This window comes from Lycorma delicatula, chromosome 3, assembly GCF_047948215.1.
Source record: "Lycorma delicatula isolate Av1 chromosome 3, ASM4794821v1, whole genome shotgun sequence".
Taxonomy (NCBI): domain Eukaryota; kingdom Metazoa; phylum Arthropoda; class Insecta; order Hemiptera; family Fulgoridae; genus Lycorma; species Lycorma delicatula.
Window position 1 is genome coordinate 109460380 of NC_134457.1, and position 288358 is coordinate 109748737.

Sequence of the window (288358 nt, forward strand, 5' to 3'; positions counted from 1 at the left end):
TGAAGGTACGCAAGTTTGCTGTCATCGCAAAAATCTCGATAAACCGTGTCCATTACATTGTACTCGATGTTTTGGGTATGAAAAAGCTTTCCTCTCGATGGATGTAGCGTTTGTCAAAATCGCAATCGATTGAACTCGTCTCAAGGGTGTTTGGATTTGAAGAGAAAGAAGTTTCGTAAACGAAAAAACTTTGAAATTTATAGTTTGTTAAATATCACGTTCTTTGAGCATCCACAATTGGTCTTGGAATGCGTCACAGATGGATACGGGGAACTACTGTATTTCATTGATTTTAAGCAAGTCAGTAAAGATTATATAAATACATTTGGTTTAAAAAAATGTATTTATCTCAGTAGTATCGGTAGTATCAGTAGTATAAACATTTAAAATAAAACTATTTTAACAACATTTGAATAGGTTGCTGGAAACCTTCTAACGATACTTATAACCTAAAATTATAAAACCTCTCATAAAGGCAGAATTATGAAAAAAAAACTTTGTATTGTTGCACATTTCAATAAATTTTTAGGGCATTAAACAAAATTAACTATTAAACAAAACAAATCCTTTCTTCCCTGACAGTATATTGTTCTTATTTTATCGATGTGTTGTTTTATTTGATTTTTTACTTTTTATTATTTTTTTTTTAATTTTGATTGTTTATTTTTCTAAAATATTTCTTCTTTTGTTTTTTGTAATATTGAAAATTTTCTTTTTTTTAATAAACAGTTAAAAACTGCCGCATTTTGATATGACTTATTTTAAATAAACTTCGAAATTCGTACATTTGTATTTAGTTTCTGTAGACTTTATTCATACCATTTTAGTCAGAATCAAATTCTCTACAAGTTTTGTTTAAAACTTTTATGTCTTTATTACCCGGTTTAACAAAGTTATTTTACGCCAAGTATAAAACGGTACGTTTTTCGACCCCAATCTTTTCTTTTTTACCCTAGATTTCTCAAAAACTACTAAAAATACAGTTCTGGAACCTATTTTTTTCAGTTATTTTGTTTCATATTTTGTTTTATCATGCTTTCTTAGATTCAAAACTATGGATTCCTTTGTTTAGCCCTCATATTACTAATCGTCTAAAACGACATTTAGTAAATTAAAGTTTTATCTTATCAATGAATTTAAATTTTATGAATCTGTAATTTGCTAAAAAAAGTCATTTTTTAATGTATTGGTATCTACATCTATCAAACAGATCTGCTTTCGAATAACGCAAATAAAACTTTGATTCACGGAAAGGACCTTTGCCATTATGCTTCCTTTGCCATTTTAATAAATTATCTAGCTACTTAAAAAGCTATTTTAAAAAAGACTCTACCGGTGGTCTTAATAAAAACAATACGAATTGTTTATTTCTCCGTTTAATGTCTATTTAAATATAATGTACTCAAATAATTTTCGCTAACACCTTCTGAATTATTATTCATCTTGTAATTGTTTTATTTATTTAGTTTCTTTACATATTTTATTTATTATTATCTCTATATATAATACGCTAAGGAACGAAAGCAGTTGTGCACTCTTTATAAAAAGTCATCAACACAAACCCCCCATAGATGTGGTATTGCTGCTTAGGGAATTACCCCCTAGGTGTGCGTAAAATAAAATGCAGACGAAAAAGAAAGTGAAAAAATGTTCAAACCGTAAAATTTAGTTAAAATTCAAATTTGTTTCATTGGCCTATTGATGCGTTCAATCGCCACCGCGCGCCACCTTCATCAGGCGTATATATAATTCAGTACAGTACTTCAATCGTTATTCATCTGTGTTTTTCATGTTGCGAAATTTTCGCAAGGGTTCGTTTGTACCATGTATAACTATAAAATAAAAAATAAATGCTGACCACATTAATAATCTGAAACATAAATAATTATTTAGTCTTTCCTGGTCGATGTTTTACAATAATGATTCCCTAGCAAATAATGGAACAGTGATTTACAAATGCTTTATTTTTTGTATCCTTGAAGTAACTTGCATATCCTGATGTGATCTAATATATTATTACGTACAGATCAGAACAGAATATTTATTTATTTAATATATTAAACAGAATCTTTATAAATTTGTTAACGAAAGGTGCAAATGTAAACTTATTTCAGTTTGATTATATTATTTGAATAGCTTCAATTAAACGAAATCACAAAAGGTGAAAAACATTAAAAGTATGATTTTGATAAACGATTAAATTTAAATTAACTGGTTACTGTGGGTCTTATTTGTTATTTGACAACCACTTGCGTAAACATACCGCATTTTTCGACTAAATGACATAAATTTATCTTATATTGATTATGTTTTAATAGTAATAAAATTACAATTCTTTTGAACATTATTATTATTTGGACATGTATTACAAATACAACAAATTTAGAACATTACAATTTTTGGTCCAGCTTAATAACTGGTATAATTTCTCACTGGTAAAATAAATTGGTTTACAAGTAATAAATTAAAGTTTTTGTTGTCTTTCTTCGTAATTTTTATTTATTTATATTTTTCTTTATTTGATTATTAATTTTCATATAATTATATTTTTCGTAAAATTTTCTAATAAATTTAAAAATCTTTGCCCATTTTTAAAAATGCATTTAACGCTAACTAATCCTGTATATTCATGGTGAATCAGCTTCAGTAAATAAAAATTTAAGGGAGAAGTGATAGTCGTATAATATATGAAAAAAAAAATTAAAATTAACAAGTTAAAAAGTTAAAAAGAATTCGATGAATGTTTGAACGTGATAAACTATTTACTGTTAATTGGATATTTATTTAAAAAAAAATAAATGTGAAAACCGTAACTAGTTGATTATACATTCCGTTAGAGCGCATTACTGTACAGGCTGATCATCAGGATGAGGTAAAATTATTTCGCAAGTTTTGTTGTTTAAATTAGGTAGTGGTGAAAGAGTAAAATTATTTTGATTTCTGTGTAATGTTTAAGGCGTTTTGTAAATCATAATATCAATTTTTCAATTTAAAAAATTTGCTATTTTATTAAAGGTAAATAATGTTAGCTCTTATAGTGAACAAAACGAGAACGTTAATTGGAATGAATGAGGTTATGGGGGTTCAAAAAATTGGTGATAAACATAATGCAGTCTTTATGCGACCTTCAGTTGCGATAGTTCAAGATATGGAAGAGTTGGATGAAGAAACTATTTCGAAAAAGAAACAGGATTTGAAAGAAACAGTTTATGGTCAGTGATTTAAGATTGGTATACTGTTAAGTTGTATTTTTTTAAGTTAACCTCTAATCAACTTAAAAATTTTATTGTTAACTAAGAGCAGCAAGACAGTGTTATTGTTTAAAATTTAACTGATAACTTTTTGATGGATTATATTATTTTTTATTTTTTTTTAACCTGCTGTTCACTTATTTTTTACCTTGTTGACATTCTCATTATTGTTAATGATATGCAATTATAATAACAATTTTTCTTCAAGTTTGCCTCTGTTGTTCGAGATTTATGAGGCGCCCAATTTATTTATTAATTTTTTTGTATATTGCAGACTGAAAAATAAAATTATTATTCAATCTGCAAATAAAATAAATTGTTGAGAAAAATACAGTAATGAGTTGATCAGCATGACAAAGTATTGTAATAAAATTATTAAAAATTATAGATTGATTTTCAAATTGCATGGAAGCTGTAATTTGTTTGGCATTACTAATGTAATTTTTTTACAATGGGCACACTTATCCAAAGTTGGTCTATTCACCTCTCATTTTTTAATTGTGTCGCTTTCTTGTGTGTTGCATCATGACTTACTCTTGTTTACAAAGTCAGAAGCATTTAGTACAATAATATATATAATGTTATATAATAATATATATATATATATATATATATATATTTTGTTGGGGTCATCAGTTTGTCCACCATTGGTTAACTCATTGCAAATCAGCTGATTTTGAAGTTGAGAGTTTTAAGGTTCAAATCCTAGTAAAGGCAGTTATTTTTGTACAGATTTGAGTACTAGATTGTGGATACCGGTATTCTTTAGTGGTTGGGTTGGGTTTCAATTAACCCCACATCTCAGGAATGATTGACCTGGGACTTTACAAGACTTACACTTCATTTACATTCATACATATCATCCTCTGAAGTAATACCTTACAGCAGTTCCAGAGGCTAAACAGAAAAGAGAGTGATTGAGAGGGTTAACAGTTCTCCCAGATCTTTTGAAACTAGATTTTTTTATTTTAAAAGTAGTTTATGCCTTTATTAAAATAGTACATTTAAAAAAAATAATTAATAGAATTTCCAGAATTTACAATTAAAGTATTAACTATTTCTAACTAAAAACATTGATTGTACAACTAACTGATTTATCTATCAGAGAGAAAGGTATATTTTTTCATAATATGTACTCCAAAGAATAAATTTATGGCTTTTTCGCAGCTCCTAGGAAAGTATTAAAATTTTTGTAAACAATTACAAAAAAATGCCTGTATTATTTTTGTTATATAGATATAAAGAATTGTGAAATCAGACATGTAGTATTTAGGATTATTATTAAATTTAGTGTAGTTTTTTATACTCATCTAAAATATTAAGATAAAAATAAGTACAGGCTATGGCATTTTGTCCAACAACTGCCTGTTGCCAAATTATAATTATGCTTTCTTCTTTAAAGTAAATTGATACTAATAAAAATGCAAAATTACAAATTTACATTCTGTGTTTTAACTTACGTTAATGTTCATGTATTAACTTATATTGTTTTTTGAATTTTTTAAAATTTATCTCCATAAAACTGGCCGAAGTATCAAAGTGTTTTTAATAAGTTATAAATAATAAAAGTAGTGTAGTGAATAAGAAAGAATTCTACATTATCTGGAGGTGAGAATCTGCATTATTGAGTTTATCAATATTCAAATATCTACTTTTCTGACACTTCATTTCCATCATAAAATAGATTTCAAAAAATTTTACAATGATTTGATATGTTTTTTTTTTGTGATTTCGGGGTGAGACACCACCTCAACTAAATAATTACCTACTTTTTAATTCTTACTTTAAAATTGTGTCACTTTTAACAACAATGTCATCAGCAACTCTATTGAACAAGAAGTTGTGTAGAGGTTCCAAAAAGATCTGAAAGTTTAATTTGTATGCAACTTGAAAGCGAGTTTTTAAATAAATTAAAATAAGAAATTTGTGTTCGTTCATTTTCTGCTGTTTACTTTAACCTACTTGATGATTTCCATATTAGTAAAATATAAAATTGCTGAATATATATTGATTACTGATTTCTGAACCCTTTCCTTGTTTTCTCCATAATAGTTTTAATCCAGTGCTTGTATCATAAACCTAGTGGATTAATGATTTAGTAGAATATTATTGATATTCATGATGATATTAATGTTCATGTTTTGAGGCTTCAATAATAGTCTGATTTTAAAAATTTGCTTATGATGAAAAATGAACTGGACTTTGTGTTATTCCACCTAGCTTTTGCAGTGTTTCTAACTATTGTAACAGGTTGTGGTAGCAGTAATGCCCAAACCTGCCTTATATGTACTATCAAATTTTTTATGAATTTGAGCAATTTAAACAGGAGGTTTTAACTTTCACTGATTACATGCATTTTTTGTTTTTTAGATTGTATTCGAAATATAAGAGATCCTGAAAAACCAGCAACATTGGAAGATTTACTAGTTGTTTATGAAGATGGTGTACAGGTATTAATTTTAGTATTGCATTTTTTTACCAATTTTTTTTGTTAATTTATTTTTATTGTTTTAGTAGGTGGTATAGGTGCTATAGGAGAATGTTAAAAATCAGATGGGTGGATAAAGTGACAAATGAAGAGGTATTGCGGCAAATAGATGAAGAAAGAAGCATTTGGAAAAATATAGTTAAAAGAAGAGGCAGACTTATAGGCCACATACTAAGGCATCCTGGAATAGTCGCTTTAATATTGGAAGGACAGGTAGAAGGGAAAAATTGTGTAGGCAGGCCACGTTTGGAATATGTAAAACAAATTGTTAGGGATGTAGGATGTAGAGGGTATACTGAAATGAAACGACTAGCCCTAGATAGGGAATCTTGGAGAGCTGCATCAAACCAGTCAAATGACTGAAGACAAAAAAAAAAAGTAGGTGGTATACAAGAAATAAATGAGGTTTTAGATCCTGCTTATTGATAGTGTACAGTAGTATCAGATGTTAAAAATTAAGCTGTTATTTAAGATTTTTACTTTAGAGACTAGCATGATAGTGATTTTTTTTTAATTTTTTCTCTTCTGCATTTGTTTTTATTGTAATTATTTTGTTACAGTTGTCTAATATTATAAAGTTGACTACTTTTTTTTAATTTTAATTTTTTTTATACTCTCTTAACAAAGAATTAAAATTTGAAATTTTTTATAGAAATTAATGTGGTTTTTAACATTTTTGTGATCTGTTATAATGTAAAAAAAAACAAAAAAGCATTAACTCTGTGAATTTCTACCATATATTATAATTTTTTCCTTATAGCTTACATAGTAAATATTAAGGATTATTTATCTCAATTTTGTATTTGGTGGTTCTGATTTATAATTTTATTAAGATCTGATAGCGTAATTTGTATGTAATTTGAAAGCAAGTTGTTAATAAATAAAAAAAAAATTTGTACCAGATTTTTCTTTTGATGTTATTTTATTACAGGATCGATGTTTCATTTGGCAGGGAAAAATTTATAGGTTCAGTAATTGTAACACAATTAATTATTTATTTAAGCAGACATAAAATTGTAATTGCATTAATCATATATTTTGGTTCATTCATGGTGTACTTTGGTTAATGTGTTAGGCTTAGTGAAAATTTCTCTTTAATTTAAATTTTTCTTGAATTTTTTTGTTGATTCTTGGTAAGGTAATAAATTGCATGCTAAGCATATCCTATTTTAACAATATCCAAACATCTTGAGAATAGTATTCTGAAAATTAAAGGATATGAATTAAAGATAAAATCCCAAAGTCATGTTAAATTAATGGTCCCTACACATAACTAAAATTAAAGAAATATAGAGTGTATTTTCTAATGATGTATTAAAATTATTTAACTGGTTAATGATCATAGTACTTAAGCTGCTTAAAATGAAAAAAAAAAAGTTTTAACATTTAACATGTTGTTTCACTTTATTACACTATGATAGTTTTGATTTATTATCAAAAATAAATGTTGATATAGTTCATCTGGTATTGTGGTGGCTTCTTTTCTTGTGATTTTAGTATTGCTGTTTGTTATTCACTTTATATTACTTATTTATTTGTTTATTACTTATTTTTTTAAATTAATGTACCAACTCAGAGTTAGATAAAATTCTGAACACTATTTAATGAATCGTTATTTTGAGATCTTTTCTGTTAATTGGTGGCGTTTTTCTGTCCCTGAAAGTGTCTTGTGCCTTTTACTTGGCAGTTTTAAAATTGTGCACTCAAAGTTTAATCGCTGGCTTGAGTTACTATTTACTTTTTTAATTTTATTTTTGATCTCAATTGTCACTTTTTACTTTACTACATTTGTTTGTTATTTTATTTTAATTTCATCAAATTTTTTTTATTTGCACATTAACATTTTATATTTAATTTAACCATTTTACATTTTTTATTTTGTATTTTGTTATTTTTATGATTAATTTTTTTAGGTTTAACTATATTACATTTACAATACTATATAATTAACTTTACATTTTTATAAGTAGGTCTCATATAATCAATTGCATTCATGATCCAACGTTTGTGGATTGTTACAAATACTTCGGAAGTGGGCAAGTAGTTTATACAACAGCATTACTTACTATCATGGAAAACCATGTAGAAAATGGCTGATAGCTGCCAGATGCCCCAGTTTATCATAGAGCTAATGTATATATGTGATCTGGTGATCTGATTCACTGCTGTCAGTCTTTCTATTTGTAATTGGCCCTTTCTTTTGATGTACAACTCATATTTACATTTATGAAAAGTTTTAATTATTCAAAATGTTTATTTTCCAGAAAAGCCTAATTAAGTATAATTTATGGATGTCGTGGAATGTGAAAAATCTATTAGGAAGAGGTAAAATAGGTACTTCAGATAAATAATATATGTGCATCTCTAAACAACGTTAAAAAGTTCATTTTTAGCTTTATTTTGTTACATAGCTCTAATTTCCTTTGACTTTGACTTTTATTTAAATTTTTACAGTTTTTCTTTACCAAATTTCTGTTCTATTTTGATAAGGAAAAAATTTGTACAGTGATAACATTTTAAATATTTTTCCATGTGGTCGATTTCTGTGAGATTTTAAAACCTTTAAACAAGCAGTTAGTGCATTATACGTAGGTTTGATGAAATATCTGCTTTATACTTGGTATTAGTTGTTATACTTAAGTGGATAACTTTCATTTATATGATCTTAGTATGCTTACTAATTCTAAAATATAGTATAATATCATAAGCCTGAATGAGATGAAGTGCCTTGCTTATAACTGACCAAGATCAGTTAAAACAAAAACATCTACAATGTTTAATTTTCGTTATATTTTGTTTGTTTTAAACATTTTTATTTATTCTAATGTTGTAATTTCTTTTACAGGTAAAATCAATTAATGGAAGTGGTACTGCTGTTGTGCATGTTGAGTTTAATCCAACTGTGCCTCACTGCAGTCTCGCAACATTGATTGGTCTTTGTATGAGAATTAAACTTCAGCGAAATCTGATAAACTATGTAAAATTAGATATTACCATAAAAAAAGGTGCACATGATACTGAGGATGAAAGTAAGTCTTTAGTTTAAGATCAGTTATAGAAAATTAAATATTTTTTCTATTGTATAATACTAAAAAGTTGAACAGTTTTGTTACAGTAATACATTTTTCATACACAACCACTCGCAATGACAAGTTGTGTAATAAATGATACACACACAAAATCATAAGATGTGTCATCTACAGAATGCATAAAAAAAAATAGTTGATTGTTTTGGTAGAGGGTTCTAATATCAATGCTAGAAAAAATAATATCAATGCTAGAAAAAAAGTTTCTATAACTTTGGTCTGGAAATGTCTTTTCATTCATCTGTCTGTCATTCTGTATTTTTTAGTTAGGAGTTTATGTTGCCAAAATGGATTGAGCTGTTTTAATGAAATTGACCTTTTTTTAAAGTCATATTCTCTTCTAAATAAGTATGTTAATTTTATGTTTGTAAATTTCATGGTACATTTGAAAATATTCCTGCAGTACATGTACAACGAATGCAGTTTTTTTTACACGATGGTATCCCAGTACATTTGTTTTTTTTATAAATGTTGACAGTTTCTAAATAATTGATTTCTTGATCAGGAGGTTGGGCATTGTGTTCTGATTGCCTGGTCTCCATACTCACAAGATTTAAATCCACTGGAATTTACTTTGGGACATTTGAAGAGGACATGAATTCCACACCAACAAACAATCCAGATGAATTGAGAGCAAAAATAATTGTCTGCAAATAAGTGAATGCTACATTTATAGACATGGTGGGCACATTGATCAATCTTAAAAGTAATAGTTCATTTAAGTGGAAAATGCAAAGTTTGAATAATTGATGTTTAATTTATTTCTTCTAGGGAACTTATAAATTTTGATTTTCAATTATAATTAAATTTAAATTGCATTAACCTTTTTCAAACATTACTAGGTTAATGGTATTTGAGTAAAATAACTATTTGAAAGCTACTGTATTTGTCTGTTGGTATATTGTCTCATGTTCGCAGTTTGACAAGGATATACAGAAATAGCACAATAATTTTTTTTTATATACAGTTTTTTATTATTAAATAATTTATACAAAATAGAAATTCAAATTAAATACAAAATTAATTTAATAACAATTAAATTATAAAATTCCAGAATACAATTATGATTTACTATATACTTTATAATAACTTATAGAAACTAATACTGAATTAATAAGATAACAATAGAAAAATCTATAATTTACAATTTACTTATGCAAATATTATTCATTTTTACTGTTTACAAAAGAACTACCCTACACTTTTTAAATGAATAGAATTGTCTCTTTTACTGTTGTTCACAAATAACTCAGCAAACAGCTTATGTTTTCAGCCACTGTGCAGGATGGAATATTTATGATGCACTCTTCACTCAATTGTTACTAAAAACTTACTCCAAATGCTCCCGCATACTATAATTGCTTTTATTGGAAACTGAACCAGACTCAAACTTGTTACTGTCACTCTGCTGGTCTCCAGCAGTATTTATATTTCCTGACCTGCAGTACCAGTACCTGACCTAATCTTCTGATTGTTAAAGCTTAATCATTTTTATTGTCTCCACCTTCTACACTTTTCTATAAGTTTTTTTCTAGAAAGAAATCCTTTGTCATCTCTTATAGATTCTTATTTCTTTATGGAAGCTTCTCTACCAGTTACAATATTATAGTAAGTGGAGATGATAAAACCTGATACAATATTGTTTTATGTCTTTGAACATTGACTCAGATTAACATTTCCCCTTACTGAAGTCTCATTTAAAAATACAAGGGGTGGTTATTTTGTTTACAATGAGATCCTTAACATGCTACTATCTAATAGCCAATTCCTTCCTGATATTAGAATTTATGAATATAAAATTTACATATTTATTTATTTTATAGAGAATATCGTTAGTTAACATCTATTTAAAAGAATATATCATATTTCATTAGATCTGCACAATTTTTTTTGTGAGATACAAAAAACAAATGGCAAACTGAGGAAAAGAGCATTTTGAAATGTATGTTTATAATTTTCTTGTGATTTATTTTCTTGTGTATATATTTTAGGAACACCACATTAGGAGAATATGAGGTGGCGCTTTTTTTTTAGACTTATAATAAGTGAAATATAAGTACATGAAATAGTTTATTATTTTGTAACAGAATATTGGTTAATAGAACTAAATATTTTCAATAATAATGATAATTCTAACAATAAATGTAAATAGGCTCTTATAAAAATAATGAATTCCAAATAAATACCATATTACTGCTTGCTTATATCTAGAATTAAATATATTAGTATATTCTATAATCTATAAATATTGTTATAACTGAAAAATAGTATGCAGTAGGTGAAGGAATGTTTCCAAATGAGCCTATAGCTGGGTTATGTTGAAGAACTTATAACTTTTTAGATAATCCTTTTCCTTATAAAATTGCTATACAGTGTTCATAATAGGAAAATAATTAAAAATCATGACATCTTACATTTTAAGAGTATTGGCAAAAGAACCCAACACAATAATATTTTCATATTTTATTCTTATTAAATAAGAAGTTTATATTTTCTTAATGTATAGTTTGTAGTATTTAAAACTGTTGGTGTGTAATAATGGTATTAGATTTTGTGTAAGCATAAATTTAGAAAATGTAATATTATTTTATTATTAAATATTCCAAATAGTAACTCATTTTATGTTAAATTTATGTACTACATAAATATTTTTGTTAAAAGTTTTCCTGCTTTCTTATGATTTTTATTATTTATTTATTTTTTAGATTTATTTAGTTTAGTGTGCTTTTTTAAAAACACTGATTGCATATTTAGAACATTATATATGTGAAAGCATGTTGAATTTAGAAGAGCTATTGTCAAAAGAACCAATTAATTGTAAGTTATGTTTAAATTTACTGATGTATTTATTATATATATATTTTGTGTGTGTGTGTGTTTGTGTATATTAATTTTATTAATACCTTGTTTGTTTGTAGTTAATAAACAAATAAATGACAAAGAGAGAGTAGCTGCTGCTATGGAGAATCCTAATTTAAGAGATATGGTTGAGAAATGCATAAGAGAAGATGATTAGTACTGAGTTTAAACCTTCATTTAGCAGTATTTAATTAAACAAAAATATGAAGTAAGGAGGTGTGTTTAAAAGAAACCAAACATTTTAATTTTAACAGGTTTATGGTAAATAAACCTGTTTAAGTTTATTTATCATAAATTTCTTAAAACCTTAAAATTAATTATTTTTATAGATAAGTTTGCATTTTAGTTTGCTTGCTTGAGTGTTCATGTTCTATGGATAATTTATTATATTTAAATTAATCCTAGATAAGTTTGTGTGTTTTTTAACATTTAAAATAATTTGTAAAGTGTATTTTAGATAATTTTCATAAGCAAAGAGGCTTATTTTAGAAATACAGTATACAGATACAGATAAAGTTGTACAAATAAGCATAAAGGTTATTTAAACACTGGTATGGTAATGTTTTATTATGTAGTAATGGCCATGATTTAATGAGCTTTGTGAAAATTACAATTTTTACAAGTTATTGTTATTATTACAAGTTATTTTTTACAAAAAATAACTTCATAATAAAATCTGTAAAGAGTTTAATTTTGTTAAAATAAAGGTAAAAAAAATTATTTAAAACAAAACTGAAAAAATGCATTATTGTAAAAACCAAAATATGCATTAGTAACATTTAAACCACTAAAAGTTATTTCAATTTAAAAGTTACTTTTTATTGTATACAAAAAGTCTATTGACATAAAACATTGTAGACTATAAACAGTATTAGGGTTGTCCTTTGTCATCTCAAAGTGCATTTAGGATTCAGTTCATTAATTTTTCTGTTGTATTAACTTTTTTCTCTTAAACTAACTCTGTAATATGTTCTCGTAGATTGTGACCAAAGTGATTTAATTCTGGGAACCTTAGAGGCCAATTAATTTTATTCCTATCCAATCTTGTGAGGGATTTTTGTTTGAAAAAAAAAAGGATTTTTTTTCTTTCCTGTTTAGCCTCTGGGAATCACTGTCAGGTATTATTACTTCAGAGGATGAATGAGGATGATACGTGTAAGTGAAATGCAGTCTTGTACAATCTCAGGTCGACCGTTTCTGAGAGGTGTGGTTAATTGAAATCCAACCACCAAAGAACACCATTACCCACAATCTAGTATTCAAATCCATATAAAAGCCTTTACTAGGACTTGAACGTTATAACTCTTAATTTTGAAATCAGCTGATTTGCAAAGATGTGTTCACCACTAGACCAATCCAGTGGGTTGATAAAAACAGGATTACAATCTTTTTGCTTTATGATCTGAGGTATGAGAGGGACTAGTCAAACTTGCTTCATCTTGCAGTGATGATTTTCACTATACAGCCAGAAACAGAGTGAAGTAACAGTGTTATTTGTAGAGAGAACTTGTTTGCACTTCAGTGGACGTGACATGTCAATGTGCACTCTGGGAAAGAGGTCAATAGGAATCACTTCTCTCTTCATTTTCTTTATTGACCCTGATACAATTCTCAAGAATAACAATTATCATGGGATAATGTTATTCTTGAGAATTGTGCTAGTTTCAGGAGTAAATTGTATCTTTTATCAGGTTACCAAAATTTCAGAATTTCATTTTTGTATTTACATCACCTATTTGGTCAATCTAAATTATTTGCAATGTAAACTGTTAAAGAATTAACACTGAAAATGCTTTTATATAGGAATTTTCTTCATATATTTAAGCACACAGATTCATAGGTTAGGACAATAAAAAAGCTTGTTAGTTAAAAAAATGAAACATCTTTAAAAAATTTTGTAAAGAAAAAGTATCGTAATTTTTCTTATTGCATTTCAACTGCAGTAATAATGATTTGATATACAATGAAAACACAGGGTAATACAGTATAGTTTTCATTGCTATATAGCGCACATTTTACTCTATGAATGTGTTCTTAAAATTTCTTTTGTTCATATACATAATTTTTTATAAATGGACTATCATGGTACATCTGCAAATGGACAAGTGCAGGCAATAATGTATCCCTCTGCAGAACAGAAAATAATGTTGTTGGCTTTGTTGATAGGAATTAAAATTGAGTCATGTACAGTGTATTAGTCATGCCTCTCTTCGCATGCACCTACTTAGTCATACAAGTTATTATCAATAATAAAAATTGTAACACTTACTGATTTTAATATTTTTGTTTTCTACATGAGCGTTTTTGTAGTGATCACTACTTCATCAGATATCTAAATGACCTTTAATTTATCAAACGCATATCAAAATTTATCTCATAAATTCATCCTGCTAGATTGTGTGACATTCTGGTAAAATCAGTTAAAAGAATCTAAAATGTAATAAATATGTATTATCATAATATGAAAAAAATCATCTTGTATTTAAAAATAATTAGCTGCTGCTGATGAGCAGTAGTAGTTACTAATCCATGTGTTATCAACTTAAAGAAATTATTTTTAAAAGCTTAACAGTAAATTATTAAACAAAGATATATTGCATAAAAACTCAAATAAAATCCTTTCTGATAAATGGAATCTTTTCTTTAAAAAGTAAATATCAAAGATTATTATTAACCCTTCAAGCCGATATTTAAATTTTTAAAGCCTTACCCTACTGCTGGTAATTTAAATGCCCAACCAGCAGCTGTATTACAGTACTAAAAGTAAAAAATTATAGCTTCAAAACTATTATACCAATTTAAACCAAATTTTCAGCAGAAGAATCATCCACTTTTTCCCATCTCCAATCTATGTCTTTTCTTGTACGCTTCACTTGTATATCAATGTCATCATCACTATCACCACTACTCTGTTCAGAATCTTCTTTATTTTCATTATGATTTTCTGGCACAAAATCTTCATCACTTTCGTCACTATCAAATTCACTACCACAATCAAATACTCTAATGCTACTGTCACACGTCAGATTAAATCATTTTTAACACGGAACATTAAATAATTTGTTCCGATGTAAGATTACGCGACGTGCTTGACCCGGCCATTTTCATTTACTCACAGCTGACGCAATTGACTGAAAGAAGAGCATTCAACTTTGTAGAGCAAAATCGTATTTCATCAACAATATGCAATCCTACGCAGTTATAAAAACACGGAGGGGAAGAATGAAGCCTCGACTTCGTTCTATAACAGAGCCAGTTGTTCAAATAAACATTACGAGATGGCAGTGTTATGAAGTTTTGAAGCAAGCACTGCGCACAGCGAGACTTGTCACGTCCACCAGCCGATACATACAACTTAACATGTGCGTGACATTCACATGCTCCCTGCCTGAAGGGTTAATCAAGATTGGTTTTTACTGTTTAATAAATAAGTATTAACATAAAAAAAAGTTTACTTTATAGTAAGAACTTACATTAATAAAATTGAAAAACCCAGTAAAACAGCTAAACTATAAAATTATATAAAAACGTACAATGAAACTGCCAGGCCACATGTGTATTAAATAAATATTCCCCAATGACTGTGAATGATAAAGAAACTTTTTAACACATTTAGTGTGGAACAGGAAAATGTGTATTTGCTAAGCCTAAGCCATATATCATAAAATATTTATATAACTTGTTGACAAGTCGCCCATTCTTATGAAGGCACATGACTCATTAATGTATCATCCAACATGTTGCAGTATCTTTTTTCACAATTCTGTTTATATATAGTAGTTTAGTTTGAAGAAAAATTTTATTAAGGAAATAATAAATTTGGCAAAATGAAATTAAAAAAAAAAAAAAAAATACTAGACTTGTCTTCAGTTATTTATGAACTTACTAAGGAGTAATAATTAATACGTTAAATAAAGATTCATTATAAATATTAAAAATTTGTAAAGTGATAAAAATATGAAATGAAATAAAATCTTATTTTTGAATGTTAAGTATAATTTTCTTAATCTGTAATACGAGGTCTGTAAATAAAGTAATGGAGACTGGTTCTGAAAAACTTCTTATTTACAATTCAATTATACATGGACTATATCACCTTCAAAATGTTCCCTTGGGAAGCCACGCAACGCTTCAAACGGTTTTCCCACTCTTCATAGCAGTGTTGGAACTCAAAAATCGGAATATCGTTCAGGTGGCCAGTTACATTTGGTTTTTTTTGTATGTTTTCTACTGTTCCAAAATGGTGTCCTTTGAGGTATTTTTTTTAAAGTTGGAAACAGGAAAAAGTCACAGGCACTCAAGTCAGGTGAATAAGATGGTTGAGGAACTACAGGAATGTTTTTCTTTGCCAAAAACTCATTAATTGAGATTGCAGTGTGGCAAACTGCATTTTCATGATAACATCCAATTGTATTTGATGGCTGGTCTCACATGGGCAACTCTTTTCCGCATTCTTTCAAGAATTTCTCGGTAAACATATTGATTTACAGTCTGTCTTGCAGGCAAAAACTCCTTATGGACAATGGCATTATTATTGAAACAAATTAGCATGGCTTTGATTTGCTAATGTTTGCTGCTTTTTTGGGACGTGGTGAGTTTAAATTGTGTCACTCCTTGCTATGGTGTTTTGTTTCTGGGTTGTACTTGAATATCCAAGATTCATCAACAGTAGTCACTTTTTTATAAAATCAGGATCAGTTTCAATTCACCCTAGAAGACTGCAGCACACATCCACCCTGTTGTTTATCTATTCAACAGTGAGGTTTTTTTGGCACCAATTTTGCATAAACTTTTTTTTATGTCTAATTTGTTTGTCAAAATTTGATGGACTGTGGTATTGTTCAAATTCAATTGTTCTGCAGTCATTCTGACAGTTAATCGCTAGTTTTACCATATTAAGTCTGTGATTCACTCAACATTATCGTCAATTTTTGATGTTAATGGTCTTTCAGAGCATGGATTATCCGCAGCTGATTCCTGGCCCCCTGAAAATGCTTTAAACCACCTAAAAACTTGGGCTCGTGTCAGAGCATCATCTCTATATACCCTTTTCAACTTTGAAAAAGTTTCAGTAACATTCTCATCAAGTTTAACACAAATTTGATTGCAAAATCTGCTGCTAAAGAAGCATGTAGTCAACTGTCCTTCACCACTCATGTTACTATTTCTGACTTTATTACTTGTGTCAACACTCTCTTCAAGTAAAGTGGAAAGGTGTCTGGTGTAGTTAACTGGATAATAAACTCCAACACATCAAAGATACTGTGTTACCATGAAACTCTTCATGCAGAAAAATTTGTTGAGAGGAAGTGGTCTTCTGTCGATTGTGGTTAGGACATACCAGAGCTATTCATGTGTACTTGATATCAGCAGAAAACACACCACTATGTGTACGATACTGCTGCTGCTTTACTGTACGCTAAGTCCTTGTGGATTGCATTTGTTATGTGGCCTTGCATCATAAATTTAAATGTCCAAAAACATTTGCCGAATCCTAGGCAATGATAAGAAAGTTTTAGACTGTTTGTTGTTATTTCTACAATGTATTAATATTCTACATAGAATTTAATATTGTTTTTGTTATGTGAAACAAGCAATCATTTTTAATTCTATTTTTGTTTTACTCGTGTATAAATTTTGTACTAGTATTGAACAGTTTTTTAAATGTAGTTGTTTTTCTTCTAATTGTTTTGATTTTTATGTTAGTTCTTTAATATTTGTGTTATCCGAGAAGGAGCCCTTTACATTCCTCTTGGATTTTGTTATATTTTATTTATGTTTAGTTAAATTTTATGATTTTTATGTTTGTGATGTCGTGTTTTAGTTGTCTTTTTATTTTGTATATTTAGTCCAAGTGATGATAACATGAAAGCATTTCATTAGGAAAAAAAAGAAAAAATTATACCATCTGACGTGCTTTTGTTGTAAGTGACATAACCTGTATGTTTGGTCTACCTGGTATTATAAATGTGTACAGTGCTAAACTGTGTGCCATCAATAAGGCTTTGAACATCATTAACTCAAAATACCATCACCTCCTTATTTGTAGCAGTTTGTGTAGTGCACTCCAAGCTTTAGAAAATTTGTATTCTGGACATCCTATCATCACTGAAATTCATAATGCAGTTGCTGAGTTGAACTGCTGGAACATACAACTGAGTTTCTGCTGGACTTTAGCTATGTGGGAATCTCGGGTAATGAATGAGGGGATTTTGCTGTTAAAGATGCGTGTAGCCAACCATCTTTCACTAGTTGTTTTACTACTACCAATTTTATTAATTCTGTTAAACACACTCTTTGAGGAAGCTGGGAAGGTGAATGGACTGCTGCAGTAGATAATAAACTTTGATAAATCAAAGATACTGTGCTGCCGTGGAACTCTTCAATCCAGAATAACCATTGAAAGGAGGCTATTATTTGCTGTTTATGAATTGGGCATATTAATCTTACATATGGACACCTAATTAATGATTAAAGATTGATGGCCACATTACTGTTCGCTGTGACTGCCAACTAATGATACACCACTTTCTTGTGGACTGTATGTGTGTTATGCAGCTTTATGTCGTAAATGTAAATTAGGAGCTAACATCCAGATATTCTAAGAAAGTTAGAGAATGTTTTCGAGTATCTTCTTATTTCTTAAAGCCTGACATCTGTATTAGATTATTTAATGATTAGTATAATATTTTTTTTTAGTATTTTATATTGTACTTTACCTTTCATATTTGCCTCTGATATTGTGTGGTTTGTTAATTAAATTTTATTTTTTATTTCTGTTATTTAGTTTGTATAATGTCATATATAGTGCATGTTGTTATAAAATTAGTTTATATGTTTTAGAATCTTTGCTTTTGGATGCTAATAACGAACCTTCGTTGTGCGCCCAAAAAAAGAATCAGTCTATTGGAAAAGTTCAGGATGATATGTCAAGTCATTAGTGTCCAATGTGTTGCATACGAACAAAGATAAATGTCCATAGTTCATTGAATCTAATATAAACAACCATCATCATTCATAACCTTGAATTGTTATAAATTATAGCATTTAATATTTATTTGTATGAGACTGTTTCAGCAGTATGTATGTTAGTTACTATTTACATTATTATTATTATTTACTATTATTGGATTTTTCATTAATAAATGGGAAATGTACATAAAATTACAATTAATCATTTGTGAGGTAAGTTTATTCATTTTTTTTATTTTTATAGGAACTGTGTGTTTGCTGAGAAGCTAAGCAACTATGTAATTTATAAATCCAAACTTCAGATTCTTCAAGAATTCTGTTTGTCATATTTTTCAAGATCTAAGTTCTGGATTCATTGTATTTGTTTTACAATGAAGGTTGATATTTGAGTAGTTGAAGGTTGGTAAGATGGAAAAACTGGAGATGTTATTACAGATATATGGTATAAAGACTTTTTTGGATTTTTTGGCCATGGAAAATCTTTTTTGTACAGGATGAAGCTGTTGATAAGTGTTCAATCCAATCAACAATTTTTAGAAAAATTTCTTAACTGTGTTCTTTTAATTAGTTCCATTATAGTTCTGATAAATTAATTCTATTTTCTCTTTGAAAGGTATTATTATTATGCTTCTTTGGAAACACACTACAATTTTAGTTTAAAAATTATGTATGTATTTATAATGTTGGTACAATAGTTTTAATCTTTTATATGTGATGGACATGTTTTAAATTTAAAAAAATGTATATAATTGTTAATATACAGATTTGTTTGTGTTTGATATTAAATAAATATTTTATTTTTCAGTTTTGATGTGCATTATTCTAACTTGTTATGTTGTTCTTCTGAATATCAAAGTTGATGACAAACCTAGTTATTTTATTCTTTGTTAAGACTTCACTAGAATAAAAATATAATTTCTAATAGAAAGGTGGAATGTGAAAAATTTAGTTGTAGAATGTAAATTTTGTATATAATAAATATATAACTGGTGTGTAATATTTACAAAAAGGAGAAGTTGATGTAATATAATGTATACGAGGGTAAATAAAATGTAAACGGAACTTTATTTGAAAAAAAAATTCATTTATTGAAAAATAAAAGGCAAATATAATTTATTTTTCTTCATAGTTTCCTGATTTAGAAATATATTGTTTCCAGTGAGAAGGAAGGTATTTTATCGCAACATTGTAGAATGAAGCTGGTTGCATCAGGAGCCAATTGTGCATAAATCTCTCCTCCCCCTCGTTGGTCATCTTCAAATTTTTGCTCTCATGGAGCTTCTTTAAGCGGCTCAAACAAATGAAAATTGCAGGGTGATAGGTCCAGGCTGTAGGAAGGATGATCAAATTGAGTCCAGTGCATTTCTTTTAGTTTTGAGACCGTTAGAGCTGCAGTATAGGGCCTGGCATTGTGGAGGAGGATGGCCTCTTGAATTGGTTGGTTTCATCTTTTGCAGCGATATGCAGCCCTCACCCCGTTCAACAGATCACAGTAGTAAGCAGCATTGATTGTGTGTTGCTCATGAAAAATCAATGAGCAAAATGTCTTGCCAGTTGAAAAAAATATTTGAAAGAACCTTGCCAGCTGGGTTTCACTGGGGCTGCCTCCCCTTTCCTCTGCCACTCCATACTGGCTTGTTTCGACTGGGAAGTGTAGTGGTGGACCCACATTTTGTCGCAGGTGACGATCCAATTCAAAAATGCATCACCATATTTTGCAAACCTTGCTGTAAACCTCTGACAGAGCTCCAAATGTCTCAACTTCTTATCTGCGGTCAAAAGACAAGGTACCCATCTGGTATACACTTTACAGAACTGTAGGTTGTTTGTGATGATTGCTTGACAGCACCCATAACTTATTCCGACCTGTTTTGCAATTTTGGATACTTTCACCCATCGATCATCTTCAAGAAAATCTTGAACTGCGAGAATGTTTTTGTCTGTAATGCTGGTCTAAGGATGGCGATCGTATTTTTCCACTTGTTCTCATTCTTCCTTGAACTCTTTTTGCCAGGCAAATACACGAGTCCTGACAATGTTTAGTCCCCAAATTGTGCAGTCAGTCTCTGGAAAATTTCGTCGCTTGAACTCCATCACTAGCAAGAAATTTTATAATTATGCATTGCGCAGTGGAAGGGAGCACCTGTTGCTCTGACATCATGAGCATTACTGACGAATTGGTTGGGTGGTGGAATGGCCAGCTGTCCCCATTCCTAATGACCCCACCCAAACATACTAGAAGCAAGGACCCAGTTTTACCAAATGTAGACACTCGGGTACAAAAATCCCTTTATATTTAATTTACCCTTGTGTATATATATGTACTTTCTGGATGAAAATTTAATAATATTTGGAGATTGGAATGCAAGCATCGGAAAAGGCAAGGAAGGAAATATTGTGAGTAAATACAGGTTGGGAAAAAAGGAATGAAAGAGGGGGCCGATTTATAGAGTTTTAACACCGTGGGTGTTTTTTAAACACCCAGTTTAAAAATCATATAGAAGAATATACAAATGAAAAAGACCTGGTGATACTGCAAGGTATCAGATAGATTATATCATGGTTAAATAAAGATTTAGAAATAAACTCCTCGACTGCAAAGCATATCCTGGAGCAGACATTGATAGCGACCATAATTTAGAGATAATAAAATGTAATTTGGGATTTACAAGCTTGAAGGAAAGTTGTCAGATAAATCAGTAGAATTTAGAGAAGCATGAGGAAGGGGAGGGAGGTAAAGAGGATTTTTGAGGAGGACATTGCAAAAGGAAATAAAAACGATAAGATTGAAAATATAGAAGATTGGGAGAATGTTAAAAAGGAAATTCTTAAATCAGCAGAAGCGAACTTAGGCAGAACTGGTAGGAATCCTTGGATATTAGAGGATATATTACAGCTGATGCATGAACATAGAAAGTATAAGAATGCTAGTGATGAAGTGGGTAAAAGGAATTGTCAACAGTTGAGAAATACTGTAAACAGGAAATGCAAATTAGCGAAAGAAGAGTAGATTAAAGAAAAGTGTTCAGAAGTGGAAAGAGAATGATCATTGGTAAAATAGATGGAGCATATAGGAAAGTAAAGGAAAATTTTGTGATATATAAATTAAAATCTAATGTGTTAAAGAAAGATGGTGCACCGATTTATAATATGAAAGGAAAGGACAATAGGGGATGGAATGTATTGAAGAGTTATATGGAGGAAATGAATTAGAAAATGGTGTTACAGAGGAAGAAGAGGATGAAAGGGGAAAACAATACTGAGATCTGAATTTAAAAGAGCATTAAACGATTTGAATGGCAGAAAGGCTCTTGAAATAGAAGGAATACCTGCAGAATTACTGCGCAGTGCAGGTGAGGAAGCAATAGAGATTGTACAAACTGGTGTGTAATATTTACAAAAAGGAGAAGTTCTGTCAGACTTCAAAAAGGGTGTTATAATTTTGATACCAAAGAAAGAAGGAGCAGATAAATGTGAACACAGAATAATTAGCTTAACTAGTAGTGCATCAAAAATCTTTACTTGAATTATGTACAGAAGAATTGAGAGGAAAGTGGTTGAAGTGTGTTAGGAGACCAATTTGGTTTCAGGAAAAGTTTAGGGACAAGGGAAGCAATTTTAGCGCTCAGATTAATAGTAGAAAGAAGAGTAAAGAAAAACAAACCAACATACATAACATTTATAGACTTAGAAAAGGCATTTGATGACATAGACTGGAATAAAATATGATACGATTTGATGACGTTTATGAAGTCCTACGCAAAAACTACCAAATGAAAATAAACAAGAACAAAATGAAATGTAGTAGAAATAATGTAAATGGACCATTGAATATAAAAAACAGCAAGAGAAAAGATTATGGAGGTAGAAGAATTCTGTTATTTTGAAAGTAGAATTACTAAAGATGGAGAAGCAGGAGCGATATAAAATGTTGAACAGCACAAGTGAAATGAGCTTTCAGTCAGAAATATAATTTGCCTACAACAAAAATTAATTTAAATGTCAGGAAAACGTTTTTGAAAGTATATGTTTGGACCGTAGCTTTCTATGGAAATGAAACTTGGATGAGAGAATGTAAAAATCAGATGGGTGGGTAAAGTGACAAATGAAGAGTTGTTGCGGCAAATTGATGAAGGAAGCATTTGAAAAAATATAGTTAAAAAAAGAGACAGACTTATAGGCCACATATTTAAGGCATCCTGGAATAGTTGCTTTGATATTGGAGGGACAGATAGGTGGGAAAAATTGCGCAGGCAGGCAATGTTTGGAATATATAAACCAAATTGTTAGGGATGTAGGATGTTAATGGGTATAGCGAAATGAAACGACTGGCACTAGATAGGTAATCTTGGAGAGCTGCATCAAACCAGTCAAATGACTGAAGACAAGGATTTAAAAAAAAAATACAAGGATTCTGTTATTTAAATCCGTAATTGAACTGATAAATTGGGTTTCCCCTGATTTTGTTATAAAAAATATATATAATATATTTTGTTAAAAATAATCTTCATTTATTATTTTTAATCTAGTCAATGATACAGTTTTTGTGTACTTGGTTTTGATTAATGACTGGCCACCTGTAAGCTGGGTGTGAAATGCTTCTTTGAGTGGCAAACCCCCATATTACTGATTGATGTTATTTATGTAATTGTACTTATTCAACTTCTTTGAATCTATCCTAAGAAATGATAAAAATATTGAGGGAGTTCACTTTACTCAAGGCCCAAGTAGCATTTATAATGGATTTTTTAAACTAAAATATAGAAATTAAAAAGAAGTCTAACAAAAACAAAACATATACCATTTTAAAACTATCAAAAAACAAATTTTGATGTATCCAATACAAAATAAGAAGCATGTAACGTAAATATAACTTAAGCAAATTTCTTTTTTTTTCAGTTTAATGAATTAAATATTTAATATACTCAATAATGTTCAGTAACATATTTTCTAATCTACCAACATTATTATTCACTGGAGCAATCAAATAGTTCAATCTTTGCATAAATCAATCTAAATAAATGTCTACTATTCATCTGCACAGACTGACATTGAAACCAATACATGAAATTAGTTTCTTTATCATTATAAATTTTGAGCGTTTTATATAGTACAAAACATTAAATGAGGGTGGTCCAAAAAGTAATCTACATTTCCATGTTCCTTTTCAAAATATTTCTCTTTAATGCAACATACTATTTCTAGTGCTTCATCCATTTTTCAGATTCAAAATCCAGGTCATTTTTTAAAAGCATTAAGCATTTTGCCTCCATGGCTTTAACAACCCCTAGATTTATCTCAAATTTTCACACTTCTAGGTCCTTAACATCTAGGAACAGCCAGAAGTTGCACATAGCTAGAACTGGGCTGTATGGGGGTGAGAAACTGTTCTAATTTTTCTATTCAAAAATTTGTCATCTGAGCAACATGGGAATGTACATTATCGTGATGCAATAGAATATTGCATCAATTTTTTCCTGGGCATTTTTTTCTCAAGTAAGTCTCCATTATCTTTAGCTCATCGATGTACCAAAGATCATTTACAGCTGTCCCTATAGGTACTTGATGTTGGTAAATAAATCCTTCGTTATCAAAGAAGATGAAAATCATGACTTTACCTGTGCTGCATGCAACTTTTGCATTTTGTAGTGGTGAAGAACTTGAGACTTCCACTTGTAGCTTTGTTGTTTCACCTCAGTTTCATGCTTGCTTTGTCCACCATAACTTTAATAATTGGTGTATTTTGTTGATCTTCTTTGTTGTCCAGTCAAAAATACGGTATATCAACAATATTGTGTTATACATGACACATGCTTCATTTCAACATTTCATATATTTCAGAAGATGATTTTTTTTAAATGGTTAAAAAACTGAATTGTGTAATGTTGAATTATATTTTTTTTTATGGTAGGTGATTACCAACATACTTTGCGCAAACTATCATTGACACTCAATAACTACAACAATCAACTTGAAATTGATACAGGAAGTTGACAATACGCCTGGGTTTTTGTATGGGTGTAGGATTGCCAGTTTGTGCATTTAAATTTCATCAGTCTCATTACTTATACGACTACCTCTGTAAATTATCTTTCTTTCTAAAGAGTAGTATATAAAGAGGTAGAAAAAAAATTACATGTATCAAATAATTTATTCTAAAGAAAAGTATTACCTTTCTTATATGTGAAGGTAATTGTTCTCAGTCTCCTATTTGCTCTACATGTGTACATTTTTAATGTTATAAATATTTTCATTTATATAAAATAATAGGTAAAAATATTTTTGCAAGGACTAACAGCAAAGATGGTCTTACAGCTTTTCTCACCTCTCCTACCTCCTTATTTTTAAATAGTTACAACTTTAGTAATCTTGTTTTTCTGGAAACTTGTGTGTATGAAGTAGGCTCCACCAAAGTATATATATTTATATAGTCAATCTCACGCATATGAGTACATTTACAAAATAATCTTTGCTGCTGCTTTCCTGTGTTCTGAGAAGCAAGTGTGGTAGGGAATTGATTTGTTCTCTCTTCTTCCCTTCATGTGTACATTTAAATTGATAAACATAAAAATGCCCAAAACTATAAATAACTTTTTTGTATTCTTCAACTCTTCCCAAACATTCTTCTGTGTGGCACACAAAAATATAATTAAAATATTATTATTAGTCTTATACAGCATTCCCAGCACTCTTTAGCACCAGTCTTCTTTGGCAATGTAAAAGATACTTGAATGCAGTCATTCAAATGGAATATGATCTGATTTATATAGTGAATTGAAAAATTCTGTCAAAAGTATGATACAGTCTCCTGAAAAAACTTTGAAAAATCCTATCTGGACCTAAGGGTTTTATATTTTTTGCTCTCTGAGCAGTAACTGTGACCTCAGGTTTTAGTATTATAGGGTCACTTTCTACACAGAACATGCATTTACACTTTTTCAACTGCAAAAATGTTTTGCACTTGATATTGATAATATCTTGTAAGCTGTCTACTGAAAATCAAACTAGTTTATTCCTTTCTATTTTATGGATCATTCCAGAGGTTTTTAATTTTTTGTGCATTTGAAATTTATATCTAACCATGTATCACTGAATTTAGTTCACTCTTTGGCAAACAGTTTTTTTGCCTTTTGGATCTCCGATCTGATTAACTCTCTTTGTTTGTATATCTGGTCTTTGTTCTTGCTCTTCACTCTGTAATCATATTTAAAATGTGACTGTCATCCACAGCTGCATCTTTGGCAAGGAATTTATTCCCTGGCAATCATTTTCAATGTATTTTTCAGTCTCCTATACTGAAAACCTCACTGAATATCATACCAATCTCAGTCTTAACATCAGATTCAATTCATATTTTGGCTTACAAAATCCGACTTCCTAAAGATTTTAAATTTTAAGCAAAAATGAGCCTCACTATACCGCAAATTGTTGTTAGTTTAAAGCATTTTTATATCCATCTGTAACTGCAGTTTGCATCTTCCACACTGGTACCACATAGTAGTTTCTTTCAAGTTAACTGGACACTTGAAAATTACTTTCCTTCTCTTTGGCAAGTTGAAAAATATATTTATAAAAGAAATTTTCTTATACATACAAAACTAAACATTAACTATCTCTTTGTTCATAACCTTTCTTCAAGACCAGAATTTCCAAAGCATCTTTCCTTTTAACCCTCTCAAACCTCTGCATCACCCATCATATATAATTTTTATATCACTTGACTTTTATTTAGAATATAATACGAGTCCCCCAGAAGAAGTTACTTACTTGGGTTAAAAATTTAAATCAGAAAGATAAGAGAATCCATACCTAGGCCACCCTCAAACAACAAAAATGAATGCTAAAATTCAGAATGTCAGTAAATTGTTTGAAAAGATTATCACCTAAGAATTCAAGCAGTTGATAAATTGATTATTAATAAAGACATAATCATTTTATATAATGCGAGTTATTATTCAGTACATAATGGTTTAAATCAATTGAATTATTATTACACAGCAAACACAACTTGTAATGACTAAAGATTCTCAATTATATAAAAAAAGTTTTCCGTTTTTAATTATATAATAACCAACTGATATTTAATTATATTTTTAACCAATCATATTATATAAAATGTTTGTACCAAAGATTCAGCAATTGCCAGGCTAATAAGAATGATCCTATTACCAGTACATTTAATAAACTAGGCATTGAATTGTTAGACTTGCTTTAGGCCTTTATCTTGGCAAACTTTCCTGCTCCATTCTCTTGTGATTTTTCTCAAAGACCCCACTAAAGAAAAGAGGAAACAGTCCATCCTGCTGCTTTGATTCAAAAAGTACGAGATATTTCTCATTTACCTTTAATCTTGGACTTTGGGTCTGTGAGAGTCTGCTTGATAAGTTTTATTAGTTTTGAGTCTGTTCCAAATTCTTTAAGAATGTTAAACAATGTTCTCTGGTCAACTAAACATAGAGGCCTTTTTAGAATCTACTCTTAATCTTTTTAAGGTGATCACTATTTTCTTGTTCTCAAAATTGTATTTCCTGATGACTGTCTTCAGGCTAAAAATGTGTTCTGCACTAGATCTCTCTTTATTATGGATAATAAAGTTATCCATAATAGGGTAACTATTAACTTTATTATTATTAATAATGTAAAATTTTAGTAACACAAATTCTTTTGTTGCAGAGTTACACTATATTGGTTAAATATGTCTAATTTAGAAGGAATATAATTGCTATATTATCATTAAGTGTAAGTAGTCAAAAACTGCTCTAAAAAAAAAAAAAACTGGATGGTGCTACTTATATGCCTGCTAGCTGATAAAGTAACAGTGGATAACTCTAAATAATCATACGAAAGATTACATTTGTTATATTTTTAAATGTCAAGTATAAGTAATCAAAACAGGATGGTTTCACTGAATTTTCTTTAATTAATGCAATTTTCCACATGGTTTTACATTTTGGTTACACAAATTCAGGTGCCAGTAATTTGTGGTTCTGTGATTGGAAGTTACAAAAAAAGTACATTCTAAATTTTAGTATTTTTCAATAAATTTTTATTAAAAAAATTTTACACAATCAAAGTAAGTCTGACCATTAAAATATATTATAAATACAAATGATTAAACATAACTAAATGTTCATGTCACATGTCTTCCGAGTGTCTGTCCAACAGCTGACATTTCATCTCTAGTTAGTGGCTGTAACATTAAACCTGGTACTGGACTTTCAAATTCAAGATCTCTTAAATCATTTACTTTTACTTTCAAATCACTTCTTAATTTATTAATCTCTGAACTAGTGACCTGCTGATCTGAAAAAAAAATACCAAGAAATTGAGAAAGAATGAAAAATTATTTTTAGAAATATTAGCCCTTCAGGTGTGGACATAGTATGACATACCACTGGTGAATTTCGAGGGTTTGTGTGGAGAATTCTTTTAACGAGTTTGGGGCTCTCACCTTCAGTAGCTATCTGCCAGTGGTGTGTGTGTGTTTACATTGTTGTAGTTTATTTATTTATTTAAAATCTGGTTCATATTATAAATCATTACAGTCTGTTATACTACTGTCTGCCCGTAACGTTCAATTTATTACTGGCCTCTGGTACTCCGTCTGCAAATTGCTGTTACAAAATTCTAAGATGGCAGGGAGCATTTTCCACATAAACGACAAGTTTTCAAGATGATGTGCAAAGAATGGTTTTTTAAGAAGATGAAAGCTCAACTCATAGTGATTTTTCAGATGAAACTATTGATAATTCTGATGAAGACTCCGACTATATACTAATGTCAGATTATTCTGCATCAAGTGATTCGAATAGATCACTGATCAAAATTATTTTTTTGAACAGTGATTATTGGCCTATTATTCGGTTCCCGATCATCAGATGGGGAACTGAATAATAGGCAATGATGACTGGCCTATTCAAAATGAAAATGTTAAAATGTTGCGTTAGAAATCTCTGAAGTATATTTAGGAAGAGATGACTTTCAGTGGGATTCAGAACAGCCCAATCAATGCGTAACAGTTCCTCATCAAAATATCATTCACGATCTTCCTAGACTGCTTCCTCCCACTCGTAATATTGGTGAAACAGCTACTCCCTATCAAGTATGGAAGCTGCTTATTTTAGAGATAATTGAATGGACAAATAAAAAATTAAACAATACAAGAAATGAAAAAAACTCCAGCAAATATTAAAATGAATTCTGGCTAACCAATTTTGATGAGATATCGGCATTGATAGCAATTTTTTTATTATGTTCTTCTACAAATCTTCATCAGAAAATATAAAATCTTTATTTAGTACTAGTGAATCAGGAAGGCCAATTTTTGTGCAATTATATCAGTAAAAGGGTACAAAATTGATTTCTTACCTTTATTTCAATAATCCAGATGACAGAAACGAATGGAAAAACTGAAAAGGCGGCTGCAATTTCTTCAATTTTTAAAAGGTTCATTGATAATTGCAATAAGCCTATTTCAATAGAATTCACAATCATTGATAAAATGCTAATTCTGTTTTATGGAAGGTGTCCTTTTCAGGTATACATGCCAAAAAAGCCGGCTAAGTATGGCATCAAAGTAATGTCACTTATGGATGCCCACAATTTTTATTTTTAAGACGGTTCAATTTACATGAGGAAAGATTGTGATGGGATTGGCCTTACTGCTGATGAGCAATCCTGTTTTAGTAAGCCAAGTGTAACTGTTCTAAAACTGTATGTATTCGTGGTACCAACAGAAATATAACTGTGAACAACTACTTTAGTTCTGTAGAAATATGCAAGGAGCTATTAGATAGAGGTCCAACATATGTCGCTTCGTAAAAACAAAAACCTGAATCGTTTTTACCAAAGAAATCTATGCCAGTTGGTAGTACTCTTTTTGGCTTTAATGGAAAATTAACGTTTACGTCTTTTGTTCCAAAATCTAATCGAAGCATAATATTGATATAAAGTATGCACCAATCAAAAACATTTGAAGACAGAAAACTGGAAATAATACAGTTTTACAACAACATAAAAGGAGAGTAGATGTCCTTTATATACAGTACTCAAAATATTTTTTCTTCATGTGCAATCAAAACTTGGGTTCGTAATTTAGAAGCGACTGATTCAGCTTTGAAAAACTAGTGGGTGTGTACTGTTTGTACGAATGCCAGAAAACATAGATGCATGAAGGCTGTAATGGTAAGGAATCCTCTTCATTCGGTGTGGTAAACTGACTCATCTTTGGAGCTTGGATGTCGGAGTATGCAAAGAATCCTGAAATTTCATTTCATTCCTAAAACCTGAAATTTCATCCTTACAAGAATCAATGAGAATGCTAATTTTATTAAAAAATCTTTGGATGTCAGATGAAGTCTATTTTCACTTAAGTGGTTAAGTGAATAAGCAGAACTTCTGTTATTGGGCATAAAGAAACCTTGCTCAGCTTCACTAGTGACTGTTACACAGTGCTAAACTTACTGTATGGTGTTCAGTTTTGTATCTTGGCATGACAGGTCAAGATAATTCTTTGAAGATGAAGGGGACTCTGCTGTCAACGTGATGTCTCAACCTTATGCCAATATGCTAGACATTTTTTGTTCCTAGACTTCATTATCTTCCAAATCTTGACCTTCAGCAAACCGGGAATCAACAGGATGAAGCAATCTCATGCACTGCACAAGAGCAGTAAGATGTTCGTTGCAGGATTGCATAATTTAAATACTGCCAACACCATTTGGCTGATCTGTCTCCAAACCTTGCAGCGACTTCTTTTTGTGGCAACATCTGAAAAGCGTTTGTATACCAGACTTGACCAAGAAACCTTGTCTAGCTCAAAACACAGATTGAAGTAGTAATTGGCAACATTCCATTGCTATGCAAAATTTTCAGAAACAGCTTACTGAATGTGTACGCAAATGGACAACACTCAAGAGATGTACTTTTTAAAAAGTAGAACATATTTTCAGCATCAAATAATGGTTAGTAACTTTACTTCATTTTTTCTAATTATTTAAAATTTTATCATCATCTCTGGATCACCTGTATATATATAGTGTTTCATTTTAACTGCCCAAGGCAATTATCTTGTAAATTACACAGTAACAAAAGTTACTCATATCAGAGGGGGACATATCATGGTGACCTTGGATTTGACCATCATTATTTCAAGTTTAACATGATTTTTTAAAAATGGAATCACCTATTTTTGACCCCACAGGTAAAAAGAGCAGAAAATTTTATATTGAAATATATAGTCACAAAATGCCTGGACTTATTAAAGGTCATATGGCTAACCATCAGAAATAAAGTCATTTTTATGCTCTTTCCCATAGTTTGCGAGATAAACAGCCTGGAATACAAATGTTCCAGTAATATTGTATGACCTTCAAAAACATGTAACTTGTATTATCCCTAACACTATCTCTGATAGTTATACATATGACCTTAAAAAAAATCCAAGGTCATACGTGTGACCATATATATTTCACTGTAAAATTTTCTGCTTTTTCAAAGGTAGGGTCAAAAATAGGTTATTCCATTTAAAAAGTCATGTTAACAGTCAAGGTCAAATCAAAGGTCACACTGAGGTATCCCGTTACAATCTGAGTAACTTTTGTTTAGGTCTTTTTTTTTGTTGTGCGTAGTTTACAAGAAAATCACCTGGAGCGATTAAAATGAAATATACTATATAACTTGTGTATTCAATATGCTTTGGATATACTTCTGAATTCTATGTGCCGTGTTCCTAACTCAGCACACAAATTTCTACAATTTTATTACTTCATTAGGAGGAATAATTTATTACCTACCACCTCCTTGAATTTATTTCTTATAGCATCTGATAATACAGGATGCACAAAAAAGAATATTGGGGTTTAAAGCTATTTAATACTTCTCTTAACTTTACCTTAAAGTTATGAATTATAAATAAAATGAAAAAGAAAGCTTACAGTTTTTCCTTTCAAGTGTTCAATGTGAGCACCTTTCATCACAAGGCATTCATCCATCCAATAAGAGTTTGTTCATAGTTTAACTGGCAAACCTACTTTTTCCCCGTTTAGCCTCCGTAACTACCGTAAGGTATTACTTACCTTACAGATGAATGAGGATGATATGAATGAATGAAGTCTATACTTCATTTACATTACAAGACTATTCTTGTATAGTCTCAGGTAGACCTTTCCTGAGATGTGTGGTTAATTGAAACCTAACCACCAAAAAATACTGGTATCTATGATCTAGTATTCAAATTCGTATAAAAGTGACAGTCTTTACTAGGATGTGAACCTTAGAACTCTCTACTTTGAAATCAGCTGATTTGCGATGACAAGTTCATCACTAGACCAACCCGGTAGGAACCTGCACACCTGGGGTAATGAAAGTGACATCTGCTTCAATTCTACATCTCAGAACATGTAGATCAGTATGCAGTGGAGGTGCACACACAAGATCAATTACAAAACCCCTAGGGATAAAATCACATTGGAAGTTCTTGGAGGCCACCACAAACAGGATTCTTTTTTATTGGTCCATGCTGAGTGATCCAGTGGTTATCCCATGTAGAACTATACCAGTGAGGTGCATGGGGAGCTATTTGAAATCTTGTCAAATAAAATTCTCTTGTCTATCTTGAATTTGAAGAAAGAGCCATGTACACAGCAAATATGAATAAGCAACTCCTGCTATGCTTCAGCAAAAAATAATGGCCCATAAATCTGTCAGAATATTACCCCTTGTCAGAAAATATTTAATTTTGGAGAGTTGCTTTTACCTAAGAGTTTATGGGGATTTTCTGACCTCAGGTATGGTCGGTCATTATGTATGTTAATTTTTCCAATAAAATGAAATGTTGACTTGTCACTGAACACAAATATGATTGAGAAAGTTGTCATCTTAATGCTGCAAAATTTTGATCATGAATTTGGCACATATAGCAGAACTGATAGGCTTCAAAGCCTATAACAGCTGTAAACAGTATGGATGCATGTGCTTCCTTAAAACATTTCACATTGTCATCATCTGATGGCTAGTTCAAGGCTGGCCTTCCTAACAAATTTTTCCCAGACATCTGATAGTTTTAAACAGATTATGGCATTGATGAATATTATTGACACTCAGAGGATCACAATTAAACCTTCTATGCAACACACATTGAACAATACAGATTCATATTTAGCCAATTGCAGAACAAGGGCTTTCTGGTCAGAAGTTGCCATTTTTCCTAGTGGCACTGACAAGAGGAAAGATAGGGAATCAATCTATAGCCATGTGTGCAACTAGAAACATCATTTTTCCTTTTTGATTCTAGCCTTAAATTGACACTTTACACCTCATCCAAGAAATATAATAAATAACAAACCCAAATATACAAATAAAAATAAACCAGAAAGCTCTAACAGCTGGGTTATAATAACAAATAAACCAAATAACAAACCCTGATATTCTTTTTTATACACTGGTTTAACTATACCAATTACCTTTTTCAAGCAGATTTTTAGCCTTATCAACAGGAAGTTTAACTAACATTGAACCGAGGGCAAACCAAGTAGATTTTGAATTTTGTTTTTGTAATGCACGAAGAGCTTCTCTATTGCCATTTCTACGACGATCTAATGCAACAATTTCACTCCGATCTCTTAATATTTCTTCAGCTTGTTCTTCTACTGCTTGCAAATGAGCCAAACTGCGCATAGGATTTTCCATTCTGAAATTACAAAAAATGTGATCATTGAATATGAATGGGAAAATTAAAAAAAAAGTAATAAGAATATAATTTTGGCAATACTTACTTTTATTTTTGTAGTAGACTGCTTTCATAAATTAGACTACATTTAACTATTCCTTCTTTGTCTTCAATCTAATGCTCTTCTCAGTTCCTGTTCTTTTCTTTTATTTTTTAATTCATTACGTATTCTTTCACGCCTATTTAAAGTTTTTTGTCTTTCTGTACGTTCTTTTGCAACCAAATGTGGGTCATGAGTAACTCTTGCTGAATATTTTTTAGCACCTAAGCCAGCTCTGTCTTGTTTTAATACAGTTTTTGGTGGAAATTTATGACCGCTTCCTTCTGGACCTAACCCTTTCTCTCTGTCCCATCCAGTTTTTAATAGCATTTGAAAACCAACATTACTTTCTGGTATACCATATGCTGTTGGAATTCCAGTCTTTCTTGAAGAATTAAAAAGATGTACAGTTGACGAAAGATGCGACTCCATTGATTGTAAGACAGTTTCCTTACATGTTTCACAATATAATGATTCTGATTTTTTACTTGGATTTTCCTTAGATTCAACAGCTTTATAGATTTTACTTACGGAAGTATTTAATAAACTCACAATACATTTATTACCTTTAGATTTTGCTAGCGACAAACAAGTATTACCAGCTTTATCAGTAATATTTAAATCTGGTTTAAATGTTAACAGTAACTGAACAACATCTTTTGCACCAGCACAACATGCGCACATCAATGCTGTCCATCCATACTGATCTCTAATATTTAAAACAAAATCTTTATTAATTTTAAGAAGTTCAGTTACTTTAGATACATTATTTGTTTCCACTGCCTTCATCAAAATATTTACATTTATATCTGTGTCTACATTTGCACATTTACTTTTTGTCTTTTCATTTGAAGTCAATTTTTTACAACTTTCATTAAGCCTACTATTGCTAGCAGAATGAAATGCATCATCACCAATAATATTAATATAACTGTTTTTTATTTCTGTTCCAGAAACTGACAGGCATTTATTTTTTTTACTTTTTAAAATACTTTCTGCTTTGGCTGGAACAAATTTTTTAAAAGGGGTACCAGAACTACATACTGAAGAAAATATTACATCTTTCTCATCATCATTTATATCTGTTACTTTTTCACAATCCATTATTACTAAAGAAAAAACTTTATAGTCTGTAAAAAAAAAAAAAATAATGAATAAAACAAACTGGATTAACTACAAACTCAAATATTAGACAGCACAACTAAATTTAAATATATTGCATAAAGAGATAAAAAATTTTCAGAAGTATGGTGAAGGTAGACACAGACACTGAATCTAACATATGTTACCCAAAACCTCAGATCAGTAAACCGAAGCTGGAAAGGTTTTTAACCTTGGGAGATGGACTGCCCTCAATCTTAGACATTAATTTATGCATGTTACTTCAATTGAAAATATTATTACTACTTTATGCTTCATTTTGTTAAAATCTTTGTTGCAATTCAAATTAAATAATTTTTAGGAATTTAAAATATGTAAAAATACCTCTTAAAATGGGACCACACTTAGTCTAAAATGTTCCTGTATTATATGTACTTTGTTCTTAAATGCAAGTCTTAAAGGTAGGTAAGAGAAGTCTTTCAATGGTTCAACATTTACACCAGCGAGGTACACTTTTAAGATATTAAGATTAAATACTTTTCTTTATTTACTATGGTTGATAAAATGTTGTGGCAAAAGTACATATTCTTTTGTACTATTTATGACTAGTATCACTAATATTTAGGTCTACAGACCATTTATCTTCCAACAAGTAATTTTAGAATCTCTTTCTCATGAAAATGGTTTACACTGTAAAAATATTTACTAAATCTGGGTTGAAATAGTATCAAAATGATTTAAAGAATTTATATTTTCTATTCAATTTCTTACCTCAAGCCATACGTAATATATATAGGTTGCTAACCCTTGGGATAAATATTTTAAATTTAACCCTTGGAATAAATAAACATGATATTCTCTTATAGCATTCAATTAATTAAAGCTAATTTTAACCATGTTGTTATTGATTATAGTACATAAATTTTATATTCAATTTCATACGCAAGGAATTTTGGATCACAAAAAATTCAAACAAATCACCTTTAATATGATTAGTTAAAAAAATCTGAAAAAATAATTTAAATACAATATTGTAACTCTTTACCTGCAAGCTGCCATAATTATAAAAATTGTAGGCAAGCTAATATGAATCGCAAATCATTTCCAAAACAACACAGGGATTCTCAAGGATAATAATCATTCTATATCAGGCATACTAAGGGATAAGGGAAAATAGAAGTATTAAAAAAAAACCTTCATTAAGCATAACCATAAGACAAACCATGAAAAAGGAAATCTATTTCACAAAGAAAAATAATTACCAAGCTCAAACACATAAAACATGCAGCTTTTCACATGTCATATGGCCTACTTCACACAACCATGTCAACTGAAAACTATATGTAATAACTAAAAAAAAACTCAACTTTAAAATCACTATCACAAATATGCTATCAATTAACAGTACCAAATTCTGTAACAGGGTAACTAGATAGTCATTTACTCATAGATTAAAATAATACATACATCACAATCAACCACCTCAAAGAAAATTGCCACACATCTAGTTATTAATTTACTCATACAAATTTAACACATATAAAACCATATTTAACACCATATAAAATGATATTAATTTAAACACAGACAAAACAAACTGCCATACCATTTTAAGAAGTGACAACATCCAATGATGGTACTGGATTGCAGTTCTGAAAGGATCTTAGAAAAGCATATTAATAAATACAGAGGGGTTCAGAAAAATGTATTCACTGTTTGTAATTAAATAATATCTAAACAAAAAGGCTTACACTCACTAATCTAATGTGTAGTGTAGTGTAAGGTATTAAATTTGTCATAGTAGGTGGAGCTGGCAATTTATGCCACACATGCGCAGGTGGTTGGTGGTGGAACTATCCATTGCAGCAGAAGACAGTCGAGTAGCAACAATGGCTGAGGTTTGCTTATAGTCTGTTGAATGCAAGGCTGTACTGAAGTAGTACTGGAAGTACGAGAACATTAATGAGGTACAACGGCAGTGAATAGAGAGTTTGGAACAAGGCTGCCTGACCACGAACAGCTACAAGTCCGGCATCCAATGCTGCGGTGTTGCAATATTTCACCTGATCACCGCAAAAATCAGTGAACCACGGAGCATGTGTAAGTGGGGTGATCCGGTCAAGTATAAGATGATTCTGAAGAGTGCAAAGTGGAAAGTTTACATTCCAAGGCAGCTACACGCAAAGAATGAGGATGACCCAGATTGAAGGATGGAGTACTGTAAATTGTTTCAGCACATGGTTGGCGAGAACAAAAAATTTGCAGGGAAGTTTGTGTGGACTGACGTGATGCAATCCAACTTAATGGTACTGTGTACTGCCACAACTGTGTCTACTGGGCTCCTGAAAATCATCACGCTCATGTGGGCAGGGCAGTGAATCTAACGGGGGTTGCTGTGTGGTGTTGTCTAACAGTGCGTGGTTTCATTGGTCCCATCTTCTTTGAGGGTACCGTAACTGGTGAAGCGTATGCTTCAGATAAGCTTGATATACTTCAGATAAGGATTTTGCCTGCCATCTAAAACCTGTTGATAAACTTTTTTACATGCAACAAAACAAAGCTCCGCCTCACTACCATTGAGATGTCAGGTTGTACTTCAATAAAACTCTACCTGGGCGGTGAGTGGGTCGAACTACTAAAATCTTAAACATATATATTTGTAAGATATATATAGTATTTTTACTTTTTGTGAAGTTAACATTAACTCCTTTTTGACCATGACAAAACAATTTTTAATGTTTAAATAATTATATATTATAGAAATTTGATGGAGTGAATGAAAGATTTAAACTAAGTTTTATACAAATGTTTCATCGACTGGTAGAAAGCCTTCGATTGGGTTAAATGGAATAAATTAATTAAAATTTTGAAGGAAATAGGATTGGATTGGAGAAGTAAAATATTTGTTAAGGAATTATACATAGGACAAAGGGTACAGGTTTGAGTAGAAGAAGCAGTACAGATGGGAAGAGGAGTTAGGCAGAGAAGCTGCACGTCACCTTTTTAACTTTAATGGAGGCTAACTAACTGAAGACTCTTTGGAAGACTTGGAGGAGGAGGGTGATTACGACAATATGAGGGGAAAATCATACACAAATAAATATTCAGGTGACCACATAGTAATGTTACAACTGAAGAGAAACTAAAACAGATGATGGATAGAATAAGCAAGGTAGGAGAGAAATCTGAAATGAGAATAAATACTGATAAATTCAAAGTAATGAGGACATCAAGGGAACATAGTACTACAAAGATTACTATTAAGGGGAAACAATAGGAACACCTTGGGGGTTTAAATACTTTGGAAGCACAATAAAGTTTGATGGAAGTTGCACTGAAGAAATTAGAAGCAGCACTGTGAATGCTAAAATGGCTTTCAGTAAGGTTACAACAAAATATATACCTATTTATCTGAGAAAGAGATTTGCAATATGTTTTGTTTGGAGTGTACTATTGTATGGTGCGAAAACATGAACAATAAAGAAAAGAGAATCTCAGTATCTTGAAAGTTTTGAAATGCAGCTAAGGAAGAAAATGATATCAATTGGTGAGAGTAACTAATAAACAAGTCTTGTAAAATATAAATGAAAGTTAAGTATAAATTAAAGTATGATTAAGGCTATACAAAGAAGAAAACTAATTGGTTAAGCCACATACTATGATATAGCTGTCAAAAAAGTAGTTAAAAAGTAACAACTGAAGTAAAGACTGTGGGTATGAGTGGAAGAGAATGGAAGATAAGAATGTTGGATGATTTGAAAGGGAGACAAAGATACTATATGTTAAAAGAAAAAGCTCAGCACAGACTGGAAATAGTCCCAAGTTATTTGAAATACCAGAAATCAAAAAATAAAATGTAATTAAAACAAACTAATATTTATTAATTTAACTGCATTTGTTAATAATAATTATACCGTTATTGTATTACATTAATTGATTTGATTAAATAATATCTTTATTATCAAAATGTCTTTGGATGGTTTACCAAACAGTGAAATATCTTTAAAAGATGTAGGTTTTCTATATTGTTTCACAATTACAATACAGGTGTAGTTAAATAAGAAAAAAGTATTATTGGAACAAAAAAACTGTCCTTTTCATTGTACAGCTAATATGTAATGTATATTTTTTACACTTACTTCATAAAAAAATACATATATATTATTTAACAGTGGATGAAATGCATAAATTTCATAATGTGATAATATATGTACGTGGCTCAGTGCTGACAGTGTCAAAAATCATCTATTATTTTACTTTCTGTAAAGATTTTTTTTATTTTTTAAACATTTATAAATGATATAAAAATATATCTACAAAAAAAAGGTATATTATAAAAATAATAAAAAATACAATGTAAAAATTTTTCACTGACCAAAACATCTGTTAACATTTCATTCAATGTCACATACATACTATGGCTATAATACTTTTTACATTTTATGATAAACTGTTCAAAAATTTTTCTGAAGCATACATTTTATCTTCATCCTTTCTTTGCATTATATTTACATGTAATATAGTCAAACTGCAGCATATGTGAGATTCATCCCTCCACTTAGTTGAAACATTTGTACACCAGCACCATCAGTCCTCCACACGTCATAAGGATTTCTTCTAGCAGAATGTGTAGCTCCTCCAAGATAAAGCAATCCATGCAATAACTTCATTTGTGCAAAATTTTCTTTCCCAGCTTCTCTTGCCCTAAAATACTTTCCTTGTATAGTATTTTTTTTTTTTATTAGTAAATTCCTCATTCAAGGAGGGGATTTGTTAAAATTTGTATTAGTGAAGAAACAGTGAGGAAATATTTTCAAAAAATCAGAATTAATTAAAGAAAATGCTGCTACTTGCCTAAACTTGATGTTTTCAAGTTAAGGCAAACTAAGGTTAAGGTTTCAGAAACCACTGGACTGGCAACTAAACTTATTTTCTGAACCATCAGGATGATGCTGTGTAATAACTTTCTTATTACAAATGCAAAATTAAAGAGAATCTGAAGACCTAATTGAATAAAACTTGGGTAAATAATGATTGTTAATATTATGAAAGAATTCTTATTATTAGGTTACGAGATTTCTGATATTTTATATATAGAAGATACATTAAATTTTGTTAAGGTAATCAATTACATTAAATATCAATGTACATGATTAAGCAAATATTTACCAGGGGCCCCAATATAATTAATTACGGAAACTTATAATTGCAACCATCGGTAATACAATAATCATCTGTAACTTCAGTGAATCAAGACAAGCTAATTCCGTAACATCATATGATTAATTATAACACTTTTGGTAATTATTTAGAAAGATTATGCAGATACAAGTCAGTAATCTTGACATACGTTGTTATTTTGTTAATCATCAGTAAACAACAAAAAATTGTTATTCTACTGTATTTTTTTAATTTGACCATCTTTTCATTGTAATAATAATGAATTTTTTTTACATTTTCTTTACTTACAAAGATTGTAAAGTGAGAAATCAAAAAAAGACATATTGCGTAAGTTAGTTAGGTTAGTTAATCAACAATTCTGTGTACTGAACTTCATATACATCAATATGAACATAACCTAACACTTGTTAACCCCACCTAATTAGCCTTAAATATTAAATTGGCCAATTTAAAATGTACACACAAAAGAATATTAATACAAATTAAAAACATTACCCTTTCTGCAATGGGAATATGCAATTATTTTATTTTTACCTTTAAAATCTTTATAAGCAAAAAAAAATCAGCACTGAACACAATTTACGTCAATGAATGTGCATCATCTTTCTAAATAATTAATACCATTTTTTAAAAAACAATAAAAACACGAATTTCAAGTTCTAAATCTTAAAACGGATAATAAAACATATGTTTAAAATTAAAAAAAATACAAAATAAATATACTTTACAAATACATTTCATTTGGCTATTCTTCCAGTCTTCATTTGACAAAAAAATACTTGCATAATAGGGGAGACATAATGAATATAAACAAAATTTCTAAGCTTACATAATAGTTAAAAGTTTAACAGTTCAATGTTTTACTTCTTATACAATATATTTACCAAGAACAATTGTTGAATTAGTTATGTTACGTTTCTAATTTGCTAAGGCAGGGTTCGAATAATAAATAAGCCTAAGCCTTACGATTTGATTGGATCATGTTTTGCCACTTAAGCTACATTTAATTTCAAAGACTTTAACTGAATACATTCCTGTGTTAAAGAAAATGCCGTAATCCCGATTCACGGCTAAGCACATCGAGATACATTTTTAGCTGAATGTCTGAAGTGCAATATCATGCAAGAGACAGTTACATTTTGTAATAAGAGAAAACGTAACCTTGAAAAATTCACTGGAGAAGTATATTATGTGCTTCACTTTCGACAATATTAAAACTTGTAATAATTTCAATAACGAAGAGAAACTAATGCTACAGTAACCGTCACTATACATCTGACAAACTCAATCTATGATGATTTCACGTTTAAAAAAGGTTTAATGAAAACATTTTTATTAAAAGTGAATTTTCTTTTAAATTCACTTTTAATATAAATTAACCTATAATCGAAACATATAACTCAATACTTTTATGTAATTATGAAAATTATACTAACTCGAATCAACGTCTTGTTAATCCAAGTACACGTATTTTAAATAAGAAATCCACCTTTTAGTCTCTATTAAAGTTGTTTACAGTTCTACTAGATGTTTTCATGTAGTTCTTCAAATAAAAACCAGAGTGCAGTACTACACTGTAAAAGAGGTTTTTTTTTATACTTTTCCGTTTATATTACACGCTAGTTTTATGAAAACAAAAGTTTTTGTTAAAATGTCGGTTATAATATAAACATATATCAGTGTTATTAATATTAAATTTATAAACACAAACAATAATATAGAATGTGAAACATGTTGTAGAACTATTTTAATTTAAAAATTCAGCGTGAGTTTGGTGGGTAGTTATTTTATATTTTATTTTTAAAGTTGTAAGTAAATAATATAAAATCTTTTCGGAAGGAATTTCCAGGAAAATGAAAGTAGTAATTTGTTTGTTTACATTTCAGAATGGATTATAATGTCTTTCCCACAATAGTATTTTAAACCTATTATGTATAATGATATTTTTAGTTTAGAGAGAAAATTGTAAAGTTCAAAATGTTTTATGTGAGATTTGAACTTTTAACTAAAGTATGTGTGATAGAGATGATGGAGAAATAACTATTCTATACCTGATGTAATCTGAACCGAATGTAACATGATGTTAGTGTATTTTCTATTAAGTGCTAACTGCATACTTTTCTATACTTTATATCTCATAGTTTAGAAAAAATCATCTTATGTCAACTAAAATAAAAGTCTGGCATTTTTTTATTATTACTATTTCATTCATCTTGCATTGATAAAAGGTGTACATGCCTGAGGTCATATTAAACAAAACTTTTGTCTAATATGACCTGTAAGTTTATTTAATTTACAGGTGGCAGTTTTAATTCCATGAAGCTGGTGAAAGATAAAATAAAACAACTGAGAAAATTACATTAAAAAATTATTGTTATGCTAAACTGTATTAAATTAAAATGAAGTATTATTTTTTCAGGTATGCTTATAAGTCTTTATCAATGATGTAATGCTCCTTTATTGCATTATTCCCTAATAATTTGTTGCAATATTATTCTAGATGAAGATATTGCTAACAGTTTTTGAGTCATTAATATATGAATTTGGAATATAATAAAAAATTCATTAAGTTTTTATCTATATTGTATATTGAATTGATGCTTCTCATGTACAAAGCACCAAAAAAATAACAAAGGTCAGAGCTTTTAACATTCAATTCCGTGCTTAAATCAAAAGATTGAGAGTGTATTTAAAATATGAGATATTAAATAATGGATTTCCTAAAAGTTTGTGAAGTAAAGGGAAGTGTATTGAAAGCTCTTCAAACCTAAGAACTAACAGTAGTTTCAAATCAGATTGTAAAATTTACTGTGGAAATGGGTGTAAAAGAAACCCCAATTAATGGGCAAACTGGGAAAATTTTCTGAATAGTTGCTATATATATATATATATTGTACATTTTTTAAAAATAAGAACTTTATAAGAAGAGAAAGATCACTTAGACCTTTAAATCATGACATACTCTTTTATGGAAAGAAGGTGATACTTTCTAAAAAGAAAATATGATTTCAGGGGAACAAAAAAACTAAAAATATCTTGTAAAAATAGAAAATTATTTCAGTGTGATGTATTTGTCTTTGTAAATCATGCAGCTGTAGTTTAAGCTACTTTTTTTTCCTGATAAAATATTCATTATGAATACTATTTAAAAACAATATTGTGGAGAATGACTAACATGACATTTTGTAGTTTTCAGAAACACTGAAGGGTAGCAAAATTTTAATCACATATAATGATACTTCTATAGGTGTTATCATAAACACTTGTTTTTTTAACAACAAACAATAACTATTACATAAAAATGAATGTAAATATTCTAATGGATTTCAGTTGTTTATGAACAGTTTAGAGGAAAACTCAGAATAATGGGCAATGATTTATTCCACTAGATGGAAAAAATTACCCACCTTTACTATCAAAAATAATAAGATAGTTTTAGAGAAAAAACATTCTTTTTTGTCACTGAAAGTAGTGACCCCAAAATTAGCATGAAACAAAAGACCTGACTTCAGAAAAAATACAAAAAGTTTTTTATATATTGTCATACCACTTCCAGATCAATCATATTAAATCATAATAAAAATTAATTAATTAATAAATAATAATAATAAAAAATAAATAAATTATCATAATAAATCATAAATTATCATATTAAATCTGAGGTTTATTAAAAATTATCCACTGGGTTGGTCTTGTCATAAAATTGTCTTCATACATAAGTCAGTTGTTTAACAGTTATTTTTTTTAAAGATTCTAAAGTTTAAATCCTTGTAAAAGTAAATTATTTTTATAAAGATTTCAATATTAGACAGTGTTTACTGGTGACTTTGGTGGTTGGGTTCAGTTAACTACAAATGTCAACCTGAGTCTGTACAAGGTTATACCTCATTTAGATGTCAGACATATCATCCTAATCTCATTGGGTCATGAGGTTGCCTATTGTTCCAAAGTTGAAGAGATTGTAATGTATACAATATTCATTGCAGTTGTGTGTATGTGTGTGTGTGTGTGTGTGTGTGTGTGTGTGTGTGTGTGTGTGTGTGTACACGTGCATGCGCATGTATATATATGTATTTTATTAAATTATAAATTAATAATTTAAAAATTAATTTAATTAAAAATAATATTTAATTCTTAATTTAATATTTTAATACTCTGCTATTGGGCTGCTTTCATTCTTTCCACATTCTGTGATGTGTAAACTATCTATGGGCAGCCAGAATTCTACTTTGAAAATGCAGAAGCAGTCAATTTAAACTTTCTTACTCGCTTAAAAATTGCTTGGCGTGTTGGAGTTCTTTCATTTTTTCCATATTAAAACATATCTAAACTTGCATTGCATACAATAGCTTAATTGTCATTTTCTAGAAAACACTCAAAAGAAAATACATAATGACCACTTGAACATGTTCCATAGTAACTGAAGGCTTTAGAACTATTAAAAAGTCCCAGCATATCACATTTCCATATCATTAATTGCCACTCTTTATCATAAATCAGTATATTCAAGTCATCACAATTGGCAACTTTGCAGGTCAGTAGTGGAGGTATTGGAATGTTCTTTGTCTGTGTTTACTCCCAGTAGAGACAGCTTTTATTCAGTAATTTTTTTAATATTTTTGTAAGATTACTTACTAAATTTCAAGTTTTCACTACATTATTGTAAAAGTTCATCAGATAAATTTTATTGTTGGCAGATGTATTGTATTTACCCACCGGGTTGGTCTAGTGGTGAATGCGTCTTCCCAAATCAGCTGATTTGGAAGCCGAGAGTTCCAGCATTCAAGTCCTAGTAAAGCCAGTTATTTTTACACGGATTTGAATACTAGATCGTGGATACCGGTGTTCTTTGGTGGTTGGGTTTCAATTAACCACACATCTCAGGAATGGTCGAACTGAGAATGTACAAGACTACACTTCATTTACACTCATACATATCATCCTCATTCATCCTCTGAAGTATTATCTAAACGGTAGTTACCGGAGGCTAAACAGGAAAAGAAAGGTTATTAAAAGACGTATTGTATTTAAGTCACAAACTAGAGCTATTAGAAAACTAATGAAAAAACCTATTTTTTATTTTTTGGTCGTAAAATTGGGATCAAGATAAATTTGGCTCCTCAGTGTAAGTTGCAGTAGTTCAGTGGATGAAAGATAACAATAAGAAGCTTTATGCCTTTTGCTGTACCATGGTGTGGCATGAGCCTACCAATCACTCTGATTATTGGTATTTTTGTCTTACAAACACAAAAATATATTAAAAAAAAGACAAAATATAAAACTAAACATCCAAGTGTATCATATGCTTTTGGACCAATCCCTCACAGAGAAGGCTTACTGACACCAACACTATTGTAGTTGGATAATAATTAACATTTCAGAGCTTAGTGATGTTAGATGAACTGATGAAAATGTAGGTCTTTCTGAGAACATCTGTAATTTCACTTATATACCCGCAGTTTAACCAGTGAACTCTATCTTATCTAACCATTAAAATGAAATAAATATTTTTAATTCATACCTTATAGTGCATGACTTAGGCCTCTCAAAACAGTAGATTGAAATTTTTCGCTGTAGATTGTGAGAGTGAAATCAGTTTACAAATGAAACAAATTCTTCAGAAAAATACTACTTTCTCAATGTTTTATAAAATGGAGAAATCTTTTCACATATGTTTTGACACTGATGGATTAATGACTAATTAGAGTAGATTATAACCTACAGATGATGCCTTTTTATTGATTTTCTAAGTATACCTAAAAACATTTTACTTCACAATAGAAACAAGAAGCCTTCTATAATGGCTGCTCATTCAGTTCTGGTGAAAAATATAATATGAAACATATGGTAAGATGGTTGTCATTCTGAGCAATTAAGTAAAAGCAATTTAATTTACAAAATGATGGAATTTGAAGGCCATTGCTGTATCATTGGTTTATAGGAGTTAACAAAATATTGCTGTTTTTTATGTTTGTGGACTAAGAGAACAATGAAATAGCAATTTGTAAAAAAAAGGACTAGGGAAAGAGAATTTCTGTTGAACCAAGTGATAACAAATTTTCATATTCTTCCTCTTGATAACCCAAGAAGATTCTTCTTACTCCACATAAGATCAAGTTAGGATTGGTAAAAAATCTTGTACCTTGGACAGAGAAAATGAATGCTTTAAACATTTAAGAGGACTTTTTCAAGAATTAAGGGAAGCCAGATTTAAACAGGGTAATTTACTGGTCTGATGTTAGAAAATTGATTTGCAATCTTCATGTACATTTTTTTTTTAATTTTGAGTTTAATCATAATTAAAATTTTCATGAGATGCCATTTTGTATAAGTAGGTTTATAGTGTCTGTGAATGATTTAGACATTCTGTTTGGTTTTATGTTATGAATTATGATTTATTTTATTATGGTTTTTTCTAACATAACTATTTTATATTAAAAAAAAATTATATAAAGTTTGAATATAGACATCGAGAACAAAGTAATGTTAAAACAGAAAACCAGCTTGTACATGCATTGGCATCAGCTGGTTTAGACGTGTTTGGACTACCTACGCCATAGAATAAGGTGAGTTTTCAGCAATTGTGAATCTTTACAAAGCCATTATGTATAAATATATCTAACCAGCAGCTAATCTTTAAAGTACCTGTCCCTCAGTTAATTACACATAACTACAGAACTACCATTTTGGGATAATACAGATCATACAAATTCAAATTTACCTTTTCAGAATTAATAGGATAGATGTACCAACATATACTTGAGTCCTAACAATCAGTAACAGTCTGTCAAGTCTTTAGTCTCTTTCCAGGTTCTAGGAACAACAAAAGGTATATGTTGCTGCTTCCCATTTAGCCTGCTGCGTAGTAAAGTTATACAAGAATTATAGCAGATGTGAGAGGCCCAAGTCTTGTCCTGATCTGTTTTAGACCCAAAATAGAGTTCATATGACTCTTTAACTAAAGGAACAGTATTTCTTCATTGAGATTTAAAAATTAATTCACTATACGTAGCAAAAATTGTTAGGATGATTTATATCAGTTATTTTTACTAACAACATACAAAAAAAAAAAAATTCTGTACCCACAATAAAAAAATAAATTTCTGAATTTAGGAATAAAACAAAAGACCAAACTAGCGATGGTATTCACATGAAAATCAAAAAGAAACTGATCTCTAGTCTGGGTTATTTCATAGTAAAATTAGTGATTGGAATATCTGTATCAACTATTACCAGGTTATGATGTTCAGAAACATCTTCAGTAGCAGTTGTGCAACACCTGATTTTTTTCCAAGCACAACACTTGCTCCGTCACTAGTAAATGCGATTAAATTGTTTTTTTCCAAGTAGTTTTCTCCAAATCCATGAATTTGTATGCAATTTCATGTAATTTGTAAGCAATCCATGAATTTCTAGTTCTTCAATTATAGTCTTTGCTATTTGGTCTGATAGCTTAATTAAATAAAAAATGTGATTCTTTTAACACATCAGTCTTGCGCTTTATGTATACAATTTTCGACTGAGTGTGGTAGACTCATCTATTATTACTGGTATTTTCCTCCATTAATTTTTATTATGTTTTGAGAGTTTCAACTTTCATTTCTTTCCCATTTGCGTTGACAATGTTAGTGAAACTAAAACACAAATGTACATCACGAGGAATATTTGCACCATTAATTTCTTGGAATAACTCAAAATGATCTGAATAGGGTCTATTATTTTTGACTATATAATAAGCAGTTCTAAATATTTTAGCAGTTAGTTCAATTTCTGATTCGTTTAAAGTATCCACAATTTTTTTCCATTCTCTGATCTTTTAGCGCTTTGCAAAATTTTCTCTCCATTAATGTGTGAAAGTGTTTTTCTTATGTTCAGAAATGTTTTTATGCAAGGAAAGTAATTGAGCAGATTTACTATTCCCATATGATGATATAAAAATTGCACTTCATTCATGTGAAGTACTTGAGATTTAAAAACTGAAAGACTTTTCATCTCAACACATATCTGACATCTGATTTTACCAGAGGCGAATGTAAGTCAAGGATACTCTTTTCTACTCTTTCCATATATCTACAGTCTTATTACTTGGCCAAGAATATGAAAAATTGGCAAGCGATTCATTAGTTTCTTCAATACATTGCTTAGTCTACTTTAACTTTTTTAATAAAGATATTTTGTAATGTTTTTTGCTTCTGTTTTTCACTCATTTTTATTTATTTATTTAAATTGAAAATAATATTTACAAATAATTTTATACTTTTCTTATTAAATTTATCAATTTTTTAATGTTAATAATTTAAAACATCATAAATAAAAAATATTTAAAAGCTAGTATTAATATTAAATAAACAGTTAAGAAGAAATTACCGAAAGCCACTAATCAAGACTAAGCTTTATGAAAAATATAAACAGAGCAAAAATATTCTTCTATTGTTGATACTTGCCCTTTGAAATTTTGCCAACTTTATGAATAGAAATAGAGGAACGTGTTTCTATTATTTTTTCCACTAACATGTGCACAGAATGTAAACAATTATTCGTCCAGCTTCAAAAAAAAAAAAAATCTCTAAGATTTAGAAAAGTAATGGAACACATCTTGGTTTGGAAAAAAGTGCCAGAACGCTGTTCTGGCCCCACTACACCCTTGCTTACTTCTATGTGTGACTTATTTTCCAGTTTGCATGGTAAATTTTAAAACAAAAGATTTTCGCAGAATAATAAGACTTATAATCTAGCACTTGTTATTTAGGATTCTGGATTCCAATCCATTTGTATAAGGTTTAAGTCCAAATAAGCATCTGATACTTTTTTAATAATTCAACATCTTATTATTATAACTGTGTTGGTTATATTATTTATACACCTTTTTAATGTCGTACATTCTTTTTTGTAATGCTATATGAAGGAATTGTATAAATACTAGGAAAAAGATGGGTCTACGGCCCACCATGAAAATGTTACATTTCACATGATTTTGTTGAATGTTTTTCCAGTAACATTTTATCAATTGTATCTAAATAATGTTTTCATGAATTTAGAGTACTAACAACAACTTTTACATTGAAAAGCTTCAAAATGAATAGCTATTATTTCTTGAGTTGTGATTTTTTAACATAGTTCTAACCCAAGCGTTTTACTTTTATATCCCCAAAACACAAATATAATTTTAGATAAATCGTTCATATCAAGAAGTATTAATCGTTAAAACGAATGAGTCGTTCATGTGCTTCATCACTTCATCATCAAAATAAAAATGTGAACTCATACAACAATTTAACAAACCAATGCACCATGATTTTTTATTGCAGAAATAAAATTAAATAAAACAAATTCTGTCATGTCTTCATCTTCTAAACTCCTTATGGTGCTGACATAATTAGAGCTCAGTATGAAACAAAAACAAGTGTCAGTCTGCTCAGAAGCCTGACTTCATTCCTCCATTATTCATTACCTTTTTTACTTTCAAAGTCTTTTCTAACACTGAGGTTTTTCTTAAGATTTTTTTGTAGATGAAGTTTTAAAATTTTTAGAGTAAAATCCTATAATGAAACCTACATGTAAAGGATTCTTCTGTTAGGATACCATATCTTGTTGAAGATGGTAATTTATAAGATAGAAAATATCTGAAGTCAATTCTTTTCTGTTTACCAGGACAAAATTTGCTGGTGGGGTAATTGATGTTGTTACTATTTAAATAATCAATGATCTAGGAAGTGGATGAGGAGGATATCCCAATTTAACAGGTTAGATTCAAAGGAGAAAAGGGTGAAACAGCCTTTGAATTAGGTCTCTAAAAGAAACTTAAGCAAGGAAACCAAAAGCGGTCATTAAATTACTTGATAATCAAAGATTATGCTTACCATTCTTGCTTACCAGTGTGTGATTGAAGACAACTACAGCTATATTTTTCAAGAAAAATGATAATGGTAGGAATAATCCCTTATTCCTACTCTTAATGAAATGTGATTTTATTTTCTTGGGTGAAGGATTCTACAAGGTATAAGGGTCACCTACATAGGATTTCTAGGCTGGACTAATGAGTCCATTAAAATTAATAAGTATAATAAACTAATAAGTAGATCATTAAAATTACAAGAATCATGACATTGGTTAGTCTGACTTCAGTTCAGAGACTCAGATGTTTTAATAGTAATAAAGTATTAGGTAATTTAAAATGAAAAATGGGTATGTTAAAGTTAGATGTGGTATGGATTATCAGAGTAACATGAAGATTAACATGATTTTTGGTTTGGGAATTACAGGGCAGTTAATATAAAATTCAAAGTGTAAATGAAGAATTAAGAATAATAATGAGTAGTAATATAGAACAAAGAGTATTCCTGTACAAGCAATTCAATGAACAAACTACTTCATTCAGAATAGATTCAAAGGCTAAAAATACAACAATATTTCTTTGTACGCCAACTTTTACAATCTAATGAAGAAATAGAAAGAATATCTGAACCAGTAGATGATGTAACTGAATGTGCAGAGATGACAGTATGGTGATAAAATTACTAGAGGGGAAAAAAGGGAATCAGGTAAGGAATAACACATTCTGTAAAAATTGTGAATGTAGAGTATTGAGGCAAGGAAATATAGGATGATATTAGCTATGCAATTGATAGACAATGATTTCAAAACCAAATTAACTAAGCATTATTAAATTGCTGAGGTTGAAGTCATCCATTGATTATTACACTTTTAGGTTGAAGTTGAAAAAATAAAGAAAATGCTGATATCAAAGAATAGTAAGTATACAGACAGACTAAAAACATAGTTTCCAGGTCTAAAAGTTTCTTCTTTTAGACTAAAAGAAGTAGTTGGTCTTTTAGACCAAAGGAAGCCTTTGGGTAGAAAGGTGACAATTGACAAGGCAACAATTTAGAAGAAAGGAAATCATGGATATTGAAGAATATATTAGAACCAGTGGATGAATGCAAGAAGTATAAAAATACAAAAGATGATGAAAGTAACGAACTATATAGATATAAAAGAAATGACATTAATATTAAGTATAAGGCATCATAGATAGTGGATTGGTTGAAGTAAACGTATAATGATAGGGAAAATACATAAAATAATTGTGGTAAACTTAATTGAAAGCATATAAAAAATAAGAGGGCATTTTTAGTGAATAAAGCCATATTAAAATATCAGCGGTCCAAGTGGAAAACTGGTGTTAGAGAAAAGAGATCTAGCAGTTGGACAAATACATGAAAAGGGAAAAATACTTGATAAATTGCTGGAGAAGAAACAAGAAATTTATAATAACTCCAGAGGAATTTCTGTTTCATGATGTGCATTTTAGGAGCTCTGATGGATCTAAAAAAGCATAAAGGAGTCAGAATTGATTTACCATCTGGATTTTTTAGCCTGGGAAAATTATGTCTGAATATGAAAAATATGTCTAGTACCTTTTGGTAAATATGTTTTACAATGTATAACTTCATAAGTAATAAAGGATTTTCCATATCTTTAGTTAAATTATCAAAATTTTAGATATGAGTCCATGGAAAATTCTCACAAATTGTGTAAGATAAAATGTTTTGGAATTTTTGATGCGCTACACCGAAAAAGGTGATGAGTTCCTTAATTCGATTGTTACTGCTGATGAAACATGGATTTCGTATTACACGCCAAAGAGAAAACGGCAGTCAAGTGAATGGCGTCATCCTCAATCATCAACCAGGCCAACAAAGGTCATGGCACAACCATTTGGACGCAAACTGATGGCCACAGTCTTTTGGGGTCGGTATGGCATACTGCTGGTTGATTTCATGCCGCGTGGAACGACTATAAATGAAGAAGCCTATTGCAAAACTCTACGTAAGTTATGACGTGCCATTCAAAATCGGCGTCGTGGGCGGCTGACCAACAGCGTCGTCCTGCTGCATGATAATGCATGTCCACATGTTGCGGGTCCGACACGTGATTTCCTGAGAAAATTTGGATGGGAAGTTTACAATCATCAACCATATAGTTCAAACTTAGTTCCTTCTGATTACCATTTGTTTGGGAAATTGAAAGAATTGTGTTGAGTGGTAAGCAATTCGCAGGTAACAATGAACTTAAAAAAGCTGTTAATCAGTGGCTAAATGAACTGGCGGCAGAAGAATATGATGAGGGTATATGAAGCTGGTGTATCGATAAATGTCTTAATTCATGTGGCGATAACATAGAGTAGTAGTTTAAGTATGTAGTTAAGAGAAATAAAAAATATTTATAAATTTTTCAGAATAAATTTTTTTACAATGAAACAGCCTTTACTTTAGAGAAAACCTCTCGTATGTTAAAGGATTTCACAAAATTGTTTTGCAAAGTTGATTCCTAAACAAAACGTTAAATTTCATCTGTTACAACTGGTTTCTTAACTTCCATTGAGGATGTGATTGAATCAGTTGAATATGCTGAGGATAGACATAGTTTTCCTTAAGAAAGCTTGAACCTCCACTGGTTGTGGTAATTTAGTTTCAGGAGGAAAGATTGCTGCTATTTTATTACTGCAATAAGTTTCTCTACACAAAAAACTGTTAATCAGTAATATGCACCACTCATCTTATTTAATGAAATACCACTTTTCCAAGGATTTTGAGTGAGGTGATGCACAATTCCCTAGAGAAGACCTGAGGTACTTCTGAAGGTAGGTTTGTATTCATTTTTTGTGTTGTCTCTGAGATATTCCTTTGTATCATTAAAGATATAAGAAAAATATCAAAAGGATATAAGGTTTAAAAATATAGGGCTGGATAGTGCCACCTCTTTCCCTTATCTTTCTCCATAGGATGTACAATAGCCCAATCCTGAAAGAGGGTTTCTAATCAATATGCAATACGATACAAAACCTGGTGGTTCTGGATCACTAGAAACATTTAAAACCAAAATTTAATAAATTGGTTCTATATAAAAGTTACATTTGACTATGAAAGTTAAAGAATATCGGCTGCAAATTCATTGTATGATGTTGACTTTTATTAAAGTCTAATGTTGTTAACAATTGATTCCTCTTAAAATGTATGAGAAAGATACAGATAGGCATTTCTGTGAAAGTCCTTAACATATTTATCAGAATATTTTTTAGTAGTTTTCGTATATTCATAAACATTAAAAATTACTTTAAAATTATTGCAAACTCTTATTATTATTAGGTTTTAACCAAACAGTCCGTACAATACATATTTTTGGAAATATTAATCAACCATTTTAACATTATCTCATTCAAATGATCACAGTTGTCCAATTGGTGAAGAATTCTAGATTGAAACATTTTCTTTTTTTGGGATTTTTTATCAGAAACTAATAACCTAATAAACGAGTTTCTATCAAAAACTAATAAAGTTATATATCTACAAAAGTTAATTTGGGATGTTGAGAATTTTTTAGGTGGCATTTAAAGTGATTAGAAGATAAAAAAATTTTTTTTTTAATTTACACACTTTAAAATAATGATTTTGACCTGTTAGATATATTAGAAGGAATTTCTGGGGAATAGAATATTTAAAAAACAAGCATTTGAATCATAGTGTTTTCTGTTTTAATACTTTGCAACATTTAAAAAAAAGAAGTTATTTTGTTAACTAATATTGAAATTAATTTTGTAAATAAATTTATATAAAAATGCTGAAATTTTTATATTGCAGCAGTTGTCATAATGGTAACAGATAAGAAAAATTATTTTATGGTAAGAAAAATTTAATGGAGGAAATGTTCTAGAAATATTAATAAAGAGAAGGTATACTGAAATAAAAAAAAAAAAAAAAAATTTGAATGAAAAATAATGGAATGAGTAAAATCACACTGGTGTTGGTAAAATTGAGTGATCTATTATAAGGTAAAAAGTAATTTACACCTTTACACAGCAAAAATATTCATCAAGTAAGGTGGTTTAGAGTACGTAATCACAAACCCACATGGACAAGAGCAAACCATTTTTCCACGTCAAAACAAGAGAGGCTGTTATGAATCAACTACGAACAAAAAGCTTTTAGCATGAAGCAATAAATTAAACAAATGTTTTCTCCAATTTTTTAAAAGTGCTGCTCAATTAATTCAACCAATTTACAGATCATTGTAACTTTTATGAAAGTTAAGGCATATATTTTTTTTTATTCATACTTTTAGTATGTTACAGTTCGTAAATCTTTTTTCAGTACATGTAGATTATGATGAGTACTTTTTTTAAAATTACATTTATGGTGTTAGTAAAATACTTTTGGCGCCCTGCTTAACTTGATTATAAAAAATGATTGAAATGGTGTTGTGAGAAATGAGCTAAGAAAATCTTGAAAACATTATGACTTACAGGAAGTCACTAATCTAGACAGAATTATTCTTTTAAGGCTATCAAGTTTATTTCTTTTACTTTCCCGACTAGATAGTGCTATAGCTCTAGAGGAAAAAGGATTGTAATCAATCCAAATAGGGCATGTGTGGTTTTCAATGGATCTTGATGTTTTGACAACTAAAGTACCAAAAAAACCAGATGGAAATTTTCCAGATGTTAATGTTTGCGTACATGTGTGAGTTCATTGTTAGCCTCTAAATCACCTTTTATCTCAAGAACTACTGAACCGATTTTGACCAAACTTGGTCAGATTACTTCTATATACGGGGCATTGATGCTATAGATTTTTAATTTATAAGACCAAAGCGGTAAGGATGTATAGCAACATCACACTTAGTATCCCAAGATTTCGCCAATTAAGGTCATATTTTTCTTAGGCACATTTGTTAACGATTAAAAAATAACAATATCTGCAAAAAAACTTTTGCAAAATCGCTTATCTTTGCCTCAAAAAATGCTGTAAACTACCGTTATGTTGTGACGTCACAGATGAGTGGAAGAATTAAATAAATTAATAATATTTAAAGTGTAAAAAAGTAACTCGGTTTGACTGGGTCTCGAATTCGATCGTCCGGTCGATTCGGTACTTGGTGAGTTAAGTCTCGCGGCTACATCAGCTGCCGATCGTACAAGCGAAATTTGTTCTAAGTTGTGAAAGTACATTAGTGCCAATTGTTGCCGGTAGTACCGCCACACCGAATTAAATACGGTATGCGCGCGCTTTAGTTAAAATAATTGAATGAAATAAACGAAAAAAATATTATATTTAAATAAAATTATAAACATCTTAAATTAAGTTGTGTGATAAGCCGTGCATCAGAAACAACTTTGTTGTCAGATTTTTTTTAATATATATTACGTTAATATTTTATGTAATTGTATGGCATAAAAAATTGTCGCTAGTTAATCCATTAAACAGATAAAAATGTTCATAATTATAATAAATGAAAAAATAATAGAATTTTTGATTATTTAAATCTCTTGCTGTGACTTACTAATTAGAAAGTTTGGAGATCTGAATTGTATACAGTATGTATGTTTTATTTAAGAAATTATTTATCTGTTCTTGCCTTTTAATATTTTTATTTGATTAGCATTGACATTTAAAATCTTTTCTAGGCAGCCTTTTTTTATACTGATTGTAGTGAAAAAATCAATTTGTTTTTCAAATTTTGTTAAATTTGTATTAGTTAATTTCCACTTAATTCAATTAAAAAAATAAAAATCATCTGAACCCAAACAAATTTGACAAAAATGTTTAAAGTATAATTAGGAGATATTCCTATAACTTTTTTAAATTTTATTTTCATTTAAAGCAGGCGGGACGATTCATTTTAATAGATGTCGTGAAGACCGGATGAAAGATTAAGACTACGCTCTCTTTTATCTAGTTAATCATGAACGATCAAAGTTCGTATACTGATCTCAGCGCTATTAGATTCAGTATACGTACGAATCTAATATGAAATGGTACATGTTTAAAATTAAACTGATCGATTTGTAAAAGTGTGTTTTTTAAACAAATTTTAAATGTTTCGAATCGTCTTCGAAGATTAAAAAAAATATTATACGAGTTGAAGTATCTTTCCTTGTAAGCGACTGAACTGTGATTTGTGTATTTGAGTGGTTGTTTTTGTTGGTTAATAGGAAGAGTATTGATGTAAAATCGTGTACAACATTTAGGTTGGAATGGCCAATCTCAGCATATTAATACCTTTTCTTCTTTTAGTGTGTGTTTATGGTGATCATGGTAAGATATAATTAAAACAAAGTTCCAATAATTTTTTTTTTAATGTTATGAAAAGGTTATTTTATTAACATTTGATTTGTGAAAATTAATCAGGTTTTCAATGACTTAAGAATCAATTAGTATGATTATTTCAGTAATTATTTAAACTAAGTGTGCTACGCAATTTATCACATTTGCAAAACAATAGAATCTCTGTATTATTTTTTTTGTTAGTTCGACAAACAGTTCCTTTTTATTAATGGAATTATAATTCATTCAATGAATAATATTTTGATTAACCGTAATACTGTAGGTACAAACTTCTTAGCACAAAAAAAAAATTATTATTAATCTTTAAGTATTTAACTCTTACGCTCTCGATTGTCTGATTTGTATTGTCCTAACACTTATTTTTTTATCCTGCCACTTCGTTATATTAACAAATTATCTTATATATATTCTTTTTTTTTAATAAAATTTTGTTTCAAATTTATTATCGTTTTAAAATCCCTTCACATCAAATATTAGGACCAATCTGTTTAATTTTATAAATTCTTAAGGAATATCGTATTTCTGAAGCATCATCTTTATTCCTTTACTGGCCATGTTTTGCTACCGTCAAGCTCTAAATTTAAATTCTTTTCCTTATTTGTAAATGCATCCTAGATATTAGCAGATTTATTTTCATTTAAAACCTGTTTGAAGCATCTGGTACTTGTTATCTATCTAGATCTTTATTAAATATAGATGGATTTGCTTCCTTACATCATTTGTAATTTTATACCCTAAATACCAAACAGTGTATGCAGTAGCAAGTCGTTGCTTCATAAATTTTTCCTTACTTTATCTAGACTTTGTATAACAGTTGTGTGACAACTGATGAAGATCAGAGTAGACAAAGGGATGATAACTTATACGTACCTATAATCATAAAAAAATGCCAAATTTTAATGGATGTTTGGTGTCCTAAAGGGAGTCTGAAGGTTTGCTGTTGTACAGCCAGGCAGATACTTCTACATATATAGCAATAATTAGGATGTTTTGAGAGACGCCTCTAAGTGCTCGTTAAAAATTACATTTTGTTTGAGGAAAATATTTTATCCTTCTCTTTTTCTATCACTGATCTCTTCTCTCCTGCAGAAATAATTATGGAATGGGTTTTATCTGATACTTACTTTTTGTCTATCGGAAGAATAATGCTATCGGTTGACGTAAGCCTCCTAACCTTTTATACATACATATAATCTACATGTAATTTCAAAAAGTAGGCAAAGAATTCCCTTAAGGTAGTGGTTACCGACCTTTTTGACCGACGACACCTTTACTGAATGCCCACGACATAATTGTTTTTAATTAATAATGATGATGCCGGTAATAGTAATAAGTAGTATCTAATTCTAAGCATCAGACAGTCCCGTCAGGCATGATAGGCTAAAACTAAAGAAAGTATCAGATATCTAGTGTACATTGCCGATGTTAACACGCAAGCGGGCGCATTCCTCTAAATATAAGCAGCATGTCGAATGGGATCAAAGGAAGTCAAACGTAAGTGCCTGGAACATTGACCCATCTGTATCGGAAGTCCGATTAAAAAAAATAGGGGAGACCGGGACAGGTTGTCACACGGGTTGGTTGTCAAAACTCTCAGTTCTCACAGTCGATGCTGCTTCCTAGCGGTCTAAACTGAAACCACAGAATGATCACAATATTCTGAATAGGGTGAACGTAATTTCTAGTTCCTGGTGACAGTTTTCTAGATTTTATTGGTGATTTTGCAGCTGTAAATATTAATTTATTGATATAATTAACCCATTTTATTCATTCTGTATTCAGTGAAGTCTGTACTCCAACTGTTTTTTTATTATTTTATAACAGTTGCATAATGTTATTCTGTATCAACAGTGAGGTTAGGTTCAAGTCTATTTTTCCAGCTCGGTTTTTGTCTGAAATATCTGTTCGAGGTTGTTGTCACAAAAATTCCGGGGATAGTTGTTACATGTGGCAACCTACCCCGGCAGGTTTATTAGTAATTTTTCACTTGTTTCGGGTAAAGGTGATGAGAAATAAAAAAAAAAAAAAAAACATACAAACCGAGGAGAAGTTGCTCCATATATCATGCTTGCAGCAGTGAGGAAGGTAAAAAAGGAGGGATTATCAATTCGTAAAGCTGCAGCTGATTATCAAATAAATTATCGAATTTTAGCAAGATATTGTATGATGAAATTGACAATCAAAAGATAGTTTGGTCTTCCATCCCGTTGGTTATTTTCCAAATAGAAAAATTTTTTCTGATGATGACGAGGAGGAATTAAAGCAATCTGTTCTTCAAGCAGCTGATGTTTACTACGGTTTAACACCAAAAGAAACCAAAACTTTGGCTTATGATCTTTGCATGGCAAATTCTAAAATGTCTGTCCTAAATCTTGGCAGGATAATGGGTTGCCGGAGATGATTGGTTCACTGATTTTTTAAAAGACAATCCATCTCTTTCATTACGAAAATCAGAGGCGACCAGCTTAGCACGAGCTTCTTTTTTTTTTTAAGAGGTGGAGGAACCCCATTTACGGACGCCTGGGCAGTGTCGGGCTTGCTAACAGATTCCGCAAGATGTTATTAAATGCGTATGTGTTCCTGCGCACTACCGACTAAACCTCCACCCCTGGATACCCATCCTTTCTGGCACAACTGGTGTGCATTACTTCAGGAAGAGGGAATACGCCCTCGCACACCACAGTCAACAGACACGGGCCGCACAGCCTCAAGATAGATACCAAACATCAGACTAAAATCTCATCACACACTCCACGACATCCAATCGTCACTCAGAAAATACCTCACGCCGCACGTTACACACATCACATCAAAGCCAGTCACATCCAATCATATAAACAAACACCTCAGACAATCGAACACTACAGCGTACTTACCTCACGGGTCACCAGCGGACGCGGGAGCGGAGTGCCCACGACCTCATCTCACTCAGGCTTCAACCGAACAAATTTGGAATCTTTTCTCAATAATTTGTTAACAGTTCTCGAAAGACATAATTTTCAACCTCAGGAAATTTGGAACGTGGACGAAACGGGTGTTACTTCAGTGCAGAGACCAAATAGAATTATTGCTCGTAAAGAAGGTAAACAAGTCGGTAACTAGTTTCTGCTGAAAGGAGTACTCTAGTAACTTTGGTTTGTGCTGTCTCTGCTATTGGAAACCATATCCCACCATTCTTTATGTTTCCAAGAGTCAAATCACATGCGCTTTCTAGATACTGCGTCTGCAGGTTCTAGTGAAACTTCAAATAAATTTGGGTGGATGCAAGAAGCCGATTTCATCTTATTTTTAAATCATTTCCATAAGCACATAAAAAGCACACCCATGGCTGCTTCTTGATAATCATGGCTCCCATATTAGCATAGAAGGGCTCAATTTCGCTAGATCCAATGGAATCGTCATGTTATTGTTACCCCCAAATTGTTCACATAAGCTCCAGCCTTTTGATCGCACTGTCTGTGGGTCGTTTAAGAAATTTTTCAACTCAGCTTGTGACTGGATGATTAACAACCCAGGGAGAACGATGACAATTTACGATATACCACAACTTGTTTCTCGTGCATATCCTCTTCCAATGACTCCATCTAATATTTCTTCAGGATTTCGGTGCACAGGAATATATCCATTAAACTGTGATATGTTCACAGATGCGAATTTTGCACCAAGCTATATGAACGACAGAGAGCAGCTTGCGAACCAGCTTTCAAAGCAGCCAAATAAACAGCTTCCAGAGATGTCTCTGAAGATAATTCAGACGAACCTCAACCCGAGCCCAGCAATGTGCGCAAGTCACCTCTTGTAGTAAGATCTTTACCAAAGGTTGGCGTTAGGAAAAGTACAGATAGAAATAACTCCCGAAAAAGAGATACAGCAATTTTAACAGATTCGCCAATTAAAAGAAAGCTTTAAGAACTAACTAAAAAGCAAGTAAAAAAATTCAAACAAGTGTCTATTTAGGAAAGCAACTGAAAATAAAGAGAATGCAAAACATAAGAAAGGAAGTAAAAAGAAGAAGGAACGAAAAATCTCAATTAGTGAATAAGAGGATGATGATGACTGTTTTTGTTTAGTTTGTCTTGAACCGTTTTCCAACAGTAAAGCTAAGGAAAAATGAATCCAGTGTATAGAACGTAAGAAGTGGTCTCGTGAATTATGTACCCTACTTTTATACTTGTCAAAATTGTGAGAGTGTGCTCGAGACTGACTAGGCTAACATAGGACATTTTCTTAAATATTCATAAATTAAACTATTTTTACACTTTACATTACAATATTTTTATACTTAAATTACACTATTTTAGTGTCTAAATTGTTCTTAAATATGTATTAGTGCTTTATCAATATAGTTTTTGATTTTTCTATTCTTCATACAACTTTTTTTTGAATAAGTAATTTCTTTTTTCCCCTTCTAAATAACCCGTGACAATCAATCCTAATGTATGTGACAACCAACCTGGAGTCGCGGCAGGTTGTTACAAAAATCTACTCCTACAGAACGTTTTTCTGAAAAGCCAAATGCTTCTGTGGCCTCAAATTTGTGGGAAAATATAGCCAAGGATACATATTACGAGATACACTAACGATAGAATGGGAAACTGTAAACACTGCCTCTTCAAAAATTAAAAATCATAAATTGTGACAACCTGCCCCGGTCTTCCCTATATATTATTATTATTTTTTTAAAAACTCACCACCAAAGTTAATATGAAGTCTGCGTTTGGTGTGTTCCACAGAGTTCGTCAACACATGGCCTTATGATTGGTAGGAGAACACGCAGATCATCTTCAAGACGTACCAGTCTGTATCTCTGTTTAAATTTCACTACTTTCATTGTAGAAAATGTTGATTCGCGTAAGTACGATGTTGGAAAAAAGGGCAGCAAAACTTTTATGGCTCTCTTTGTGATTGCGGATACTGACATTACGCGTTGATCCAAGAGGATTGTACTGAAGCGTTTAGAAATGTTTTCTCACGGTAGAATCGCGTGACAAGTCTAACAATCATTTTTTTAATTTACAGTTAGATTAGTGTTATTTTGTACGTTGACCTTGCCAGATGTACCAAAAGGAGGAATTACCCGTTCTAGCTCAGAAACGGATGAGGTAGGGAAGTATTTTGTTACTGAAGTTTGTAAAAAATTAGGTCTTTTTTTATTAACTTCTTCAGACATTCTTTGTTATTATATGTAACCTGATTTTCAAAATTTCAGCTAGAGGATAGCAAGATAATTTATCTCCTACAATTGAAGACTGCCAAAACGTCATTTTTTTCTAAATACTTCCATTTTGTTTGCGGCTGAAATAATATTTTACGTTTTGTTTTGTATGATTCCATACAAAGAGTCCAATCTGTCGAAAATTTTGGCTATGTATGTTAGTCTGGCACGCAAAAATTGTCTTCCAAAAGTCTTGTATACTCTACTTTTTGGTCTCAAAAAAAAGAAGCTCGTATTGAAGCTCTACCACTCGCATCAATGCCCTAGAAAGCCAACGGGTTTCGGAATGCAGCAATAGATTGATATGCTCGGCTCTTGTACAGTTGTATAGCTTTACAAAAGTTTATACTTATCTAACTGGTCCTATTTTTAAATAATTTATCATTTCAGTAATCGTTCTAAAGATCCACCATCAACAGTTCTCATAATTAACGCTTCTCTAATAATAAAATAAACAAAAAACAATGAGTTCCACCATAGTCGGGTTCATCTTTCCTGACGAAAATCTGATTTTCCTCTATAATGCTATTGCTCCTTCAGTACAGAGATATAATTTTCCGAATAAATAACGCGTTCAACAAAGTAATTATTAAAACAGTCACAATTATATCTTCCTTTGTAGGAGCGGTTTTAAGTTCTTGGCAAAATAAAAATTGTTCAATAATAGCAAAATTATATTAGAAACTAATAAAGCTTATTAGTTGACAATTACCACTTGGGATACTTTCGTCCAACTGTAGAACAAACACAGTATGCTCCCTCAACTTGCTGGTCCCATTAATATCGGTATAGAGACATTTCTTTTATTCTACGCTGACGTTATTATTTGATATCGAAATTTTGAATATTTTTTCTTCCCCAGCATCACCTTAGCATCCTTAGCACCTTAGAATTCACCCAGCATTATATTATTTTCGCAGTTTTGTTTCGCGGCTGGTAATATTAAGTTCCTCGACTATACGAGTATTATGAGGTTTTCCGTTGGTCTATTAACTCATCAGATACTGCAAATGAAACATGCAACTCTGTCAGAAACGGAAATGCGTTTTATTAAGGCATTTACGACCAGAGGTTTTATGTTGTAACTTCAAAAGACGTCCAAAATATACCCTTGTTTTGAAGGTATAAAAAAAGGTATTAAATGATTACTTTCTAAATGTCTTTTAAGTTTATTCGGCACCATCGATTGATTTGACAAAACACCTCCGCATGTAAGGTATATTCTTACGGTATATTCTTATGTTCTTCACCGCACCACGTAAAACCATATTAGAAGTATTTCATCACTGTATTTACGAAGCATAGCGCTCGTTTTTAAACATTCTGAAGGGAATCGCAATTTCCGCTCACATTACTTGAACTAGCATTTTCATGATTGCTGTTTCACATCCAGAACTTGATTCGGCTTGGCTTTTTCGAATAAACAGAAAATCCCTACGCTGAGGGATAAATCCCTCAACGCGACAACAGTGAACACTCGGTTTATTAAAAGTGGGAAGTGTAAACTAAGCACTGTGAAGGTGTCATCATCGCTAAAAATTATTGGCAGGGCAAAAAGATTAAAACAAATTAAAACTCAGCGTTTAGAACTACAAGCTGCATGTCAGACGTCATTTCTGTCTTAGGTTATTGTAGAAACAATTGTACTTGTAGCCCGTTCATCTAGTCGTCTATTAATTTTAATATCTTCAGTAATTAAATTATCACCATCAATTTAGCCCTATATCCGAAAGCGTTGGTGATGTCACATGATATTTAAAAAACGGTTTATCTTCGAGGCGCTGACCTGTGGTGTACTGTAAGTACTATTATTACGATTATTATTCAAGTCAAACTATATTCAATGTCTGTTTCAATATCAATTTTACAAACACAATCAGACGACTGAAATGCGTATCTTGCACATCATTTATAACTATTATTAGGTAAAATACCAAGGTGCGTAGTGGGCGATAAAAACCGCCTTATAATAAGATTCATAACCGCCGTTATGTAAGATTCATAAAGTTTGTCTTTATGACAATCTTTATGAATATATTTATAAAATTTATACTTATATAAGATTTATACTTACATTTTTTCTGCATGGGACGGTCGTACCGAATTCAATTTTACAATCAGTTTTAACGCTGGCGAGGAATTGAATTTCAAAAATACAGATATCTGGTACAGTCTGCCTCAAAATAAATTTTACCGTATTAAAATTTTTCTGGTAAGTATAAGTTACGTTGTATAGAGAGTTTCTGAACGGCTAACATTTCGCGAGACACCCATTGGAATTGAGCGACACACCATTGTGTTACGACACACTGGTTGGGAACTTCACCTTAAGGTGTGGAAAATTCATTTAATTGTTGAATAATCGAAAAAAGAAATGCGGTTGAGTGGGAGAAAATTTCTTTCTAAAATTTCATTAATTTTTCTTACTTGATGATATTTATTTCTCATATTCATATAAGGAATTAACCAGAAAATTTATTACAGCTCCAAAATCGGGGGGATGAGAAAAGACTGAAAAGTTTTGACATTAAAAACCTGATTTGAAACAAATTGATTTTCGAGTCAATATCTCTTGTAAAAATTTTAATTAAATAACATGTTTATTTTTAAGTTAAGCTTCTAAATGTTTTACTTGCAAAATTTATTTATTTTCATGTAATGCATTTTAAATTTACGTTTCAGTGAATTCTTTTTTTTATAAGGATGATGTTAGCTTTTGTAACACAAAAAGTTACAGAGAGTTTAAAAAATAAATTTAATTTTTTTCGGTGAATCATCAGTTTCATAGCTAATATCATAGCGTTTTAATGCGAGTGATACAAACGTCCAAGACGACCTCATAGTTGCACAATAATTATAATAATTGTTGTCTTGTTTTTTATGGCTGTTATAAGATATATTTATTCCGTTTTGTTAAAAACTAGTCTGGACAGGTTTTTTGTTAATAAAGTTGTAATATTCAATTAATTTAAACTGCGTTTCATACGTACGTATGTACGTGTTTTGGAGTGTTTGAATCTTATTAACGTTTGACTGGATAAACTGATTTTGATGAAATTTAGCAAAGAGATTCGTGTGTACGTAGCAATTTGTTGGTTAAAGTTTGGGGTCAATATTTCCAGAGAGATTAGTAGATAGTTCATTTTGGGTTATTTTTTCAAAATTTTGCAAACATATACCCCATTTTATATTAAGTTGAGTATATATACATGCTTAATTTATATTAAAAAAAAATTACTCTCAAATTCTCCCCTTCTTCAAAACTCGAAAAAAGCTATCTTATATTTGTTGCATATTTTTTAACCGAATTTTTTTTTTTTTTGTCTTCAGTCATTTGACTGGTTTGATGCAGCTCTCCAAGATTCCCTATCTAGTGCTAGTCGTTTCATTTCAGTATACCCTCTACATCCTACATCCCTAACAATTTGTTTTACATATTCCAAACGTGGCCTGCCTACACAATTTTTCCCTTCTACCTGTCCTTCCAAAATTAAAGCAACTATTCCAGGATGCCTTAGTATGTGGCCTATAAGTCTCTCTCTTCTTTTAACTATATTTTTCCAAATGCTTCTTTCTTCATCTATTTGCCGCAATACCTCCTCATTTGTCACTTTATCCACCCATCTGATTTTTAACATTCTCCTAAGCACCACATTTCAAAAGCTTCTAACCTTTTCTTCTCAGATACTCCGATTGTCCAAGTTTCACTTCCATATAAAGCGACACTCCAAACATACACTTTCAAAAATCTTTTCCTGACATTTAAATTAATTTTTGATGTAAACAACTTATATTTCTTACTGAAGGCTCGTTTAGCTTGTGCTATTCGGCATTTTATATCGCTCCTGCTTCGTCCATCTTTAGTAATTCTACTTCCCAAATAACAAAATTCTTCTACTTCCATAATATTTTCTTCTCCTATTTTCACATTCAGTAGTCCATCTTTGTTATTTCTACTACATTTCATTACTTTTGTTTTGTTCTTGTTTATTTTCATGCGATAGTTCTTGCGTAGGACTTCATCTATGCCGTTATTGTTTCTTCTAACTCCTTTTTATTCTCGGCTAGAATTACTATATCATCAGCAAATCGTAGCATCTTTATCTTTTCACCTTGTACTGTTACTCCGAATCTAAATTGTTCTTTAACATCATTAATTGCTAGTTCCATGTAAAGATTAAAAAGTAACGGAGACAGGGAACACCCTTGTCGGACTCCCTTTCTTATTACGGCTTCTTTCTTATGTTCTTCAATTGCTGCTGTTGCTGTTTGGTTCCTGTACATATTAGCAATTGTTCTTCTATCTCTGTATTTGAACCCTAATTTTTTTAAAATGCTGAACATTTTATTCCAGTCTACGTTATCGAATGCCTTTTCTAGGTCTATAAACGCTAAGTATGTTGGTTTGTTTTTCTTTAATCTTCCTTCTACTATTAATCTGAGGCCTAAAATTCCTTTCCTTGTCCCTATACTTTTCCTGAAACCAAATTGGTCTTTTCCTAACACTTCCTCCACTTTCCTCTCAATTCTTCTGTATAGAATTCTAGTTAAGATTTTTGATGCATGACTAGTTAAACTAATTGTTCTGTATTCTTCACATTTATCTGCCCCTGCTTTCTTTGGTATAATTACTATAACACTTTTTTTGAAGTCTGATGGAAATTCCCCTTTTTCATAAATATTACACACCAGTTTGTATAATCTATCAAACGCTTCCTCACCTGCACTGCGCAGTAATTCTACAGGTATTCCGTCTATTCCAGGAGCCTTTCTGCCATTTAAATCTTTTAATGCTCTCTTAAATTCAGATCTCAGTATTGTTTCTCCCATTTCATCCTCCTCAACTTCCTCTTCTTCCTCTATAAAACCATTTTCTAATTCATTTCCTCCGTATAACTCTTCAATATATTCCACCCATCTATCGACTTTACCTTTCGTATTATATATAGGTGTACCATCTTTGTTACCATCTTTGTTTAACACATTATTAGATTTTAATTTATGTTCCCCAAAATTTTCCTTAACTTTCCTGTATGCTCCGTCTATTTTAACAATGTTCATTTCTCTTTCCACTTCTGAACACTTTTCTTTAATCCACTCTTCTTTCGCCAGTTTGCACTTCCTGTTTATAGCATTTCTTAATTGCCGATAGTTCCTTTTACTTTCTTCATCACTAGCATTCTTATATTTTCTACGTTCATCCATCAGCTGCAATATATCATCTGAAACCCAAGGTTTTCTACCAGTTCTCTTTATTCCGCCTAAGTTTGCTTCTGCTGATTTAAGAATTTCCTTTTTAACATTCTCCCATTCTTCTTCTACATTTTCTACCTTATCTTTTTTACTCAGACCTCTTGCGATGTCCTCCTCAAAAATCTTCTTTACCTCCTCTTCCTCAAGCTTCTCTAAATTCCACAGATTCATCTGACACCATTTCTTCAGGTTTTTAAACCGCAATCTACATTTCATTATCACCAAATTATGGTCGCTATCAATGTCTGCTCCAGGGTAAGTTTTGCAATCCACGAGTTGATTTCTAAATCTTTGCTTAACCATGATATAATCTATCTGATACCTTGCTGTATCGCCTGGCTTTTTCCAAGTGTATATTCTTCTATTATGATTTTTAAATTGGGTGTTGGCAATTACTAAATTATACTTCGTGCAAAACTCTATAAGTCGGTCCCCTCTTTCATTCCTTTAGCCCAGCCCGTATTCACCCACTATATTTCCTTCCTTGCCTTTTCCAATGCTTGCATTCCAATCTCCAACTATTATTAAATTTTCATCTCCTTTTATGTGTTTAATTGCTTCATCAATCTCTTCGTATACACATTCTACCTCATCATCATCATGGGCGCTTGTAGGCATATAGATGTTAACAATCGTTGTCGGTTTAGGTTTTGATTTTATCCTTATTACAATGACTCTATCGCTATGCGTCTTGAAATACTCCACTCTCCTCCCTATCTTCTTGTTCATCACGAAACCTACTCCTGCCTGCCCATTATTTGACGCTGAGTTAATTACTCTAAAGTCACCCGACCAAAAGTCGCCTTCCTCTTCCCACCGAACCTCACTAATTCCTACTATATCCACGTTTACCCTATCCATTTCCCTTTTTAAATTCTCTAGCCTACCAACCTTTTTTAAGCTTCTAACATTCCACGCTCCGACTTGTAGAATGTTATTTTTTACTTTTCTGGTGACCCCTTCCTTAGTAGTCCCCACCCGGAGATCCGAACGGGGGACTATTTTACCTCCGGAATATTTTACCAAGGAAGGCGCCTCCATTATTGCTTTTGAAAATGCAGAGAGCCACATTTTCTTGGAAAAAAAAAAAACAGCTGTAGTTTTCCATTGCTTTCAACTGCGCAGTACTCAGAGGACTGAGTGATGTTGATATGGCCGTTTAAGTCATTGTGACTCACGCCCCTAACAACTACTGAAAGAGCTGCTGCCCTCTTTCAGGAATCATTCCTTAGTCTGGCTCTCAACAGATACCTCTCCGATATGGTTGCACCTTCGGTCCAGCTACTCTGTATCCCTGAGCACTCAAGCCCCCTCACCAACGGCAAGGTCTCATGATTCATAGAGAAGGGAATTTTTTTTATCTTCCTAAAAATAGTAGTGGTGCAAATGGTTCCGAAAAAAATACTTTTGGGATAATATTGGGTACGGGAAGCCTATCGAAGAAAAAATATAGAATTTTTAATTCTTTAAACTTTTTTCATGTATCATTATTTTTCCAGTTTATAAGAATAAATAACCAATGCCAGGAAGTTCAAAAAGTTTCCAATAGTTTAGGTAGAAATATTTCAAAAACCAGAAGGAGATCTATACAGTATAATCAATATAAATTTTGTGCTAGGGCAATGAATTCACTGCACTCAAAATTAATTTCTGTACATGGTAACTTTAAAACAACTGTTGTCAATCTTATTGATAACTAATTTATTTTTTTAATTTAATTTAGATTTAATTTTTTAAGTATTAACAAGAGATAGTTTATTACTTAAGGGAGTAATATGCAGTTTTGTTTTATTTTTTATTCTTTAAAGTTGTATTTGATAAGACAAAAAACAGTCTTCTTTAAAAAAATTTACGGTTGTACACAATCATAGCGAACTAACTTAACGTTGCTGCATTGTGTAAAAATGCTTTTGACAAAAGCTTTTCAGCCTTTTTGTACAGAAATGTACAAAATGTACAGTCAGTCTGTAAGGTAGTTTATATATTTCTACTAATTATATGTTCAACTCCCCTGGGTTGAACATATAATTAAGTAAAGCTCAGCCCAGGGAAGTGTCCTTTTACTCTAAGGGAGCCGTCAAACCCAGTAAATCCGGCCCCCCTCCAGTTGGATCTTTATTTTGCCTGCCTCTAATCCCCGGGAGGGGGTAATCAGACCCGACTATGTCGTTCCCGGGCCCTGAACGACGGCCGGGTCTCGGTCTTAATTTTACCTTTGACTTACGTTACCCCGAGAGTCCCCAACGCTCATCCAAACTGGCACACTTAAGCATACCGGTCCACACAGATGGGGCTGTCCGCCCTTCCATATGCAAACGTCCACGGCGTCTCCCTTCAGCGTCCTTAGCGTAAAACACCTTCATAGCATACGTGTCGAAGGTCCTCCAGTTCTCTTCTGAGGACAGCATGAAGGGCACCAGGTTTTCGGGTCTTAATTTGTCAACGCCTGCTTGTGTCTGCCAAAGATGCCATTCTGCACATGTCGACGATAGTCTCGTCTGCCAAATCTATTTAGGTAATGCTCAAACATTCCATGGCCGGAGAGCATTTGTGACGTATAAAACTTTATATCACCATGTTTCCTTTTCGTCCACGTCTAAGTCTGTGATTAATCTCCTTGTTCAGGCTGCATCATTTCCAGTCCTCCATCTTTCACACCATGTCTCCATTATGTCAGCTTTAGCCTCACTCTTCCCCTTACCATCGTAGCAAAGCTCTCGCACTCTAACTTGCAGGTGAATTGGCAAATCTGACGCCAACATGCGCACCACACTGTACGATGTAGTTCTATAGCCCGCTATAACACCCAACAATGTTTGCCTGTGGACCCTCTGTAGACGTGCCTGGTTCCTAATGACCCTCATTGCTCCAAATGTAAGGTAAAATGTATCTGAATGAAAATAGATTCAAAAATGTTTGGCGGTCTAAAAATGTTTTTTTTTTTGGATGGTGGTTGAAAATGTATCCCTGAAAAAAAGGTTCAAAAAATTTTGGGGGACGTGGTTAGGGGATCCGGATGGACCCGGGACGCAAAGATCCCGAGGGTTTTGGGATCAGAAGGATAGGGGGTGGAGAAATAGTGGAAAAGGTTGTCCCCCTTATAAAGCGTGCAAGGACTTAGAATAATTCTCGCTTACCTCAGTGAAAATTGTTGAAAAATGTTCAAAGTCCATGTTTACTGCTGTTTGGAATGACATCACTGAATTATATTTTTTCCTGTCTATTCGACTTAGAATATTTCTTCTCTAACTTCAATTACTTATACACTGATTATATGTGAAAAACTAATGCCCACAGAAAAATTGAAATTATGGAACAATCCATAATCTAAAAATCATGAAACTTTAAACCCTTTTACCGTAATCTAACCTCAATAAACCACAGTACTTTTCCGATTTAAAATCCACAAAAAAACTGTTCAAGTAAGCCACTAGAATGCAGAGTGCAGACAAACACAACCTCTCGGTATGAGCTTTCTTACTTGACTCAGTAGTCTTCTCTTGACTTATCTTATAACCGTATTTTAAATCAGATCTTTCTAAGTTTTCATCTTTGCTAAGTATTCTCTTTTAAAAAATGGATATAATTTTCAATTTAATGATGAAGTTAAATATGGAATTTATGCTCATACTGTATATTGTGAGTTCTTTAATGTCATCTTCTTCTTCCTAACTGTTATTGTGTGTGGCTGTCGGTCATTTGATGGATCATGCTCCTTCACTTCTGGTCCCTGACAGCTTCTTTCAGTTCCTCCACACTCCTACTGGGTGCTTCTTTAATAGTATACAACTAACTGGTTCTTGGTTGGCCCAAAGTTTTCTTCTGTCCATCTGCCTACCAAGATGCTATTTTCCGAGGAGTTATTTTTGCTCATGGCCTTACCAAAGTATGATAACTGCAGCTTCAGTATTTACTTTTCTAAAGAAAAAATAAGCTTGATTTTATCTAAAAATTTGTTTTCTTAACACAATTTTCAGGATTCTTAACACCCGGTGCCAGCACCAGAAATCAAAAGTGTTGATCCTGCGCCTGTAAGCCTTCTTGATGATCCATGTTTCACAGCTGTAGGATGCAATAGGGAAGACAGTTGCGCTGATCAGCTGGCATTTTGTTTTTAAAACTGATATTCTTACTTTTCCATTTTTTGTTCATCCCAATCATGGCACCCTTACCAATTGCTAGACATGTTTTATTTTCAAGTGTGCAATGTCATCACTGCCACACAAACATTTATTTACATAACTGATTTTCTTATTTAGAATTTGAGGAATAGTGCAATGAAATGTGAACTGGGTAGAAGTAGTGAAAGTTCATTAAAAATTATTTATGAATTCAATTTTAATATTGAAATGTGATCTAAAGATAAATTATGAGATTATTGTTTATTAAATTTAAGCCGATCTCTGTGGCGGAGTGGTAGTGTCTTAACCTTTCACGCAGAGGTCCTGAGTTTGATTCTGGTCAGGAATGGCATTTTTCATATGCTAAAAACTTCCATCTTCATATTTCCAAGTACAAGCCTCCTTGTAAGCTTTTGTGGTGAATTTATTGATTAGCAAAAAAAAATTAGTTTTAAGTTACATTAACATCATGCAAGAGTTTAATAAATCTGGTATTTTAGTTAAATATGTAAGCTAGTGAGTAGGTTTGCTGGAAAAGAGGCTTTGAAGATGGTGTTACTGATCACTGACTGAGTTTGATTGCCATTTTCTTGGGGTACACAAATTGAAACCCCTGTTTTGGTGTTTCAAGTTCAAATGAATCATGACCTTAAACATTTTTTTGTAATTTGATTTCCTTTTATTTTATGGATGTGAGGACAATAAACTGCAATAATAGTTGGTGGAAATATCATTTCTTCATTTGTAAATGTTAACTTTTAAAATTTTTGCCTTTGAAGTGTGAGGTGCAAGAACTTCAATGCATTTAATATAGAAATATAATTACAATGTTTAATTGAAGTTTTAATAGTAACAGGTGTTTCCATGAAATTTTCTAAAGGATGATTTGAACTATATACAGAATACTGATAGAATTTAACAAAGGTCTCCTATTAGTCTTGTTTTGAAGTCTATACTATATTAATTTTCAGGCAGTTAAGAAACACTTCAATTTATTTTTTTTAAAAACTAGGCTATTGGCATTTCATTATGAAGTACATAAAGAATGGTATGATGTTTTATTTATTAGACAACTTTGTCACGATCAGTTCAATTATTTGATCTAGTAGTCATCACTCTAATCATTTATTAAAAACCTGGCATTTAGCACATGCTAAATCCAAGAAATTAATATATTTTGTGCATTTATTTTTTAGCTCATGTGAATTTTCAATAGGTCTGAGCAAGATAAGTATACTAAATTCTGAAGATGACAACAGTTGACCTGCTCAGCAGTCCTATTTTCAAGTTTACAGAAAGTAGAAGTCTTAACCGCCTGAAAGTCCTTTAGTAACTCGTTTATAGGTTTCCTGTGATGTTGATTAGCTGAACAGCATTTGTATCTAATTGGATGATTTGATTTTTCTCTAGTTTCTATACTAAGCTATCTCTTGCCTAGTAACAATTAGCTGCATATAATTTTACACTTCTGTGTGGACTATTGCAACAATTCTTTGTTTATTTGCACTGTGTAGTATGCCATTTTTTGTAAGTAATCAATCCCTAATAACATGATTTAAGTGCATAACATTAAATTCTTGTATTTTTTTATTGTTATGGTTTAGTCACTAAAGAATGTTAAAAGTGGTTTTTTTTTATTAACCCATAAACATGTAATGACTCCTCCAATCTCACATCCAGATATTTTAATTTTCTTTGTATTTCACTGATATCTTCAGAACAATCAATAACTTTCATAACAACATACTGTTGAGTATAGTTGTGGATTTAAATTATATTCCTAGGACTCTAGGTTCAATCTAATATATCTAGTTGTAATATAATTTGAAAATGATGTCAACTGGCAATTATTCAACCTGAAGGAACTGGAATTAAAAAAAAAAGTTTATTACTGTATTAGGATGTTAATTTAACATTAAATTTTAATATTAGGAAATAATTTATACTTTCTTGATCTATAGGTTTACAAAATATGTTTTCAGCAGTGTCAGATTAAGTTTTAAAAGAATCACCCTCAAATTTTAATTTTGTGTAGGCTTTTGGTTTTTATTATGCAATGTGATGAAATTTAAGTGCAAAAAGAATGAGTTATTGAATAAAAATTAATACTATTAAGGAAATGATAACATTGATTGCAGGAAAGTTATCTGAAGAAATTAGAGCAGTTTTGGAACACTACAAAAGTGCGGATCCAGTAGGAATACCAGGAGCTCACATACCAGATCCAATGCCTATTCCTCCTATAAAGCAATCTTTTTCATTAGCAACCCTTAAAATGTTTAATTCAACTGTTCATGGGCTTTCTCAGTTTCGTATTGAAACTATATTTTCAAATTTTGCTGACATGCAGGTAAATGATTTTTTTTGCTAACAAGTTATTTTATAATTAATAATGATTTCATGATAAAAATTAAAATTATATTATGTTCATAGCTTTTTTCTCATGTTTATAAACTTACATGTTTTTACATGTGCTTATTTCATGTTAATTAATTTGTTCTCTGAGTTAATGTGAATATAATATTTAATAATACTAAAAAAACCTTCTGTTGGTTAAATATTTTCTTAGGATATGTAATAAAATAAGGATTTTCATGAGGATATCTGATGCCTGCTTTGACATGAGAAATGGGCTAAGGGTTATAATGAAATAAAGTTGAAAAGTAATAGACAAAGCAACAAATGACAATATATATAACAAATTAATGTTAAATTCTGTTAACAAATGACTGGTCAGAACATATATAAACCCTAATTCTTAAGTAAAAGAAGCTTTTTAAGATCTGAACTATAATCATTTTAAAATATGTTCAATATAATTAATATCATTTTTATTGAGGAGAATCGTGTGTATCTGGATTATTTCCCACAGAAAGAGTTACATTAATCTGTTGTTTTATTTTTATCACTTTTTTACTGTTGTATGTAAAGCAACTGAAATACAATTGGCTTTAGTCAAAACTTCTCTTTCTGACCGTAATAATTATGTTCATTATATAGCCAGTCCCTATGGTGAACAGGGTGAAGAATGTCACTAGTAGAGCTAAATATATCATGGGTATAATAGGCTTGTCATGCTAATATGTAACAATATATTCATTTGAGCAAAGAAGGAACAAACCAGTTTGTTCCTCAGTAACAAGTCTTTCCATAGAAAGGCTGGTAAAAGATGTGTTTTGTTCTTAAAAAATAGTTAGCCATCTATGGGAGTGACTTTGTTCATATCAGTTCTTTTGTAACCATTACAGTTACGAAACCTGACATATGAAGTCTGTAAATAAAGTAATGATACTGGTTCAGAAAAACTTTTTATTTAGAGTCCAATTATATATGGACTCTATCACCTTTGAAATAGTTCCCTTTGGAAGCCATGAAAAAAGTTTTTCCACTGTTCATAACATTGTTGGAACTGGAAAATCCTTCAGAGTTCAGTTACATTTTGTTTTCTACTGTTTCAAAATGGTCCTTTGAGGTCATCATTTTTTTTTAAACTCTTTATGGGCAATGCCATTAATATCAGAGAAACAAATTAGCATGGTTCTGATTTGATTTATGGTGAGCTTTTATTGTTTGATTTATGAGCTTTTGACAAAGAAAAAGATTCCTGTAGTTCCTCAACCACCTTATTCACCTGACATGAGTCCCTGGAACGTTTTTTTGTTCCCAACTTTAAAAAATACACCTCAAAGGAGGGCACCATTTTGGAACAGTAGAAAACATAAAAAAAATGTAACTGACCATTTGAAGGATATTCTGATTTCTGAGTTCCAACACTGCTATGAAGAGTAGGAAAACCGTTTGAAGCGTTGCGTGGCTTCCCAAGGGAACTATTTTTAAGGTAATAGAGTCCATGTATAATTGAATTGTAAATAAAAAGTTTTTCTGAGCCAGTCTCATTACTTTATTTTTAGACATCGTATATACATAATGAATGAGTATAATATTTTTGAAAATAACTATAAATATTCAAAAATATACAATTGATTACATACAAGTAGCTTTTTACAATTGAAATGTACACAAACATTTTGATATGATCTGTGTATCATAGAAGATATTTTATTATTGTTGTATTATTTATCTTCAAATAGCTGGTTACCCAGATTACTACCAAAAAAGGAGGATTTGCCACCTAGTAATTTTATTCTCCTAAGGAATATAATTTGATACAAAATATATAGCTGAGTATATATCAAAAGATATGCAACCCTAAATTTGAAAACATAAATTGCAGAATGATATTTAGTTTTTTGCTGGCGGGAATGTTTGTGTTGGCAACGGGTGACTTTGTGGTAGAAGCGCAGCACGCAATAGCCAAGCAGTTTATCTCCTTTTTGATTACATTTTAGAAAAACCAGATAGTGTAGATGAATGTGAATGGTTTGACTGATCTATGGTTTTAAGTGATGTGTCCTTGGAAAGTATCCATCTGTATAGCCTTGCTACGTTCACCAAGTAAGTCGCTGTGAAAACTGTGTCAACAAACTGGAATGTCTTACGGGAGTGTTCGCAGAGCCACAAAGAAGCTGAAACTCCGTCCATATAACATTTACATTGGGCATGAGCTTCAATAACCTGATAGAGGAAAAGACTACATTACTATCAATGGTTCTTGCGTTTTATTCGCAGCAGTGTTTGGGTGTTGTATTATGTTTTCTACTCTGATGAAGGATAGTTTCACCTAAGTGGCTATGTAAACAACCAAACAACCAGAACGACAGATATTTGAGTTCAGAAAACCCTCACATTTTCCATGAAACCCCATTTCATTCACAGAAGTTTGGAGTTTGGTGTATGATTTCGCGGAAAAGAATTTTAGGCTTAATCTTTTTCATGGAAACGATAACAGCTGAACATTGTCAGAACATCACCATGCAATTTGTGGCACTTAAAGGCTGAAGAATGAGACTCTGGGTGTAACAAGACAGTGCAACAGCGCACACAGCAAATAGCACAATGATAATGTTGCATGAGTTTTTTGGGGAACACATCATCTCTTGTGAACTGTGGCCACCTAGGTCACCAGATTTAACTTTTCTGACCATTTTCTTTGGGGGACATCTGAAGGATAATGTCTATAAGAACAATCTTCATACAATCGACCAACTCAAGCACAATATCAAAGACGAAATATCCCCATGTGCAGCAACCATCCAAAAAGTAGCAACTAACTTGAAGAAATGTGTTGAGGCATTTGTAGCAGCAGATGGAGGACATTTCCAGCCTCTCAATACACTGAGAGGCAAGATTCGCACATAATAATGTCCTGTAAAATTTCCAAATGAATTAAGACAACCAGTTAATATGCTGTTAAACCCGGGGGGTGGGGGGGGGTGGCCCCAGGTCCATTGGGGCTACCCACCAAGTTGGTTTAGTGATAAAATTCATCATTGCAAATCAACTAATTTCGAAGTCAGGAGTTCTAAGGTTCAAATCTTAGTAAAGGTAGTTGCTTTTTTACAGATTTGAATACTAGACAGTAGATACTATCTAGTTCTTTGGTGGTTGGGTTTCAATTAACCACACATCTCCGGAATGGTCGACCTGAGATTGTACAAGACTACACTTCATTCACATTCATACATATCATTCTTATTCATTCTCTGAAGTAATACCTTACGGTGGTTCTGGAGGCTCAAACAGAAGAAAAAAAGGTCAAGCCCATTGGGAATCCTTATTTTTCCAGGGGGACTGAAATCCAGATGAAATTTTTCTCTAGCTGTAATTCAAAAACAAAGTGTTTTTGGACATATTAGTATGAAATTTTTTTCATTATTTCAGGCTTTAGAATCAGTTCCCAAACTATCTCCCTTTACTCCTGACTCACTCTGTATTTTAAATAAATATATCATTTAAAACTCTGTAATAATGATGGTAGGCAAGAAAGATGTATCTTCAAAATTTTTTTTTAAACTAACTTTTTACTTTAAACTAGCTACTTTTAATTTTTTTTTAAACATTACATTACATGGGAGTTTTTTGATTAAGGATACTACATATATATAACTTTCAGACCAGAATATTTAAAACAAGGCTATCTATTAAAATTACTTCATTTTGCTTTTTTTTTCTCGGCATTACAGTTCATGCCAAAATTAAATTAATCCAATTTTAAGAATAAAAAACAGTACCAACAACTTACTAATGCTTAATTTAGCATCTACTTAAAAAAAATCTGGGACCCCACATGACTTCCTTGTACGCCTGTTAAATTACATATACACATTTTTTGTTTCACTTCATTTAGACTTATTTCATTTGAAAGTGAGATATGTTCCTCCAATTCTTTAATAAAGTGTATAAGTTACATAATTGCTGAAATATTAGTTTTTATTAATATCAAATATTTATACAACAATGTTACATGAAATATTATGATAGAGTAAAAAGTCCCTTTATTACTCATATTACTAGATCAGAAAATGTTAAAACCAAAGAAAGAATAAAAACTAAGAAAATTTTGCAAAGAAAGAAAGAATATGACATACATACATTAAGAGATGATAAATATAAAAAGAAAGAAAGCGTTAAGACCAAGGAAGGAATAAAAGGATTAAGAGAGGATGATGAATATAAAGAGAGAGAAAATTTAAAAACTAGAGAACATGAACACTAGTTAAGATCAGAAGAATTACATCAAACCAAAGACTGATTAAATGATTGGCAACAAAAAACAAATAATTGAAATTATGATCAACTCCGACTTAGCAGTTAGAGAATATTGTCTGACAATATCAGAGGAGTAACGAACTAAAAGATAAGAATTTTTTGCAATTTATTAAAGATTGAGCATGTATACTTCAGTGTATATGTTTTTCTTGTGAGATTCTATAATTCAGTCACTCTGTAGTTAACTTTAATGTAGATAAAATTAAACAGAAATTCCTGAATAATTAAATAACATTAAACTAGAAAATCCTAAAATAATATAATTCTAAATTATAATTTTCAACTAATATAAAATAATCAGATGTTTCACCAAATCACATATACACATATGTAATAATGCCTATTAAATTACATATACACATTTTTAAAAGTACATAAAATTTACTAATAACTTCTGATTTTTTTATTGTTATTATTGAATTATTAATTACCGTAAACCTTTTTTTACAATCACGGGTTATAATTATTAATAAATTAATATATTTCAATTAAAAAAAAAGTTAAAAAAAATTAATTAAATAAAAGGAGATGAAGTCTGATTCGAACTGATGTGCCTTCCCTTGTAAGATCCAAATATTTCATTAATTAAAATTTTATTTGGCTCTAATTCTGAAATCAATGAAAGTAAGTATGTCTTATGATATATCTCATTGATAAGTTCTCAATGAGGGCTTATTACTGCAGTTAACAAAAAATCCAAAATCTAAATGTTTTTGAATTTTGGGCTTTTTTGAACACTTTTGATTCAGTCAATTGCAATCAAAAGGGGAGGTGCACAACTAGGTGTTACAACAGTCCTAAATCCAAAATTTCATCATCCTGCAGCTATTCATTTTTGATTTATGCGAGTTACATTCATACATACATACAGTCATCATGGCAAAACTAGTCAAAATGGATTCAGAAATAATCAAATTGGATATTTCTGTTGAAATCTGAAAACCAAAATTTTTCGCGATCACAATACTTTCTTTACTTCCTACAAGGAAGTAAATAATCAATAGAATTTTACAGTTTCTTGCATTTTTTAAAGTTTTTATTTAAAATGTGGATAAGCTTAAAAAACTAAACATATATGAAAAAAGTCATTCAGAAGACAAACAGATATTTGAAAAAGAAAAAATTACATCATGAGAAAAATAAGTAAAGGTATTGCGATAAAAGTACATAGAGAGGCTACTACTGAACTTGAGCATAGGTTTCCTGAAATGCGATCTTTACTTAATACACTTAAATTCATATAAAAAATGTCAAAAGAGTTTTTCAGAATACTTTTTAAATTTATTTTTTTACATTTAAGGTAATTTTTTTGAAGATTCACAAGAAAACCCTTTCAGTATCAGAATAGCTACATAAACATTTCACTGAGTTTATCATGTAATAACTATTGATGGTGACAAAAATTAAAAAAAAAATTTCAATAGTATTTAAATAAAATAAAGTAAATTTGGCTTCTACAGTGTTTCTAGCAGTTGTGGTGATATTTCACTAGGTGGTAGATGGCACCGAATGTAATTTACCTCATGTAAAAATTAACCTGTTTTTTGTTTCCCATATAAGAAAACATTTTAATTAAATTTCATACTTTAACATATTGCTTGTCTGGAGGAACCTAAAAATTAATATAATTAAGATCTCATGAACAAAAATACTTTGGTATAATTTGGTGCTTAATGGTTACGCTGGTTTAGAAATATTAAGCAATCTAAATAGAACTATTTTTGGTCCCCTTGTTTCCCTTTTGAATCCCCTTGTTGGATCAGGACTAAGATTAAGGAGCTACATTTTTAGGAAATATTATTTCCGAGTCTCATAATTTTTTAATAATCCGTTTTGGGAATATACAGCAAAAGTTCTAAAATAATTAAGCAAATTATACCTTCATCCTTAAGCCTGATTGACTTAAAATTTAAAAAACATATAAATAAATAAAGATATGTTTTTAGATTTTTTAAAATCAGTGTCTCGTGTATAGAAATGTTTAAACTAAATTTCAAGTTTTAATTTTCACTCAGTTCAGAGATATTTATCATATATATATATATATATATATATATAATTTAATTTATATAGAAGAATTGAGAGGAGAGTGGAGGAAGTGTTAGGAGAAGACCAATTTGGTTTCTTGGTTTCAGGAAAAGTATAGGGACAAGGGAAGCAATTTTAGGCCTCAGATTAATAGTAGAAGGAAGATTAAAGAAAAACAAACTAACATACTTGGCGTTTATAGACCTAGAAAAGGCATTCGATAACGTAGACTGGAATAAAATGTTCAGCATTTTAAAAAAATTAGGGTTCAAATACAGAGATAGAAGAACAATTGCTAACATGTACAGGAACCAAACAGCAACAGTAGCAATTGAAGAACATAAGAAAGAAGCCATAATAAGAAAGGGAGTCCGACAAGGATGTTCTCTATCTCCGTTACTTTTTAATCTTTACATGGAACTAGCAGTTAATGATGTTAAAGAACAATTTAGATTCGGAGTAACAGTACAAGGTGAAAAGATAAAGATGCTACGATTTGCTGATGATATAGTAATTCTAGCCGAGAATAAAAAGGATTTAGAAGAAACAATGAACGGCATAGATGAAGTCCTACGCAAGAACTATCGCATGAAAATAAACAAGAACAAAACAAAAGTAATGAAATGTAGTAGAAATAACAAAGATGGACCACTGAATGTGAAAATCGGAGGAGAAAAGATTATGGAGGTAGAAGAATTTTGTTATTTGGGAAGTAGAATTACTAAAGATGGACGAAGCAGGAGCGATATAAAATGCCGAATAGCACAAGCTAAACGAGCCTTCAGTAAGAAATATAAGTTGTTTACATCAAAAATTAATTTAAATGTCAGGAAAAGATTTTTGAAAGTGTATGTTTGGAGTGTCGCTTTATATGGAAGTGAAACTTGGACAATCGGAGTATCTGAGAAGAAAAGGTTAGAAGCTTTTGAAATGTGGTGCTATAGGAGAATGTTAAAAATCAGATGGGTGGATAAACTGACAAATGAGGAGGTATTGCGGCAAATAGATGAAGAAAGAAGCATTTGGAAAAATATAGTTAAAAGAAGAGACAGACTTATAGGCCACATACTAAGGCATCCTGGAATAGTCGCTTTAATTTTGGAAGGACAGGTAGAAGGGAAAAATTGTGTAGGCAGGCCACTTTTGGAGTATGTAAAACAAATTGTTAGGGATGTAGGCTGTAGAGGGTATACTGAAATGAAACGACTAGCACTAGATAGGGAATCTTGGAGAGCTGCATCAAACCAGTCAAATGACTGAAGACAAAAAAAAAAAAAAAAAAAATTTAATTTGATTTGATTGTATATATAACAGGCCAGTATTTGTAAGTATGAAGATACATACATATATTTATCTTTCTGGAATTTTCCATACAGTTTTAGTATTTTTCGGTTATTGGTGGTTCATGAAATTTCGAGATTTGCAAAAATCTCTAAAATCCAAAATTTTGACCTGCCAGCAGGTGAATATTACAACCCACCGGGTTGGTCTAGTGGTGAACGCGTCTTCCCAAATCAGCTGATTTGGAAGTAGAGAGTTCCAGCGTTCAAGTCCTAGTAAAGCCAGCTATTTTTACACGGACTTGAATACTAGATCGTGGATACCGGTGTTCTTTGGTGGTTGGGTTTCAATTAACCACACATCTCAGGTATGGTCGAACTGAGAATGTACAAGACTTCATCACACTCATACAGATCATCCTCATTCATCCTCTGAAGTATTATCTAAGCAGTAGTTACCGGAGGCTAAACAGGAATAAGAAAGGTGTATATTACAAAATAAACAAAAAAGGTGCATGTAGGCAAATGACCTGTCTTATTTCCTCTATCTGCCATTCTATATTTTCAATGAAAAATTTTATTTGAAGAATAGGATGAGATATCAAAATTACAAAATTTGATTGTATGAACTAAACAACACTAAGAAAATTATGCAATTTTACAATTTTATGCCTGTTTTCACCTATTTTTATGATGCCTTTAACAATTTCATCTATATCTAAACTGCTTATCAACTGATTTGAATAAATGACGGGTCATTTTGAAAAAAATTAATAATACATTTTTACTGAAAAAACACAAAATTGAGAACAGGGGGAGAATGAAGCAAGGTAGGGCATGTGTCCATGAACATTTATGTTTATTTTGATGTCCTGAATCACACCTATAAGTTTTGCCAACATCTCTAGCAAAAGATATACTTTTAGCTATTGCGGGGGAAATAAATATAAAAAACTACAGGTACCATGATTCCCCTTGGCTATATATTGCCAAGATGTACATTCTTCTAGTAGTAGAGCTCAATTTTTTAAGACCACAATACCAAAATTCAAACAAAATAGTTTCTTTTCCCATCTTAAGTTTTCCAAAATTTAATGCCAACATTGCCCTACACGTAGAGATTTGTTAATTCATTTTAGAAGAATTTATGTTGAGCTAATCCATAAAAATTAATTAAAATACATTTTGATTAAAACTCATTTCTTCTGGAAATTTCTGTAACCCTTTTTTGTGTTTTTGGACTAAGGAGGGTCTTAAATTAAAACATTTGAAAAAACCTCCTATATCCAAAATTTTTGCTGACCTTTCCTATATAGCTATACTGCAGCAGCAGCAGCAGCAATAGATCTAAATTCAGGAAAGTAAAATCTATTCATTTTACATATTTTTTCTTGGTTAAAAGGAGAACAGTAATTTGTTTTTTAGTTTGTTTGTCCCAGTTAATGTTATTATTACAACACATGTAAAGCACCAGTGGTGCAAGAAGTACAAGTCAGAATTGCTTTGTTTGACTATGCGTTACTCAGTATAGACTATGTTCTCTATGTAGCCAGTCCTGTAGTGGTTACAGTGTGTCACTTGTAAGTTGAATTCATCAGTATTTTATTAGACTCTGTTTGATAGTATACTGCAGTATTTCATTTCACTCCTTACTTTCTTTAGTAAGCCTGGTATAAGATCTAGTTAATCCTTAGAATGGCTGTATCATTTTTAGGAGTAATTTGTATCTTTTATTGTGGAATCAATAAACAATTTAACCTTGTGGTTATGATTCTTAACAGAAAAAAAAATTGTGTGATTAATATACTGTTAAAATCACTGTTTTAAAATGACAGAATGTACCTTACTCAGGTAAGGTAACAGCATCGATTCTTTTATTTCATGCTGGGGAAAGTGATGTAATTCTTTTGAAGACTACATTCTGTAGCCTTCATGGAAATAATCTTATTTAGAGTTGTATAGTTTTTTTATTGTATATATATTTATTTTGTTGTTTACATGTTCTCCATAAACAAACAACATCAGATTACAAAAGTTTTTCCTCATAAAGAAGGTATTTATATATATATTAATTTGTAATTAAACTTAAAGTAATCAACCCACCATGAAATAATAACAATAATAATAATATTATTATTATTATTATTATTATTATTATTATTATTATTATTAATAAACAGGAATTACAATTTACATTTGAAATATTCTGATTAATTTTTTAATCATATATATTTGAGATTACAAGTAAAATTTACAGTAAAATATAAGCTTTACATATACATAATGCAGACTTTAATTTATTTAATATTTTTCAATGGAATAAAATATATTTTTAATAATTAATTGTTTTAAAGAGGCATTACTTTTATCTACAAGTATGCTTTACTGTTGTTTCACTTTCTACTTATTAATTAATTGAATTGATGATTTATTTATTGAACTTATAACTTGTATTAAATCATTTAATCTAAACAAAATATTCATTTTATAATTATAAATTCTGCGTACAATAGAACAATTTTAAATCAGATATGATAATAATGATCTTTACATTAAAAATGAATGAATCAGATTAAATATAGTTTTTTTTTTGTGAATATAATAACAAATATCATATTATAATTACTTTAGAAATTGCTGAATATTACTCAAATCCATTTCGTCTAAAAAATTCTGTACTAATTTATCATGATGTACTAACAGTCATATCAGATTAACTATTACTTAAATTAGGAATGATTATTCTGGACCGTTGTGATGAATACAGTTTTGTATGTTAACCAAAATAACATGTACATGTGTGTTATTAACATATGTTAAATGTGTGTTATGTTAAATAAGAAAAACTGATATTTAGGTTGTATATTTTTTATGTTAGTTACCTTATAAAAATGAACTTACATTTTTTTATTTATTAGTAATTTAACTACTTATGCAAATTGATTACACTGGATAACAAAGATGGGTTTTTTTGTTTTTTAATATGAATTTTATAGTATTTTTTAGTGCTGAGTTTAAATATGTAAGTGGTTTCTTTCTATCAGGCTTAGTTTTTTTGTCATTCCATTTTTTGTTACAAGAAAAAGCATCGTGATAATAGTATAACAATATTATATATCCAATTTCTACATGCCAAAAATATTTTTATTTATTTATTATTTTTTTTCTGGTATAGTTTGCTGTAGGCACATCAGTCTTGGGATTCCAACAGTAGTCAGCCAGCATTGGTTGCTGACCAATGCTGACCTACTATTAATTACTGTGTAAATAATAATAATAATGATACTTATTTTTCATAGCTATTTGTCAACTCATATAAATTATAGTTTATTTAGCAACTAAACTGCTGCAATAAATGAAATAAATAAATAATATACTGTACTTAAAATATTTGAGCCTGAGAGGAAAATTCTGACTTCATATTCAGAATCAGCGTCTCAAAAAACCCAAGTTTAAATAAATATTGACCACATAAAAAAATTATTGTTGACCAGTATTTTTATAATTCTTTTTGTTTCTTAAAAAGAAAAAAAAACTTTTCATTAAAGTTACATTAATTTGCTTATCACTACTTTGTTAAAAATGCAGGTAGCTCTTATTAATGAATTCTTGTTTAATATTTTTAGTTAGTGGCTGCACTAAGGATAGAAGAATTGCAAGTAAAGGGTAACTATACTCTAAGATCATGGCTTTCCCGTTCAGCAGGAGAATGTACTGTTACATTGTCAGATGTTTTTGTTGAAGGATTGGCGATGATGGAAGTAGCAAGATATGGTAACTTAGAAGCAGCTGATATCCAAATGGATATTACTGTCAACAAGATTACTCTTGATTTTACGAATCTTGGCTTTTTAGCAAAAATATTTCAAGGCATGATGAACTCTATTGGATCATTTGTGTTTGATTCTATTAAACCGTTTATATTAGAAGAGGTTAATGCTAAAATTCGGGGGAGAGTAAATAACAATATGAGACAAATGAAGCAGACTTTCCCTAATTCAATACCTCCACTTGATTTGGCTATAGCTGAAGGTAGAAAATATGTTCGTAAAATGGGTTATGATCCTTATAAGGTGAGAGTTTGAAAACTTTATTTACATAAATTAAAAAAAAAATTTGCTTTATTTTATGTTATAGAGTAACAGTGTAAACTATCAGTTTACTTAACTACATTTTATAAGTATTGTATTTTCTTCTTTCCTTATGAATCAGACGTGATATCTATTTCAACTTTAATCGTTGGTGTCTAGCTTACCCAAGATTTTTTTCTTTGGTAATAATGGTTTAATAAAGTATTTTCTAGTATTTTTTTGTAGAAAAACATTATTGATGTGTACAAAATGATACCGAATACATACTCAGACACTAGAAGAAATAACGTTCATAACCTTAAGAATAGCATGTTCCTTGCTCCTGCCTGGGTGAAAACCATACTGAACATCCATTAACAACTTTCAATTGAATATTTCTAATATGGATTATTAAAGTATAAATAAGTAAATTTACATTCCTTATTGGGCTGAATGTTTTAAAATGATGGCTGACTAGAATGCTTGTTCAGAAGTCACAGGATCAATAATATTAGTAAACATATTTGTGGTGAGTTTTGGTAACTGTAGTTGATTACTGAAAGAGTAAGCTGAGTGGCCATTTGTGGGAACAGGTTAACAAAAACAACCTGCCTTTATGGCGTGAGTGGTAGTGTCTTGGCTTTTCATCCAGAGGTCCTGGGTTCGAATCCTGGTAGGCATGGCATTTTCACATATGCTACAAATCAGTCATCTCATCCTCTGAAACAATACCTAATGGTGGTCCTGGAGGTTAAACAGAAAAAAAAAATTAAATTAAAAAAGTTAACAAAAACAAAATTATTTGTTTCTTCATGTATGTGTTATTATTTATTTCTTTACTAATGGCAAGAGACTTCACAACTGCAATGGATGAAATAAACAATAAATTATAAATAATATAAATAAATTATAATATAATAATAATAATAAAGATTATAAAATAATATTATATAGAAAAACATTAGCACATTTGAGTTTATGACTACAGAATATGCTCTAGATTAATTAGAATTAACAATTTTTTTCTGTAATGGAAAATGTTTTGTAAAGCACATTTAAAACTATATTCTATTAGTAAACTATAACCAACATTTAGAATCTTTAATTCCCATTAGAATTACAAAATATTATAAAAAATTTTCATGTGTACTGAGAGGATTTATGCAAGAGATTAGTTACAGAGATCAAAATGTTATTTTTGTATACAGTGTTTGAGTTATAATAAAAGTTGATCATGATATAGAAACAGTTTATAATAACTGATTATCTTCTCACATCCTGAATTCTATCTATTTCATTTCAACAGGAAAATTTCCAGGAATATGTTTATCACAAAACCTGTTTCTGTATCCCAGTCCTGTCAGTTAATCTCTACTGTCTCATTTTAATGAGATGAAAATAACTGATAAGTCTTTTACAGTCATTTAATGCATATGTGTGATAATATATATATATATATATATATATATATATTCAGTAAAAAGTATATATCAAGAATTTTATTAAGTAAACATTCATTTTTCAGAAAATTATAAAATTAAAAATAATTTTTAAATATAATATAATAAAAAAACAATTTTATCTATTAATAGATAACAGAAATTACAGCGATATCTTTAATATTTTGTTTGACATCTTAGTTATTTAAAAGTATTTAAAATCATTGATTTTTTTACACAATAATAATTAACTTTGCAAACAACTGTCACTTTAAAAAAGGAATTGAAACAGCAGACAAATTATTTAAGAAAGCATTAATCTTCATTAAATTTTTTTTAAAGTGACCATTCAGAATTTCCTTTATCCTCAATTTTTCAATGTTAGTAGACAGATAGGGAAAAAGTATATTAAATGACATTTTTCATGATTTATAATTTTTTTATGGCTTGACTTACCTTCTCACTATTTGATCCTCCCTCTGTGGGGCCAAGAACAGGAAACTTTGGGACAATAGAATGATGGAAACCTTAATACATCACCTAGATATGATAGAATATTAACCATTTAATGTTTGAGGAATATAATCCAAAATTAAAATATAAACTATTTAATAAATGAAACAATTAATTAAAAAATTTGGCAAGCTTTCTGATGAGCTCTCAGATCAGTATCAATTGAAATTATGCTTTCTCATTTCAAAAGTTTTGAAAAATGAAAGAAGAATTTCATAGATTTCTCTATAATAATAATAATAATAATTTATTTATTTATTTATTTTTTTTGCGGAGGGAGGTGGAAATGAATTTATGCACGGAATGTCGGGCTCCCGCTGATGGTATTATCCAATCACTATCAGCAGAGCAGACTACCGACTAAAACCACCCCCCTTTCTACCAGGACTCGACCCGGAACCGTTTAACACATTACTTCCGGTCGAGTCCTCCTATACTAGCCTGATTAGGTGCTACCTAATTTTCACTACTATCCAGGTCAGCCTTCTTGGCCTGAGAATGTTGCCGACGAATCGAGCTACACTTTCCCAGCTGCTCAGGTCACGGAGCATCATCGCAACCACGTTGTGGGGACTCAGTGCTCCGAGATCCGCCTCTAGTGTCCCTCGATCTGCCGCCCACCGAGCACATTTGAAAAAGGTGTGCTTAGCGTCGTCCCGTACACCATAAAGGCAGTCGGGGGATGGCGCTTTCCCTATGACATGAAGGTAAGCGCGGAAGTACCCATGACCCGTTAAAGTTGGGTCATGTAGTACTCCACCTTTCCATGCCGTTGCCCCGTCCACGGTCTGACCAGAGGGATAAGCCTTGCGGTCCATCGTCCTCTGGCCTCGTGGTCCCAGGTTTCTTGCCATGCGAGGAACGTGCTAGTGCGTTCCTCATTGGCAATGGTCACCCGGTCTTCGCCTGCCCGTCGCCTCCTGTAGATCACCTGGCGCTCCTTTGCTAAAATAGCAATGGGTACGACGCTGGTGACCACAAGTACTGCAGGCTCGGAGACCGTCCGATACGCTGAAGCGACCGCGTAAGGCTGCGGTGCGTTGCACCTGCGCGAGCCGCTTCCGGTTTCTTGCAACTCTTAATGCCTGGGCCCACACTTCCGACTCGTATAACAGAATGCACTGTGGACATCAGCAATCGCCGTCTGCTGGCCTTCGGTCCGCCGACATTCGCCATGAGCCGGCTGAGAGCAGTTAGGACTCTCGCAGCTTTGTCGGCGGCTCTACGAAGCTGCTCAGCAAAGCTGAGTTTCCGGTCAGTCATCATACCGAGGTACCTTGCGGCCGGCTTGGTCTCGACAACCTCTATCACAACCCGGGGGGAGAGAAGGGTGTCGATACGCTTCTTCGTTAGAACCACGATCTCTGTTTTGCTGAGGGCTAGAGACAATCCATGGTCGTCCAGCCAGGCACCGACTCTGTGCATGGCTCGACTGAGCCTCAGTTGGGTGTGCTCCACGTCGCGGTTTGCGACAAGTAGCGCAACGTCGTCAGCGTACTCAACCAAGACAGATTCTTCAGGCATCTTCAGCCTCAGAAAGCCATCGTAGACGGCGTTCCAAAGGTCGGGGCCGAGAATCGACCCCTGCACCGCCTCTGACCTGATCGTAGTCCTACGCCAGCCTGCTGCGGTTTCGTAAATGAGACCGCGGTTCCTCAGGTATACGTCCACTATTCTGAGGAGGTATTGAGGCACATGGAACGAATGCTCCAGGGCCCGAATCATATCGCTCCACCGTGTGGAGTTGAAAGCGTTTTTAACGTCCAACGTTACGAGAAATACCACAAGTAGCGAAAAATCTCGCCGCACTGCCTCAACATCCTCTTGAATTGCGTCTAAGGTCGACCGGTCCTGCCGGAAACCGTACTGGTTAGGTGACAGGCCACCTGCCTGATTCATCGCCGCAACCAGTCTTTTCTTTAACAGCTTCTCCAATACCTTCCCAGCTGTGTCAAGCATACACAATGGGCGGTAGAAGGTCGGCGACTCTGGGTTTTCTTTGCCCTTGGGAATTAGCACAAGACACGCGGCTTTCCACCTGGCGCTAAAGACCCAGCCTTCAGACATGTATTATACAGGTCTAGTAGAAGATGGGGCCTGCAGCGCCCCACTAGTTTGAGTACCTCGGCCGGTACTCAAAAAAGCCCCTGGTCCCGTCGGGACCAGAGGCTTTTTTGCATTTCAGCGGCCGTAGGACTCCCTCCAGATCCTCCATCGAGAAGAGCGGGAAGTCGCCCACGTCGCCGAAGTCCCGCTCGGCATGGACCGAGTGGGCCGGGAAAATAATAATAAAAATAATATTGCAAGAGGGGGGCTTATAATTATGTAGCAATAAATAAACTTATAAAATATGAACATTTATAAAATGTAATAAATTAATATTTTAGTTTCTATGCAAGAAGTAAGATGTACCATAGAGTTTTGTGGACAATATTTTTGGTTTAATTAGAAAGTTATTTTATGCTATATAAATGATTACTAAAGTCTTCCATCACAAGTTTGTTTATAAAATAGTGTTAATGCTTAGTTGAAGTTTCATCACAAATTTGGGAGTACATGAGAATTAGATTTTTATAGGTATTTCTCATAATTAAGAAGTGTGCTTATATTATATACATTTCAGAATTTTCAGGAATATGTCATGACATTAAATTCTGTAAATTACTTCAGTTGTTACTATAATCATTACTTTTTCAAATTTATAAAATTCAGATCTTTTGCATGTGTGTTAAAAAGTTTTTAATCCAATTTCAGTTAATTCAGGTAAACTTAAGTTTAATTTAAGTTTACACTGCTTGAGTTTTATTTAATACATACACAAATTACAGTTTAAACATACTTACTACTTCATATGTTTACATTTTACTTGTTTTGTATTATACTACACATAACATACTACAACTTAATAGTATTATAAAAAATTTAATTCCCGTGATATTTTAAAAATAATTATATTTTATTTACTTCTTGTAATTTCCATCATTATTTTTAGATACCGGATTACGCTACTATTTAAATCTACTTCCTTTGCATACACTAAATTTACAAGTCACTATTGTTTGGACAACTTGAACAACAAAAGTTAAACAGGCTTTCTAAAGAGTATATTGTTTTAAGTAGTTGAAGTTGTCAGTTACTTTGCTTGTAACAAACTAATACCGAGTATAAAGTGTGCAGTTGTCTTCCTTCTCTGTGATAAAACACAGTAATTTTTATACACAAAATTATATTATCTGTATAGTATTTAAGAAAAAAAAATTTCATTATGATTTTGTTAAACCACATTATTTGTTGTAATTAATGAAAGTAATTTTTATAAAAATATATCTGAAGTTTGTCCAAACTGTATTTTTGATAATTGTGGTAAGTCAGTAAAGAGAGTGTCAGATGGTTTTATCATCATTTTAGAAAAAGTTTTTCTTGCATATGATAAAATACACACACACACACACACACACACACACACACACACACGCGCGCGCGCACGCACGCACGCACGCACGCACACAGGGTTTGATTTATTGCAAGGATCTGGGTTTTTTCCTTCTATATTTTTATCCGATTCATCTTCTTTATTCAAGTTTGTGCAAACGCATTACAAGATCACAATAATGAAATGAAATGCAGGAAGTATTCATGTTTACTCAGCTTGATTTTTACATAACAAGGAGCTGCTTTGTAATGTTATATTTATAAATAGTATTTGCTAACATGTTTACCTTTACTTCACACAGATTCCCTTTATAGAATGGAAAAATTATAAAAAAATCCTATTATTACTGGTTTCATTTCTTAGAAGTGGTAATATGTGTGCAGTTATGAAAGTTTTTTACTCTATCATGCATAATTACTGGGCATGATTTTAAAAAAAGTTTCATAATTTCATATTCTAATATGACTTTTGAATCCAATGTTTACCGTCTAGGCTTTCCTTTCGGCCATCCTTTCTTGCACTGTTTTTCCATTCGTCTTACGGCCTCAACTTCTGATGAGAGTATGTCTGAGGCCTCGGACATGACATCTTCTTCTCTTTCTGATGCCAATGACGTTGGCCGGCTTAGGTGATGAAAGCTTCGTTGGTGCGTTAGCATCGTTGCTATTGAATCTAAACTCGCAAGCGATGCATTTTCGGCGGCTGATGAACTGAATTTGATCTCTAAGGGTGTGCTAGGACCGGCTGAAATAGATGCTGTCACCGAAGCTGTTCCCTGAGCTTTTGGAGCCTCTGTAGGTACAGTTTTAATATCGTCTGTGTCTGGTGCTTTCTCAATAATGACTTGCACCTCCATTTCGGTAGACTCAGACTTCTCCTGTACTCTTGCCTTCTGGCTTGACAACTGAGTGATCTTTTTTCTTTTTCAGATAAATCAAGATATTTATTTATTACATCTATTAGTGGCGTTATGATCACAGGTTTTGCTAGTTTTTTATGCTGCGCTGGCACGTTTCTTATATCAACGACGTCAGTTCGAGAATAAGCCTTCTCATGTTTAACTGATTCTGTCCGATGAGTCGACTCAATCTTTGAATCAATGATTCTTTCAATCATTGTCGCAAGACTTGGTGCCATCGTATTAAGCAACTGCTCCACGTTAATTTTAGATGTGGAAGGGGCAGCAGCTGCTTCTGCATAAGTGGCATAAGTCGAGGTGTTCGTTGACTAACAATTTTCTTCGCCTCAAGATAACTGACTTTTTGAAGCGTTTTGACTTCCTGAATGGCCGTTTTCAATTTATATGGGTAGTTCCTATATCGGCAGCTGTGGTGTCCTTTACAATTAATGCAGCTTGGAGGGTCTTTACATGGATCACCCTCATGCGTTTTCATTCCACATATGCATATTTCCTGCGCTTCACATCTAGCTGCAGTGTGTCTGAATTGTTGACACTTATAACATCTCATAGGCTGCGGAATATAAAAGCACGTACATCAAGCCGATGTATGCCAACTCGTACCTTTTCAGGAAGGTTAGGCCTATTGAATGTCAAAACATGGGAGGCCGAAGGAAAAACTTCACCATTTCTTCTTATCGTTAGTCTGCGACACTGAGTCACTCCCTGACTAGACATTTCTTGTACAATTTCATCTTCTGTACAGTTTAGAAGATCGCGGCAAACAACAACTCCTCTTGATGTGTTAAGGGTGCTATGCGGTTGCACAGATACCACAAATTCACCGATCTTCTTCAATGCCTGGACTTTCTGGCTTTGACTGTCGTTGATAGTTTCGACGTGCAATCCGTTAAAAGTCTTCCGGATTTCTTTGACAGGACCACCAGCACAATTAGCAATCTATCTAGCGATTAAGAATGGACTAACCTTTTGGAAGTTTCCATTCTCCTTCATAATAATTAAAAATCTTGGCTTAGGTACATTATAGCCAAATAAACTTTTCTTTAAATCTTTACTGATTCTATCAGCATCTTTCTTAATTTTATCACACTCTTTACTCTTTTTCCTCTTCGCTTGTGGTGAATCGGAGGTTTCTTAACGAGGGTGTTTACGTGCACCCTCTGCCACGTTTGTTTGTTCAAGTATGTTCATGAAAGATTATCCCTTAGCTAGCCGCCGGGGTACACTCCCACTCAAGGGCTACTATCCTTGGAGGTCAGATCCGGTACTCCGGTGGAACCAGCATATGTCCTGGCAGAGAGTGGATGCGCAATCTCTGCACTGACTCCAGGCACCTACTCACCGAAGCTTTCAGAGCTCCCATGCACTGACATATATGAGCACCATTGCTAGATGCTTGCCATCGCAGGGGGCATGTGGATAATGGAAGGGTCTCCGTTACACCTGCAATAACATTGACCCTGGCCACCAGATCACCAGCTCTAAATATGGTGGGAGTCCGTTTCCAAATCATTTAGCTGTTCATATCCTGCAGGTGGCCGAAAAATCCAATCCGTCTGGTGACCTGAAGATGGATACAGGTCAAAAAGAAAAAGCATATCCCAGGAATTTATTCGGAACCCCGTTAGCCAGCAATATGAATTGTACAGTACAGCTGTTGCCGCCCTGGACGTGGAACGTAGATGTTATGTTTTGGAAGTGGGGATTATCTACCTCAGAGCATTATTGTTATTGTTATTATTATTATTATTATTATTATTATTATTATTATTATTATTATTATTATTATTATTATTATTATTATTATTATTATTATTAATTATTATTATTATTATTATTATTATTATTATTATTATTATTATTATTATTATTATTATTATTATTATTATTATTATTATTATTATTATTATTATTATTATTATTATTATTATTATTATTATTATTATTTTTTTTTTTTTTTCTGAATTTTTACGGGCATCGACTGCTAAGGTCATTAGCCCTCGTCACATTCTTTAAAAGAAATTATTATCTCCATCAGGATCGTCATATGTAAGGGTGTAAAGGGCCCTTACATTTTATTTAAAAACACAAACTTCACAATAAACATTAAAACATGAAAGACAAGGACAATCACAAACACTTACGGGGTGTAAAGGGCCCCAATATTAAAATTTGAGATAGGTTCTCAAAAGACCATGAACTTAAAAATTATAATTAATCTTCTCAATACCATATCTTTCCTCTTTCTTCTATATGTATATATATATATATATAACTACCGCTTAGAGTATCTTTTACCACAGCTTTAAACTCCCATTTTACAGACTTTTAAGAAGTCCACTGGCGTGTAAAAATGCAACTATATTTTCTTCATTTCCATTATCCAGATCAGCACTAATATTTTTTGTAAAACAGAACCTCTTTCTGAGGTCCTCATATATGGTACACTCTTCTATTAGATGCTTGATTGTCAGTGTTTTATTGCAAACACCGCACATTGGTCTCACTTCGCCGGTTAACAAATATAAATTTGTTAATCGCGTGTGACCGATTCTAAGTCTGGTCACCGCTACTTGTTCACGGCGAGTCAATTTAAAGTCGCTTTTCCATTTATAAGGAGAAGTTTTAACTGAGTTTAATTTTGTATTTAAACTCCTCCATTCAGCGTTCCACTTGTTTCTTACTATATTTGTTAGACGGTTTTTAATATCTGCCACTCTTACAGGAAATGCATCCAAATCATCGCAGACTGTTGCCTTTCTGGCAGCTTCGTCTGCGATTTCATTACCTGTAATACCAGCATGCCCTGGAGTCCATACAAATACGCATCGCTGTCCTCGTTGTTTTAGAACGTATAAAATGGACAGGATGTTTGCAATTAGGACATCCTTAATGTTCTTGTTCCGAATTGCGACGAGTGCACTTAATGAATCGGAACATATTAGCACTCTCTCTTCGCAATAGTGTTCAGTGTAGCGAAGAGCTTGCTGAATCGCAGTGAGTTCTGCCGTGTAGACACTGGCCACATCTGGCAGTCTCCAAGAGTGGGCTACTTCATTTACATATATCGAGCATCCAACACCATGTTCAGTTTTAGAACCGTCAGTATAAATTCTAATATGTTCTTCGTAACTACTGACGGTTGCTAAAAAATCTTGCTGGATGATCACTGCTGGTTTCTTTTTTATTTCTCCTTGAGAGAGATCCAAACTTGTATTTACCGTTGGCAAGAGCCATGGCGGTATTTCTCTAGTAGAAATTGCTAGTGTCTCTGGTATAGCAATTTCATATTTCCTTCTTAATTCGTGGTACCTAATTCCGGCTGGTCTGGAATAGGTAGCACGACGTTCGTATAATGCAGCCATGGGATGATTCATAAACAATTTATTATTTATATGGGCAGGGAAAGCCCATATATTTGCTGCATATCTTAACAAGAGGATCTCTCTTCTATAATGTAGTGGCATTATTCCGGCTTCAGACATCAGACTAGCCGCCGGACTTGTGCGGAAAGCACCTGTTGCGTATCTTATTCCGCTATTATGAACTACGTCTAACTTTCTTAAGTGCGACTTTCTAGCGGATGAATATACGATACATCCGTAGTCTAGTTTAGATTGAACCAATGCTTTATACAATCTCAATAATGTCTCTTTTTCTGAGCCCCAATTTAGGTTCGATAAACATTTTATAATGTTTAGGGCTCTTTTGCATCTATCACTCAAGTCCTGTATATGTAATCCCCATGTGAGGGATTTATCCAATACTAGTCCTAAATACCTTACGCTGTCTTTATATTGTATTGGATTATCATCAATTGTCAGAGCAGGACTTTGATGAGGAATTCTCTTCCTACAAAAGTGTACACAGCACGTTTTTTCTGGTGAGAATTGGAATCCTGTATTCCTTGCAACTTCATTTAGAGCATTGATCGCTCGTTGCAATTTGTACCTCACTATAGCAGTCTTGTTGCTGGCATATATGATTGCCAGATCATCAACATAGACGCTTTTGCTGATTTCTACTGGAATGGCTAATATCAATTTATTAATGGCAATGGTAAACAAGGTACCGCTCAACGGCGAACCTTGCGGTATGCCATTTTCCATGATTCTTTCACGTGAATATTCGTTGTTGACGCGTACTTGGAAGGTACGGTCATTCATGTAGTTGCTGAGCAGTATAGGCAAATTGCCACGAATGCCCCATTCATGTAACTGGAGCATTATACCATGACGCCAGGTCATATCGAAAGCCTTCTGAAGATCAAAGAAGACTCCGACACAATGTTTCCTTGTAATAAAGCTGTTATATATAATGTCCTCTAAGCTGATCATTTGATCAGTGGTAGAATGGTATTGTCGAAAACCTGCTTGATACGGAGATATCAGGTTTTCTTTTTCCAAAACCCAGACGAGTCGATTATTAATCATTTTTTCCAATATTTTTCCCATAGCACACGTCAAAGAAATAGGACGGTAGCTATTGGGGTCTGTTAAATTTTTATTTTTCTTAGGTACTGGAACAACATAAGCTTTTTTCCACTGCTGCGGGTACGTTCCATCCCGCCATATTTTATTATAAAATTCTAATAATCTACACTTTGCAGTGGTATTCAGCTGCCTGATCATATTGTAGTGGATTTCATCCGGACCAGCAGCTGTGTTACCTGATTTTTCCAACGCTTTCGTGAATTCTTCCATTTTAAATGGTACATTATATGAGTAATTATACTCAGTTCCAAAATTTAGTAGACCTTCGTGTTCTTCTTTTTTGGTTCGAAAACCTTCCTCGTAGTTGGCCGTTTTGCTGGCCTTTTCGAAATGATTGGATAACAGCTCTGCAATTTCATATGGAGTATCTTTTATTTCATCTTCATCTTGAAGGCTAGTTATGGGAGCAAAATCATTACGCCCACAAATCGCCTTCACTTTCCTCCAAACATCTGCTGCAGTAGTGGTTTTGTCGATGGATGACACGTATTGCTGCCAGGATCGTTTCTTTGAATCTATCATAAGACGTTTTGCATACGCCCTGTATTTCTTAAGGCAACAAGATTTTCTATACTAGGACGCTTCTTAAAGGCATTATACGCCCTTTTCTTTCTTTTTATAGCTTCACTTATTTCATCGTTCCACCATGGAACGGGTTTCTTTGTAAGTTTCCCAGATGTTTTGGGAATATATCTCGATGCCGACTCAATTATTGCATTTGTTATGGCGTCGACATCTTCTCCGATAACTCCAGTTGTTTTCGGGAGCATCGTTCTAGCTGTGAAGCTCGTCCAGTCTGCCTTTTCAAATAACCATCTTTTAGGGATGGGATATATTGTTCTAGTAACATCAGTTACAATTTGCACCGGGAAATGATCGCTTCCATGCAGATCGTCTATAACATGGAAGCTGTACCTCGGTGCTATCGATCCGCTTATAAGTGCAAGATCTATACAGGACGTCGATCCATCTCTGGCATTGAAAAAGGTTCCTGATCCGTCATTTAAAATAATAAGTTCAGAATTCATCAGGAACCCTTCCAGTTCTCTTCCACGGGGATCTACTCGATCCGATCCCCAGAGAGAATTATGAGCGTTAAAATCACCCACCAGTAAAACAGGTGGGGGAAGCTCGGAAATTAATCTTTCTATGTCATCCTTAATCCAATCGTAATTCGGTAAGTATATGCTGCACACAGTGATCTTAAGCGGTCGCTTCATTCTGACGGCGACCGCTTGTAGGTTGGTGTTTAGAACAACCGCTTCGGTGGTAGCTCTAGTCGATGTTAATATAGCTACTCCACCTCTAACTCTTACATTTGGCGGTTGATCTCGCCGAAATATATCGAATCCTTTTATTTTAAAATATTCATTTCGGCGGAAATGCGTTTCTTGCAGACATATACAAATCGGGTCTACGTCATGTACCAAGCGTTGGAGCTCATGGATGTTTGAAAAACATCCATTGATGTTCCATTGTACAATCGACTCGCTAATTTTTAATTTTTAATTAAATTATTGCCTGGGTTTTCCTTTCGGCCATCCCTTTTTCCTTTTCTTCTCCATCCTACGAACAGCATCGTGTTCGCGGAGAAGGTCGTCGCCTGTAAGGCTTCCGGTCTCCGTATCGGAGACCACCGAAGCCGCCGACGACGACGGGCATGGATCGGCGCCGGTTTCAGGCGCCGATTGAGAGGCGGCAACCTGGCCGCTCCCCAACACGGGGGTCGCACCGGTCACCGCCTGTGGGAGGGGGGACACTCGCCCCCCCTGTGTGATTTTTTGTGGCCTCTGAGGCTTAGAGGCCACTTCAGTTACAGGAGGCTTGGGAGCCTCCATAACAGACTCTATAGGTATCACCTTTTTCTTTTCATCGAGGATCTCGCTGAGACGGACTTGACAGTCTGGTTTGGTGTCCGTTTTCTTTTCTGGAGGAGCAACTTTCACTTTTATCGTCTTATCTTCAGCAGGCTGTACCACTATCTTTGGCTTAACAAGTTCTTTATTACCAAAAGGTTTCATCTTATTTTCGATGATCCTCTCAATCATGTTAGCCAAAGTGGGAGCAAGTTTATTTATGATTTGTGCCTCATCTACAGCAATCGGAGCAGGAGCAGGAACAGTAGCCGCAGCCTGAGCATAAGATGTTGCTGCTCTAGGCTTACGGGCGTTAACTATTTTTTTTGCATCGAAGTAGCTGACCTTTTGCAGGGTTTTTACTTCCTGCACAGCTACCTCATCTTTGTAGACAGGACAATTCCTTGATCTACAAGAATGCGCTCCTTTGCAGTTTATGCATGTAGGAGGCTCTTTACATGGCTCTCCCTCATGCACCTCTTCACCGCACACGCATATTTGCGGTCTTTCGCATCTAAGAGCGGTGTGGCCAAAGCGTTGGCACTTGAAGCACCTCATCGGCTGTGGGACAAATGCCCGCACATCCAAACGGTGAATCCCCGCTCTTATCTTTTCTGGCAAAGTAGGCCGGTTGAAAGTGAGGACATGAGAAGCTGAGGGTAAGACCTCACCGTTCCTTCTCATGTTCAATCGACGGCACTCTATTACTCCTTGTGCTGCCAGCTCCTCTACAATCTCTTGCTCCGAACAATTCAAAAGATCCCGACAGACCACAACACCCCTTGAGGTGTTGAGCGTGCCGTGGGGATCTACACGTACCGCTAGCTCTCCAATTTTCTTCAGCCCTAAAATCTTCTGAGACTGTATATCATTAACAGTCTCTACATGGAGTCCCGTAAAAGTTTTCCTGATTTCTTTAACAGGGCCTCCAGCACATTTGTTTATTTCTCGAGCGATGAGAAAAGGACTCACCCTCGAGAAATTTCCATCCTCCTTTGTAATGACCAAATATTTGGGTTTCGGTACATTACTACTTTTAAAAAAAGCCTTTTGTAAGCTTTTTCTAGCCTCAATTTCTATCTTCTTACTCTCCGTACTCTTTCGGCGTTTCGCTTCAGGCGAAACAGCCGGCTCTAAACGAGGGTGTTTACGTGCACCCTCTGCCACGTTGATTTGTTCAGGAAAATTCATGAACAAGTAATCCCTTCTGTAGTAAGGCTAGCCGCCGGGGTACACCCCCACTCCAGGGCTACCAACCCTGGAGGTCCGTTCCGGTACTCCGGTGGAACCGGCATATGTCCTGGCAGAGAGCGGATGCGCAGTCTCTGCACTGACTCCAGGCCCCTACACACCGAAGCTTTCAGGGCTCCCATGCTCCGAACATGGGCACCTTAACTACATGCTTGCCATCGCAGGGGGCATGTGGACGACGAAAGGTCTCCGTTACACCTGCAAATAACTTTGACCGTGGCCGCCACATCGCCAGCTCTAACGGCGGTATTAATCCATTTCCGTAATCGTTAATAATGTCATATCTGCAGGTGGCCGTAAAGTCCAGTCCTGTAATTCGGCCTATAGATGTAAGTCGACCGAAAAAAGTATATCCGAGAACAACACTCGGAACACTCGGAACCCCGTTAGCCAGCTATATGTAATGTACTTGAGTACAGCTGTTACCGCCCTGGACGTGGAACGTAGATGTTGTGTTCCGGACGTGGGGAATATCTACCTCAGGGCATTATTATTATTATTATTATTATTATTATTATTATTATTATTATTATTATTATTATTATTATTATTATTATTATTATTATTATTATTATTATTATTATTATTATTATTATTATTATTATTATTATTATTATTATTATTATTATTATTATTATTATTATTATTATTATTATTATTATTATTATTATTATTATTATTATTATTATTATTATTATTATTATTATTATTATTATTATTATTATTATTATTATTATTATTATTATTATTATTATTATTATTATTATTATTATTATTATTATTATTATTATTATTATTATTATTATTATTATTATTATTATTATTATTATTATTATTATTATTATTATTATTATTATTATTATTATTATTATTATTATTATTATTATTATTATTATTATTATTATTATTATTATTATTATTATTATTATTATTATTATTATTATTATTATTATTATTATTATTATTATTATTATTATTATTATTATTATTATTATTATTATTATTATTATTATTATTATTATTATTATTATTATTATTATTATTATTATTATTATTATTATTATTATTATTATTATTATTATTATTATTATTATTATTATTATTATTATTATTATTATTATTATTATTATTATTATTATTATTATTATTATTATTATTATTATTATTATTATTATTATTATTATTATTATTATTATTATTATTATTATTATTATTATTATTATTATTATTATTATTATTATTATTATTATTATTATTATTATTATTATTATTATTATTATTATTATTATTATTATTATTATTATTATTATTATTATTATTATTATTATTATTATTATTATTATTATTATTATTATTATTATTATTATTATTATTATTATTATTATTATTATTATTATTATTATTATTATTATTATTATTATTATTATTATTATTATTATTATTATTATTATTATTATTATTATTATTATTATTATTATTATTATTATTATTATTATTATTATTATTATTATTATTATTATTATTATTATTATTATTATTATTATTATTATTATTATTATTATTATTATTATTATTATTATTATTATTATTATTATTATTATTATTATTATTATTATTATTATTATTATTATTATTATTATTATTATTATTATTATTATTATTATTATTATTATTATTATTATTATTATTATTATTATTATTATTATTATTATTATTATTATTATTATTATTATTATTATTATTATTATTATTATTATTATTATTATTATTATTATTATTTTTGTTATTATGTTTTAATGTAAGCTTTAATATTTTATAATTATTATTGTTGCTTTTATACTGTATTGTTAAAAAAGCACTGTTATCAATTTTTTCCACTAAAAATGAAAAAAAATTAGGAACCTAAAAAAGTCAAATTACAGAAGGTATAATGTTATTTACTTTAGATTCTTGTAGAAAATATTAATTTACCTTCATTTTTATTGTTATTGAGTACTCCTTGATGTTGTGTAACAGTATGTAACATTATCTATGTTATTTATTATCTTCTCAAAAACCTTTTTTTTAAAGCCATGAAAGATTGTTATCAAATTAAATAAGAAAATATATAACACTCTTATTTCATGATCACAAATCACATCTCATGAAAGTACTGATTATTATTATTATTATTACTTATATCACTTACTGCAGTTGTGTACAATGATGAATATAAATAATACTGTCTAAAATCTTCAACAATGAAAGTAATTATTATTGTATTTTAAATGCAATAATTTTTAACTTTATTACTATCTAGAAGTTTGTTACCGCTGTGCTTAGTCTTTTGATGCTCATGGCTGTAATTCTTGCTAAAAGGTCTTTGTAATGTTTTAAGAAAAACACATTAAAATTAATTGATCTTTCTGACTTATGAATCATATTTATATCAATAAGTGTACAGTACTTCTATCATACACTTTCTTCATTTCTATAGATTACAAAATACATTTGTCATACTTATAATTTTGTAGGACAAAAATCACTGTTATTAAATGGCTTGTTATGCCTGTCAGTGAAATTATATAAAATTTTAAATGATAAATTAAAATAATTTGAAATTAAATGATTATTTTTACTTATATCAAATTGTTTCCGACTATTTTTGAAATCATTATTTTTAAAATTAACTTAATAAATCCACTGATACATACAAACACATTGTCACTGATAATAACTACCAAATGAATAAAAAAATTTTGATTCTTTTAATTGTTAATTCAATTTCAATTGGTTTTTTGAAAAACTAATTGTTTTTATAATGAAAAAAAAATTAATTAAATATAAATAGTGAAAGAAATACAGAATCAAAACTTTATTAAACAAAAAATTATAATGGTTTTTTGTTAAAAAAAAAACTATTAACAAAATATCTTTCAAATTATTTGTTAATTACTCTTTTAAATGTTTTTTCACAGGTAATTATGCAGTTTTTTCAGTGTAGTTATTAATGGCACAGCTGCTAATGGTACCCATCAAAGCAGTTAGGAAACTCCTTTTATATACAATCAAATAATAAATTCAATATACTCATGTAATGTTTATTTATATAAAATTTAATATATTTTTACATTTTGTAGAAGAATTTATTATTTTATATATAGATTTTACTTACTTATCTCTGCCCGGTTATATAATTAATATTATTTTGTAAAATAATTATTTTTTATTTATAAATCATACTTTGTAATGCTATTATTATCAAGCATTTTTCACAGTATCACTTAATCTTTCAAAGCAAACACAGGAACAGTTCCTCTTTGTTACCCATGGAATACTGTTCTTGGTGTTATTTGTATACAATATATAATTACATTATTATCTGAATAAACAGTTTGTTTACTTATCTTATTAATAAGAGGGTATTAAAAAAAGGTTAATTGGTTGTGTGTGGTGATGTACTTCTTTGTATTTATGGATGGATGATCACCTAGTCTGTTTTATGAAGTACTGATTAGTTATTAATAATTTTTAACAAACAGTTTCAAAGTGAATTGTTAATAATTTAAATTTAGTTTTTTAAAGAAATGAGTTACTATATTTTGTTATGTTGATTACAGTTTTTTAAACATTTTATAAAATTATTTTTTTATCATAATTCGATATCTTAACATGTAAAAATGCTCTTATTGTGCTGAGATAAAAAGATTTGAAAACAGCTAAAAGGATTTTTTTATTTCATGTGATTGCCCATTTTGTACTGTTCTCTCATTCCACATTATTATTTTATGAATCTATTGCTACCTTTCTATAAAACAAAAATGTGTGCATTCTTTTAATAATAAAACGCAGATTTAATTATATGTAATTACCTTTTTTTGTCTGTTTATTGCCTGCTTATTTTGTTTTTTTTTTTATGTTAGCTATACAACACAGTAAAATTAAGGCTTTTTAGTGGATTATAAATACATCATAAAACCATAAATTATTATTAGTTTTTTTTAATTTTCAGATTTCGGATTATACACAATCACTTGGGTTCATTGGTTTTTATGTAACCAACACTTGGTTAACAGGGCTATCATCATTTTACCGAGTAGGTAATGTTACTGCTTCAGTAGAGAATAACATTCTACAGTTTGGTTTTCATGTTGGATCTCAAGAGTTACAAGGAAAGTGTAATTGGGAAATATCCGCTGCAGGAATTGCTTCTCATTTAGGCTCTACTTGCTTCACCGTTGATTATTTTCAGGTAATTTTATTTTTCATTACAGTATTAGCTGGTAATGAAATCATGTTAAATTATAACTTACATTAAAAATGTTTTGATTTTTAACTTCTGGTAATCTGATGCAGTTTTATTTGGCATTCAGCTTTCAGTTTTAATGAGGCATTAAAAAGTATTTGTATTAAATTATGAAAATTCATACTCTCACCAGAAATTGAACCTAGGACCTTCAGTTCAGTAGTTACTGATATACCGACCAAGCTACTGAGGCAATCATAATATTTAATGTAAAAAAAATTATTTCATAGGATGCAAAAATGTAATAATTTAATATATTTTTTTATTTATTTACATTTTGTAGAGAGTTTCTTATGAAAGAAAAGGAAAAGAAAACCATTATGATTTTTATGATTTCTGGTAAAATTTCATTAACCTGGAAACAAGTGTAGAGACTTTGCTGCTACTAAATAATATTTTTTAAACTTTCATGAATTTAGTAATGCTTATAGGATGTAGACAAATAAATTCACATACAAAAATACATTTTTAATTTTTTAAAATCAGTAGTAGTATATTCATTAATTAATAATCTTTTTGTAATATATATTCTTTTTCTTTTTGTTTTATGTGATACAATGTTCAAATTATTTCTCAAAAGAATTTCCAGGATTCAATTTACATTTATTTTTAATTTTCTGTTTTTATTCATTGAACTATAACATGATATTTAAATTTATTTTTATGATAATTACTGACAAAAGATACGAATATATGTGCATAAGGGCATTTTCATGGAGTTTTAAGAGTTTCAATTTTTAGCTGTTGGGAAAATTATTTGTTAATGAAAATAATCTGTATTAGTTTATAATTACTTTGTAAAATCAAAATATTTTAAAAGTAAATTGGAATTTAACATGAAGATTGTAGGTGAATTAAGAATTGAAAGAAGTTTCTCTTTAAGAGTGAGTCCTAGTTTATTACTCTTTTTAGGGTTTTATTCGGTAGTTATTTTTATTGATAATCAATAAAATGAATTGGCTGTGTTTGAATCCTTTAAAAAGATTTTGAGTAATAATATGCAGTGTATTTAAATATTGCTATTTTTGGTAAAAACGTAAAATAATCAATTTATGTAAATAAATTGTAGATTATTAGTTTTTATTTGTTAGCGATTTCGTCTGGTTTTTGAAAATATTCATAGAAAAAAATAAGTCTGACCATTAAAATTCTTAATCAAATCTTATATCAACAGATACATTTAAAAGGCATTTATGGAGGTTATGATTTGATAGATATTGAATTTTTGATATAGAAATTATGAAATGTTGGGAGAGAATGGTTTATTATAACATATTTTAATTAAAGTATATTGGTGTTATATTATTCATAGAAATTTTTTTATCCCCTTCATGAGTACAGTAATTTAATCTTTGAAATTTATACTTCAATATCTTAGAAAATAGAGCTGAATAGTTGTTATTATTTTTGTTAATGAATAATATTCTTTAAATAAATTTTAATAGGTTCTTAGATGCAGTGAATTATTTTATCTCATCAATTTTTATTCTTGGGTACAGTGAATAGATTTTTCAAATTATAATGAATTTGATACAAAACATTAATGATTTATTGTGCCACAGATTTTCCTTGAGAGAATCAAGATAAATATTCCCTCCCCTCATTAATAGATCAGTGATTTTTTGAAAACCAACTGAAATATAAGGAGCAAAAAATCTCTATCTAGAAATTAAATGTAAAAGAGGTACAGGGTTTCTCCTCCATCCCTTTAATTGTATAGCAAATAAGAGAGGTATTCACAAGATTTATAACTACTCAATAAAAAAACCGCTCTGGAGTTTATACAGTTTATTTAAAAATGAAATATAATTCTTAAAAGGATGAAATATTACATTTTTTTATCTACACTTAATAAAATAATAATTTTACAAAGTTTTTCTCACATTGTATTGCCTTTATTTATTGAAAATATATTTAATATTACATCTTTTTTATCTCAGTATCATTTCATACAGGATAATATGGCTATATTAGCTTTTTGAGGAAGGCTATAGATTAAATGTATTCACACACGTTCTAATAAATGCTTGATGCATGTGACACATAAACACAGGCATATACTATGTGTAAGGTGAGGCATAACAGGGGAAAAAGCTGGTAGAAAGGAGGAATGAGGTGAAATAGAAAAAAAGAGGGAGTATTACTGTAGATACGGCTACTGAAATTTAATAAAGGAACTGAAAATCCTATACATAAATGCTAAATGTCTGGTTGCGTTTAAGAAAATATTGAAAACATTCAATAAATGTTATATTTAATATTTTACAAAAATTTAATACTTCCTTCTGTATAAAAAAATAAATATTAAAATATTTCCATATAATGTTTATTAAAAATATGATAAAAATATTATTCATTATTTTTTGATATACTTATTGTTAATGTCACCATTATTTTAAATTACTTTATTTTTTTGTGGGCTTGTTTTCATTGAATCAAGTTTTATGATTATTTCTTGATTAGTACACTGTGTACTTACATTGTACACAGTGTACTAAAAATTATTCATGAGTTTCTAGTTAAATTAATGAATCATAGTAGAAAAAAGTTGTTTCTTGATGTTGCTTTTGGAAATTTTTCAATAAAAAACTGTGTTGTAGTAAACTTTGAATAATATTTGTAATTATTACATGTGATACAAGATTTTAATATGTTTTTTGATGCTGAAAATGAATATGAACTCAGAATCTTTCTATTACCCATCATTTTTGAAAAATGTTTAAATTTTAATTAAAGAATTTTTTTCATTTTTCAACATACAGTTAGCATTTTAAACTCCAATATTGTATTTTGCTAGTTCATTTTTTATTGTTTAACTTTGTTAACATTATTTGTAAACTATAAATAAACAATACCAGATAAAGAATTAAATCAAATCATATTTATGTATTATGACATCATATCTAATACTGAAGAGTGAGCCTTCATGGATAAGATTAATCAGGTCAAAACATATAGCTGAAAAGCGTGTAGCTGTGTTGTTTGTTTTAAGAACTGGAATTAGGAATGAATTAATTTTGTTCAGTCTTGCTGTCTTCAATATGTTAACAGTGCAGTGTCATAATGCCTCGAAATTGTATAAATGATGTGGATGCCTTTTGTTATGTATGTTTATGGTAAAATCAAATAGAAAAAAAACATTAGACCTTTAATTAAAAAAAAAACTTATCATTTGTACTTTCAGTATAAAACTGGTGATCAGGATAAGACGTGGGGTCCTCATATAGTATGCACTATTGTACTGTATATTTAAGAGGATGACTGAAAGGTACACGGAAGGCTTTGCCATTTGGTGTTCCTATGGTTTGGTATGAACCAAAGGATCATGTCTCCGACTGTTACTTTTGTTTAACAAATGTGTCTGGAATTTCTAAAAAAATTTAAACATACTGGAAAATATCCTTCATTGCAATCTGCAATCAGGCCTGTACCTCATAGTGAAATTATTCCAGTTCCTGAGCCACCTGTGAATGTATGTCTCGAAAGCAGTGATGAAGAATCAGGCAGTACTGAAGAAGACAACAATGATTTTGATTTTGAATTATCTTCCAATAAGCCACATCTTATATCACAAGGTGAGTTAAATGACTTGGGTAGGGATTTAAATTTATCAAAAATCAAGTTCAACTGTTAGGATCAAGACTGCAAGGTTGGAATTTACTTCAAAAAATACAAACATTTTGAGCTTTCGAAGCAGATAAAAAGAACTTTCTCAGTACTTTATTGATGAAAATAATTTGGTTTATTCCACAAATATTGATGAGCTTATGTTACACTTAGGACAAGTTCATAAACCTGAGGACTGGCACCTTTTCATAGATTCATCCAAGTATAGTTTAAAAGTGGTTCTACTACACAATGGTAACAAATATCCATCAATACCAATGTGATGTGATGAAAGACGTTCTTGAAAAAATAAATTATAAAAAACGTAGCTGGAACAAGAGTGGAGATTTGAAAGTTATAGCTATTTTGTTAGGCATGCAGTTAGGCTATACTAAGTATATGTGCTTTCTTTGCGGATGGGACAGACGAGCTAGGGATAAACATTATGTTACCAAAGAGTGGAAGAAACGAGACAACTTAACTCCAAAGGTAAAATATTATTCATGAGCGCTTAGTTGAACCCAAAAAAATATTTTTATCCCCTCTCCATATCGAGCTGGGACTAATGAAAAATTTTGTAAAAACAATGAAGAAGGATAGTTCCAGATTTTTCTACATAAAACAGAAATTTCTGAATTTACGTAAAGGAAAAATTAAAGAAGAAATCTTTGTTGGTCCTGAAATAAGAGATTTGGTCAAAGATGATGTATTTAACTCAATATTAAATAATGTAGAAAGCCCAGCTTGAGCTTCATTTAAAGACGTTTGCAGAAGTTTTCTCAGGAAACAAAAATCTGACAATTACCACGATAATGTTAATCAACTTCTTACTTCACAGAGCTATAGGATGTAAGATGTCTTTGAAAATACATTTCCTTCACTTATATCTGTCCTTTTTCCCGGACAACCTTGGAGACATAAGTGACGAATACGGTGAACGTTTCCACCAAAACATTTTGGTGATGGAAAGCCGCTATAAAGGGAAATGGAATACCAATATGCTAGCTGATTACTGTTAGACATTAATTCAGGATGTGCTTGTGGCTATTTATAAAAGAAAAGCATCAGAGAAATCATTCTAACACAGGTATGGCCATGCAAAATTATAAGTTTTACAGATTTTAACTATATTTTCCCTTAATTTTTTTTTAAGTGTAATTTATTTAAAATTAAGGGTGATAGAAAAATTGTATTTATAGATCTGTAATGTATACAAAAAAGCAGTTCAAGAAATGATATCATGCTTAGAGAAACATTAAAAAAAATTTTTTTTGTCTGTTTGTGTAATCAGTATTATTACTACAAAATAATATTTTGTATATTTATATTTTAGTTGCATTATATACCTTATAGCAATATCATTTTTTAATTCAAGAAAGAGTAGAAATAGTATTTTTATTTGGATAAATAAAAACATACAAAGGAACAGCTAATGTATTAATGGAAACATCCTAATCATAAAATTTCCAGGGTTGCAGTCACAAATTTGATGGAAAAATTTCAGTATAGATGAAGTTATTGAAGAAGGAATATTAGCAGAAATTTCTGTTAATACTGAACAATCTGCAAGAGCAATTAACATGTTTATTTAATATAGCATGAATAAAAATTATATATTTGTTTATTATATTTATAAATTTTGTAATGAAATCAAAATCACAAGTATAATTCTAAACTTTATTTTGGAATTGGACTACTGTCAGCATGAATTAAAATTTAATTGCTGTTTATATTAGATTTCATGAAACTGGATACATAAAAATTCATCTCTTTTTGCCTAATCATTTATAATTATATTTTATGATTCATTTCTTTTCAGCTTAATATAAGATTAAGGAATTTACAGAAATTTTCATACAGAATGCTGCTTCTACATGTAAATAGGAATTTGCAAGTAGGAGACTGTTAACTACAGCTCTTTTATACCTTGAATGGTTTGCAATTTGTACATCATTTCAAAAAAGGAAATATTTGTTATTTTGCCATTTTTAATCAAGTAGTTATTTAAATTCATTTAAAATATTTTTTCTTCACAAACAATCCAAATTATTGTGAATTTAAAAATATTATTTGTTTATTCATATGGATTACTAAAGAGTGATACTAATTACAGTAATTTTAATTTTTTTTGTAAGTAGAGATGAATTTTGTAGCTCGTGAAAAATGCTTAACCTAATTGGGTTACATGAATTTTGTAGCATATGAGAATTGCCAAACTTTTTTTTCCTCTTTAGACTATGGGAATCACTGTCAGCTATTATTTCAGAGGATGAATGTGGATGATATGTATGAGTGTAAGTGAAGTATAGTCTTGTACAGTCTTAGGTCGACCATTTCTGAGGTGTGTAGTTAACTGAAACCCAACCACCAAAGAACATCGGTATGCACAATCTAGTATTCAAATCCATATAAAAGTAACTGCCTTTACTAGGATTTAGACGTTGGAACGCTTGACTTCGAAATCAGCTGATTTTCAAAGACGTGTTCACCACTAGACCAACCCGGTGGGTTTAGAGAACTGTCAAACCTAACTACAATTCAAACTGGTCAGGTTTATTCCTCAAATAAATGCTAATATTTTTTATTTTAATTGCTATGCGCAGCAACATAAAAAAATCAAGCTACTGATCTAATTCTAAAAATATATTGTTTACATTAGACTTTTCTTCAGTGTCTTTGATTAATATGCCTATTTACTTATATAAAGTTATTAAATCTGTTTTAGGTGGAAGCTAAGATAAATCAAGCATTAGATACAAGAAAACATCCTGAACTAGAAGATTTACAGCTGAAATTAGGAAATATACAGTTAAGAATTGATGGTACAGGTACATTAGATTATGTATTAGAATTTCTAATCAATTTTCTACCAAATTTGCTTCGCTATCAAATAATGGATGCTTTAGAAGAACCATTAAAACGACGTGCTCAGGATATTTTGAAAACTGTTAATGTTGAAAAATTTATTGAAGAAAAACTTCCAGAATTAGAAAGGATGTCAACTGAAACAGAATCTGATAACATCACTAGTGAAGAAACAGCCTTGCCAGCTCCTAATGTAGAAGATGCGATTCCAACAACAATGGAAGGTCTAGTAGTAGATGAATCTCAATTAGATCAGAATATTTTCTGATGTGAAAATTCTAAAGAAATAATTAATGGTTGATCTCCTGATCAACCATCAGTTATTAGTTATTAGTTGATCTCCTGATCAGTTATTTATTATTAATGTTAATTATTAAGAAGTTATACTGATGTGTTTTACAAGATGAACTGTTTACTTACTAACTATTTACTTTTAGTATAAACTATCTACTATAACCAAGATTTAAAAAGTACTAGGTACCGTAGCCTGAACCTTATCAGTGTCAATGTCTGGTATTACAAACATCAAGTATCCAGTAAACAGGACATCAGACTTTATTCCAAACTTTAAGCACCTTGGATTTTGTGCTTAAACTGTGGAACATATGGTTCTCTGGTTGTGTGGAAAAAGAAATAAAATGCTAAACATATATTTACCTGTATTTATATATCAGTTGTAATCAGAAACAAATATTCTTTCCATAACACAAGTTACATAGAAGATTTCATCCTTGTCAAGGTCAGTACTATTGATCAGTTTTTGAGAAAAAAAAATTGGAGCAATTAAGAACATTAACATTTTATTAAGGTAAATATATTTATGAAAATTTGTGTGTAGGTCAAGACTGAAATAGCCTTTCATGTAATATATATTTTTTAATTATATTATTATCAACAATGAATATACAGATAAAATAAATTTAATAACATTTTTAGTTTTACTTTTATAAAGTTCTACTTTTTAATGCATGTTAAAAATGTATTTCTTGGGTTAAATAAGTCAATTATGAACAATTAAATAAAAAAAAGGTCACAGTTGTTGAGAACAAACAAAAATATGTAATTAAAAAAAGAGATACTGAAAGTTACAAAAAAAGAAAATTAGCACTTTTGGTGAGCTTTTTGAGTAAAGTCATGGAACATTTGAATAAATGTCTGGTACTGTAAGAAGTAATATACCATAAATAAATAATTTAAAAAAAGAAAAAATATTACATTATTGTGTAGCCTAAATACAAATTTTAAATATTATTTCTTGTAAAATTAAGTAATTTCTCTTTTTTTTTAAATGTTAGTAATGCTCTTACCTGGCAACGATACTGTTATATAGTAAAAGCATTAATAAAATGATAACTTTATTTATGTATTTTTTACAATGTTGTTTTGATATGAGAATACATTACAATTTTATATATATATTTATGTTAGAACACAAAGGTTACTGTATTTTCCTATCAGTCCTGCAGGAATTACTTTTGGGTTAAAATAACTAAATATTTTAACTTAATATTTATAAAATTTTATAAATATTCTTAGAAATTTTTAGTTAGCTGTTTCATTTTATTTGTTTTAACCTGTTTTTTTTTTTTTTTTACTTTTAGTATAATGTGTGTCATACTGAAGTAACAGAGTTTTTTAATAAATTAATATCGTTTTTTTTTTTTTAATATACAAATTCAGAAATGTTTGAGATTTATCATTAAGTAAAGTTACAAAATTAAGTATTTTGTTATAATTAAACTGTTTTTTTGCTTTATGTAACTGTAAATATAAAAAAAAATAATATTTTTTTATAGATGATTCGATTTATTTTTGTTATGTAATAAAAGTTTTGATTAATTTATTATCAAGTTGATGAATCAAGTATTTTCTTTTCCTTAGTAAGTTGTCAACTTTCAAATGTAAATTTCCATTTTATTTGTTTATTTGTTGATGCTAAATCATGTTCAGTTTTCGTTCCTACATAAAAAAAAATGTTTTTAGTCAGGGATGATTTGAATAATACTATATCTTAATTCTCATTAACTTATGTGTTTTTAAAACCAGATTTAATCTTAATAATAATCTCTGAATAATGTGATGTAGCTCAAAACATTTATGTTAGTGGTTCACATTTCATGGTGGGTACCCCATTATAAGTCAGGTCTGGTTCATCTTCAGATTTCCATTTTCCTTCAATCTTAATCTCAGATCCATTCAGATTTTAGAATTTTAGAAATGAGATCAATTCCTGCACACCTTAACCTTAAAGGTCTTTTGTGCAACCTATTTGGATATTTTACCTCATTTTTTTATTTCTTTTAACATTAAAGACATTCTGGGTATGGAAATCTGTCAACTTCTATGGCAGAATGGTTTTCATCAACAGAAAGGTTCTACTCTTGAATCCATTCCAAATTCTAGCTTTGAATCCTAGTCAGGATTGACTTCATCATAACTTAACAAAAATTCAGCTCATTTATCATAAAAAAAATACAAAATTATTGTAACTAGGTGTGAGCCTTTTATCAGTACAATAAAAAAAAAATAAAATAAAGATGATATTCCTGGCCTACTAAACTATCTTACTACTCACTTTTTCTGGGTGAAAGGATTGTACAGAATGTTTCTTTGATTTTGAAGCTTCTTACATTCTAGAATAAGATGCCTTCTATTCTTATTAGATTTATTGTAAACTTTAAATTTTGGTTTTCTAATAAAAGATTCATACTTTTTAAATGATTCCTGAATACACCTTAACCAGACAGAATAATATCTTTCCTGAAGTTTTGAGCAAAGAGTTAAGAATAGATCTACTAAAATCTTCACTGGATTCTTCAGTGAGAAGCCTGTAGTATTTTGTTGGCGGTTCAGTTCCTCTGTCTTTTTATTACTTTAAAAAAGAATCATTAATTGCCATTTATTCAATTGCAAGGTCATACAACTAAAAATAGTTTGTTAATAATTTGTTTGGGCTTCAAATTTAACCTTTTTTCGTGAATGATAATGTATAAATTTATATAAATAGAAAATATATTTTTAATTATGATTCATTCATTATTAATACATTAATTTTATTGAAAATTTAGTTCAATTTTAAATAGAAATAAATGGAAATTGTAATTAAGTGTCAGCCTCTAACTGTGATCAAAAATAAATAAATAATATGTTCATAATAATATGTACTAAATGTAGACATGTATTCTTTATAAAGTAATATTTATTTACATTTATAGATTCCTTATTAGGTGCTATTAGTTTTTACTTAAAAAATAAAATTATCATTGTAGTTCTGTTAGTTAACATTAAACAACTTATTTTTCTATTGTGCTACCTGTAGTTTATTTTATTGGATTAGTTATGTAGTTATTTACTTTAAGTGTTATAGCTGTATTTCTGATGATATATTCTGTTTATGACATGAGAATATACGCAATAGTTATAAACATGCAAAATATATATGCATTCAACTTCTTAAGTAACTTCAACTAGTTACAAGTATGATAACCTTCTCAAAGTAAAGGTTTTTCCTTAATCTAGCTTTTGCGTTTGTGGTTTATGTTAGTATATTCATCGCTATGTTGATCAGAAAGATGGAAGAATTGTGTGGTGGGGACCAATTTTTCACATTCCTGAATAGCTATTTCTACCCAGTGGTTGGCAGGTAACTGGGAATGCCTGTCACAACTTTGCAAGTATTCCTTCATCAAAGCGTTTACCTCCGGCCAAATTCCACATCAAACAACTCAGTTAACCAAGTTACCTTTTTGCATTCTTAATCAGCTATGTGCCAAGCATGTTATGACACACTTTGTAATGAGCCATTTTTTTGTGAGTGCATTTTATATGCAAAATAAAATTTTATCTTTTAAAAATTTGTATTTTGTGCCTTATTTTGTAAATGATTGTCTTAATTAATCATATACATATGATTAAGTTTTTCTTTTAAATCATTATTAGTTTTTGCCAATGAGAAATTAAATATTAATATTATTTTGTATACTACATGTTTTAATTTTAGTATTTCATTTTGTCATTAATGTTCTTAATTTTTCTAGTTTATTTAAAATTATTAAATTCCACTTAATGACCAAAAATTATGTCTGCCTTGAAGTATTTTTTATTCAATTTGGCCTTGTAAGATAGCTTTCAAATAATTGTGATATATTGTCAATTATAATTTTTTATTGTTGTACTTGGATGACTCCCCCTGCTTAGTAGAAGCAACTTATATCATGGCTTTTCTGAAGAGAAAGTATTTTTTTCAACATCTGTCCCATTTTTTAAGCTGATCTGTAAAAAGGACCTGAGGTACGAGTGGCACGAGGAACTTTCTCAGAGAGTTACTTTCTCCTGAATTATGTTCTCAGAGAGTAATGATGGTCATTACTCTCCCTTTGAAAACAGAGTTTTACTTGTATGGGTGAGTATTCCTGGCATTTCAATGGGTTTGGCATCTCAATATGTAACTGCATAGTGAAGAAGGCTATGAGAAACTGCTTTATTTTCCTTAGTAAGTTTGGTGCAGCATGCTCATTGTTTGTAGAATGGCTGTGCCATTTTAGAGAGTGATTTATGTCTCGGGTGCAGTCATTTACAACTTTTATTATTCCAACATTTTAATTTTGACATTATTCTCCCTTGAAAAACAGGGTGAAAGCCCAACTGGCAGGATTACCAAGTCTGTTCCAAGTGGTGAATCATGAGAAAAATTATGTTAATGTTTCAAGGATTAAGTATTATTATAAGCGTATAATTTCTTCATAGAAATATCTTCAGTGTGAGGTTGTAAGGGTAAAAGTGATGTTTAAAATCTGGACTGAAGGAGTTATTGGGATTTTTGTTTTAATTACTAATTACAATATTTGTTCTGAGATTGTTCATTGATAATTTGTGTCAGAAGTTAGTAATAAGAGTACTTCATTTGTTCTCCAGTTTTTAATTTTATTTACTGTGAAATGTCATCATAAAGTTATTTGCCCTGAAGCAGGTTCCTTGCACCGTCTTTGTTTCCATTCTCTTCTATTTCCCATTACAAACCTTTGAGTTTTTCATAATTATTAGTTACATATTACATAATTTTTAATTTTGTGTAAGCTTTCTTTTAATTTTATGTAATCCTATGTATTTTTTGCACCTTATACTGATTATTTTCATCAATATTCTCCTTGCTGAATATTCTGTTGAAAACCTTTCCAATTCCTTTTTTCTAAGTAGATCTCTTCATTTTTTATTCTTTTATAATAAACAAGGTTGGGAGTAAGCAGACTTTGTGGTTGCAGTACTCCTTCTGGGTCAAACCATTCATTTTGTGAATCCATATTTTCATAATCGTTATCTGATTTTGTATAGTACTTTAATTATTATTCTATATTCAAATTTAAAATTTATCCAAATGGTCAAATGCTTTTTCTATACCTGAAATGTATAAATATACAATTTTCATTTCATAGGAATATTATCCAAAAATATTCTATCCTATACAAATCCTCCATGACAATACTTAAACAAGTAAAACATATAAAATAAAAATTCATATATCCTTTCACATTCTTAAGATTTTTCTCATCTCAAAATATCTTTTAAAATTTCTGTTATATCAATCTTATTATAATTGAATTATTGCAAATTAGTATGTTCTGGTATTTTATAATAACAAAAATAGATAGATAATGAAAAGATTGAAATTATTTATCGCCAAAGTTTATAAAATGTAAATTTACTGTGATACTAATATGATGAACAGCTTGTTAAATTCATTCTACTTTAGACAGTATTTTACGGAGTACCATTTCCATTGTTTTAAACCATGTTGGTATTTTGTGAATAGAGAGATATGTAGTAGAGACAATGATTAGTGCTTGTAATGGGACGAAAGGTAAGAACCAAATGTAGAGTGAAGCTTAAGACTAAGAATAACTATATACTATTTGCATAGCTTGTAAAGCTAAACATATGAACCATTCCTCTAGTGAGAAGGTGCAGCAGGTATATAATGAATTGTTTGCCAACAGAAAGAGGCACATTGATTTTGTGCTTTACACTGTTTGTCCAAGCATTTCTTATGACCGTGGCACTTGTAAAGCGCACACTAATCAGAGTTGCTTAATGCTTTCTCTAAGAGTAACAATATTCATTGTACAGCTAGTACCTGTGGTGAAAACTTTCCTTGCTTCCCTAGTAAGGCTGAATTGGGATGCTTATTATTTATGAGATAGTTATACATTTTTGAGAGTGTTAATTTTAGTACAAAAAGTAATTTATATTATTGTATGCTGTATTCTGGGTAATGGTACCTAATAAATTTAAAGGTCTTGTTTCTTTTTCTTCATTTTTAGAACGATTTTGATCGGAGGGTGATTTATATTATTTTTCATTTGATTAAAATAATTTATTAGGTAAGGATGCAGATAACAGACATTTTAATTTGTTGGCAGAATTTCAGTTCTGTGTTTTAAAGTTACCTTTAAACTTTATTGTTTTAAATGGTTAAAAATTTATAAAATCTCTCCAGACCTTTATTGATACTTCATTTTCATTGACTGGGGCCTTATTATGTAATGTCGGCTGCGGTTTGAGATGCTATAATTACTATTCATCCTCCATGAATTCAAAGAAGAATGCTTTTGGTGCAGATGATTATTTTAATTTATCTTTTTATATAGAAGCAATTATTTTTGTGATTAATGAATCACAACAAACACATTAATAGTATTAATGGTATTAAGTAAAATCGGAATTATTTAGTAAAATGTTACGAGAATGTTAAGCTATCAAATATTGAAATCCGTTTACTAATTTTAATTGGAAATAATCGTTGTAAAAAGCGATGTACGAATTAAAGAAAAAAATATTTAGGGATATTTGTGAAGATAGACTTACAGACTTTGTTGTTTTGAATCGGTTAATGATTAAAAAAACTCGAAAGGGGGAACCGGAATGAAATGTTATTTTGAATCGGTTTTATTTTTCCACGACCTGCCAAGCTCTGGGAATAAATGGGTACATAGGAAACGCAGGTTGAAAAACATGGGAGGGTGCATTTGTCAGGAGTCAGAGAGTGAATGAGGGCGATTACACACTGAATGAATTGAATGGCTGGTGTCGGCCTAATCTGGCCGGTGACGCGTCCCTACTGATAAATCAGCCTCATGCCTGTGCCCGGACTTCCGTACCCCTCCCTCTTACTACCCGACCCATCACTGACCTCCCGTAGTAGTACAAACCCATCTCGCTCATCCCCTGCAATCGCGACGCGCCCTACCGTCCGCGCCGCGACACTGTCCTCCATAAATATCAACGTACGTTACTATTGTTATTGTACAAACGTATTCTGCAAAACCAATTATATTCAATGTTTCTCTAGCTGTTATTATACGAGCGTTATATAACCAAAGGTCATAACTACACCACCGGTAACGTTAAACTATCTAACAACTCGCAACATCGCTCATGAACAAAGGAACGGACCGTCCACAATAATGAACGACTTCAAGAAAAGAAATGAAACAAAAAGATAAATGGATAAAGTTAAATAGAAAATTCGCAAATAAATAAAATAATAATTAATGACTTTGTTTAAAGAAGTTTTTTGTGTCTAATTTAGTATAATTTTGCATTTCTATGTATCTTTTACGGATCACATAAAAATATATTTGTGAGTTTGTAGTAGAGATATGCGCTTACATAGCCTTCTTTGTCACGAGTAGGGTAAAATATTTTATTAAACACAGTTTAAAATGGTTTAATTCTAAGTATTACTGAACAAAACTTAAAATTGTACTGAACTGTTTTGCTCCTTTAAGCAAAAATATTTTTTATGAAATCTAGGAACATAATATTTAAGATACGGCAGTATCTTACAAACCGATTATTTACGAAGACATTAAAAGAGTTTTTGTGTTATTATACTGTATAATACACGGTTTACTACAGATTATTTGTGATACATATTTTTTGATCGGAATAAATCAATATTAAAAGGAGAATTAAAGAAATTAACGGGTTTGTCAAATTTTCCAGCAATTGGACAGTGCTTATTTAACTCCTACTCAGCAATATTGTTAGAAGCTATTTTTACACTTGTTATTTTACTTAATAATCTTTTTGTATCTAAAGAAAAATGATAAAAAATATTCCAGATTGATTTATTAAAATAGTAAAATGTTTTAAAGGGTTTTTAATCGATGCGTGTTAAGGTGTTCTGCACCAAGTTACCGTGAAAGTTAGTTTTACAAATCCTAAATGACAATGTTTTGGGCTAATTGATAAAAACATTTCACCACTTAATGTCTTTCTAGATATTTCCTTCTCTTTGTCGAGTAGATTTTCCCAAAAATTTAAGGAATTAGATTAAAACATATTCCTGCCCCTGTTATACGAATAACACATAATTTGCAGAAAAATAGATTACCGACGTAGTTGACGGGTTGAAACCATAAAGAAATAGAAAAATTTCCAAAACTTTTTTTGGGAAATCTTTTCCAGTTATTATTAAAAGATTCAAGTGATATTGTTTCCAATATTTCTGAATACATAAATTCTAAACGATCTAAAAATCATGTACAATAATACTCATATTATAAAACTCACTCTGCCGTTGAATAACACCTCATTAATATTTACTCACTTCTCAATCAATTGTTTTTCACGGTTAAAAAAAGTCAATCTTTTTTTTACGAGTTACCACCAAAGCAAATTTTGTGAATTTAAGAAGAATTAGTCTTATGATATAAAGAAAAATAGATGCTAAACATTTACAAATATCCTAACAAATATAAAATTTTATGTGCTTAGTTTTATATTTTTAGACTTCAGAATCTTTTAAACATCGTGAAATGCAAACATTTATGTGAAGGATTCAGAAAAAAAATAACCAAATGAATTAAATTTATGATAACTTTGTGATTATCTGGGAAAAGGATATAAACTTCTCTCATCTGGGTTAATATTTTTAGATCCTTAAGAGATTTTGATCAGTAGATTTTTGAGTTTTATTTATAACTAAATACACATCCTCTTAATTATTTGAATTAAAATTTTTAAAATATACTTACAAAATATATTTTTAACAGGGTATATAAGAGCTATTTTTTTGTTGGATTAAAAAAATATAAAAATAATATGAAAAGAACATTGAGATAGGTGTGCTGCGATCTTCCAAAATTTTCGTATTTATGATCAAACCGTAAGTTTTCGAAATTAATATTCTAGTTTCTATCACGGTAGGAAATTACCAGTAACAATTATTTTAATTGTTAATTAAAATTCCAATTCACCTTCCATCAACCCGGTCCTCTTTAAGGGATCAAAAAAGCTAAGTGGTGAAAAAGACAATTTGGGATAGTAAAGCGTGAGAAACATAAAAATAATATCCATGTCCTAATAAAGAATCAAAATTTAAAAAAAAAAATTACAATTATTTTTCTTATTATGCAGTTAAAAATAATAATTATTTAAAAAAATCCCTTTCGGAACGCCGGATGGCGGAGGTAGATTTCACCGGTGCTAACTAGGGGATAAAAAAGATTTCCACTTTAAAGTACAGCAAAACTTCAAATTACTCGATACAATATCGGTTGCATGTGAAAAAAGTTTCATATGTTTAGATACGACAAGCCCCATCTTCTTACAATTCCAGCAACGTTTTTGTCATCCCTTGCCATAAGGGTTGGTCATATCTAAAATTGTTTCAAACAAAAGTTTTAGGTAATGTTTAGAGAAATAATAACCACTTTAAACCGATTCGATATTATACCTATTAAGGGAGGTATGATTATTTTTTTGTCTTAGAAACCCCATTTTTTCCACCTCGTGAGCCAATGATTGGTGATATCAAAAACCTTTACTCTGATAAGTTTTGGGTCCTCATTCAAAGAAGAGTAGGAACTTTAAACGAATTTGATACTTTACTTAATAAGAAAGTTATAGCGATATTTTGTTTTTTCGAAAAAGCTCCCCCCATGGACCGATTTTGCTCATTAACGAACTCAACCGAGGTTTTTTTGAGTCGTTATATTTTATGTATGAATTTGAAAGTGATTGGCGCTAAATTACGGCAGTTATCGTGTCCACGAGCAAAGTGAAATACATAATTTATATATATATGTGTGTGTGTATATATGGACGGTGGTTTTGGGTTCTGGGGGATGTGAAACGCGAAGATATGTCGAAATTTTACGGAAGTCAAATCATGGTACCCATTACAATAGGTAGTTTTGTTATGAAATTTACCTAAAAATCAAATTATATTTTGCAATAATTATATAAATTTAAAATATAGATTTAAATTTACAAATTCACTAGACTTTTAGCCTTAAGCCAGGATGGTAATATGACTTAATTAAGACATAATGATCTTTAATTTTCAATAGAAAGCTGTTACAAAAGTATGTCAAAACCAAACAAAATTAATACCTAAAATTGTAAAGGATCTTTTCTGTTGTGCGTTCCAAACCCTGTTTTTTGTTATTTATCATCAATTTATTAAAATTACGATTTAATGTCGTTTGTATAATCATATTAAATAATTAAATAATGTCGTAGAAAGTAGATAATATTTCTGCGAAATTGTTACCTGTGTTGGCCTGTAGGGCTTACAGATAGTTATCTGGTATTTTTTATTTTTTACACCACGTTAATGAATCGTTCTGCGCACAAAACTTAATGTAACTGTCTAATAATATCCTGTTATTCAACGTATTGTTTAGGTTAGTTTTAGTTAATTAAAAATGTAGAATTTGTTACACGTATGTAGCATAATTTTTAAAAGTGTTTTATAGGTTACTTTTTCCCGTATGACAAGTATGGTTTTGGATTATCTAATTACAAGATTGTAAGTGAAAGCTTGAATTTTGTTAATATTCTATTATTATGTACTTCTTTGTGAAGTTAAGGTGATATTTCGTTGGTTTCCGTGTAACAGTACGCTGTAAAATTGTTGTTAAGGGTGGCAACTAAATGAGCTAAAAGTGTGTTATTCTATTGTAAATTCGCAGTGTCCGAATGGAAAAGTGATAATCTTGTGTTTAGATGGTCACAGGTACCAAATTAAGCGAATATGCGGAAAAACCAACAAAAATTCATAAATAATGTGTAAAAAAAAGTGTGATTGCATAACAGAAAACATCCAAAATAAATATATAAAATAGGAAAACAAACAGAAAAGTAAACTCAAAAACAAAAGTTTTTATTTTCCGTCTACCGTTTTACAGCGGTTTTCTGATGATGATATTTTATATCATTTTTTAACAAAAAAAAGAAAAATAATTACAAATTAAATTGTTACATGATAGCTTTTGCTTTAAAGTAAAAAGGGGGAGAGGGAGAATTAGAATCAAGAGTTCGTAAATTGCACCATATTTTCATTTCTTTCCGACTGGAAAAAATAAGTATTTTCAAGATAAAAACAGAAACTTCGAACGCTTGATGTCGAGTTGGCTAAGCCAACAATGTTAAAGAAAATAATAATAATAATAATCATATTGCAACAATAAAATAAACAATAATAAAATAAGTTAGCTGTAGGTCAATTAAAAAAAAGTGATTACAAAAAAAGTATTACTCAAAATAAAGTTTGTTATTTTTGACTGGTTTAAAATTAAACATATTAATATTTTATGAAATATTAAATAGAATATGTTTTAAATTCTAGAGCATTTAAAAATTAATTAAAATAAGTGAGTTATGAATAAATGAAATTATTAAATAAAACAATTTCAACAATACGAGGTCTGTATACATGTAAAACTGTTAAATAAATCTCAACTAACAATTTTTATTTCTTATTAAGTAAGAATTTTTATTAATTTTTTAATTATTTTTAAGGATAAAATTAAAAGAAATGGAAATTTTAATTTAACGCATAAATGAAACTGAATTAGTAGAAAACATTCTAACGTAATAGAAAAAACAACATAATACACCGTTATTCCTAATCAATAATATTAGTCGAATCGGCAGTAGGGAGCGATTATTCAAATGTAAGGTCGGTACTATAGCGTACTCTGATGGCGATGTCTTGAGTGTCTACCTTTGATGACAGCAGCATGAAATTACTTGATCTCGTGAATTAGGTTACGGCTCGTTCTGTATACAGTAGCACAACGTTAGATTTATAACAAGATGAGTTCAGTTGATGTCCTTATATACGCGTGTTTAGTAGGTTGTTAGTTTGCGATTATGTTAGTGTTGACTAACATTATTAAGTGATAAAGTGCGTGTTTAGTTTTATATTGTTAAATTATTTGTTCATCATGAAATACTTTTTTCGGAGTATTTTGTAAAAAAATACTTTCTCAGAGAGATAACAAATTAAAGGTAGGCAGTTTCGTTTATTTTTAAGTAGTTTTAAATTTATTTATAAATAAAAAAAATGTTTATTCGTAAATGTCGTGCGTGAGAATTGATGTCAATTGAATTTGTTTTATCGTCATGTGATTTATTTAATGTTAAAATTAAAAAACACACACACACACACACACACACACACACACACACACACACACACACACACACATATATATATATATATATATATATATATATATATACCCATACACATACACATGTATGTATATATTCTCAATTAAATGGATTCGATTTTCTACAGAAAATGATGTAAATTAGATTAATATTTTTTAAAAGTAATCCAATAAATAATTTAATTTTCTTCTAGGGATAAAACTATAAAACTGATGTGATTTATAATTATACAATCGATACTTTTTCATTGGAAGTCAGGTTCGATTGTAAAGAGGCTTTCCGTGTATGGAATATTATACAAAGACATTGTTACGTTGAGTCAATGAAGCGATACCGAGCAGATCTTAATATAGTGGTTGCTATTGTGAATAGCTTGTCGATTCTTGTTATAATAACGACGCGTAGTATTGTAGATAACTTAGTCACGTTTCCCGTTACATCTATATAATGGGTATCTAATGTTGTTTATCATTACCACATATTTTTCATTATTTACTGTATTTATGTTCTGTTCATTTGTTGAATGATTTTTGTTATATTAAATTGCATGATGTAACGACTGTCTGTTTACTTGAAAGGTAGCCTATACTACACAGTGCTTGTAATGAACAAAGCGAAGTGTCGCTTTTTAAATTGAATGTTACCTGCATTTCGATAGGCTGAACTTGCTGATCTGCAACAGTATATTCAGCCCATGAGAAATGACTATGCTATATCGGAAAGTGATTTGTGTCTCATGTTAGGTCACCTACGACTGTCATTTGCTATGTTACGGCAAGTGAAAAACAAAACAAATAATATAACCTATTTTCAACAGTATTAATGTCGACAATCTACGATTAGAAAATTACGTATTTTAAGCCATCAAACGCAATCGTAGAACCCGTATAAACAAAAACACAAATGCTTTTCAAAAACTTAGAGATACATTTTTTAAAAAGGGTGTACATTTACCAAAACAGTTGAGGAAAAATTTCAAAATTGTTTTGTTTACCGTTAATATACAAAGCTAGTATTAAAATTTTTAATTATTGTCAAAAAAGTGTGAATCGTTTTTGATAAAATTTTGTATATTTTTGCGCGTAAAATTAATATATTCATTTAAAAATATATTTTTTAATCTTTACATTTTACAAATAACCAAATTTTATTTTATTTTACTATTTTCTTCATTCTACAAGATGATACACTCAACAATAAACTTAATAAAACAAGTAAAAAATGAATAATAATAAGAAAAATTAAAAAAAAAAAATGAAAGTTTTAGAATATATGTATAAAGAAATTTCATTTCTCAGACTAAGTAATAAGAGTCTTTATAACCAGCATGAGACTACTTTTAAAGAAAATGTCGTTTTAAATAAGTGAAAACTAGAAGTAATTAATTTATAACTTTATCTACCATATTAACTTAAAACTGTGTCATTTATTAAATCTTGCATACTAATATTTAATACATTTATCTAGCATGTTTATTATAGTTTAGTTCTTCAAAATACTCTTTTCAGCACTTTAATATATTTTCCTTTGAAAAAATTATACAATTATGATTTAAGTTGTTTTGAGTTTCTTAATTTTGATTGCATATATATGCCTCCTGGCTGTTTTTACGAATAAATAAAGCGCACTTAATTAAACACATTGCATAAGAATAACTATTAAGTGATTTTTTTTCTTCTAATGTTTTAATTATGCATATTAGCAACTGTTTTCAACTTATCTTTATTAATAATAATGGAAACGTCTATTAATGTAAATTTTGGGAGTGATTTTTATGTGCTATTAGCCTAAATATTGTATATAATATTCATCCAGATTAGAAACGTATCAATGCCCTTCTCTGAAGCGGGAACGTTTTTTAAAAATAATAATCACTTATACTGCCTTACGTTTCATAGCAAGATTTAAAATGCTATACTAATAAATAGTGGATCAGAAAAAAGTACTATTTTCATAGCAATACCAGGAAAATTCTTTATCAACAAGTTACAAATAATTCTTTATGTAATTATTTATCTATAATTATATGTATATTATTTTCATTCAGTACTAAAATAGAATCTAATTTGAACCCAAGAAAATTTACATTACTACTTGACTTGTTATAAATATATGGTTTATTGTAATTTTAATTTCCTGACATTACAACTCTACAGCTATGCTGCAGAAGGAAATTATGATAATCAGTTAAAATATGGGGCAAGGGATTCTTTTGCATTCCTCGACGTTTCATGATCCAGGGATCGAAATACAAAAACAAAAAAGGGGGTTATATTTGTATGTGTGTTGACGTGTTTGAAGCTTAATAAATTTTGACTGGATGAACCGATTTTGGTGATATTTTGTTCTGTAACTAGTGTATACGGGGCAGTTTTTTGGTAAACCTTTTTAGTCAATATCTTTAGAAGGGTAGAAAGTCTTTTGGGGGTCAATTTTCTCAAAATTTTGCAAACATAACCCAACTTTATATTAAACTCACTATGTACGTGCATGCTTATCTAACCATTTAAAAAAAATTGTTCCAAATTCCCATTTTTCCAAAAATTCGAAAGACGCAATTTTTTTATTTATTGTATATTTTTAACTGATTTTTTTTGTCTTCCTAGGTATAAGTAGTAATGCAAATAATATCAAAAAAATACTTTGGGGACAAATTGGGGGTGAGGAAGCCGATCAAAGATTAAAAATATCGATTTTTTTGGGATTTTTCAAAACGTTTTTTGTTTTATTTAAACATATAACGATAATTTTACAATAAGAATTCATTATAAATTACCTCCACCCAAAAAATAAGTTTAAGGTAAATTTTTTCACGTATTTTTCTATAGTATCAGAATAAATAACCAATGATAGAAAAGTATTACAACTTTGTTGTAAGGTTTTTTTTACTAATGAAATCATTTTTAAGTGAATTTACTATGCAAATAAATGCATCATTTACAGATACCATTACCATTTTAATTTTTGATCTTTAAATTTTAAGGCGTCTTCTTCCATGAAGATAGCAGTTTAGCCTGAAAAGACTGTTTTACCTTAGTAGTAATTTTTTTGCAGTAAATTGTTTTCTGTGATACACATTGGAGATAATATCATTACTGGTATACAGATAAAGTAAAATTTTGTGTTGGAAATAGAATTTATTTATCGAATTTTTTGAGTCCAAGAAGTGGATCATCACCAGATTTGGTAAGAATGTAAATTCTTGTAAATTCCCTCTCGGCCAAAAAAAATCCCATTTGTTAAATTATGGAAAATTAAAATATTACAATGTCTGAGCTGCTTTGGTTTTTTAAATTTATAATATTATTAAACGTTTTAGTAATAAAACTTTATATTAATATTTATTACAATAAATAATAATAAAATTGTGAAAATTTTTATTACAATTATAGTAATTTTTATTACAATAAAATTTCATTGTAATTCGCTCCCTCTACTAGAAATAATAAATCTTAAGTAACGGTTTATTGGTTGTAAATTGTTTAAAGGATTTTTTTTTAGTTTTTCCATTTAACATAGTAAACCTTGAAAGCAAAAGTTATCTTGAAAGGTGATTTTGGGGGTGGGGGAGCAGAATATTAAAAGAATTCCGATTTAAAAAAAAATTTAAACTGTTTTGTTAATTTAAACACAATGATAATTTTACAATAAAACTTTACCATAAATTCCTTCCCTTCCCCCCAAAAAAAACTTAGTTAAATTTTTCATGAATCGTTTACATATTCATATGCTTATATGAACGTAGTACCTTATACATGTATAGTAATACGCTTTATATATTCATATGTTTTTTAACTTAAATGTGTAGGAAATATTAAAGACAAAATGGTTTTAAAGAGACTTAGATCGCAGCTTAGATGCCTTAGGCCATCTAGCCACCAACATTCTCCTTAATTAAATAAATATTTAAATATTGCTGCATTCAAACCGTTATTTCCAAAAAAAAATAAATAAAAAAAATTCCTATTTCCATTCCTGTAAAGATTCAGTTACATCTTAGAATTTGAACTCTATTACGGAATGACTGAAGAAATCTGAAAGAATTTTTTTATTGGGTTTAAGGTAGTCTCGTTATATTTCCTAGAGATCTTAGCCCTCGGATCGCTGAAATTAAGAAAAGTGAAGTATTTACGAAGTCTGTAAATAAAGTAATGAGACAATTTTTGTTTTGGCAGCCAAAGTGGCAATACTGTAAAGTTACTAGTGAACATATGGTTATATGAACAGCTGATTTATATTAGGTATTAATATTTTTAGTCTATTGTTACCACGTGAGATAAACAAAATTTTCGTGAAACGAGTTTTTGTTGTGCGTTACAAAAATGGGTGATACTAATTATGAGCAACGTTGTGCAATCAAATTTTGTGTTAAACTCTGTGAGAATGCTACTGAAACCTTTTAAAAATTGAAACGGGCGTATGGAGATGACGCTCTGTCACGAGCCTAAGTTTTTAGGGGGTTTAAAGCATTTTCAGATGGCCGGGAATCAGTTGCGGACGATCCACGCTCTGGAAGACCGTTAACGTCAAAACGTGACGACAATGTTGATGGAATCACTTTTGGAGTTTTTGTCTACAGAACAGACTATAAATCAATATGTATACCAAGAAATTTCTTAAAAGACTGTAGAAAACAGTTGCCCGCGTGAGACCAGCTATCAAACAACTGGATACTGCATCATGCCGTTGCACCTTGTTACACTGCACTCTCAATTACTGAGTTTTTGGCAAAGAAAAACATTCCTGTAGTTCCTCAACTACCTTATTCACCTGAATTGAGTACCTGCGATATATTCCTGTTCTCGACTTTCAAAAAAACATCTCAAAGGACACCAGTTTGGAACATAGAAAACATAAAAAACCAACAGTCTGAAGGATATTCCGGTTTCTCAGTTCCAACACTGCTATGAAGAGTAGGAAAACCGTTTGAAGCGTTGCATGGCTTCCCAAGGGAACTCTTTTGAAGGTGATAGAGCCCATCTACAATTGGATTGTAATTAAAACGTTTTTATGAACCAGTCTCATTACCTTATTTATAAACCTCGTATATATTCAAATAGTTCCTTTTCAAAACGTGATCTACTTTAAGGAAAAGTAAAAAGCATAATGCTATTAATGAGGTTCAGAGCTCTTTGGCCGCTTAAATAATCTGGCCCCTATCTACCCTCAATTAATAGAAATAGAAAATTTACGACATTATCACTTCTCTTTTAAAAATAATTTTCCATTTTTTAGGGCCTGTGTAGAATTCATTGATGTCGGAATTCAAGCTCCTTTGGATATTCAAAATTATGATTCTCTGGCTTTCTTAAATAAAGAAAAATTGAAGTATGATGATATTCAAAACACATTCTAATTTCATGATTTAATAGATATTTTAATGCGTAAGAGGATCAGACGCTTTACCCTCCTAGGAGATCTAGGATTCTAAATTGACGAAAACTGAAATGTAGCGAAGTTTAAATCATTTATTTTAAAAAGTTGTTATGCACCAGGAAGGTGGTAAAACTAGCATGTTTAATAAAAAAAAAAAAAGAGAGAAAAAAAAATTCAAAAATCGAACCGTATTTTTCTATACACATTTTTTTTACTTGGAACAGTTTAAAAAGCTTTACTGTTATTAGGAAAATTCGATCTACTTGTTCCTTTAGCGCTTTAAGCTCTTAGCCTTTCTTAATTAACTTAAAGTGATAAATTGCGATATTCAAACAGATTCTATTCTCTTGCTCCATTATCTCCAAAGCTCGTTACAACCTCCTTTAAATTAAATTAATAAAAATTGTATTGTCAGATTTTAATCGATATTTTCCAAAACGTGTGCCATTTTCAAGGACAAATCGAAAACACGATAGTGTAAGTTGTTTATTACTTTTCAATTAAAAATTAAAAAAATTTCGATATTCGATCGGCTAATTTATAATGTCGATAGACAAAGCTTCATGTCCCCTCAGGTAACTAAATCACTTAAAATAACTTAGTCAAATTATTCAAGATTCGCTTTGTAAACATGTTCTACCATGAAGGAAACAAAATTCTCAATGATACAATGATACAAAGAGAATCGGTAGTCCTAGCCAACCGAGGTAGACTATTCTCATTTCATTTTTCTCCCTCAAAATTCATTTTAATTAAATTCAGCAAATAAAAATTAGATAACAAATTTCAAACGATTTTTTTTTTTTTTTTTTTTTAAGTAAAATGTTTTAGTTCAGAGAACCCTCCTGTGGATAAGAAAATTATGTTTTATACGGATCTGTAATTTTTTTCTGACATATATTTTCCGTTAGTAATGGTGGTATATTATCACCAATCGGTAAAATCAGGTATTTTAAGGTAATTTTCTTTTTTATTGGCTTTTGTATACTCAGTCAGCACAGATGGTAAAATAAGTTTCAGATGTCTTCGGTATTAGTGCATGTTTATTAATTTTTATTTTTATCTCTATCTCGTATAACATTTATAACCTTCGTTTTAGTTTGCTATTTTTTGTTTCTATTTTCTTTCTGGATTATTTAACCCTCTATTACCCTTCTACCCCTTCTATTTCAAATATTAAGTAATTTTTAAAATAAATTTGTTTTTTTGTATAATAGGGTGTTTTTAAAATTAATTTTACCATAATCGGGGTACGACTAACTACAGTGGTCTTCATTTGTCAATAATAAAATAATTCTCTTTAATTAGTAATTATTTTTTAACTATTAATTAATTTTTATCAATTTCGTTTCTTCAAAAATTTTATTTGTGCTTATCAATTCAAACCTTAAATTACGAATAATTATTATCTCATAAAATAAATATTATCCTGTCAAATTTTAGTATATTGTTAACATTAATTATTCGACAGCCCAATTAAATTCTATTATGAAATTATTACGATAATAGTTTGGCAATAAAAACGCATTGAACCGCTGTTATCCTACTAATTCAAATTCATCTAGTGAAACATTTATTTCACTTAAAAGTGGTGACCTTAATTAATTGATCCGATTACAGAGCCTTGAAATCCTTTTTCTTTTACTAATTCAGACACTAAACACAAACATTGTTCGTTCTAAATCTTGCTTGTACATAAAATACACTTAAAATCGTATAGTAACCCACACATACACAGATGGATGTATATATACACGCGTTCATATAAATGTGTGCAATTTAATTTAGCTTTTATTACCAAAGTTAATTAATTTTTACTCTTTTTATTTTTTAATTAACGGTTATTCGTTTTTTCCTAATTATTAGGTATTTATTAAGCTTTGGTTTAATATACTGTAATACTAATTTAACGAAAGATTAATAGTTAAGTCGAGCAGTTAAATGTTATATTTATTTTATGTTGATAATCTCATGACTTTAATTAGTCGTTAAAAAAACTGATTAGTTGTATAATGTACTTCAGTTAATTTATGATATTTTTAATAAATTATTTGTAACAGAAGTGAATCTAAAGAAACCAATACAGTAACGGGGAGAATACATCAATAAACAACAACCAATAGGTTTACCAACTACTTTTATTTTGTATTTATCGAAATAAGCATATATGTTACAAAAGGGTACTCGTTCTCTGTAAAGTTTAAAGTTATGGGAATAGAAATCTGAATTATCTTTTACTTCCATTAATAGTTTTTGTTTTTTAAACTAATTTTTGGTTTAAAATCCTATTATATTTTTACTTCCTTGAAGTATTGTGATCGTGAAAAATTTCGGTTTTCAGATTTCATCGGAAATATCCATTTTGGCCATCTCTGAATCCATTTATACTAACTTCGGCGTGACGTCTGTATTAACGTTTTTTTTTTTGTTTTTTTTCCCTTCTCGCCCCGACCGGATATCCATTTAAGTATACGCATTCGGGGAGAGTGTCCATATACTCAAAGGAGTCGTCCCCCACTCACCGGCAGCACGTCCGGCACGGTAGGTTAGCCCCCCCGGTCTCGGATCTTTTATTTTCCATTTGCCATGCCTCTAATCCCCCACCTCATGGCCAAGGTCCGGCAACGCCGTCCCTCAGCCCCTCCGCAGGGAACCGGGTCTCGGTCTTTATCTTTTGCCATGCCTCAAACCGGTGGCACCGACCCCACTAAGCACCAAGGCACCCGTAGGGCCGACACCGCCGGTCGGCCCTATATAGCTGTATATAGCTATACAAAACGTGCAGAACAATATTTAGAAAATTCTAAATATTACGTTAATTTATATTTACGGACGCATTATCTTTGAAGAAAATATGTGAAATTATTTATAGTTATTTATTCCTTAAATAATATGGATATTCCCTTTTAATAAGCCAGACAACAAATCTATTTTAGCGTAATTCATTACTTCGCAGAAGAGAAAAGGCATCATTATACTTTCACGATCATTTTTAATATATTACTATTTGTTTCAAAGATTTTCCACAGACATGATTAATCTTGTCCACGAAGGATCACTCTTCAGTATTAGATATGATGTCATAATATGGGACTATGGTATGATTTAATTCTTTGTCTAGTATTGTTTATTTACAGCTTACAAATTATGTTAACAAAGTTAAACAATATAAAATTAATAAAACAAAATACGATATAGGAGCTTAAAATGCTAACTATACGTTGAAAAATGAAAAATATTCTTTAATTAAAATTTAAATATTTTTCAAGAACTGTGGGTGATAGAAAGATTCTGAGTTCATATTCGTTTTCAGCATAAAAAACAGATTAAAATTATGTATCGCATGTTAGGGAACAAAAATTATGTTTATCAGTGGCAATGGTTGTTAACAATGAAGTTTGCTTATTTCCGATTTATTTACGCGGCCAAACACTTGATCGTACTGTTGTTATACGTAAAGAAATTCTACATAGAAAATATTTTAAAACAAAAATTATTATTCTTTTATTTTTGTAGGAATAAACCAAGTACTTATTTGTTTTAAAAATAAATGATAGTTGGATACTCCACGCATACTAAATTTTGTTTACTGTATAATTTGTGTATAAATTAAGGAATTAATTTAGGCATTCCTTTTCTATTAATATTAACATTGTTAATATTAGTATTATGTTTGAATAAACACACAATTCTGGAGTATAATCCAGTAGAATCAAACTAAGTGAGTGCTTTTTGCATTAAGCATTTATAATTACTACTTTTTTTACTACTACCTTAAATATTACTATTTTTGGTAATCATATAAAGAGCTTATAAATTATACTTTAATATCTATTTGTAATATCAGAAATTATATGGAAGTATCTTGCATTGTAAATTTCATGCAAATACGTTCTGTTAATTTGGTTCGCTGTTTTAAGTGGCACTGTAATAACAAAATGAAGGCAAATATCCAAGGATTTAAGCTGTAATGTAAGCCGTTTTGGACATATCCTCTTACCGGATCTATGACCCATGTTCCTTTTTATTTTTCATCGTATCGTTCTCTGAAATGAGGTAGCTTGTTTCTTCTTCTATTCTTTCAAAATATAATAAATACATCGTGTTTAATGGGTATTAATTTATTAATAATATATATAATTCATATAAATGAATGTATTGAAGGTACATTTTTCTCTTGGAAACTCTCATCATTTCAATACGTATTATTTTCATCCTTTTAAGCGCTGAAATAACGAAAATGATAAACGAGCTGCAAAATAGGGCATTTATTATTATACTTAAAAGGAATAATAATGGTTTACTTGATAATTTAAAAAATATTTTCAAGTTACCAGTAATAAAAAACTATTTAAATTTGCTACCTTAATGATTCTTCTAAATTATAAACTGCTGTTTTATGCTGAGAGCGATAAATAATTCGACACCGCCCAATATTCAGTCAGTAAGTGAAATTACTGATAGCATAGCCAATCAAAATCTACCATCAATATCATCTACTGTTATCGATCAGTAGCTAATAATTAAAAAGCATATAAAACTTCTGTTGTGTGTCTTTTCCACTTTCATCAGTCATTTAAAAAACCTATACGTCATTGGTTAATAGGAAATAATTTTTAGTCAATCGTAAAAAAAGAATATAAAATACATTATTTACATAGAATATCCATAGCGTTTCATAATTTTAAACGTACAAAAATGAATAAAATAATTCTGTACAACTTAATTCAGAAAAATAATTGATAAATAATCTTTGTTTTCTTTAAATCTAACATGAAAGATATTTTTTAAAAGCCTATGTAGATCGATAAAATTAAATTTCCTTCCATTCATTAAATTTTTTTGGAATTGATGTAAACCATTCATTCTCAAAGTGGCCGATAACGTCCTCTTGTGAGAGCTGAAGGCGTTCAAGGGAGGCGGTAGAAAGCCCACAGAAAATTGGGGGCGTTCAGGAGGTCTAGGAAGGCCATGGCTGATAAAAAAAAGGCAAAAATTACGTTTTCCTGATATTTCAAACTAAAATTAAAATACTTATTACACTAGAGCCTGATATTAACAAACTGAATAAAGCACATCAGATTCATCCTTCATATTAATATGTGTAGTTTTTCGATTGCAAATTTTGTTTTAATTATTGTATTGTTATATTGAATATGCTATCACTATTATTGCTATATAATTAAGTAGGTAAAATTGTAAGTTTTTGAAAGCAATTTTTAATAAAAATACTTCTAAATATGATAAAATATGCTTTTTAATTGTTCTCATTTATAATGTAAGTTTCAGTTCAGAAATACAATATGCCACGTTTAAAAACAATAATTGCAATTGCTGTTTTTAAGAGCGCATCTTAAAAACAGCAATTGCAATTATTATCTAAGTTTAAAAATTTTGGGGGCGCTAGAAAATTTTTGATTCTCAATGCCAGTGGTGGACGAATCAGTGGTGTAAACGAATGCACTACTCGGTCGCTAATAGATGGGTTATATCCTTGACTTGACTAAAATGGTTAGCGTAGCATATCACAGTATTATTAAATTATACATATAATGTTGACGTTGTACATACTCGTAATATGAACATAAATAGAATTAAATTAATATATAAGCTTTTACTGTCACTTTTTTAACCGCTGTTGACACCCGTGGTGTATCGGAAGACATATGATATATTCAGAAGTCTGTCGGAAATTGTATCGATACAATTTTTTATCAATGTATTAGAATTTCGTAAATTTTAATAAAATTAACACCAAAGAAACTCCTATTTTGGTATGTAAAATTAAAAGCTAATAAAACTGTTCGATTCTTTTCGGAAATATAATTGACAAGTGTTTAATTCATAAAGGTTAACTGGAAACGTATCCAGAAATGAAGGAACAAGGTACATTAAATCTAAAAGTAACCAAAAATCAACAGTTTCTCCATATTTGTTTTGATCCATAAATAGCAATATAATTTAAATGTATATGACATTGACAGCCAGAGCAATAAATCTACTACACTAGTCTAATTACTAATTTTTTTTTTATTTTCTTAAGTATCTGTAAATGTATAAGGTTCATTTCTGTAACGCACATTTGCAAAACATTTACTAAATTTAATTACACATTATTGTTAACCGCACACGTTCTGATGTACACTAGAAAATGGTGTACCAACACTTGGTTTAACCTGTTATTCTCGATACCTGTTATTTCAAATATCTTGCAAAAATATATTTTAAGAAAAAATTTATGAAAATTCACTCTGAATAGGAAACAAATTGTTTTCAGTTTCAATTTTTGTTCAGTTATGAACCTTCTGATACAACATCGTACAACATTCTAGCAGAAATTTATCTCATTTATTTTAACATCAACTCTTTCATTCCCAGCATCAGTTGGATTCTTTATTATGTTTATTAATTCTTTCTACTAACATTCAAATTATTTTCTAACTCCTAAATTATCGTCTGCGAATATCAGGTCAGGTGCATTGACTAGGCTTAGTACATTAATTTTCTTAGTATGCCTTAGAAGTCTCTATGTAGATGTCCTTTAAGATATCTATCATAAGTAAGAAAAATTAAGTTAAAAGAACATCTATTGAAAATGTGATGCTGCCATAATTAGCCGAAAATATCTATCAGAATGAAGAATTATATTGTTTTTCTTGAAGTAAATTTACTTTTTGTACTGTTAATCAACTTTCTAGAATTATGGAATATATTTTTGCTGTTACACTGATTAAGGATGTTATAAGATGATTTTGACTTTGCTGATCTTTCCTTTTCTTAGCAATATGTACCAAAAGAGTGATCTTGCAATCTAGACATAATACACCAGTAAGCCAATCCAATGTGAGAAATGTACCGTTTCTCCCAATCCCGTTTCTCCTATATCTAAGGTATCATATTTGTAAGGTATCTTTATTTTACACTATCTGCTGCTGTGTAAAATAAATTAATAAAATAGGCCTACCTTAAGGACATCCTATTTGTAAAGAAATATTCATAACTTAACACAACAAAGAATCTAAGATTAATTAAAAATCAGATTAATTTATTAATTATTTAGATCAATGTGTTAGACTTTCGTAAACTTTAATAAAATTTTAACGCCAAAGAAACTTCAGTTTTGGTGTGTAAAATTAAAATCTAATAAAATTGGTTGATTTTTTTCGGAAGTATAATTGACTATAAGAGCTTAATTTATAAAGGCGAACCGGAAAGGTAACAGTCCTGAAACGTAAAAACAAGATACATTTATTCTAAAATTAATAAAAAATCAATAGATGGTCATATTTTTGATTTGATCAGTAAATACCAAATATAACATAAATGTATGTATGTTCTCTTCATTTAAATACTGCCTTAAACATCTGTTTGATGTACCGTTTCCAAAAAGCACGTTCTCGTTTTATAACTCTCAAAAATTTAATTTTTGACATTCTCCTTATTTTTGCCGACATCTTATATTATTCATCGATTTCTTCTGAAATATTTCTGCAATCACGTAAAATTACAACAGGTCAAGTAGGGTTCGAATTACTCATTGATGCCCCATATAAAAAACTTTTTGAAAATTTTGATTTTTTTCTTAATTATACTTTTAATACAGAATAATTTTTGAAAAGGTCCCTGAATTAAGGAGATTAAATCGAACCCAACATTTTTAAAATTAATAACTAGATATTTTTGCAATTGTGGTCTAAATACTGCATAATTAAGTTATTAATATTTAAAAACCCTGCCGATTTGAAATAAAAATATGTCAACTGAAAAGTTGAGAAAGTTATGCAATATTTTCCCAGATTTTTAAAAAATGGATTAAATTTAAAATAGGAAATGAGTTTTCTGCTACTTCAAAATAATTTATAAGAAGTTAAAGAAAAATATTGGCCATAAAATTTAAATAAAGACTCACTATTTAAGAGAAACATCACTCTTTTCATCCTTCTTGAGGTCACTTCCTTCAACGTGGAATAAAAATTTTACTTCAACGAAACTCTGAATACGAAAGTGAATTTGTATTAAGTTTTCTAGTCTATGAGCAAACTGAATACACTTAATACACAACTGAAAAAAAAACCGTTTTGCTTTATCAAATTTTCATGATACTCTTTTATAAAAATTGTATTTTAAATAATATTTATTAAAATATTTTAATGCAATTAATAAAGTGTTAATTTTACTTAATGTACCGACTTATTTCTCATCATCGTTTCAAGAATAGGCCTAATAAGAAATAAGTTAAGATAGAATAGTAGATGATGACATTATGCTGTCAATAGTGAAAGAAGATTTTTCAAAGTGTGTGACAAAGAACGTTACAGGAACGTTGAGTCAAGAGTGGTCTATAAGAGGGTTTATAGCACTTCTTGTCATGTCCTTCTGTCACTGTATAAGCGGATTGCATCACCAAGTGGTTCTGAAGACAGATTTAAACCCTTGACAGATATTAATGCACTTTGAGAGTATGTAGAAAAGTGTTTTAGTTTATAATCTTACACATTATAGATCTTACGTTATTATTATTAATAATCAAAGAACTTGTAAATAATTTTTTTTTTTTAGTTTAAAAAAGATTATAAACTAATTTCTAATCAATTTTATAATAAACAGTGATCGTTTAAAAGCATTTTATTTTTAAGCGAATGTTATTCATCCATTCATTCTTTAAAGACTTGTTCAAACCGATCAAAATAAAAATGTTGGGGGGTAGCGTAAGATATTATAAATGTGTCGTAAGAATACCGTATATTCACTGTTGCTTAAATTGGTAATAATCATGAATTGAAAAGGGTTTTAGCGTTGTATTTTTTTCAGTTATACCAAGGAAGAACAGTATCCCCATTTTCTCACGTATGTAATAAAAAATAATATTAGAATTAACTAAATTATTAACTAATTAAATATATTACTAAAAACCTTAAAATAATAATTTTTTCACAAAAAGAGAACTTCAGATAAAGGACTGGTAGATCCTGTAAATGAAAAAATAATGAAATAATTCAGTTGTTTTAGTTATATTTTTGTAGCCTATGGAGAAGATTAAACGAAATCAAAATAAGGTAAGCTTTCCAGTTTTTTTCTATATAAACAATAAATAAGATTATTTATGCGGTTCGGATTATTTATCATCCGGATCGGATAGGATACCAGTGAAGGTTGTCTGTATTTTAGTAGAAGAACCGCCGGCGGAGGACCTCCGAATTTTTAATAAAATGTTAAATCAAGGACGGATGTCCGAATCTTAGAAGCGGTAAAGGTTAATTCTCATGCAAAAACCTGGCGCGAGAGAGGAGCCAAACTCATTCAGGCCTATGTTTTTGTTTAATAATTTAACGAAACTGTACGAGAGGATGATAAAGGCCAGGCTTTGGAAAGAGATCATCAGAAACGGAGACTTCCACGAGAAAGAATTCGGTTTCCGACAAAGGCGGTCGACGATTGATGCGGTCGATGAAGTGATGGAGATAGTAGAACAAAGAGCTAAAGGTACCTGGAGATGGACACATATTCCAGTAATTGTGTTTCTGAATGTCTGCAACGCCTTTAACTCCCTCAATTGAAACTTCCAACCACGGATTTGTGGTTTCAAGCAAAGTCCGAGGTGCCCCAGGGCTGTGGTTTGGAGCTCCTATTATGGAACATCGTCTACGACAAGGTTCTTCATCTTCGTTATCCGGCAGGAGTGGTTCCAGTGGCTTACGCGGATGACCTTGACTTGGTCGTGGTAGCGAAAACTGAGGAGGAGGTGACTCGGGCAGCGAACGCTGCCACTGCCATGGTCAGCGAATGGATGGCGGAGGCTGCGTTGCGGCTGTCGCATGAGAAGTCATTGTTTGTTCCTATGGCAGGGAGAAGACGGTTGGGCCCCTTCCCAATAACAATTAATAGGGTAGCAGTCCAATCCCGAGAGACTGTCAAGTATCTCGGAATATGGGTTAGAAAGTAAGCGGTCGTTTACGAATCATGTACGGGAGGCATGTAAGAAGACCGCCAAGAAGCTCATTAAACTGATGCCAGATGTTGTAATACCTCGAACGAGCATGAGAAGGCTCTATGCCCAGGTGGCCAACTCGGTTTTGCTTTATGGTGTACCGGTTTGGGCAAGAGCAGTGTTGGTAGAACGTAATAAAACGCTCTTGAAGAGTGTTCAGCATCGGATGGTCCTAAGCATACGCCTCGGTGTCTACAAAGGAGGTGCTGGTGATTGTAGACATACCGCCAATGCAACAGTTAATAAAGGCTAGTACGATGAGTTATTAGGGGAAGCCTAAGGAGGAGATAAGAGTAACTGTCGCTAGAGACTGGCAGGCCCGGTGGGATGCGTCAACTACGGGGAGGTGGACGCATCGTTTGATTCCATGTATAGAGCCGTGGGCCGGGAGGGATTTTGGTGAGCTAGGGTTCTGGCTCACACAATTCCTTACCGGATACGGGGCCTTCCGTTCCTATCTGCATGGAAGGAGAAGAATGGAGGATCCTCTGTGCTCATACTACCAAGAACTTGATACTCCTGAACATGTAATTTTTCAGTGCTCGAGGTGGAAGGAGGAACGACGCCGCTGCGTTGCAGTCACGGGGCATATTATGGTAAATGACATAATAGACCCCATGTTGAAAAGCCAGTACCACTTTGAAAAAGTTGTAGGATTTGTGGCAGGGGTCATCCACACCAAAGTCCAGGACAAGAGGAACTGATGGATGTTTCCAGGTGAATCTTCTAGTGAGTACCACAATACAAAGTCCGCAGAGTGAGGCGGAAGAACATGACCGGAGGTTGAAAGACAGCTCTCTGTGGAGCCGTCGTTCGTCCACGCTTGCGTGGATGGGCGATAGTGATGAAGCACGGAGACTTTGGATCCCTCTGGCCCAAAGGCACCTTCCGGAGACAAGCAATGCTTAATTGTGAACCCGATTCCGGGAGGGGAGGATCGGTGAGATATGAGGTTTAGTCGATAGGGCGCAGGCACATATACGCTCTCTTAATAACATCTAGCGGAACCTAATAATATCTCTCGTAATGATGACGAGTGGGTCATAAAGAATTAGGAAATCTTGTTAAGGAATACTTTACGGGGAACAACAGTATTATCTTTTCATTAAAACTGAGGCATAAAAACTGTTTTATATTTTGTGTACTTAATCGCTGTTTTTCTCAAAACAGTTAGAAAAATTAACTGAACTGTGATTGAATAGTAATTATTTCAGCTGATTACTGCTAACTATAAAATCAAAATTTCACACATGATATCGAATTTAAATCTGTATCCAAGGGAAATTAACATTTAACCCACTGTGTACATATTTTAACGGAATACTGTGGAGATTAATATTGGTATGAAATTAATGTTAAAACAATAATTGATTTTCAACAATTTCATGAAATTTGCTTCTTGATAAAAAATTGTGAAAAATAAAATATTCAACGTAAAACAGATGAAGAGATAAGAATTTTAGTAGCATAGTGATTTGCTTCGATAATATACAATTTTTAGTTTGATAATAATAAATAATTTACATTATTTAAGATTACCTGGAAACAGTACCAGTTTAATAGATCTAAAATACTCGTATATACATAGTTTAATACATGAAATTTATAAATATTCGCCAATAATATTTCCGCCGATCTCTTTGGCAGAATGGCCTTTCATCTTGGCCTTTCATTCGGAGATCCTGTGTTCGAATCTCAGTCAGGCATAGCATCTTTCATACGCCAAAAATTTCCATTTTCATATTTCCACACATAAGCCTCTTTGTATGCTTTTGTGATGAATTAAAAAAAAAAAGATTTATATTTAAGATTATTTCTTCCGTGATATCTAGTTCTCTCATATTGTTTAAAGCTTCATTAAACCGGGTGTTTTAGTTTTTTGATTATAGATAAAATTAAAAATTCTTTTGGTCAGTCTTTTTTCTTCCATTTTGATAAATTTCCAAAAAAACATCGTCTTCTTTTCCTTATAAATATGAAAGTCTGTCATTAAATTTATATAGTTATTTATATTTTTAATCCTCTACTTATTCTCTTCAATTCTTAGTGGCCCTAATATATTTATTAATATTTTCCTCTTTTTTTCTCTAGCTCTTCAATTTCCCCTATCTAATACATAAACATTCCGAGGCATACAAACATTCAGGTCTAATAACTGTATTATAATGCCTGATTTTTGTTTTTCTGAAAATTGATTTTCTATTATATAAACGCTTATTTAAGTGATACGCAAGATCCATTTTACTATCTCTAAACTTTGATTCTTTACCTAAAGCGTTGGGTTCAATTATTTCACCTAAATATTTAAATCTATCTATCTTTAAACATTTTTCCACATTCGATTTTAAATTTTTTGGATCATTTTCAATATTTGTCATAAATTCAGGTTTTTTGAAAAAAAAATTGTAAACCTGTTTTAACAGCTAACATTTTTAAAAGATTAATTTGGATTGCTGCAGTTTTAATTTCGCAGCAAACTTTTCAGATATCTGCAAAGGCCATACAGTTGATTTTGAGATTCTTACCCTTACTTCATAGTTTCAGATTTTCTAATTTTAAAATTCCATCTGTTTCTTCCATTCCATAATTACTTTTCCAAAAAAAGTATATTAAGAACATTAATGGCGATAGACATTACACCTAATACCTTTTGATCTCAAAAGGTTCAGAGCTTATATACTTGAGATTCTATTTTTCACAACGTATTTGTAAGGGTTTCTTTTACTAAATTCAATGTTTAATTGTCTACTTCAAATTCCTGTAATATTTTGAACAAAACATTTTTATCTATTGAATCACAGGTCTTTTTAAAATCCAGAAAAGTGTTTACAGTATTTTTACCCCTTTTGCAGAAATCTTGATTATTTATTTCTAAATTAAAGATTCGTTCTGAACAAGACCGTCTCTTTCTGAAACCTCCCTAGAATTCTCCAAATTGGGTTGTAATTGTTTTTCCATATATTTAAAAGCTCTTTTGAAAAAAAATTGTATAAGGTAAAGGTAATAACGAAATGCCTCTAGTTATTTACGTTTTTTTTATCACCTTTTTTATAGAGAGGGTGTATGAGAGATACTTTTCCAATCATCAGAAATTTTTTCCTCTTTCCAGACTTGAACAAATACTTTTTCTAAGCTTCCAGTGGTTGTTTCATCTGCATATTTCCACATTTCAGTGACAATTTAGTCTTCACTAGATACTTTATCGTTTTGCTTCATATAAAGATAGTTTTTTTTCTTTTTAATGGATTTGTTGACACACTTTAATAAAAGTCCATTTCAGTTAGAATTTTTCTATAGTCGGATCTTTTGATAATTTTTAGCTTTCACCTTTTTTATGTAATACATTGTTTGTCAGTATCATAAAAAACCATTATATCTCTATTTTTTTAATATATATCTCTTTTTATTACCTATTTTTTTTTTTGCAATGAAGTTGTATTAGAACACAGATGTGGGACAAAGCTGATTGAATTTATATAGTTTCATGATATTTGAAATTAGTTATATCATAAATTATTATTTGCTTAAAATGATTTCTTAATTTAATAACAGTTGATTAAGCCTTCCCATTTTCGGCTCCCGTATGAATGCATTCACTTTTTAAAAACTCTATTTTTTGCATTCATGAACTATTTGAAAATAATCTACTTTCAGATGCACATGATCAGAAATTATTAAAATGTGTGAAATTAAATTTCTGTTATTGAAATGTCAGAAATTAAATGTCTGTTTATGAAATATATATTTTATATATAAAAAATAGTAAACCAATTTTTACTTCCTTATACAAAGTAAAGAAAGTATTGTGATTGCGAAAAATGTCAATTTTCAGATTTCAACGAAAATATTGATATTCATTAGTTTCCGATCCGCGTTGGCATAATGTTAAAATTTTTTTTCATCTGTTTAGATTTTTTTTAAATTAAAAGGTTACTTTTCTTAAATTTGTTTGTATCTTAAGTTGTTTTTATAAAAAGTTATTTTTTATAACTTAATCTGTAAACGTCTTATTTCATTGAAGAATTTTAATATTAAATTATTGAAAATAGATAATATAGTAAAATATACCTTTTATATGTAACAAAAAAACTTTATTTTAGTAGAAAATTTATTATAGGATGTGTATGAGGGTTATTATAATTTAATTTTAGTGTATTATAAAGGCTATAAGGAATTAATTATATAAAAAAAGTTTTGAAAGCTATTATTTTCAGTATATACTTATGATACATTGTATAAACTGAAAACTTTTGGACACAACTGATTAAAAGAGCGGGAAAGTTCAGCAAAGAAAGTTAAGTGAAAGTGCTCAGGTTGACTGCTCCTTCTGACCGAACGTTGTGGGAATAACTTCGGCCGGAAATAAAATAAATCCTTTTAATGGGTTCTCTTTCCGGTTCAGATTGTACTCGGTAAATATAAGTGATTTGACCCACTTAGTGTTCCATTCCAAGTGTTTGTGACGGCCCGGAGCCCTTATCTGTTCACAGTTGCTTGAGCACAATCCTACCCCTGCAACTTATCCAGACTCTAATAGGATACTCTACACCACTTTGCATTAATATCGAACCACATATGCATTTGAAGAATATTGAAATGGAATTGTTGTGTAGTTGAGGATTAGCGGGGCCCACTAGCGCCTGGTTGTCTCTAAACACAGCCCCTTGTCTTGCGCGTACCGTAGGACTGCTGCTTAACTCTCTGATATGCCCGTCTTCCGCAACATGAAAGCACCACCTAACGATTATTTTTAATGGAACAGTTTGTCAGTTCACTGACGTTAACCAACTTATTTGTTTGCTTATCGAAACAAAACAGTTCAAATGTAAATTACTACTGATTTCAGTAAAATGAATAATTAAATAAATATGTAAAGAATGAAAGTGAATAAATTAAATTAATAGGTAAGTTTAAAAAATAAATTAACGATATTCCTTTTGATTACTAAAAGGTATAAAACTACTCAAATTAGATTAAAAAATAATTAATTCAATCACTTTGAATACTAGTTATTATTCGATGCACGTCTGTTTATTATTTGCTCATGAAATAAGGTAGAATTGCAAATTAGTCGAAAAACGTTTGGATCTTAAAGGAGTATATTTATGTGTCGTTAAATGCAGTTGTGACTATTTCAAATATAATTAAAAACAAATGATTTTGTATGTGTATCTCATATATGATCGAATTTTGATGAACTTTATAAAGTTAATGAAAAATTTAACTTAATGATTTTCACTTTTATAATTATCAATCTATTCTTAAAATGCTTTGTGTATAAAACTTCTGAATAGTGGAAGTGCTGGTTCTCAAAATCTTTTAAATAAAAATAGTTGCCAATTTTAAAACCATAATTTTAGCTTTGTATATTTTTCTTTTAAACGGATCTTAAGCGAAAATGTTTTGAAAAAATACTCTAATAAGATACCTTTTTCGTAAAACCTATCTGGAGTTTGAACCAAAGAATCAGGGAAGACGTTCAAGAAAATTACTTAAAAATCGGTTAAGCTATTCTTAAGTTTAAATTATCATGCGTAGATAAAAATACAAAAAAGGTTTTTAAAAACTGTTAAAACTTTTCCCTAAAATTTAATCAAATAATTTCTTAATTTAAAATATATTTTGACTTTAAAAATATTACATCAATGGGTATTTAATTTTATGTAATTCTAACTGATAGTTTATGTACTTTATTTTTTTCAAAGCTTTCTGTTTTTATATTGAAACTGTTTAGTGCAATCAATATTCAGATAGGAATGTATTATATAGAGTATTAAAGGGTCATGGGATGATCCAGAGAGAATAAGCCCTCGAGAAGTGGGCCGCTATTGGTCCCTCTCGAGAAGTTCAGTTCATCTATATCTACTCTCCTTCATAAGCAGCGCATCGTAACAATGCTAACTCAAACTCGAAGCTATTCCTATTCAACTCATCTTCAATCGTCTATTTCAAACCATAGATTTCTATTATGTAATCATTCTGTAATTTAATTTTATGCTATATTATGCATATTTATCAGTTTCAATTTGTTTATTATTTCCTTCATTTTTTAACTGAAACCGTAATAGACCTTAACTAATAAACCATAATTCAATATGACTAAATAAAGAAAAAAATAAAAAATAAAACAGATTTAAAATGTAATTACACTAAAAATTAAAATAATATTTCAATTCGTTTTTAAATTTCGACTTTTAGAATTCGGCGCCAAATTATAAAGTGACATTTGCTACCAACTTACTAAACCGTATATTGGCATCTCCTTAAAAGTAAAAAAATTAGTTTTTGCTTTTATTCTCCAAAAAATGAAAAATTAAGATTGTATTATTGTTTTAGTTTTTAGTCCGTGTTTTTTTGAAGTGAATATTCACAAAATTTCGACTTTTAGAATTCGGCGCCAAATTATAAAGTGACATTTGCTACCAACTTACTAAACCGTATATTGGCATCTCCTTAAAAGTAAAAAAATTAGTTTTTGCTTTTATTCTCCAAAAAATGAAAAATTAAGATTGTATTATTGTTTTAGTTTTTAGTCCGTGTTTTTTTGAAGTGAATATTATTTTTTAAAGTTTATTTATTTATTTTTTTGGTTTTATTATTATTACTAGCAGATCCGGCAATGCTTCGTTATTGCTAGATTTGAGTATATATATGTAGATTAAATGACGACAATTGAAAGTTTGATAAAACATTAAGAAAATGAACATTACGGAACTTCACAAAATTTAACCTTTCCCTTTTCCCTTTCACCCCTTTCCCCCTCCCCTTTTCACTTTGCCTTTCCTTTTCACCCTTTTTCTTTCCCAATTTTCCTTTTCCCAAATTTCTTTTTTCCATTTTCTTCCCCAATTTTCCTTTTCCCCAGTTTCTTTTCCCCATTTTCTCCCCCCTATCCTTTTCCCCACTTTCTTTTTTCCATTTTCTTCCCCCTTTTCTCATTTTTATTTTTACCATATTCCCTGTCGCCATTTCTCCTTTCCCGTTTTCACTTTTCCCCTTTCCTTCCCCCATTTATCGTTCCCTTTCCCACCTCCTCTTTTCCCTCTTCTCCTTTTATTTTTTCTCCTTTCCCCTTTCCAGTTCCTTTTCCCGTTTTATTTTTTCCTCGTTTTCCCTTTTTTATTTTTCCTTTTTTCCATTTTCCTCTTTTACCTTTTTCGAATTTTCCCTTTTCCGATTTTTCCCTCTTTCCTTTTTCCGATGTTTCCCTTTCTCCCTTTTTCCCCGCGCGTAAATCGGTCGAGTAGTTTTTTAGTCTGTAGCGGACACGCATCTCGGAAACATTGAAATGGAATCGTAAAAATGTATAGCGTGTGTTGCTTTTACATCCAACAGATACCGCTGTTTTTCAAAAAAGCATGTTTTTACCTGTCACAGGTGTGACATCTTAGAGATATCAATAGTAGGTATATAGAAACACGCGCGTATTCGAATGCAACGTTGTGTCGAAATTTCAAAGCAATCAGTGAAGAACTTTCGGAGATTTAAGATTTTGAACAAACGAAGATTTACATTTTTATTTATATAGATTATTTAACATTTTTAAAATTGGTTTCGTTTGAGAAATAGTCTATTCTTAGAAACGAAAAGACAAAAAATCTGCGTCATGAAAAAATGTGAAAATGAAGTGAAATAGATCTTCCGAGCATGAATTAATGCTCACTTATGCGGGAATATACATATGTTTTTTTTTTTTTAGTAACTTCTCCAACTACTGTTTTAGGTCTTTCAATCGAAAATACTTTAAATATTGTAATTATATCAGACTTGATGTACTGTGCTAAAAATAATCCAGTAATATGGAATGACGAACACAAAAAGACAAAAATATCTTCAATGTAACTAGTGTGATTTTTTTTTAATAACAAGTCTATTACTTAGATAGAAGAAGTATTTTTGGTGAAAACTAAGACTTGAAAATAGAAACTTACGGCTCGTATAGAGAACTTGCCTTTTATTGAAATCGGCTAGAAATTGAAATTTATAAATTACCGTAAAGAAATTAAAAAAAAAATCCCTTTCGGTACGCCAGAAGGTGGGTTAGATTTCACCAGTGCAAAGTAAGGGGATAAAAAAGATTTTCATCTTAAAGTTAAAAAAACTTCAAATTTATTCAATACGACAATAGTTGCATGCGAAAATAGTTTCACATTTCTAGCATAGAACAAGCCCCATATTAAAATTCCAGCAGCATTTTGGTCTTCCCTTGCCGTAAGGGTTGATCATATCAAAAATTGTTACAGACAAAAGTTTTAGGTAGTGTTTAGAGGACTAACGAACACTTTTAACAGATTCGATACTGTCCCTATTAAGGGAGGTATGATTTTTTTTGTCTTCGATACCCCCTGGGCCAATGGTTGGTGATATCAAAAAACCTTACTTTGATAAGATTTAGTCCTTATCCAAAGAATAGTAGGAACTTTAAACGAATTGGATATTTTACTTAATAAGAAAGTTATAGCGTTATTTTATTTTTTCGAAAAAGCCACCCCCCATTTCCACCCCATAGTCTAATTTTTCCCATTAACGAACTCGATCGAAATTTTGGGTTGTTATATTTTATGTATCAATTTGAAAGTGATTAGCGCAAAATTACGGCAGTTATCGTGTCCACAAGAAAGTGAAATATATATATATATATATATACATATATATATATATATATATATATATATATATATATAAATGTATATATACACTTTTGAACTGACAGTAGTTTTGGTGTTTGGGGGATGTGAAACGCGAAGATATGTCGACATTTTTCGGAAATCGAATCATGTACCCAGTATAATAGGTAGCTTTCTTATGAAATCTACCTAAAAACGGTAATTAAGATATAGTGTAAGCTGAGTTTACAGAGGAACTTTTAGATCTGGGAGTATTAGTTTTATTGCCATAACTGTTACCGAAAAGTCCTAAAATTCTGATCAAACTTTTGCGATACTGAGCTTATAAAATCTTTCTACAGTTATTTATTTAATGCATTGCGTATATCTAACATCATGACCACTCCTATCTCTCTCGTCCTCCTCGTTCCCTGCGTAGGTGATCGAATAATATTCATCACGCGCCCGATCGCATCAATCGCCGAGCGTTAAGGCCGAAAACAAAATTGGTCTACATGAAGTTCCCCGGCTACCTCTACACCATCCTATATTTCCAGCTTGCAAAAACTTCATTTGGAGTAATTTTCATAATATTAAAGTTTTGTTAAAAATCTATTTGATAATTTTATAAAAATTATTATTTTGTGAGCTCAACTAGTGCGGAGAAAGCCGTACATGATGCAGTAAATAAATAGAATTTCAAATCTTTATTTTTAACAATAAAACCACTATATGAAAAAGCTTTAACTTGACTTACAAAAAAGATGAATTTAAATAATTTGACTTATTTTGCCAAAAGACTTAATTGTACGTTTGCTGTATTTAATTTGTTTTTCTACAATTAAACTTTCAAGAAAATGTTGCGGACCTACAAACTGCAAGGTGCATTTGTTATTAAACTAAAACTAGAGCTTGATCCAATAATTTTGAAGGAATGACTAAGTCATATAGCGTTTTAATATTGTGGATAGTCACGTGCATAACCCACCGGATTGGTCTAGTGGTTAACGCGTCTTTCCAAATCAGCTGATTTGGACATCGCGAGTTACAGCGTTCAAGTCCTAGTAAAGCCAGTTTTTTTACACGGATTTGAATACTAGATCGTGGATACCGGTTTTCTTTGGTGGTTGGGTTTCAATTAACCACACATCTCAGGAATGGTCGAACTGAGAATGTACAAGACTACACTTCATTTACACTCACACATATCATCCTCATTCATCCTCTGAAGAATTATCTAAACGGTAGTTACCGGAGGCTAAACAGGAAAAAGAAAAGGATAGTCATGAGCATAGCTTTGATCATTAGACAGTTTAGTAATGAACCGAAGTTCCCATGTCAGCTTGATTTGAAATTTTTTTATCGTATCATTATTTCACCTCATTACCTCCGTAAAAGTGTCAACGTATGACGGATTCATCTAATAAGTAAATAGGTTGGAACCGAAATATTACATATATAGGAGGCGTCTTTTGGCATCTATACCTATCTATCTAATAGGGGGTTGGATTTGATCTAGCCCCGATTCGCTCAAAAGTAATAATAATAATTATAACTTATTGAAAATAATTCTATTCCTAGTAAACAAATCAAGCAAAAAATTGTTTAATTAAACAATTTAAATAAAACAATTATTTAAATTCCAGTTGTTGTTTTTATTTTAATTACGAATTTTATTTAAATTGAAATTGAACAATTTAAGTAATTTGTTTAATTAAAAAAATTGTTTTGTGCTATGTGAAAACAATTTTTAATTATATTTCAACCTTTTTGAATTTCAATGTCTCCCTTCGGCCGGCTATAATTGTCTAGTGTTCGGGAAAGTGGAATGCGATATATAAAAATGTAATAAACGCAAATGTTTTAATCTGTCAGTGTTCATCAGATTATAGAAAAAACAGTAAAGATATTTCATTGTATTCTATGTACGAGTATTACTCGTATTACTCATAAAAATACATTATTGTTTTCAATGAAATAGCCATAATGTTTAAAGGAAGTTTTATAATATTCACGATTTAATAATGTGGCAATTAGATCTGGAATTTTGTTTAAATTTTATTGATACCATCTTATTCACTTTATCAATCGTAATTTGGTCAGAATAAAAAATTCATCCCGGAAATTAATCTTGGTTTAAACTAAAATTCCAGAAAAATTGTTAGAATGGAATTATTTTTAAGTGTCTGATATGATGACAAGAATAAAGCTTATTATTATTTTTTTTAAGGGAAAACATACATCGGAATACATACACAGCCAAGATACAATGTGATAAGTGTCGTGGTGTGAATGGATTAAAAGTAAAATTTCCTTATTTATTTCTTCTCCAACAGAAGAGTATCAAAATCGAAGGCATCAGAGAATCATTCAATACTTATTCTACATTTGAAAACAAATTAAGAAATAAGTTGAGTAAATGAAATTTCTAATCGTAAAGGAATTAATTTTAAAATTAGTCGTTTTTTTTAAAAAGACTGAACGCTATAGTCTGGAAGACCTTTATAACGTTTCTTTTCTTTTATTATGTAAGTTATAGTATAACTTTTAAGTTGTTATACCTTAATAAACTAGGAGTATAAATTTAAACTGCAGTGTGTACTGCTTCAAACATTACATTAGGCAGACCACGCGCACATTTAACAACAGATGTTAAGATGACAAACGCACTAAACGCAACAGAATAACAAAATAAACCTTTAAAAATCATCTTATAAAAACTGGATAAGGGAAGATATTATTTAAAACAGAATTTCCACGATAATTGTTCTTTATCACTTAATTTAGTAAATACAAACTCAGAATTCTATAAATTAAAGTATTTTGCCTCTAAGTAATGCAGAAATACGATCCCTCACGGAACATTAATGCATTAAATAAATACATTAGTCCATGATAAATAACGCAGTGTTTACACAAAGTGGTTTCGTAGTATATATTTCGTTTATTTTTTATTAAAAAAATTATGATTATTACAATTAAACTGATTGGCTTGGTGCAGCAGTTAGCAGGCTGTATTTTAAATCAATCCGTCTCGAATTTGCTTCTAGATAGAATGTAACATTTTTTTATATATCATTTTATTTAATTTTTCTTGTTATAATAAATGTGATTCATGTTCAATGTTGTAACGTAAAAGAGAAATAAAATAATAAATAAAATTTATGAACATCTGATTCAATGGAGTTAAAATGAAATATTCTTGTCTGTGGAAGAAGAATACTTTACATTACTTGAATAAAATTAATTCAATCTGTGGAAAGGAAATAGTTATTTTTCTCTATCGATTGACATAGTAATTTCAGTTTAATTCGGTTTCCTTAAGTTTTTATTAATTTTTTTTTAGTTTTAGACTAAACCTGGTTTTACAGTCATGAACAGTTCCAATTGAATAAATGAACCGATTAGGCTTTATTTAAAAAAATAAGAACATTCATCTGCAAGTGTTTTAAATAACGCTTCGTTAGTTCAGTGATATACTCCGTTCAGACAAATTAGTCAAATTTATACTTTACTTTATGCTCTTAGTTGTATGGGAGAATATAATGTTTTATCTATTAGTCTTTCTTTTATTTTTATTTGTCCATATATCAATTACTTTCGAAGTTTATTGATTCATTGTAATTCTGTATTTTTTTACATTTAGTGAACTACCCTTCTAGTCTGTCTATAAGGTGTAAATATCAAATGAGGACTGCTGGTCTTTTTATATATTATTTTAATATTCTTCGTAAAACTAAAAAAAAAAGAAAAAACGGAAAAAACAAAGTATTAATCAGAATTTGTAATATTTATAATTTTCAGGGACAAACAGAACAACATTTCTTTAGTGTAACTTCTCTATCTCGTCGTGTCCTTTCAATAACATCATCGGCAACACTAGGTCTACAGTTTTTCTCTATGGCATTAACTGATGTTGCTGGCAGTTTTTATTTTTTTAATATGGTGGAGAAGTAAATTAGATTTATATTATATTTTTTCATGTTAACTTACATTGTTTTGCCTATTATATTCTAATTTTTCTAAATTTTAAAATTGTTAAAATATGATTGTATGTATAAGAATAGGTAGGTTGTTATTATTTTCCAGCCGGCTACATCAAGGAGCCGGCTGGAAAATGATGAATTTATGTTGTAATAGGGTTTTTATATGTTCATTGTGTCTTCGTTTCATCTTGTGTCCTATTTGCCCAGTATAAACATTGTACAGTTGGAGCAGTTTACTTTGTACATTTCAGAGGCATTGTGTTGGTTTTGTGATTGTTTTTGTGTGACATTTTGCTTTTTCTTTTTCTGAAAGTTTTATTATACCCAGTTTGTTTTTCTTTAATTTTGGGATTTATTCTTTTTTAATCGGTTATGTACTCGTAATGCGAAATTATGTATTTTTCGTTTTAAAAATTTTTCAATAGTTCTTTATGTAGTCTGTGTTAATTAATATTATTTATCTTTCAACAATTCAAAATCAAAAATATGCAGCAAACAAAGCCACGAAGAAAGATTTCTTAAATGAGTCGCAAGAGCGACTGAAAGCGGTAAAAAATTTATTTAAGAAATGTTAATTTGGTTTGGTGAAGGGTGGGAAGTTATCCATTAAAAATTAATAGGATTTTACAATTTTTACCATCGACCGTCATGGGCAGCAATTTGAAAAATTATATTAGTAATAAAAATCAGTATATTCATAATATACTTATATTTTTGTCTAGCCGGAGAGGTCCACCCACTGGTTACCCTCATGGTTTTGAGATTATTATTGATAAATAACAATTATTAGAGCATAACAATAACAAGTATTGAGGTTTTATAGAAACCTCAATTAGAAGAATATGTATATATAAATATATACATATAATATTTATTATGAATATAATGATTTTTATTACTGATATAAAATAACAATATATACAGTCGTCCGTCTGTCTGTCCGTCCATCCGTTTATTTATTTGTTCTGGTAACACGCTAGAACCAACCGACTAATTACTTTCAAATTTGCAGTATACATTTGTTATCCCAGAGAAGGTTTTAAACCATAGATCGAGGGTCTAACCCCATTGGGGATGAAGATCAGAATTAAAAATATTCATTAAAGGAAAAAAAAATTAATCCTTTTACTTCATCATTATATTTCTGTCACCATGGCAACATAAATAAGTTATGAAATTTTTCTCGTCAAAAAAAATGTGTGTACTTTATTATCATAGTTACTACTATTCTGTGTTTAGTAATTTAGTTTCTTTTTCATATATATATATATATATATATAACAATTTTTAAAAAATAAATTCATAAAAATAATTTTATTGTCAGTGCGTATGAATTTTTAACTTTAGCGGTACATCAGTAAATTAAACATGGACATTAAAACCACGTAATTCACTTTTTTACTGTCTTTTTGTATACGGTTTCACCCTGGCTGGAAGAAGTTACATGTCTGTATTGTAATTAGTTGCTTAACAAATGAACAAAAAACATTTCTGAATTTAAAATGGTATACCTTTGTGATATTTTTGGGAGTGCTTTTAAGAACCCATCACTTTTAATGAATACTGTGTGGAAAAAAAATAATATTGAGGTTATAACATTTTTATTGGTGTAATATCTGTTGGATACAAACTCCTGTGACAGCCACGTTAACCAGTCTGATGTACAGGGTAAGAAATTTGTAATGTGGTTAAATAACAAACATTCAAGTCAAGAGTGTAAAGAAACCGAGTTCAGGAGGCGTTTAACTAATTAATTTATCTTATCCTCCGGCTTATCAACCCGCTACACAGCGTTGCGTTTCGCATTTAACTTATTCTAGTCTCCTCTCTTACATCCGCCATCTCCTTTTATATTTTTATAATAATCCAGTTCAAATATTCCAACAGAATTATTTATTGATGAAGAAGAGAGTGTAATTATAATTTTGATTGACTTAGTTTAAGAGCTGATTTTACACGAAAATTACTTTTTACATCCTGAGTATGCATGATTTAAAATTATGGAACTCGGTGAAATTTACTTTGAATTTTGTTAACGCAGAAGCAGTGGAAAGAGCTTTCGCTTCTTGTAAATTCATAATAATTATTTACTATGATTATGATTTATATGATATAGAAAGAATAAGTTCGATAAGGCTAATATTTAAAGGCTTCAGTGCTTAGCTCAATGCAGGTTCAGATTTGAAATTGGATCTTACATTTTTTGAACCTGACCATAAAAAGCAATGTGCATCAAAACTAGCTCAAGAATGGCATTAAACATGTGCGTGCGCAATCTCGCATGGCACGTGATTTTTTTAAAGAAATAATTTTTTAATTAAATTTTTTAAAAAATTAATACAATTTTTATTATTTTTATTTTCTCGTCTAGATAGCGCTATAGCAAAGCTGTAACTCGAGAAGGGAAAGTATTTTAATCGGTCCAATTTGGGCATATGGGTTTTCACTAGATCTTGACGTTTTGACAATTAAGAAAACCATAACCGGAGGGAAATTTTCCGGCTGTTTGTAAGTATGTATATGTGTTGGGTGTCTCACACTTTATATATACAGAACGACTGGACCGATTTTGAGCAAACTTGGTCAGATGACTTCTATATATAGGGCATTGGTGCCATTATATTTTTAACTTAAAAGGTCCAGGAGATGAGGCGGTAGAGCAAGGTCACCCGTAGTATCTCGAGATTTTGCCTAATTAAGGTAGTATTTTTCTTAGGCACATTTTTTAACAATTAAATAAATTTTTGCAAAATCGCACCCCACCCCAAAATGCTCTAAATTAGTGACTAAGTGGGCATACTACGTCATGCTCACGTAGTACCCCATGTCACCACAAGGAGCGCTAGTGTCGCAGTCCACCATCTTGGAATTTAACTTTTTCCTTTTTGGAAAATTCCGTTTTTCCTTGTCCTCTTGAACCGAAAATTTGAAATTCCACAGGGTTGCCAACCAATTCATTTTTTGCACTTTAAATATTAATTATTTATTTTATTTTATTAAGTTAATATTTCAAAGGTTGGTAGCACTGGCCTACAGCTGTTGTAGTCGTCTGTTGTGTTGTGAAGTCACAGGTGAGCGCTTCAATTAAATAAATGAATTTAAAGTGTAAAAAAGTAACTGGGTTTGGTTGGGTTTCGAAGTCGAACGCTCGGTTGACTCGGTACCCGGTAGTTAAGCCTCGCGGCTGCACCAGTCTGCCGACCGTCGCCGCTAGTACCGACACACCCACGCGGGTTAAGTACGGTATGCTCGCGTGCTTTAGTTAGAATCATTGAATTAAATAAAGAAAAAAATATTATATTTAAATAAAATGATAAATATTTAAAATTAAGTGTGTGCACGCGCGTGTGTAAATCGTGCAGCAGAAATAACCCACAATTGTCAGCTTTCTTTCTTAATAAGAAATTATAATATAAGTGGACACATTTATATAAATTCTAACTTATAATGTAAAATAAATGAAAGTGATCCTTATAATTTACATTTCATTGTATTCTTATTTTATTTTATCCCTGAATTTTGTTTTTTTTTTTTAAATACTAGATGCGTAAGTATAAATGTACCATTCAAAAAAAATTTTCTGAAAGAGGGATTCGATTTTTAGAAAAGGACTGTCAAGGGATGCCGTATTATTACATTTCAGAAACCCATTAAAATGAGTATACTTAGCATTATATCTATATTTGAACGCATAATTTTAATCTCCATGAAGTATAAAATTCCATCTCATGAGATTAAAATTCAATTCATAAGTATAAGATTCCATGAAGTTGAACTGTAAATATCAGGACTGATATTATCAGAACATTATGTCAGGGTATAGTTTTTGTTTATATTTATTAACTTGATCTGCTGCAGATTTATTCATTTGGTAAGAAATTTCTATTAAATTTAGAACCAGGCTTGGATCAACAAACTATTGTTAGAAAATCAGGGCTTTTCCATTTAACGAATATTTTAATAGGAAAGTTTATCAACTTTAAAATATTTATAATAGTAAAATTTATTTAGTTCATATGAATTTCGCACACACACACACACACACACACACACACACACACACACACACACACACACACACACACATATATATATATATAGAGAGAGAGAGATATAGAGAGAGAGAGAGAGTGAGAGAGAGTGATAGGATGGATAAAGATCATGTTAATTTTGTCAATGGATTACACATTATAGTTATAGTTTAATTTCACCGATTTTCCGAAAGGCCAAGTTCAATTTTGAGTGTATGTATTTCCAGTTCGTATAATAAAATTTTAAATGATTGATGTTCATAAATCGGAGATCAAACAGCGTATAAGATCTGGATAAGATCTAGTAACAGCGTAATTTTCGTGTGGCAAGAAAAAACTTCTTAAATTGATACATAGATTTAACAGACAGATTAACTGTTATTTTTAACAGTTTTTCTGTTTTAAGTTCAGAAAATCATGAGTTAATTTTTTTTTCGTACAATTTTCACAATCTATTCTTTCTATCAAAGATTATAAATTTATGGGCAAACTATATATATTGTTTGTGGTTTCCCTTTAATGTTAATACCCGTATTAAAATTTGTGTTATTTCTATTAAATAGGTACACATCACAAATAATATAAAATTAATTGATTAACTTGTTTGTAATAAAACAACTAATCAAAATTTAATGTTATTCGTACATATTTTATTAAAGTTAAAAACGAGTGAAAAGTTTTAGTGAAAGTTTTAGTTTTAGGATGTGAATGAAACAAGTTTTACTTTAGTGATATAGTCACGTTTATAGCAATCTGGTCTATGGTTGGAGTATTGAACGTAGCCTACTTATATCCTATAAGTGATCTTATAAGATGTATCGGACGCGAGTTTAGATTATTGTGGTGGTTGCTGTATGCGGTGGTGGGCAGCCTAGTCGGGAAATTTGATACGTGCGATTCGATGCAAATCCTAGTGCAGTGCATATAGAAAGAGAGAGCACGTGATTCTGAAATTGTATAAAATATGATATAGCTCGAGGAAAATGTTACGTTAAACTTTGTAAAGGGTCGTGAACTGAATCAGCAATGTTGTCACGTTGGCCATTCCAGTACATTCGACCGACCCTCGGGCCCCTTCTTCGCCACACTATCCAGTAACCCTGTACTGTACAGCCCGTCCGACTAGTGATGAGGAAAACCAGACAAAGACGTTTTCCTTCTTTTTTCTTTCATTCCTTCCTTCCTTTCTTTATTTCTTACTTCCTTAGACCCTCTTTTTGCCTATCGGCATATATATATATTTCTTATTATATAATTTTTCGACTTTCTGTCAGACCAAATGTTTTTAATGATTCTTTTACTTCTTGAGAAAAAGTCTTTATAGCTAAAACTCTCAGCTATTAAAACAGAGCCGAATAATAACCAGTCAATTACGTCAGAATAGCATTTCTACCATTATCTGGATGTTTCCCTTTTCCTTTTAATTTATCATAGTTTTATTAAAATGTAATGTATCATTTATTTTGCAACATTCCATATTTTATTCATGTATTATTCATATATTATCAGTTTTTAAGGCTTACGATTTGTTCATATTTACTAATAAATTTGTCATCAATTACTAAGGGATTAATGAACAGTTAAGCAAGTGCTCTATACTATCTTGAGATAAAATGGGTTAAACGCGGTTACATGTAAATTGAAAAACTGCAAAATAATCTTTTAAACTCAGGAAAATATTTTAGCCAGGTGAAGAAATTACGGTTGCAGATAGAACAAGTACTAAATAATCTTTTTAGCTCACAGGGATATTTTTGAACCATTTGTACAGCGTTCATTTGTAGTAGTTAAGAACCTTGATATTTAATATCATAAGTAATAATGGGATGAAATCCATTTTGTGAAACTGCAATGTAAATCGATTTAAATTTGGTTGGTTATCAGACTGTTAAAACTAATTTTTCATGTTTTTTTTTTTTAATTAACTATTTTTTTTTTTTAGATTTCATATATTATTTCTTTAAAATTAATTTTTTAAATAATTTTTTCTGGTGTTTTGCGTTAGAATTCATTAAATATAAGAATAACAACAGGGTTGTGTAATCCCACATTAAGAAACGATAAAGACAAAAAAGATATAGAGTGATTCAAGAGAAAAGAGAAATAATTTGGGAACTGATTCTACAGTTAGAGTTGCCAACCTAATTTTTCAAAGGTCTAAATTTATTGTATTAAAACAGCTGCTTTAATTTTTCGTAGCATTTTTGTGTTAAGTTTTGTTTTTAATAATAAAAGTTGATTTTTTTTTGTTTTTCAAAGACTTTGAAATAAATTTTCTCAGAATTAAATTCTCTACAAGTTTTGATAATAAAATTTAATTTATAAACCACTTAAAAAAGGTACTTCAAACCTAAAAAAATGTGTTTTTTGTCACCGAATCTTTCTGTTTTACGTTGAATATTATTAAAATTAAGATACATACTGTTCTGGGACCTGTTTTATTTTATTTTTCAAGATAAAAACTTAAGAAAACATTAAGTTTACCCCTTATATAACGCTTTAAAAATTTCAGTATGGCCTCATTTCAGAGGGGGAACTGAAATCCGGTGAAAGTTTTCGTTAGCTGTAACTCGATAACAAAGCGTTTTTGGGCAAGCTCTAGAATCGGTTCACAGATTATTTTCCTTCCTCTAGAATCAACCTGTTTTTCTTCAAATAGTCTATGATTGATTTCTTCAAATAGTCAAATAGTAGATTTTACTAATCTAAAGTTCTCTTTTTTTCTGAAGTTTGTTACTATTTTTTTTTTTTTTTTTACTAGTTCAGTTTTTATTACATACGAAAACATTTTCACACCATGAATTTTGTTTTTTTAATCTTTTTTATACGGTTTATTAAAGGTGATTTATTCATTACAGGTAACACTAGGTAACGATTTTATTGATTAAGAATGATGTAATTTGATATAATTTATTAAGCTAAGAGTTACAGAGCATTTAAATATATTTATTTACTTCCACTTATAAAATTACACTTTCAATCAATCATTAACACATTCACTATATAACAGTATATAGGTCTACGACAGAAATAATTTATTCAGAAATTCTTCCAAACAATAATTATGTTCTAAGGATCGATCGTTTAATAGATTGTCGTATTCATAATATTAATTATATTGTTTAAAGATTAGAAAACCAAATTGTAAATAAAATAAATCACATTTGTATTTGATTAAGATTCAAAGAGAGGGTTTTTAAGATTTGTAAAGAGTGAAAAGGGAAAAAAATGCTCTCGAAATAAATAGTAGTAATTTAATTAAAAAAGTTAATACATATTTACTGTTGTAAAACCATGATTAATAAACTTGATATTCAAAGAGTAAAGTACAAAAATTTTGTTACATTACTTGATTGGCCACACTACTTGATTGAGAATTATAATGGACTAGGAATTGAGTTATTAAGATAATTAATTACCTCATATTTAATAATTTATTGAGATTATATGAATAGTAACAATAATTAAAATACTGTAATGTATATTTTAATGTATTTTCTTTATTATTAACGTATGTTTGCGTGATTTTAGATCTCAATAGGTCTTTTATTTGTTGTGTCTTTTTCTGTTTCTTATAATATCCAAATGGATCCGGCTTTGTAATTCACGCGCCATTTTCATTTCAGTTACAGAAAACGAAAGATAGACTTTTTTCTTATTTTTCATTTTCCCCATGAGGGCAATACAATACCTCTTTCTTCTTTATTTGATATAGTTATTATATTTACATGTCCCAAAAAAATTATCTTACGAGTAATATTTTTACTTTAATTTACTTTATAAATGTTAACGAGTAGTTTTGTATAAGTACTGAGAATTTTAAAACAACAGTGACATTTAAATGCTTAAATAACTTCTTAATAATTATGTGCATTACAAAACTTTATTTCTTCAATCTTTACGGCACAGTATTTTTCTTTTAGTTGAATGAAAAATACAATTTCTGTTTTCCTAAAGTAAGCAGACATCTAAAAAGCGTGGTGAAGTTAATTCATTAGAATGAGCCATAATCGAGGTCATTTAAAGTATTTAACTAAGAACTAATAAATTTTATATCTGAATCTTTGTTAGATGTAATTTTAATTAAGATTTAAATAATTTAAATCTAAATTGGTAGATGTAGATTCCTGTATGAGATAACCAATCCTAAAAAAATATAAGGCTGGGGTTTTGCCAAGTTTTATATTTAATATATTAATTCGTTTGAATGACTTGAATTCCAGGTTAGTACAGTGTATGTACGTACAGGTATTACAACAAACATAATTAAATAAATTAATAATTATGCACAAACATAAATGAATACTCCGTTGGAGAGGCATTAGTTTTTCAGCTAGAAAAAGTATCGTAGTCTTTAAGTAGACCTTTAAATTGTGCCTTTAAATTGTTTGTTGTTAAAATTAAAAAGCAATATTCTGATCTTGAATTAAGTATACTGAGAACTTGTATAATTGAATTGAAGTTAATTATTTATGTATTACATCTACTTATTATTTACAAATGTAATTAAAAGAAGAGAGACTTATAGGCTACATATTAAGGCATCCTGGAATAGTCGCTTTAATGTTGGAGGGACAGATAGAAGGAAAAAATTGTGCAGAAAGGCAACGTTTGGAATATGTAAAACAAATTGTTAGGGATGTAGGATGTAGGGGGTATACCGAAATGAAACGACAAGTTCTAGATAGGGAATCTTAGAGAGCTGCACCAAACCAGTCAAATGACTGAAGAGAAAAAAAGAAAAATTTACAAACAGATATTTATTTAAATGTTTAGCGTTTTCAAAGACTAGCAGTCATCTTAATATCATTGCTCCATAAAAATATTTATAGGTTATTCAAAACTTTAGAAATATAATAATATGTAATCAAAACATTAACATTAATGCATCCAGTTTTATTTAAACGATTTATACTCCGGGGCCCGTATCGGACCAGGCGAACCCGAAACCGCCCCAGGGGCTCCCAGGAAATACGGGATGTATCCCAGGACCGCAGCACTCGCTTTGCTCGCCGTTCTCGTCTAGCCAGAGGGCTCCGCCCGCTGGTCCCCCGGATTGTTCGTTACACTCATGGTTGTGAGATAAAAAAATTACAATTAATATATTCAGGCTTTACAGAAACTTGAAAAAGAAACTAAATTTCAAAAGACAGAATAGTAACTATGGTAACTAAAGTACACGTACCTTTGACGACGAAAAATTCGTAGCTTGAGTCTATTGCCATGGTGACAGAAATATAATCAGTGTTAATTCATAATTTCACCCCCAGGGGGGCTAGGGGTTCGGTCTATGATTTAAAATCTTACCTAGAATAAGACGAATGGATCCTACAAATTTGAAAGCAGTCGAGTGGTTCTCGCGTGATGCGAAAACATGCAGACAAACTAACAAATAAACTTTTGGCTTTATACATAAGATATACAAAAACACTAAAAACAGTTTACAAAAATTTTACTTAAAATCTCAATCAAGATTTCAATTGTTAAACTACAATCATTAGTAAACGTTGCAGAAAAAAATATGTATAAAAAATAAGTAAATAAATTAATAAAATAAATGAAAAAAAAGAAGAAATAATAATATACGAGAAATATTATTAATTAACAAATAAATAGAACCTATGAAATACTTAACGAGTATTTTCAGCAGGAATTTTAGAATAACAGTAAAAAGAAAACAATACAAACATTTTTTGTCGTTTTAGAAAATCAATAGAAAACGTAGATTTAGCATAAACATCTAAATTTTTAAACCTCAAATTCAGTTCGCCACCGTGACTTATAGCACATCTCTCAAAAAAGTTCGATAGTTTAAACTTATGTCAGAAACGTTAGTCAGCATGAACTCCTTATAACCCAGTCAGGGAGATTTCCTCATCCTTGAAAAAATTTAAAGGAGAGTATAACAATTTAATATATGTGCAATATAAAACCTCACAAAAGCATGTTTTGTAAATTTTAAGTTCAAAAAGCTATAAAAATAATTTGTTCTCTTATCGTATCAGTAGTAAAGTATTCAGAGGCAAAAATATTACTCAAATTTAATATTTTTAATATTTTTGCCTCTAATATACTAATTTTTGATACGTTTCCACGCAATGGAGATTTCCCTGGTTGTTTTTTTTATAATGAACCAAATGCTCGGTTATTCTACAAATCGGTTTTAATAATTCTTTTGCAACCGATTTTTCTTACGTTGAAATTTAAAACCAGAAAAATGCATCTGTTTTTTGTTTCAATCTTCGTTTCACTTTAAAAATTTTACAAAATCTTCTTATTAAAAGAAGAAATGAAATTAATTTTTTCTTAATTGTTTATTTTTATAAAATTTTGGCGATTTTTAAATTTCATATAAATTTTAAAAGATTTAACTTCTTTGATCTGTTTATTCGTTCTCAAAGCGATTTTAGTTTGGAAGGTTTCGTGTTTTTTATTTACTTTCATTCGGTAGACATTTCAATGTAATTTTTTGCAAAACATCGCTGAATTCACATTTAAAAAGATTTGAAAAGTTTTGAGTATTTGAAATAATTTTTATATTAGGTAAAAAAAAAATATTATCTGCTTTTTTTATATTAAAAAAAAAAAACAAAAAAAAAACCGATTTTATCGTTATTTTTATTTAGATTTACAAAAAGTAAGAGGAAAACATAACAATTAAAAGTACTTTTCCAAGTTTTAAAATCAGATATTCTTATATTTTTTAAAATAACAGTATAAAATTCAATAGAAATAGGATGCATAATTTATTTATAAAAAATCATACTGTAAACTTGATAGAAGAATAAAAAAATAAATTCAGTATGTCTACTAAGCGTGTTTACACGTCTCCTTCAAAAAATAGATATGCAAACTTGCCTCTTCAGACTATTTTCTAAAATTTCAAATCGCCAGTTTAGCTTAATTTTTTCCGCAATTATTTTTTTTCCTTCCCATTTGTTTTATTTAGTAAACCCACGTTCAAATTTGTACCAAACATGTAAATTTTTCATTTTGTAAAATTTTAATGTAAAGTTTTAAGTATTAAAACAAAATATTAATCCTTATGAATTAGTGTAATTTGAACATATTTTAAAATCTCTTGCTACGCATATTTTTTATTGTTTCATACGGTGTAGAGTAAAAAGCATGATAAAACAGTTGATTATAGTTAGATTATATCACGGTTTAAAATCACACAGTTTACCGTGATAATTATTTTGATTTCATAACAGTTTTAACTATCTTTTGCTTAATCGTTCAATTAACTTTTATTTGGGATTCATTGCCTTTTTTTACAAGTAATATAATTGTATTTGCGCATTTTTAAAAAAATGTTAGCGAGTGGAACTTTTTTAGTATAGGATTTTAATGTGCTTTATTTATGTTCTGTCAAAAGAGAAAGATTTTCCGTTCCATGTCACTGTAATATATTAACACTTTTAAATTATTCATGAATTATACCGCTGAAATAAATCTTCTGATTCTTTTCCATTTGTTAATAACTGATTATTGTTAATCTAAAATTATTTATAAAAAAGTAATATCCTATATATTAATTTATTTACTTATGCTTTATTAGAGAAATTTTAATGAAATGTTTATTTATATAACGTCAAAGAAAACAAATTATAAATAACTTTAAATTCGATTACTTATGAAATACTCGTTAATTAAATTGCTTTAACTAAAGTCGTAGGAAAGCTGTTTAAACAGAATGTTTTGAATTGTTACTTCGGCTCTTTGGACGATGATTCTGCTGTACTGGAATCTAAACGAAATGAAGTTTTGCTTTCATAACAATAATGCATTGTCATTTTAAAGCTGGTTTGAAATTTTAAAAGAACAAAGCACTTTGTTCATTATTTAAGTAATTGCTCTAACGCGAGTGGAGGCCACCCTTTTCTTATTCTTAATTTTCAAGCGATGTCAAATGGCGCTTTTGCTAATTTCTTTCTTAACCTCTCTTTCTATCTCGCTTCATTCTTACATTTCGCACTTTCTCTTACCCCTGTAATCTTTTTTGAAATAATAAATATTAAAAAAAAATATCAATAAACGACAAATCTTGATTTTGACTAATATAAAATAATATTTTATATCGAAAAAGATATCTTTTACGTCTTTGAAATTAATTAATATCTACTAAAAAGTATTTCTTTTAAATCGATTTCTGCAGTTATTTTAAATTAATTCTAAACATAACAGAATGATAAATTTTCTTCGTTATATACCTAATTATATTTTTCATTATTATCATTTAAAATAATAGATGACATTTTAATTATTAATTGCGTTTTTATTAGGCTAGATTAAAATTGATTTTAGTTAAAAGATTATTAGTAATAACTTGATTTTTTAATCTTTTAATTTTTTTACCTGATAAAAAATAATTTCTATTAAATTTGAACTAAAAATTAACGTGAAAAGAATAAACCGTTAAGTGTTTTTATGATTGAAATATTTCACGAAATATATTTCTAATAAAACTAACTTCCCAAAGGCCCTGTCGTTCAACAGTGAAATTTCGTCACCACTGATGAATTAAGTTTCCTAACGGTCTAACGGGTGTTTATTATTTAGGTAATTTTCTTTTACTATAATTTCTAATAAAATAATTTTGTGACTACTTGCCAGGAAATGATGTGCTACAGCTGATTTCTTTTGTCTTCTGTATTCATAATGAGTAAAATGATCTTAACTTTAATAATTCTTTTAGGTTGCTTTATTAACGATCGTTTTATGATTTGTTTTAATGTTCATGGTATCTTTATATATTTTTTAGACCAATTTGTTTAAGAGGCGTACATTAAAAGTGACATTCTAGATTAGTGGTTTCAGAGGTTTTAAACAAATTATATTCTTTGTTATAAACTAATTTTATTTAAACTAATTATATTCTTTCTTTTGGGATTGCCTTAAACGGCAGAAGTTAGTATTTTATGTGTACTTTTTTTTACTTCCTTATACGAAGTAAAGAAAGTATTGTCATCGTGAAAAATTTCGGTTTTTAGATTTCAACGGAAATATACAGTTTGGCCATTGCTGAATCCATCTTGACTAGTTTCGGCGTGACGTCTGTATGTACGTACGTACGTATTTGTGTATGTATCTCGCATAATTAAAAAAACGATTAGCCGTAAGATGTTGAAATTATGGGTTTACAACTGTTGTAACATCTAGTTGTGCAGCCCCTGTTTTGATTGCAATCGACTGAACCAATAGTGTCCAAAAAATCCCAAAATCCAAAACAATTGGATTTTGGACTTTTTCTTAACTACAGCAATAAGCCCTCATTAAGAGCTTTTCAATGATATATCATTAGTGATACTTATTTTCATTGGTTCCAAAGTTATAACGAAATAAAATTTTAATTAATGAAATATTTGGTTCTTACAAGGGGAAGACACATCGGTTCGAATCCGACTTCATCTCCTTTTTTTATTTTTTATTTTTTTTATTTAAATATATTGATTTATTAATAATTATTAACTTCTGATTGTAAAAAATGATTCAATAATAACAATAAAAAAACAAAATATGAAAAAAATATCAGTTATTAATGAAATTTTATGTACTTTTCATTTAAAAAAAAAAAGAAGTGTATGCAATTTAATAGGCGTACAAGGAAGTCATGTGGTATCCACATCAGATTTATTAACTTTGTAGAATTCGCAGTTTCAGCCAAAGAATTATTTTAAAAATTAAGAGGTATTAGTGTGATTAAATTGTGTTGAAAGCTTGAATAAACGAAATATCTTCTTTTTTTCTAGAGTAATAAATTCACTGCAAAAAAATTAAAATTAAAAAATAAGTTTGGGGTTTTATCAAAGATACCTCTTATTTACAAACATATTTAGCAGGTTAATCGACTAGTTGCTCTGATGCAGTTACTATGTTTAGCCTGGGATTCGCTTAGTGAGTGTTTAATCCGTTCTAGGAAGAAAATTATGTAAAAAAAAAAACACAAAAAGTACAAGTATGTACTAATAATTCTCTGTTAGAAATATTAGATGAGAGTCTTATAAGATTTATTTATTTTTAACTTTGTTTAATAAGTAAACTTACTTTCTTCATAACTTATAAAATTTGAACCAAAAAATGATTAAACAAAAATCTTTTGTCTGCTCAAATCAGAAAATTTCCGTATAATATACACTGGTTCTCTGAAATTATGTTCCTAAATAATACATTTTTAAATAAAATTAAAAAAAAATATCTGATTTGAACAAAACATGACTTCCTTGTACGACCATTGAGTTACATTTATACATTTTTTAAAATGAAAAGTGCATAAAATTTTATTTCATTAAAAACTTCTGATATTTTACAATTTTTTTTGTTATTGTATTATTGTTCATAGGCTTATTCTACTGTATTGTTACAGGTTAATAATTATTAATAAATCAATATATTTAAATTAAAAAAAAAAAAAAAAAAGTAAAAAAAGGAGATGAAGTCGGATTCGAACCGATGTGCCTTCCCCTTATAAGATTCAAATATTTCATTAATTAAAATTTTATTTGGTTATAACTTTAGAACTAATGAAAATAAGTACCAATTATAATATATGGTTGAAAAGCTCTCAATGAGGGCTTATTATCGCACTTAAAAAAAAGTCCAAAATCCAAAAGAAACTGGATTTTGGACTTTTTTGGGCACTTTTGGTTCATTCGATTGCAGTCAAAAAATGGGAGATGCACAACTAGATTTTTACAACAGTCCTAAATCCAAAATTTCAACATTCTACGGCCAATCGTTGTAGAGTTAAGTGAAGTACATACATTTATACATACATACATACGTACGTGTGTACAGACGTCAGGCCGAAACTAGTCAAAATGGATTCAGGGATGGTCCAAATTTCTGTTGAAATTTAGAAACCGAAATTTTTCGCAATCACAATACTTTCTTTACTTCGCTACTTTCTTTACAAGGAAATAATTCAAATGTGGATTACTAAGTTAATTATTTTTCGATTGAAAAGAAATTATTTTGAGTTCAAAATTTTCCGACTTCTTTTTATTCTAGTTTTGGTCCCGATCAATTTGAATCGAGATCAGATATGGAATTTTCTGCATATAAAAAATTCTCAGATCTTTAATAATTTTATTGAACTGAAATAATCGTCTGAAATATACTATTTTAAAAGTTATGGTAAATATGATAAAATCGAGAATCTGGGATATCTTTTGTATTTATTTACTTATACTTCAGTTCTTTACTACACAGAAATTTCGGTATTTTTACTTATTTAAATAATTTTTTCTCTATCCTAAAACCCGATTCATATTCAGTCTTTTTTTTTCAGTAAAATGATATTTTAATAATTTTTTTTAGGTGTCACAAATAATTTTTTTTTCGAAAAACGTTTTTAAATAATCTTAAAAATTCTGCTGGGGAAGAAAATTAAGCAATTTTTTCCCAGAAAATATTTTTACGATATAAATTTATTTACATCAAGAAAGGGTTTAAGGCATTTGAAATACGAATAAGATTAAAAGTGCATAACAAATGTAAAAGAAACAGTTCGCAAAGATGCACGACAGTAAGGCTAAACCAGAATAGGAAACCTAACTGGCTGGGACGTATTATGAGAACAGAATATTTAAAAATTACTTACAAACAATTTGTTTTAGTAATTATTACAACGATCAGAGAAAGTGTAAAAAGGAAATTGGAAAAAATGACAATTATAAACGATCGAAAAGGAAATGGAACTGTCAGCTAAACAAAGATTACCTTCGATGGGGAAAGAATGGAGTGGGTATGGTGCAAAGAACCTGCTCAGGGGCAGATAACCATGTAATGGTGACTAAGGTTTAAAAAGTGAAATCTTTATTGAAAAATTTTATTACATTAATTTAATTACATAACGTTTAATATGTGATTTGATATTTTTTTATTTTATTATTGCTGCTTTATTTTCTTCGCCCTCAATCAAAAATAGATCAAAACGGTAGAGGGCAGTCTACATTGTGGAATGAAAACTCTCCCAATTTCATAGAATAGTTAAATTTAACAGTCTGATAATATTTTTGTTATTTTTAGAATCCTATTTCTTAGAATTTTTCATTTTATAATTCTATATTATTTTATTTTATTTATTTATTCTACTTGCTCACTTTTTACTTTGTAAAATGTTACTATTAAATTCTGTATGTTTTATTCTGGTTATTTAACAGTTCAGTAATTATTCTTTATTCCTCAAACTAATAATTTTATTTTAGTTTATAAAGTAGTAATAATTCCTGTTATTGAAAAGGAATTAGATATTAACTTAATTTGATATTTTAAACAAAGAAAAAAAATCTGAAAATTAAATCAGGAGTAAAATGCATCTCATTTTTATACAGAAAGAATAGTATCTCTACAAACTTAAAGGGTTTCCTAAATACCATTTTTTTATAATCTGTTATATTGTCTAAAAAAAATTCAGTAAGTTATAATCGTTTAATTAAATAAGATTAGTTGGCTGTTTCTTGTTTAACCAGACTACTTCAAAAGTACAAACGATCATCGGGATTACAGTAAGTTTATTAGGATGTCTCTGTCTCTACGTCTTTCAGACAGACATCAAATTGGGTTTGTTGATGTTGATTGAAGTCATGTTTAATTAGCCTAAGGAAATTTACTAAATTCCAGACCAGTAAAGTTTAACTTCCAGTTACAACAAGAACAACTTAAACTAGTGGAATTAAAAATCTATGTTACTTTGCTTCTATTACCCCTTACTAATATTGTTGAATATATTTATTTATTATTTCAATAATAAAAAAAATATCAATAATTAGTATGATTAGATATGGAAACTATAAAAACCAAATAATAATTTACTTAGAAAATAATATATAAAAAAAGGTATTAAAGTGAGTTTTTAAAGGTATTTTTTATTATTATTTTTCTGTTAAAAAATTTTGTTTTTAAAGTTAATATAATACTGAATAACAAAATTGTTTTTTTTTTTTTTTTTGGCACGACGAACAACAGAACATTACATGCTGAACTCAAATATATAAACAGATCTTCATTTTCTACCTTTTTTGTGATAAGTAGGCAAAAAATTTGAAAGAAATGTAAGAATCTACATGCATGCAGGGAACTATTCAACTTAAAATGTAGCAGTTTACTTACATCCTTAGTGTTTGACATCTGAAATACCTCTCTATAGCGTTCAACAATAATCTGCTAGCTTTTTTTGTACTCCACTGTCACTGATACCTGTTTTTCATGACTGGGATTTACTGATGGAAGCGTTACTCGTGCTCGTAATTGACGGAGACGAGATTGTCCAGAAAGTAATCGAGGTGTAAATCCAAGAAATGAATTTTTAGAGACATATCACACCTCTTATATTTGTGTGGCTGTAATAATAATTCATCAACAATGTCAAGGTAGTTGGGAGCTCTATGATTTCCTAAACGGTTTTATACAACACTTTTAAATGACCTTAAAAAACAAAGGAGGAAAACCTGCGTCTTAAAAAAAATTGAGAAATGAACGCAGAAAAATTAGGCAAGGAAACTACTCGTACAACAAAACGTTTTCTCGGAGTGACTCGGAAAAGCTCTCTGAAAAGCGGAAATATGTTACTTTTTTCTTAAGTCTTCTAAAAGTTTTCTTGAATCCTTGGGAAGATACTATGAATAATAAAATGATAGCTTATCAGGTTGGTACATCAATTCAATCAACAACTATGTAATTATGACGGAAAAAAAACAAGATTATTTTTTTTATTTATGTAGCAATGTTTAAAAGATTATGTTTGTTGGAATTTTTTTCCCTGAATAATTCATATCTCATCTTCGTCATCATCATCAGTAACTAAAAATAAATAAATGTTTGTGTACAAAATTTTTTATTTAAGTTTTCCAGTAAATAATTCATAATGGATCCACCTGCGGAACTCCCTCTACAAAAAAAAAGTTCAACCAAATCGGCCTGTGTATCGAAAAACAAGGATTGAAATTATTTAAAAAATTGAAAAACTTCTCCTTTTTTATATATTTAGGAAAAAAATGTTATTTTAGTTTTTTGGAATGGTATTTTTATTATTTAAATAAATAAATTTTTTTATAAAATTCATTTACATAATGAATTTTGGTATATTTGAGTTAATAATTAATTAATTAATTATTTTTGCGATTACTCGTCACAAAAGCTTCTAAAGGCTTGTGCAAACGAATGTAGTATTCATCAGAAAATTGGAAAGGAATATTTTAAACTAAACAATTTTTTCAGATTAATCTCTTTTTATTCAGTGAATTTCACTGTAGCTAACGTAAATATATTACTAAACAATGGTTGTTATTAATAAAAATGTGGTGAGGATCGTTTATGCTCTTTCATCAATGGTAGCTACTTAGGTCTTTCTTACGTTTAAAGAAAACAAAAAAAAGGTTTTTTTAAAGTCACATCTAAACTTCCTTCCTTAGTTTAAACCTAAAGAAATTTTGAAGTCTACGTAGCAATAGATACAGCCTTTAACAATCTATTCTTTCTCCATGATATTACCGTCTAATAATTACATCTAAGAGAAAGTTGTAATAGTAATTTCATTATACGAAGGACTTGTCAAATCGCGTTAATCCAACACTTTTGGGATGAACTCCTACTTTGGAATAATATCATAATTCTGATCGTAATCATCATTTTATATCCAACTAGTTTCAATCTTCAAAGTCAAAGGCAGAAAAAATGTTCATAAAAATCCCGTTCTAGGAAACATTAACTTACTACAAAAATCATTTAACAATAATAGTATAAATAAATTAATCATAAAAATAAAGTAATAATATTAATAAAAGTTTATTTAGATAAAATCTGTTCTGTATGAATATTTAATCATAAACACTAATTGCCGGAAGAACGTTTTCCTTTAAGTACAATATTATTAGAAGTGTTGATACAAAATATGCATGACATAACAATTTGGATTATTATAAATATGCGCACCATAAAACGTTAGGTAAGATAAGTAAATGCCAATAATAATTTATAATAAATTAATTTGGAATCTAAAATAGTTGTTAAAAAATGAAACTCTTTTTAGAGAAAAAAATCTTAATTTTCTTTTGAATTAAGATGCAAAGAAACATTTTCTCCAACCCCAATATAAAACTACAAAATAAATAAATAATAAAATAATATCATCTTACAGTAGTAATGGTGGCTTACTGAACATTTATGATAAAAATTAACCGATAAAACAATTTAATGTAGTAAAATATATAAATAAATTGGTAAAATTACATTCAAATGATATTGTAAAATAAAAAGATTTATTTAGTACATGAACAGACTTAAATAGCTAGAATTTACAATAAAATCCTAAATGTATTAAAAAAACAAATTAACCGGGGTATGGAAAGAAGACAAATACGAGATAAAATTAATAAATCTTTAAGAAGACAAATCCACCAAAGTATTTATAACAGAAAGATATTTATGAAATAATATTTGAAAAACTATAAACAATTTTTTATACGTACGACAAATAGGATTTCTAAAAGCCTGTATCACGAGTGTTTATAAGCGTACAAATGTAATAAAAAATCTAATTGCGTGGATCACAATATAAACACACTTCTATTAAAATGGAAGCTATAATAAAAACCTGGTGTTACCGCAGTGGGTGATGGTTTTCCTTATAAATTCAGTGGAAGATTTTTTAAAGAAAAATGTATTCCACATAGACGAGTTGAAGAAGTTATTTGTTGTTTTCTCTCACCATTGCTTAATATTAAATTGTTATAACGATTTATAAATAGAAAACGAATAATGTTGAAATGATTTATAGATTAAAGTCATTTTAATGTTCACCGAAAATTTCAAGAAAATTTGTTCTGAAAAAAATTATTAATATTCTCTAATTTGCGTATGGGACTTAAGCTCTAGCCCGGCAGTTACTTTATCCACATTCATGAAATTAATTCATTACTGAGTATGACCATATTTAAAATTACTTAATTAAAGATTTAAAATAAACTTTTATAAAAGAAAAAAAAAAATTAAAATCGCCTATTAAAAAAAAATACTGTAAATTATTCTGTAATTTTGACTTTTTCAGATTGCTATATCAATTTTTGTAACCTTTTCTACCGACTTTAAAGTCGTTTTTATTATTATTACATTTTTAACAATGTCTGTTATCTAATATAGATGTATGTAATAAGAGAATAGGAAAAACGGATGAAAGAAACTGGAACTCACCACCAAATAAAATTGGGTCTAAAATTGAAAGGAATTGGAAAAAATGTCTAGCCTTTGCCGACGCTATTGCAATTTTCTTGGAAAATCTCAAAACGATGGAACAAGCAAAAGAGATTTAGAAATAAAAATGGACTAAAAAATTAGAGGAATTTACCTACCGACTAAAGGAAATATTTACAATATAAAAAAATCTCAATTAAAAAGTCAGGCATAAAAAACGGTAATCAAACCAAAAAGGTATGCATCAGAATGCATCTTCAGTTTTAAATCAGGTAAAATAAATGCAATAGAAAAAAAATAAAAATCTTCAGAAAACCCCAAGGAAAAATACAAATTTATGAAAACGAGTACAGATTTAGAAGTAATCATCTTTACAAATACAAGGGATTGTGAAAATGTCAGATTCCATCAGAAGAAGAATAATCAAATTCTTCAGCCATCTTACGAAAATGAATGAGCAGGTTAACAAAACAAATTTTCTACTAAATTTAAAATGTATAAATAAAACAAATCTGGTCTATTTACAATATACTAGAGCGGTAAAAAAGAATAAAAGAAATCAAAATATCTGAAGAAATAGTGAAATAGTACAATATAGAAAAATGTTCACGAAACTGACATAAGATTTCGTAAGAGTTTTTCTAAAAGAAGGAGAAAAAATACTGACAACGTCTGGTCAAAATATAGTAGGAAAAAATTAAGAGGAAGAAAGAAAAACTATTAGAAAACCAGGAAAGAAAATGCCCAGAAGAAAGAGAAATTAATGCAAGATATTGCTTCACAAGATTCTTAGTCGAAAAAATAATTCTCGAAAAAATAATAGTTATGTGACGTTAAAAAGTGAAAATATACCTTGAAAAATATTTATGAGAAAAATTTTAAACATAAAAATAAAGTTTTAAAGATTTTTCTACTTTGGAACGATTAACGTCAATTTACATTTAAAACTGTCATTGTTAAATATTTCGTCAAAGGGAAACAGTGAAAAAAATTTCAATTTGTAATGGAAGGAGAATTTACTGTTTATAAGAGAATTAGAATACATTTGTAAAATAATTAATAAAATAAATTTCTTTGGATAATGTGTAAAATTATTTATTAATTATTTTTTTGTTGTTGTAGAAGATAAATCATGTTGGGTTATTTACATTACAATGACTTTCACGTATTTATTTCAAAGTTGCTTTTGTTTGGGTTATTCAATACTTTTTACATGTATATTTTTGTATTGCTTCTTCCGTAATAATTTTTTTTCGGTTATTTGTTGTAAAATATTTTTTTTTAAATATTTATTTCCATATAAAATAATTGTTCTTTTTTAATTTTCTTTTTTTATATATTTTTTTATTGTTTAAAATATTCTGCCTAAATTTATTACATGGTATTAAAATTCATTTCAGAAATATATAAACGATTTTTATACTTTATATTAATTGTTGATTCTATTAGTAACCGTGCGCAAATTGTACGAATATTTTCATGTTATGGTATTTTAAGATAAATAATTGAGTCGTTTATAAATTAAGCCTTTAATTATTTCTGCTACGTAATTTTACGGCTAATAGTAGCCCTTGACGAAGAAGGTATGTATAGGCACTGAGACCAGAAACGAGTTAATTAATGCAGGTTTTGGACAAATGGGTTGTACCTTGACAATGATTGAGTAGTGCACTTGGAATAAATTAATAATTTCACGCAATATTACGCGGAGGTGAGTGATTGTCGCGGTCCATATCTCAGTTGCGCACACTCTGCTCTCAAACCCCTCCTCATCCATTTAAACCTCATACTGTTCCCTCTGCCCTTTGCTGTGTTTTCCCCTCTTGTCACTGTATCGTGCCTCGACACAACGTGCTAACTTCAAAAACTCATCGATATTTTAATAGAATAAAATAATAAACCGTATAGATTTTGATTAATCGCTAAACGCATTACTGTTTGCTTATGTTTGTTAATTATAAAAACATATATTAAAAAAATAATTAAAAACGAATTAGAAAGATACGATATCAAAATAAAATAATAATATTTTTCCTTCGAAAAACAAAGTTTCATGAATAAAATTAAATTAATTATTCTGAATTTAAGATTAAAATTTTGCGTGTTTCTTCCAAACATGACATATTAGAATACAAATCATTTTTGTGTATCAAGATCGGAATACTAACAAGAATTATTTTTTAATAGTGTTTTGTTATCCGATTTAATTAGGATATTTATAAAGAAAATCGACTTTAAGTTTCAACTTAAAAAGGCTTTTATATAGTGATGGAATTATAACTTTCTATCTTTTGTACCACATTTCAGTGTATTTAATAGAAGTTTAACTGTTTGAATCCATCTCAAACTTTTCAAATTGTAAACTATCCTCTAAGTTATTGAAGTAATCTACATTAAGGATCTACTAAAAAAAAAAAAAAAAATCAAACGTTATCAGACGATTTCTAAAAATTCCATTCCCAGTTATCAACTAATCCTTTACTTAAGAATTTTCTTACACAGTTTTAAGAAAGATAGATATTTTACATTATGTTCAAATGTTATTAAAAGAAGAATAAATGAAGCTTTGTTACAGGTAGTGACTTTTCTGTACTTATTTTGACTCACGATGCTTGTCTGGAATTTTATTCATTATCATGTTAACTTCATCGGCCGCGTTGGGATTATAAAGACGTTCTACTATTATTTCTGCCTTGAAAATCATCTTTCTCGTTATTTTCAATCCTTATTTGTCTATATACGGAGTTCTACGTATATTAATATTGGAGTTCTACGTTTTGCAACCATGAGCAAGGTGCAACGACACAATAACGACATTGTAATACCGTAAATACTTTTATATTTTGGCAGATAATTAATTGACGGTTGTTTGAAGTAAAGTAAAATATTAATGCCACAAAAATCATAAAATTTAAATAGAAGTTGTCTGAAATGTTATGGGTTTTATTTGGACAGACAGATATCGACACATATTATAAATTAGAATCGCTAAATCTGATAATATTAAAAAATCTCATTAATGTATACACAAATAATTCATGAATACAGTAATTTGAATAAAAAGAGTTATAAAAAAAAAATAATCTATTTTAAATTGCTGCAGTAAATCAGCTGGTCGTATTAAATTTACTCAGCCAATTTCGTAAAATGAGAAGATAGATTCTTGAGGGGTGGTCAGGGGTGTGTATATATATATATATAATTGTAACTATTGTTAAAAATTTCTTTAGGCTCTTTCTATTACTAATTATAATATTTATAATAAATTTATCAAACATGGTCCATTGGTATGATTATATAATTAATAATCTAAGAGCCACTTACCCACAAATCTTTTATATACAGTATACGTTCAAGCGCTTTCAGAATAAAATTCCATCATCAGGAACTTATAAAATGTATGTTATAATCTTAATAAAACTAAAAATTCGTCATTTAAATCTGTTTATGTTACGTAATATAATATAATAGTGGTCATCATATGTTTAAAGTTATGTTGACTTAACGTCCTGTCATTATGAATGTCTCCACCGTTGGAGATACCAACGTCTATAAATGTCATTATGAATGTCTCCACCGTTGGAGACACCAACGTCTATAAATGTCTCCACCAACCGGGGAGACATAATGATATAATAACAGGAGATTAAGTTGATGTAATATTATATTACGTTACATAATCAAATTTACATGACGAAGAAGGTTTACTTTTATTAAGATTTTAACATAAATTTTTATGTTCTGATAATGGAATTTTATTCTGAAAGCACTTGAGCGTATATATAAAAGAATTGTTGGTAAGTAGGTTCTTTAATTATATTATTATTATTAATTATATTATTTAATCGGAATGAAATGTTGATTTTCGAAACAAAATTAAAAAAAATTTGTAATGAAAATTTATCTACAAAATCGAGGTAATCTGATTAGCATATTTTAATTAAAAATATGGTTTAAACAGAAATCAACTAAAACTAAATAAACGTGATTACTCGTGAAACTAATTACGTGATTACTAGATAACGTGATTACATATACCTAACATCAGTGAAGAATTTAAAAGGTCAAACATTGATTTTAATATGTTCCAACGAAAGCGGAAAAAACATTCACGGTTTTTTGTGGCACTTTCATCATTCCATGGATGTTGAAATAAAAGTTTGAATTGGTTGAAACGGTCATACAACGTATTATGGTTCAATATAAAAGATTTCAATACGGTTATAGAAAGGCATATTGTTTCTAGCCATTCAAGTAAGTGCATATAGTGCGGTGAGAATCATGACACCATAGTGTCTTAAGCAAAATTACATCGGTTGTGAGTTCTACCATTAAATCTTGTTACTACTAGAAACAATACTCTTGTAGTTCTAACTCCTGAGGATTTAGTTATTTATAATGATCGTGTTCCGATTGTAAGACTAGTATATCTAATGTTATAAATACATGAAATATAGTTTTTCTTTGTACTCCTTTGTGGTGAGATGAAAAAAAAATCAAGTTAAACCTTTTCATATAATCACTCATAGAGACAAAATAAGTGTTCATTAGACAATCAGAGCAATTCCTATGTTATTTACTTTTTTCAGCTCATTTTTCAAATGTGAAATGTGTCGGTTATGATTCAAAATTGTTTTGTGTAATGGTAATGTCACGGCAAAACACACTAAAGAATTAAATATATTTTGAATTTTACTTAAGATAGACAATTTATTTTTTCCGGAGCTCATTTCATTGACAGAAGTTTTATTTTTTGTCCAGTTCCTATTCGTTTCACATACTAAACCATCAGATAGAACAGCTCATAACTGGAATACAGTAGTTGTAAAAATGAATTTACAAAATCTCAAATAAAATATTTAAAAATCTATTAAAATTAATAAACATTACGTCTTTAATTGTGAAATATTTTTTATTAAAATTGATTCATCGTCGGCATTATGATATGGTACACGTAAGTTGCTTGTCTTTAGCCGGGTTAAGATTGTAATTTTTTCAAGCTTACGTTTCAAATAGAATGAAGTGAAGATCAAGCAAGTGCGTGATTTTTTTTCAATTTAGGTTGTTGAGTGCAATTCTAAAAAGGTAAGGGAAATAGTAGTAGATAGAAGAGAGTACGTAGCTATTGTAGAAGGTAATCTTATAGTGACACAATGTATCGCTCGTACATCAGAACCGTCCTTATATTCCCACACCCTCAACAACACATACTTAGCTTCTACTCGGTGCTCTTTGTGGGCATTTGGATACAACAGAACACAAATAGTAAGCATTACTGTAGTACTTTCTATTCTAAGAATTGCATTAGCTATATTATACACCAAATCCACTCTTTCATTCTTTATAACCAGATATTCATCGTACTGATATCAAGTCGATCTTCCTTTGACGCTTTTTCAATGGACTTTGATTGTATTCTTTAAATTCGATCACACTTTTAAATTCACTTATAGTTCACGCTTATTGTATGTAAGCAAAGAAGCATATGTTTTTATTCATTCTATTTTTAGATTACACCGCTTTTTAATTCATTAAAAGTTCTATTTTTTACCAGTTTAATTACGTAACTAGTTTTACATGTTAAAGATATTTTTATTGTTATTTTAAATAAATATAAACAAAAAAATACGTGTCATATATATATTTGACTATTTGAAATATTTGTTAGTGACAGTTGAACTGATAAGTGTAGGGCCTAGCAGAATCCAATAAGAACTCATGTAAGGAGTACCCTTAATAACCCATAATACTATTAAAATGACTATAATTTGACAGGTTATAATATATTGTGACTATAATGTATGAGAGCGCTTAATGGGAATACTTAAGCTGGATATATTAAATCACAAAAATGCTGTTTAATAGTTGTTCTGGCGATTATATGCTTAATACTTGTAGGTTATTTCAGAAATAAGTGTACATGGATTACACGAGATGAGAAATGAAAATGGTTGTCGCTTGAACGAGCTGCCAAAACGTTCTGCTCTGACTATATGATCTAATGAGATTGTTATGTGGATGGAACGCAACTGCCTCAACAATATTCAATAGTTTATTTATAATGATTTGATTAGTTTTTTTAATTATTCTTGAGACCTTTGCGACAATTTAGTTATTTCTGTTGTAATGTTTTTATATATCTTTCTAGAAAAGTACTGATGGTGAAAGAGCCCGTTGCTGCTTTCATTGTAGAATTATTAGATGATTTTTTTAAATGTTAGAGATATTACTATTAAATTACTTTACCCATTTATAATATTCTAAAAATTGCTGATTCAGTTTTAAAATACGTGCTAACAGACCTTATACAATATGCTGTCTTTGTTATTTAATTATATTAGTAGCATTGTCGGAGGGTGAACTGTTATGTCGTGGCAACAATGAAATTTTTTTGTTACAACTGTCATCAATATTCTTATTTTAATGACAGTATAAGAATTAAATAAGACATTAATGAATCCTATATGTAAGTTATGATGGAACACAACGATGACATGTTTTTAAAAAAATAATTTTTATTTTTAAAGATACGAATATTATACAGTTTACTTTTGATATAAATTCAAATTATTAATTATACAATATTAATATGTTAACGCGTACATGCTTAAAAAATAGGGCGATGTGCATCAAACGAGTGCTGTACGTGGACTAACTAATTATTCTTACTATTAACAATGATGCAGCTGCATTGCATTCCATTACACGGTGGATTTCTTAGTATTTAGTGATATGCAACACACATTACGTATGGAATGCTATGCGTCAGGATTTTACTGTAACATAATTCCTCTTTCCTCGAGTAAAACAATCTGGAGTTGATTACCAGACAGGTGTTTTTCTCATATATATTTTAACATACAATATAACAATAACAATTACAACCAATATACTTTTCTTTTTTTTTTTTTTTTTTTTGGTGAAGTGGTGAGGAATCCCATTTACGGACGCCTAAGCAGGGTCGGGCTCACTAACAGGTGCCGCAAGATGTTATTAATATGCGTATGTAAACCTGCGCACTACCGACTAAACCACCACTCCTGGCTACCACCCTTTCTGGAACCGCTAGTGAAACATTTCTTCTAGAAGGGGGGTTACACGCCCACTCACACACTCATACGTCATAGTGCATTTGCATCATAGTCGGGTATCAACAAAAACAAATCAGTCACAGCAAATTAACAGCAAACATGATACATCACCATACAACCATACATTAAGATACAGAAAACAGTAATGAAACTACATACAAAGAAAAATGTCACACAACATATACAAATACAAGAGAAAAAAACTCAAGAAAAAAGTCTCACAATAATATAAACATCATATAAAAAAATCATCAAAACCAATAGAGCAAGAAAATAAAAATACGCCTGAAATGAGCCATTCATTTATATTACACGATCGGTGCAAAATCGCAACACAACCAATATACTATGTATACTATGTAATAATATGGTCCAAATTGATATACCATCTGTGACAGTGTTATTTTTCCTGAGCATTGACAAATTATTTAAATTTATATCTTGTAATTCCAATGTCTTAAGATTTATCGACAAGTCTGAATACTGCATCCTTTCTATATTTAATTCGTTAACATCAAGAAATTTCGGATGCCCGTAGCTTTTGCTTATATACTGTAGTGAGCTATCCTTATACAATACTTTACTATTATTTGAATTAATTAAATATATTCCTTCTAACACCTTAGTTAGGTTTAAAGCTTAGTTTCTTTATCATTCATAATCCTTAATTTTCCTTATGTGGCATTATTGCCAAAAATATATTGCAACTCTGATATCCATTTAATCATATTTCCTTTTACTTTAAGCGTTATATATTTACAATTATTTATACTACTTTATTCAATAATATCTTTTTCGCATTTTATTTCTTTGTGCGTTATTAATTCAAATTAACACAAATATTTATTTTGCATATTATTTTTACATTTATCATTCAAGACTATAACCTTTGATTCTCCTAACTTCAACTAATATTTTACTTTTGGTATAATAGTTACATACTCTAATTCTCTTTTAGTAGGAATCATCTTAAGTGGATATTTATTCTTAATATATTTTCAAATTCTCTTATATTACTTATTTTAGGTTCTAATGGTAATCAATTATTATAATATTTCGATATCTTTACTATTTCATTGAATAATTCTCTTGTTGATATAGTACTTAGATGTAGCGTTCGTAGCTTACAAAACGTTAACTGTTTTCTATATCCTGTACAAGGCTTAATATATTTTATAATATGTTTAACTGGTTCAGAAAATCTCTTGTTTTCTCTAATTCTACAAAATCATTCACATTTCTATTTATTAATAAAAACCTATTTTTCAACTCACTAAAATTATCTTCAATTACCTTTATCGTTTTATTAAATTAACTTATAATATCTACATTTACAGTATATTGATTAATTATTTGATCAATTTTATTATTTTGATTATATTTTGTTTCATTTAATATTATTTCATCATTAGCATCCATATTACCAGTAATCATTTTTATAACTGAACCTAAATAATTTATTTACTGTTACTCATAATTAACATTTACATTCATTAGTGCGCAAAAAAAGAGGAATCTATCTTTTAACAAATTAACTCAGCTACTTATCTCTGTATACTTATAACTATTTTCTGTAACAAAATCTTTTCTACTGCTTTATTATACAACTTATTGTTAACATTATTTAATACATGTTCACACACATCATTTTAATACAATTAATAAATATTATTCAGATTCTATATTATAAAACTACTTATTTCAATTATAACTATAAATATAAAATTATGATATGCATTCTGTTGTATATTTATTTCTAATAAAGAGTTGGGATTAATATGGCCATATAAACTTTATGAGAGACCATCTTATTACATGAATGAATACTGTGCGAATATGTGCCTTTTTGTACTTTCCAGAATTCGAAGCATATGCCGCTGGTTCAGTAATATTTTCAATAAATACTTTGTTATTGTGATAAATTATATTTTTATTATGTGTAATTTATAATAGATTTAGATACATTTTATCTGTTAAGATATTTATAGTATTAGTAACTTTTTCATATTGTTTGGGTTAATTATTATTGTGTACATAGTGTTATATTTAGATTTACAGTTTTAAGTTATATTTTATAACAGAATTGAAATCGCTTTAAATACATTTACTTTTAACATCTTATAAGAACTGATCTACTTCACATCTTTTTAAGAACTAATTTGTTTTACATCTTGAAACCAATACTTAATAATAGTATTTATAAAGAAAATGGCCTGAAAGAAAGGCCTAAAGAAATTATGGCCTACATAAGTAAGAAGAAAGAGCTACATAGTTTATCATAAATAAGGAGGACATGATACTGAACAAATACTACTATTATATACAATAACTGCGTATTTTTCTTTAGTTTCTATATTTTCATTTTTAAATTCTTCCTTATTATTAAATAATAATGTTCATTCAACGTGGAGAGGAATCTTTCACACCTACCATTTGAATGTGGATGTTGTGTGCCTGTAAAATGCATTTTTATTTCATGTAACTTCATCAATTCTCTAATTAGATTATTTTTTAATTCAGCACCGTTATCTGGAATAATTATTTTGGTAACTCTATAGTGAGTAAAATAATTCAATAATTTATCTGCTACTTCCGATGGTTGTGGACCTGCAATTAAATACACTTGAGCATATCTTAAAAAGCTATCAATAAGTGTTAAAACATTTTTTTTTTAGTTGAAACAGTGTCCATATGTAATGCTTGTTAGGGTTTATTAGGCGTTGGAGTTACATTCATTTCTAATTCTAAAGGGGGCCTTATATATTTCGTTTTTAAATATATCGCATTTGTTAATATAATTCTGTATGTGTGCCTTTAAATTCCAAGCATAATATTTTCTTTTAATCTGTTTGTATGTTTCTTCTATTCCACGATAATTTGTTTTTCCTACATGATAATTATTTCTTATTTCTTGTAATTCGTCTTTATTAACAATATCTAATAATTTACTATTATTACATTTAATTAATTGTAGTTGACTATTAAAATATTAGGCTGTAACAGTTGTAATTCTTTCATAAAAAACGTCATCAAAGTACAAACTATATTTTACATTTGGTATCAAATATTCTTTAACAAAATTAATTATATTATTAACGAAATTATTTTCTGCTATTTCTACATTTATTCTTTTCTTAATATTTTTAAATAACTTCTGTATTTTACCTTTTCTTGGATTATTTTAATTAATTCTAATATTACTTGATTTTTACTTCAATTAACTGGATCCTCTGATATTGGTTTATTGATCATATTACCTTCAAAAGTTTTGTGTACCGTTTGGTCATTATCCTCTTCTATTTGAAATATTTCCTCTAACTGGTTTTTTATCTGCTGGGTCTCATTATCATCAATGTTTACTACTACTGACTGTTTATCTAATTCTGGAAAATATAAACTATATATTCCATTCACTAATTGATCAGTTTCGTTTGTACTACTACTGGGGTTACTTCCTAAATTTTTACTTACATTTTCATTAATATTTAAGTGAATACGTGATAAAGCATCTACATTATTATTTATTATTCTTTTCTTTTTTATATGCTATTTCATTATAAAATTTCTCTAATTTTAGTCCACGTCGTAATAACATGCCACTTGCGTATGCTATTGGTAAATCAGCACCATTTTTATTTTGATTTAATATTGCACCTACTGCTACTTTACTAGCAGTTATTCATTACTTCAAAACATTTAATATACTCTACATCTTCAATATATATTTCAGATTTTTTTTTTAAACAGTTAATGGCTTTGTTATATTCGCAAAGTTTTCAATAAATTTTCGTTGATAACCTAATAATCCTAAAATCCTTTTATTTATTTCGTAATTTTTGGTATTGGAAATCTTTTTATTGCCTGTACTTTTTTTTGGGTCTTGCTTAACTCCATCCGGTGTTACAATATGTCCTAGGTACCCTTCTTCTTTCCTTAAAAATTCGGTTTTGTCTGTATTTTAAAATTTGCAAATCAAATACTTCATTTAATCTTATATTTTAAACTTTTAATCTTATATGTTCTTTTAAACTAGTAAAATATATAGTAATCCAGTCTAAATAAACTAAACAAATTTCATTCTGTATTCCACGTAAAAAATTATTCTCAACTCTTTGAAACGTCGGTGGGCTATTTTTTAATCCAAGGAGCTTCTTAAAAATTCGTAATATCCCGTTTCATCGAAAGTGCGGGTTTACTTATAATATCTTGGTCCATCTTAGCCTCAGGATTTCACTTTGTGAAATCCTGAGGCTAAATATAACGTCGTAAAATATTGAGCCCTGCCTAATTTATTTAAAATATTCGTTATATTTGGTAATGGAAATTTATCATCAATTGTTTTAGCATTTAATCCCTTAAAGACAACTACTAGTCTATATTTTTTGCCTGAAGCATCGAGTATTTTTGGTACTAACCATATTGGTGAATTCGAGGCGAATATGAAGGCTGAATAATTTTTTGTTTCAACATGTCAATAATTTGATTTTCAACTTTCTTCCTAAATCTTTCTGGGTATCTATAATTACAAGTGTATACGCGTCCTTACACCTATCGTGCAAATTTTGTGATCAATTTGATCGGTAAACGTTAAATCGTTATCTGCATATTCTTTTATTAAATTAATTATTTCTTCTCTAACTTCCTCACTTTTCATATGATCGGTACTAATTTTTGATAAATCTAACTCTTTGACTTGATTAAATAAATTAAAATTATTACTAATGTGTTTTTAATTTCTTATATTTTTCCGTTCTTACTACTAATTTTTTCCTTATCTTTATCTTTTTTCCTTATCTTATATTTATTATATTATTATTTCTATTTTTATTACTGGTAATTCTATTATTTTTCATAATTTTTGCTCCTAGTATTAATATTATCTATTGTCGTCGTATTAGCTTCCTTCATTTTACTAAATTTAAATAATTACTAGTTCCTTTCATATTTTTCGGCAACGTATGTTTATTATTTGTATAAGTTTTCTTCCTACCATATTTAATAATATTTGGCAACATTTTAATATTATTTACATCTATTACATTTGTCTTTAATAACATCACTTTTATTTCGCTTAATATATTTTTCATGTTCAATATCACTACTTTTATCATACATATTATTAACAGCATTATCTTATTTCCTTTCCTATGTTTATTTTCTTTATAATTATTACTTGTATTTGGCAACTTATTTCTATCAATATTTTCTTCACATATACGAGTAACCATTGGTTTTCGACAATATATTTTCACTAATTACACAATTCTTACTATTATTAAAATCATCAATATTATTATCATTACTTCTAACATTTTCCTGATTATTTCTTCATTTTAGATTTTGCTGTTTATTAACTTTCAATATTATTACATAAATTTTTTTTTCTACCGACCCTATTTTTCCTTTTATATTTAACTTTATTTTTACTAACATTTGTCATTTTATTATTATTATTATTATTATTATTCGTTGGCCAGTTATTGTAATAATTTATAAAATCTGAATGTAATTATTTACAGCTTCAGTACCATGCATTAATCTTAAAAATCTTAAAGTACAGTCATAAATTTTAATTAGATCTGTATACTTCTTCGTCATCTGACTCGTCCAATTCATCATCATCATCATTTATTACAATTTCGTGGATTAAAATAATCTAATTCACTATTAAAATTAATTTCGTTTGGTGAATAAAAATTCCCTAATTCAACATAGTTACTTCTATACTAAAATTGTCGCTAAAAGGGTAGTTTCAAATTCTTCGTCTGATTCCTCATCTTCTTTATTTGGGTTAATTCTACTTATATTTCAAAAATATTTTTCCTAGTCTAACAATTTTTCGTTTTTAATTTTATTTTGTGTCAACTGATTTAATTTTAATTGTTTATTGTTATTACTATTACTGTTTCCTAAATTAACTACCCATTTTTTTGTAATATTATCGTAAGTTTATTTTAAATCGCATCCAGTCCAATTACTCGCCAATTGTTACAATTTTGGGTGTTTATTTGGGGTTTCTATCGAATTTTGGAAGTAATTAAGGTATTGATTTGGATATTCTGGTGTTTGGTATTTAAAATTAATTGGATTTTGGATCAGAGAGGTTTTTTTTACATTTTGACACCATTATTACAAACTACAGACTTACAAAATTAAATTCATTTGTTTTACTTTAGAAGTAGTTGGTAGACATGTTGAGTGCGTCTATTGAATAATAATTTAATAAAATTTGTTTTAAGTTATTCCACTCATTAATAATACCACCTATTATTAATTTTAAATTTGGTACTTCGAATTTTTTCTAAAATTTTAAAAGTCAGATATTCATTCTAGAAATCACAGGGTCTTGCCTAACATAAAATTTAGCGACGTAAAGTGATAAATTGGTTCAATATTAATGGATCTCCTGTAAAATCAGGGATTGCGTCTAAATTCTCTTTTTCTAATATTGAAGTGGTCATTTTAAATTTTATATCAATTTTTCTTATATTAACATATAAACAAATCATATCATAAAATTATCAAAATTTCTTACTTACGGTACTACTTTTATCATTATATACATGCTGATTGGTTGCCTTTGATTGATTGGGTTGCCTTTGTTGATTGATCGAGTTGCCAATATAGAGTCGCCTTCGTAGTTTGTTGCCTTCGTAGTCTGCCGTTGTCTTCCGAAGATTATTCGTGCCTTCGATGAGCGGGTTGTCGATCAGGATTATATTCATTAATTCTGCCGACTGGAACAGTTTGTAGAGATGTCCTCTCTTCAACGTCACTGAAGTTTGAAGATTGTAGCGATCAGGTAGTCCCTGTTCTCTGCCGATTGCCGTCTTCGTTGTGGACTCCGTTAAATAATATACTCTTGTTCTCGTCGTTCGTTCCACCTCATAAACGATTCGATGATCGAAGAAATTAATTTCCCGAGATGGCTTTTTATTTAGTTTGCTTTGTTAATAATTTGAAAACGAAAGTTCTATTATATTCGCTAACCGTCCTCAAGGTGTCCTACCGACTGCACCAGTTTTATGATAAAACACAACGATGATATGTTTTTAAAAAATAAGTTTTATTTTAAAAAACAAAAAAAAAACAGATATTATACAATTTACTTTTGATATAGATTCAAACTATTAATTATACGATATTAATATATTATATATGCACTGTAATATTATAATGTTAATGCGTGCATGCTTAAATAGGACGATGTGTGTCGAACGAGTACTATATTAGAACTTTACATTATGAGTATCTAATTAGAACTGAATAATAATTATTATAATTAGAAAAGGAAACAAAGGTTGCAACGGCATTGCATTATTTCAAACGGCGGGTTTCCTGCCACGTGGCTAATGGAATGGAATGCTTCATCTATTCTCAGTAATATAACTCATATATATTACATCTCGAATAGAGAGATGCTGTTCACCAGTTTCCAGGAAACTATGATAAAACCTTCTGGAAAGAGAGAGAAAGTTTCATATACATATATATATATATATATATTGTGTAGTGTGTGTATTTTACGCGCGCACACAAAGAAAAAACAATAAATAAAAAAAGTAAAATAAATAAAAAAAATAAATAAATAATAACTTTTTTTTTTTAATTTAAAATCATTTCTAATAGTATCTTATTTTCTGCATTTTTCATTTATACTCTGAATTAATTTTGATTAGACCTTTCTCACTCAACAGCCACAATTTTGATTTTATTTTAAGTATAATTATATAAATTATACACTATAAGTAACAATTAATACAAATAAAAATGTTTTCAAGGAGTTGAGCAAGATTTTTCCCATTATTTTCCACTTCCAGTATTTTCCTGTAAATGAAATGATATGAAATGACATTATAAAGAAATTAAATAATAATTGTTCGCTTATCGACATAAAACAGAATTATAACAAAATTAATGTACAAGATTTACCCATAAATAAAGTAACTAAGTAAGTACACCTTCGGCACGACCGTGAGTCCGTTTTTCAGGTCGACTTTAAGATTTCAAGGGAAAAGGAATACAGATTCATTTTAAATAATAACCGAAAACAGGCTACTCAAAAAATATTGGCTTTTCCTAATTAAAAATTTAATTTCTTGACCGACTACCCACTAAATTTTACTGCATCTCGGACATAAATAACCGATTTAGACCGATCTTCTCCATTCGTTATCAAATTATAGCCTTAACTTCTAATTCATTTTGAACTAGAAGAACCTAATATTTGGAGAACCCGACATGAATAAAAAAATTTACTCTTGAGCGTTACAAAGGAAGTCTACGTATCTTTCGACCTCCCTATTCGGTAAGAGTAGCAGCCTAGCTCTTGCTCTAAACAATGTATAAATAAAATTTCTGATGTACATTTAAACGATTTTATTAAAATTTAAACTAATTTATGATATATGTCGTGAGACTATGCCCGATTAACTCTCTCAAACCATTCGTCCTCATTCATTTTCTTTAGAATAACGCTAAATTGACCGTTTCATCCGTCTGTCATCGAGTCAAACACCATCTCTAACGATATTCATCCATTGTTTTTGCTATCTCACGTGTCTGTCCGCCGTAAGTTTTGGAGAACCTATTGTCGGGATGGGATAACGTCCTCCATACATATTTAAAATGATTTTTTTAACGTCTGTTTATAGATAAGTTTTTTGTATTGAAAAATATAAGCGAATAAAAAAGATTATTAAAAATATTTATTTACATATTTTTAATTTTTATTCGTTAACTATTTTAAATTAAACATTATATATTAACGGCTTTGATTTCTAAGACCCCTGTGAACTTCAAATTAGTTGAAGCTCTCCCAGTAATGTATTTTATAAAGCGGATAAGTTTAAATACTTAAGGTCAAATGCAATAAAACTGTAATGCAACTGTGTGCAATACAAATGAGAATACGAGATTCTTTTTAAGTTCATTAAAACCGCATGAATTTTATTATCATTCAGAGTGTAAAAGAGCTGTCAACCGTTTAAGGCTCACACCCGAAAGTGGTGGTTCTCTACTGTAATCGATAAATATTTTTCTATAAGAGAATAAATTTAGAAAATGTTTTATACGGTTTATATTATTATGGGATAGACTGGCCTGAAATCGGGCGTACTCATTAACAATATGCTTATACAGTATATTTCCACTACTAACTTAAAAAAAAAATTATTACTTAATTTTGGATGTATGTATTTCGTTGTAACAATAAAAAGTAAAAATATGTTGGACTTGCACATTAATAATGTAAATTTTAGTAGGATATGTTTTTCATTAATTTTATTTTAGCAAAGACTTGGAAGAGTATTATCGGATAAAAACACAAGCAAAATAACGCCAAACTTTATTACCCGTGAAAACCATTAATAAATTTTGATGAAAAACTCTAAATGTAGTTTTTGAACTTTATTGTAGAGGTAAAAAATCAGATAAGTTATTGTTACTTGAACGATTCAGATTTAAAACAAACGTATTCCTCAATCGGGTTAAGTTAATATTCAAAATTATAAAAAATGAGGTCCGATCAGGTAAACCGTTAATTTTAATTAAAGTTTAACGGTATTATCTTTTATAAATTAAAACTAATGTAAAATATGAACGACAGATGATCCATGAAAAAATTGTCAAACGTGAACGATAAACTAACGTAAATTATACAAAACATTTCTTACGTGAAACAAGGCTGAGTTGCAATTTATAAGCATTCTTCAGATAAACTGAATAAATATAAGATAATAATAGCATTGATTTAATCCAATTTATTTTTTATTTTTGGTGTTTACATGGGTTTACTACCAGATTGATTATTGTTGCCCAACACAAACGACAACGGTGCACTACTAGTGTGAAACACTGTTTATTTTGTAGAAATGCTGAAAAAGAGCGTAAAAGTTATATTGAAGAAAAATAAACAAATAATCAAAAAGACAAACATAAAACAGAAATAAATAAGCGAATAGATAAGAAAGAGATTATGAGAGAGAGTTAAAGAACTCAGAACTAAAACTGGAAAAAACCATTCGAAATAAATAAAAATCTGATGTGGACACCACATGACTTCCTTGTACGCCTATTAAATTACATATACACATTATTTTGATGCACTTCATTTAAAGTTTTTAATTTGAAAGTGAGATACGATCCTCCAATTCTTTAATAAAGTGGACAGTTACACAATTGCATTGTGGTATATTAGTGTATGTATTGTCTTATTTCACGTCGCTGAAGCCAGTTATGTGGTGAAAGTGAAAACGACTCGGATCCGTAACCATGCACAAATCGGTTCGAATTCGACTTTTTTTTTACTTTTTTTTTTGTTTAAATATACTGATTTGTTAATAATTATTAACCTCTGTAAAATTTTTTGAATTAAAATGAATTACATAAAATTTTATTTCATTAATAACTTCTGATTTAAAAAAAAATTCAATCGGAGGTTAATAATTATTAATAAATCAGTACATTAAAATTAAAAAAAAAGTTAAAAAAAAGGAAATGAAGTCGGATTCGAACCGATGTGCCTTCCCCTATTAATATCCAAATATTGGAACCAATGAAATAAGTACCACTTATGATATATCATTGAAAAGCTCTCAAAAAGGCCTTAATAGTGCAGTTAAGAAAACGTCCAAATTCCAATTTTTTAGAATTTTTGTTTTGAGAATTTTGGTTTAGTCGATTGCAATCAAAAGGGGAGGTGCACAACTAGATGATACAACAGTACTAAATACATCGTTTCAACATCCTACGGCTAATCGTTTTTGAGTTACGCGAGATTACATACCTACATACATACGTACGTACAGACGTCACTAGTCGAAACTAGTCAAAATGGGTTCAGGGATGGTCAAAATGGATATTTCCGTTGAAATCTGAAAACCGGAATTTTTGGCGATCACAATAATTCCTTTACTTCGTAAAAGGAAGTAATCATTCAGATCTTTACTAAATTTTAGGGCTAACGACTTAGAGAGGTTATATGTAACACCGAAGCCAGAATACATGCTTTCCAATTAACTGAAACAGATTTTAGAAATAATATTGGTAAAATAAAATTAAAACAGCAGGACAAGAAACAAAACCATAATAATACTATGGTGTTTAAGGGGAGATGGGTTTAAAAGTGTCTGCCGTTAAGAAAAGTACTACAAAGTATTACAAAAGTATTAAAATAAAAAAGTATTTCATAGATAAAATAGTTAGTCGTTAAAACAAAAGTTAATAAAAAAACTTTAAATATGAATGCATAATATTAAAAGTAATCCGGACATAGTGTAAAGGCCTCGCCTACCCGTATACCCCGTACCCTCAAGATGTCTTTGCGGGGTAAATTTTCAACACATATAAATAAAGTTATTACAATTTTGTCGCTAAAAAAGGTAACATACTTAAGCCCATTTGAGAGGGATGTATTAAGTATTCTTGGGAAATGAGCCGAATACACACGTTCTGATATGGAAAACACAAGAAACACAATAGAGTGGACAACAACACGTAAAAAGAAAAGCACCATACAATAAATATTAAGTTACTTGAATATAAATATTATTTTTCTTACTTTAATTTCATTTAATACATTTGCACAGTTTTCTTACACAATGTCCATGGTGTTTGCTGATTTCTTTTCTCTAATGTCAGTTATATTTGGCGAGCATAATGGAAGAACTTTTAGCTGGTTAGGTGTATTTATAGTAATCATTAATATAAATTCTTGTTAGATTATGTTTAAAAATTTGAAATAATTTCAATCCACTTAAATTCTAAAATAGTTCTTTGCAATATATATAGTCGATAGATAATAATTTAATTTTCTGCTTTTGGATTTAAATTTGTCAAATGTTTGGCCGGAGAAGTCAATCAGCTTTATTTAATTCTTTCGGGTTAAGCTTTCCATACTTTATAGGAAACAGATCATAATAATCAATTTAGCAATAATGAAAATATAAAATGCAGTTGAGGTAGTAGTGTTTATTTTTCACAGAATTCAAATCCAAAAGTAAACACTGAAAATTTATTAAAAATGAAACAAAATTTTATTATTAGCACTTAACATAGTTTGTTAATTTTTGCTACATCATTTAAAACTCTGTTTCCTGATTTTAACCTTTGTATGAAAGCGATGTAATTCAAATACATACACGGTCTAGTACAGTGTGTTACAGTTACGCAGCAGTTACAAAAGAGAGATTTGAGGCATTAAGGGGGGATTTTTTGTGTATTAATCTGACATTCTTTAAAGCGATCGATAAAGGATACTGACTTCTTAACTGCAGTCTCTCGATGAGGACTTTTAACCCTTTGGAAACCGATCGACGATTTACCTTCGATTACAATATTTGCGAAAAATACTTATCGACGATATACGGTCGATAAAAAATACGCGAAAAAGACTAGCCAGCGATTTATCGTCTATTTGTTTTAACTAGTTTTTCGCTTTATATCTTATCTTTTAGCTTTAATTAATTGACTGATCTTAACAGTAATGTAAACAAAAATTATTCAAATGTAATTATACTTTTTGGATACAACTTCATATTTTGAAAAATAGTAATAAACTTGATGTAAATTATTTTCGAGAAATAAAAATCATAAATAAAATTCAATAAAAATTTATCAATGACTCAATAGTGAAGATGGGATCGAATTAAGTAGCGAAGCTATACAGATAATGTAAATATCGGATAAATTTAATTTGTACAAATTTTTATTAATTCAACTATTTTCAAAAAAAGAATTTAACATTTTAAGTATACCTCGGTTTTTATGATATAATTAATTTTCTTATGAACGATGGATACATAAAAGTAAATAACTATTTTCCAAGAACAGTTGCAGAATAACCGGTGGTGAGCAATATGTTGGTATAAGTTATATGCTCGTTCAGAGTTATTGTAAAATCTACACTAAACAAAAATATGCAGCAAAAAATAATTTAAAAAATATGTTACATTTAACTAAGATTTTACCCTGTCGCTTTTAACGACAGTTTATTTTTTTAAATCTTAAATAACAAAATGCTTTACTTAAAACAAAATCTTAAAAAATCATTTATAAAATAATCTTTTAAATACGATATTTACTTCATTATAAAAATATTTATGTTAAAACTATATCGATCGCTTATTAAATCGATTAAAAATTATGACGTGTATTTATTAATTTTAGTTTTATCGGTTGATAAAATCTGATCGCTTTAGTAAATTAACTATCATAATAAAGGAATGAACAGCAATATTTAGAAAAAAATATTTAAAAAATATAGTAATATGTATTAAACAAAATATGTAAAAACTTATATTATAAAGTTTTGCAGAACTATTAAGTTATTTTAATTATAATTTTAAACTTGATCTTTTTTTTGAATCAACCGCACACTAAGAAATCCTTTAACATAATAAAATAATCGCTGTATAATAAAAGTTTGCAATTATATATATCTATGTAAACGAAAATTACTCAACCAAAATAAAAGACCAACAAAATAAAATATAAAGACCAAAATAATAAAAAAATCAGTCTATTATGGGTGTAAAAATTTATCAATAAAATAATCTCACTGTAAAATTATCACCAAGCACCCGCTACCAAACCAAGAGAAAGGGGGGCATAAGAAGAAAAATAAATTAACGAATTCTATCAGGCTAACATAAAGTCGGGTTTCAAAACTAATCATGCCATCCTGTTGTAGTAATAAAGTTATTCAAGTCGTAGTTTCCTTAATTATTTATTAGTAACCCTGTCGCGTCTTAGGTTGTGCTGAATGCGTTTAGATCTTCAATAATTGGAAATAGTTTTTTAGTAATTTATACGCGGGCTCTTCTCTTAGAGTTAACGCTATTCACAATCTATAACATATTTCTGAAAGGTTGAACTGGACTTTGAGCCCGAGAGTATACATTGTTTTTTTGAGTCTTTGAGAACGTTCTAGCGTGTCTATCAATATTTTCCTTAGTATTACGCTTTCTCTTATTTTTTCATTAATATTTGGCAACTTATTTTTAACATCCGTTACTACATTATTATTATTAACACTTGGTAACGTTTTACATTTATTATTATTACTTCTACTATTTTTTCTTCCTTACAGTTTATTGTTATTATCATTATTATACAATGATGCACTTATAATTGTCTAAAGGTTCAACATATATTGGGTGATACATAAGATTTTTTTATTTACGACTGTAGGATTCGTAACTTTACCATGGGCTCACTATTTTTGACATTGACAGTACATTAAGGAATTTCTGGGCCGTCTAAGTTCCTATAATCTAATACTCCAAGTCCGTTTTAATCTTATCCACAGGAAATTTATTGTTACGTTTTATACGTGCTTCAATCTGATATGCATTTTTACTATTTACAGCCGTTTTTTTTCCGCTTTACTGGTATTAAAATAACATATTGGCACAACAATATTTTTATATGTTAATTTACTATTTATAAAATCTAAATTAATTCTCATTTCCTTTAAATTATCTAGACCTAACAATAAGTTAAAATCTTTGTGGAGGCCAAATAATTAATATTTATTCCTCTTACTGTCTAATATTGGTAATAACATACTAAATTTTTTTTTGGAAGCGCCATGTGCTGTGGTCACTTCAAAAGCCTTTTTACCTAAATATTTTTTATAATATTCATTTCCAATAAACGTTTTTACAAAAGACCTGGCACTTCCAGTATCAATTAGAATTCTAAACCTAGCGTGTGGATCTATAACATAGATCTACTATTCATCTATTTCTGCGTGTAAATTCATTATTGTAAATTTGTTCTGAGGTTTGTATTTCCTAAAAACTTACCGTTGTCTAATTTTTTATTATTATTATTGTTTCTTAAATTAATTCCACCAATCTGTTTAGTAATATTATCGTAAGATTCTTTTAATTTTTCGTTTCTGGTTCTATTACTCGCCTGTTGATATAGTTTTGGGTGTTTCTTCGGAGGTTCTACTGAATTTCTTGTATTTACACTCGTGTTTCTTGCGCTCGCTTAAATAAAGGTCGTTGATTGGGATTTTGGAAGGGAATTTTTTGGTAATCATTGGGTTGTGTGTGATTATAAACCGTCTATTAAAAGGTGTTCTTTGGAAGTTTGGTGTCTTAGGAGTATAATCTCGGTAATAACTGGGATATCTTGGTGTCTGATATTTATAGTTATTCGGATTTCGGGTCGAAGTAGTTTTCTTTACGATTTGATTACTATTATTTTTAAGAAAATTACACTTATTCATCTTAAATTGAAAATCATTATTTAACCTACTAAATGCTTCTTCTAAACAATTAGGATTTTTCGTTCGCAATGAAACGTTGCAATAGCGATCCTAACGGTTCAGTTAATACTCTTAATGCTAACTTTCCTACATATTCATTTAAAACATTTGCAATTACTGCCTCTTTATTTGTAAAATATGCTATTTGCATTTTAATAACTTCTGTATACGTTCATAAAAACTAAAATGAATTTCACTACTCTCTTTTATAACTCAGATAATTCTAAATTTAATGTAAAACAATCTCGTTTATCGAGATATCCATTTAATAATACCTGCCTGACATCATTCCATTTATAACAATTTGATCCTATTACTAATTGCAATGCAGGTGAATTTATTTTAAAGATAATTGACGAAAACAAAAATATTCATTTTGAAAGTCGTCCGGATTATTGGCGACATAAAAATTTGCGACTAATTTGTCACACAAAGTAATAAAAAGATCTAAAATTAACGGGTCATCTAAACATTCTGGCAACATATTTAAATAATCTCTTTTTAATATCGGTACTTTGCCATTTTTAAATATTAATTTTAATTATACTATGCACATAAAATATATACATTTCACAAAATTATCAAAATATTTCTTAATACTATTAAGAAACTATTTTAACTATTTTTCATACTTACAGTAATACTTTTATCATTATATACATGCTGATTGGTTGCCTTCGATTGATTGGGTTGCCTTCGTTGACTGGTCGAGTTGCCAATATAGAGTCTGCCATTGACTTCCGACGATTGGTCGTGCCTTCGATGAGTTGGTTGTCGATCAGGATTGTATTCACAGTAGTACTGCCGACTCGAACAGCTTGTAGAGATGTCCTCTTTTCAACGTCACTGAAGTTTGAAGATTCTATCGATCAGATAGTCCCCGTACTCTGCCGATTGCCGTCTTCGAATAATATAATCTTATTCTCGTCGTCCGTTGACCTTGTAAACGATTCTATGGTTCTATGGTCGAAGAAATTATGCACATTAATTTCTCGAGATGACTATTTATTTAGTTCGGCTAAATAAATATTGGTTTGAATACTAAAGTTCTATTATATTCGCTAACCGACCTCAAGGTGTTCGACCGACTGCGCCAGTTGTGATAAAACACAACGATAATGTGTTTTTAAAAACACGTAATATTATACAATTTACTTTTAATATACATTCAAAGTATTAATTATACAATAATATTAATATAATATTACTGCGTAGATGCTTAACAAATGTACGATGTGTATCGAATGAGTGCCATACATGGACTAACTAATTATTCTTACAATTAACAAAGGGTGCAGCTGCATTGCATTCAATATATTTATATATTTAAATACTAGATCTCTAGAGGGAGGGGTAAAACTTTCTTTTTCATTCGGAAAAATTCTATACTCGGTCGAATTTGAAATTTTTCACGTGTACCATCTATCCACGTATTAGTCAGGCTTGCTTTCACGGTAAGCCAAAACATTAATCGATATAGGTAAATGTTGTTTATTTTCTTCGCAAAAATTAAAAACTGGTGTTATAATTATTATTTGTTTTTAATACTTCTTTAATATTTCGTCGGAATGTACAAAATATATATTTTATGAAAAAAAATTAGGATTTTCGAGCAGTATGAAGATGAAATATGACTTTTTTTTTACTCTGATATATTTATCTATAAAATAAACAAATTTAATATAAAAATATTTTTTTTCAAATAGTTTTACTATAAGTATAACCACTTCTTCCTGGTATTTTAACATCCTCCATGAAGTAAAAAAATCCACTTAGAAATCTCTGATTCACTAAATTTTACATAAAAAATATCCTAAAATTTATTTTATTTTTTTATAAAAAAAATTATACTAAAGTAAAAAAGGTTTACATCTTTTATCCAAAAATTCTATAAAAGTAGGAATTGCTGATTAAAAAAAGTAATTGTTTGTTGTACTGAAAAATCGATGTTAAGCTATTTGCTAACGTCTTTTGTTTAACAACCTTGATATAAAAAACTTTTTTCTAGTTAATAGTTTTGTACTTATAATTTTGAAGATAAAATTCTGGGTTAATTTTAAATTAACGGTTAGACATTTATATCTTATTTTCATTAAGAGTGAGTGTTATTGGATAATAGAATTTGGGTATTATCTTCTGCAGGTAAATACCCAAAGGAAATCTAATAAAAAAATGTTGAATATGCGAGAGGCAGTCAAATTATTTATTTATTTGTTATTAAACATTGATAAATAAATCGATAAAACATTAGAAAACTATTTGTTAAAACACAGTTGTTCATCCTGCTACAATGTTTGAGATGGTAGGTTTATAACAATATTATGTTTTAGATATTGGTAAAAATTGGTAAAACATTTAATACAGATTTTTTTAGAATTCCCGGTTAATTTTGCAACAGATTTTTAAGATCATTTGTTATCCATTATTCTTTTAATGAATGTAAAAAAGTTTTTAATTTAATTTGATGGTATTTATTTAGGAAACGCCGGAGAAGAATAGAATAAAAAATTCTAAACGGTGTTGATTCTTAAGCAACATTGTTAGAAATTTTATTATAATAATCACGCCAGATTCATCGTTAAACGATCGTTGGCATTAATATCGTTTTTACTTTTGATCGATCTAATAGATGATTTAACTTCTTTCTACAAAATAAAGAAAATATTGTGATCGCGAAAAATTTCGATTTTCAGATTTTAACGGAAATATTCATTTTGACCATCTCTGAATCCATTTTGACTAGGCTGGATTAGCCTATGTTCTTATTATCCGATGATATATTTAAAGAATTAGTGTTTTCCTTTGTAAAGATCTTATCAATAAAATTATTTTGTTAGTAGATCTAGTGGGTTATAAGAAAAAGGTGTAAATATTACAAGAATCTAAATATTATAAAACTTTCTACTAAGATTAGAAAGTTTTAATTTTGCATTAAAATCCACAAAAATTAAAGATGTTGTTGTTTCTCAAATCCTTATTAATATTTTCAAGAAACATTTATAATTTATAGTAGAAAAGCGTAATGTTCCCATTAAGACAATTATATGTATATGTATCAATGATTGTGGATTAAAGTAATGGCCCAGAAAAACATGGGCCTATTTTAACATCAACACTTTCAAATGAGAAGTTAGCAAACTCGTCACTGAGATCATGCTATTGACCATGGGATGTTTACATATTAAGGCTCGCACGCGCGTGCATACACACGAGTGTGTGTGTGTGTATATATATATATATATATATATATGTATACATACATTTTTAGAAATATCTATATATATATATATATATATATAGATATTTCTAAAATAGGTAGGTAGAACTGACTATACTTTTTCGGATTCTACTTGTAACACTAAACAAAAAATATCCTTAGGAAAAATGCCAATTTCTCCTTCGTTCTCCCCCTGTCCGTCATTTTGTTATTTCTATATAAAAATTTATATCTCAAGTTCGAATACAGTATCACATTATATTTGCTAAACGTCTTTGTAATAAAGTTTTAAAATTAGCAAAATATCAGAACTTAAATACCTTCGTGAATTGCAAAATGGCAGCCATGTTTATTTTTCAATTCGTTATATCTCCATAAATATAAGTTTTAAAAATGTATGTTGCTAAAATATTAAGCCTTTTGTTTTAAAAGAAATTACATTTTTTTTAAATCTGTAACAAATAGCCGAGTTATGGGGAAAATTGATGTAATTTTGTGTCTATTATCATACCCTCCACTTTACGTCAATTCGATTAAATAATAATTGTTTATATTTATTATTAATTCTATATCGTAAATTAGTATCAAAATAAGTAATAATTTTCTCTTAAATTTTAGTAGGATAGCTATGTTGCAATTTAGAAATGTTAAGCGTCATTTTTATTTTTAATAATTTATGTTATATTAAAGTTAGCTTGATCTAAATGCTGATCCATAGAATTTTATTTAGGTGTGTAGATTTCAATTATATATAATTTTTTTAAAACTTACCTTCTTCTGATTTTTCAGATTTTATGACAACAAAATTTAAATTGGAAATAAAGTACCTTTGAAAATCGTAAAACCTTGACCTAGTAGACCCAAAAATAAGCTTTTTCAATTTCGTAAAATACACATAATTGTCTAAATCATGAAAAAGTTCGCCTTTTATAGTGCGTACAATGAAAATAATAGCTTTGTTGGAGGTCGAGACTGCATTACTACGATCCTGAAAACATTTACATTTATCTAATAGGCAACTATAATAATCGCTGTAATTTTATTTAAGCACGTTTAATTTATTACCATTTTTATGTTTTATTAGTTATAATTTATTATAACATAATAAGTATTAATAATTCAATAAATAAAGATTACAAAAGTAAGAATTTTAATTTAGGTGTATTTTTAAACTGAAAATACCTTAACTAGTGCTGGAGTGTAAATTGTATGCGTAATTAAACTAAATTAGATAAATGTACAATTCTTTTTTGTACATTATTTAATATTCTTTATTATTTAGAATTTTCAAACTTTTTTTGTACGATTGTTTTCATTGTTGATTGTACTATTATTATTAACACTTACTTGCTTAATTTGCTTATATTTCCAGTTGCTGTGCAAGTTCACCATCTTCTTTGTTTTCATCAGAACAATCACTTTCGATTACCACTGTCTAGATGCACGTTAAATTTATCTGCCACTTCGTCGATTAGTAGTTACATTTTCTTATACTTAGTTTCAGCAATTATTAACATGTTCTCAGTGTGGTTTCCAATTATCATTATTCATTTCATTCATTTTTTCCTCAGATAATTTTTTAATATCTGGCATTAAAAATATTGTTATTACTACCAACATATCATTTCAGAGTCGACCATACCATCTTGATCGAATTTAAATCGGGATGGTAAGGCGGATTTGCAGAACCTAATGATCGTGATTTTTAACAGTTCATCAAAATGGTGTATTATTTTTGAATTTATATATCATTTAATTATGTCATACAGTTGTTTTTTTGTGAGTTGTGGTATGGCGCATTATCGATAACAATCACTGACTGAGGGGGGGGGGGAGACTAGGACTTAATTTTGAGATGTCCTCTTTATGAAATTTATGAAATTTTGGCACGTTTACTCCTGCGCCACTGTCATCTGATCACTATCTTGTAGTCGAATAGGACGTTAAAATATACCGATTTGTCCAAATAAACAATGGAAGAATTTTTTTTTTGCAATCTGTGATTTTTCTTAAATATTATATCCTCTTGCACCGGATGTCTTCTTTCTCAATCAAAAGTTTCCTATTATTATCAATTTTATATACCACAAAGCCTAACTATTTCAGGGTAGCTGACAGTGTAGTTATAGATCCTTTAAATTGAACGTTTTTTTGAAGTTCTTCGTGTAATTTATTTAATGTAGTTCATTATTTTTTTGCGTAAAACTCTTAACTGTTCGTGTTACAATGTCTTGATTGATAAAAACTGCCTCATCCTCTAACTAGTTTTGAACTTTTGAACATTGTTTATAATTTTTGGTGTGCGAATGGGCACGATTGTAATTCAGGTTTAAGAAGATCCTGCTTTTCTTTTCAGAGTTTTTGAATTTGTGATTTTGAAATCCCAAAAGCTGCAACTGTTGCGATTACTTCTTCACATTTATGAATGCGTATTAAATGCTTGTCATCTTCTAATTTTTCTAACTTTATAGCTTCTTTCTTCATGAAAGCGTATATCCATTATTAACTATTAGCTTGACTACGGAGCTTTTTATTCTCTTCATTAACAGCGCATACATGAAGAGATAATTAATTATCTCTTTTCTTTTTCTTCAGTTTATTGAAAATGAAAAGTAAACATTAGTATTGAATATTAGTCAACAGTGCGATATAAAAATTACTTAGCTATTCTATGATTACGTATAAAATGACTAAGCTACGCGCATTAATAGATTATTATAACTTGTAGGGTATAGGCCTGTTATTTAATGATAATGATTATTACTTAAACATCAGTACTAATACGCATTACAATAAGTACGTATAAATATAGTTTAAATGAAATATTTTGGTAACTTTTATTCGTATAAATTGGCCATTCATTTTATGACTCATCTGATGTAAGTAGTGTAATAATAATCTATTAACATAGGTATAAATTATTCGTTTTTGTACTTTGTACAGAAAAAAAATATTTATAAGTACGCTAAATATTTTTAAAAAAATTGTCTGAAATTAAACAAAATGATAATAAATTTTAATTGAGGAAAGAATTTTTTATATTTATGAAAACAGTTAAACACACTGTATCGCAGAATATTCGGTTTCTGAATTAGCCTAATGTTACGAGAAAAGAGTAATATAATGCTCTGCACAGTGACTCTGCCTCGTGCAAGCAAGGTTTTTTTTTCATTGTATGCACAACAATTTGAGTCTAACATGTCCAATTTTCAACGTCACGTATTCAGAGATTTGGAGTGTAATCAGTGAGTTATATGGTTTGATTTTTGTTGTGAATATTTTTTAAGGTTAAATTATAATTTATTGTAACATTTTGATGGACTCAAATAGATTAAAAAATAACCGTAAACAAATTATCAAAATAACATACTAAATAAAATACTTGATCGTATTATAAATATATAGTAACTAATTCCTAATTACGCTAATTATCTACAAACGACCACCTTTACCATTTCCACTGAGAAACTATTAAAGCTTCGCGAAATTCTAGAAAGTATTCAGAAATTTTAAAGCGAAACATCATTATAATTATTAAACGTTTTTAATTTATTATGGAGATTATAAGTTTATAATCTCCATATCCCGTAATGTGGAATTGCTGTATAAATTAGATTGTCCTCAGTAATGAACAGTGTCATTATTAAGCTTGAAACTTCCCAGTAAAAATGCAACCTATATAATGCAAAATATTTATTATGTTATTGTTATTTATTTTTATTTTTTTTATAAAATCTTTTGAGATGTAGAATGGTTAGAAAACGAAATTAAGCTTCTTATTATATATCAGAATAATTATCTATTTTAAAAGCATAATTAATTTCAATGCTTACTTAAAATGCCAGATTTTGCATGATTTTTCATGTTCTATACTTCGTAATAAGATTATAATACTCTCAAAATAAAATGATTCCGTTATATTGTTTTTACTATAAATTTCTAATATTTCTTAAGCCACTTATCGAATTGCTTGTATCCGTACTCTTTTGACGTTTTAATACCTTTAAAGAGATACTAAATATTCGCAGAATTAAAACCTTATTGAAAAGGCAGGCTTTATTTCAAAAGGTTTTTATTTTGATTTACTTTTGTAAATATTTAATTTTCTTTATATTATTCTTTTGCATTATGGTGTTTAAATTGAAATCTGAATTGCATTTTTTTGTTTGTATTTTTAAAATAAAATGAACTAGACCATTTTAAGAGAGAATATAAATTTAGAATTGTTTTTCGTTAAATATATGATTTCATGATCTGTTTGTATTCGGCTGGTTTGATAGATTTCATTTTTTCTGTAGTCATTTTAATTTTAGGTGCTAATAATTTTAGTTTCAGCGAACTTTTTGTGTCCCGTATCTCTAATTATCTCACTACTTCATAAAGAGAAAACGATCTTTTTGTTTGTTCCCGATAAATGCGAGAACTACTGAACTAATCATTATAAAATTTTAATTGTAGCTTTTTTATGATACCAGGAATGTTTATCACAGTTTAAACCTCACCATTCTTATTACTATATAAAGAAATAAATAAAAATAGTCTTTTTATTTGTACTACACTATATCATAAATAAAAAGACGCACAGACATGCTCTAGAAAACTGACTTTCTGTTTCTGACGTCCTTACTATTTCGCAGTCAGAAACGCACTGATTTTTAGAGCCCAACGCACTACGTAGGTTTAATAAACCAGTAGACCCTACATATAAGCATCGTGCTTTAACTTACTCAACATTATGAGAACGCTGTTACTGAACTTTATCATACTCAAAACTCGAAACGTTTTCATACGCGCCTTCACTCATTGTGTAAGCGCGTATGAAAAATAAAATCATTACACAGTCAAAATAACGTCAATTTTTTTTCGAAATTAAATTGAACGTAACTGAAGAACGGTTCTATCAATCTTCATCGGATTTTTGAAACACAACTTCAGATACGTTACTATAGAATATTTAAATTTCAATGAAATTCATGTAGTAATCTCGGAAATTTTCGAGCCAAAAAATTTTATAAAGAGGCCTATGTATATTTCATCGAACGTTACAACCGCTGTGTAAATAATAATATTTATACCACCAAAATTATTACTTTTATAATTATATACAGTCAAAGAATATTCAACGTATTAAAACATTAAACAATGTCAACATATATGTACTGTTATATTTATAAACATCCTACAAGCACCATGATTCAATACAGAATCAGATTCCGATACAGATTTAAAAAAAAAATGGTAGAAGTGCTTGTTTAATATTTTATAATTTTAAAGTTTTCTAATACTGTGTTTAATTCAATAGTCCTACTTCATTTTGAAAAACCACGTGGTAGTTTTTTTATATGTTGTTAGACACATTATCTTTGATCGGATAAATGTTAATATTAGCTGATAAATGTGTTATTAGCTTTTGCAAACCACTTTTAATTTCCATTATGTCGTGAACCAATTTTAAACGGTTTGAATATTAAGTTAAGGAGGAATAATGCATATGATGAAACTTATCTAGACGAATTGATAAGTTTCAAAATCTTTCATGAGTCGCTAGGAAACGGTTTGAAATAAACTAAGTAATAAAAATGCCTGACGATGCAAAAAAAAATAAAAAATAAATTACAGAGACCTAATTATCTACTCTAAAATCAAATTAAGTTCATAGATGGAGCGATTTGTTCATGAGCACGCTCATTAACCTTTCACAATAACATTACCTAAACCAGTGGTTCCCAAACTTTTCCGAGTCGCGGCACCCTTTTTTAATTAAAATTTTTCCATTGCGCCCTACCCTAAGTAAAAGAATAACTAACTAAGAGATAAAAATAAATGAAACTCTTCATTAAATAAAATAAAATAGTTTTTTTTTTACTTTATTAACATTAAATTAATAATTATAAATGTCTTTGTTCAATTAATTATGAAGCTTTTACAATATTTCGCGGCGCCCCTGTGTGCCCCGCGGCTCCCCGGGGCGCCGCGGGGCACAGTTTGGGAATCACTCACCTAAACGATGTACGTCGATATAGGTGTCTTCCTCATAAAATTAGTCCTGGGTTTAGAACTTAAGTAGTAACCTGTATTTACTTTTAATACAGGTATTAATTTTTTCGTTTTATTTCACTTAAAAAAATAATAGACTTTTACGTGGTTAAATTTTCTGAACATATTTTAAAAATATATAATGGAATAAATATGGGGAGGAACCTTGAATGAAATTTTTTGCTTAATCTAAACTTGAGTTTTGTAAATTAACAAATATATTAATTGATAGATGAACTTAAAAACTGTCTAATAAGTATAAATAAATATATATAGTATAGTAATGTCCATACCATAAAACAAAAATAAATTAATATATTTAATTTAGTTTGATATGAAAATAGTTGGCATGATGTTAAATCCTGATAAACAGAACGAAGACTAATATTAATAAGATTATCTTCAGGAGAATAGATATATTTGGTTCGGAAACAACATACAAAAGCCAGGTTACAAGCGACAAAAAGTGAATATTTTTTGAAATTCTATGAGAAAATTTAGAGTAGGACGAATAAGAAACGTAGAAGTAAGAACATTTATGGCAAACATAGAACAACAAAACCACTCATACACATACAGTATGTAACAAACAGATGGACTTACTATTCGTTTTCGTATTCTACGCATCACATTGAATAAAAAATGTTGCTTTTTCTTTGGTTTTCCTTTTACCCACCATTTTGTGTTTTTAAACAAAAAAGTTATACTTCAAGATCGGATTGAGGAATCATTATAATATCTGATGAACATGTCTACGCAAACATTCTCTCTAAAATAAAACATTACTCGTTATAAGGAGGTTCGCAAATCTCGAAGTGGCGTTACGCAAATTTTCTAATCTTTTATATCTCTGTAATCGTTAGTTTTATCAAAAATATATTTTATAAGGTTACATTTTAAGTCTTCCATTGAGAACAAAATTACATTATATTTTTAAAATTAGTAAAAAACAACTGAGTTATTGTAGAAAATAGATAAACTTTCAACTAGATTTCATATCTACTAAAAATTTGACTACAAATTTTAATACTTTCCTAGCATTGGTTATCTGTTCTTATGTAGTGGAAAATAATCATACATGAAAAAAGTTTAAAAAGTTCAAATAATTGATATTTTTAAACTTTGATTCGCTCCCGCATCGCCAATTTGCTCCAAAGTATTTTTTTGGGGCCACTTGCACTACTCTTATGCTTAGGAAGACATAAAAAATATTCAGTTAAAAAATAAGTAGTAAATAAATAAAATAGCTTTTATTAGTTCTTGGGAAGGGGAAGAATTTTCGGACAAAACCTTTTAACATTTTTATATAAGTACGTATGGCATGTACTGAGCTTAGTACAAAGCGGGGGTGATGTTTGAAAAATTTTGAGAAAATTAACCCCAAAATCTTTTCTACTCCATCCCCTAGAGATATCGACCCCAAACCTTTACCAACTAACTGCCCCATATACGTGAGTCTGGGTACAAAATTTCATAAAAATCGGTACATCCAGTCAAAAATTATTAAGCTTCAAATTCGTCAACACATGTACACGCATAAGAACGTACGAACATTACCTCCCAATTTTTTGTTTTTTAGCTCTAGAGCTATGGTGCCAGGAGAATAAAATTATTAAACTAAAATAATTATATATTAGTTGATTGATAAATAGTTGATTAATAAATTTAGTAATTAATTAATTAATAATTGTTAATTATTTAGTAGATAATTAAATACAAGTAGATTAAATCAAAGTTAGCAACAAAGGTAACACTGTTGTACAGCTGCACTTTGTAATAAAGTTGTATTATTTTATTAATTATCTTATTGAGGAAGGTAACATAATAGAACTGGTTAACAGTAATAGATATTTTTATTCAGCTTGTTTGTTTTATTTTTAGTTTTACTATTTCACATTTTTTTAAAAATATTTTTAGAAATCAGATTATTAATTGAATTGTTCTAATACCTATTTTTCTTTACCTGTGTTTTATTTTTGAAAATGGAGGTTTATTCTCATATTGAAAGAGGAGATCCATGTATAATTTATATGTGGACTGATAGATTTCAATCGAGCTGAAGTGCGCCATCTGCAGAACGTTTTCCTAATCGTTTCTAACCAAGTGAAACGGCTTTTTTTAAACTCTATAGAAAAGGTATTTGAAACCGGAAACTTTTCTCCTAGAACTTACTATTGGGGAAGACCACACTGTAAAGAATGCTGGAATTTGAAAAGCGGTACTTTAAAATATTGAAGAAAATCAAGAGGACAATTCAAGAAGGGTTGTGTTACGTGAACAAGTAGATCAAATTATTATTAATTTAGAAAATTCTGTGACGCTAACAGTGGTCTTCGTATCATGTTCAAAGAATAAAAACGACTAAAAAAGTTATCATCTACTGAGACGAGCATTTTATGAGGTAATTTTTCAAAAATTGACAATAATTCGTAATTCTCACCGCAACAATGTTCGCTGAAGAAACTGAATTCAGCCAATATGGAATCATCAGTTTTCACAATAACCATCGATGAACACAAGAAAATCTTTCTTATATTACGTAATAAAGGTTTCAGAAATCACTTACAATTATTATCTGAGGTTGTGTCATCAGCGATTCACTGATGGGTTGTGTTCTCTGCCAGCTCGATTGAATCGAGAAAATTATTACCATTACCTAGAAAACTTCCTGCCAAATTATTTGGGTGAAGTTCTTAAGGTAATATCAAGTCGTTCGTACGGGTTGGTGTTTCGCAGGATTTCAGAATCAAAGTCCGTCAGCAGTCGGACGATTAATTCCCTGAAAGGTGGCTTGGGCGTGTAGAATCAATGGCTTGGCCCGCAAGATCAAATCCAGTAATTTTCATCCTTGAGGACAACTAAAATGTACGGTTAACAGTAGACTCAGTGTTGAACATCTTCAGCAGAGAATTTAAGAAGATTTTTGAGATGCAAGAGCTATACTGGTGATTTTTTAAATAGTGAGACAATCATTAAAATATCGGCTACTTCAGATTAATGTCATCGATCTTTGAACATTTGCTCTAAGGAGCTTGATAGTAAAACTGAATAATAGTTGTTTATTTCTATTTAATCGTTATGTTTTTTTAATTCCTATTCAAATTTAAATAAATCTGCTGTTTATTGTAATCGCGTAGAATTTATTAAATCCTATTGTGTTCCTATAATGATAAACACGCTTCACAAAGTCATTTTTAGTAGCAGATCGTGTAAAATTGTGAAAAATTTTGTTATTAATAGTTAGTAGCCTGTTTAATTATTATTAAATAATAAATACCCATGATTTTTCAGTGTAAATAGGGTTTCACAACTAAATTTATTTATAGTAACTTTGGTTAGGCTTTTAGTGTCAAAAGTATGAAAAAATCAAGCTTATTAAATATATAGTTTAATAGTGAGTGATAAGGATGAAATCTAATTGAAAATTATTCAATTTATTTTCTGCCATAGCTCTGTTGTTTGTAGATCAATTTTAACAAAGAAGGTGTGATCTTGTTCATGTAAGGCTTAACTTTTAATTAAAAAAGCATTTTGAAATAACTAACTGTTACCGAAATATAAAATTTACTTCTCGATTTCAATTTTTTATTTGTAGTAGAAAGTTCGTGTAAACATGTTCGTGATTAACACAGTTTGTCACCAACATGTATAGTTTCATTCGGTGTCGTAATCATTACAGTAGTAAATATTATAATGATTCACAATAATTTTTTTTTTAACGAAATTCATTAATTTTGGACTCGAACTTTTAAAGACTTCAAAAAATCGACAAACACAAAAATATATTTAAAATAGAAAAATCTGACAGGAATAATATTTTCACTCTGTTGTAAAATATTACTGCCGGGAAAGTAAAATATATAACTAATGTATTTAAAACGGATGAATTTAAATTATAAAACATTATTTTCTCTTTAACATTAGTTTTTAGAACAGTTTTACGTAATTTTAATGTTTACTTTTAAAAGCACAGGTATATGTAAATTGTGCATAAGCCTATATGAACGCCCATTTCATTTACGCGGAAATTCAGTAAACACAAGTACTATCTCATATATACTAGCGTTTTAACGCTCTCTTTGCTATATTATGACACGAGCTAAACATAAATTGTCAGTATGTACAGGGAAACGGACAGTCCATGTAATGAATATGCAAATTGTAGAAAATACAATTATTTGTCGACAATCTCTCTACATTCTTAAAGAAATGAATTAAATGTTTTATTTTTTGTGTATTTTATTTAAGCACTTGTTTATACAGGCGTATTCGTATACATTTTTTCTAGCATTTTTTTTTTAATGGAGATAATAATATTAGCCGTTATGTTAAAAGTAATTGAATAATTTAAAAAAAAATTTCTGAATTTACCAGCAGTAAAATTTTTTTCGATTAATGAAACTAACAGTTATGTTAAAAAAATAGGTTTTAGTTGCTAAAGAAAAGAGTCAGGTTTTCAATGAAGTCAAAAAACATGGATGGATATTAATAAAATAGTTATTATGCCAACTGAAGCACACCATAAACAAAACTAAAGATATTAGTGATTAGCATTGAGCGTGATTGGTGATCAATAGATAAAATAGTTTATTTTTAAATTAAATTAAATTAAATTAAATTGGTTTAAAAATTTGAGAGAGTTACTATTTGCAAAAGAATTCTTGTACATAATTGTGCACAAATATTATTATTCTAATTTTGTTTATTATCATCTGGTGTAACCCAAGATCTTACCTGGGAGAAAATCTGATTTATTTAATCATAAAAGTACCGGTGAAATATCTCCTACGGAATGGTGCTTCCTAGGATTTAACGAAGTTAATTCTTACATTGTTGACTAATTTAACATAAAAAAATTGTTGGGAGATCAGTAATTGATGATATTTCTTGCATTATTAATATAGATTGTACAATTATTTTATTGAATTCATATTTTAGATTTCAAGACACACACACACACACACACTCTCATATATATATATATTAATGTATTTTTTTATTATTCTGCACAAATCTTGCCATGCTCATTTACTCATTTACGTGGCTAATACGTCGTACCGAATGCTGGTTCTTTAAATGAATGTAAAAAAGAATATTTTAAAATTAATTGTATTTATTTTCATAACATATACGAGTAAATAAGAAGAATATTTAGAAGACCTGTACTCTCTGGTTTTCTTTATGAATTAATTAAACACACACATTTCAATTATAAAATAGATTGACTATACATAGATATTATATCATACTTTAACTGAAAAATAAGTTGAATGACTGCTGATAATTAGGATTCTACATTATGAACGAACACGTTCCAAATCTAAACTGACCTGAACAATACAATTTATGTCACAACTGTATTGTGAGAAAGAAGAAAATTACAGGGTCGCTGGGATTCTTACAAGAATAAAGAAGAAATAAATTTGAACTCATGTTTTAATAATCCCCTTTTCAGAAAAGCTTTTATTTATGTTTTATTTTGTTTCTAATTCCCCTTCCCGATAGGTCAAGTGTAATATACTTCATCCCTATTATTCTTTTTACTGTCCTGCTGTACTTGCTTCGACATCTAGAGTAGCTTCTCTGTTTTGGTAGGTCGTTTTTTTGAGAAGTTTGGGGTGGAAGTAAGGATGATGTTGAGGCCGTCAAAATAAAAAAAATAAAAATTACACTTATATTTAATTAACATAAAATCTTAGTTATTTCAGATGATTTTAATTTCATTTAATTGGAAAGAAGTTTTTTACCATACGTAAATAATTTGTAATTTCAGGACTGCTTACTATTTATAGATTTAATCAAATTTCAAGAACTTTTTATATTTTCTCATATCACATACACCATCTCTAAGGAAAATAAATTTGTTGTGTTATTTAAACGAATTAAAATAACCCTTTTATATAAAAGGTATATTTTGTAACCTTTAGGGTTTTGAAAGATATTTTTCACAATCTTGTGAGTTACTTTTATCTGAATTAGTACAGATAAAAGTATTTAAAATATTTATATATACTGGGTGAGTCATTTTAATCCCCCATGCGATTTTATCATAAACAACGCACAATACAAAAAAATAATCTAAACAAAGGTTACTCTGACTGGAGGATGGACACCTCGTGGTTTCCTTGGATTGACCTTGAACTTTACCTTGACTGTTGTTTCAAGGTTAAGAAGATGTTTCAAATAGAATGACTTATTTTTGACCTCACCAATAAAAAAAGCGGAATATTTTATTTTATGTAGTCACACATTTGACCTTGCAAATTTTGAAGGTCATACCCCTAACAATCAGAGATTGTGTTGTACGGGTGCTGGGTATTTTCGCAGATAATAACAATCCCCGGTTTCTAAGTTATGAGAAGAGGATTACTATCTGGTACTGTCTTCGAAATTCAGCAAATAGTGTTAATCGGATACCGTATGTGATTACCTGCTAAACCATCAACTTCAAGAAGCTGGAAAAAATAACATATATTCATGAAACGGTCATGACTAAATTCAATTATGTCGACGTGACATTTTTCGCTCTTTCCGTTGGCGCTATCAAAAAAGGTAATTCAGTTTGAAAAATCTCGATAAACCTAGTTACCTTCAAAGGGCCCTCAAGGTCATGGTCATGGTCACTGTTGGATGTCCCCCTTTTAACCACATAACTTCTGTAGTCATTTTGGCAAGATCTCGAGTTGGCAAGATCTTATTAAGATTGATAAAAAAATTTTGTGTAACCGGTTTTTGTACGAGAAAATTCTCTGAATTTTTATTTAGTAATAATAGTGACAGTAATAGTACTGATACTGACATAGTAATGTCTGCAAACTATGGTTGTATGCCATCTTACTGTATATTGTAATTTTTGGTTACTTCAACACTGTTACCGTATTTTTAAATCTCAAAAAAATTCTACGTTTAATATTATTCCCTTAGCTGTTTTTTTATCCACGTCATAAACTCCTATAATTTAATTATACTATCAGTTCACGTATTTATATGATGTAGCTGGTGCTGAGACAGTTAATGTATTAAAACATGAGAATGTTATTTTGATGGATTTAGATATTCAGTCAAATAATAAAATACGGTACTCTTTAATGCAGTGATTATTGAAATTTTTTTTTGAGTCAGCTGTATACTATGTTCGCATATGTTATTGAACAAGAGTTATACTGAACTTAGAGTCTGAATAAATGGCTTGGTGTAGCTATCGAATTTCTCAATTAATTATTTTTACTGATTCTTTGATTATTTTGTGATAAAAAGCCGTAATGGATGAATGTATAAAAAATTGAATATGTCACACAAAGAAATATGTTGACATACTATTTTAGTCTATTTACCAAATTTTTTCTGAAGTAGAAATATATTATGTCTGTTAGAGGAAAAATTCAGTATTTCTCATCTTATTGTTACACTTTTTTTTAAACAGCCATTGATGGGACACAACATTTTTATATTGTTTTTATTTCTTTACAATGGTTACATTTAGACAAACCTTAAGTAAATTGGACCACATCCCAAATCACATGATAAGAAGTCCTCAGCGAAACTCCTCAAAACTTACACAGTAGTATAATAAAAGCTTTTATGCCAAACACATACAATTAGCAATTATGAATTACATTTAACACCACTAGAATAATAGAAAGCAAAATAAAATAAATAGAAGTAAAAAAAAAAAAATGATGAACCAGTCTAGCGTATATAACAAATTTGAAATTAAGAGTTGAATAGATAATGCACAATACTCACATCAAAGTTTATTATAAGTTTTATTTTTTTTTAACCTCCGGGACCGCCGTTTGGTATTCTTTCAGAGGATGAGAAGAATGACAAGTAGCGTGTGAAAATACCATGCCTGATCGGGATTCGAACCCGGGATCTCCGGATTAAAAGCTGAGACGCTACCACTCGCGCCACGGAGGCCGGCACGAGTGATGTAGACATATTAAGACCCTACAGTAACACTAAGGTCTAGAATATGTAGTCGGTACAACCTTATGTCATCCACATTGTCTAGTAGGTTTTACTGTCAAGTGATTTGTGTGGTAGTTAAGCCGAAGTTCATTCTTGGAATTGAAACGTTGTATCTCCTTCCGCACGGACCGTAATCCTAAATAATCGTGGATCTCATTGATACTTGTAAACCATGGTGCCTCTATTATACACCTCGTCAGCTTATTCTGAAACCTATGTAAAATGTCAACATTGCTTCTGCTCGCGGTGCCCCATATTTCGATATGATAGGTCCGGATGGATTTTAGAAATGTGGAGTATACCAGCAGCTTGTTAGATAATGACAAAGAAGAACGTCTGCCAAAAAACGTGAACATTTTCTTGAACTTTATCTGGAGTTGCGATTTTTCTGTTTTATATGTTTTTTTTTTACGTTAGTCGACGATCGTGATGTAGTCCTTTTGTGGAATGACAACGCCATCAAGGTGGGCTCGTGGGCAGTTACCTCTCCTCATCGTGAACGTCACGTGGTTCAGTGTCACTTAATATAACAATATAGATATTCTCCTATACGGTAAAACCTACGTTTTACTTACATTTAGTTTTAAGGAGAAAATTGTTTTAAAGCAGTTATATGTTCTACATTTTTTACTTCCTTGTACGAAATAAAGGAAAGTATTATGATCGCGAAAAATTTCGGTTTTCAGAATTAAACGAAAATATCCATTTTGACTAGTTTCAGCGTGACATCTGTACGTACGAATGTATCTCGCATAACTCAAAAACGGTTAACCGTAGGATGTTGGAATTTTGGATTTAGGACTGTTGTAACATCAAGTTGTGCACCTCCCTTTTCATTGCAATTGACTGTACCAAAAGTAACCAAAAAAGGCCCAAAACCCAGGAAAATGTGGATTTTTAACTTTTCTTAACTGCAGTAATAAGCCTTCATTGAGAGATTTTCAACGATATATCATAAATGGTACTTATTTTCATTGGTTCCAGAGTTATAGCCAAATAAAATTTTAATTAATGAAATTTTTGGATCTTACAAAAGAAGTCACATCGGTTTGAAACACTTCATCTTCTTTCTTTTTTTTAATTTAAATTTATTGATTGATTAATAATTATTTACCATTGAGTGTAAAAAAAATTACAAAAATAATAATCAACAATAAAAAAAAATATCAGAAGTTATTAATGAAATAAAATTTTATGTACTTTTCATTTAAAAAAAACGTGTATATGTAATTTAATAGGCATACAAGGAAGTTATGTGATGTCTACATGAGATCTTTTTAATATTCTGAAAGTATCCCATGCATATATTGGAAGTGAAATAATGCAGTTTAGAGAAAAATAATTCTATATTGTTTTGTTTAAACTAAAATTTAACGTCCCAGTCTACACGATAAAATTGCTTAAACTTTGTAGTGTTTATTAATTCTTTGCAAAATTACCTACGCTGAATTTTACAACACTAATTACGACTTTTATAATGTCTATTTATTAATTAAGGTTGAGAAGGAAGTGGTAGAGTATGTTCGTTACAACGATTAATGTTTCGATGGAAGTTATTTTCAGTGAGTTATTTGTAAATGTGAAACGAACACATTTATAAGCTTTCATTAGTGTTATAGATTAGTGAAACAAAACATTAAATTACATAGCTGGTTAATTACTATACTATTTGTTAACTAAAAATTAATACAGGGCTAAACGCTTTTACGGTAAAATATGTGTATGTTTCAGCGAATATAGTAATAATTAGTACGCTAATATTATTGCCAATGATAACAGTTATTAAACTATTGTAGCAGTACCACAAATTCCAGAAGTGCCAATTGATTCAGTTAAATGAGTGAGTTGTGTAATAATAGCCGGAAATCTCTGGGATCTAATAATTTGACTAAATAATAACAATATTACGTCAGTATTGTTCATAGAAAGTGCTGCGTCCTTCGCTCATGAAGCAATAATATGCTTGTAGTTTTATAGCATCCTAGGTAGGAAAATTTAAAAAAATTAGAATTTGCTAAACGTGTTGACTGATTTAAAGAACCGTGAACTGATAGTGTTGAATTTTAACTAATCACGGCAAATTTCTTCGTTTCTAATTCAAACGCAAGAATGTAACCTCTGTACTATTCCATTTGGGAATCAGTTTGTACCATTTGGAAATGTAGTTCTTGCAAAAACAATAATAATGAAAAAAAGATAATCAATGCAAAATTAAAGAAAACAAAGAATAAAAGTTTTACAATTCTGAGTAAGATGTAAACTCTTATCTTTAACCTAAAGATTTTGCAATGTCTGGAACATCGTATGGGGTATTGACGTCAATTCCGTCTTTATAAAATACACAAAAAAAATTTAATACAACCACTTTTTCATAAGAGTAAAAGGTAATGCCTAAGCCACTTTTAATAAACTTGCTATAGATCATCAAAGTCAAACAACTTTGGTTGCGGTATCCTTTTATATAGGTTTAGCAGTAGTCAGTGGCTAATGATAGAAAAATTAATGCCTTTCTTCTGCAGATACTTCTGTTGTGACTATTCAGTGACCATTTCGTGATTATACCTGAATTGCCGTTCTTGTGTGTCAGTACTAATTGACAGAACATCACTGACCAACCAGCTGAAGATAACGGTTTTGACTCTTTAACGAGAAAGTTCTTTTGCATCATGTACCGTATCGATAGAAATATTTGTGAAAAGACGTACGGTAGTGTTTCTTTTGTCAATACACTATAAATTTGTCATCGGATACAAGGAAAAGTAGAGGAACAATATTTTTAAATGATAAAAAAAAACAATGGTTTGCCAGTTTTTTCTAGAAAAATGTTAAGAAGTACTTACGTTTTAACTATTCGTTGGGTTTACAATCCTACCATTCTTGAAAATTGAGTTAAATGCGGTTAATATGATAAAAACTGTTTTCTAATGTCTAAAAATAATCATGGTTTTGTCGAAAAAAAAGTTGAAACGTTTTTGTAAAGCATATAAAATTAAATGTGTTTTTGTCTACAAAATAAAAATTTATCGAAGTAAAATTAAAAAAAAAATTTCCAATAAGGTTACCCGTTTTTTAAGAAAGCGGCTTACGTTTTTTGGTTTTTTTTTACTAAGGACTGAGCCCCTTTTTAATTGGGCTCTGTACTAATTTCCATTATTTATCTATTCTTAATGGTTTTATTAAAGTTAGTTTTGTTTTAGAAGAAGTTACTATAAAGGGAAGGAAGTTACTATAAAATGAAACGGACGGCACAGAATCGAGCAGAATGTGAAAACCTCCCTTTGGGCCGAACACTTATTACTGTTTAACACTTATTACTGTTTGTGTATTTGGTACACGATAAAAGTAGATCATATAAAATCGAATGCTGATTCAATTTTCTGATATCTTGATTTTTTATTTTAGAAAGAAAATTAATGGAGATAAGGAATTTTAAAGTAAATTGATTTTTTTCGTTTTACTTAACGAGGTCCCGTTAAAAATTTGTTTCATTTACATGTATACAAGCTTATACAGACATTCTAAATAGTTAATTATTTTACTAAACATTTTAGTTACTGTCTAAATAAATGTAATCTATATTATTCAACATTTTTTCAGAATTGTTTTTATACTTTTCGTTTTTTAAAACTTTTGAACCCTTCTAAAATTATTTTTTAAACTATATTTTATAAAAACTAATGTATCTTTATGAAGTAACGAATTTTTTATTATAATCCGATGTTGAATTTTGTCAAAGTTTATATTAAAATGTATTACAGTAATATGTTTCGTATTATGTAAAATATTTCATCATTTTTTATGCTATAATTGTTTAAGTAATGCTATTATCAGCATTTCGTTTTCCACTACGAAATGAACCTAATCCTAGTTAATGTTTAACAATATAGCAGAAAAACCTTTGATTTGCCCCCGTCGACGTAGTTAGCTAGCTGATTGCCAGTGTGTCCTTTGAGAGAGGCTCTTATCTTTTTTTTAATATGTTCTATCAGTATCATCATATAAAATATAAATAAGTATAATGTATGAGTGATATAAATTTCCTCATCCGTGTAATGATTTTAATAAAATTATTTTGTTAAAGTGATTTTCATTTTTTGAATAGAAAATTCGAAATTTTAGACAATATTAATTAAGTTCCTATTTCATATCGATTTATCTCAAAAACTTAAAACACTTTGAAGATATATAACGTTTAGTTTTTCTTTCATTTTTTCAAACATTTAAAACAAAATCTAGTCCTTAAACCCTTAAAGCGTAAACAACAAAAATATTGTTTTTATGTTACGTTTCTTTAAAAAAAAATTTTGTTTCTCTGTTTTGTGTTTATTTATTTGTAAGGAAAAGTAAAGGAAAAATATCTATGAATCTAAGAAAAAAAATATAAATATCTACGAAAACAATGGTTTTCCATTTTTTTCTAGAAAAATGCTGAGAATTGAATTGTCAACAGTTTTTTTGTAAAAAAATTCTTTTTTATGTACGTGAGTCTACGTACAGAATAATATGTAACATTGTTATTTTTTCGTATAAATAAGAACGAATTTTTATCTAGATTACTAGAATATCTTGTATTATTATTATTATTACAGTTAGATTAATTAAGTAGCTTCTTTATTTTTTAACACTACTAATAACTACTAGCATTATTATATTAAGTTTCTTTAGAATAGTCGACATTTTTTTGGAACATTTGGTTATTACTATTTAGATAACAGGTACTTAATTACATATATTTTAGAGCGGTAAGTAGAAGAGTAAAGTTAGAGTTTAATTATTTAATTTTCTAGTAATTTTTAGTTATTAGTTAAACGCTTGATAAATTGGCGTAAGAAGGTTGCACATAAAGTAATTTGCACATAAAGTAATAAATGTACCTGTGGCTCTTGCTGACGATCTAGCATTGGTAGTATGTGTGTCGGAGGGGAAGCTTGTAGACGACATAGCGACAGCGGCCAATAATGCTATCATCTTAGTGCAGTACTCGATGGTAGGTAGGGGGCTAAGCTTGTCTCCTGAGAAAATATCATTCATCTGTCTGGCTGGCAGGCGTTCTCTTTCTCCGATTCACATGACGATTGGCGGAGCCTTAGTACCCCAGCTGGACTGTGAAGTATTTGGGGGGTATGGCTGGACCGACGGCGTGGGGTATGGCTGGACCGACGGCGTACGTTTTCTGTACACGTCCAAGAGACATCTGATCGTGCAGGAGCGATGGTGAAGGTACTGAGTAGGCGTCTGAGCAACGTTGCCGGACACCAGTCATCCATGAGATCAATTCGGTACTGCTACATGGAATCATTGTTTGGTCGAAAGCTCTGGAGTGCGATCGAAATCGGCGGGTACTGGAGGGTGTGGGGAGGCAGATTGCCCTCCGCATCGTTTCGGCATACTCTTCAGTTTCGCCTGAAGCAGTGTTAGTCATTGCGGGCATCCCTTTCAACAACTAGCCGGAATGAGGATTGAGATTACTGGAGGAGCTGACAGGAGTGATATGCACAGGCGGTTGTTCCGAGAATGGCAGATCCGTTGGGACGTGTCCTCCACGGAGCGATGGAGAAATCGTCTGATCCGGCAGGTCGAGCCTTGAGTCAACCGCAGCTTTGGTGAGGTCACCTACTGGTTGATCCAATTTTTATCTGGCCACGGCATGTGTATACTTGTATACAGGAGGAGAGCTGACTTCCCTTTTTGCCTTTCTTGCGGAGAGCTCGATATGCCGGAACACTACGTGTTCCGGCGTCCGGCGACTGCCGGACGTGGACTGCTGAACGTCGCTGCTGTGAGTTCGTGACTGGACTTTTTACAGTTGACACAATCATAGACTATATGTTATCAGTGGCAGAGAGGTTTCGTGAGGTAACTGACTTTGTAACACGGATACTACAACACAAAGCCAAGGAGGATAGTGTGGCGAGTACGTGTGAACGTACCCATGGTACAATACATTCCTTTTCTGTTTGGAGAAACCTCACAACAGATAAATTCAATTCCAACAGATAAACATTCTGTATTTGACTAAACATTTGGGGTAAGGTTTTTTCGTTACGGATTGGAACAGGTGCGCGAGCACATTTCTACCCGCTCGTTTTGAATATTTAGGAAAACATGACCTTCTGATTGTATATTTAATAATCTTGTATTTCCTTCGATATGTGAATAGTTCATGGAATTCCGCTAGTACGCTGGTGTTGGGCTTGCTGCAAATGCTCCTATAGATAGTTGAATGAAGGTATTGTGTATGCAAATTAATGACTCTTTAATCTTTTCATTCGCAGGATCGTACAGTGTTGATCCGTAATATAACTTAGATATTATGCTTTTGTTGGTATTGAGGATATCGCGTCTGCTTGAACCCCAGTCACGGGGTGATATAAGTTTAATGATGTTAATTCTTCTTGTACATTTAGCCTTAATATGTTTAACATGGTTCGACCAATTCAACTTTTCATCAAAACTCGTACTTTGGATATTAATATTGCATGTTCTTATTATCTCATCCTCGCCTAGATATAATTTGACATCTTTCTTATCTTCATTTCGTTGTTTTTAAAAAAAAAAACAATAAATTTTGATTTATTCATTGATAATTTAAAGCTATTGCTAAACGTCCACATTTGTAATAAGTTTAACAAAGATTGTATTGTTTCCTTAACAGTATTAATTTTCTTACCTCTGTAGGGATTGTGAGATCATTGGCAAAGATACATTTTATTATTTCTGATTAATTACTTTAGCAACTACTATACTATAGCAACTAGAAAGAACATAACACTAAGAACAGGCCCATGAGGGATCCATTCTTTATCTGGAATACATTTGAAAATACAATAACATGGATTGTTCGTTTGTTTAGAAAATTTTCTACGTAGTTTAAAATGTTTCCGTTAATTCCATTTTGTAGCAGAAATCAATATTATTCTCTCCTTGCAAAACGTGGTATTTTTTCGGGATTTTGCAGCCAAATAAAATCAACACTTTTTTAATCAATGTAAAATAACAATAATTAACATTATTTTATTTTGTCTGAATATCACTTTTGTTACTAAGATGTATACAGTTTGTGCATTTAACGTTAATTAGACAAGATTAGCGAGCGAAGCGAGCACAGTTATATTTAGTTAGGTTATGTTGATATATATACGATTTGTTAGTAGACAGAATCAACATAATCTAACCAAACAAAGCGAGGTTACACCCGCTTTGCTCGCTAATCTCGTCTAATTAAAGTTAAAAATAAAAATTATATACAATAAGGTGTATATAACATTTTTGCTGTGAGACTCAAAAAATGTATCCATACCATATTTATAGGCTTTTGTGATATCTAAAGTTACTGCGAGATGTGCTTTAGAGATATCCGTTTGTATAGATGTGGTGTTCCGTTGTAATTCTTTTTCTCCGAAATCTGTATTGATATGGGGAGAGAAAACTATTTTCTTTAGATACCATTTTAACCTTTTGTTTATTATCTTCTCCATTACTTAGTATAGAATGTATGTTAAACCAATTGGACGACAACTCTCTGTTGTTGTTCAATTCTGGAAGGCTTCGCTACAGGGATAACAACTGCTTCCCTCCAGCTATCTGGAAATTTGTTTTTATGTGAATTTGTTTTAACATTAAATAAGTTATTTGGTGGTTTAGTGAAAATATATTTAATCTTCTTTTACTAATATGAGTACAAAAATTAAACTGCAAATAAAAACACAAAATTATACAAAATACACAAAAAATACAAACACGAAAATTAAGACTTATTTTAATATAAATTATTATATTTTTCTTATATAAAATCATTTCGTTGCTTAAAACTATTATTAAAATTTTAAATCCTAAAATTTGTCCTAAATAAAACGTTAAAAGTCTTGCGGAAGGTGATTTTTCTTATATATTAATCGTATCAAATTAAAAATTTTTATCTTGGTGTAAAACGAAACTAAAAGTTTTAAATTATTCGTTAAACCGTTAAAACGTAGACAACAAAAATATTGTTTTTACGTTACACTTATCTGAAAAAAAAAATTTGATTACATTTTGTGTTTCTTTATTTATCTTTTGAGGTTTGCAAATATTTTGGAAAAAAGTCTCCAGAAAAATATAGTTTTTTATCCACATCAGTCTACATGTACAGAATAATATGTAATAATATAAAATAAATTATATGATAATTTATTAATTTATTACGTTAATTAGAAAGATGACAAAGATTAAAAGCTTTGAAAATGTATCAAAGGCTTTAAATGTTTTATTTAAGAAACATAATTAAGCCAAATTTTGTGATAAATTTAAAAGTTTTGGAAAACTATTATTGAACAAAGCTGTCCTGGATCAATTTATTAATTTAATCCTTGATCTGAAATAAGTCTAACGTTTTTCCCTAGAATGTCATAACCATCTTTAAGAATAACAATTATTCTATACCAGGCTTACTAGGGAAATTGAGTAGTAAACCGGATTCGCGTTGCGTTCTTCGCTGAGCCAAGTATACAGATGGATATTAGCATGTCAGACTCATTGAAATAACGCAGGTGATGATCATTAATACAAGTAACTCTGAATAACAGCAATTCTTTTTACAGCATGGCCTAAATGCATTAAAAGGTAAATCCTACTGATGCATCTTGTAATTTAGGCGCTTTATTCATAAGAAAGATTGAAGTGGATTGACTAAAGCAACAAATTAATGTGCATCTTTCTTAAGTAATAAAACTGTACGTTACATACGTAGCTTTAAATCAGGAGTCAATTATTTATAAAAAAATACTGTTTTTAAGAGAAAGGTTTTCTCTCATAATTAATTAATATTTTACGAGTGCAATTAAAAATATAATACAAATTAATTGTCACTATATGAAAATTAATTTATATTTATAAAAATATTGTTCAAAAAACTTTTAAAAAACACAAATTTTCACAGTACTCAAAAACTTTTTGTATGCAACTTATGAGGAATAACTAAGTTTTACTAACAATTGTAAATAGTTTACTACAACGATATTAAAATGAAATAAAACAAATCTTGAATTACGTTAAATACGTTGTTTTAGTGTTATAAACGTAACAAAGGTTTTATGTATACAATTTTCCTTAATATTTATAATGAAATAACCAAACGTCTGCATTTTATATTTTAATCCGAAACAGTTTTAAATGGTAAGTGAAGAGACTTGAAAATTGCTAAACAAGAACTGGGAAACTCAATAAGAGAACATTGCTATAGAAATTTAATTGAATGTGAGTTAATGAATGCCCATTAAGAGAACAACAGCTGGGAGCTGTTTCGTTGCTGTTCAGCACCCGTTTAGTTATTGCAATCCCGCCATAAATCCAAGCTTCGTATGTCGTAAGCCGCTTTATGATCTATGGGACTAAAATCTGACAATCAGAACGCAAAACTGACTTGTATGCAAACAACTTATGCTTATTATGCTTTTATATCTGTATTATAAGGTGGTATAAAATAAGTTAGTGAACAGTTAGAAAACAGATATGATATTATATCGTTTTAAATTTTCTTACGTTTTATAAAGATAAAATTTTTATTTTAATAAAAATATTTTCGTAACATAACTTTTTACTTCATATCCTTATCATCATTATTAATTAATTTATTTTTCGAGTTTTTACAACGTGATGCAATAAATTAAAAAAAAAAAGTGTAATTTTACTTACTGATCGATTATTTCAAATAAATCTTTTATTGTGATCTATACATAATAATGTATCGAATACAACAACAACAAAAATGAATAATTATTCCATTCAATGTATAAAAAAAGGAACTGGCTCAATATTTGTTTGGTTAGATAGGGGGAAATATAAAACTTGATCAGAGCAGCATCAAAAAATGCGAACTTAATTATAAAATAAAATATAGACGTGATTATTCATATTAATAATTTAATATATATAGTTTATGTAACAATATTAAACGATAACAATGATAAAAATAATAATAATGTGTTTATTTCTAATTAAAAAAGTACATTCAATTTGAAAAAGAAACATAACATAATACATGTATATACTCGTTGCTAATATACCAAATAACAGACTGAAAACACTTTTTTTCACATGTACACATGACCATAAGGCAACAAAATTAGTTATTAATAAAATAAAAAATTACTCAAAAAATTACTTATATTTCGTATCTTTATACAAACAAAACAAAATGAAAGGTCCCTCCCTCCTTTTCTTCCTCATACTCGACCATTTTATGCAATATTCATGTAATGGGTATGCAGCGGTAATATAGACGAAAAAAGTATAATAATTGACAAAAATTAGTTAAAAGTTGATTTCCCTTATTAGACTTTTCCTACAGGATAATGCCCCATTCAAATATTTCATTAAAATTCTTCAGTCACTTCCGTTCAACAGCCCAACTACACCTTCCTCTGTTAGAGTCCCTTTCCCTAGCCATAATTTTCTAATCTCCGATAAAATCGGACACTTACCAACAAAATGATAACAACTTCCTCATCGGTTTTTCATATTGAGTATATCCTATCATTTATTTCACTACTGGAATTAGAATTAATAGGTAGTATGCCACTTAATATTAAACTATAAAACATGAAACAGTATTAAATTACATGCCTGAAAATAAATAGAATAACATTTAGTAATTCGGAAGGCTTAATGAAAATGATTTGTTCTTGTATTTATGTACATGTTAAACGGAGATGCAAAAAATCTGTAAGTTTTATTTATATTTATATATGTTTTTTATTTAGTTAGTAAAAACTAAAAATTCATCAGCAGATATTAGTAGTCTTATTACAGAAGAAAAAATATTTTTATTTTATTTTAATATATTGTTAGAAAAATTTTTTAAATAGTTGGATAATTTTTTAAAATTGCAACGGAAGCAAAATCCAGTTTTCTTTTAGTTTTCTAAGGCTTTAGAAACATCGAAATTATTTTTAATTTATTGTAAATACAGTTAAACTCTTTCTATCTCGGCTATAAAATATTTCTCTTATCTTAGAATTAATAATTTATAAATAGTTATTAATATAGCCTATTTGGATTTACAAAGTAAAGTACGGGATTATTTTATAAAAAATACATCCCTTTGATTAAGAAAAATGTAGATAGTTATAAAGATATATATACTAAATAAAATTATTTATCACAACATAAAAATATTATAAATCAATAAAATAAACCAAAAATTAAACAGAGAAGGAGAAATTAATTGCTTATCTTTTAGAAGTCTATCTTTCCTCACACTCCTAATAATTCTGGTTTTACTGAAAACTTAATAATTTCGAAAATAAAAGCAAAGTAATTCTCCATATAAATCTTTCTAGCTTTCAAATTCTGTAATCTCTTTAATATCCGTATTTCATTAGTAGTTTTTTGAATTCAAACTAATGTTTTTATTAAGATATACATATTAAGAGGAGATTAGATTTAAGAAAGCAACCTTATTATACCCAATTAAAAGCGAATTCATTATGCATTGTACATTAACATTCACAAAAGAAATTATATGGGAAACAAAGTTTAAACTTGTATTTTCAGTAGTTCTTAACAATAGACTTATTTATTAAAATACTTTTGATTTTCATCATCTTGTTGAAAATAAATGAAATTATTTTAAACCTGTAAGCTTTAAATGTAAATGTATTTACACTAATTTATAGCTTAAAAATTTACCTAAATTAGGTACAATTATAAAATTCGCAGATAAATATTATATGCCATTATTTGTAACGTAATATATTTTTCAATAGCAAAACTACTGCAACTTTTGTTTAAAAATGGCGATTAGTTTTCGTGATACTTGTCGTCCGATTTATGATTAAGCATTCGTACAGCCTAAAAAAATAGTGAGAAACTTGAAAAATAAGAGAGTATCCGATGAACTTTGTGTTTTTATTGCATTTATTGTTATTATTTTTAAAATGTTATTATAATAACTCTTGGTTACTTCGATTTTCAATGCTATTATCCGAATTTGTCATTTTCCTGCTCCGTGGAAAATTTCACAGTTAATTGTTATAGCAAACCCGGGTAAAGACCCCATAAATTTAACATCTTATAGGCCTATCAGCCTTCTTCCTGTGCTCTCTGAGGTCTTTGAAAAGCTCTTTTTGAAAAGAACTTTGCAAAAGAATGTGATTCGTGGACGATCACATTCCAGCTCACCAACTTGGGTTTAGGGAGCAACATGCACTGTCATACTATTTCTATCTTCAATGTTCCGATTCCGAGATCTCAAGACTGTAAATATTTGGGTTTTTATCTTCATTGACGACTTGGACGAAACATATCACTTCTATGCGGAAATAGATGAATCCCAATTTTAAACACACGTACTTGGTGATAGGATATAGATCTCGGCTTTTAGCAGAAAGTAAATTATTGATTTATAAATCTGTGTTTGGATATACGAGTTTGAATTGTGCGCGACAGCGTGCAACTCCACTATTGACGTACGTAAACGCTACCAAACAAAAACACTGCGGAAAATTCTCAACATACTCTGGTACATAAGTAATAGCCTTATATATACTGATCTTAAGTTGCTAACCGTTCGGCAGGAAATCTCTCTGGTCAGCTTATGGTATCAAAATCGTTTGGATGGTTTGGAATCCTCAATTATTTGGCGGCCAATTTATTAGATAACACGATCAATGATTTTTCAAGATTGCTGAAGAACAATATTCTTGGTTTGCCTTATCGCTTCAATTAGGTCAAATTATGGTCTGGCCGTACGGAGTTCTCTTCTATTTCATTATTAAGTCACAAGCCGCTGGGTCTGTAGCAACTTAATATTAATTCAAATACATCTTATTTTTCAATTATCTTGCTGAACAGATTGTAAAGTTGCTGTGTTGTTATATTAATAATAATTAAAAAAATAATATTAAATAACTCTTTGACAAACGGTGTATAGAATAAGTAATAATTCTTTAGATTATTTTGATGTAAATAATTTATTGCCTTCTGTTTAAAATAGATGAAACGTAAGATTACAGACCTGCGTACCAGTATAATTATATTAGAATTTTTTTGATAAACACTGTTCCAATTTGGTTAATCAATCACTGACAGAGAAGGTCGTTAGGGGAAATAAAACAATGTTCGTTGTCACATGGTTTACCATTAATGTGCACTAATCCTTACGATAAAAATGATCGAATAAGGTTAAAAAACATGTAAATTTAGGTGTATTTTTAATATTGATGTTTTTTTTTTAATAGATATTCTTATAGGTTTTAATATTGCTTGAATTCTTCTTCATTTATGAGCAATTAAGAAAGTTATTTTACTATTGATTTGTTGGTTTTATCAGTAAATCAACTTAAAAAAATGTCTAAAATTGGTTTCAGCGTCAAATTTCATGCTTATTTTGTTTAAATAGATTTTAATATGAAAAAAATCGTTTTTATAAGAGATAATTTACTTATCGTATCAACCAACTGGTTTTGGTTAATGTGCGGTCGGACTTCGCTAATTTATTCAGTAATATAATTCCCTCATGACGGTCATGCTGGGAATGTGGTGATTCAGACCATAGGACCTGAAGGGACTGTAGTCTCTTTTTTATTGAAATTACACTTCAAATGTGCATAAGAACCAGAAAAATCTTATCATAATGTAAACTATTTAGGAATTCAGAAGAAGGCGGTGCCTCTGAATCAATCCTTGAACTAATTACCCAGAGACAAGGTACTAGATGATTTATAGTCGGAATAAGTTTCAGTCCATCTGCAATGAGCAACGCTTGAGATGAATCGCTTAATGAATAAAAAATAGAAGATGGGATTAATGTCAGCACTTATTCTAATACAAAAATGGGAATGTTTGTAGCGGTTCTGGTCCGTTTGCAACGTCACGCGAGAACCAATCGACCGATTGCTTTAAATTTTCAGGATACATTCCTGTCATCCCAGGGAAGTTTTTAATTCTAGACTAAGGCTCGCTTCGGGCTGAAGTTGTAAATTTTTCCTCTTGAACGACGATCTAATAACGTTTATTATTTCATTTTTAGATGTAAATAATAGACTATGCGTTTTCAGTTCTCTAACTTGATCTCTTCCCAAAATACGGCGAGCGAAGCAAGTCGTGTCCGGCTAATTTTTAATAAATTGAATAAAAGGAATTTAGCTGGATTAATTACAACAATTAAAAAAATTATTAGTTGTTTATGAATTTAAAAGAAGCTTACGATTTAAAACAAGTCGTTATAACTTAGATTAATTCTGCTAAAAAGATTAAGATGAATTTTTGTAATAATGAACCTTTTAAGATTTTATATTTTAAAGTATTTACAGTATTTCAGTAACACTCGTACATTTAAAAATAAATTAAAATATCGCGATATCAAGAACCGCCTTGTTCTAGTTTTATTAATTTTTATTAAAGTTTTAAGTTAAGGTTAAAATTAAGAAGTAGGTCGATAATAGAGGAATGCGAAAGAGGGGTTTCACCGAAGCGAGCAAAGTTGAATCGGAGTTAAAAGTTCGTTTGCTAAACAGGACTAAAAGAGAACAAAAAGTGTGAGAGAGAAGAGCGAGGAAGAAAGAGCAAGAGAAAAGAGCAGGAGTGAATGTATTATAAAAAAAAAAAAATATCATACTGAAAGATAAATAGAGATGGGGAGAATGTTTGACCAGTATTTAAAAACTGAGAGAATTGTAGAGAAAGACCCGCTAGATATTGGGCGCAGTCAACAGCCGGCGGGGAAATGCACATTTTTACCAGATATAATTACTTCCCCGCTGAGGGATAGAGTTTCAAGTCTATATTTGAGTATAACTTTGTTATCGGGCCCTAAGGCTTTCCAACGAACTCCTAAGTTGTACTGGAGAACCCCTATTCGTAACCTCACTGCATTGTTTCAAAGAAGAAATACAGTTTTTAATTATAATTCCTTTTTAAAATTTATTTACTTATTACAACATATACTTTTTATCCTAATTTTTAAAAGGACGAATATATTTCTAAGCCGATACACCTGCTTTTTAATTTATTAAACCGAGAGAAAACTAATATTTTTTTCAAAATTGTTCAATTATACGACAAGTTTCATATATTTGCAAGTATTATACATATTATTTCATTTTAATCAGTGAACCTTTTTTTAATCCTTTAATGTCTCTATTATCCCGTAAATATTTCCTACAAAATATAAAATAAATTTTAAAGAACGCTTAGAACGTTATTGTATGTAATTAATTAACCTCTAGATTTTAAATATGACAGAATGATGATAACTGATTTAATGGCGTAGATTATTTTTTGATTTTCTTGAATTAAATTGATGTAAAATATTGACTGATCAATCTTGCTAGCAAAGGCTAATCTTGCTAATAAAGAGTAATCTGGGTATATCGAGTTAACTACAGTCAGTAGTTAACTCGTGCTCATGTTCTGAAGTTTGTAACAGATGATTTATTTAATGACTTTTAGATAGAATTTTATAAAAGGCAACTGTATGTAAAAATTAGATGCCAAATAAATACACAAAATGAAACTTTAAATTGGTTTTCATCAATGTTCGCCTTGCTACTGCATAATTTCTTGACATAGGTGAATACACTTTGTCACGATTGTTTTTTAACTATTAAAATAATCGAATAATAATTAAGTTAACAATATTTCACACACACACACACACACACACACACACACACACACACACACACACACATATATATATATATATATATTTATATTTATATATATATAAAACCTAAATTTTTGATAATAACATACTAATAAATATCTAGAAACAAAGTTGTAAATTCGAAATAGACAAAATTCATCATCAAGGTACCATAGAAAGACCTGGATGTCCGTTTGCTAATTTAAATTGAATTAATAAATATTGAACTCTCGTAGTTGAAAATCTGATGTGGGTACCACATGACTTCCTTGTACGCTTATTACGCTTATTAAATTATGTACAGACATTTTTTTTAAAATGAAAAGTACATAAAATCTTGTTTCATTAATAAATTCTGATATTTTTTCATATTTTTTTTTTATTGCTATTATTGAATCTATATTTACTGTAAAAATTTTTTTACTATCAGAGGTTAATAATTATTAACAAATCAATATATATAAATTTAAAAAAAAAGTTAAAAAAAGTAGATGAACTCGGATTCGAACCGATGTGTCTTCTAAGATACAAATATTTCATTAATTAAAATTTTATTTGGTTATAACTTTGGAACCAATGAAAATAAGTACCAGTTATGATATAACGTTGAAAAGTTCTCAATGAGGGCTTATTACTGCAGTTAAGGAAAAAAACAAAATCAATATTTGTTTGGATTTTGGGCTTTTTTGGACACTTTTGGTTCAGTCGATTGCAGTCAAAAGGAGACGTGCACAACTAGATGTTACAACAGTTATAAATACAAAATTTCAGCATCCTACGGTTAATCGTTTTTGAGCTATGCAAGATATGTACATACGTACGTACAGATGTCACGCTGAAACTATTCAAAATGGATTGAGGGATGGACAAAATGGATATTTCCGTTGAAATCTGAAAACCGAAATTTTTCCCGATCATAATACTTCCTTTATTTCGTACAAGGAAGTAAAAATTGATTAACCAGTCCAGTCAATATTAAAAAAAGGCTAATTTTTGAAGAAAATCAGTAGAGAGTAGGAAAACACATGGGGTTGTAGATCAGGGTAAGTATAACTTGTTTATATGCAACTAGAGAAAATTTTCGCTAACTGGACAAAATAATGGCCGTTTAAAGGTGGTGAAATATGGTTTTCAATCTTGTAGGCCAAAGTAAACCAAGAACAAGTTCTGGTGAAAAGGTTCTGAATAAAAGTTATGGGCATTTACAGTACCTAAAATTTAAGCCCTTAAACGTTGACTTTCGTTAATTAGTTACTTCAAAAAGCTGAAAACCATTAAAAATGGCCGTTTTTTTGCAAAGCCAATATTTATTAGAAATAAAATTTTTTACTATTTTAATTGTTTTAAAAGTTACCTTTTAGAATTCCAAATTCAGTGAGTGGTTACACAAGAATATTCGTTGTTGAGATAATTTAATTTGTTTATAAAAAGACTCTTCAAGCAACTGTAATTAATTTGGATTTTCAGAACTTTTCGTGTCTATTTCAAGTGCAATCTATTTTTCAAGACTTGTACTTTCAAGCGGTGATAAGTTTTACACCAAAAATTAAGGTAAAACGTGTTTTAATTTCATATTCGTTGAATAATTTCATCTTCGCAAATTTTGGACGGATCGAGGCCATTTTATTGAAAAAATTAAAAATAGTTTTTTAAAAAATACTTAAATTTAATGTATTTTTCTGAAGCAACATTTATGACATATGTAATAATTTATTTATGTATATAAATTTATGAATGTATATAACAGTAATATTAATTGAATCCAATCAACGTATATTATATTGGACCGAATATTACGTAAACACAACAAACAGTGTTTAAAAGTAGTATTATCTCTGTGTTTACACAGACGGATTTTGCACATACAGAATTATAATTGCAGAGTGCACTCATATTCATGAGTTACATTATATTACAATGACTATTATTTCAATTTATCAATTTTTTTCATCTACAAAAACGAATAATGTGATAAGTGCATAAAAACTGACTATTTCTGAAATAATATGTAAAAACTGATAACGCGATAGTTATTATTTTTACGAGCTACCCCAGTTTAAAAAAAAAAATGGTCGCGATCTGTCCAAAATTCGCGGAGATAGAGCGAATTTTTTGCTCATTTTTTCGAAGAAGCTTAAACAAGTTTGATTGCACTTGAAATGTACACGAAAACGTTCTTAAAATCCAACATCATCATAGTTGTCTGAAGAGTTTTTTTAAACAAATTACAATATTTCAGCAACGAATAAACTAATTTTCTGGTATAAACAACCATTCATTGAATTCGGAATTCTAAAAGCTAACTTTTAAAAATAGTAAAAAGCTACAATAAGAATAGTAAAAAAGTTTTTTTTGCAATAAATATTTGCTTTGTAAAAAAAGGCAATTTTTAACGGTTTTTCAGTTTTTTTTTTGCAGTAACTAATTAACGAAGTAGAACGTTTACGGGCTTAAATTTTAGGCAATGCAAATGCCCACAATTTTTATTCAGAAATTTTTCACCTAGGAAGTTTACCTTGGCCTACAAAATTGAAAAACGATTTTCACCACCTTTGAATGGCCGCCATTTTGTCTAGTTAGCGAAAGTTTTGTTCAGTCGCAGGTAAACAAGTTATACTTACCTTAATATTTAACCTCATGTGCTTCCCTAAACTGTATTACGTTTTTAGCAAAACAATCCCTATTGACTGGATTTTTAAAATAGTTAAATATAATGATACTTTATTAAAAAATGTACTTAAAGCAGCTGTAAACCAGTTATGTGTTAACCCTTGCCCAGCAAGTAAGACTGCTGCCCATTAAATAAATGTTGCGGTATCTCGAGATAATCTTGGTTCAATTTAAAAAACAATAAAAGATATTATTTTATTAACTGTTATATGAAGGTTATTTATTACTATATTTATTTGCCTTAAGTTGATGAACATTTCTCAGTATTCTATCTCTTCTTTTGATTTAATTCAATCTTCATGCAAAATTGAAATCATCATCAAAGCTTTGGGTTTTTACGACTACGGGAATTTAAATTTTCAGTCGAGTTCAAAATGATATGCTCTCTTGGGTTTCGGTCCGTAAGTATTCTTTCTAAATAGGGGATAAGCTACCCTTTCGTATTCGTATAGAGAAAATACCTTTTCCAAGGTACCAGATCACGAGAATATTTTAATTCTTCAGTCATCCGTTTTGGGAGAGATTCTTGTTCTTCTCTTTGTGCTACTTATACCTCGTTTTTCCTTTAATTTTTTTAGGTTAACAGCCACAAAATTGAAAGAGAAAGAAATACCCGTGGTGGGTGGCGTGGAAGAACTTAGGGACGTTAATCTTGAGATACAATCGTAAAAACTTGATTGCAGTAAGATATCAATTCCATTAACAAGCTTGATAAGTATAGTATTCGAATGAACATACTCATATATAAGTGCATTATGTATATGTTGTGTTAAAATTAATTTTTAATATTTCAGATTAATTGTAATCTTTCATTATAAATCATTAAATATTTCCATTCCCTGATTTTTTATGTTATTTACGATTTTTTTTTTAAATTCGATAATTAATTTTTGCTTGATTTATTAATTAAATTGAATAAACATTTCCTTGATCTTTCTAACTGGAAAATAGATAATATCGCTAGAAATGTTACTTGTTATTTAAACCTAAAACCTAACTGAAATCGCGGTTAGTTTTTCTTTTCTGTTAGCTATTTTTACGTAACCATTTTATACCGTAATAAAAAGATAGAATGTTATTGGTTAAAAAAATAATTTTGTACTGAATTGTAAATATAAAGTGATTATTAATCAGTAACGAATTGTGTTATCGTAACATTTTGCTTAATTTTTTAATAATATGAATGTTATAATGTTTTTATAAGTTTGTAACGATCAGTTGGTGAACTCTAATTTTAAAATATGTTTCTGAAATATGATTATTTGGAAAAATTCTCCAAAATTACGGTGCTACACAATTTTCGAAAATAAAATAAAAGTCATTAGGGCTATTATAATAACAAAACTACTTTTAATATTTTTTATGTATCAACATAATACCATGGAAATAGATTGGATTTTAACCAACGTATCTGTCATCAACCGGTCTGTTTGAAGTTGAAAACCAGATTTGAAAAAAGAAAAACTAAAGCAAAATAAGTTACTGATGATTCTATTTATTAATTAATTATATATATTTTTATTAGTAATTACCGGAATAAGCGTTTAGTGAATATAAAGAAACCTTTTTGAAATGACTTATATAATATCCTTGTTCATTTTTTATAACAGATAATAAATGTCAATCGTCTACAGTTATCTAAGTTTGTTATCTGTCATATTTGAATATTTTATTATTTCTGTGAATTTGCTTGTTGTTTACTACTACTACTATAAATATTATGTATATTTCTTTCAGTTTATTATAATTGTTACTTTCTATAAAAGAAACTTTTGATCAGAGAAACAATGGGGCGAAGTTAAGGAAACATCTGTCTGCAATGATGGATTGTTTAACTTTAGATGCGATTCAGTAATTTAACCTAGTAAATTACATTGAAAACTTTAATGTAACGGTGTTTAAATGAGAAAAAACTTACCTAAAGAAGTTTTATTTTTTGTTTATTTATTTTTTTGCTTGAATTAATAAAGTGTAAACACGAAACTTTTAAAATATTCTTCATATAAATTTTTATATATAAAAACCCACGACAAATACAAGCATACTCTAATTTTTCTCCTATAATAAAAATAATGCAATCTATTATGTATTATTTTAACAAGTCATACACTTTACTGTTTGGTTGCTTAAGTTAGCATTTTTTCATCACCGTATCTTAAAAAATATAAAAAATTAAAAATCTTATTAAATAAAACCTTGTTTAAAAAACATACTAAAAATAAAACAATAACACTATCCAATTCTTCGATTTTTAAAAGTCGATTTTTTGAAGTCAACGCCAAATTAAAAACAATCATACTCTTTAAATTGGTGCCGATTTCAAAATTTAAATAAGAATTTAATAATTTAATTTTAGTAACGCACTTTTAAATTAAATATGAGTGTTCAAAAACTGAACTTCGACTTAAAATTAAAAAACCCGTTCACAGGAAATGTAAAAGGCGGGAACTAACTACATGATAAAAAATACTTAAAGGAATGGAGAGAAAGGATATTATATAACTGCTGAGAATAAGTTAGGGTATCTGGAATCCAGGAGTACATTTTTTGTTTAACATTTATTTTTCAAATATATTCCTTTTATCTTAAATTTTCCAAATTTTCAAACTAATCTTTTGCAAATTTTATTTGAGTATCAGAATGACTAAACAATCTAATATTTATAAACATCTTCCTTTTTTGAATTTGTCTAAAAAAGCTATTTTCTTTATTTGAGCGAAATTTTCTAGAAGATTAATAGTAACATTTGTGTCTTTTTGGAATTTTTTGATTTTTAATGATGATCTTCTGAAACTTTCTTCGTAACTACAGACTTATATTAAATACCTGTTATTATTTTTGTTGCAGTAATTTTAATAATGGTTCATAATATGATGATACCTCTTAATCTTAATTTAAGCCTAGAAACTATTTATGAATTAAAAATCAAATATATCTAACCTATTTTGATCATAAAGAATATTTTGACGTTCAAAATCTAAAATACTCTTAAATATTATCACAGGTTTACGTCTATAAATTTCCATTCTTACGAATAAACGGCATTTACGATATTTATTATATCTTTTTATTCAAAAGTTATTCATAAACTTATTAACTGTGAACGCAATTTTTGTTACTTAAAAATGTATAGTAATACATATTTCTCGTGGAAATGTAAGTACGATATATAATCTACTTACCTTCAAGCAGGAAAATATATAACCAACGTATTTTTATTTTCCATTTAATTATACTTATATCTCACGTTTCCTATAGCTAGCTTTATCTTTAATTATACATTTTTCACTTAAAGATAAAATTAAAGGTGAGATCTTTTGTCACTTTTATTTAGAATCCTTCTCTTAATATTCAAAAATAAGAACTTTGTTGTTAAGATAATTAATAAAAAAACTCTTATTAATTAATTAGTAATTAATTCTTTCTATGAAGAAGAAATAATTCAGAGTAGTGACTGTATAAATGTAAAAATATAATACAGAATTTAACTACTGTACTGAGTAACTCCACAGCTGTACTTTCTGACAATTATTATATTTAATGAAGGCATATAAAATAATAAAATATAATAAAAGGCATATAAATCTTTACAAAATAAGCACTTTTAAACACAAATTATACTAAAAACTCGGTCAAACCTTTTTTCTTAAAATGGGTCTAACTACATTTAATTACAAATTTGAAATCTAATTGCGCTTGAATAAAATGAAATTTAGTTAATAAAGTTTTCCAATAAAAAATAATCTAACAATAAAATAATAAATAATTCTATAATAAATCTAATAATAAATAACAAATAATCTATTAATTAGATATCTAATAGTAAAAAAAGTTTGTTACATATATTTTTATTAGGATTTTTTATTTTTGTTATTTATGTAAATCCAACTTAAAAATATTTATTACTAGTTTTGGAAAACGACTTCGATGTTATTTTTGAACATTATTTGGCACGTTAATAACTTCTTTTTTATAATTGTAATACACTATTAAACAAGTATTATACATATTTATTTATCAAGAAGTATATTGAAAAATAATACATATAAATGTTTTGCATTAATTAAAAATAATTAGACATTTTCATTAAGAAAACTTTCTGCAAATTAATAACTCAGACAATGAATTCATCGTAAATGCAAAATGAGCAAAATGACATTTACGCGTACATTTTACGGATGACATCACCTTTTGAATTTAAGTAAGGAACGTGATAGTTTTAAGCTGATATTTAGGAAAACCATCTCAACCGTTTTGTCTTCATTTACTAGATTATTTATTAGACTTTGACGAGAACAGTAAATGAAATGTTTTGTACTTATAAAAAAAATGAAAAAAAAACAGCAAGATAGATGTTTCTTAATAAATTTTTTGTTTACTACAATTTTTGTTTTGATCTATAATATAAATTTAAGAAAGAAAATAAAAAAAAAGAAAGGTAAACAGGTTACATAGTCTAAAATTTTAAAATAGTTTATAATCGTAGAATAATCGGGTAATGATTTTTTTTTTCATTAACAGAACTCAACATAATCTGTGCTATTATAAAATCAACTTATTATCCTTTGTTCTAATTATTATAAATCGTAAAATCAATTAACCTAAATGCTACCTATAAAATTAGATTTATCACTATACGAGAATTACATTGAATTATTCAGTAATTTCTGTTAGGGAGTTTGGCACGCCTGAGACACAAAGTTCAAATTATTTGTTAACTTTGTCTATAATTACTGCACCATCTTTACATAATTTACGTACGGGTTGGGTTGTAAAGTTTTAAAGTGAAATCATCCAGGAAGATTAAGATTGTAATGAAATTTGTGCGAGCACGTTAACGGTAGGACATATATAAACGTGAATAGAATCTACACGGTATTTTTCTCTTCTTCTCGTAAGAAGGTATTCAATTTCACGATTTAATAGTTATCAGCAGTGAAATTTAGGGTGTCGTGTAGCGTTTTGGAAGCGAAACACTAGTAACTTGAGTGGTACAACCATCAGTCATTGGAAAAATTCAAGAAGGTATAATCATTCTGTCTGGGTCTAAGATCTGTGGAAATTTCTTTAGTCATCTATTGATTTATTTATCATCAAACAAGAAACACCGATTACTACACACATTTACCATGAAATTCCCGGATTTTAACACCTCGCTATTCAAAATCTGATAGGAGCGTTAAACAGAGAACGGTGTTTCTACATAATAGCGGGCTCCTGCGTTAACATACGAGTATAGCTACACCGTCTCAGCAAAAGACGTATCTTTTTACTGAAAAGTCTTTTACTGCAAAAAATTCGGATGAAACATTTTCAGTTATCTGCTATTTATGAAGTTTGGGCTTACTAGTTCCAACAGATATCCAATTGTTCAAAAAATTTAAACAATGTTTTGCAAATTGTTTAAACAATTCGCAAATGATCACGACCTGAAAATATTTTCAAGCATTTTCTAGTTTAGAGAATTTTGGATGGAGTAAAACTAGGATATTCTGAATCCGGGCGCTGCTACAAGGGCTCAATTTTGGCAACGATTATGAATGGAAGTAATCTTATATATATATATATATATATATTTTTATATTAAAAATGATTATAATCAAAGGATTTTTATTTTCAAATCAGCACTTGGAATATAGTTGGTAAAAAAATTATTAAAATATATATATTTTTATGAAAAATTAAATCAAATTCTTAATATTAGGGATAATTTGATTGCCATTTTCACCAGTACACTGATATAGACTAAAAATATTTACATTTTTTAAATACCTTCAAGTTCTTTAATAAATTATGTTCGTTTCTATATAAACAAATTGTCAGAAAAACCAACTAAATAAATAAAAATATTTATACCTTTAAAAGTAATATTTTTAACAAATTGTTATTCCTTTTCATCAGATGAGTTTTCATTTGGAGTTTTTCTTTCGCATATTTCAACTAAGGTTATTCGAGGAATTACGGTTCAAATGATAACATTTCTTTTTCGCTGTGTTTAATTCTTTTAATAAATTTTTATTTATTTTACCATCATAATTGTAAATCTAATACTAATTTTTAAGTTTATTGTATATTAATAGAAAGGTTTTACTTTTATTTATTCAGCACAGTTTTCTCTAGTTTCCTTGCTTTGCATTATTTATATAAAGATAACTTTAGACTTTAATAACTGATACTGAATTTATCATTGGATCGTATCTGTTTAGTAGCAGCCATAGTTTAATTAAGCTTTTTATATTTAAAATTATAATCTGAAAAAAGTTACGTAAGTTCTTATAGAAATAAACAAATCCATTTTATTTTTATTTTGGGAATTGGTAAGGGTAGAAAAGAGTAAAATAATATAGGAGTGAAAAATTGTGTTTGGATGCCAGTGGTGTCTAAGAAAGTCAACATGGTTGTGTTTGCGCGGCTGAGCTCCAACAAACACTATTCCTGCTGCTTTCTTGCCTGCTTGCCTTCTTACTGCTGTACAGCACTACTGATGCTACTATTGCTGCTACTGCTACTACTATTACTACTACAACAGATCATTCCTATTCCTTCCCACACTTTCATACCATTGATCTCCTACTGTCTTGGCTGCTTTATTTTGAATTCCATTGTCTCTTCTTCGCCAACATCACCCTGTTACAGAGTCCATATTGTGTTCAAATAACAATAGACATTGCTCTTTTCACCCCTTACTTCTCTTTCTATTTCTCTTTATACATATTCTGAAAATATAATTCTATATTTTAAATTTATTTTTCCGTACGTTTATTTGTCACAATATATCAAAATCTATTATTTTTACTTTCGATTCTTACGTTATCTATAAAGCACGCTCGATTAGTCTTCCATTATTTTTTCACGTATAAACTTTTAAATCGGCTGTGTTAACGTAATACTCTACTTTTTTTTTAAAATCTGTTGTCTTTTAGTTTAAACATTTTATCTAGTAATCCATATATTTTTGTAGAAAATTTTTAAATTCTCTGCAACCTACTTCTAAAAAAGGAACGCGATTTTTACCACGCAGATAGGTTTTTGTTGACAAATTAGTATTTTACCTTAAGATTTAATCTGTTGTACTTTAATTCAAATAATTTTATAATTTTCAATAAGAAATAAATATTTCTTGCGAAATAATATAATAAAATAAAAAAAGGAATTAAAAGTAAACGTTTTATTATTTAAGAGAAAAGTAAGCAATACTCAAGTTTTTGGTTTGAAAAATCTTACATTTTTTGTTTTCATATTTTTTGTATTTTTTTTATTTAATGGTTTATTTTAAAATGACAGTGAAATGTACATTCTCAGATTCAACATTTAAACTATTATAACAAAATAAATATCACTTATTTCTTTCGCCTCATTAGTGCTTTAGGAAATATTTAATGCTGGTATGCAGTTTAGTGGAGGGACCTATCCTTTTTTTACTTTAAAAACAATTATAATCGGTTCGGAAGAAATCGGCCTTTAAAATCGATTACAGTCGGCATTTTTTAAACAATATAATTATTTTATTAATTGATTTTATTTATATTCCTAATTTTTATTTTTTGTGTTCTTAAAAACTCAAGAAAGTATGTGTATATATAGATGTGTGTGTGTATATATAGTCGTTATATAGACGAGTATATATAAGTGTGTGTGTGTTGTGTCATTAATTTCATCAATCATTTTTAATTAATTTATATTTTCTTAAAATAAAAGAAGATATAACTAAAAATAAAAGTCTTATCCGTGTCTTGAATAAAATAAAATAAGTGTTAATGATGTGAATTTTATCAACTTGTTACTAGAGTGAAATTTCAAAATGATCACGGGAGCAGTTGGAAGTCAGGAAATAATAAAATAGTGTGACAGGGATTTCCCTAAAGCCAGGGATCAAGCAAGGTCATCACAGACCACCTATTCTCTGTAACAAATTCCCTTACTTCTCTCTTCTCGCTCTGACATAAATTGACCATATAAAATTAATTAAAACTTAATTTATTTTAATTTTAAATCGTTTTCCGGTAAATAGTTTTCTTTTTTTTTCTTTTCGATAAATAATGTGATTTTATTTTTGTTAATACATTTATAAAATTCATTTATTCTTAGAGATATGAAAAAAACATGATTTTAACATTATGGTGATCAAAATCAAAAAATCTTTTATTGAAAACTTCTCATAAAAAATCCACTGTTACCTAAGTAAGAATTTCAAAGAAGCATTGCCGACGCTGGGGAATTTCCATAAAATAATACGCAGATATGTATAACATTATGTGAATGTTTGTACTTCCGTAAATTTTGTATCTGTATGGAATATTATACAGTAACATAGCGCAAACCTAAAGGCCAAAGAACGAAGTACAGAATGGTTGGGCCCAAGATAAATCATAATCAGTATCAATAGTATAAAATCTCTTTTACTTATAATATATTTAATTTATAAATACTTCCTATGTATTAATATTGTGTAAGTTTTAAACAAGAATATAATATTTAGTACTCATATATACGTAAGTTATCTTGTTGAATTTGTTGAACATATGAAAAAGAGTCTTAATTAATTATAACATAAACTGAAGCTACCTAAATTTTGAAAAATAAATAATTTTAAGTTTCAACCCTAAAATATTATTATTTCTTCATTGTGTGTAATAAATAATGAATATCTTTGTTGTGTAGTTTAATAAATAGTAATTATATGGTTAGACAATAATTATTAGGTTTTAAAGTATTATAATTGTTTTAAGTAGTTATATTTTAATATATTTTTAAATCTGATAAAACACTTTTCTGCTAGCCATGAAAAATATGGTAATTATTATCCTCTTTAACATTAGAACTACATTCATCTGAATCAACCTAATATGTATAAACAAATACATACTCAATGGAATTTCTAACCACTTCATGACGAGTGTTATTCGCAACAGTCACCTTCATTAACAGTGACGAAGTAGCTGTAATTTTGCTCCAAAATATCGTTTTGTAACAAATATTAAAGTATCTAAAAAAAATTAGATTTTCAGAAAATAATATTCAACTTTTTGCCACTAATCGCCGCTGAAACTGATCTTGGCAGTTAAACAACAATTGAATTTTTTCGTGAATTTAGAGAATACAGGGATGGATTGTACTTTTTACTCTAAGGATCTAAACAAAAAAGCTGAAAACAAAGTTGTTATTCTTCGTGGGATTGGTTATTTATTCGTATGAAGTGTAAAAATAATGATACTGGAAACAGTTTAAAAAATCGATATTTTAACATTTTTATCGGGGACCTATCCTTTCTACTTTTAAGACAAAATTGGATTTGGAACGTTTTCCAAGTATTGACTTAAAAAGGATTCCATTGCTTTAAAAACAATTATAGTCAGTCCAGAATATCTCGGTTTTTAAAATCGATTACAATCGGCCTTTTGATTACAATCGACAGGTCCTCCATCCCCAATATTGCCCCGAAAGTGTTTTTTTTTTGAGTCACTTTCACTAGTACTGTGCTTAGAAAGACGTTAAAAAGTTTGATTAAAAATATGCAATGAGTAAAAAAGGTTGCTTTTTCGATTTTTTGGGGAACGGGGAGAATTTGAAACAATTAAAAAAACAATGGTAGGTTAAGTTTCTACACATATATTGTACTTGATATAAAGTGTTTGCAAAACTTTGAGAAAATTGATTCCAAAGAAACTATCTATCTCTCCCCCTGGAGACTTGACACCAAACTTTTAACATACCGCATAGATGATTTACATCGGTTTAATTTTTAAGGTATATTTTAGTTGTTAATTTAAATCATTTACGTTAGTAGTTTTGTGTCCAGGCGCTGACAACGACACCTCCTTGGGCGCAGGAAAAATTCAAACTTTTAGTCTCGGTGCAAAATATCACCTGTGCCAAATTTAATCAAAATCAATTTATCCGGTCAGAAATTATTAAGCTGCAAACGCGCCAAAATGCATATATACATACATTACCCCTCCACTTTTTGGTTTTATTTTTGGGGTCCCTGGGCCATGAAACTTTGAGAAATGCAAAAGAACCCGTATCCCATTTTTTGACTGATTCCATACTTCTTGCAGCATAGGTCTACAGCTGTAATGCCAGAAAAGTAAAAATAAATAAAAAATAATGTTTTTTTTTTAATTTAAAAAAAAATTAGGTCGGACAGTTTTTTAAAGGGAGTACTTAAGGTATCTTTGCAGGTATTCTTGGTACGAGTATGATATTCTACTAAATATTAGTCTTTAAAGTTTAGAAAACTCTGTTTCAGTTGACGCGCAGGATTAGAATGATTTGATAGACCAGCTTCTTGCTACCTACAACGTCAGCATATATCCACGGTATACTACTTCCTCCACTGTATTGTTAACGCTACTTCAAATACCCTACGTAGAATTAATACTCATCTTTACATTTACTATTATTTAGAAAGATATACAAAACCTTAAAAAGCTGTAACGTACTAAGGGTATCTCCTTGATTTCTAGTTTTTTGAATGGTTTAAAAAACAATCTTTTTATGTGATACTTTATAATACCTTAATAAATTAATTATTTGTTTCAAAATCTCCATTAATATTAATATTTATGTATGTAAACATTTTTTTCTATGTGGTATAATACTGTATGTGAATACAAGTTTGGAATTAAAGATAAAATAAATAGAAAGATTTAATTGCAAAATAAATTACTGTAAATCTGCTTATAATTCTGATCAAATTTGCAGGATTGCAGTATATAAATTTATAAGAATGTTACATTACCACAAATTCCGTATTTCTTAACAAAGAATGAAGTGGCGCCGTATTGTCAAGAATAATATATTTATGCATGCAACATACATATATACATCACACGTCCGCATGGGCGCCCCCCCCACACACACACACACACACACACACGCTCGAACGAGTATTTACGCTTGCTTGCTCACGTACATTATCAATTAATTTATCTATTTTCTACTTTATCGAATGTAAATTAGTTTATTGCCACAAAGAAACATAATTAGACTAATTAGATATTTCAAAAAAGAAATAAATTTCATTAACTGCTTAACTATACGAATAAAATTCTGTATTTCTCGTTAATAAAAGCACATTAAATCATACACACACACACACATATATATATAAAACATTTATTTAGTCTTATCTTACTCTGGTGAGTTAACTGTAGGTTTAAATAAACCCAGAAATTAAAGTTGTAGTCAGTTTAAGCGACTTAAATTTAGAGATGTGCATTTATGTGACAGTACGACGTAACCAGATGACGTCGTGACCCTCCGTGCGGGAAACATGATTTTCCTCTCTTAATATCTATTATTGTTATCATCATCATCATCAGTTCTTTTCCCTTGAAAAGTAAAATCGTTCAAAATTGTGTTTAAAACGTGATTTCCGTACTAATTAGATGTATGTTGTAATTTATAATAATTGTTAACAATCTCTTTTTATTTAAAAATAACATGTCGATATCTTTCATTTTATTAAAAAAACAAATTTTTCTTTAAGTTTTATTTTGAAAAATTACAATTTGTTAGTGATAAAGATTAAACATTTTCTGATTGAACTCAGTTATTTTTTGTAAGAGAAAACTTTGATTCGTTCGCACATCATTGCAGTTAACTCAGCTTTATCTTTGACGCTTCAGACGTAGATTAAAATCTAATTAAAATATTCTAAATTGTGTTTTAACGGATATAACCAGTTTATGCCAGTTCGGTAATATTGAAAAACAGTGTCAAAATACTGCTCACATCATTATATAAATCCACTAGTAACTGAACTTTAATATTAAGCTTGCACCCTATTTTTACTTGGCATTATCTCGGAAAAAATTTAAAGGAAATAATTTCTTATGTATTAAAACAAACCGGGCGATTTTTTTTAGTACAGGACCTACTATGAACTTGTTTGAACTGTTCATGAATTTCAAGTAAAATTTATATTCACCCATAAATTAATTTATGAAGCACTATTTGACAATGTCATTTTATAAATTGCAAATTATAAATATTACAGTTTTTTTTTTTTGCTCAAAAAATCATACGCTATTCTCTTTCTTATTAAAAACTTGAATTTCTCATCTAATGTCTAATTCAAAGTATCATTATTCTAAGATTATAGACAGGTTCTTTGTTACGGACTCGGAGACCAGACTGTCAGAGATTTTTGTATATTCAAATTGGATACCGGTTGAGAAATTTTTCTCTGACGAAGATAGGCCAGTGAATGACTTTCAGCGTGAAGTAACTGACAATTTTTATTTATTAAGTAGTAAGCGCGAATTATAATAAATAAAATAAAAATATCGGCAGAAAATCATAAATGTAATACTTTTCACTATGGCGCCCGCATAATGTACTTTACAGTATAATGCGTCATTTTTATAAAACCACCAGTTTTTCATAAGTTATTAGGATTTTAATAAACTAAATTTAGGATTAAAAAAAAAATAGTAGTTCCTATTAAAGAAATTGATACAAACAATAGGGATATAAAAAATAATTTATTTACTCCTCTTTCTGATAATATCATACTGGGGTTGTAAATAATGCAGTCATGATAATGCAACATATATATTTTTCATTACACATCTTTTTTGTACGGAATTATTTCTTTTAAAACTATAACACTTCTGTTAACAACTCAGATATTATACATATTATAAGATAAAATCATTTTTAAAATGAAAGACGATCCAATTCAGTATAAAAGAAAGAAATTCTTTGAAGAAAATCAGCTTGGACTACGGCTAGGTTTGCAGGTATTCCTCATTTAATGCACGGATGGCGTTAAGTCAGACAGAATTGAGCCGGCTAAGATTTATAGCCGGCTAGAACCCTTCCACGGAATAAAGCACGCAGGGGTTGTTTTCTGGACATTGATGGAGTCTCGTAATTTTGTAAGCGAACCCTCGAAGCAGTCTATATGTCGTTTTTCTCTAACTGTTTCAGTCTTTGCAAGAAAGAATTGAACAAAACAAAAACAGATTGAATTGAATTTATATGAGAATGGTATTTGAATGAGAAAGAAGGTTTTATATGCAATACTCACATACCCACACCTACATGTACACGCTTTCAGCATATACTGTTCGTATCTTCTTCATTTTTCACATATATAGGTCTATGAGGACTGTAAATGTGGTTTTCATTGCGAAAGTAATAATATATAAAAATAATAATAATGTATATATGTGACTTTAAAGGACTATACTTGATTTTATGCAGGCTTAAATAGACCCAGTTTTAGTTTTTATTATTTCAAATACATATAAAATAATTGAACTTCGTACGTCATATCTTTAGAGATGTTTTAATGTTATTATTTGTTTTCTCCATTATTGATGTAGTAAAACTACATTTTATAATAACCTAAAAACATTGTTTTTTAAAACCTGGCTTGTTAGTCTTGGCTCAGTGATTAATTTACTACTCTTAATATTTTTTGTTAATTAACATAATTCATATAAATAAACATTTCATTCTTTTTAATTTAAATTAATTATTTACGTCCACTGTTTTTACTAAATTATTAAATTCATTTTTATTTCACTTTACAACCAAACTTCTACTCAATGAACCTCATTAAATTTGTTCCGTTTTTTTTTTATATATTTAAATTGTTGCAAATATTATCACTTTATACCTAAGTTTTTTTTTCATGAAATTCAGTTTTCGGCATACAGAATCAGAAAAGGTTAATAAAAATCAAGCGTTTGTTTATCCAAATCATATTCATATCATTGACGCAGTTATACTTTTGTTTTTTTTTGTGCTTATTCCCTTTTTATTGAAAAAAAATCTTTCGTAAATCTCCCTATTTGGTTTGAGTATTAAAGTATATATACCTTTATCAACAAGAAAAACATACCTTTATACTGATTATTAGTAAAAATTAATAAAAAGTAAATTCTTCATTACGTTTGAGTAAAACTTTGGTTGGCAAATGGTTAAAATTTTTTTTTCGCTTTAACTTTTGTATAGTGTTATGGAACATATATTCATTTTTAAATTTAATATTAATCAGACATTGACAAAATAAGGTTAAAGCTTTATTATTTTACTTAATATGGCTTACTAGTGCTTTTCTTTACTAACTTGTCTGCTACTATAAATTCCATAATATATCGCTTCTGCAAATTCCTACGAACGATGGAATGCGCTGGAATTTGGATTATTTCCCCATTTTCATCCAGTAGATAAAGTTCTCATACAGTTTTGATGAATTTAAATGATACAGGCTGCTGAAGTAAAGTATTGTTAATAAATTGGCAAACCCTAATTTAACAGACTATTATTAGGCTGTAAAATAATGACCTGTTGAAAGCAATCGGTTAGGAAATAATTTAAAAATCATTGTCTGATAAACTTCATTTTCTACATTACATAACTTACTTAAATTTATTTTATTAAATGAATACCGATTATAACATACAATTTATTAACAGAACGAGTTATAATCTTTTACTCGGTAAATTTCAAAGCATCCTACCTCATTTTTGGAAATATTTTGTGATAACTTATTGAGTTAATAATTTAGCAAATTATTTTTTTTTCTTTTATATTAATAAATGAAAAATATATCCAACAATTTATAAATTAAATAATTCATAATTGCAGAGAAATGTGAAGAATCAACTTCAATGTTAAAAATATATTCGTATTACAGTTTAATCAATTTAAATTTTGACTTCATGCAATGTATCGAATACAATCTAAAAACAAAAATTAACTTCAAAGTCTGAAAAAGAATACCGTTAAAACAAATATTTTATCCACCTAAATAATATTGTTCAACTGCAATATAAGTAAGTTCCTTCTTTAATTTCCTTATAAAATATACAATTAAGAAGCTAATTTTTTCGTACATATCTTGCTCTACTCCGACCATTCCTCAACCCTATTCGTTCACCATTTTGACCGAAAGAATTACACGGCTTATTACTTAGGTAATACTAAGCCATATTATTATTTCGGATATATCAATATCATTAAAAAATATTTTTTTTTTATTTCTGTTTCTAGTTACCGTATCAAAATTATTCATGTGCAGTTTTGCCCAATCTACTTTTTTACAACGATTTAAATAAAAATATTACTATTGCTTAAACTACGGCGTGTTTTTTTTTTTTAGTCAAACTACAGTTTTTATTTCTGCAGAAATATTGAATATTTTATGTGATCCGAAAAAGTTATTTTTTCATGATAGTAATTAGACAATATCAATCTGTTTAAAATATTTTAGAAAACAATTGCGGTTCTAAAACTATAAAAAATAACTGCTTTTCCTGCCATAATATATTTTCATGGTAGATAAAAGAAATTGATAATAAAATTAATTGAAAATAAATTAGTTAATAATGTTTATTATTTTTCAAACATTATATTTAATAGAAATCAGGACTGATGAACATAATACCGTATGTCAAATGGTTATTTGGTAAATAAGATAAATCTGCTTATTTCATTTTCAAAAAAAAATTCGTATTGCGATCCAAGAAGAAAAGACCTTTTCAGAAGTAAATGACATTCTAAGTAAAGCAAATGAAAAGAATATTGAACATAATAAAAGTATTTTATAAAGTTAATTGTAAAATGAGTTAAATTATAATTGTTATAATGTTCCGTATTAATACATCTTCTTCCATCACCAGTCTTCCCTTTTTTTTGTTGTGTATTTAAACTCCCTCAAGACCAGCGGCCCCCGCCGCTTTGCGCGGTCATCTCAGGAAGTCGTGGCCGTCGTCTGTTCCCTGCCTTGCCCCCTCCTGGGTTGTCCCATCGGGATCTTTCCAGCTTCATCAAAGCCTGCCAACCTCCGCTTCTGGATGGCCGACGTACCCTCCACTGAAAAGCTATCCTTCCCGTTCCTAACCTATCAGCGCCGAATGTGCGTTGTACACATTCGACGCTTCCCTGCGGCTCTCTCAAATCTCGAGGGTTCCTGATGCCATTATCGGGGAACAATCTTCACTTGCTTTTCCCTATACAAACTCTGAATAACGAAGATAAGATACTATGTTATTCCTCTCTCTTTTACTGCTTTTCATAACTTTCTTCTGTCGACATGGTCAAAGGCCTTGTTTAAATCTACGAATGCTAAGTAGATTCCTAGTTTAAACTCTTCTCTATTTTCAATTAATTGCTGCAGTAACAATTTTATCAGTACAGGAGCGACCTCTGCAGAATCCATATTGTTCTTCTGTAATTAATGCAAATATAATATTTACATTCTTTTCGTTATGATTTTAGAATATATATTTTATATTCCGCGAATAGCAGACAGAGGTCAAATTTTGAAACAAGTGACCATTTTAGTGACTTAAAATGTGATATTTCTATTTAAAATGTAATGACATAGATAATAAGATTCGTAGATTTCAACTAGTTTGTGGAACGATTATAAGAAATTTAAAAAAATAAAGGTCACCTTGACACCATTGTTAAGTTAAAATTGCCTATTCTTTTTTATGGGAGTGAAACCTGGACGATGTCAGTAAAGAAAAACACATTCAGACAGCTGAAATAAGATTTTTAACGAGTGAAGGGAGTGAGTAGGATGGACAGATATAGGAATGTCAGAATTTGGGACGAACTCCAGATGATGGCTTTCAATGAAACAATTAAACAATACAGAGTTGGCTGGTTCATGCACAGAGAATGAAAGATATTAGCTTACCTAAACGTGCATTGCATTACATTCCAAGAGGAAAACGAAAGATTGAGCGAAACAGGTCTAGAACCTTGGGAGCAGATTTCTGTTTTCTTTTTTGCCGCAGTGTTTAGTCATCTCCAATTTACCGACACCGTGAGTAAATTTGAAGACAAAAAAAATGACATGCAGAGAGGGGTTTCCATTTCGAAGAACGGTATATATATATACATACCTTTTACATTGCACATAAATATATACTAAACATAAATACGTGTATACAAAGATAGATCCAAAGGACACTGATCAAAGTCCAAAGTTGAGAACATAAAATGCAAAGAAAACACCAAAGAATAGTATTTTAGTAGCACAAAGAATAATTAACCAAACATAGAAACAGTGAAAGAAATCAAAGAACCAACAAATGTAATTTCCGAATCGAAATTAAGCATTTTTACCATACCCTAGGGTAGCTAATTCACCTCAAATCTCGAAAAACTTACAGATCTAATATATGCAGTCGCTTTATGTGCCTAACATTCTTGCTGTTATCCAGGAGGTTAACCACGAGCCAGTTCACATGTTTGTTCAGACTCATTTTGTATCTGAGTACAAAATGAGTATCTTGAGTATCATCTTGTACTGAGTCGCCTAATCTCCTTTCCAAGGTTGCTAATCCCAGATAATCTGTTATTTCAGTGTTTTTCGCAAACCACGGCGCTGCTGTTATATTTCTCTATAGTTTGTTCTATAATCGCTAAACTATTTCGATGTAACTCTCGCTTGTCTTACCCCACAGTTACATTCCGTTGGTGCAAATCGGTTTTTGCACGGCTGAGTACTAAAACCGATCATTACGTAACAATATATTATCTGTCATTACCTAACATGCAATTGCTTATTAGATAGTTGTGACCCTCTGCCTAGCAACCAGTACATCTTCCTGAACGTAATTGGTTTGCTTGGCATTTTTCCCGCCATCACTCCATTCGGTCGCCCTAAAGCTTAAGACTGAATGTCTGTGCCACAAACGACTACTGAGCTTCGAAACAGTTTAGCGATCAGTGTCCTAACTAGCTCCTAGGTAACCTAAAAGCGTGAGCGGAATAAGCGTGGTATCATATACCACTCGCTTGCGTGTCCCACCGCCCACTTGTCATATATCACTAAAATGGGTAGGCGCACCCTGTCAACTACTAAAACATATATGACTATCAATAATTAGATTTATCTTGTCAAAGACAGCAATTCGCTGCCACGCCTAGGCCGCTGACTGCCAGCAAGTACCCGACCACCATTAAAGCGCTTGGAGCCTTAACCTGGTAGTCAGCCATATTTCTCGGTTATCCATAATTCCTGAACGTAATGCTAAGCTACGTCGTATTTTCCCTGACATGAATCCTCTAAATCAGACGGCAATTTAGATGCTGTATTAGGTATCGCACGCTGTTAGCATGTGGTATAAAAAACTCCATTAAATTGAACTTGCGGACAGTAAAAAAAAAACGAAACATGTGTAGTCATAGCCAGATTAACCTTCATCTTTCACGTAGCTAGCCATTCCTTAATTAGATCCAGTACAGTTTGCAGTTTAGAAGAAACTACAAAAGAGACAGCATCTACAGCCAGGGTCGCCATGACATCCACAAAAACTTCAATTCTGATGTCCTCTGGAGTCGGGAGGTCAGCTGTGTAGACTAATTATAGAACCGTTTTGTTCAAAACTGGTAGACGAGATGTTGAAAAGTATCATGATGCACTCGATGTTGGGCCTAGTGTATTTAACAAGTTTGTCTCGGAGAGTAGATTGCTTGTAGATTTCTTTCTTGTAGAGTCAAGAAGTACATGTTCAGAAATGTTTTAAGTGTCATAGATTTGGCCAAAGGACAAAATTCTGTCAATATGCTTTATTCTTCTGGAATTACGGTTACGAGGGTCGCAAGCATAAAGAGTGTCCTAAAAGGTCTAAGCTCTCGCTTATGTAAATTTCAAAAGTTGCGCAAGAATTGCAAGCATTTGATCAATAATAAGGAATGTGGTTGTTATTTGAGAACTATTGAGTTGTATTTTAATTCATTGCATGGTTAAGTTTGGACAGATGAATTATCAAGGTACTTTCATTGCTCAGATCAAGTTAAGTGAAATTATTAAAAGGAGGTCCCTCGATATAATTATACTACAACATCCATACGTGGTACAGTGCCATCTGCTTGGTTTTAATGTTTGGCAAAAATTTTATACTGGAAGTAACAGTATGTCCACAGTTCTGTGTAGGAGGACGTTGACTTTTCTCTTTGGAGCAGAGGACACATTATGTCGCTGTTAAACTTGTTATTGATGGTTTTGATTTTAGTTTTGTTAGTTCGTATTTTCAATATAGATATCCCATGAGGAAAATTTAGAAAAATGCGGTAAAGTTTTTCGTCTTTTTGGCAACTGCTCTTTAAAGTGCTAGGTACTGATGTAAATGATATATTGATTCTTTGGCATTGGAGAGTCACAGATGATATAAGTAAATTTGTTAAAGACTTTGTTGTGCAGTTTGAATAAGAGGTCTTCAGTGTTTTTGGTGAGTTACCAACATATGTTGGAATGGTAGAAGAAAGGAAACTGTTTGGTAGAACGAATATTGATATTACTGTTGGAAGGAATATTCTGGGTAGGTTTAATGCTTGGTCTGTTGTTGGTGATTGTTCTAGTAATCATTTATTAGTTAGTTACCTTTGAGTTGGTTAGTGAGCTGCGAGATGCTTATAGATTCAGTGTCCCAGTTCAGCAGGAGCGTTTCCTGCAAAGGAAACGGACTGGTCTAAACGTTTTAATATTTTCTCTTCTAGACACCGTATCTCAGACCGAAGTCTTGATAATATTCAACTGGAAAAACTGGCAGAGAAATTTTCTCTGCCTTCCATCGATGCCATTAGAATTAGATTCCCCGTACTTCGGGTAGAGAGAGAGAGAGAGAATTGCTTCTTGGTGGACTAGAGAGTTGTCTATGTTGTAACAGTCCCTGAACTCTCTCAGAAGAGCTGTTCACTGGGAGAGTGATCTTGAATGGCGAGCGAGTTTGGTAGATGACTATCGAAGGCAAAGGTCTGAATATTTTCATTTGGTAAGGAAATCAAAAAGGGATTATTGGCGTTGTTTTATTTAGAGAGCAAGGAAATAAAGATTCTTGAGGTGTTACATATAGAATCCTAGGGTAAAAGCGTAATCAAATTGTTTTTTGTCGGCTCTCGACCCAGCAGGATGTTGTTTCTAATAAAGCTGTAATTTGAAATATTCTATTGAATGATTAATTGCCTGATGATGAGACTAATGGACCTTCGTATCTTCTGCAAGTCCGAGAGGAGGTAGCTGCTTTTTGATCTGATTCTTTACGTCAGGTGTTTGCAGTTTTAGTAGGAATAAAGCCCTCGGGTTCGATGGAATCACGTTGGAACAACTTGTTTGTTCTGTTGGAATTTGTGTTGGTGACTTTGACTAGAAATTTTTAATAGGATGCTCCTTACTAGCTTTTTCCCTGTATGTTGGAAAAAAGTTGTTGTTTAAAGGTCGTTATGAGGACCACAACGTTATTTTAGCAATCGAGACTCGTTCTTGAAGACCTCATCTCAGAAGTAGGAAAAACGCTATGTAAAAGTTAGTCGCAGCGTAGTATTTTTGTCCTCTTCTCTGGGTTGTTGACTTCGATTCTTTGATGCGGTTGAGGTTACCCAGTGGATGCCGCATTGTCCCTTTTATGGATGATGGAATTTTGTGGGTTAAAGGATATTCGAAAATGAGATCGAATTCAGAGCAGCCCAGGCTTGCAAGATACTCCAGTTGTGAAGGTTGCAACAATTGATGGTGTTTAGTCCAGAGAAAACAATGATGTTGCTTAAGGACAAACTGGCTGTTACATGACGACCTCGTGTTCATTGGCAGGTTATTGAATTAGGTATGTACCGCTGCTGAAGTAGATGTTTTCCTTGAGAATCTTCGACTCAAGAAGCACTTTCAATATGCTGCCAAAAATACTTGTTTTATATTCTTCGATGTTCGGAGAGGAGCTTAATTTCAGAACCATGCGTGTTCTATACAAGGGTGTATGAATAGCTATAATGCTGTATGCTGCACCTATATGAGCTTATCGAAAGAGGTACACATGTAATAGGATTAATTTGTTAAGAGCCCAACGTTTCCTATTTTTACCGTTATTGGTGCCTATAGGACTATTTCTCGAGAGGTGGTCCTTGTTATTTCTGGTTTTAAGTCCATTGATATCCTTGAGAATGAGCGCCCATTACGTTATGATGCCAAGAAGGTAGCACAATTTATCTGTGGGTTCATAAAAGAGATAGACTACTAAATTTTCTATTTATGGCAGGTCAGATGGACTGAATTTTCCGATGGCCGATACACGCATGGTATTTTTCCTGATGTGAGAAATTTGAAGATTGTTAGATTTCCCCAATCGGCATATTACACAGTTTCTTTCTGGACGTGGTGGTGTTCGAGATAGGTTGGCCGCCAAATTTGGTTTGATTAATTAAGACTTTTATCTGGATATAGGATCATTTATGTGCACTATGTCTTATATATATCTGCTCCATGTAGATGATGGACGTACCAAAGTAGTTAGAGAGCTTGCGAGGATCAATTCTGGTTTTGATTTGTAGGTAAACTGGAAAACAGAAAGGGAATGTAGTATAGTTGCTGGCTTCCTGAGATTCTCAGCCCTGCGGAGGATGGCGAGAGGGTCTGAGGGCTGTTATGGATGTAAAATAGCAAGCCAGGTGCCCACGGGCCCGCCTGGAAGCTTACTTCGCCAATTTTAGGCGGTTTGGTTCTTATCGAACCCCGGTTAGCTGAGATGTTTGCTGTTAGGATGTGAATGGACATGTTGAGAACTCTGTGATACAGCTGCAATGTGGAAACTGTAGGCATTGACCTCACTCCCGCAAGCAAACATAGCAGGGAGATATAGGTTATGTTTTCATAAAAGTTTATTAAATCTGTGAATCTATTTCTTGATTTCTAAGTAAATCAAGAGGATTTTGAGAAAACTGGATTGTAGGGAAAAATTTTCGTTGTTGGTAAAGATTTGTATTTTTGATGTTTGAAAGACTCAGTGAAGTAATGATCTGAGTGCATGATGTAATTGAAGTTAGATATGGGAAGAGGTTCTGTGTGAAACCGTTGGTGTTTGAGGAGGGCTCGGGATTGCGCTTTTACGAATTGGTTAATATGGTAGTACGTTATGGTAGGTGGTTGTGTTTGGAGGAAGTCATACGAATAGGATAGGATAGGATAGGATAGGATAGGATAGGATAGGATAGGATAGGATAGGATAGGATATATGAATAGGAGTAAGTCATGTAAATACACTGTTGGAAATGTTTGCCTAGGCAAGCGTCGGTGCATTCTGACAGAGAACAACCTGATGACTGTGATGTGTTATCAGGCTTAGAGTGTCTAAAATACGACCTCCGGTAAAGTTCATCAGTGCTAGGAACGGTGGAGATGGTGTGGCGAGCGGAATCCTCTTCCCTACGGGTGTCAGGATGTGTTATGTAATGGATGGTCTTGAATGTAAGCATAAAAAGCATTTTATTAGTTATCAAACCACACCCGGTAGTTTTTTTTTTTTAGAATTCCCTCCTCTTCTGATTACTCGTAGAACCACTGCTGACTAAAAAGGTTTCACAGGAAGACTCATAGGAATTTGACTACTCAGGAATTCAATTATTTCTTCATCACCACCCAACGTATGTAAAAAGACTAAACTACATTTTCAAGATGCCTTGCGAATACGTCAGCTTTCTCACTGACGCAATGAATGATGAATAATTCACTGATGATTCATTCACATTGAATTGCTGATGGATAATTTTCGCTTCTGTTGATGGATGTTGACGCTTCTGATGGAAGCGTCAACATCCTTCGAGATAACTCGTAGTTGCTTAGTACTCTCGGGCACGACCGTTTCAAGCAGCTCGTAAACCTTCATTAAATCTGTTATGCCGTGTAGCAAAATCGGTGCGTGCTTGATGATGATGTGTAATAATGGTTCATTGTTTAATTTTAACAATGGAACGTAGTTAAAAATAATAATAATTTCATAATAAAGTATAGCAGCGTTAGAATAATCAAATGTGAATTAAATCAAAATAATTGAAAAATAAGAATTGTTTTTTGTTTTATTATAAGGAATCCAATTTAATGAGTTTCGTTTTAGTACCACAGTAGCGGTATAGTATTTGCTGTTCTGTTTTAAATACTTCATATCAAATTTCGTTATTAATGTTTTAGGTTATTAATACATTTAGGTATATTTCGATTAGCCTTCAGATAATTTTAATAAAATTTTAGTTTCAAAACTAAAAGTATTTTATTAGCAATGACATTAATATACACTCCTAATATACACTCTAGTCTGAATGGTATATTCATTTTCTTGAAAGGAATAATCTTTTGTAGGCTTTAAAATGGGGATTTTAAATTAGCCATTACGTAGAAACGACGCGGCAAATTGGAATGTTTTGTAATAGCACTGGATTCATAGAATTTAGAGCGGGTGTATAAATTAAAAGCATCATTTAAGTTTTATCTTTTTACCTATTTTTGTTTTTTATTTTTTTTATTTCCTATTAGTATCATTTTTCCAAAGATTTTTTTATGTTGTAAGCGAACATTTTATAATGCAATTTTATTTCTTGACGAGTAGACAAAAATATCACGTAAAATGTGTGGAGATAATGTATAGATTTGTTAATGTAAATATTAGGTTATTAGTATTATTTTTCCTTTTGAGTAACGTTTTGTTAGTATAAGGTTAACGATTGCCCGGCCTCCGTGACATGATGGTAGCGTCTCGGCCTTTCTAACGGTGGTTCCGAAGGGTAAAAAAAAAAAGAAAGGTTAACGATTAACATAAAAGTTAATAACATTTATACGTTTATGTGTGAAGTTAACTGGATTGATTTACAACTTAATAGTACTCTTGAAGTTTTAAACGTATACAGTAGTAGTAATTTCAATAAAAGTAATGCACTGTATTTTTATATATATATATATATATAAAGAAGGCAGTTAAATTTTACTCATGTGTAGTGAATATTCTTGAGCTTATTTTTGTTGGTTATTAAACAAACATATAGAATATAACCTTTTTTGTATCAATTTTCCAATTAGAAAATTGATACAAGGAAAATTGACGTGTAGTAAAAATCTGTGACTGAAGTTAAGTGGTGGTAATCGTTAGCTATATATTTTGATTGGTTAATTGTGTAATGGTGCAACTTGGTCGAGAAAAATAACAGCGATCGTTTCCGGTAAAATAACAATTATCGTTTCCGGTTGAAAAGCTTGCCCAGTGCACTGTTGCTTATTGCTAACACCAATTTCTGCTTCATCAAATTTACTACTTTACCCTTTTTATCATCTTAATTTTTATATTTTCATTAAAAAAAGTTACAAAATGTAATTATATTAATAATTTACTCTATGTCGAGTTTTTGTACAACTTTCTACTAACATAAATTTATAAATTAGTGTTACATGGAAGTTTTTCAATTTAATTTTTCTTTTAACTTAATTTTCAAGGATTCCATAATCTTTCTTTACTAAACATATAATTTTTCTTGCACACATAAAATAGCAAAATATATTATTATTATTTAATTTATCGAATATTAAATACGAAACAGGCTATGATATACGCTTATATTGAACAGAATTTTGGATGTTTTTTTTTGGTCTTCAGTTATTTGACTGGTTTGATGCAGCTCTCCATGATTCCCTATCCAGTGCCAGTCGTTTCATTTCGGTATACCCTCTACATCCTACATCCCTAACAATTTGTTTTATAAATTCCAAACGTTGCCTGCCTGCACAATTTTTCCATCTTCCTGTTCCTCTAATATCAAAGCGATTATTCCAGGATACCTTAAAATGTGGCCTATCTCTTCTTTTAACTATATTTTTCCAAATGCTTCTTTCTTCATCAATTTGCCGTAACACCTTTTTATTTGTCACTTTATCCACCCATCTGTTCTTTAACATTCTCCTATACCACCTCATTTTAAAAGTTTCTAATCTTTTCTTCTCAGGTAATCCGATCGTCCAAATTTCACTTCCATATAAAGCTACCCTCCAAACATATACTTTCAAAAATGTTTTCCTGACGTTTAAATAAATTTTTGATGTAAGCAAATTATATTTTTGATTTAAAGCTCGACATTGATTGTGCTATTCGGCATATTATATTGCTCCTGCTTCGTCCATCTTTAGTAATTCTACTTCCTAAACAACAGAATTCTTCTACCTCCATAATCTGTTTTCTTCCTATTTTTTATTCGGTGGTCCATCTACTTTTTTTTAACCACCGGGACCACCGTTACATGTTGCTTCAAAGGATGAGATGAATAATAATAGCGTGTTGTAAAAATGCCATGCCTGATCGGGTCCATCTACATCAGTGGTTCATCTACATTATTTCTATACATTTCATTACTTTCGTTTTGTTCTTGTTTATTTTCATGCAGTAGTTCTTGCGTTGGACTTCAAACATGCCATTCATTGTTTCTTCTAAATTTTTGGATGTTAAGTGAATAAAAAAAAAAAAAAAACAACAGTTAATAGTTAAAATTAAAATGACAGAATCAATTTGAAAATTAATATAAAGGTCAATTAAGAACATAAAATATATTGGAAAGGTACAAAACAAAAAACAAAAAAAAAAAACATGAATGAGGAACACGCAAAATAAATTAGGCGTAAAAAGTTCTTCTTCTCCCTAATTCAATTATTCTTATTACAAATCTTACTATTATTTACATTACGTTGAAAACAGCGTAGAGATTAAAAGTTACGTTATTTTTTTTTATTTTAACAAAAGCACTATTTATTCATAGTCAACTTAATCTTTAAAATTTTTATAATTATTCTTGTTTATTACTTTGGAAAGTAAAGAAGGGATTCATATTAAACATAGAAATTTCCTTGATTTTGAAAAGGAAAATAATGCATCATGGAGTATACTTAGCTAAGTAAATTAACTAACCGTATTAGATAGTGCACTCGGATTACTTCTTGAATTTTTTTTACGTCTGCATTTCTTTGCATTAATTTAAAACTTTAATTTTACTGATTGATGATCTTTATTAAAATATTATACTTTTTATCAAGTATGTCGATAATCACTAAAACTTTCTTATTTGTGAAGACCCAGTGATAGTTTAATAGTGATATTAATAAAATTAAAGACATAACTGAACTCGTGACCCCCCCCCCCCAACCACGGAGGGAAGATAATCACTTGTATTAACTTCGTTGGCTACACTACCTCGTTAGTTTATAATCCTGTTAGTCTTTATCGGGGATCATTTTCTTAACACTCAGACACTGCAAACATATCGCAGTCATCAGCTAGACCTCTGTCATAATACCATCGATGCAAACGCTGCGGTAGACATTCCATTTAATCTAAGGTTATGCCTTCTCTTAGGCTTTTTTGATCCTAATTCGTTGCTTTAACAACAATTTATTGTTCGCCAGAGCTCCTACTTCGCAATAACGTATAATACCGAAGATATCTTCTCAAATCTTAACCTAACATTTAAAACTACAATAGCCTACTTATTGAATCTAGTAATCTATTCAGACTCATGAACGCAAACCGCACAAACCTTTCATCAAACAGCAGTACAAATTGGCATAGTTGGATTTTGGGTTATTGTAGAATGTAATAGTTTTGTCAAAATTAAATTATTGAATTATAACACATAAAATTAAAAAAATAAATAAATAAAAAAGATGCAGCATCGATTGACTAGTAAGGTTGTAAGCGATACTATTACTTAAAATATTACTGATAGTCGTATAAATTTATAATTTTTCAAGGTCAGGGGATCAAACTCGGGACTTTCCGTCTAGCAGACGACACGGCCACCTGAGGCGGTCAATATTTTTTTGTACGCATAAAAAATGTGTAATATCTAGATGAAAATTTAAGTAAAACAAAAAATAAATAAATAAATGAAAACGTAGAAAAAATATAATATTTCAGTTAAAAAATTCTTGTTTTCTTTAAAATATTTTACCTCGAATAGTAATTAAAACTATTTTTGATTTATAAGCATTATTTTTTTATGTACAGGCAGTGATGTATCTAGTTGTGAGTTGTACAATATACCACTTCTTCGATTTGTTACAAATTCGTAGATGTTAAAAAATTTAATCTGGGTATATATTACTTCTGTAAAAATCAGACTTACGATTTGAAGTAATTCAGAAATTCCATCTGGCACGCTGGATTATCGATTTTCACTTAAAGCTGAAACTTTGTAAAACAAGACTACGTTTCTTGAATATTTAATTCTTTATTTTTTGAATATTGCAAGTTTCTAAGTTTGTGCTGAGATTATCAGAAACGTTCTGCGTCTAAAGTTTTTTGTTCCGTTAGTGTCTCTTTTTGTGAAGAGTGAGCGGTGGTATGATTTTATACGGTCGGCTGGCTATCCCAAGACGAATGATACGATGTCTGCCATTACAATTGCATCGCTGTAACATTTTTCTACCCTCTTCCTTATAGCAGTTGTGCCGTGTCAGGACCTGAGTTAGTTGTGTGCTGTGACAAGATAAATGTTGCCCTTTTAATTGTGATAAATGAATAAAAATGGTCGGCGTTCTCACGCGATACTTATTATTACAGGACTGAATATGAAAATAAAGAACAAACGTACGATGATTAATGTAGAAATTTTTATAATTTTAACTTTAAACTCAATTGTACGGTGTACCGGTGAACTTCCAAAATGTTATCGCTGATGGACATTGTTCGTTAGTTTTGTTTTCACTTTTGTTTATTGTAATAATAAAAATAATTAAAAAACGTGTTTAGAATATTTTCTAAACTTTTTTTAATTTTTAAGTTAATTATAAACTTCGTTTCCTAATTGGTATTAACAAACTCGGCTCTTCTCTATAATACGTGCACCACTATACATTTTTTATAGTTACTGATATCCACAATCAATTAAATTATTAAATGTCATGAAATTGATTTGAAAACTTAAATGAAATAGAATAACGATAAAGAAGGAAGATACGATTTATTTATTTTTTCGGTATAGTATTCATGACTTAGTGGTGTTCTTTCCTGCTTGTGATTCTGTTTACTACATTTACTTAAGAATCGCATCTGAGTCGTGACAGTGTACTTCACGAGATTTGTTTGTGAAATTCAATAGGAAAACAAAATTTTACCATAGTTTTTTTGATCCTAAGTAATACAATTCATTTTCACCTAATGTTTTTTTCTTTCTATCAGTCATTAATTCCAGATGTAATTTTATATTATACCCTATCGATAAAAGTTAAAAAAAAGGGGTCATACTGTATTGAAAGAAACATGTTATTTATAGAAAGAAGATGTAAAAATCATAATACGTTATAAATAAAATAAAGGGTATTATTTCCAATGTTACAAAGAAAAATAGTTTAACAATGTGTCAAGCATATGGTTTCTTTTAAATATTAATTTCATTTACGTTGTGCTATGGAAAGCATTAGTTGTAATATTTTAAAGCATCATTTTGGAACATAATATAAAAAAAAGACTTCATTTTTTCTCATACGTCATATTCATATTCTTTAATCTATACACTACCTCATCATATGGTCGTCTGTTTTTTCTTTCCTGGTACTAGTAGTGGAAGAATTGATGACAAAATATGAATGTAACTTCATACTACATCTATAACCGAAATATTAACAGGCTGTTTTATTTAAAATATGAGTACGTTTATGAAGTTAATCATATTATAAATTATTATAAATAATTCTTCAAAAAGAATGAGAAGAAAATTAAATAAAATAAAGTTTATTTAATCTCATAAATTAAATTGATCGACTTGTATTAGAAATTAACTCTAAAACAGATTATAGTTTTTTTTATAGAAATTAATAGTTTTTTTTTTTTTTTAAAGAGTTGGCCTTACATTTTACAGCATTAAAATTAAAAAAAAACTATTTTTGTCAATACAAGCCGCATGTTATTTGCTCAGTTTACTCCTGGTCTAGGTGTTAATTTACCTCAGTTTTCTAAGACGGTCTCTTTTTATTGGCAGGTCATTCCCGCCCACCATCTTCTTTTCAATCTCATCTTTACAGATTATTAAAGGGAGATACGCCAGCCACCGCAATGTATTCATGTTGGAATATTTTGATTATTAGATTTGAAAGGAAATAACCTACCTATTGTTTGTTACAAAAAAAGAACTAAAACAAAACGTTTTTACTAATAAACAAGATTGTTTGTTACTAAAATAATTTAAGTATTGCTTACAACGATTTAAATTTTCAATCAAGATTTTTTTTGTTGTAATGAGCCGATGTTAGAATCATAGCCACAATGAGTTTATGTTATTTATAAGTCTCTGAATTTTCACTTTTCCATCATAATGGGAACATTTCGGAAGTTTATCTTCTGTAATAATTCTCTGAAAAATATTAAATATTAATATGTAACAGTAATAATAATAAACATTATTAGTTATACTAATACTTTTTTAATATATTATTTCCCGGGATCTCTTTAACAAGTTTCCACTTGAGCATGAATTATAGAAGTTAGGTTACTTACTTCTTTTACTTATTTATTCTATTTATTTATTCTACTTATCAACTTATTCCTTTTTTATATATTTTTAAGCTCTTTCTTGATGTGTTGCTTCACTAAATAAAAATTGACCAGATTACTGTAAACAATTCTTCTTTCTAAAAGGTAATATACATTATAATCATTCTGATATATTCAAATCCGAATAAGTTTCATTTAATAAATCGATTTTGGAAGCTACATAAACAGTTGACGATTTTTGTGATATCTATAAAACCAAGCGAGCCTGGATAACTAAATGAAGTCTCAAGACAAATATTTAAAAACCAAAAAAGTTAAATGACTAAGGTTTTTGGGTAATTTTGGAACATAAATTTTGAGGTTTCACAATTTTTTTTTATTATTTTGGATAAGTTTTGGCATTTCCCCAGTTTTTGTTTCTCAGGCAGGTAAATTATAAAACCCACCTTTTATGGGTCTGGTTGCAGCATACACCCACATCTATCTAAAGAAGACCCAACTGATTCGGTTATTAATTTTGATTAGTGCATGTTAAGTACATTATGTAGTAAAAAATAGGTTTGTTGTTTCTTTTGATTTTTTTAAAACTCTTTTAGTAAATATAATCTCTTGTAGCAAATCTGCTTGTTTTGATGTGTTTTTATTTGGTCTAATATAACGTAGGAGATGAGTTTTGATCCATATCAATGTATGAGGTTATACGATCAAAATAAAATTATTGAGAAAAACTAGTGGATTAAATGAACAGATCCTTTTTTAATATCATTGTACCAGTTTAATGTATTTATATAGTTATACTTTTAACAGTCTTAATCTACTGAAAAGTAATTTAAGAAAGATGGTACTGTGACACTTCTCTTGATTTCTGAAATAACTTTATCGTAGAAAAAAAATAATTTAAGTAAAAATGAGAATATCTTAAAAAGATTTCTGTTTCTTTACTTTATTAATTTACTTTACTTTATTCACTATTAAATATTAAAAAAACCTAGTTTTCATTATTGATAAATCAAGGAGAAAATATAATTAAAAATAAACGAAAAAAATAAGTATTTTATAAGATTAGTTTCTCCAACAATAGAGTAAAAAAAATAATTAGTCTAAATGTAGAAAGAAAAAAAGAATACTAAAAGTTTCGAGTCAGTTAACAAATTGTCTCTTAAATTTTGCATAATATGTTATTATTGATATTATTTGTTTTGCACTTACTATATTTTTTTAATTCAGTTTGAATAAGAGCTAATTTTATTTGGTTAATCTTAAAAAAAAAAAAAAAAAAATATTAAATTTCAATCAAAAAATTAATATTCTAGGATACATCATTTCTTTTGTTTAAATAATAAATTACACGTCTAAATAGCCTATATTTTATTCCCTAAAAAATGAACTACACTCGATTTTAAAGATTACAGTTTCGAAAAACCTCATTTATAGTCCCGTTTAAATAATCTCAAGTTACTGTATGTGTTACGCCAATTAAGGGAAATTATAAATTTTTTTTGTTCTATAACCATTTTATATTTACAATCGGCTCCGTAAGTGGAACTATTAGCAAATCGTTTGATAAGAAGCACATGATAAGGGGTTCTTAAGGAACTTCCATTACAAGAAATTCATAATAATAGTTAACAGTAAGCACTAATCTTAAAGTTCATTAGAAAAAATATTTCTGCCAATATTTCATCGTCCATAAAAACAAAACATTAAGGAATAAAAAAAAAAACAAAGTCAAACCAACAAAAAAAGAAATAAAGCACACAAGGATAATATCACTAGATTTGACGTTGTCATTTATGAAACTGTCATTCAGTAGCTCCTAAGTCAAGCACATGGAGACGTTTCAATCTTCCGACGTCCCTGCTGTTATTAAGCAGATTGATTGCTAAGTGGTTGACGTGATTTTCAAGTCGTTGTTGGTATCTAACACTGCGTTGTTTCACAACCTTACGAACCATCGATAGCTCCAGATATTCATGAATCTCATCATTCTGTGTGAATATTGGTAACTCTGCAATCGCTCTCGTTACTTTGTTCTGGAAGCGTTATATGATAGCTATGTTACTATTACTTGCTGTTCCCCACAACTCCACACCAAAAATCCAGATTGGTCGTAGGATAACTTTGTAAATCGAACATTATTGAATAACGTGAGGCGTGAGTTTCTCCGTAGCAGCCAATGCAGTTCCTTATACTTAGCGTTCAATTGTTTTCTTTGCATCCTCACGTGATACTTCCAGGTCAAACGCCGATCTAGGTAAGTAAGTCCTAGGTACCGCACACTCTCTGTTTGTGGGATCAAGATACCATCCATGTACACAATGGGACAGTCACCTTTTCGAATGGCGAATGTAACATGCTTCGATTTACCCTAATTAAAGTTACTATTTTAATTTTTCTGCCATGCTCAGATAAGGTCTAACGCCATTTGTAGGGGTCTTTTTTAACGCCAAGAATAGCAGTGTGATCAGAAAATGTGGTGACCATGCATCCTTCCAGAACTGGAAGGTCCGCTGTGAATATGTAATATAACACAGAACTTAGTACAGAGCCTGGGGACACCCAACCCAGTGTCAAAAAATTTCGATAACTCATCATTACATCTTACCCGAGAGAAACATCCTTAAAGATAATTCCGTAAGACAAGGTAGTAGGGTTGAGGAAGTTTTAATTTTTATTTATAGAGCAAGCAAGGCAATCATACCTTATCAAAGGACTATTGGATATCTAAGAATATCGCCGAGCAGAATTTTCTTTCCTCCAGGCATCCAATGATGATCTTGACGACTATATGGAATTGTTCGATGGTGGAGTGGCCGTACCTAACCCAAATTGGTGGTCCGGAATTGCCACCTCACCCTCTAAAACTGGCCTAAGCCTGCGAAGTAACAGTTTTTTAAAAATAATTCAGATATCACCGTTAAGAGGCTAATTTGCCTGTAAGAAATCCTGTGCAGGTTTCCCTGGTTTCAAGATCATTACCATCTGTGATAACTTCCATTCCACAGGAAAGTAAGACGTCCGCAGGACAGCATTAAAGAGATCCTTAATGTACTTGATGCCTTTTGCATTTTGTGCGTCACTAAGTCAAAACCCTTTCTTTAGTCGCCTTCCCTGGTTGATGAATTTCTGTAATTCCCTTGCTGAGATCAGTCTAATTGGAAAGCTGAATGGCATTGAGCTCTCTAAGAAGTCTTTAATATTTTCGTCACTAGGATCCTCTCCATGGTGAGGTTTTTTTTTAAGAAAATCATGTGAAAAGTACCAAAATACGCCAAGAATAATCACGAAAGTAATGAAATAGCTGAAAATACGGTCCACAGTCACACAAATGGACTTATATTGTAGAAAATTGCTAAAAACCATACTTAGCTTATTGTTGCTAGGTACGAATTTTGGGCTAACAAAATCGTTAAAAAACGAGTCCCAAGCCCCTAAAACAACACAAACGGGTTGGAACGTAACCGAACGGCTGAAACAGTGCTATACTTTTGTACAAATTATCTAACATACTATGTTGAATGTTCTTTAAATTATTAATTTCATTTTAAAATAGAATGAATTAATTGAAATCATTAATTAAAAATATTTTTATGTTTCACTTTTTAGTCAAATCTTCAAATAATTAAAAAAAAAAATTATATATATTTTGTTAACAGGCGGAATATTTCTTCAGAACTTAATTCTAATTATGTAGAACTTTATATTTAATATTCTCAGTAAATCAGTAAAATTCTTATAATTTTACATTTTAGACTTCAGTTTGAAAAAAAAAATTTTTCTTTGAAGGAAATCTTAATTTTCTTTATATCTTCATGTTATGTAAGATCAAATAAAAGTTTAGATCGCACCAATATGTAATAATCTTAATAGCTGTTTTGCGCTTAAAAAATATTTCTAATTCTGGAAAAAAATACTCTTAAAAGTTATTAAAGCTTAACATGATGTTTTTGTATCGAGCAATGGCTTAGGTGTGTCACATTGAGGGTGATTCTGTCGTCTCTGCGACGGATATGCAGGGAGACTTCATATCCGCTCTTTTTCCTACCGGGAGGCTTTCTTCAGCCTGGAACGTATGATGTTGTTTATTTCTGAACAAATGGGGTCTCCGGTTCGGGTGGTGTTGCCTCAGGTCTTTGGTGATAAACATAAAGAGACAGTAGCGACGGAGGAAGTGGGTAATGTGCTGTCGGTGAAAAAGGGCCTGCTGGAGATTTGCGTATTCGAGTTGAGGATGGTGATAAGACGGCTGTATTGAAGGCAGTTCTTCAGGATAAGGCTAAGGACTTGCATGTCGACATGAATACAAGAAGTTGTCGCAGGCCGGTGGTTCACCTGCAGGATATTGAACATACCACGACTGAGGTGGAAATTACTGAGGCCATATGCCGGGTGGTTGGTCAGACAGCGGATCTTCGAGTGTCTTCGGTTCGTCCGGCTTATTGGGCCACACAGAACGCCACTATTGTGACTACGTACGGTGTTGCAAGGAAGCTTATTGAACACCGGGTTAGAGTCGGCTGGTTGAATTGTCGGGCTTCTGGGAGGGATCCTGATAATAGGTGTTGTCGCTGTTGGGGCCGGGGTCACATGTCCTCGGCTTGTCGCGGGGCTGATTGCTCGGCGTTGTGTTATAATTGCGGACAGCCTGGTTATCAGCGGGCTAATTATGGGAATCTGCGATTATGCGCTATTTGTGGGAAAGCGGGTCATTGGACAGATGAGTATGCTGCTCGCGGGTAAGTTGCTACCCTGTTGTCTACAGGCGTTGTGGAGTGTTGTTGCTGTTCAATGTCTGGCCTACTGGTTTCTTTCAGTACCGAGAAGGGTGGGGTAGTGATGGATAGTCCCTTGTGGAGCGGCATCTGTCTACGCTTGTGTGGGCGGCCGTCGGCAATAAAGCATGGGGTCTCTGGTGCCCCGGAGCTGGTAAGACTGAGTCCCGGCAGGTGCGGCATGGGTCGCGCTTGTTAGAGGCAGACACTTGAAGGACTGAGTCCCGGCGAAGGTGATCTTGGATTGCCTCCGTTTGAGGCAGGCAATGCAAGACTGAGACCCGGCTCCCGGAGTGGGCCGCTGGTCACGACTTAGTCGGACCTGGTGTTTTCACAGTGGGAGTTAGAGCCAGGCAAGGAAATCAAGTACCTACTGGCGGGCCTGCCTGTCATGCCAGACTGACAGCCGGTAGATGGGCTCGTTAGAGTTAAGAATACTCCTCCGGGCCGTGTTTATGCTTATCATGGGGCCGGCCTCGGGGAGAAGGTGGAAAAAAATTATAAGTTATTAATTTAATAATAGATAGTAAATGTCTTATAATTTTATGATAACTTATATGTTGTGTGGAACGTAGAAAAAGTTATATGTGTTATAATTTATCTGAAAAGAGTTTTTTTTTTTTTAATAGACAAAGAATTTTGTAAATTTACTTACTCATTCTGATCTTAATTTTTCTATCAGACTTAAAAGAAAGTTAAATGGCTTCACAAACTTTAAATGAAACAGTAAAAATGAACTTTAAAACCCTTTTTAACCCAGTTTAAAATCAACTTTTAATGAAACGGTCAATCTAAAGTTTGACTAACAAATTTAAAAAGATGAAACTGATTGACCGATTAATATAAAATCTCTTCGTTATTAAATATATATTAATTTAAAAAAAAGTAAATGTTATATTTACAAAATCACATGTCAAAAAAGATTGTTTAATTTTATTAAAAATTTGATTACATTCAAATTCAATTAACTGGCATTATAAATGTTGTAAATTATAACAAAATGAAAAAAATAACAAATAAATTGAAAGAAATATGAAAAAAATTAAGTATTCTTATTCATTTTATTATTCCGGATGTAGAACAACAATGAGAAAATACAGCTATTGATAAAAAATGAACCTTAAATCTTTTTATTTATTGTCATTTTGAAATTCCTGTGTAAAAAAAACACTAACATTGAATAAAAATTCCTTCTATACTAAACCTTTGTATATATATATATATATATATATATATATATATATATACTTCTCGCGATCAACCGCTTCAGAAACGGCTCGATTTTATTAAGTTTCAGTAGAGATTAGCAGATAGAAATTTGATCAAGTAAATTTTTCTTAGTTAAAATACGACACCAAAACGTCGTCTTCCTTTTTGTATTCAGCTTTCTCAAAATAGTTTAACGCTGTTTGGTAATTGATGTTTAAGTCATTGGTGATGTCATGATTGCTTACATGCCGGTCTTTCTCGATATTTGCCAGAATACGCTAACGCTATTTCGTGTGCAAAAGGCTAAGTACTTTTTAGATTGCCTATTATTAAACAAGGGTATTGAGTTATACGTCAAGAGAGAGTTACCGTATCTACACCAATTCTAGGATAAAAAATTGGTAAGGTGATATAAATATTATTAGTTTGTTGAAGTAATTCCTAAAAAGTATGACATAATTTTCCTACTTATACTAGAGCTTTTTAGGAACAGGACTTCCCACGGTTTGATCAAATCACATTCTACCTTTTTTCGTAAAAAGGGAATTAAAAGGAAATCTTTATTGACCAGTTCTCTTATCCCCTTTCCATCATCTCTTTTCTGTACGCCCTTGTATCATATTTTTAAGCAAACAAATTTTTAAAATCACTAAAAGTTAAAATTTGTCAAATATATCATTTGACATTCCCACCTCACGATGATTTGATTTGGATGGCAGCAGTGAAGTCTGAAATAGACTTTCTCCTGATATCGGAATCAAATAATAGAATGGTGGGAGAACTTTGAGGATGGGATAGGATTAATGCAGATGTACCAGTCAGGATGGAAGTCCTACGTTTGAGCATAGATGCCTGGAATAAGCCCTCTAAGGCTGAGGAGAAGAAATCGACCGGAAAGCGAAGGAAAGCTTTGTCCAAAAACCAATATCACCATACGTTCAAGGCAGGATTTAATCCGGTCTCCCAGTAGGAAAAAGCGGATGTGAAGTGTCGCTGTATATCCGTCGCATAGACGTCAAAATCACATCCAACGTGGCGCGGACATCCATCGAGGAATCATAAACAAACAAAATCATCGATCAAGAGAAGGATCGGCGATCCTTCCTAAAATGCGGGATACGACAAGTAGCGGCCTTCACACCCGAAGGATCTTCCACACGGACAAGTTTTCTCATGACCCAATTCGACCAGAGCCTAGTTCCTATCTCAGTCAGTTCCTCAACAGTCACAGCCCACTCCAGGAAACGGGGAAGATCATGATGTACCATCGGAGTCTCTGTGGACGCCACCCACGATACCACCCCTGTACATCTACCCTCATTGACCGCATCAGGCACAGCATCTTCCTAAAAATCTTCATATCTCTTAATTAAAGACACCGTTTACCGTAAGTCAATTGAATTACGCCGAAGCTCTGGTTCAACATTAGAATTCTGACGAAGAAGATTCCTCACGGCCCTGACTTGGCAAATAAGTTTGTCTATAACATTCTGGAAGAGTTAGCGATGAGTAAAGGGCGCCTCGTTCAGCAGTAATCCATCCGGACCAGCCTCCCTATCGCCAACATCCATCCCAGTTGATCCGCCACCGACCCGGTCAGACATCTACTCCACAGCACCCATAGCAAGCGACCCAGAATCATCAAACCCAGCCCACAACTTCTTCGAGTGGGAGATACACTCAACTGCTTCTACTCAGAAAACTCCTCTTGTGATCATTCTGTGCTAACACATCCCAGGATCCATCCATGAGTCCCGAGGAAGGTCGGGATGGAAGGTTTCCTTCCAAACCGTTTCCGCAGCCTTCACCTTCCGAGGAATCCTTCGGTCGCCTATCAGCAGCCGGCTCCACCTGAGGCCGAGCAGCGCGAGCTTCTCCTGCTTCCATAGTCGACGCAGATTTACTGCCAAGAATATCCACTCTTGGACTTCCTACCCAGAGTAGATTTTCCATCCCCGGTTCGGGGGGGGGGGGGGGGGGGTGTTGATCACCGCCACAACAACCTTGTCCAGAACCAGACATCTCAACAAAATAAATCAACAAAAGTTCGTAAAGCAAAAAAAAATGCATTTACCAGGAAAAAGGCCCCTAAAATAACAAAGAAACGTAAAAATAAAGTAATAACCAGTAATACAGAACAAACTGTCCAAAGCGCACCAGGAAAATCTCCAAAATCGAAAAACGATTTTAAGGCCGAACGTAAACAAACAGTGAACAGCTGATGAAAAAAATCATTTTTTCCACTAATTTTCAAAGAAAATAAGGTAAAAAGTACCAAAATACCCCAAGAATAATTATGAAAGTAATGAAATAGCTGAAAATACCGTCCACAGCCACACAAATGGACTTATATTGTAGAAAATTGCTAAAAACCATACTTAGCTATGGTTGCTAGGTACGAATTTTGGGCTAACAAAATCGTTACAAAACGAGTCCCAATCCACTAAAACAACTCAAACGGGTTGGAACGTAACCGAATGGCTAAAACAGTGCTATAATTTTGTACAAATTATCTAACATACTATGTTGAATGTTCTTTAAATTATTAATTTCATTTTAAAATGGAATGAATTAATTGAAATCATTAATTGAAAATATTTTTATGTTCCGAAATATAGTTATTTTTCACCTTTCAGTCAAATCTTGAAATAAAAAAAAAATATATATATATTTTAACAGGCGGAATATTTCTTCAGAACTTAATTCTAATTATGTAGAACTTTATATTTAATATACTCAGTAAATCAGTAAAATTCTTATAATTTTACTTTTTAGACTTCAGTTTGAAAAAAAAATGTTTCTATGAAGGAAATATTAATTTTTTTTATATCTTCAAGTTATATAATATCAAATAAAAGTTTAGATCGCACTAATATATAATAATTTTAATAGCTGTTTTGCGCTTACAAAATATTTCTAATTCTGTAAAATAATACTCTTAAAAATTATTAAAAGTTTAACACGATGCTGTTGTGTCGAGCAAAGGCTTAGGTGAAAAAATAATGGGTATGTTACTTTTTGTTCTGCTATTAGTGTTTTAATAAAATATGAAGTTATTGGGGAGATGATGTTTCCTATCAAACATCTTTCTGAATTTTTCTCGTTTATCAGCTGGCTGTTTTTTTTTGTTTACTTTTTCTCTATTGTTTTTATTTTAATTTTATTAATTACTAATTTTTCACTAACATTCTCTATTAAATTTATCGAAAAACGATAAATCTAAAATTTAATTAAAATATGAATAAACAATTTATAAAAAAATACTCTTTATGGTCTTATAATTGAAAAAGGGTATGACAAAAAAAGATACAGTTAAATGAAAATAGTAAAAATATTGAATTTAAAAAAAACATGAGGAAGAGAAAGATAAAATGGAATTTACAACTGAGATCCTGCCTAGAAAATGTTAATCTCAGTTCGATTAAAGCAGTCTATTTAATGATCGGACAATTTCAGGATGAATAGATTTTTTGAATAGCGGGATTTTTTTATAAATTTGTCCAGGTTGTCAGATAGAAAAAGTTAAGTTCTGAAAACTTATTATAACTGGTCAACTTCTCTTCATTTGATTAAAAGAATGATTACTCCTTTAGATCGCTTGTGAACGAAAAAACAAGATCAAGGTGTTAAGTGCGTTCTCTTATTATCAATACGATTTATATACACCGATTAGTGAATAACATATATCCCATAGAATAACATGAAGGATTTTGTAGTATAATCACCTTGATCAGTTGTAATTTTGATTTTAAAAAAATAATATGCTGAGGAATTTATTGTGAAGTTAATTATTAGAGAGATGATATTTTTCATTAAATTTTATTTGGATTGGTTGTTCACTGTAAGAGTGAAGAACATTTTACCCTGAAGTTAGGAACGAGAATTCGAATTAAAAATTAGATTGTGGATAATGTAGTGAATGAAGATTTAATTTTCAGATTTATTTAGAAATTTTGAAGTTTTCTTTAATCACAATTTTGAAGATTCTTTGAAAGTTTTTTTTTAGTTGTTTCTGAGATAGATGACAATTAGGTGGAGGCTTAACATTTACTTTGAATACAATAAGATAGTTTAACTGAAAAATGCATTTACTATCTGCAGACGTATAGTAAATAAGGAATAAGAGCAATTTTTCTTTATTCCATGTTATTCCCTGATAATTATTGTAATAATGAAAGAATTATTGACGTAATTCCCTGACAGTTATTTAGAAAGTCTTGTTCTATATCAATTATAATGGAATTCACCATTTTGCTCTCGAAATATTTGACACATTTTCTATAAGACAGTAGTTTTACGCAGATTGATTTAGGTCGTAGCAGGATATGTAAAACTATCGCCAAAAATTCTGATCAGTAAACTGCAAAGAGGAAGGAGGAACGTAATCGAGGTTAGACTTAGTAAATATAGAAAGTGGATTACTGGTTCAGTGTTAGTCGGTTTTTCAGAAATACAATTATTATTATTATTATCATAATCTGCGGTAATTCTGAACAATTACTTGATTAATTTCAATTTTTTTCATACTTTAATATTCCATATTATATGTGCGTAGGATCAAGAAAAGATAAGATCTAAATAAAGGAAAGCAAGTTCGAACAGTGTTGACTCGTGCAAAGAAAAAATACGCGAAGTGTTATTAATAAATTTTTTACTGGTGAATTAATTAACCCCAGAAGCTTAAAAGGAAGATTGTACGAGGGAATGTGAATATGGAATTTTGTAGCGTATGAAAAATGCCATGCCTGACCAAGATTCCAACCTGGGGCCTCCGGATGAAAGACCAAGACGTTACCACTCCGCCGCGGAGATCGGGAATACTCTTTATCAGTTAGTAATCAATCAGTTTTGCGACTTGGTGACCTGTTCAGATGCTAATTCATTTTGTGGAGGGAGATTAGAAATAAGATTAAGTTAGAGTTAGAATTAAGGTTAAATTTAGAGTTAGAGTTAAGATCAGTTTTTGTGGAGAGAGGTTACTGGTAATTTACCACGGTATGGTAATACTAAACACAATTTTCTTGTAGGAAAATTGTTGAAATTTACATTTAAACGGAAAACGGAAATATATCACGACAAAGAAAGATTACACCACATTTTACGTGCTATTAGTAATGTGTACGACGGAGAATCACCTTATGAAGAGAGCGCCGTCAATTATCTTCAACTGCTGTCTCAGAGTCCGACTTTGGTAACTATTAAGATTAGTTTATGATTTATTTTGCACTAGTGAACCCGGAAATACTTCGCTATTACTAAATTTAAATGTATGAATTAAATCATAAAAAAAAAAAACAAATATAAATAATCTAAAACTTCTTTTATTAAATTTAATGTCATTGTATATATCGAGAAATATCATTTGTATGGAATATCATTGACTATGTCAATATGGACTTCTATAGTTATTATGTGATTAAATATTAAATTATTATAATATTATGGAACTATTAACGTGCAAACACTTCGGGGACAAATAATAAATTGTGAACTTTTCAGCGAAATCGGTTAAGTAGTTTTTGGGTTATTAGGGCACACAGAAAACATAGATTGCCGGGAACGGCATAGCCAGTCCCCGATCTCTGAGTTTGAGATAGGCAATAAATCAAAGTGAAATGACCGAGTACCGGCTGCCTGTGCAGGGACTCCGGGAACGATATAGCCGGGCCCAGATCTACCTCTGTCCGGTCATTTTGAGGCAGGAAAAAAGATCCAGAACCGGAGGGCCAACCTGCCGTGCCGGACATACTACCGGCGGATCGGAAGGCCCATTAAGAGTCGCAAGGACATTTCCCTGGGCTGAGAAAATACTTAATTGTTAATCCGACCCAGGGGAGTAGAAAAAAAACCGTTTACCTTATGTACGAATAGGAAGTTAAATTTGTTATTCTTAAATATATTTATAAATATTTTGGATAATTTTCTTTGTGGACCATTAGGTTTTAATGGTTTGTATTATCAATAAGGAGTTTGAGCATGAAAAACGTGGCACTACTAAACGTCTGGAGAAGTTTCACTACGTCTTCCTTAAGCATACTATATACTACTGATTGAGTATGAAAAAAAAACGAAAAGTTACAATGTACAGGTTGTGAAAAACTTAAATTTAAAAATTTACGATAGAATTTTCTATTATCCAACTAAAAGATAGATTTGATAGATGGAATTTTTTTTACTATTTTAAGTTTAGTTAAGAAATTCATTTATTAACAAAACATATTGATTAATTTGTTTTTTAAATTATTCAATTTCTTCCGCCTTAATTTAATTCTATAATAAATGAACTGAACAAAAAAAAATAATTTATTAATAATGAATTATAAAAAGTAAAGCAAAACATATTTACTATAAATATTGAAAAAAATGATGAGAATAAATTATCTTTAAATGAAATTTATTTGCCAGAATTAATACATATAAGTTGACCGACATGTAAGATGCGAGTGCATCTTACCTATCGTGTTTGTGACAAAATGGTAGTCGTATCGTAAATTCATGCTTGACTCTGTTTTACGATTAATACTGTAATCCCTTTTCCACCTTTCTTGCTTAAAATAAACTTAGTTTATCAGGAGATACCATATGCTTGTGATTATATGTTACTTTCATAACAATAGCCTATAAATTATTTATTCTCCTCTTAAATCTATATTTAAATTTAGTTTATTTTATTATTTATGCAATAAATAAGTGCAATAAATTGCTAAATTTGAGTGTATGAATTAAATCATAAAAAAAAACAAAAACATAAAACATATAAATAACCTAAAACCTTTTTTACTAAATTATATGTTATGTAAATAATTATTATGTATAACACATTTATGTGTTATACATTATACTCTTATCCATTGGAAGAGTATACATGAAGGAGCTAACATACTATCATAGATTGTTGGTAAGTGGAAACTATTATATAAATAATTTAGACAGATTTTGTACAAAAGATTCCTTGAAAAAAATTATATTTTTAAATATCACAATACAGCCTAGGAGTTTTATTCTTCTCTTTCACTCTAATACGATATATAATTACAATGATTAATTAATTAGTTTGTAACAGTTATTCACAGAACTGGCTGAGAATCATAAATGATTAAATTTCTTAGGTTTTTATACAATAATTTTTTTCTCATTTTTTATTACTACTGCTCACAAGTACAATATTAGTATAATTACTTTGTAATAAAATATGGTGTTTAGATAAAGTTTGAATATTTAATTAAAATTAGTTGATAAATTTGAACTTATGAACAGTCTGACAACAACTTCTCCGCAAGGATGGGCGACACCGCCACCCTGACTAGTTGTGTCGCCTCGTAGGCCGGCCTTATGGAAAATATGTCTACCGTTACAGATTTACCCGTTAGTTTGCGAAATTCTGCAATGAAATCTTCTTTTGTTGTCAATACGTCTACATCCATATCCAAAATGTGGACCCTCCGACCACCTCTCCCCGCTAGAACTGTGGTGGCGCCTTCCACCTTCGTAGAAACCTCCTGACGCAGCTGCTCTGCAGCGCCACCAGCAGCCCGCACCCGGATATGTAGGTCCTCTCCGGAGCCCTTACGCGCGGAGAGAATGCCGACTTAACCCGGTCACACGGCACTTTTTACGGAGCGGAGGAGATCATCATAGGTCTTCCCCTCCGCCTTAACTACTATTGCAGTCATCAGTGCAACAAGCAACGACTCTTACTGCCGTCCTGGTCTTCCTCTTTCATATAGGAAACGTCCCGGGGTAATACATACCTTTCTTGGTCTGAGGTCTCATCGGAAGACTACAATCCCACCAACTTTGGATTTCTTGGTGTCTTCAGTGGCCGGTGGGGAAAAACGCAGCCTACGTATCAACGTACGTGCTCCAGTACTTCCGATACATTAGTCTGAGCGTCTCGGTCTCTCGGCGCGAGGCTGGATCTTTCCATCGGAAAGTTCCGAACAAGTGACCAGTTTGTGGCTTTCGGGCCGCGAGGGCGGTGGTGGTGGTGATAGATTTGTTGGAAATTGGAAAGGTACATGATTGCGGTAACATTCTGTAGAGAGAAAAAATTTATTCGATTTTTCTCTCCTCTCTTTTATCTCTTCTACGTCATTTGCTAGTATAAATATCGGTACCGAACCGTCGGCCTCGTATACTTGAAGGAACTAAAACTTACAGTGGATCCTCGTAGTAGCAGGTTATCGTTGACCAGTGAACAATATATTAAAATTCGAACGGTTGAAGATATTTTCACGCAAAGTTCGAATACAGTTAAAAAACAATAAAATAAAAAACCAAAGAAGTCTGTAACGTTTGAAGAAGCCGGCGAGCGATCGATAGAAGACTGTCTAACCGATCTCGGCGAACGAGAGGAGATCATCGCTGTGAAAAATATATCGGATGAGGACATGCAGCTGCCGGACAGCCAGCTAGAATGTTACGGGGTACAGCCACAACAACTGTCGAATTCGGACCCGGAGGAATCGGAATCGACGAACCTGGTGAAACTGCAATCGTTACAACCGCCGACCAACACTGTAGAAAAAATGATGGAAATGACCACGAGCCTTTCTGCGACATAGGAAATGAAGAAACCGCAACCGATAAAAGTGACCAAAGCCTCCTCAAAATCTTCAACCCGGTCTACGGCCGGTCACCAGACGAGCGAGCAGCCCGCCAACAAGAGAAGGAAGATGACAGAGCAGCAGTCCTCGGCCGAATAGCTTCTAGATTTGGTAAGCGTAATTACACTGTTACCCCAAATAGCGTTCAATCAATTGGTAAAAATAAAGAACGTATACGTGGCCCGAATGAAGAAGTCATTCGAAACAGGCCCGATAATGTACAATATACTGACCTCTTGTCAGTCTCCCAGACCAGTACCCCAAGGTACAGCGTTATTGAGCGACTAACCGACGGATCATCTAGGCCATTTCTGTTGACAGAAATTGTACCGATACGAGACGATGCTGAATGCGATCGAATTCTTTCGGGAATTCGAGGACAGCTCGCTCGTATCAGGAAGTACAGGCCAGGTGACAACATCTTCGTGCTCGTCAGCAAGCACGTCTCCGATGATCCGGACTGGGACCACCTCTGCATACACTACACATGCAGTTACCAGCGATCCAGTTGTCGATGCAGCATCCACAAGTATTACGAACAAGCAAGTATTAGACATCGACACACTGTTCGGTGCAGCCAGCTCGAAGCAAAAGACTGGATCAATATCGTCCAATATTTATCTTCAGAGGGCCGGACATTCGTACACTTGGTCGTTGGAGACGATCACTGGATCGCACCTAAAATTTGACTTGTATCCGATGGATCGGGAACAGTTGATTCCGTCGCGAGAATGGTGGCGAACTGCCACCGCCAGAGGGAAGATAGTTCTGAACGAGGATAGTCCCATGATGTCTTATTTCCTGAACACAATAATGACAGGAATAGATACAATCGGAAAAGAAAACGAAAAAAAGGTAACACTCGAAGAGCTGGTAACGTTTATAGTTAATTATAGTATGTCGTCCCCCAAACGTCTGCTGAACAGTTCGTTCTGGTTAGATTCTACAGTAACTGGGCAATTCTGAGAAAATTGTAAAATTAGCTCTGCGTAAAGTTAAACATATTGACAATTCCTTTACCGTACTTGATTTTATGTATTTATATCACGATAGCAGTCCGCTATTCAACGCTCAGTCAAAAATAGAATTTAACAGCATTTATTATGATGTCGTTGATAGCGTGTATGCTTTAGTGGGGCTTTTAATGTTTCAATTTGATTCAAATTCAAATTAAGGTATTTTTGAATACATTATATAAAATTTCCGGCAAACAATATAATATATATAATACACTTTATATACACGGCCTTCAAATTCTGGAAAGAACTATGTTTTCGATGCGCTCGCCTTTTTCTTATTAATCCCGGATACATAATTAGTCCTAGTCGTAACGAGAGGTTTCCCTTTACGGGCGGTCTCGCCCGCAGAATAAATATATGGAACGAGGCAAGGCTCGATCCGTATTACACAAAAGATATTAAACAAATTATGGCAGGCGACCGAATAGAGGTACAGGTTAAAAACCATCCTCCTAGAATTTTGGAAAAGACTTCGCTTATTGTGTTGAGTAACAGAGACGTTTCTCCAGACGAGCGAGCATTTATGATTAGATACAAAAAATATAATTGGCAAACGTGGTAGTTTTTGGCCTGTTATCGCAGAAAACCGAATCCAGTCAGCGTCGGTTTATTGATGTGTTGGGGTAACCGCGTAAAACAATTGAAGAATGGAACGTCGATAAATTACAATTATATTGAAAACTGTAAAATATTTAAAAATAATCCAGAAAAATTATTGTAAGAACATATTGAAATAAATAAAACATATTTATGTAAAATATATAATTTTATTATTACATACAAATATCTATCCTAAATAAAATATCCTTAAACTATTTTTTTTTTTATAGCACAATAAACAAAATCAAATATGTATTTTATGTACGATTGATAAATTGTTTTTTATGCCTTCAATATTATTTGTGGACTTTAAAACAGTCTTAATATTGTCTTTACCCTTGTTAAACAAGTCTTTTATTTGTGATTTGACCTTTGCTGATAAACTGAAACTATTGTTCAAAACATAATTTAATCTGTATTTAGCGTTCTGTTTATCAGTAAAGTCATTTATTGTAAGAGGTTGTGCAATAATATCGACACTTTAACCCTTATTGCACGATTCTAGACAAGAATATCATTTAAAATCTTCGGTAATTAAATTATCTCCGTCATACTTCGCCCTATAACTAAAGACGTTGGTAATATCACATGAAGTCTTAATGAAGGACTTTTCACCAAGACAACACTGTCCCTGAGGAGTACCGTAAGTATTATTATTGTACAACAGATCGAAACTGTATTCGATTTCGATTTCTGTATCGATTTTAAAAATACAAACCGACGATTGAATGTGACTATCGTTCATCTGGTTTATATAAGAATTGTTTGGCAAAATGCCAACATGCATAGTCGGCGGTAATAAACTGCCGTTGTACTGGTAAAGTCCGTGCGACATAAAGCCGCCATTTTCTACGTACGATTTGTACGGAACGTCTATATGTGCGGCATGTCTCGGACGAAGGTCTGTTAATTTAATACCAGTAGTGACGCTGGCGTTAAATGTTAATTTAGCAATACATATATGTTTAATACCGTAACCCACCTCTGTGTTGTAAGATTTAAGTGGCGGGTACGGTTTTAGTGGTTTTAATACGCATACTTGTGGTCTGTATTCGTACAGCATGGGAGTGGCCGGCTGGCTGTGATTTATAGGAACAATTTATAAATCTTTCATAATTTCAGGTAAAGTATCTTGGCCGGCCTCATTATAATAATGCTGTCCATAATATTGCTGTAACAGTATCTGATTACCGAACGAGCACGGTATACTGGAATAATCTATTGATGATCAAGTTGCCGTACTGCCGTTCCAGTTGAGTACCTCATCACACGGATTATGTAAATGTATTTCCGTAGGCAACATAGGATTATTAATAGTATATTAATAACAATTAACTTCCTGATGTTTATTACACAGCCAATAAGCTACACTACACAATAAAAATTGTTCATGTTAGCGTTCGTTAACTGACCGCTGTTTGTAACAAACGGTAGACGAAAGCCTATAGGTGTAACACTGCACTTTACCGCTTTCACTTCTAACGTTAACGGTAGATTTGCAAACTCAGCCTTGGACAGGTACCATGGAATTATGTCCACCGGAACGTACGCCAATGGTGTTGTTACGTAGCCGACAGCCTTAAACGTTGCCGGCTTCGCCGGGGTAGTGCCAGCGGCGGGTATCGCTTCCATTGTGACTTGCCGTTTATGTGCTTGAACTGCTAGCCGCACTCCACATGAAACATTGAGCAAGTTGGTTTGAAGACCAACTTACTCTTTTTAAAGTTTGAAATGGGGCGGTGAACTTTGTTCACCGCCCGATTTGTTGTTGTACCTTCCTTGGCTACTCTAGCCGGTGGTGGTCCGTCAGCCATCCGCAGTCCTACTTCTCGACATTCGTGGACATAGTACTCCAGTAATTGATTCCACTCCGTATTTAATTGAAAGACCTGCGGCACCAATAAGGCTGTGCCAATTCCCAGTCCGAGCGAAATCCCCAGTAAAAGATCCGATTGTCTATCTATCAGCCGCACGTATTTCACTATGTTCTGCTGCCGATTAGTATCTAAGGTCGTGCTCACGCGTGATCTGATCATCTATATCGACTGGCGGCCCGTTATCGATAGGATTGCCGGGTCGGAGGTAACGATTTATTCTGCAATAAGTATTGTAGAAATGTTCGTTTGGATTCATAATTGCCGATAAGCAAAAAAAAAAAAAACATGACACAAATTATTACTGAGAATGGCATAGCGGTTCTCGGGAATAAAAAAACTATCCCATGCCAGGCTTATTAAGAAAAATAAGAAACGAGCGGTTTCCCACTGTCTTTTCTATAGAGTTTATTATTTTTTCTCATACCAGCATATCAAACTGTCCGAAACGAGATAATTTTCAATCTATTGGTGACACCAGTCTATTCATCGAGGAATTTCCTACAAGTATAACCGCTTTTATACGAAATTTTTTTATATGTGTTAACAGCCATAAGAAAAACTGAACGGATATTGTAAAAAAGAAAATTAATGTACCTTTCTTTGTGAGAAACAGCGCATTTTAGACGCTATCTGCGTTTTATAAATAGAGAGTTTTACGTGACAAATGTTAAATGAACTTGCTAAAGTATCTGCTTCCTCCAAATGTTTGGCAGCTAAATTTTAAGGTTTGTAGTTTTTATTAATTTTACAATTTTTTGTTGCAGGTTCTGCATTGGCTGAAGTACAACAAATTTCATCGCGTGAGTTTTTATTGTTTAATCCTATATCATTTTTTTCTAAATTCAAATTTAGCAGGTAGTATTATTATAATTAAAATAATAACTATAATAAAGTGTAACTTATTGGTAATGTACAAGTTAAATATTTTAACATTTGGTATTTGAATCCAAAGAATTCAGTAACACTAAACTAACATTTTTTGAAAATATTTTTTCTTTAATATTTTAATCCGACTATTTACGTATAATTGTTAGCCCGCCGGGCTGTTCTTATGGTTAATACGTCATCGCAAATCGGTTGTTTAACGGCTGATTTTCGAAGTAGAAGATTCTAAGATTTAAATCCTAGTAAAAGTTAATTACTTTTATACTGATTTAAATACTAGATAGTGGGTATAGTTGTACTTTGGTGGTTGGAGTCTAACCACACGTCTCAGGAATCGCCGGCCTGAGTCTACAAGATTACACCTCATTTACGTGTTATACATATCATCATCTCATTAGACGTGGGAGGGGTTGCTTATTGTTCACTAGTTGAATAGAGTGCAACGTACACATTAGGAAAAAAGTATACCTAAATATTTAACAATTCATGTTGATATATTTTAATTTTTAATATATTTCATTGAAATGTTTCACTTTTAATGTTCGGTACACTCAGTAAAAACTTCATTTACACTATTCTTGCACCAGTATATTGGTTACATTGATAAGCTTAGAAGCTTGAATTTTGAAATTCATATCCGCTAATTAAAAATGGAAATATTATCCTGTGTTAATATGATGAATCTTGTCTCCAAATTTTCTAACATCGCTTTAATATAAATAAAATCACTAAAAATGTTTTGTTGAGATATTATTCAGAGCTTATATTTCGTCTTCTATATCGTTTAAGAATCTGTTTTTCCAATATTCATCTACATTTAATTAACCTATTTCACTGGATGAGGTTTCTTTTTCTGATTTTATCAAATAGGTTTTTATTTTTCAAAGATTACTTTTGAGTATATCTATATATGTTAAGAGTGGGATATTAAGGCACTAAATTTCAATTTTATTGATTATTATTATGAAAACTAGGAAATGTGTTTTCTTTGGAGTAACGCAAGGAGGAATTCTAATGTAAAATAACATTTTTGTTACAAGTTGTGTTCGAAGATGTAGCTTATTGTATGAATATTTTTTGTTTATCTATAAACAAATAAATTTAGTTTTAGATAAACTTTTTGTACACGATTGTAAATAAAATTGAATTTTATAACTAAGATTAGATTAATAATTAATTTTAGCCAACTATAGTGCATAAAGGTGCTCTGTGCTTTTCGAGTGTTGAGGTGTGAAGATTACCTACAGTCGACCAATTACTTTTGCCATGGAGTTGTGAATGAACTAGGCTCCAGATAACAAGAATGAGTTTAAAGTTTAATGTTCGGATATGATATGAATTGTGAAATCGTGTTGTAGAAACTTCTCAAGCGTGCGTTTCTATTAGGTTAGGTTAATTGTAACAAAGTCGTGGAGGAGCGAAGATTGGGGGGTGGGAGTTTAGCAGGATCAACAGGGTGAAGGGCGGTCGAGAGGGTAGGGATATTGTTTAGTCGAGAGGGGAGAGACGCCTGCTCAGAGCGGGTGCGACGCGGCTGACGCACACTCCACGTCTCGGCGTCGTGCGTTCAACACTGAGACTTTCACGTTATCTGCAACCGCGACGATCCTTGAAGAAATTTTCTTGTAAGTAAAGTGCGCTAAAAATTAAATGTTTTGAGTTATTACCCCATTATATTCCTTTTTATTCCTCCATTTATTTTCCATTATTTACGTAACATATTTGTGTAAATATTTTTTTTGAAACTGTTAAAAAAACAATAAATAAGCGCTTAAATAGTATTTGAATTTCGGTTGAAATAAACATTATTTATTAATTTTGATTATTTAAATTAATTTAATTTTCTTCAACGTTAAACTTTCTGTAACTTTGCTTACTTCTTGCGTAAGCTTTTAAATACTTAGTTTTCTTTTATTCTTGACAGTAAAATATAAAAATTAATTAATTAAATAACTAATGATGAACAGTTTTATGTCAAACATTAACGGACACAAAATATTAAGAAAATTATTTTTTTAGAAAAATAATAAACTGTAATTTTCTACTCTTTTAAAAAATTATATATATATATATATATATAAGTAATACAGATGAAATAATTTTCCTCATTTGTCGCGTAAAGTAATATTAGTTTTTAAGAAATTTTATTCTTGGCGTTTGGAATAATCTATTACATTAAAAAAAAAAAACTCATATGAATTAAGTGGTCGATCCGATGCAATAAAAGTACTTCCCGAACTGTGATATTACCTCATAAGTAAACATTAAAAAAAAATCTATTTCTGAATTTAATATTAAAAAGATACATTTTTATTTTATTTAAAATAAATAATTTTTATGTATAGTTTATCAAAACATGTTAATTGTGTACCAAACTAACATAAACAAAACTTACCCTCTACACGTATTCCAAACAAAAACATTGTTGTAGTTAAACAATTTTCGTAAACGATTAAAAGTTTGTTTAATACCATATACTGTGCTAAACACAAAATCAAATCATCACGTTTTAAATTATAAAATAATATTCATTAAAGTGTCAATACCCAAGGATTGTTTTTTTTTTTTATTAAATATTTGTTTCTCTCTTTAGTACAGTCTCTTATTCTTAATCTGTGACGAGACCAATTTTTAGAAAAAGCTTTTAAAAATTCATAAACCGTATAGATCGATATTCAATAAAAAATTTCAGCATAAATTTACAATTAATAATTACCATTTTGTTACAGAAAAATTATTTTATAGAAGAAATATATTTTAATATTTTCAAATATTAAAAAATAAATTGAGGCTGTAAAAAATATTTACCGATATGAGATTATTATATTATTTAAATTATTTATACTTTTGAAGAAATTTTTTATAATTAATAAATTGTGTACTTATTTATTTTTCTGTATTACACGTATAATACAGAAAATAATTATTTTTTAACTGATTCACGATGTACGGAAACGGTGGGAATATGGCATCTAGAGTTTAGAAATATTTTAAACGTGAATTGTATGCTAAAAAGATGAAGCAAGTTATAGTATATTTTTGTGCCGGCAGTGCAATTAAGGAGATTTAAAAGATTTCTGTATAAAGATTAGACAAGCGTTTCTTCAAGTCAGTATTTATCTTGATGGAATGGTGGGACGTAGTACTTAATTTTCTCTGTTGCGAATTTATTAGTCTAGCAAACTAAAGAAGATCGTAATTAAAAACCTGGAAATTTAACTTTAAATTATATATAGTTTATACTTATATATATATATATATATATATATATATATATATATATATATATATATCTTTACAAGATTATTATAAGGAATAGTTTATATTTATTTTTACTTTGCCCTCTTTATGATTAAACGGTAAAATTTCTAATCTGTGAAACTGCAGATTTTTTTTTTTAACGAAACATTATTTATTATTTGGTTTTTTGTTTTCATTAAAAAAACAGTAGAAATAATAACAATAGTAACAACGATAATAAACGAAAGAGTTTTGTTTTAGCACCAGTTTAATTTGGTTAAATAAACGATTTTCGCCATTAGTGCCGTGCGATTGATGTGTGGATTTGTAATCCATTAGTCTTTTACTGATTACCGAAGTAATTTAATTTTGCCTAAACTGTAGTTTCTTGGTTTGAACTAGTCAGTTATGGCTTACGTATGAAAATTTTGTTTTAAATAAATAAATATATTTAAAAAAAAATCATTTCCTTTAAAAGTGATTAAATAATGTAATTAATTAAATATCTAATATATATATATCTCATAAATATAAACATATATAAATTTAACCAACCGTAATATTTAAATAAATATTTATATTTTTATCAGAATAAAATGTAATAAGTTGGGCTTAGAGAAGTATATCCATTCTTAAAATTAAAAAATAGAAATTATTTTAAAAAATCTGTTGAGAAATACGATATGTAGAAGAGTTGCTTGTCTTTATCATCTTAATAGCCTAAATATTTTAAGGTTTAATGTATATTTTAATTTAAAAACTGTATTAAACTGATGATTTTTAACTTAAGTTGGATAATTCTTATTCATAAATTACATTTTAGGAATAAAAACTTTTACCATACACTTATAATGCAGTGTACGCTCTTCTTAAGAACATTTTACTCGTATATGGCTTGATAAACACCTTTTTAATACGAGCTATATTTTATTCGTTCCATAAATAAAAAAGAACATTTCTGCCATATAGTTATATAACTCAGAAATAACCTGTGACCACGGAATGAAAAAATACGTTGTATCCTCATATATTTATTCCTTATGACATTCCATGAATATTTGTTGTATAATTTTGTATACTTTATATCTACTACTGCGTTATAACATAAATTTAGAAGTTGTAACAGAAGTTCACTAACCAAATTTCCGTAGAAATTGATTTAATATAATATTTTTGAATGTTCTTGACATTTATTTGAATAATAATAGATTATATTTTTTTACATTAATACGCTTTTACGGTACTCTATTTTACATAATCCGTACTGGTCATTAATAAAATATTGCTTCTTACATAAAGTGAAATTTAAAAAATTCTTTGGGTTTAAATATAAGAAAAATTTAAACAGTATCTTACATTAAACTATCATTTAAAAAAGTAAATTTAAATATCCTATATAAAATAAAATGTAGTTTTAAAAATGGTACACTATTTGATTTAACTATTTAATTATAGATTTAACAATTTTTATCTCGGAAAATATTAGCAAAAGAAATGGGTTTTTTCAAAAAAATTTGACCGTTGATAAAAAAAAATCCAAAAAATTTTAGAATTTTTTGTGCGTTATTTTCAGAGTTTAAGAGTGATTATAGAAATATTTTATTGTTGGAATTTTCCATATTTTTAAATATTTTCTATACTGTTAAATCAAAACTCAAAATGTATTCAATGAATTATTAGAAGGAACTTTATCAGACTGATAAACATTCGTTTAATAAAATAATTATACGATATGATTATTCTTAATTTTTCTATTTCTTTACTAAAGCATACATCTTCCAATTAATTTTATCTTTATTATTAATATCTACTGAAATCCAAATTTACAACTTAACAAATAATACATTTATTTAAAGAAGTATTCATGTGTTAGATTTGATAAATCAAATCATTCATGAGGTTACTAAGGAATAAATGCAAAATTTCCTTCAAATATACGTAACAATGTCATTAGCGCTAGAGTAAAATTATACAAAAATAATGAAATTTTTACGTAATAAATTATTAATATTATGAAAAGTCTTAAATAATACTTGAGAAGTTGGAAAATTCTATCACTACTTCCTTTAATTAGAAATTCCTCTATTACTACAGCTGTTAGTAGTAAAAGCAAACTAACTTCTTCAGTTTTAGAATTTAAAAAATAATTTTCTACAATTGATTAATATTGGTTTTATTATATTTTTAGACAAGAATATTTGTAAAACAGGCGATTAAATTTTCAGAAAACGTTTTCTTAATATTTAAGATATGTATCTATATATAAATAAATCCAATAACTTTTTATATGCTATTTACTTTACATTTTTAAAGTTTCTTTCAGTTAATCATGTTAACTTAGTTCATAAATTTAATTAATTTTTTTATTACTTTTTTGTAATTTATTTATATACAGTCAAGCATATTTGTATTTTCTGTTGTCAAAAAATTATGAAATTAATGAAGAAAAATTAAGAAATTTCAATAATTTTCTACGTGCGCTTAAATTGTATTTCCATACCCTACTTTAGCAGATTTGCTACAATTTCTTTGGAAAGACAGAGATACAATAATATCGTTTTAATAGAGGTTGTATAGATTTATGTAAAGGAGAAGTTGTACAAATAATTCGTATTGCCGGTCTCCGTGGCACGAGTGGTAGCGTCTCGGCCTTTCATCTGAGGGTCCCGAGTTAAAATCCCGCTCAGGCATGGCATTTTCACACACTACAAAAATTGTCATTCATTTCATCCTCTGAAGCAATACCTAACGGTGGTCCCCGAGGTTGAAAAAAAATTCGTATACACTCTATCTATTATTTTATAAAGGCTGGGTATTTGCTGTAGAGAATTATTTTAGAATTCTGTGTAGAAGGAAAATAATTACATTCTAATTAGTTTTATATAAATAAATATTTATTAATTAACAGGTTTCAAGAAAAAGTTGAACTCAAAAAGGATTTGAATTAAAAAAAACTATAGATCAATTTCTTTAATTTTTTAAAGAGAATTTAAGTAAACAAAACAATCATATCCATTTTAAATGCTTTATCCGGTTATGTGAATATGATAATAATATGAAATATTATTCATTACATCTACGTTTGTCCTGCCTTCGTATGCTGAACAACATTCCACTAATTTTACATTTTCTATCACAAATGATTGATAAAATTATATTTTGTGGCTGTTAAAATTTATTCAGTCTCATTAAATTTAATTGTAACATCATAAATTTCCCTTTTCGTAAAAAATGAACAAAGAACACGAAATTTGCTTATTCGATTATTTTATATTATGTCAGTTTAAACCGATTTTTTAATTGAATTTTGTTCTCACCTCAGTAGCATTTTAAACACTTTTAAAACGCGATTTTTATAAATTATGTAAGTAAGATGTTTTGAAATTAAAAATGGGGTGATGTGGTTTTTGTATTTATTTATTTACAATTACTTTCTTGATGCTTATTATTTTATAGAAAAATTGCAATTTACGTAAAGAATAATCAGAATATATAAAACGGTAAAAGGAAAAACGCATTAGTTTACAGTTGAATACTTTTATAAGTTATTAATGTTCTAATAGGTCAAATTATGACATAAGAAAGTTATGCAATGAAGAACTAGAATTCAATTAATATTTGACGTAAAATCCGTTATAAAAATTTAAATTAGAGAGGGAGATAAATACTAAACTGACAGTGTTACGATTCTAGAGTTAAAACTCAAAAGCTTCATTAGAATTTTTTCCTTTAGATAAATTATTTTCAACAGTTGTTAAATAATGAATACAAACATAAGTGAAGAGCTTGCACCATACTTAAGATATACTATCACGTTTCCGATAATCATGCCCAAATAGTTAAATTTTTGAAATCGGAGAGTACGTTTAATAAATATTATTATTATTTTTTTTTAACTGAATTTTTATGGGCATCGACTGCTATGGTCATTAGCCCTCGTCACATTCTTTAAAAGAAATTATTATCTCCATCAGGATCGTCATATGTAAGGGTGTAAAGGGCCCTTACATTTTATTTAAAAACACAAACTTCACAATTAACATTAAGGCATAACAGACAAGGACAATCACAAACACTTACGGGGTGTAAAGGGCCCCGATATTAAAATTTGAGATAAGGTTCTCAAAAGACCATGAAATTAAAATTTCAACTAATCAATACCATTTATTTCTTTATATATATATAAACTACCGCTTAGAGATTCTTTTATCACAGCTTTAAACTTTCATTTTATAGACTTTTAAGAAGTCCACTGGCGTGTAAAAATGCAACTATATTTTCTTCATTTCCATTATCCAGATCAGCACTAATATTATTTGTAAGACGGAACCTCTTTTTGAGGTCCTCATATATGGTACACTCTTCTATTAGATGCTTGCAGTGTTTTATTACAAATACCGCACATTGGTCTCACTTCGCCGGTTTACAAATATAAATTTGTTAATCGCGTGTGACCGATTCTAAGTCTGGTCACCGCTACTTGTTCACGGCGAGTCAACTTAAAGTCGCTTTTCCATTTATAAGGAGAAGTTTTTACTGCGTTTAATTTTGTATTTAAACTCCTCCATTCAGCATTCCACTTGTTTTTTACTATGTTTATTAGACGGTTTTTAACATCTGCCACTCTTACAGGAAATGCATCCAAATCATCGCAGACTGTTGCCTTTCTGGCAGCTTCGTCTGCGATTTCATTACCTGTAATACCAGCATGCACCGGAGTCCATACAAATACGCATCGCTGTCCTCGTTGTTTTAGAACGTATAAAATGGACAGGATGTTTGCAATTAGGACATCCTTAATGTTCTTGTTCCGAATTGCGACAAGTGCACTTAAAGAATCGGAACATATTAACACTCTCTCTTCGCAATAGTGTTCAGTGTAGCGAAGAGCTAGCTGAATTGCAGTGAGTTCTGCCGTGTAGACACTGGCCACATCTGGCAGTTTCCAAAAGTGGTCTTCTCCATTTACATATATTGAGCATCCAACACCATGTTCGGTTTTAGAACCGTCAGTATAAATTCTGATATATTCTTTGTAACTACTGACGGTTGCCAAAAATTCCTGTTGGATGATCACTGCTGGTTTCTTTTTTATTTCTCCTTGAGAGAGATCCAAACTTGTATTTACCGCTGGCAACAGCCATGGCGGTATTTCTCTAGTAGAAATTGCCAATGTATCTGGAAAGGCAATTTCGTATTTACGTCTTAATTCGTGGTACCTAATTCCGGCTGGTCTGGAATAGGTAGCACGACGTACGTATAATGCAGCCATAGGATGGTTATTGAAAAGTTTGTTATTTATATGGGCAGGATAAGCCCATATATTTGCTGGGTATCTTAGTAAAAAGATCTCTCTTCTATAATGTAGTGGCATTATTCCGGCTTCAGACATCAGACTAGCCGCCGGACTTGTGCGGAAAGCGCCTGTTGTATATCTTATTCCGCTATTATGAACTACGTCTAACTTTTTTAAATGCGACTTTCTAGCGGATGAATATACGATACATCCGTAGTCTAGTTTAGATTGAACCAATGCTTTATACAATCTCAATAATGTCTCTTTGTCTGAGCTCCAATTTAAGTTCGATAGACATTTTATAATGTTTAGGGCTCTTTTGCATCTATCATTCAAGTCCTGTATATGTAATCCCCATGTGATTTATCCTGGGATTTACCATGGGAGTTATCCAATACTAGTCCTACCAATACTAGTCTTTATATTGTATTGGATTATCATCAATTGTCAACGCAGGACTTTGATGAGGAATTCTCTTCCTACAAAAGTGTACACAGCACGTTTTTTCTGGTGAGAATTGGAATCCATTATTCCTTGCAACTTTATTTAGAGCATTGATCGCTCGTTGCAATTTGTACCTCACCATAGCAGTCTTGTTGCTGGCATACACAATTGCCAGATCATCAACATAGACGCTTTTGCTGATTTCTACTGGAATGGCTAGTATCAATTTATTAATGGCAATGGTAAACAAGGTACCGCTCAACGGCGAAACTTGTGGTATGCCATTTTCCAAGATTCTTTCACATGAATATTCATTGTTGACGCGTACTTGGAAGGTACGGTCATCAAATATTATTAAAGCCTTTGTTAATTAAAACATTTTTGTTCTCAGAATTATGTTATATTCTTTTTTAGTTATTATTTATTATTATTATTATTATTACAATCTTAGAATTCTTATTATAAATTTATTTAAAAGAGAAAAATGAGATGGATAAAATGATAAATACAGTATCATTTTATCCATCGCTAATCTAGAAATAAGCGATCTGAATATCACTACTATTCATCAATTTTCTGGGCAATTGACACAAGATATTTAAAAAAATACTGTTGTTTTATCATTTCTGCCCTGATAGTAATGTTTGAGTTAAAAGAAAAGTATAACTTTTCTCTAAAAAAATTTCCAAAGCATATTTTTAAAATTTCTTTATTAGAAACTTTTTTAAAAATTTATGAAGTTAGGATGAATTAAATCAACTACATGAAACACCATTTGTCAATTAAAGTAAATTTTTATTTAATCATGTATATATGTATATTTTTTTATAACGCCTATTTACACAGAAACATATAGCCCGTGGATTAGAAGATGAATATAAATAATTTTTTTTTTTAGTGCCAAATATAATTTTTTACGATTTATTTTAAGTTATGTAGGCTTTTAAATTTATGCTATTTTAAACTTAATTCTATTTTTTTTTTTATTACTAATAAACTTTTTTTTTCAGTATTTAAAATATACTTTATTTTAATATTTTAAAAATTCGTTTTCATGTTTTCTTACAGTTAAATAATATAAATTATAATACTCCTTTCTTAACTAACATTTACCTACTCATAGAAAATGGATCCCTCAGTATTGTAATTCAAATACAGAATGATGCGATTCGGTGTTCTCTTTCATATAATTTTTCCTTGAAACAATTTTATTATAAAACCAACAAAAAAGGTAATAAATAAGAAAAAATAAAACTTTAAAATATTAAAAGCGGGTGTATGCTGTATACAGTTTAGATAGGAATGAAGTTTATTGTTCATTTTTTTTATTACTTCTTATAAGAATTACTTTTTATGGCAAAAAAACGAACGAAATAATTTCCTACAAAGAGAAAATATAAATAAAAAGTCTACGTTGCTTTTCTGATTTATTACTTTTTAAATGTGAACTCTGAAAAGTTTTTAATACTTTTACTAATAAACGATCTTAGTTTAAGGAATGTTTATAAGAATTACGTGTATTATTTCACCTGTGCTCAGAAATAAAGATTACATTGTTGTACACATTTATGATGAATTAATATAAAATTATACAAAAGGTAACTACAGTGATCTTATTCTTTTCGATCAAATAAGTTGGAATAAAAATACAAAAAAAAAAAATATTACTAAATTACTTGTTATTTCTTGTAAACTAATTTTTTAGGTTTTAAAGATAAGATAAATTATTATTTATTTATTTATTTTCTTAATGTTTAAACTGTACTTAAAAAAATTATTTATACACCATAAATACCTGAAAGATTATAAGTAGAAATTTAATTACGTAGTTTTTTTAGTCTTTCGTAATTTAAGTTTCTCTTTTATAATTACTTCCTTATTATTACAAGAAGTATTGTAATCGCGAAAAATTTCGGTTTTCAGATTTCAGCGGAAATATCCATTTTGACCATCCCTGAATTCATTTTGACTAATTTCAGCGTGATGTCTGTACGGACGGACATATTTATCTCGCATAACTCTAAAACGATAATTAGCCGTAGGATGTTGAAATTTTGGATTTAGGACTGTTGTAACATCTAGTTGTGCACCTCCCTTTTTGATTGCAATCGACTGAACAAAAAGTGTCCAAAAAAGGCCATAATCCAAAAAAGAGGATTTTTGACTTTTTTTTTAACTGCACTAATAAGATTTTATTGAGAGATTTTCAACGTTATATCATAAGTGGTATTAATTTTCATTGGTTCCAGAGTTATGGCCAAACAAATGTTTAATTAATGAAATATTTGGATCTTACAAGGAGAAGGCACATCGGTTCGAATCAAACCTCATCTTTTTTTTTTAAATTTAAATATACTAATTTATTAATAATTATTAGTCTCTGATTGTAAAAAAAAAATTACGATGAACAAGAATTCAATATCAAAAAAAAAAAAAAAAAAATTGAAGAAATAATAGAAGTTATTAATGAAATAAAATTTTATATACTTTTCATTCAAAAAAAAAGAATGTGTATATGTAATTTAATAGGCATACAACGAAGTCATGTGTGTGACTTCCTTGTCAAAAAAAAAGTACTCACTTTATAGATGTATGGATTATAAAAACGAAAATAGTTTATAATTCCAAAATATTTTTCTGAAAGAGTATTTTCTTGTATGTTATATTTAATCGTTTTTATTTATTTATTTTTTTATAAAATTTTAAATGTAATTTTTTCAAGTTTTTCTTACGAGGTATTTATTAAGTGAAAATAATTTAAGACTTTTTATATCAAAACAAAATTAAATTCTCTGAAAGTTTAAACAATATATAACGTGAAAAGACGTCACATCGATGGATAGATAATTAACTTACAATTTATAGTACCTTGATTCAACAATAACAGATTACAGAGTGCATTCCAAGCAATCAGAATGGTAACATTTTATAAAATAAAATGTTGAAAATTAGAAAACAAGAATACTAAAATACTAAAACAAGAATTTAGAAAAAAATGTATTTCTGTGAGAAAATAATTCGCTTAATATTTTTCAATGAAAATATTAGTATAATTTTTAGTGAATTAACTGAAAAAAAAAAATCATAAAAATCTGTGACAAAGCCTACTTTATTATAAAAATTCAGCAATTATGAGAATCGCTATTCATGTTGCAAGGAATAAGCTTTTTGATATTCAGATGGTTTCATCATTTTGATATTTAATAATATGGAAAAATACTCTTACAGTTTTTTCTTTAACTTGAAATTTTTATTAAATTTCTTTAACATTTCTTTTTTTGTTAAACACACCGTTCTTCTCAATAAAGTAAGAAATATCCCAGATGCAGACACTAAAAGATTTTATAACATACTAGAAAAAATAATGTTTAAGTAAAATAAATAATTTTAATACACAAGTTTTTAGCTACGTTAAAAATTGGAATGCGTTAGGGAAGAAAATCGATGAAACCGATTGAAATTATTTATTTTTAGTATTATTTTATGTGCTACATAT

The 288358-nt window shown here is 30.1% G+C and overlaps 3 protein-coding genes and 1 long non-coding RNA gene across 15 annotated transcripts; 2 read left to right on the forward strand and 2 right to left on the reverse strand.

Moving 5' to 3' along the window:
- The first annotated feature begins 2859 nt into the window (after positions 1–2859).
- Positions 2860–19736, forward strand: galla-1 (cytosolic iron-sulfur assembly component galla-1). Of its 6 annotated transcripts, none has more exons than XM_075360357.1 (5): positions 2860–3212; positions 5622–5701; positions 8585–8768; positions 11744–11900; positions 19462–19736. In XM_075360357.1, the coding sequence occupies exons 1-4, from the start codon at positions 3023–3025 to the stop codon at positions 11839–11841; spliced, it is 552 nt and encodes a 183-aa protein (XP_075216472.1). In that variant the 5' UTR covers positions 2860–3022; the 3' UTR covers positions 11842–11900; positions 19462–19736. The 6 variants fall into 6 exon arrangements, with proteins under 6 accessions (XP_075216472.1, XP_075216476.1, XP_075216473.1 ...); XM_075360361.1 differs by having other exon boundaries at positions 11744–11892; XM_075360358.1 differs by lacking the exon at positions 19462–19736 and adding an exon at positions 18901–19460 and having other exon boundaries at positions 11744–11938.
- Positions 19737–27679: 7943 nt separating this feature from the next.
- Pdrg1 (Pdrg1 prefoldin-like subunit) lies at positions 27680–41273 on the reverse strand. Of its 7 annotated transcripts, none has more exons than XM_075360365.1 (3): positions 41196–41273; positions 33119–33345; positions 27680–27959 (listed from the first exon to the last, which is right to left on the reverse strand). In XM_075360365.1, exons 2-3 carry the CDS (start codon positions 33342–33344, stop codon positions 27787–27789), a joined length of 399 nt encoding a protein of 132 aa, XP_075216480.1. In that variant the 5' UTR covers position 33345; positions 41196–41273; the 3' UTR covers positions 27680–27786. The 7 variants fall into 7 exon arrangements, 5 of the variants coding, with proteins under 5 accessions (XP_075216480.1, XP_075216477.1, XP_075216479.1 ...); XM_075360362.1 differs by having other exon boundaries at positions 41143–41248; XM_075360364.1 differs by lacking the exon at positions 41196–41273 and adding an exon at positions 40591–41058.
- A 14205-nt stretch (positions 41274–55478) lies between these two features.
- LOC142321885 (uncharacterized) lies at positions 55479–112438 on the forward strand. Its single transcript, XM_075360367.1, has 5 exons — positions 55479–55800; positions 72558–72769; positions 84023–84469; positions 102362–102601; positions 108987–112438. Exons 1-5 carry the CDS (start codon positions 55740–55742, stop codon positions 109392–109394), a joined length of 1368 nt encoding a protein of 455 aa, XP_075216482.1. The 5' UTR covers positions 55479–55739; the 3' UTR covers positions 109395–112438.
- On the reverse strand, positions 84467–184084 carry LOC142321886 (uncharacterized). The gene is made up of 3 exons (XR_012755735.1): positions 183397–184084; positions 86362–86445; positions 84467–85210 (listed from the first exon to the last, which is right to left on the reverse strand). It is a non-coding gene; the product is annotated as an uncharacterized LOC142321886 (long non-coding RNA).
- Positions 184085–288358: the final 104274 nt, after the last annotated feature.

Excerpts from the sequence above, each read along its gene's own strand:
- galla-1 (XM_075360357.1), top strand. The coding sequence starts at position 3,023 with ATGTTAGCTCTTATAGTGAACAAAACGAGAACGTTAATTGGAATGAAT. Across the intron at positions 3,213-5,621 it reads TTTGAAAGAAACAGTTTATG|ATTGTATTCGAAATATAAGA; the intron begins GTCAGTGATTTA and ends TTTGTTTTTTAG. Across the intron at positions 5,702-8,584 it reads TTTATGAAGATGGTGTACAG|GTAAAATCAATTAATGGAAG; the intron begins GTATTAATTTTA and ends TTTCTTTTACAG.
- Pdrg1 (XM_075360365.1), bottom strand. The coding sequence starts at position 33,344 with ATGGAAAATCCTATGCGCAGTTTGGCTCATTTGCAAGCAGTAGAAGAA. Across the intron at positions 27,960-33,118 it reads TAAAAATCTGCTTGAAAAAG|ATCAGCAGGTCACTAGTTCA; the intron begins GTAATTGGTATA and ends TTTTTTTTTCAG.
- LOC142321885 (XM_075360367.1), top strand. The coding sequence starts at position 55,740 with ATGGCCAATCTCAGCATATTAATACCTTTTCTTCTTTTAGTGTGTGTT. Across the intron at positions 72,770-84,022 it reads CAAATTTTGCTGACATGCAG|TTAGTGGCTGCACTAAGGAT; the intron begins GTAAATGATTTT and ends TAATATTTTTAG. Across the intron at positions 102,602-108,986 it reads TCACCGTTGATTATTTTCAG|GTGGAAGCTAAGATAAATCA; the intron begins GTAATTTTATTT and ends AATCTGTTTTAG.